This window comes from Mastacembelus armatus, chromosome 6, assembly GCF_900324485.2.
Source record: "Mastacembelus armatus chromosome 6, fMasArm1.2, whole genome shotgun sequence".
NCBI lineage: Eukaryota > Metazoa > Chordata > Actinopteri > Synbranchiformes > Mastacembelidae > Mastacembelus > Mastacembelus armatus.
This window is the reverse complement of record NC_046638.1, coordinates 4,406,199-4,694,556: the sequence shown is the minus strand read 5'-3', so window position 1 is coordinate 4,694,556 and position 288,358 is coordinate 4,406,199. Positions and strand designations below refer to the sequence as shown.

Sequence of the window (288,358 nt, the reverse complement as noted above, 5' to 3'; positions counted from 1 at the left end):
CATCGTTAAGAGATGCCATGTTTTTTCGGACATGTTCTTTCTTGTCATACTCTATTTTTGTTTATGCAAATGTTAGGCTTATCCTTGAGTGAACTGGTACGTAAGAGCAATCCAACCCATACACCACACCACATGACTACTATTGTATTGTCAGGGACCGGGTTGTAATGATATATACTATCCCTGCAACACATTATGTGTTTAACTGCACCAGTTGTGTGAAAAGGTCCAGTAACATTTAATCACAGCAAAAAACAAATAGAATGGAGAATATATTAATTGCCAGGAGAATTATTATTCAGGCTAATGATTAGCAAGGCCACAGTCTCTAACAAGGCATAAATGTGCTGTCTATGCTGGAAATTCTTTATGGTCTTCTTCTTTTATGTTTTTATGTTTAAAGTATACATATTTTCCAACTATAGCACAGCATTTAGATGGCAGACTTCAGCTCAAAGTGAAACAACATACATACATGTGACTTAAATACGTCTCTTATTTGCCTCTTCAACAAAACTTTAGAGGTGATACTTAACTTTAAAAAGTTCTAAAGTACAGAAGTATAAGCATCATATGATTCGCTGATGACAGTTTTTGGCTGAATCTTAAAGGGAAATATAGTGACGCTCAAAGTAAAGGATTTGTAGTAAAGTAACTTTATAAAGTAAAATAGTAAAGGGCTACTCTTAAACTACTTCAAACTTACACAAGGACAATACTTTGAATAAATGTACTGCATATTCCACATGAGCCACAGACTGTTTCCCAATTTTCTACAGGCCATTATGAGAGTAAAACAAACCACATAACACTCCTGACAGATTACATCTACTTTCCTATTAAAAGCTGACACTATACAGCAAAGGCAAGAATGGAAAAAATCCAACTAATCAGCAGACCTCAGCACAGGCTACAGACAGTCACAAATGACACATGAGCAGACACTGAAATGAAACTGGGGAATTCTTAAAGCCGACCTCTGTGTCTGAACAAGCTTTCTAATGTTATTCCCAACTATAATAAAACACAGGAAGCCACATTCATGCAATTAAGCAACAGTTGTTCTCACAACATGAACAACCACAACTAGCAGGCACAGGTAATCACCTACCTCATATCTCTGTTCACATTCCCCACTGGACTTGAGATAACTCCATTAAAGTTAGTAGCTGGTTGTCTTTCATTGGTGTGAAGGTGCAGTGTTTCCATTCACAGGTGTTTTTTGTCCACAGTCTGGATCATCTTGTTTCACAGGAACATGGGTTTTTTTATGTAATCAAGGCCCAAGCCTCCATCAGAACCACACACTGCACTCCAGCCAAATTCGAAAAAAAATCTGGAGAAGAAGAAGTAAAGAACAATGAAGAAGCAGAAGAAGAAACAGAAGAAGAAGAAGAAGAAGAAGAAAAAAAAAAACAAGAAGAGGAGGAGGAAGAGGAGGAAGAGGAGTGGCTGTGGACTGTCAGACTAACAAACTTTGCTCATAGTCAGATATCTTCACCAATAGCATGATTGCTAATCAATAGTATTTAGAATTTTCTAGCAGCTGGTCTTAAGAATATTATTGTTGATCTGGTGGTTGGTTGGTCAATAGGTGGCTTATCTACTCTGGTCACAGGTCTATTGGCTGCATTTGAGAATAATTATTGATAAGCCATGTCAGAACCTGATTTGTGACATCAAATATGTTGGAAACATTTATGATCAACACATTTTTAGTGAGCCCCTGATATTTCCTCTAGTCCACCCTCAGGCCAAATTAGAACTAGAAATGTCAGAAAAACTAATTAGAAGATTGTCATAAAATGAAGCCTGTACATGCAGCAACCAAGAAGAAAAATCATTCACATTTTGGTCACTGCAGGAGTTACCCTCTTGCAAACCATGAGGACAAGCTCTCCATTTTCTACACAACACAACAAAAACTAATTGCTGGATTACTTTGAAGTGTACTGTGGTTGTGCATGATCCCTAAAAATGGTAACAATCTAAAGGTTTTCTCAAGTATTATACTTTTTACAACTTACAACATACAAACAGGAAAAAGATCAGTATTTCTGCTGCACATAAAAAAATGCCCACAGGCAGCTCATAATGATTTAAAACTTAATGAACAGATCTCCTCACTGTACCTGTAGCAGCAAAAAGGTGCACGATGCGTGGGATTGTAATCTGTGTCAGAAAATACAGATGTTCAGCAAAGTGACTCATATGACTGGCTTTTACAAGCATTTCCCCTGTCTAAAGACACTTAAAGGGCATCTGGGATATACGATGGCCTGGTTTCCAACAGTGCTGTTAGCCGCAACTATGACTGACTGTATATTCTGTAACACCCAAAGGCAAAATTTCATGTTAAAACCCTCCATATAAAATGGGATTATCCATGATCACATCCAAATTATTAGTAATAAGGTCGCATGCTCCTTAGCCATGTGTCTGAGAATTTTCTGCTGGCTTTAACTCATCACCTAGCCTACTGAATCTAGTGTGGGGCCTTGATGTCAGACTCAAAATACTGGCAAAATACTGTATATTCAACACTAAAAGTAAAATGAAAATCCAAATAGTCTGTTGGAAACATCCATCATAAAGATTGACCTGTTCATTGTTGACCTACCAAACCTAGAGTTTTGACCACAATACTGCTCAGGTCTTACCTGTAAATAAACCTGGAGTAAATCTGGCCATTGTATTTACACCATGAACAAAACAACAAAACAGATCGTCTGATTCTTGTGTTTCATTGCTTGATTTCCCATATTTAAACTTTAGTAAGAACATGATTGTGACAAATAGAAATTATGAACAAAAATGATTAAAGTTGAAATAATCTGGATGTTTAATTTTGACTTTTACAATCCTCAATTAGTGAGAAATTCTTTTTGGTGGCAACTGACACTAATTTTAAAATGACAATTTTCTCACAGAAATTAAATAAACCATTGCATTAATTCTGATGAGCTATAATAGACAGTCAAAGCCCAGTAGAAATATTTTAAATATTTTCTTATTCTGGCATTAAACGCTATTTCACTTTCTATCTTTCATATCTATACATCTATTTAATGCTGATGTTTGACGTTTAAGGATCCTTTTTAAATAAACCCACATTTACATCCAGTCATGGAGAAATGATGTGATGGGAATGCATCTCAAATTGCTTACCTCTGTTTTGTGTGGTGGTGAAAATGGAGATGCCACGTCATTGTTGTTCACACAGCCGTTCTGACTAGGAGGAGGCTTTGACTCAGAAGAAAAATCTCCTTCAAACTTGAAGATGGCAGCTCCAGTTTTTCACTCAGTCTCTCAGTTTCTTTGTGCTCTGAAAAAAGTGCAATCTGTTTCAATGATTACCAGCTGACTCACAACAAACCACCAACACTGAAGTGCTGGTAGTGTCTTGCCTCCTTTTTACTGGAACCTTTTCTCCGAAATGTATTTTGTCATTTTTAAACGATAAAAAAGAAATACTTCTGAATTAGCCCAGGCTTGTTTTGTGACAGGATGTTTTTGTCTATTACAGTACATGAAAACAGCAGTGTAATACTCAACTAATCTCCCGCCATGAAACAGCTCAGTCATGTTTACATGAGCTGCAGGAGTGAGATGCCTCACACACTGTTAAATGCTCGTGAAACCACGTGTCATGTCAGTGAAGTTGTTAACTTGTGGCTTTATTCCCATGCACATATGAAACAAATATGAATTTACATTTAAAATGGATTTTGACAGCCTCCTGTTCAAACACTTCATGCTGACATCTTACAACAGTGTGAAACAAGGTATTCCTCAGAAAACAATACTAACTACAACTAATGAATCATGTACACTTCCTAAACAAAACCCAGAATCATGACCAGGCTTGATGGATTCACCTTCAGGTAACATAATACATAATATCACTCAAAAACAGCTGTTAGCATTTCTTCAGATAAAGCCCCAGGTCCATGTAGGAAAAGTGACTGACCATGCTTTGGGACCAGATATTTAATTCAGCTGAATGAATATGAGTATTTTGTATTTTTCTTTTTAATTTGCATGTCACAGTAGCTCTGTTTCACTGTGAATATATTAGGCTGCTGTCTCTACATACATAATATTAATAAAACATTTTATAAGTGCCTTTCAGTTACTTAAAGTCAGCATACAAGAAGGAGAAATATGAGTAACAACAACGAACAATAATAAGTAATACAGAATAAAATGGAACAGTCATCACCAGCAGTTATCATCAGTGAAATGTTATATAAAAAATTCGATTCAAAAGATTTGATTTGAGTGCAGCCTGAAATCAGAAGAAAATTATCACTCAGCCCTGCCACTCTGAATCCTTTTAGCTTCTTTTAGCTCATTGGTTTGATTTAACACCACATTTTGCTGACTGCTTCAGTGAAACCTCTTTACAGTTGGTGGAAAGCACAGTAGCACTGGCAGGCTTTTACTAACTCCATCCATCCATCCATCCATTATCTATAGCCGCTTATTCCTAATTAGGGTCACAGGGGTCTGCTGGAGCCTATCCCAGCTCTCTTTGGGTGGAAGGCAGGGGTCCACCCTGGACAGGTCACCAGTCCATCACAGGGCCACATAGAGACAAACAACCTCACACACTCACACTCACTCCTATGGGCAATTTAGAGTCACCAATCAACCTGACATACATGTTTTTGGACTGTGGGAGGAAACCAGAGTACCTGGAGAAAACCCACACAAGCACAGGGAGAACATGCAAACTCCACACAGAAAGGCCCCTGATGGGTTTCAAACCAGGAACCTTCTTGCTGTGAGGCTACAGCACTAACCACCAAGTCACCATGCTGCCCCTTTTGCTAACTCATTAGCTTTAAACTGTATAATGTATGTCAGGTCTGTATGTGTATCTACTGTATTTTCACTCATTCTTCCCCACAGTATTAAGACAATTTCTTGTATTAAATGTTCACTGGGTGCATGTGCTGACATATATTAGTGAGCGTCTCTGTGTAAGAGATGCATGTGTGAATGGCACAATAAAGACTAATGGAACAAGACTTAAAGTTTGGAAAATGTCACAGTTATCAAAATGTAATGTAAAACGTAAAAATGTTGAGGCTTTGTATGTAAATTTGAAATGCCATGAGATTTTATAGAGGGCATAAATCTTGTGCTGTATACAGACTTCATTATAATGATGCTACAGAACCTTTTCAAAACATTAAACAATCATTTCAGAAAAATTGGAATGATTTGGCTGAATGCCTGTCTCTTTTATTATTGTGGAAATGATGATAACTAGTGGAAACAGTGTGCTCTACAGTTTAAAATTACTAATATTGTGTGAGACAGCTACAAATGAAATGAGCAAGAATGCAGCTTTAAAGAGGTGACAGAAAAGAGGTTAGGAAAGTGGGGGAAGAAGGAAGCCAAAGTCGAGCTGTTGAGCCATCTCCATCAGGTTAAGTGCGAGTCTGATTGCATATGAAGTCTGTGAGCTCCCATGAGCTGTGTTCTGAAAAGCTGTTTCTCAGCAGACTAAAACTGGCCTGCAGTGCTGCCTTGGTGATCTGCTGATCATGAGGTCCGCTGATGTTGAGCTTTAAGCAACAGCTCCCCCTTTAGACTGTGGTCAGCGCTTAAATTTGTGTTACAGAGAATGTACGAGGAAATGCAGCCGTTCAGTGTTATGTCTGCTGAACTCCACAGTCCAGATGTGCCCTGAGGAGGAATTTATCCTGTCTACACTTTCTTCTCTTCTTGCTGAAACAGAGCAGACAGCTGTGAAGATCTAAACGCATTCATCTTTTTGCTGACCACATGGAGTTGGACAGATATTAGAGACTGCATGTGAGAGCTGACTTTGAGTCTCTTGTCTGTCGTGAGGTTTTTTTTTTTTCATTTAATGGAGTTGGGTTAAGATTCGAGTGATCTTTTAAAAGTCTTATACACACCTATACGTTTTTTTTAATAAAGTAAATTAATTTTTATGTGCTGTTTAAGAAGCATTTTCTCCTCTGAGAAGAAATTAATTTGAGGGTATTGAATGGATTTGCATTAAATGTTATTGTGCCTGCAACCTACCTGTGTTTTTAGCCACATTTTTACAGGGATATTTGGCAAACTGAGAATAAAAGAGGTTGTTCAGTTTCATGAGAACAACAGATATTCAGGATATCAAGGAAATCAAATATTCCCTGTATAGGGTCAAACATCTAATACATGTTTTGAAATGTCAACTGTATTACATTTAGTATGTAGCATCACTTTACATTAAAATACAATGTAGTCATAAGAATAATGCATTTAGTTTAGTAAAGCTTCACAGTACAATGTATTTTATATATTTAAGATTATAGATATAGACTACTATGTGTTTAACATTTAATATCTACTAACACTTTTGTTTTCACCCTTAATGAGCCAAGGAAGACCCAAATGGATTTTATATCCCACCGGCTGTAAAAATCAAAGCACTGTTTCAGTTCCTAATATCAAAGCAGTACAGAGACCTGAACCAGTTCTCCTGAGATACTTATCAAACTGTCCTGTAAAAACCAAGTCCATAGCTCATTTATGCCAGCAGGTTATTACGACTAAGGCAGACTCTAGCAACCATAGGAATAATGACACAATTTAGGTGACATCGTATATACAGAAGAGTAACACATGTGGACAAGACTGGGGTCGGAAAACATAAAACTTTCCCACAGGGGCCTGGTGTTTGATTCCAGCGTGAAACATTCTATTATTCATCCATGACCTATCCACAACTCCAACTGCATGTTTATTATTGTAACCATGATGCTGAAAGTGATTTTAACCCAAATCATAACCTTTTTTCTAAACCTAACCAAGTAGTTTTCCTGCCAGAATCTGATGAAAATGTAAAGATGTCATAATCATAACCATGTGTTTACAAATGTCTCCATGATGATGAAGATCCAGTATGCTTGCCAGAGTAATGCTTATATTGAGCATATGATTGTTACTATGACAACAAAGGTCTCATGAGTGAAGGGTCCACTTGGAGAGTCCTATGTATTGTATTATGAGGCAGGGACAAACAGCGTGTGTTGCTGTTTAGGTTACAGGACTTGTTGCTCGTTATGCACAGTGTCACAGCACTGCCTGTCCTTATTTCATCTTATTACTTCTGTCTGTTTTTGTATCACTCATTCTCCAGCATAAAGTGGAGAATGTCTTTTGTGCCTCTAAACAGCTCTCTAACATAATAAATAAATTCCAGGCTTATCAGTGAGTTTGTTCTATCACTGCATATGAGCCTGAAATGTAGACACCTTGACCCTGAATATGAGAATCTCATTCACATACTTACCCCATAAGTATGTGTCAAAACATACTTATGGGGTATGGATTGGTATTTATCCACTCTGGGCTCACTGTAACACAAATCGATTTATCTGGCAGATGCCTATTCTACCATTGAAAGATGTAGCTTCACTTTTACCTCTTGCATTAATAATAAGCTGCTGAAGTTATACCTGCAGGTCAGCTTGGTGCTGTCAGTTTTTGATGTGATGTACCACAGAGGGGTTGTACAGTACCACAAGGCTGTAGGGCATAATAACTCTGATATGAGGGCACAGGTGCAGTGAAGGTACAGCTGAAGGTGATGTGTTCTTGTGTTGGTGTGCATCTATTTGTATGAGTGTGTGTCAGAACATCAGGCAGTGGTGGAGAAAATATTCAGGTTCTTTTTATAGGGAAAAGTAGAACTAAAGCACCTCAAGTAGGAGTCAAAGTTTTCATTGTGGAGCTCTATTCAACTATTTTAGTACTGTTCAGTAGATTATATTCACCTGGGTAAATGGTGACAAAATGGGAAACAGACTTTGTCGACATACATAAAATTACTTCAAATGTCTTTAAAATTCAGTGGACAGTGCTGTGGTGTCCTCTAATACATTTTTACACACTGAGGTCTGATGATGCAGCCAGCTAACATGTCCTGCAAATGCTGACTAGTCCACTTCATACCTGTAATCCTTTCTGAGAAATGCGTATGCTGTTTGCTTGCTCATGTTGCAGGTGAAAGCTCACGGGTAGAGTCAATGCTGAACCTGTCACCGAGTACACAACCCTTGTTGCGAAGAGTCTTAAGCAGGCTGAAACGTGGCCTTCACTTTACCCTCCTGTGAGGTTTCACACCAGCGTTTCCCTCATAGATATTTGATGAACTGACTTCAAAGGAGCTCCTCAGAATATTCTTTTGTTTGTCTTTTTTTTCTGTGTGTGTTTGATTTGAAGGAGGTGATGGGTGTTTGGTTTATGGAAGGCTGCTGCACACTTCAGATAGAGGTTCTCCGTTTTTTAAAGCACACAATACAGTGTACCTGATATAAGATCATGTCAGTTGTCCCATGTCACGATATAATCAGTTACTCAGCTTCATCAGGTGTTTCAGCAGTTGTATTTTTAGCTGATTTGAAATACATAAATATTCAACAAGCCTAGACCAAACAAACTATCCAGAGGAATCTACTCTAGCTGACAAAATGTCTAACACTGTATATTTAGGGTTGGTTTTAAACTAAGAATAAATAAAGAAATTGTTTTTTTAGAATTAATACCAGACAATAAATACTATTATCTTAAACATACAGGTTATTGTATATCACCAAGCAAACAACTCAAATTAAATTCTAATAAATATTGAGTACAAAGTTAACAAACCTGAGTGACAGCTACTGGACGTTTCTTTTCTTAGAATATCAGCTGTAGCTCTAGTCTTTGTATGTGAAATAAGTTCAACTGTAATACAATAAAATCCAACACTAAATAGAGCAAATAACCTCCTTGGTATGCACGTATCACCTTCTCCACTATGACAACATTTATTGCCTTAGTAACAGATTGTGGGTGCAAACAGAGGGATGGAGCTGCATTCACTTTCAAAGCTGAACACACTCCTGTGAGCAAATGTGACTGAATTTTATGTGCCATGACAAACTGTACAACAGTTTGTACAGTGAGAATGTAGCAGATATAGAAGAAATTAGGGGAAAAACCTTATCAACATTTTATTTGTATTATTCTTCAAATGCACCTGCTGACATTCAGACATTAGAGTCTGAAAACCTCTATTTAAGAGTATATTTGTGTGTGTTAGAGCCACATGCAACTGCAAGGATGTAGCTAATGTTCATACCTGCAGCTATTTTTTGTGTGTCTACAAACAGGATCTGCTTCTGAAAGCAATCAATACTATGTTGCAGTCATTAGAAAATAAAACACATTCTCCACAGTCTCTCATAGCCTCTGGATAGGCTCTGATATAGTAGCCCCGTGTGAGGCTTGTTGATGTTTGTGTGTCTGCGGTAGAAAACAGAATTTCTAATAAATCACATCTCAAATAAAAGAATAATGAAAGAAACTATGGAGTGTGAATTCTTTTAGTCTGTTCTTGGTAGAAAATCAGGAATCCACCTCTTTTCCTCTTCGCATCACCTTAAATGTCTTTCAAGTCCTTCTTTAGAGATTGGAAAGCAAAGAGAAAAGATTAACAGAGGAATTATTGACTAGTTTTACTTTGAGGCAAAACCATAGAGGCCATCCATTTGTCTATGGCTTGGTTTTATCAAGTGCCAAAGTCCAGCAATTACTTTTCTGTTGACCTTAGGGAGATCGGGGAAGTAGGCTTCTGTAATCCTTGCTATTGTGCAGTGGAAGTAGCGTCTCCTGATATTCGCGCCAGCTTAGAATTCACTGCTTATGTTGATGGAGGCTAGCAAGATCAGTCCATTCTGAAAGCCTCATCATGATGAATCTCATCACTGTATTGGCCATGGGGGGCTGCAGTATGCCAATTCCTGAGAGTCTGAAGGTTTTAGCATCTGGTCATGTAAGTAGTGCCACTGAATTAGTGTTTAAGTCCAACTTTGTCATTGCTGTCAATTTACTTTATTCCTCCTCTGTATTAAATGACGCCTCTTTGTATTAACTGGTTATTTCAGGCTTGAAATGTTGGTTCCAGAAGGCTTCATTTGACTGTTCACAACTGTGCCCAAAATGCAGATCATTTTTTTCTACTTTATAATAGGGCTAGAAGGACAGTATGATAATGAGGGGGCAATGGCTGTTTGAGGCACTCTACAATAATGTAATCAATGGCGTTAATGGAATCTGACTTCCATAAAGAGCTAATGTTGGTCAGCCTCTGCCACTAATTTACATAGAGAAGGCTGTGGCATCGAAAACACCGCAGAGAGCCATCTGGAACTGCAGCCCAATGGCAGCCGCCTGGATATGCCATTAGTGATGAGCACTGCTACTGTACCTGAGCCAGTCAGCTTCACATAAGGAGCCCGCCATGTGGAGGCGGCTGTCAGAGACTTCGTCCCCTTCTTAGTTTTAGTTGCTCCATCTCTTCCCCAGTGTCATATCTGTGTCTCACTTTTTGCTGGACTACAATTAAATTGTTTAAGCTTCTGCATACAAATCTGCTCTGTAAATTGCGTGTCCCACGCTTTTTTTTTTTTGAGAGAAAAATTGGTAAGATCCAATTATAGTTTTCACTACAGCATGCCGTGCCTGTGTAAATTCAACTGGCCAGAAAGTTATTTTTCTGCATGTTCTTTGCATACAAGCATTCAAATAATTTCGGTTTAAATGAATGTTTTTGTATAACAGTAACACTATCTACCTTTTGCTGACAGTGGTACTTGAAAAATAAACAACACACAAGCAACAGCAGTGACCCTAAAAGACTCACAGACTTTACACCCCCTCATTATCCAGTTCCAGCTAGTGTCTCCTTTCCTTAAGCAAGTAGGGAGACACAGTTTGTGTTGCACCTTGGCCTCCATTTTCACAGCATGTTATCTTTTTACAAACATCTGCTGTCTTAAATTCCAAATAAACTGTAATTAAAATGTAAATTCTTTTTGACAGTTTTGTTGTCTGATACTCATAATGAGCATGCTTCTGCTGAAGTCTCCTAAAACTTACAATAGTAGGGAATTGGGAGAAAAATCTGCTCGTTCAACAAACATTCATGGTTGCAAACACTGAGGTTTTCATTCTTTGGACCTACATACTTCATCTCTGATAGAAAGAATCATTAGGCCTATCACTGTAATTCTTCCATCCTCACAGCCTCTTTGCCTCCATCTCACTATTGACTTCAGGATTTGTTTCATTTTTATTGCATTTGGCTCTATCCTGCTTTCTGATTCAACCTTTTGGCACTGAGCTGAGAGTGCTGAGTGAGTAATAAAGTGCTTGAGAAGAGGAACATGAAAAGCAAATGCATATTTTCAGGAACACTTTAGCTGCAAATCTGTTGTTAGTGTCTAAATACAGTATGTAATGTTTATGGACATAATTGTTTTAGTAAAGATGTACATTGGTGTCAGTATGTCAGCAGGACGATCAACAACCCTTATACTCTAGTCTGCTCTTATTCCACCTTTTATTAGAAATAGTGTTTGAGTACTTCTATTACACATGCATATTCACAATGGTTCAAACTGTATAATTAAAAGAAAGACTCTACATTCATGAAGTAAGGAGACCAGGCTTCATATAGTTCCTGGTGAAAGTCTATTGAACTTTCAGTACAATTAGACAATGACAAACATTTAAAAAGCTTTAAAAGGTTTAAATATATATATAATTTTAAATGGCAGAATGTGGCGATGCACAGCATTGATGCAATGCAGAGCTCTACTGCAGTATTTTCTTTTGGCAGTGTGTGAGGCCTTATTATTGCAACAGAAGCCAGGAATCCTTAATCCACAGGGGTCTCAGTGGGAAGGAAAAGCTTCTTGAACAAACCTCGTTCTGGGAGCCTGTGGTGAAATCCAGCGATCAGTCAACGCTGAGCCCCTGAGCCTCCTGAGGGATTGGGACTCAGACCAGTGTTTTACAGTGGCCCTGGTGCACTGGGGAGAAAGAGAGGAAGAGACGAGGAAAAGGAGTGAAGTGAATGAAGTGAAGAGGCAGAGGGCGAGAAAACAAAGAGACAAAGATACAGCTATTGAGAAAGACAAAGACAACCAAGGTCTGCTGGGAAAAAACCGTAACTCACAAACGCATAAAAAAATGGCTCAACATTGTTGTATTCACAGAGCTGAGTTACAGGCCTGGTGGGACAAAGAAATGGGTGTTGATTTCACGCCCACACATACTGTATACACATCTCCACACAGTCTGTCTCTATCACACCAATGCATTTGTATCTGAATATAGAAGCTTTTGCGCAGGGACAATTTTTATGACCAAAACTGCCTTTCAAACTTCACTGTCGATATCACCATCCAACAAGTCCACAGGACGCTATCTTGTTCATTTGCAGTGAAAACTAGTCATGCCGCACTATGCCTAATCCTGCTGTGGTACTTGACAGAATCTCCTGGTATGGTGTATAGTTGGAAAAGTGGATGGACTAGCACATGGTTTTACAGAACTCATAAAACTGGTGAGGCAGCTTTGAGAAAACTTTTGCAGATTGACTGCTGGCATGAAAATACAATTCCCTATAAATGTCACTGAAATTATGAGCTATGGTGAGATTTTTATTAATAAAAGAACATCATTGTCAACATCAGCATGGGAACATACAGATTTATACACAGCTGCCACACTGCTCACATCTGATTTCTTCACCATTAGTAATCACAACCTCTGACCACAAAAAAAAACTAATGAAATTACAGTCACATGAATTCATTCTGAAAACATCCTGGACTTCCTTGTTCCCAAGGACCCAGACAATGACCTTGCATTTCTGACTATCTTAGCTCAGAATATTGGAAAATTTCCCCCCTGTGTTTATTTGGTTGATTCATTCCATGAGTGATTTGATGTCACTGAGCAACACTAAAAGTACCTACACTGCCAACCGGAAGCCTGTAATATGAGAATTTTAGCTTGGAACAGATTCTGGTGAGTCACCATGATGCTCTTTTACAAGACAAATCTATGTCACTTAAGCAATTTGTTCATTACGATATAATTACACATTCAAATGTGTGCAAGCCTCATGGGTGGTCATCAAAGCTCATTTGGTCCTCCACCAGAGGGCAGTGCTAAGTGCTCTCTTGACCTTAGCGCTCTGCTTGACTCTCTGGTGGTGTGGTGGCTGCATCTCATCCCACCTATTGTACCTCAGAGCTGTGTTTAATTGTAGCCTACTCAGCACTCAGAACATTGTGCATGAATAAACTGAGCAAAAAACAGCCACTAGTTTCTGTGGATGTTCATCACCAGACTGAGGGGTATTTTCTGTATTCCTGCAACATACAGTGCTTTTAGTAGGCATTGTGCAACTTTAACTTTCAGATTAGTGTGGGATGAAACTTTTCTTTCTTTGGGAAGAGATTAATGGGAGATGTTTTGGATCTGCGCCAGCACCCCTTAAAAAACAAATACAAGAACCAAAGAATCTGCACAGAATCATTGAAAGAGCTGAAATGGAGCTTTTTTTTTTTAAATAACGAGCTCATTGCACTGTGCTAAGCTTTGAATATGAGGGTGTCTTTTGTGTCTGAACAAGCCTGGCAAAAATACAAAATGGAATCTAACATTTATTAGTCTCCCAGCAAGTTTCTTTAAAAGTAAAAAAACAAAAAAGAATGCTACTCAGTCTCCACATGGCAACCTCAGCCTCAATCAAGGTTACAGAATAGAAGGTAATTAAGTAATTCAGGTCTCTTATGTGCACTCTGAAGCCAATTTCTGCTCTTGACATGAGCCTGAACCACTGACAAGCTTGAGACATTACAAGACTGATTTTATAACTGAAAAAAAATCTATATTATAAAAGTTAAATATTAAAACATACCTCCCTAGCCTTTTCCATAAATGCATTGTTTGTTCTGTAACACTTTGCATTGCTGCAAAACAATACATTTGTCATTGGTTTCTATTTAAATATCAAAACTGGAAGATCAGGCCGTTTTCACTGGTACAGTATGAATGTGCACTGACCTCTACAAACGTTTTGGGTATTCAAAAAAGGCCATGGTGTCCTTACATTTTGTTTTTAAACCAGGATTTTAAAAAGTGCAACTTCTGTGAAGTCAGAACCACATCTTGTTTAACTGCAGTATGTGTGCAAGATGATAGACATAGATGACAAGATAACAGTGAGGATACATGACCTGAAGAATATTTTCCTAGCCAACATAATTTCTGTGAACCCAGGCCCTTCTTGCTGTGAGGAAACAGTGCTAACTACTAATCCACCGTGCTGCCCTTTTAAGAAAACACATATTTGTATGATCATTATTTTAAGATCTCATACCTAATGCGGCAAGAAAACATAGGAAAATACAGTGTCTCACTAGTAGAAGAGAAATTGTAAGCTTTATTTTTCTTGTTCATGACATTTACTTGTAAATGCTTGTGGATATTTTTAATACTAACCTTGATGTTGCAGTTTTTTAATTCTTCCACTTGAGGAATGTCCACACCCGTTGATTATTAATGGATGAAGTTGTCCATGACTTATTTATCACATCAGTTTGCTTTTAAAAACATTAATTCCTCCACCTAATATCAGAAGAGATTTCCTCACAGCTCTTAATCTTGTAAAACAAGCCTTGTGAGGTAAATTGGCAAAATAGTTTAAATATCCTTTTTGTGTGAATTCAGTTTTGCAAAAACACAAGCTTTAGGCCTGGGTTTACAGCTTTCTCCTGTTTGGGTTGTTTCAGAAATATGCTGCAATACGTGACTTATTGATTTCAGGTGAGAAAATCAAAGCACTATTGCTTTTAGTTTGGACAGAACAGCTTCACTGTCTCATGTGCCTTGGCTGTTCTTTTATGATGATGGTTTCAACCTCACTCTAAAGAAAGCTCACAACTTCACATGCTCTGTCTTCTTCATGCTGCATATTTTCTGCTTTAAAGCACAGTGATGTTCAGAACACAGCAGGGGGACTCAGTGTTACAGCAACAATATTTGCCACACTCTTCCTTCCATTCAGCAGGTTCATACACAAGCAGTTGAATGACTACCATTCCTTTCTGTACCAAGTGAAACGGGGCACAATAGTCTGAGTTTAGTTTTGTGTGCATGTTGACTGGCACACAGAAAGCTTTCTGTCCCACACTGTCACGCTGATGATCTGTTGGGTCTGATGGGGGGAAAATAGAAGATTTTAGAAGATCAGCAGTGATGTTATGCCTCATGAAACAGATTGGATTTTGTCTGTCACAAACCAAGCATATTTGTTAGAATTTAACCCCACAAGTTTAGTATATGCTATCTTTAACAGGTCTAAATCTGCTACAATTAACACTTCATTAATGCTTAGTTATTTGTCCTCTATTTTTCATGCATCTTTCTCTTTAATTTATTTATGTTTTTTCTTCAGAATCATCGTTTAATACATGAGGATCCCTTTCTATCTGCAGATGGTGTGCCCCACAGCACTGCATTAGGCACGGAGATTCAAAGCACCAAATCTGTCAAAGAAAGGATAAACAAACTGGATGTGGTGAGGATTTAGTCAGTGAACCCTGTGCCTTTGAAAACTATCTGCTAATAGAGACTAACACCCTGAAATGAAGTAAATGCTCATCTGCTTATCAAATTATGGCATTTTAAAGGCAGTTGGATGATTTTATTGCCAAGCTGAATCCTCCCCTCTCCTTGAGCAAACATATCTAAACAATGTATTATTCAAAGTTGAAAAAATATTAGCACATAGGAATTAAAATCATTAATAAATATGAGAAAGGCTGCATTACAGGTTCATACATTGCAAATGAGTTAACCATTTTCCAGCAGTGTCATTTTTTCACTGAGGTGAAAAAAACTAATGAAGTTGACACTGCCAATGGATTGGAGTAATAGGCTTAAAACAGGAAGAAAGTAACTCTGACAACTAGCATCTGCTAATGTTGCAGCACAAAATAGAAGCTTGGAAAATTCTATTTGCCATGCTCTTTGTTATCTGAAAATGTTGGCCGATGGTCATTGGGAGCCCTTTGAAAATTGAAAATGTGTTCTGCGAGTCACTGATAGTCAGGGCAAGAAAATAACTGTGGGTGTAGTATATGCAGCCAGCACCATTTATTGATTAAAATCTCTTCAGTAATTATTAGAACTTCATTTTGTCTGCCTGACATTACCATGTATATAAGAGGCATCAGGTAGTGCTGCTATCTACCTTACTTATTTACCTTGACAAACCTTAAAATAAATTTATGTGAATTAATTACACCAAAGTGTATCCATATAAGTCTGTTAACAAGCAATCTATAATGTGGCACATATTTAACTACTTGGCAGTGAGACCATGTAAAGAATTATACACAGACTGTAATGTTTATCCTACCTTGACACCGTGTGTGACAAATGAATCTCTTGGTTCCACAGCCTGTTCATGGGCAGAAACATCTAAAATTCAGAAATCAGCTCACAAACTGTGAGTAGGTAAAAAGTTGGGAATTTGACTCCAATAGAGTGGCTCTTAAAAATATATAAAACATTTCTCCATCACTCTTGTCCAGAGTCCAAGATTACGCCTTCAAAAGTTGTGTTTTAACTCAATAACAGTCCTATATCTAAAGGTATTCTTTGTGACTAATCTTATTTTAGCGATAAAAACCTTCCATTCAAAATGACATATTACAATCTGTTTCACCGATTCTAGTGGTTTAAAGGTTTTGCTTCAATAATCACTGATCTATAACTGATCTACAACAGAGTACATTTTGCTTTTTTAGTCTGTTTAGAATCCAGATCCCATGAACTTTACCACTTTATGAGCTGCTTTCTGTCACAGCCACATATCAACATGCTTGCCTGGGCTGTTGACTGACAGGGGCTGCAACCTGCAACCTTCTAAAAATATCATGTCCTCTCATGAAATCCTATCCTGTAACTTTGTTTCTGTGTTTAAGGCATAGTGCATGGGGTGCATTGAGTTATGCAGTGTCAGTTTCTTCTTAACTTTGGTTGTCATGGGGGGAAAAATGGATGAATAGATTATTTTCTGATGCAGTTCCTCTAAGTGGCCCTCAAAGAACAATAGAACAAAAGACAAATGAGAGGAAAAGTGAACATTAGTCAACAATTGAGCTAATGAAAAGTGAGTCATTATACTGCTCTAAAGAGACAAAAAAAAGTGAGTGGGCTCATACTAGCTGAAAAGGCTTATTGTAGGAAAGTGATATCCCCTGAACAAAATTAAGAATATGAAACTGTTATTATTATGGAACTGTTACCTTTTACCCAGCAGGGTCCTTGCCACAACCACACACACACACTAGAGCCTCTTATACAGAAGCCACTTTATTATTACAGTATATTTTAAAAGCGCTAAATCACATTGATCAAAACAGACCAGTGTGATTATCCAGCATTTGGCTCACGTTCCTATCCTGACAGTGGAAAAACAGTTTAGAATAACAAGACATACTTGCTGTGGTTTACTTAAGTTTGGAGCTGGGCTGCAGTAACACATGAAGGTGATATTTGAGACCATGTGGTGAAAGCTGAGCTTCTTCCCTCTGCCCAAGAAGACTTGAGAGGTGATATTTCAGCAAAATGTCCCAGCAACTCCTCTATGTGAAAATGACATCAACTGGGAAAGAAATAAGATCTGATAAGAATTGCTGAACTGACTCCAATTTCAGGAGAGTTACTAAGATATAAAAGTGGAAGGTAATACGAGGAGATGGCAGAATCAAATACAGTATAGCTGGTTGTTGCAGGAGTGCACAAACAATTTTAGGTCTAGGTTTAGATCTTTAAGTCATTCAAATTAATATATTAACATGCCAATATAAAGTGAGAAGGTTATTGTTTGTCATCATCATTCCTCCTGTCCACAATGGCTGTCTAATGTGCCCTTCCCAAAGTGACAATGTAAGTGATAATAGACATAATAGATAACAGTCCTTGTTCTGTATAAAAAATACAATAAATGATGTGCAGCTAATGCTTTTCACCAGTCTTAGTCATATCAATCCAAGGTCTTCCTGAATTCCAACCTTTTAAGTCCTTTAGTTTTTCACCCACATGACATTTCCTTGCAGAGCTGCAAAAAGCAGATAGTAAGACAAAGAGGGAATTACTAAAATTACTAAAAGTAATTTTAGAAGCTACCACCTTGATTTGTCTAATTCATGCTGCATAAATCTTACAATCCATTTGACACAAGAACCGTTGTCTTGTATGGTTTGCGCTCAATTTCTGTATCCAGCTACATGTTCGATTTCTGCACCAAAAAGCATTTCTTCACTGCCCGTGCAGCAGAGTATTAGGCTACATTAATGAGTAATTCATTCAATGTACACACTGTAGGTGTATGGGTATTGTAAATGTGAAAGAATCTTTTTAAGCTGTAAGAATAACAATAAATATATTGATGATGTGATTCTCACAGTTTGGATTTATCACCAACTATGCACCTCTATAGAACCATTTCTAGGCTTACTACTTCATTTTTCTGGCTTGGAGACTAAACTGACCAAACTCATGTACATTACCAGCCAACAGCAGCTTGAAAAAGTCAGCAATAACAGAAAGCTAGGGAATGCTAATGTTGCTATGTGTCTAGCAAACACTTTGTCAAATTATACATTTTAAACTTGTTCTGCTGCCCCCAAGTGGGTAAATGGTTTCATTACATTTTCATAATTATGTCTTTATATTTTATCTTTTCTTCTAAGATTACAAGGATTCACACACACAACAGATGTTAGCATGATATACATTTTGCTGTAAAATATAGCAATGTAGCTATAAAACTACATAAAAGGGAAACTTTCCACTGGTCAAGCAAACTTTTAAGAATAAAACATGGTTTGTGGATGTTTATTAGGTAGGAAATTCATTAGCCGTTGTAATTTGGTGAGAATAGCTGAATGTAAACAACCAAAGTTTGCTTATATTCAGCTAATAAAGGACAACTTTAATCAAATCACATTCATGCATTATTAAGCCAATCTTGAAATGCATCAACTTACTTTGATAAGGGCGGATTCACATACATCTACTCGACTCATCTGAAGTGCTTGTGCAGAAGGGTCCACTGATGTTGTGGCTTATATAAGACTGCCTGTGCTTTCACATAGTGCAGGAGCCCACTCATATAAGTGGGTGACATCCCTCCAGGGCAAATTATGCATCCCCAGGGAGGTGACAGCATATCATTGCTGCAAACGATTGGCTGAGGCTCAGAGGAAGCATTTTAATTGTAGCTTGTGTCATGCTGAAATAATCAGGGGAGCTATGGTGTCAAAAAAGTTGCCTGCAATAAAAAGTGTTTTGTTACAGGTGCCATGTGTTATTTTACAGGTTTCCTAGAGCCACAATCATTCACATTCTTTTGCAGAGTTGTTTTTCCAACAAATTAATGCCACCTCAATATGGAGCTTTTAGAGCATGTGCCAGTAAAGGTACCCCCCCCCCAAAAAATAAATAAATGAAAACAAATGCAGTTTTTTTTAAGAGAACTAGTTCAGATCAGAGAAAACCAAATGAAAGTCTCTTTATACTGTATATAAGTTTTAGTCATAAGTTAACCTATCAAAGCTTTGTACTTTAAAGATGTTAAAGTTAGTGTTCACATACAGTAGATTTTCAGAAAAAAAAAATACAATCTGTCCACAATTTATGCAAAACATTCCTCACGTTGCCATGTTCTTGAATGGTTTATCGTATTTTATTTCCAAACTAATTTGTAGACCATTTCTGAGGAACTGTGTGCATAGTCTTCAGGAAATAGTGAATTACTATTTGTAAATTTATCCCACACCCGAGAGGAAGTGTTTAGAAAATTCTAATTGTATTCCCATTTCAGCTGTCAGAGAATGAGGAATAATTTGCGAACCACCTAACTGTGAGACAGGTGAAATTGAACACTGAGTCTTTGAGAGTGAACTTGAGTTTTAGTCTTTGCATCCAACCAGAAAATACTAATCCTTATGAAGAGCTTGTGCATGTTCATCACAAAAAAATAAAAGTGAAATCCAAGTGGAGAACAATCAGAGACATCCCCTGTCACAGTTAAAGCCTGTCTCATAGTGTTTTAGATAACTTGAGGAGGAAAACTTTTCCATTGTCCCTGTCCTATCAATAAAGGAGAGATAGTGAATGCAAATTCAACACAACCCACCTATACTCCACACTAAAGTGTGAGCTTAATTAGCTTCTGGAACAGGTTTGTTGAACAAAAACATAAAGAACCAGAGACATTGATCAAGGGAAATGCTGGGAAGATAAAGCACCAAGAGAGCTGGGCAACCTGATTTGTCTTTAATTAAAAGTAAAAGGTTTATCCTTGCAGAAGGCAGCTGCTGGTCTCCAAAGACTACTCCAATTACTAAATGAGACAAAAGGAGGGTGTCTATGAATCCATGAGTGGCTAGACTGAGAGAGCAGCAGAGAGGTGGTGTTGCTATGGGGTGTTTGATTTGATTTGTATGTGTGTCCATGGGTTTGTATGCATGATTTGCACATACACTATGTGTGCATTAATAGATCTAGCACATGTGAATGTGTAAGTGCAGGAGCAGCAGAAAGAGACAGAATATGATTTTCCAATCATTGTATGTGTATGTGTGTGTGTGTGAGTGAGTGCACAGGAACAGGGGTGGGGTGGGGGGGCTAAAAAAGGGCGTCCCAGTTGTGGTCCCTCCCAGCCCTGCCCCTTTACATAGAGGAGTATCCTGTAGCAGGTCCCAAAACTGGAAACTCATTCAGTTGCTTCTGAATGGAGTGTCTTTAACGTGAGAGTGGAGGACTTAACTTTTAGCACGAAAACATGAACGCCCTGCATTTGGTCCTGGTCAGTGGCTTTCTGACCCTGCTGCTCTGCGTCCCCACCCCTTGTCATGGAGGTAAGTGCCACTGCAAATCATTCTTTTAGTGTCCTGTTCTGATTCCCCTTCACTATATGTAAATCAAATCATGATAAATTATGATAGTTAATGCCTCTAATTTAAATTGAAAAAGTTAATGAAATTTAACTGGTAGCAATACTGAGTACAAAATTTAGAAGTTTCATATATACAATGATTTGTTTCTTTAGTTTTTTGTTGTCCACTCCTTGTACCATTAAAAGCCTCCTTTTCTTGGACGAAAGTCAATACTAACGGGGAAAGATGTGCCAAGGGTCTCACCCTGGTCTAAGACAACATCTTTCAGTTTCTCATCTAATACATTTTTTCTTTGCTTTTGAGTCTGTGCCTGTGTGTGAGTGCATTTACCTTGAGAATGCTAGCATTGAAAGTGTGCTGCCAAAAGGCAGGAGGTAGTGAAGCTGAAGCCCTCTGTGGTTAGGAGGTGAGCCGAGGTCCCTCTGCCGGCAGCAATGAATGGCTCTTTCAGAAGAAAGTGCACAGTGGCAGGCATGGCGGCTCCTTATCCACCCAGAGAGGAGAGGTGTGAAAGTGAAAAAGAGAGAGAGGGAGATGTGAGAGAGGCAGGGTGTGTGCTTGGGAAAGCCAAGGCCCATACATTGCCCTTATAGAACATGAATAAAGTCAGCTACAGATGTCCCTTTCTTAAAATGATATGATGAAATAGTTTTTACTTTCTCTTGTGTGCAAGTACAGTTTGTGCAGGATGTACAGTGTTTGTCAGACAAATCTGCTAGGCTCCTGGGAAGTGAAACAGTGTCTTCAAACTGCTTAAGAAACTCACCTCAGCACAAAATTGTACATATGGCAAGTTGGCAGGATAAACGTTGGACTTAGAGCAGCTGTTGGGCCCATTGTCTTCTGCCGGCTGTCAGATCTTTAAACTCTCACTGCAGATTCCACTCCAATTAAGTCTGGGCAAACCTCTCCATGAGTGTCTCATTGGCAGCTTACGTGAAAAAGTGGCTCTTGATCTGAACAGGGGAGTATCGCATTGTTTCACTGGCACAGAATCAAAGCTCAGCTGGAATACTGGATTCAGCTCCTCTACACTGTGATCTGTTCACCACAAGCATGGAAAGAGTCATCTGCCTCTCTGTTTGCTCATTTATAGATAAACCCCACTGACTGGCATGACTGCAGCACCTCCACTAAAGAATTAGCTGCAGCAAACTGTTGCTGTCTGAGTGTGATCACATAGAATTTAATGGCAATTTACACAAATCTTCTGCATATTTGTGTCCAGAATGATGAGAGTACAAAACAGGAAAAACTAAATTAGGGGAAAATCTCTTCCCATATACTGTAGCTATGTACTGGCCTCAGTGTGAACAGTACTAACCCACAACTAAATGCTAATGTTGAGCAGATGTACCAAGTAGCTGATTAGATTTTTGCTCCCTTTGCTCCACAAACATGCCTGCCACAAGCTGTCAGGGGGACTCTTCTGCCATCTACCTAGAAGGCTCACAAAGGGTTTCATTTTTCCACCATGTTTACATCTTCATATGTCACAGCCCACATGACCAGATGTCTCGGTGTTCTTGAATTGGCACCAAATATTGACACTTTTTGTTAAAGAAGCACTGCTACAGTAGCTTTCCTCAGATGTTGAAGTTGCACTTACCTTCAAGATCTACTTGCATGGCAGCCAGTGATTTGAATCCAGTCCTGAATGCAGCACAGTCAGTCATCCCCTGTAATAACATTTTCCATGAGTTTTCTTCAGTGGAGCAAACTACCACTTTATCACAGTCTTATGCCATTGTGCTACATCCACCCACATAGCAGCCACAGGAATAGTCATGATACAGCATGAGCATAAGCAGTAGCGCAGCTAATCAATTCTATAATTCGCTCTGCATGTTGGTTTCATGAAGAACATATAAGAATGTTAAGATCTGATATTAAGTGTTTCACAGTAAATATATTTTAACTCTTCTACTTGATGTCATGCCCCTCAATTTATCATCCATTTGTGTCTTATAACACCAAGGTTCCCCTACTCAATCTAACTAAATATCTGCTAAGCCATTTCCATCCAATATATAATTGAATGTCATTTCAATATAGATGTAACTAGGGACATATTGAAAGGAGATTACCAGCATGGTGCTCTCTTTAGCAGCCACGTGGCAGCACTTTTTTCTTAAATTAAAGGATGCTTACTTTATCATGGCTCTATCTGAAATTGGACATGACATGTTCCTGTTCAGAGTCTTTCAAAGATCTGTGGAGAGCTGCAAGATTTGGAAACAGAGGCAGTTGTATCAATAACTGTTCTCCAGTGCTTACATGTTGTTTGGTTGTCCTGGTAATAGAGTCTATTTCCTATTTTTCTGTCTGTTGATAGGCACACAAGATTTCTAAATCAGTTTTGAAGTTTTAAGGAAACCATGTCTTCTACCATTCCATTTTGTTGGCCAAACAGTCTGAAAGGTTAATGACTTCTTTCTTGCCCCATTACCAACCTTTCTACAAAGCCTTTTTTGTTGTCTTTTAATTTGTCAAAATCCATTTATAACAATTTGTCATTTTTGAAAATACAAATATGACCTGAGAGATAAACGAATAGATGAAATGAAGTGAAAAAACTCCACTCCAGCTCTATTGGCAGAGCTAATGATGCTCTTTGTAAAATAGTTCCAATATGTATGGTGTGAAAAAGCTACTGGATAACATTAACATAATGTAATATTAACATAAGCAGATAACAAAATCCTGAATTTACCTTTGGGATTAATGAAGTTTACCTCATCTCATCTCACTCTAAGAACATTAATTATGTTACCACATACCTATTGTGGATTCATGTCTTAAATGGCTCAAATAACATATAATAAGACAACAACATCTACTACAACCATTGTCTAATGGCTTATGCATGCTTGTGAGTGCTTTAGAGACGTCTTGCTCCTGAATGTCTTTGCATTTTCAATTGCAAAGCTTAACGAGGGGATTTGCATCCTGAGACTGCACATGAGCCCGCTATCTCCCCTAGAGTATAATGTCACTATGGTAACAGGAAAAAATAAATATGGAATCTGCCTGAGTTTTGTGAAGTGTTGTGTACAAGGGTCTGTGTGTTCCTTGAGAATTTGCAGAGAGAATGGTGTGACTACAAGTGTCTGCACAGAAGATTAATAAGTCCAATATTTGCAGTGAGAAGTTGACAAGATTAGTGTTTTGCTGGTTGTGCTGGTGCTACAGACGCACATCCCCTCACCAACTAGTTTAAACACAAGGCAATGTTGGGAGAGAAAAGAAATGGGGCATTAGAAAATCAGTGTTTATAAATACACAGCAGAAGGCACAGGCCCTTGTCTGCTCATTGCCTACACTTTCTCTATGGAAATACATCCACATGTGACTGAGGGACTGGATGTCCAAAAAATAAGTGGTTACCATAAGTTTGTGGATTATGTCTTATGAGTGTTGTGCTATTATTATTTTCATCAATTCAATCTGTAATACCCTCACATTAATTTATATTCAAATTTATTAGAATTAGGCAAGTACCAAAATGCAGTAAAGTGTTTTTAAAAAAAGACTAAACTTAGGAAGTTGCTGCAAAACAAGTGCATTTCTTCCAAAAAATTAAGTGGAGTACATGAGTCATTCTTCTACTTTGGTATGCATTCTGCACATTGACAAGCTTGTTCCTTTTGGCTGCATGAAAATGAGACCCTTATAACATGTCTGAGTATGGGAGATGATCAATATTGATAAAGCTCCTAATATGATATAACCTCCCTCGCTTCTGCCTGCCTGATGTTTCATCCTGGCACTTTCAGAGAGAAAGTTTCAGTGAGTCATGGTTTATTAACTTTTTTTTGGGGGGGGGGGGTTTACCTGAGGCAAACATCATTACATGAATCTAAAGTTAGCTGTATGAGCAACCTGCCTCTCTGCTTCTTGCTCTATCATCTTGTTACTACAGTTAGAATTTTATATCTGACCTGCAGCCTCAAGGTGGGCAGCATGTCTGCCCAGTAATTTCAGTGCTGCTTCCATAATGGGAATTGTAGAAGTTAGATTTCTTTACAACAGAAATAAACCTGAGCTACTTTAGTTAGATAAGTATGACAGATTATAGCCAAAGATGTAAAATCCTGGGTTAGACAAGCCTGGGTTGCTAAACACTTTATTCTTTAAAAAGTTCATTCCTGGTTATTAATGTATTACAACTTATTCTGGGTCTTACCTTGTACACCTTTTCTATCAGTAACAAAAACACTGTACTTCTACCAAAGTAGTATTGCAATCTTGAAACACAGACAAGGTGTAAATAAATCAATATTTTAACCACATTATCTAAACCACTTTATTTGGAGGTGAAACTGAAGGTGAATGAACCCAAAATGTATGATTACATGGAGTCTGTTAGGTCAAAATCAAACTAGTAAGCTGGAAAATGAATTTATGCCTGCATATACTGAAAGTTTCTACTCATGTTCTTTAGCTTCTTTTTAAGCCTGTCACATCACAGGAATAAACCTGGTAAATACATATTAATGTTAAAATTACTGACAGAAATAATATCTAAAACCATAAAAATAAGACCTAAGTTGTAATAAATCTGAAGGATCCTTCAAAGCAGAAGAAGGATGATGAAGGTATCAGGCACAGTTGTCCTTCACAGGGTGGAGATGTCCCAGATACCTCCATAATAACAGAAGATTTCTGCTTTTCTCCTGATGTGTTGTCATACTTAAAGCAGTTACCCTGTGACTTTGAAAGCACATATCATAGCTAAGTTTATTCTCCTTGTGATGAACACTGAAAAAAAGACATGTACCTCGCCTTGAGGACTCTACACTTTCCTGGCAGATGATCTTTCCCACATTGCTCTCTTTGAGGTTGCTGTCAATGGCAGACTGCTGAGATTTTATTTTAGGGCCATGATCTGTTTAGAGTGGGCAGACAACCCACATGCAGACCTCATTTATCCCTGGGTGTGTACACAAAAGATTTTCTGTACACGGTCTCAGATTTTGTCACTAGGTGGAAGGTTAAAGGCCATCTCATGGTGTATTCCCATGTTGTTTTGACCCCTTCCACATCAATCAGATAAGTCAATGGAAGGGGATTTTGCAATGGATAATCTACAGATTTCAAGTCTGTAAGTGGCAATTTGAGATTTCAAATTGTTGTTCAACTCTGATTACCTTGTCACTATACAATTATGCAATGCAATTCTAAGGACACAGTGTTACCTGCAGCAGCACTGTGGAGTTAGAGCTGCATGGGTGAAACAGGAAAATAGGCAACATTTACCCCCAACCACACCAAGCTATTAAAGGAGTTTTGGGCAATTATCATTCCCTTCACAATTGTTCCTACATGAAAGCTAAAAGACCAGCCAGGGTGTTTCATAGCTTTTTTTGTTCGTTTATTTCATGTGTTGGTGCATGTTTAACTGCTGTATTTTCCCTTGCCTAGAATTTACAAAGTGTAGACATGGGTTGTATATTTCTCACTGAGATACTTGAATACCCTTCTAATCAATAAATGCTAACTAAATGTTAACATGCTAATATAATATGCTAACATATGACATATAACCTAGAAATGTTTAGGAGGTATGATGTTCTTGTCATCTTAGGTTGTAGCATGCTAGCATGCTAATATTTGTTAATTAACATTAAACACGAAGTACAAAGTCCTTATCCACCCAAGGCTGAAGGAAACGTCATTAGTTCTGCAGTTTACGCCATTTACTTCAAGCTTATTTACAGTCAAAAACATGCCCTACTGTATTTGACCTTTAGTGACAGCAGTAGAGGCAAAGTGAGGTGATCACCAAAGGCAGTAGGAACTGGAAATTTTTAAATCAATGTGTGGGAAAGATGGGCTTATAGTCTTCCCTCACTGCAGCATTTGAGCACTTTGTGTTTATTTTTGATAAGAGTTTAGTGCCCAAAATGAAAACTCCAGAGAAATTCTCATCATCACTGAACAGTTTTCAATAAGTAGGAATTATGCATGACCAGATGTCTCGATATGAGTGGCCTCTATGGGATTTTTCTTTTTCAATTTTTAAAAGAGAATAGTCTGTTTTATCAAATAAAGAGGAAATTGTCCTGTTCTGGCTGCCATTGTTTCTCTTATCCAATGAAAATAAATGAAAAGCAAAAGGGAATAACAAAATGTATTCGAATTGTGAAGGGCTTTTAGGGAATTATCCTGTCTACCCTCCCAGGTCAGCTCTTGGGATATTTCCTTTTTGAAATCACTAATACTGATCTTTTAATAGTCACCCTTTGTCTTCATATGATATATATTAATGTGTAAAATACATTTAGAAACACAGTTTCCTTTGTTGAACACACTGTATCACATGTAACTCACATGTCCTTACCAGTGGAATTAGACTAATGTGGCCAATGGGGTAACAAAAGGTTGCTAAAGCGTTGGGAAAGCGGTGTGAATCATGGGAAATATTTCCAGTGTTTGGCTGCTTCATGAAACGTGTTAGGAAAAGCCTGAGGTTTCTACTCCAACATCTGGAGTCGGCGCGGTCAGTTAGTAGTGAGCCAGCGCCTGAGACTTTAATCAAATTGTCCCTCTGCTTCTCTTACCTAATATAGACAAAACAACTGCAGTGAAAGAATGCCCGTGTGCCGCATGTAGTCGATGTCTGACGAAGGCTCAGTGGTCGATCTGAAGTAGTTGTTGATACAGGGATGGAGAGAGCTGTTTGTTATCAGATGTGTTTCATGTTCTCTCAGCAGCCCTCCAACTCCTGGGAACCTGGAGGTTCTATATAGAGGAAGCCACCTACTTTTTTAACTTATATACATCACAGTTAAAAAAAAGAGTCACAGTTAAAAAAAAGAGTCAAATTGAAACCCATCTTTACTATTCATGCACTCTCTGTTTTATTTCACGTGTTAAGTTTTGTTCTACAAACTATTCCCCAGAGACCCGGGTCTGCTATTTTTACAAGTCCAGCAGGGACAGTAGCTTACACAAGACACATGACTCACTATTTTAAATATAAAGAAATCCACTGCGAGTGCAGGGGACTCCCTCCAGCTTCGAGGGTGTATGACTCATAAGCACAAGGCCGCAGTACTTAATCATGAGACTCTTTTTTTTTTTTTTTTTTTTTTTTTTGGTGCTTCTAATTAGTTCTCATCTCTGAGACATTGTTTGCCTTTCCTCCACAATGACAGGATTGAGCCGCAAGGTGCAATGATATGTGAATCTCCTGGGAGAAATACTGTACAGTATTTCTAGGTTTTTTACTGTTTACCACAAAGTTTTGACATGGTAACAAACTTGAGATTTCTGGCAAATACCTGAAACCTAATGGATAACATCACCAAGAATGGGACTTAATTTTCTTTAGATTGGGTAAGGATGTTTTCTTTAAAAATAAATATGAAGAGTCCTTTTTTCCTCCAAATGCCTAGTCTCCTGTGCTATCATTCACACAACATTGCAGCGTGAGGCTGCAGTTAGGAGGGCCACTTTTCACAGCATGCTGACATAAAGGCAGATCAGTGCCAGCTCCCATTCTGTTGAAAATCTTCATCAGCACCGCCGAGGGACCATGAAGTGTTCTGAGTAATTTGACGCCAGACAGCCTCATTACAGGCTGGGTTCAGACAGAATCAAGGGGGCTGGGGATAGCACCAGGCCTGGGATCTGGCAGATGACAGTCTGGAATAGCTTACACCCATTAAATATAGCTAGACGGGGGAACCAACAAACGAGTATGTTGCAGGGTGGGGGGAAGAGGTTTCAGGGTGGGAATATTGTGAGTGTGTTTGTGAGGGTGTGTATTCTCTATGTACTGTGGTTCAAACAGATCCCAGTGTTAAGGGGCCAGAGCAAATGTCGTCATCCCATTGGTTATGAAGGCTTAAAATAACCAAAGGAAATGATGTGTCCCATGCAGTTTGGTTTGACTGACTGTATGGCTGCCTGCAGCAGCATGAAACAGAGAACAGCTGCGCAGTGGAGCTGAAGCACACATCAGTGGTTTGCCAAGCCAGACAACCAAGCTCCTTGTGCAATCATGTGTCGAATCTTTCACCCAGCTATGGCAAAACAGATGCTGAAAAGTTCAACATAGTTTTATAAAATACTGTGAAGTGAGCAGAAAGTTTTGGGAGTAAGTTATGTAAAAATCAAGTTCTAAATGGAGGCAAATGCAAATTTAATTAGCATTAAGGTTAATGGCTGCACTTTACACATAATGGACAACTTCTTGAGGTGTTGCAAACTGAAGTCAGAATGAGCTGAAGACATACTGTATCTTCAGAAAAGCAACACTCTGTCTGATGTCGTATGTCAGTATTAAACTACAGCTGGCAGCTGGTTAGCTTAGCTTAGCTCAGAGGCTTGGGAAAACAAATAACTTGGTATTATCTAAAAGTAAAATAATCTTGAGATACCTGCACCATCATTATAGTACATATGTTTAGTTCAAAGTGTAGAACTGACATGTTGTACCATGCAAGCTGTTCCATTTCCATTCTTTGTGCTACAAAAGTACTACAATATAATTGCTCAAATTCTTCAAATTTATTGTACAGATATAAGAAATGTTCTAGTGAATGAACATATTTCCTAAAATAACATCACTGTCCTTTAAAAGAGAGAAAAACAGTTTCACTCATACTGTTTTCTTTCAGATAAAAGAAGGAAAGGATGTGCAGGGATATGCTGAAACACTGCTCTACAGAGATTAAATAAAAAGGATTTCATCAAAGTGATCAGTGTATGGCTTCCCAGTTTTAAACATATATGAAATATTAGTTTTTCCACCCTTAAAATTTATTAGCAAACCTTTACCTGTTATGAGTTCAGTCTACTCACACATTCTTGCTTTTGTTTGTTCATTTGTTTTGATGAGAACAAAGACTGAGAGAAGCTAAAAATTCTGAATCTTTGTGATTGTGTGTATGAAAACAGCGGCTGAAGTCACCAAATGATCAGCCAAACCATAAGAAATACAGTTGACAGGAGAGATGAATGCACACCAACAACAACTAGTATTTTTGTGGCCAACTGTGCAATCTGATGTACCATACTGTGCTGGACCCGGTCATGGGAATTGGTCCTTGGGGAATGTGATGTGGAACAGGGAAACTGACCATGTGTGACCCTGGAGCATCCTGTCATTCTACAGCCAAAACTGCATTCCCAAGCTTCTCTTCAGGATGAATTTCGATTGTATTAGTGACCACAGAGGAGGGATTCTAGTTGTTTAAGCATTCTTGAGTTCAGTTTAGATTTGGTGAGTTTAATTATGCTTTCACAATCATTTTGCCCCCTAAAGGGGAAAGGACAGTAGCTTTAAACACCATAGATACTGGCACAACAAAAAAAGCTTTAATTTCTCCTTTAACCAATGATACACATGACCTGTTTGGGTATTCCAATCTAACAGCAACATGGTCCAGCCTTTTCTCAAGAAACCCTAGAGGCTATATAGGTAATTTGCAATTGCTAAGCATAAGGGTACCAATAACTATTGGGTGGCAATTAGCTTAAGGCCAGCCTAAGGGGGGAAACTGAAACTTGCTTTTTGTGGCTGACTTGCTCTAATTTTCATTAATTTATTAAAAATGAGCAGTCTCTTGGTGTGTCTTTGCCCCCTTACAGTTAAATACATCAAATATTTTTAAAGTTGAATGAAAAGCTTAAAAAAAACCTTAGCCCAAGTTCATTCCCAGATAGGTGATGTATGGTAGTTGAAAGAGCAGTCTAAGTTATGAGTCAATTGAAATATCATGGATGGGTGTGTCTGGAGTTTTACACACACAGGCTTCTACTCTACTTTAGCAGACAGTGAGTGAGAGTTCAGCAGTTTGAAAAAGAAATATCTGCTCCCTTGAAAGTATGGTCCATTCTCATCTAACGGCTGGTTTTACAGCCTCGACAAATTCTCTCTAAACAAAGTTAATGTTTTCCCCATTGCAAGCAGACATTATCAAACCAGATAGCACATCAGTTTGTGTGAGGGGCGATGGGTTCTGAGAGAACTGATAGGAGAGAAATAGAGTTTGATACAATCAGTCAGGGTTAGAGAAATATGACAAGTTCCAAAAAATAGCACAGAGATGGTTCCTATCTCTGAAGAAGTACAGATTTGTCTGGTAATTTGTCATATTCTGTATTTTGGTCGAGTCAACACTAACTTGCTCAGCAGCTGCTGTTGCAGAGGAATCATAGTGTCATCCAACATGCAACTACTTGTGAGCACAAATATTTTCCTGGCGACTGAAAGTGGAACAAACTGGGTTCAGCGCTTTGCCAAATTATGGATTTAATTTTCAGACATGATTGTCAAGAGCAGACACTGTGTTGTATAAGACTGTGTGTATTGCTGCTTCCCCGGTGCATTTCCATGACAAGTACAGCATATATTGCAATTACAATATGTTAGTAATTGAAACAAACATCTCTCTAAAATTAATCAGTCTTACAACAATGGTTGAAATTACACATAATAAAGAATCAACCCAAATAATGGATAATTGATTAGGCCTAATTATAAACATTGCTATTAGTGGCAGCACAAACAGGCCCACTTCAGGTTATCACTTCTGCTTGTAGCCTATAACAGTATGTGCTCGTTAAACACACACTGGCATCCCTCTACTATAATGGGAAAGCTTCACTCTCTCTCATAATTGACTGGATTTTTTTCAGCAGCCAACTGTAGCTCGCCAAAGTGGTCGTTGTAATGTTTTACTGGGAACACTTGAGCTGCAGAAGACTGTTGTCAACATGACACCTATAGTACTGTGCTCAAAGGTGAAGTTTAGTCCACACTGTAATAAAAACACTATTTGGTAGTGTCTGGAAATTTAAAACAGAGCATTGCTGCCAGGGAATGTTTAACCATTGCCCAACATCTGTCTTTATGTATGTATCGGTCAACATTCCTAAGCCTGTCGCTGAGCTAAGTCAGAACAGGGGATAAATCTCATGATTTTAATGTCAGATCGCCTTAGCTTGTAGGAACACTTCCAGGATCAATTTTACATCTTTAAATCCACTGGATTCTAGTAATAAAAATTCACCCAGATATTATATTATATTATTATGTACACATACAATGGAATTTGTAAGCAGGACTTTAGTGTTTTAGTTATTCATGTCACTTAATGTTGTTGTCACATATTGAATTTGAGTCCTTAATCTAATAAAGTGTGACCACCCGATTATTACTTGGCTTTATCCAAAACATGTAGCTTCAGTCCCTCATGATGGGTTATGTTTGTCTTCTTATCAGACAATAAGGGTTATTTCTTTCTTGAAGAGAACAGACCTCCTCAGGCCTCTTTTCAATGCAAGTCATAAACTATCAATAGTGGTCTCCATCCGAACTCACTGACGACTCCTGAATCACATCGCTCCAGAGTGAGGTCATTTGGAAACAAACTTAGTGGGGCTGAAACAGTCTGAGTAGAGAAATGGGGAGTTGGATAACATGTACTGCAAAAGGCTGATTTATGATTGAGGCTTTAACTGTGAACAGGTGCCCTATGTTACAGATATAATATGCTTCCTTCCTGTGAGTCCCAAGCTACATAAATATTTTGTTCAGAAAAAAGAAGTCCTTGTTGCATTATTGAGTGAAATATGGATAAATAATGTTAAAGCAAATTCTTGTACAGGCACATGGAATGAATTTAGTGAATCACTATGAGGACATGAAACACACACCGTGTGAGGAGGATACTGGTTGTACTGTAGTGATGCAGAGCTGGACAGTTTATTGCCAAGTCCAACAGGACCAGCCCTGCACTGCCCTTCTCCACCCTGCCGCGCCCTCCTGTGTTTATGCCATCTCTTCCTCTGGTCAACATATATGTAAAAAAATATCAATGAAATCTCACATTTCCACATAGTAATAACTATCTGTCATTCATAATGAAATTAGGATCAGATAACAAAGGCAGCTGTGAGAACATTATATGGCTGGTTGGCAGTTTTTGAATTAAAAGTGGAGAGAGGCAGACTGCTTTATAATAGCTAGTTCAGTTTTTGGCACTTAGCCATTTCAATACACTCTATTCTGTCTTACCATACAGTCTATGTTTAAATGATGTTTCACTATATTAGCTGAAATTATGTCTGCCTATGTCTTAGAACTGTTTCTTTAACTAATATCCAAAATGGATTTCACACATACTTGAGATGTATGTATTTAAACATTTGAAATAAGATTGCAAATACTATTTATTTGATCATTCATTCTGTAATTTGTACTATAATAACTACAGTGGACAACAATATAATAATATACAGATGACATATAACATGTCACCTCATTTGGCTTTATGGGTGCATAGTCTGAAACAGCATCCTCCAGAAGACGCTCAAAAACAAATGGACAGTTTTATCTCCACATTATTACTTGTATCCAGTCTATTGGCTTGGAAGTTAACACAGTGACGTATGTTTGTGAAAATGCATCATTTACGCATTCCATACTGGATGTGTTTATATCCATAGGCCCTCTTCTTGAGGAATCAAGCGTATCTGTGTAACATCTGAATGCCAGCTGGATAGTATTGGATGCTTTTGGCAGGATTATTGAAAATCAGTGCTTTTCGGAACAGCCTTCATTAGTAGTCAGAAATACATGCACTGCTTCATTTGGCCTGTGGAATTCAATTCCTCAACTTCATTTAAATTCTAATAAACAGCTGTAAATATATTCATAACTAAAGACCAGACCTCATTTACACCAGATTCACAAGACCAGTGTTTTAAATTTTGAAAAGGTTTGACAGATGCTGTGTTACATACAGTACATGTTTTAAATCCATTATAGTACCTAGGATTCTAACAGCAAAGACACATACAACACAGATGGTCAAGGGCTTAATTTAACTTCATTTTGATTTCACAAACATATAAAGATGAAATGTGAGACCTGTGAGTGAGCTGCATTACAAAATGACTGATATTTGTTTACAAATGGATCTCAGTATTGTCTGATTCAGCAGGCCTGCATGTTCACCAGAGCCTCCCTTCACAGCAGGCTACTTTACTCAGTATTCTCAGTTGAAAAGATGTCTTATTGTGTGTGTCTGACAGCTCTGAGAGTATAGCATGCTGTTAAGTGTTCAGAGCACCAAAGGCTTGAAGTTGCATCTATATAATTTTGTTGCAAATGGCTAAAATGCTTCAAGAGTTGTTTTTTTTTTTTTGTTGTTTTTTTGTAGTTGCATGGCAACAGCCAGAAGCATCAATGTCCATTAACTGCTGTTCAGCACTGCAGCTAAGACAAAAGTGCTCAATATATTTTATCTTCATAGACAAACATTACAGCACATTTCTTCATTGTCTGGTGCCTGTTAAAGTAAATCCACACTTGTAGTTTGCATGTGACTTAGTTTAACTAACGCTACTTATTGAATATGTTGCTGTTATCACTGCCACATCAGATGACTGAAGCAGTTAAAAATAAAACACATTATTAAGGTCTTATGAAGCTGCTATTGCACAGAAAGTGACGCTATTGGAAACAAGACCAACGCCCTGACGCTACGCCAAGGCCTTCTGGTGAAACAGCAGATCAGAAGCCCCAAAATACATCTTTTGCAGCTCACCAGAAAATCCCCTCCTCCCACTGGGTACATTGCGTACTTTCTCTTTGAGTCTTTCTTTCCATTTGTCTTTTCCTCTACTGCACTTACTCAAGTGTCGGTTGGAGCAGATTTTTTAGCACACAAAGGCTCCTTTTACAGTAGCCATGTGAAAAATAACTTTTTGTGCCATTTGTTTGGTTTTCTTTTTTCTGGGAGGCGGTTTCCACCACAGCCTGACCTGGATGGCCCCTCCCTTTTGCTATAGAGTGCCCTGCAGCTTATAAATGTTTAAAAAAGGAACCTTCTTCTCGGTGATCCAAAACCACGTCAAATCTTGGCAGAGTTAAAGGACGAAAGCAGTATAAACATAGCAAACACATTCCATGTCATCAGCCGCACAAAGCAGTCCAGTTTGTGCACACAGCTTTGTGTATTTGTGTGCATGTGTGCAATTCAGTTTTCCAAAGTTCTGTCATATCAGAACAAGCCTTACATTTGTGTGTTTGCTCACCATACCCCAATTGAAACCATGCAGTCGTTTGCTGTCACTTTACGTTCATCAGCTAAGTAGTTTGTATGACGGTCTAAGAAACTGGTGCAGATTTATTGGCTATACATTTATAACAGTTTGTGTGGGAAGCCAATGTTACATCTTGCACAAAGACACTTTACTGGACTTTTTAGGGAAAAGAAATGGCATTGTTCAGCCCTCGCCTTGTGTGGTAATTCACACTGACCTCCCTGCAGTCATAAATCCTCCTCTATAACCTTCACGCCACCAACACATGCATATGCTTTTGGTTTAATCAGGAGGACCTTTATCTGCACAGAAGGCTGTGTGTTTCTGTTTTTGCTTGACTGGATTGAATTAAGCTTGTCTGTGGTTAATTTAGAGTATTCTGTGAGAGTGGGAAATGGAGATCCTTATGTGTATTTTCTTGTGTGTAGCAGTCTTAAGTATTAAGGCAGATAGATGAGTCATAGAATTTCAGCTTCGCACTTTCTTTCTGTCAATCCGAAGTTTTATTTGCATCTGTATGCACTTTTTGTTGTCTGTGAAAAGTAGTTACTGTGAGTAATAATTAAATTTAAAGTTGATTTCTCTCAAGTAATGACAACAATCATGTATATAGTGAAAGCAACGCTATTTTCCCAACAAAATCATGCCATAAGAGTTTATCTGAGCACAGTCTACTGAAACCCACAAAAGCCACTACAGCAATATCAGGAAATATTTAGACAAAACTAATGTGCAGTTGACATTAGATGTTCTAAAGCAGTGCACCAACTTCATGCAGTATTAACAAATATAGCAAAATAAAGAACTAACTGAGATGTATCTGTGTCGGATCTAGCACCGCACCCTTCATATATCTCCCAGAAAGGAAATAACATGTCATCCAGCTTCTGCAAAACTGCTAAGCTAACTGCATTACACATGCCCAAAATGCCAATTCTCATTTGCCTGACACACACAGACAGTCAACCTTTTGCAACTATGGCTTGTTAACTGCTAATTATACTGTCATCACTGAATACTTGCACATTATTCAGTTAACTTCAATATAAACTCTTGGCAGGTGGGCTGCCGATGTTCAGAAAAGTGTGGCACTTTGGTTTTATCAGCATTATTGATGGGATCACAAATCAGTGGTGAATTACCCTGAGTAACCTCTGAAAAGGAGAAAAGATGTTGTTGCTACAAATAACTATAATTTTTAAGTGGTGATGGTTTTTGTGAATCTGAAAGTGAGTTGACTTTTCTAATCTTTCCCTTTCTACTGTCCTCAAAATGCGTTGCTTGGGATGTTCTTTGCCTGAAACAGCGGTGTCTGCAAAAGTAACAATTTCATGATCCATCAACGTCTGTTAAAATGGAACCATCTGAGGATTTGCAAGAGAAGCTCTTGCCCTTTTTGTCTTCTTGGTTTCACTTGTTATTAAGTCTGGGTTAAGTTTGGGTGCAAGCTCTCAGTGGCTTACAAATTGCTTCAAAGGGACTGAATCGCTGGCATCAAAGCAAGGAAACGGCTAACACCACAGAGATGATATGATGTCACCCACACGCATGATGGGAAAAATTGCTAACGAGCCTTTATGAATGTCTGACCCTAATAAGAACATAATCGCATTGGGAGCTGTGAAATAAAATGTTCACCCATTAGCAAAAGGAACATACTTATCAGTTTCTCCGATTAGCCCAAGTATCTCCCAAAAGGGCCATTAGTATGCGCACTCAAGAATGTATTTAAATCCAAAGGAATTTTAATTACACTCAGATAACTTTAAACTGGGTTAGCTTATGTTGTATTTTCATTCCTTCTGCAAACTCATACAAGAGTAAACTAGTAGATAACAAAATCCCAGGTAAAATCATCTTATTTCAATAATAAACACCATAAATCTAAACTCATATTGACTGAAATACCTTAATTCAGCCACTCTTTCACAAAGATTGATGTCTGTATGAGGTTTCAGCCAATGCACATTCAGGATTAAGTCTGGTGAATATCTGTCACTGTCGACCATCAACTGATTGGTTGATTCAGTGTTTGACTGACCATGTCACTGCATGTTTTCGTGTTTCAACAGAGTCATTGGTGAAGCAAGTGAAATATTTTAATGGTACTTGAATTAATAAAAAGAAACAGCTGATTTCTCCATCCAGCAGAGGTTACAAATGTTGAAAAATTTGAAATATGACAGATGTGTTTTAAAAACACAAAGAGAGGGAGAGCGTTCTTAAAGGAAGCCTGTTGCCATCTTGACAGATCATTCAGATCTGTGAAATACTCAAAAGACTAAAAAGACTAATCCTTAGATTTATGATCATCATATCCACTGACATGGTATTTGATCACCCTGTGATGTATAAAATGTATGTTCAGACCATGTGGTGCATCAGTTCTTACACAGATTGACATTCTGCAAGATTTGCTTGCTTAGCCAGAAAGCGCCTGTGAACACATCTACAGATGGTTTAGGTTTGGGTTTATACTGTTCGTATTGTAGCAGGCCTCGTGTCCCATCCATTTCCCCAAGCTTTATAGGCTGAAGTTAATCATTTTTTACTTAAATAAGGAAAAAAGAGAACCAAAACTTTTTTTAACCTTCACAGACACAATGAGCCGGATGGAACTTAAAGCATGCTAATTCCCCTTTTGGAAAAAGTTCAAATAGTTTCATACAGCTAGTTTCATATTGTAACAACTTGAGAATCTCAATGAATGTTCTGAAAACAGGTGTACTTCTAGACTAGTCTGGATTTGTAAATGAGATAGAGTTGTTTTTTTTAACAGATTCAACTACTCCACTATGTCTACTTGGAAAATTTAGAAGCGGCTACATTTATTTTAGCAAATATTTATTCTATCATTAATGCACACATTGTGATTATGAATGAGCTTAGCAAGGTAAAAATTCAGACATCATCCATCCATTTTCTATACCCGCTTATTCCTTAACCAGGGTCACAGGGATCTGCTAGAACCTAAAAGCCTACAGCACCTGGTATTCCCAGGCGGTCTCCCTAACAAGGCCTGGTCCTGCTTAGCTTCTGAGATCAGACAGGATCGGGCACTGGCAGGACGGTATGGCCGTAGGCTATTTAGACATCAATAGAAATGAATTTAAGTAAATCATTGCAAAATCTGCAACTAAACTGGCTCTAAGATAAAACATTAAAATATAAATTTTAATTGAGCTAAAGAGATTAAAATGGAGCTGTTTCAGGGAATAGGGTCCCATTTCCACTATCTATTCTGTAAATCTGTAGAGGTGTGTCTTATTTTCATTTATTTAAGTACTTATTTATTTTACACAAACAGAAATGAAGATTTTTGAGCAGTCAGTACTTTTTATATGTACCTTAGAGCTGTAAAATCTAAATCTTGGCATCAGTGAAGAAACAGGTAGGAGCTCAAGGGCCCTGTTGTGCTACCAACAATGTGCTTAACCTCTGAAATTGCCTAGGGTTAGGGTTACAGTGTTACAGTTAGGTCAGAGTCAATCAGCAAAACTTCCGACTAACATTTTTTTTCTTAATGAAACTACTTCTGTCTCTTGGTGTATATAAAAGTACCCAACAATATGAATGAAAACAGTGTCTGAATATGTTTACCCTTAGCTTCATTTCATTACATTGCAAACCAAAGACAAAAAATTCATGGAGGGAGATGAGGGAGACAATAGAAGGCAGGTGGAGACACCTAAATATATGACAGCAGGCTCTTTGAACAACCGTACTTGCATAGAGGTTTGTGCTTTAGGATCAGGTATAAAGACATTTGCCTTTAGGTGTGTTCACATGACAAATCATAAGACCTGGGTTGTTTCAATCACACCAAAACCTAATGTGTTTAGCCAAGTAAGTCAAAATTACCACCACTGTTTAATCCTGGGAGACTTGTGAGTCAAGTCACCACCCTCCCTTAAGCCCCCCCCAAAATATTCATCTTTATATCCTTTGATCATGTTAATGAAACAACAATTTTCAGCAACTGTCAAAACTGTCATCTACACACTAGAAGGCATGAAATAGCAATTAATGCCACTGTATACTTGGTAAAGCATGATTCCCCTATATATTGCTGGAGAGAATTCCTCATTCATTTTCTGCATTTTAAGACACTTGAATCACATGTATGTCAAAACTGAGCTCTAGTGGTTGTGGCTTGATTGAAACTTAAGCATAAAACACAAACAGTCTTTGTAAATAGCAGAATGCAGTCTGTCCAGAAATTCACCCAGCTTAATTCAGCATCAAAAGGTCTCTTAGTTCTAATTAATGGCATGCTTTCATATGCAGTAAATCGGTCACAGATTGGTTGGTAAAGTGTGCAGCTTACTGATTTCTGCATATTTTAAAGTTTTAAATGTAAAGTCGTCAGTTATGTTAAAACTGTCAGTCTATACGTCAAAATAAAAAAGTTAAAATGTTAAAAATAACTACTAATTTAGTGTACTGTATAATTGACCTACAAGACCATACATAACAAAGCACATGGTTGGGGTGTCAATGTCAGCCAAATGACAGCATGTTGAGCACATGTTCATTAAACATTAGACAGGAAATGGAGAAGAAAGAATTTGAAGGACAGAACATTTGCTCCAGAAGGAACCATTATCTGTAATAGCACCATCATGACATACTTTCACTCACCCACAGGGAGTAGGAGCAGAGAAGTAGACTCAGAAATTCATTTACATATTTTAAACAAGGTACATAACTTGTTCTTATTTTGTTGGATGCTAATATACTATGACTTCATGTGGATGTTAGAAACTAACAAACACAGTACATAGTTTATGACATTTCATTGTGTGATGAAATTTTACTAAATTTTTTATTTGCTTCTCTGCAATGTGGAGAAGCTCCAGTGTCCAATTACAAACTAGAACTGCCCACGCAAGTTTACATGCTTTTAAAGGTTGAGGTTTAGGTTAATTTATTGTGAAGTAGCTAAATTGATAGTTCCTCTAAGATTTGTTCCATATTTTCATCTTATTTTAATTCTGACTATTGTTCAGTTAAAAGATTAAATAACCTTTGTCCTGATGATTCTGCCAAACAAAATTATTTACAAATATGTATAGAAGGAAATTGGACAGTTCATTGTGGCTTTTGTGTGGAGCCTGTATTAAGAACTAAATACAAAAACAAAACACTTTGGACAGATTTGAATCACACTTTCACTTAAAAAGTAAAATCTTTAATATGATCAATACTTAGAATTATTATCTGTCTGGACTTTTAAACCCCCAGGTGTTTGTGTTTATTATTTTCTCCACAATGTCAAAGTTTGCAATGGCTACCTCTATCAAGTTATGTTCTGTTTTCACCTACAGGGTTTTGTGAAGCCAAGCATTGATTTTAGTCATGGGCTTTGTTTTAGTCTTCAGTCAAGACAGTGACTCTGTCTCAATGGTGTTTTTGCCTCCAGCAGTGAATAAAAAACAGATTCTTCACTTTCCTTTTTTGCAGCTGCTCAGTTACTTGGCCCTGCTGATGATCTTTCTCACACTCCATCTCATTGACACTATGTTTCAACATTGCACTCCTCCAACCCCTGGATTCATCAAAGTCTGACAGCCTTGTCAATATTTACCACCCAAAGTGGGCAAAAAGCCATCTAGTGCCTAGATAAGATGAACAAATGTGCTCATAAATCTAAATATAACCGAGGAGCTGTCAGCATCGTATGTAAAACTATGTCTAGTGATGTGGGTATTATGCACAAAATCTGTGCAAGCCATCTGCTCCAATGGTATGTCTTATACCATCAAATTATTCACCCGTGTAGGGAACATTCATCAGTAGACATAATTGTGCCATGGCAGGACTAAAGATTTGTCTACTTGAAGATGAATGAAAGGCTCACAAGATCCACTGGATTTGGATTAACAGATATGTAGGCTTGTAACAGTTGAGATACAATTTGAGTGGAATGCAATTTTTCTAATAGTTTCTAGTACATTTCCAATGAAAGCAGACACCTTATTACCTACAGCGTTATGTATAGGAAAAGAAACTACATGATTGGGGTTTGGCTCAAAAATATATGGTAATGTTCAAGGACACAAAGCACATACATACACATATTATTAGTTTTAGTATCCAGTGTTCCACCTATTTAGAGAGAATACTGTACTACAATAGTTTGACTTCCATAGATCAGACCTCCATAGATCAGTTCCACAGTTGGAAACAGTCAACAATTCAACAATATCTGCCCTGATCTGCTGTCGTCATTAAAGTGGGTGGTACAGTTTGTAAGGGAATTTGATTCTCCACAGTCATATGCAATAGATATGGTTGTTTCAAACACAGTGATGAGCATTTAGTTGAATCAGGCATGTACATTTGACACACACAATATGAGCAACTGCTCTCAGATGAAATGAAGAAATAACACTGTAATCAGTCAGAGGCAATGAGGTGCATTACTTGTAATTACATCTGTTGGATACAAGAAGAAGTTGCTGGAACAACAGCCCGTTCAAACTCTCTGCTCATGTTATCCTCCATCCATCCATTTTCTATACCTGCTTATTCCTTAACCAGGGTCACAGGGATCTGCTGGAGCCTATCCCAGCTCTCTTTGGGTTGGAAGGCAGGGGCACACCCTGGACAGGTCACCAGTCCATCACAGGGCCATATAGAGACACACAGAGACAAACAACCTCACACACTCTCCGGAGTACCTGGAGAAAACCCACGCAAGCACGGGGAGAACATGCAAACTACACGCAGAAAGGCTGGGTTGCGAACCCACGACCTTCTTGCTGTGAGGCAACAGTGCTAACCACTCAGTCATGTCATCATCTAAATGCAAATTAGATGTAATGAGGACCTTGTCTGTCTATCTGCTGAAGTTCTGTGCCAACAGCAAAAAGAAATATAGCTGTGTGATGTAGCTCCCTCTGTGTACTCACTGTTTTTCCAGGCTTCCCAGAAGCATGCTTCCCAGTTTATCTCGGTGTTTTTCATCATATTTCCTTTTCTCTGAACATTTTATCTTTTTATTTTTCTAAGGTTTTTTGTGCCATCTGCCTTTGAGGCATCCCTGAGGTTCAGCAAGCTATAATGCTCATGAACTTGTGCCGCTGTGGCTTAAAATTTAACTTATGACCCTTGTCACAATTTAATCTCTCTCTTAAGACTTTCACACAACCAAAGAGACTGTCCTCACCAAATCCAGCACTGGATTGTTTGTTTGTTCAAATGCTTAGGATGCCCTATCCTACCTCTCAGTACCAATGATATATATACAGTCACTTTGTTTACACCTACAAAACCCCTCAGGTTTCAATAAAGCAATGCAACTCTAACATCAAAGGACACGGTTCAAATCCTTTCTCAGTAAGAAACTGGAAAATTTACCCAAAGAGAGCTTTTCCTTAACTAGCTAGTATTAATAAAACTTACAGTACCTGCTTTTCTCCTTCTTATTCTTTTCCCCATGTTATCTGATAGCACATTACTTTGTCTAAGTAACACCCTATCAGATTGTTGTTAATCACTCCCTTCACCTTCCAGCCTCATATAACACCTTTGGACCTGGGGAGAATGAAGCTGCAGAGAAAGTAGAATTTTTTCCCTTTGTTATGGCCAACAGTTCTATTTCAGATTTTGCAAACTATAAGTGAATAAAGTTCTTTCAGGTAAAGTAGTGGCTGTCAGCCATATTGGAGGTATTAAAACATTAAGTAAAAGTAGCTGTGACCAGCTGGTCCTCTCAGCAGAATTCAGTAGGTTGACATACGATCAGCGACCACAAAGACTTTGATTTGAAAACAGTGTGGCAAATCAGTGGAGGAAGAAAAAGATGCACCTTTTACCAACAAGGTGATGGTTGGTGCAGCTGTGTCTGTTATAGATTAAGCTGGCCAGCTTTTACTGTTGCTACATCTGTACACAGCCCAGCTGCTGAAAGATGTGAGTTATGTACAGTAAACAGTGGCCTGTATTACAGGACACATGTTGCCACGACGTCCCCTCAGGCCCCCTGTGGTGTGCAGGCCGGCCGCTGTCAGTGAGTGATTTGGCAAGGTCGCAGAGTATGTTTCCCTCCAGGGCAATTTTGTCACCACATGTTTAAATCATTACCACAGATGTGGCATGAGCATTTAGGCCCAACAAAACCAGTGTTTACTATTACGTGTATATGTACTGTATTTACATGTGCTGATTCTTATATGTGTGGGAAGGAATGACTTCACGAGGCAGATGAAACAATTGTTTTTTAGGAATGAGAAAAAGCAGCTGAGCCAGAAGTTTCTGGTTTGAACCCCAGGCCAGCTAAACAAATCTAGGAGAGAGAAGTGAAGGAATGGTGCCTTTATATTTACAGAGAAGGAGCTCTTGAGCAAGGAACATACTAGCTTGTTAGCTTTTAGGTGTATGTGCTTGTAAGTGTGTGGCACAAAGCTTTCCTGAAAAAACAGCATTCATGCTCTATGTTCAAAAACAACGTCAAATAAACAAAATACACATTTTCACATCTAACCAAATTCCCACTTTAACAAAATAATATAAAATTGAAAATTGAATTCAGGGTTAATCAAGAACAGTTTTAGAAATCAATAGTTTTTGGTAAGAATTACAAGTTAGATTAGAGTCTCTTTCAAGTTCAAACCCCCAGATTTCTGTCCATGTCTACAACCAGCTCCCAACATTTTCCACTGAAACTTGTGTTTATCCATCTTCAAGTCAGTACTCCAACAATGAAACGTAAGTGTGGAAACTGTGGAAAAATGAAATGGATATATAAGTCTGATCTGGAACATCGGAGTGCTGTTTAACTCATTAGTCAGTCTTTCCATGTTAAACACTGTTTATTTTGGGCTGAAAATGGTGGGTGGAGAAATAATTAGAGAAGGATAAAGGACAGGAAAGAGAGGTGGGGGAAGTAGTGAGTGTGCCTAACTGAAAGAGAGCTGAACAAAACATGGCTGGGTGGAGCAGGGTGTACCTACTCAATGGTAGCCTGGTGGAAAAAAGCTGTGTGAATGGCAGGAGATGATGGGCTGACTCAGCCAGCAGGTTGTGAGACATCTAATTCATGGTGGAGTGAGTGAGTGAGTTGGCCACTAATAAGTGCACGGGTGAGTGTGGGTGTTTATGTTTGCACTGTCTTTGGGTGTGTGCACTGGAATGGTTTAGAGTAAAGAAGGGTTTTAGAGCAAGCATCTGCATAAGGCATTTCTGAGACTAAATTCACTAGTTTAGTGGGGGAGAAGTCTCTTCAGGGTTTGGGGGAAGGGGTTAGGTGGTAAAATCCAGAGTAGAGGGGAATCAATGTGAGCTAGAGGAGGTCAGTCTGGCGATGTGTGCTTTCAGCTGGTTCTCATTATGGGCCTAATGTGACACTCTGATCTCAAACACACACTGACTCTGTAGACCCAGGTTAGATCCGGATATGGGTTTTGGGAGGCCCCTTCACTGCAGCTTCTGTATCACAGTTTCCCTCCTTGGAGCATGGCAAGACTAGGGGCCTCATTTATGGAAAGGTTTCACTAACAGATTTAGTTGTGGAAAAGTGTGTAGTGTGTTTGAAAAGGGAGGAGACTTTAATGTTTTAATCCTAACCCTAACATATGTTATTATTTCTTAAACGATCAAACAATGATGGAACTTGATGGAATTTGTTGTACCAAATATTATAAACAAGAGCAAGATCTAGCTAAAATCTATAAATATTTTAGTATTTTTGATACATGAGTCCTTAATGAGGTATAAATGCAAGCCACAAGGAAGAGAGTATTGGTGTAGTACTATAATCCAAGCTGACCTAGGTTTCTCAGGGTCCAGGTCCTAAATCTCTTTGCCTGCGCTGACGTTTAAGTGGAATAATTTATGACAGTGAACTGCTACTCAGCAGAGTGTTTTCCAGCCCACTGAAAAGTCAATGTCAAGCTGATAATTAGCGGTGGAGTGACTGATGCCAGCACTCATAAGTGCAGTCATAAGGGCTGAATGGAGCTATTGATATGTCCAAAATGACTGTGTAAGTGTGAAAAGGATCAGGCAGGATCAGAGTAAACATGCAGACATACCAACAAATTGCATGATGGTGGCAAGTATGACACCAAATCACAGTGCTGTCAAGTGCTCTCTGCTCATTCATACTTAAAATTGGAAAAGTTACAATAATGTTTCAGATGATCTCAACGGTGTGCTGTGGTGTACATTATCAACCATATGAATGATGGAAACATAACCCACAGAATAACTGATGACAAAACCTCAGGAGCACAGCATGCTGACATTAAGTGAAGTACCAGGAATTGTACAGGGCTGTTTGAATCACAGGAACATAGGGGACATCAAAAATGTCTGACTGATTATGTCAAAGCTAGGAAACCACAGATTCAGAACTAAAGGATACATAAGTGAATGCCTCTCAATGTTTATGCTCTCCATCTGTTCAAATTCTTGCTACAAGTTACGAAAGAATGTCAAAACCAGTAAGGTTTTACCTTACTCCACTGTTCATCAAGCTACAATTAAACTTTCCTTTAAAATGTTTGTTGAATTGACATTTCTGTTCATGAAATGATGAGCTTCAGAAGTGCTGGTAGGTATGGATGTGTTGGCCTGAAGTTGAACAGTCCAAAACTGGCTGTTGCTCCCTGCTTTCTTCATTACATAATGAAACCTTGGAGCTATGACAAAAAAAGTGCAGAGTAAAAGTTATGTATTTAGCTACTGGTGTGTAATGGAAAAACCATGAGCAGTGCTATGAGTGAAGGAGTAAATTACACGTTGAGCATTTTCAAAAGATGAACAGGGCATTTCTTTGATCATTTTAAAATCATGTATAGCACCGTTGTTATAGATTTGGACGGTTCATCTGCAAGTACAATATGACAAAATTTAAGAAGGTAAAGTGTGTAAGTGTCAGACGGGACAGAGGTCATACACACCAGGGAAAATGACTGAAAATGAGGGGATGATGATGGTGTGCCCTAATTAAAACTATAGTTTAACAAAGGCATGATGTGGTGACACGTACATTGGTGGACTACAGTAACCAAAATTAAAACTGTTATCCATGCTAATCAGTGGATGTAGCAATAGGTCTCAAAACCTTTGCTCTCCTATTTTTTGTTGACATTATAAATATTAGAAACTTTATTTACTTTTATATTTAACTGCTAATTTCCTACTGCTATTACAATAGTCCATCAATGTTGTGAAACAAGGCCAGAGCAGTCCAGCCTGCCATGCATTACATGCTGGGCATTTAGTTTGTTCTTTCACCTTTAATAACGTACTGTCAAATAATATAAATAATCTATTCACTTTTCAATAGATGTATAAGGATATGTGAAGTGGAAAGGAGAAGAATTACAAGATACTTTTTAATTTTGCAAGATGAGAAATGTATCATTGTAAAGGTCTTAAGCTTTATAGTCCGCGTGTGATTTTCATTACTATTTGGCTTCACTTTCTTCCTTCCTTTCCTGTCCCTTGGCAAACTGTTCTTGCTTTTCACAGCCTGAGACTACACACTGGAATTCATTACCACTGTGTTAAAATGTGCTTCAGTCCTTCAGCTTGATCTTTAAACATCCCTGGTCTAGTGGGGGGGAAACAACGAACGTCACAGCTCAATGTATAAACAATCATTTGTTAGAACATTTCTTGGAGCACATAAGTATTTAAGCAAAAGAAAGGGTGTGTTTAGAGGGGGTCAGCTGGGATGAGGAAGGCTATAGGCTGAAATAGTGTGAGGGGGGATAGTTCTCTGATGTCACAGGGGGATTATTTTAACAGGACCCACTCACTGGGAGCTTGGAGGTTGATGGCTTCTGTAGCTCGGCTGGTCTAACACAGGCACGCTTTGTATTAGCCAGTCATAAACTACAGCAGAGCCCTAAGTCATTACAATGCTTCTGTTCATGGCTATGTTTGTCTTACAACGTTGTTAGGTGAGTGAGATCATCAGTGCGAAGTCATTATGACCAACGAGTCTTTTAGTTGAATGTGATGAGCCAATAAACTGTGAATTTGTTATGCCTTATTCAGCCTGAATATTGAGTTTGAGGCAAGATGTTTACCATGTAGCTGAAGCCTGACTCGAAAACTTTAGAATGTCCCATTGTGTACTTTTAGAGTAGAGAATCATTTTTCTCTTTGATGTTTCCTTGAAATACAGTATAACAACTTTAATACACTGAAATGCAGCCAACATTTAACTGAATTATTTTCAGTGGCAGCTGTGGAAAATACTGTGTAGACTGTAAATAAAAGTTCATGGAGTGTTTCCCTCAAAATATAAAAAATCATTGTTCTTTTATTTTTCAGTGACTTAATTGTATGGTTTATGGTCTTAAACTACACCCCCATAACTTTTCATCTCCCTGATCCCTCCTGATTTCCTGCTCCCTGTCTCATCTCAATCCAGCTACAAAGGAAGAAAATGTCAGCAGATGCAAACATGTCTGTCACTTTGTTTTTACAAATGTCATTGGTCCTGTATAAAACTTTCCTTTTTTATATGTCCCTCCAAGTGAGCCTTTCCTATTCATTTTGTACAGAAACCCAGCCTTTCAGACCCTCTCACATTAACAGCACCAACCCAGACAACACTGAGTCTTTCACATTCTGCTTTCCATGCCTACCCTCCCTTTTCTCACAGGTCCATTTTCGCAAGCTGAAATTACATTATACTGCCATTCTCCTTTGACAAGGAAAGGTCATAATTTTTCGTTGCTGCTGCCACCCCTTGTCTGTTGTGTAAGTGAGTTTTACAGAGAGAGACTGAAAAGTTTTAATTATTGCCAGGGAGGCGGCCACCCGCTGTGGCTCCACAAGCCTGTTTTTTAACGTATTGTACCTCTTCATTCTGGCTAACATTGGAGTGTCTCAGAGGGATGGAAAGGTAGATGGGGATTTGAAAAGGGCTTGAAATGATGCTGTGTTTGCTTTCACACTGACATAGTCTGGTCTGAGTAATGGCTCCATAAAACCTGTAAAAGTGGGTCCCTATTGACTTCTGAAAAATCAGTGGGGAAGAAGGGGGTCCTTATAAAGCAGTGTTGTCAAGGTATGTAGAGTTGTGGTTTTGCTCTTTGCTGTTTAACCATGCTGCACGCAGCAGTATTTTTTTATACTGACTAATGTATTCAGAACCAGGTCTGTAAACAAGTTGCTCAAACATCATCACTTAATTTTAAGAGCAGCTTGTGATTCACTCCATTTATCTTGTGTTGTCCAGTCAAAAGACGTAGAGTGGCTAAAAGAGTGATCGTTAGACTGTCCAATCAGAGGAATCGAATTCAAATCCCTTGCAGACAGATAGATTTCAGGTCCTACTCAAACTAATTTGAAACTTGCAGTGCTCAATGTCAGATCTTTATGTAACAAATCATTTTTAATGAATAATTTTATTTCCTGTTACAGTCTTGATTTTATGTTTTTAATAGAAACATGGTTAGATAGCAGGACAGGAAATGCAGTTCTTATTGAATCCACCCCACCTAATTTTACATTCCTATCAGAATCACGAAGGGGTGGTGGCGTCTGTGCTCCCCAAATGACAGCCTGTTTAATCATTTGAGTATGTATCTTTTAAAATGGAGCTAAAATTATCTCCCTCTGTACTCTGTATATAATCATTTACAAATCTCCCCAATGCTGCCAGAATTTTATTGATGATTTTACTGAGATGCTTTCAGTCGTCTTCACAGAGTTTGACTGTTTGGTTATTACAGGTGATTTTAATGTACATGTGGATAAGGCCTGTGACAGAAATGCCAAAGAACTTTCTGCTGTCCTATGGCCTTAATCAGCATGTTAGTGAGCTGACCCATACCAGAGGTCACACTCTGGACCTTGTCATTACTAAGGGTGTTAAGGTTTCTAATGTCACTGTTATTGATGTTGCTTTATCTGATCATTGTTGTGTCTTTTTTGATTTGTCCATAATTCCCAAAGATGCAACTGGACCTACACTCAGCCAGGGCACAGAAAAGGGAGTGCCAGAAGGCTGAATGAAAATGGCTTTGGATCTAAGTGCTGCGTTTGACACAGTGGACCATGTGATCCTGTTATAAAGGTTCGAGGACTGGATAGATATCTCTGGTACTGCCCTTAAATGGTTTAAGTCCTATCTTGAAGACAGGAAGTATTTCATTTAACTTGGTAACTGTGTCTCAGACCAAATGGCGTTGACATGAGGGGTTCCCCAGGGGTCCATCTTGGGACCCCTTTTGTTCAATCTTTACATGTTTTCTTTAGGCCAGTTAATACACAGCAATAATGTGTCCTACCATAACTATGCAGATGACACTCAGATTTACATTTCATTCACAGCTGGTGAATACAGACCAGTCGATTCACTGTGTCACTGCATTGAACAGATCACTCTGTGGATGCAAAACAACTCTCTCCAAATAAACAGTGACAATACTGAAATAATCATCTTTGGGCCACAGAAACAAAGAGAAAGTGTCAGCAGTCACCTCGAGTCTGTTTCTGTAAAATTTAAAAATCAAGTTAGAAATCTAGGGGAAAACATGGACTCAGACATGAATTTTAACAGCCACATTAAATCGATAACATCATCAGCATTTTATCATCTCAAAACATAGCCAGAATCAAAGGGATCATGTCTAAACCAGACATGGAGAGACTCATCCATGCATTTATCTCTAGCGGGTTAGATTACTGTAACGGCCTGTTCAAGGGGCTCTCAACAAGAACTGTAAGGCAGCTGCAGTATATTTAGAACGCTGATATTTTCAGATTTTTTCAAAACACACTAGTCTAGATGGCACTGCATAGGTTTAAATTGATTGATAAAAGTACCATTGTTACATTTGTGGAAAGAATTTGGTTTTTGGTTAAATACAAACACCGCAGATATGTAATTGCAGTCAAATTATTCAAGACTATCTAAATTTTATTCAACATTGCCTGAGTACCTAAACATAACCATAAAAAACATTAACAGACACCTCAATACTCAATCAGTTTTGGCTAAGCACCATATACATATGCACACATTTGAAGTAGGTCTGCCCCTACTGCTTCACCTCTCTGTGTCCCACTGAAAAATAATCTGTAAAAATTCCCAAAACAACAAAACTATCCATTATGCTTCAGTTCTTCTAAAAGTGTTTATATTAAGAAATTGAATATTATAGGGGAAACTGAATAAAGAAATGGGGTGTTTCCCAATTCCACATCCTCAGTTATAGCTCCTCTATGCAGCCTCATCGCTCTTCAGAGCAGCGAGAAGACTTTCAGGACATGCTTCATCATCCTTCATCATAACAAACTTGAATTACTTCAGGATCAACCATATGTGTAGTTTTTGTATTGTTTTATGTAGCACCATGGTTAGATGGCCACAACGAGACACAGAAAGACATGCAAATGCTACATACTGTAAAAAAGCCTCGAGCTAAATGAGATTCATTCCCAGAACCTTCTATCTTTGAGACAACGGTGCTAAACACCGCTCCACCATGCTGCCCTCCAATATACAAGTAATCATTTATATTATAATGTATGTTCAAATTTCAGAGAGATGATATCTGCAGATAAAACTGGAAAACTAATATTTGTCACAAGTGCTATTGACCCTTGTGATAGATCTAATTGCTCATCATTGTAATGCCTGTGCTGCCATATGGTAAATACTATTACACTCTTAAAAGCTCTCCCATTCTATCTATGTTTAACAATACCCTGTCCTTCATATAACTGTATCTAGAACACATTACGCCCTTTTGTAGTAGGCACAGCCCAGCAAAGGAAACAAATGACCAACATAACCACTATTTATAGTCAAGCCAGCCATGGTTTGACCATGGGTTACATAAGTAGGTGGTTTGTTTGGATTGCAGGCAGAGTTACCATGGCAAAAGTATAGTAGACAAACACACAAGGAAGGTATCCCTGCTTCTGCAGAACATTTTAAACAAGCAAATAATATTATTTGAAAGAAATGTGGACTCTCATGTTTATAAAACAATAGCAATGTGTGTTACTCTATTAGTTAAGCCAGACTAGCCTAGACATCAATGCAGGAATTTAAGCTTCAGGATACTATGCATGTGATTTAAGTATTATCCTTTGTAAAAGAAAATTAGGGCAGCAAAAATCAGCATCCCAAAAACACAAATCATGTCTTTTGGCACATCTTCACTGAAGTGAGTCTGACTCATCGGCACAGGACAGTCACAGGACACAAATTCAACTGAATTTCTTCAATATTGTTGCACTTGTGGTCAGTGTCTCTCTCCTCCCCATAGCTATTCCAGACATGTGTCACTAGATTGAGACCAAAAGAGGATGGAGAAGAGGAGGAGGAAAGGGAAAGAAAGACAACAGGGTAATTCATTCAGTCGTCCGTGAAAGAGAGGAAGACTGTTTCCACTGAGCATTATAAATACAAGCACAGTCAGTCATCAAATTATAGCCATCTGCATTGGCTTGAGACCAGGATTCTGCTTGACACACAATAAAGTAGTGTGATGAGGGGCGTGGTAGCTGAAAGGGATCAGAGGCCGTTCTCTTAGGTGGTTAAACCTCCACACACAGATTGACACCAAGTGTGGAAGCAGCTTCACAGCTCAAACTTATACTCTTAATGAGCAGGGATGATCCTTGACAAGTGATGATACCTTGTCAGGAAAATCACCCATCATCTCACCAATCTACACCCAGCCACAAAGCTCTGGAAAATGGCAAATATATGAGGCTTGTGATGCACAGAGTTCAAAGGCCCTTCATGATCATGTTTTATTCATCCTCTACATTTGATTCCCTTTTTGCATACCTGTAGTGTGAATACCAAATCAGCTTAACCAAGGTTCCAGAAACAAAAGTGCCACAGATCAGGGTATTTGTACAGATAGCATATTGAAAATGTGCTTTTCCTACATGAGGCCTATTCTATACAGAGCTTTACAAAGCTTAGCTTAGGGACTAATGAATTCCAGGTCCATGTACATTGCAGAGAGTAAAACTATTGTGTGCATCATTAGAAAATGTGTTCCTTTTCCTAAAGGCAATAGCAGAGAGCTGAATCTGAACCAGAAAATCCCCAGGCAGAATTGTCTTGGCATCACTCTCTCCTTCAGCTTTTTATCCCTATGCTCGGCGAACAATCCAACAAAAGCTTGGGTTTAAGAACCATGCAGCTCATTGCGATTTTCTTTGTTAATGCAATTGCGTATTAAAAAAAAGATTCTGCTCCACCATTTTTCAGTTTCAGCCTGAAGGCTCCTGAGCAATTAGTACTTGTCTTTCATTTGGAAAACCTTAGCCTTACCAGAAACTCTCTTAACTGAACCATAATAGCCTCTGGCACAATCAGAACTGACAATAGCCTCTGCAAAGTGACATTGTGAAAATAAATGATGTGTAACTGTGATCATTTCATTTGATTCACTAATACAAATGACATTTGTATGCTCAGCCTCACTCATTGTGAATTACCAGGATAGATTTAGTTTTGCTGGTCTTCACTTTTTTTTCAGTTCATTGTTAGCATTCACACAATGTGGTTTACAAAATTCAATATGTGATAATGTCAAAAAAGAGTTTCCTGTGATATTTATTTCTGAGAGCCAACAACATGGCTTTTCTCTGGCTGCAGGACAGCAGCAGTGTTTAATCGAGAGTCTCTTTGTGTATTTAGTCGTGTGCTGAGACCGTTCATCATTGACTTTGTTCATGACATAGCAGCCTTGGAACTCACAGCAAATGCCTCTTAGTAAAATCAGAAAACCATGGGCATGATGATTAAAGCTTTGCTTTTTGTCCTTGCTGACATAAAAATTATTGTCTTTGTTTAGATTTCTAGTGTTTGTTGCAGGTCTCGGGTAGACAGGTTCATTTATAAGATGGGAAACCAAAGGACAAATCTACCCTTCAGTGTTTTAAAGGAAGCGTGGCATTAATGTATACCCAACATTGAGGGATAGGGACCTTCAAAGTCTTAAGAAAACACTTTGTTTCATTTATAGCTATAAATCTATTTTGTATCTTATCTTCTATTTTCTGATCTATCTGTGTCTGAGAGGTTATTCTATGAGATTTTTGCGATCATGAGATCCAGCCCACCATCCTTCTCAGCTACTGGACTCTACTGTTGAATTTCAGGGAATATTTGGCCCTCATGATCTCTTAGGAATGTTCTAATTTTCTCTCTGATTCTCACTGCATTGTATGAGCAGAAGAGTGCCTTCTTCACTGTGCTCCAGTGACTTTATGTCTTGAACCTTCACACCAAGGGGACGAGTGGGTGGCTAATGGAAAGCCCCCTTTCTGTATCTCTTGGCAAAGGGCATGGAAAACCCATACTGAGGAAATAGGGTCTTGGAGGTAGTCCAGTTTAATTTCAGAGCATGTGCACTAGGAAATAATTGACTTCCTCTATGGTTTACCTTTTGTCAAGAGCCCATAGAGCACAGTCCAAGGCAGGTGGCTGAATTTGCATATCATTGGAAATGAGAGAGCTCAAGCCTGGGAAATCCTGCACCCAAAGACTCTATATGCCCAGAAAACCTTTGCAAGGGTAATAACTGATGTCTTAGTGAGCTAATCCCTTTGAGGGCAGAGGAGGTCCTCTTCAGCCAGGAGCAGCTGGAGGACACCTGATAATAAAGAAACCCATCCTGACTAAGGGGCACTGTAATGTGAGGCTCTCTAGACTTCAGAATTGTCAGTCAACAGTTGTTGCGTGAGCCCATAGCAACACAGCTATCTTTTTGTTTTATCCTAATGTAGTGAGCCATGTTTTGTTCCCTCTATATAGAGTGAAAATTATCAGGTTACACTATTTTTCACTACTGCAATTTTGCTGCCATTCCTTGTCAAAGAAAAAAAGACAAAAGTGGGGGTTCAAAAGACCACAGAACATGTTTCAAGTATATTTCCTATCTTTATGTGATAAAACCTATTTTCACTCTTCACAGAATCCTACTTTGGGGACAGCTTCTGCAGTTTACAAGCCTTCCAAGATGTTTCCACATTCCAGCTGTCACTACAGATCAAGACGAGTCGGCGAAGTGGTCTACTGCTCCTGGCTGCAGGAATGGAGGACTACCTGTTCCTTGTGCTCCAAAATGGGAAAATAGAGGTGAATGGTATTTTTAGACACTGTAAGATAATGAAGGTTGGTCAGTCCCAGAAACTGGAAAAAATGGTACGAGCTTGATTGCTTAACTCTTAAATCACTTGATTTGCTATGCCAGAATTAACAATCGTTGCACTTAACATTGTTTTAGCTACACTGACATAAAGATTTGAAAATTACTTCAACAAAATAAAACCGTAACTAAAATATTACTATCCATCCATCCATCCATCCATCTTCTGTACTCGCTTTTTCCTGAAAGCCAGGGTCACGGGGATCTGCTGGAGCCTATCCCAGCTCTCTCTCGGGTGAAAGGCAGGGGTACACCCTGGACAGGTCACCAGTCCATCACAGGGCCACATAGAGACACACACAAAGACAGACAACCTCACACACTCACACTCACTCCTACGGGCAATTTAGATTCACCAGTCAACCTAACATGCATGTTTTTGGACTGTGGGAGGAAACCGGAGTACCTGGAGTAAACCCACGCAAGCACGGGGAGAACATGCAAACTCCACACAGAAAGGCCAGGTTAAAATATTACTAAATATCACTAAATTTTCTCAAAACAAAAATTTTTGAATGGCCTAATACACAAATGGAAAGACGGTGTTACTTTCAGAAAAAAGTAGGATGTTAATATTATTTTCCTACACTTGAAAAGCAAGTACAGGAAGAAATATCATAATCCAGTGTACATACAATGCTCCACAAATTACAAGAATAATAAATATGTAAAGTCATTGTCAAAGTAAACCACCATTATTATCATCTCTCTATTCTCTATTATTATCTACTCACTTATCAGCATATTATACACATGTTGAACACATTATGAAGCTGTATACTAGACTGTGGAGAATGTGACTTTAAATACAGTTTTGGGAGTCACAAGCGTCAATACAGGTACAGTATATGACACAATCCATCAGCTGCCACTGTGAAAACATCCTACATTAATTTTTATTTTTCTGTTGTCTTCTCTAGTTGTATCACTGGAATGGGAAGCATGACATTTTGTATTTATTATTAATTGCCTGACAGCTCTGAAAAGCAGCAGCATTAGCATCACGTGTGCTATCACGGAGATTGATATTGATCTCCTCTGGAGGATAGCACATATTTTCGATGAAAACTCAAAGCATGTGTATTATGAGAAATAATACCTTTCTTAGAAAACTGAGGTATCCTGGGGGTTGTAGAAGACTGCCTGGGTCATAAATGCCAATGATTTGATAAAATTAAGCTTAGACAAGTGTTTTTGAGTCTAGAAATGTTCATGAACGTATATGTAGATCAGAGTATTTGAGCTGGTTTGATTTGCCCATTCAACAGAAAATTACATGGTTATAAATACTGAACAACGTTCTTGTAACAATTTTCATGCCTTACATACATACATTAGTTCTGAATCCATTCCATGTTTTGGTCCTCTGTAATGACTCTCCCAAACAAATGTGCATTAAATATCCTACATGGCATAATATAAAAGTTGAAATGTATGTATGTGTTAAAAAAAATCAAATGTTTTTGTTTTCCCTCAGGCAAGAATGAACTTGGGATTTGGTGAGGTGTTACTGTCCTCATCTCAAGGAGTACAACTGAATAACCTACTGGACCACAAAATTTCCCTCACATTGCAAGATGGAAAACTTACCATGATAATTGATGATCTCTTTCCAACATATATTCCTATGAACCATGATGTGGAACAGCTTAACATTGACCTGGGTATTTGGATTGGAGGAACAGGAGACCTAGACAAACCATACCTCAGCAATGCCATTCCCCCTTTCCGTGGGTGCATAACTCAGGTCAAATTTGAGTCCCACCAGTTTGATATTCTCAGCACAGCATTTAAGCATTGCCATGACACAAAGGAATCCTGCAGCACTGAGTTTGAGGCAGGTGATGGTGAGGCAATTAGTTTCAGCACTCCTGATTCATTTGTGTCTTTCCCCACCTGGAGTGGGGCTATTGGTGCCCAGCAGGTCCTGGAGTTCCTAATGAAGACCACAATTGATGATGCGTTATTGGTTTTCCACCCAGGCCGAGAGTCAGACTTCATTGCTATTGGTGTTGCAAAGGGCTATCTCAAAGGTATGCTGGATCTTGGTAATGGCATGGAGATACTAGAGAATACTCAGGTGAAACTGGATGATGATCAGTGGCATAGAGTTAAAGTTCAGGTGAATAAGGATTCTTTTGTCATTAATGTTGATAGCCAGTTTTCCTCCACCCCTCTTGATTCATCACAAAAATTAGACTTGGTGGGAAACCTGTATTTAGGAGGCATCCAGGGGAAAATGAAGGAAGTTTTTCGAGAGAGTGGATCCTTAAATCGTGCAGAGGAGGAAATAACAGCTGAATCCTTTATTGGGTGCTTGGGGGAAATCAAAGTCAATCAGAAGCATAGAAGTCTGCAAGATGCTTTGGTGACCAAAGATGTTCATGTTAAATGTGAAGGAGAGGATTATGACTACTCAAGTTATTATGATGCAGAAGCAACTACAACTTCTCCACCTGTTCGCATCCGATATGGCGATATAGACATGGATGAACAGCATTGCTACCCAACAGATGACACACCAGCGATATTCAAAAATATAACACGACTTCTTGATGTCACCCCATTGTTTGTGCCTGAAGGTGGAGATGTTTATCTTGATGTCGTCAACTTAAACCCTACATTTGACCTCAGTGCTACAGGAATGCATGAGTCTCAGATTATCTTCACTCTTCTAAATGAGCCCTGGTATGGCCTGGTTGATATGAACATTAACACAAAACACACAAAAACGTTCACACTTCTTGATGTGGTCAATAGGAAAATTAAATATATGCATGATGGAAATGAAAAGCATGCGGATCAAATTCGCCTAGAGGTGGTTGTGCACAATAATGGCCATCTTCCAGAATGCCTAAGAAGTCCACGTGAATATGTCCTCCCAGTCAAAATTCTTCCTGTTAATGACACACCACAACTTACTGGAGGAGAAATCACCATCACAGAACATGGCAGGACTCGTTTTAGTCCCAGCCTTATCAAAATCATGGATTCTGACACCCGCTGTGATGAATTAGTAGTAACTGTAACCTCAGAGACTTCCATGGAAGTTGGTTACTTAGAAAATGGTCAGAAGCCAGGGAAAAGCATCTCTGAGTTCACTTGCAGGGACTTGAAAGATGGGAATATATATTTTGTACACAGAGGGGGTACTGCTGCTGAAATTACCTTGGAATTGTCTGATGGAGAGTCAGTAAGCAAAACAACTACTTTCAAGTTGTCCATGACACAGCCACATATGACTCTTGTCACTAACACTGGCCTTCTTCTGTCTCAAGGAAGCAACTTGTCCATAGGTATTCAAAATCTGGCGGTCCTTGCTCATCCTCGTGATGGAGATGTCATGTATAATATCACACAACCTCTGAAATTGGGAGAACTACAGATTATGACAAGTGATGGAATGTACAAGCAGGTTACAACTTTCCAACAATCTGATCTGGAACAAAACCGCCTTAGGTACATCAGCACAGACTCAAGTGACCAGGAAGATGTTGTGGTGGAGCGTATTCAGTTTGACACCCACCTAGGGAAGTTTGCTCTTTGGAACAACACTTTCTTAGTAAAAATTGTCCCTCCACAAGTGAAAGTTTCTAATCTGGTTCCACTGGAGATGGAGGCTGGTGAAGAACAAACAATCGGTCTAACAAAGCTTCAAGCCCAAGTAAAAGGAAAAAGCCCAGATCCTCAAACTGTTAAATATATCCTTATCAAGCCTCCAACTTTGGGTAGCCTTCAGATGCTAGATAAAAAGTTAGCTGAGGGTGACATGTTTACCCAGAAGGACATTTTGGACAATACTGTTAGGTACAGAGCCTGGGTGCAAAGAGCTGTGGACAGTATAGATCAGTTTAAGTTCAGAGTCTTTGCTGAAGATCATTATTCGCCTTTGTACACCTTCCCAATCAACATCATTGCCAATGCTGATAGTCCTGTTTTGACTAATGAGAGACTGGATGTTTTGCAGGGTGGTGAGCATGCTCTGAACAAAAACTATCTTTGGATTCAGTCAGCGAGTTCAACAGATTTTGTTTACCGGGTCACACAAGAGCCAAAGTATGGACGACTGATAAGGGACTCCCCCGCTGGACAGCCTAGATTTGAGGGAGCAATTAGGGTTTTCAGTAATGAAGACCTCCATCTTGACAGGCTTATTTACAAGCATGATGGCTCCAAGACAAGCAGTGATGAGTTTCATTTCTCAGCCTTTGATCAAAGCAAGGCTAATCAGGAAATATTGAGTGCTGTTTTCAGAATATCAGTTCAGTCCAAGAACGAGCATGCTCCTCTGAGGGTTGTGGATAAAGTTTTAAATGTGGTCCGCCATGGTCAGCGTCTATTAACAACTGATGTCATACAGTTTAAAGATGATGACTCGGATTTTAATGACACACAAATTGTCTATGCTCGTGAGGGTATCCTGTCAGGCAATATCGTCTCAGCATCGAAACCATCGCAGCCTCTTTTCCGTTTCACACAAGCTGATCTGCAAGATAAAAAAGTTCTCTTCGTTCACCACGGAGCAGATCGAGAACGCTTCCCATTGCAGGTGTCAGATGGCTTTCACAAGACCACCGCGCTGCTTCAGATCCAGGCGAGTGAGCCTTACCTGCGAGTGGTGAACAACACAATGATTGTCATCGACCATGGAAGCACCAAGACCCTTAACACCACCATTCTGAGTGCTGACTCTAATATGGACATCAGAGATGATAGCGAAATCAAATTCCAGATTACATCGCCACCCAGTGATGGCAGAATTATTGTGAGTGGAGTTGAAGCTTCAGGTTTCACCCAGGAGGACCTGAAAAAAGGTGTTGTGTCATATGAGCATAATTATGAGAGTTTGAGGTCCAAGGACTCCTTCAGATTCACTGTCCAGGCACAGGGGCATTCAGAAGATGGCATGTTCAGGATTAAAATATTCAAGCAAGGTTATCTCTCTGAGCCTGTGGTGATAACCAATGATGTCATCATTTCTTATGAGGGCGAGCACACCATTATCAACCAGGATCATATCAAGGTAATGTTTACTGACTGGGAAATTAAAGTATGTTGAGCTAAACTGATTTTTTTCTGGTAGCTTTCCAATAGTAAGTGGTGACACGTTTAACAAAGCTATAATTTCATTTCATTTGCATATCTTATTTAAACTTTTCAACACAGATCACTATTCACTCAGGAAAGCACTAAATATTTATACAATTTGGCAGTGATTATATGACAGAGCATTATCTATTTCAAGTTTAAGATCTTTCACATGACTCATCCAAACATACTGCCCTGTTTTAAACCCTGTCTCTAATCACCACCACATGAAAGTAGAGCTAAGTATGACTGTACAGTTTCTGCTTTTAATCTAGTTAGGTACTAAATTACAGTATATTAAGTGTGGAAAACAGAGTTGAAGTATCCCCTGAGGAGCTTCTTGAAACCCATTGTAATTTTTAAGATCAGTCTGCCTTCACTTCATCTTATAAGCAATTAATGAGGTTTAACTTGTGGGTCCGTTAATAATATATTCCCTGTATATATTGGCTTAAAATAACAAGCCACATTTCTGAAAGTGAAACTTTCTTAGCTTCACAATATTTCATACATTTTATCCTATCCCATCTAAGGTATTGACTGGAGAAACACCTAGACACCTGGTACACTACTAAAATATGTAATGAAGAAAGCCTTGGCAGAACAGCCTTTACAAGAGGTCAAATATGGACCTGGATTCTGGAAGCATTTACAGTGTGTGTCCTTACTATGAAATGGAAAGTAGTATGGTCTTCTGAAATACTATCAAATGCAGGCATGACTACTAAACACTAAGGCTTCAGGCTCCAGAGTTTATTACAACCTCTCAAAGAGGGATGACCATAAATCTGCCTGTGTGTAAATCTGGTGCGTGGCTTTAAAGGCTGCCAAATGTCTGTTTTTAGGATTCTCTTCAACATATTGTCCCACTGTGTCCCTACCCCATGTAATGGAGTACAGTTCAGTACAATTATTAAATTTAAACTATGTAATGTTAACAGAGCATTATTTCTGTATGCAACAAATGAATGTAGTGTACTGAAATTTGTGTAGCATACTGAGCACTGCTGCCAATTTGAAATGCAAACTGTTTTGCAGAGTTTTATAAGTTGATATGCTTTGCCAACTGTTGCTGGAGAAGTTGCACAACCTTCTGCTTTTTTTTTTTGTCAGCACCAGGTAGTTCCTCTATTTTCAATTGGCAGATAACAGCATCTACCCTAACCATGCTTCTAAAGTCAAGCAATTGAAGTATTCAGTAAAGCATGCATCTGAAAGCATGCATTTGAATTTTAAATAAGACTGAATGATTTACTGTTCCTTTATGGGAGGAGAAAATGATCCTGCCTCCCAAGTTAAATCATACATTAAAAAAAAACATTGGTTTATATGGAAAATGTATTCAAGTGCTAAACAGGGCTGTTTATCTTAGCTCAGTTAGCATTTTAGAGATACTTGGCTTTCACCGAACTCTATGTAGGCTGGTATTTTGACCTACAGCTAATTAGTGTGTGTTGAATGCTACTCTAGATGGATATTGTTGTTCATCATGCTACCTGTACTCTATATATTTGTATATATATTATACAACAAGATTGATGTATGAAAATCTGTTAAAATGCTGAATTGACAGTTCCTTTTATCCTTCCATTTGAACTCTACCTTTTAGGTTGAGCAAGCTGATATTCTGCCTACAGAAATGGTATTCACCATTAAGAATCTTCCTCGGTTTGGTCATGTGGTCAAGCTGACAAACAGTTCAGACACCACAGTTTCGCCTGTCCTCGAATACATTCACACCTTCACTCAGGAGGACATTAATCAGGGACACATTCTCTATGTGTCTGGAACCATCCAGGTTTATTATCATTTAATTTATTCTGTTGTAATAAATCAGATGTTGTCACTTGTTCACTGTCATAGTCACACTGAGAGTAAAATTAAACAGACCTCTCATGATGATGGGTCTAAGGCAGAAGATTTATTTTTAGTGTCAATAACTTATTTGAAAATCCATCTTCTTCAGGACAATGACGCCTTCACAGTGGATGTCAGTAATGGTTTTACCACAGTGGAAGATCTGGACATCTCTGTGAACATTGTCCCCCGGCTCATCCCCATCCAGATTTTCAACTTTACAGTGAAGGAGGGACTCAGCAGGGCAATTAATGTAGAGATTGTAAACATCTCAGATCCCTTCTACAGTTCAGCAAAAATCGACTTTGTTGTGGAAAAGCCGCCAGAGCACGGAGGCATCCGCTACCTGGATGGAGATGAACTTACTTATTTCACTTGGGAAGAGGTACGTAGTGGCATGATAGAATACATATAAATATTATGCATTCACTTACAGTACATGTTCCAACACAAAATATTATCAAAGATCTCTAAATCACATCACATCTATCACATCTTGCTGCCGCCTCATTCAGATAATCTAATACAGCCTTTCTCGTCGGTGTATCACAATTGGTTTTGATCCCTTTTAAATCCCTTCCCCCAATAACTCTCAAGGACTTTTTAATCAACAATCAAGTAAAGTTTTATTGCTCAATAATATGGTACTACAATGCTTGGCATGATTAGCTGCTAGCTAATGAGCAAGGTCATTGATTGTTCATTGGTGGCTAATGAGCCAGTTCTCGACAGTATGCATTATTTTGACGTGTTATTTCCATGGCATGCTTGCACCATATCCTATGCTTCAATTAAATTAGCATATTCATTAATGTGACATGCCAACATTATCACATATGGGAGTAGTGTTTTTTTAGTCTCCACTAAGTCATGATGAACTATCTGGTTCTTTAACAGCTGAATGCTCAACTATGTGCACCAACTAGCTGCTCTGTCTGCTGTTTGTTGCTGGGGAGGCAGTGCACAGTGAATTTTTGGGGATGTCAGTGAAAACAGTTGCCTGCTACTAGAAACAAAATTGATAAGAGCTGGGTGATAAACCAAAACACCAGAAAGACAGAAAACACTCCACAGAACCAAGGGTTACTGCAGAGTAGGGTGATATGCATCTGTGAATTTGTCATTTTGAGCAACACGTTTTCATAGAAAAGTTTTTGTTATCTAATATTAATGTAAAAAATGGATGATAGCCAAATGTTTTCCCTTCCCTTATTTTCCCTTACTGACTTACAGCCCTGGTGGAAAAATGTTCAACTCAAAATTCAGCCATTTGTTTTTGCCCTTCCTGATTATTGGCAGATAGAGGCTTTACAAAACAAAACTTTTATTTACTAAATGGTTGGCTCCACCAAATGTTTAGCATATGTGTACCAGATGTATTGCTAAATCCACCAAGCTAACACTTTAATTAAGGATTAAATATATTTGATAAATAATTTCTTTAAAACAGTGTCCATACCCACCACATGAAATTCATTTGAGCAAATATTTTTTTTAAATTTTGTCACGTTGTGATAAAAGGTTTTCAAACGACTCCAAAGAACTCGATGCAAATTTTATCTCATCATAATAAATCCAGGGTGCCTGTAATCTTACTGTAAATAGAGGTAGTTGTTTAAGAGGGTTACAGCACAAGGTATCACTATGGAACTTTCCCCACTTACTACTGAGTGCTGTTTTGGATTTGTTGTGTTGTAGCAGATAGAGAGTGGTTGGAGGGTCTGGGAGCTACTGCAGCACAGTCATCTGGTCTCCGTCCATGTGGTTCAGAGGCCTCAGCTTTAGGAAAATATTAAAAATGCGTAAGTCATGGAAAAACTGCATTCTGAATGGACCACAGAGTTTAGTGGAGCTAGCTAGACACATATCTTATAGCTCCTACATCTAGCCATGGTTTGCCTGTGTTCCTCTCCACTCTGCTGAACCATTGTGGAAAAACTGACAAAGCCTTTGGACTGACTGAAGCCAAAATAAACTGGCCCAGTATATTCCTAATGTGTAAGAGTACACAAACTGCCTGCTTTTTGCTACTTCAAGACTTACTTATACTCGTGCGGCTCGAACAAGTCTAGTGCATGGCATTGATTACACTGGCAGCAGGGAGTCACAAATATCATCATATGCCACTATGGAAATGTCACAGAGAAGAAAGCATTTCTTTATATTTCTTAGAGACTTTTTATGTGTGGCCTGTGTCAATTTTCTCAAATGGTTACCACACTGAAGGATAAATATTCAGGTGTTTGTCAGTGCAACATATAAACCAGAGTGTAATTGTTGTAAAATTAAAGTCAAATGTGTGTGTGTACGTTTCTCTATGGCAGGTCTCCCCCACCCCTTAACTTTAATGTTATTTCAGGCTCTATTAGGCAAGTGGGAATGGACACTGGACTTACTGATGTGTGTAGTAATTTTGTGATAAACTCATCATTTGAAGTGGCTCAATGAGTTTATGTAAGCACCATGAGGGGTGAGCAGTGGGGAAACTGAGAGTGGCTCAGGCAGAAGATCTATATGAACACTAACCACAAGAATTTGAAGCAGCATTGTGTGAAAGACAAAGTCATGTACACATTCTATAACATATGCTGTTTTGAGTATGTCTCATAAATCTGAGGTATTTTGCTTTTATAAACCTATGCTTTAATCATGTTCAGCTCTCCATCAGGTCTTCATTAGTTCTTCCATCTGTAGAGGACTGTTAAAATCTGCACAGCCATATTTCTTTTCAAGAACATGAAAACTAAGGGACAAACTAAGCAAACCTCTGTGCTTTATATTTCTAATTTTCCAAATACAGTAGGCAAAGAGAAGCTGAGATTTTACAGCAAAAATGAAAATACAATAAATAGTTTAGTGCTATACATCCATCAGTAAATCTCAAGGCCATGTCTCCAACAACCACCCTCTGTTTATTGTCCCAGTGAGCAGGCTGGTTGTCTTGCTGACTTTCCTGATCAGTAATGATGATGGGGGTTGTTATTCTAGAAGGATACCAGTCATATGGGATCCATTTAGCTGTTCCTGCTCTCTGAAGCAGAGCAGGAACCAGCAGCTTAATGGCTTTGGTCTACACAAAGTTCCAAATGTCCTGTTTGCTTACAAGCAGGAAATCTGTAAACGTGTCAAAAGTATCAGAATAAAAGACAGAATAAGGAAATTATGTGATCCAGATAGGATTAAAAGACTTAGAAACAAGAATACAAGATGCTGGGTTGAGATTTCTCTTCTATATTCAGACAGTCAACAGAATTGTCTTGGCTCAGCCACAGGTGCTGTTTTCCATCTAGCTCACTTGACACTGGATGACTGATTCCTTTGTTCATCTGGTTTCCCTCAAGCATTTGTCCCACAAGGGATATTCTCCTTGTTCCTGTGCTGCTGCCAGACTTTAGGACCTGATTATAGCTCTTATCTCAAAACTTTGCAAAGATATATGATCTAGAAAAACAAAGCAACACTATATACAATGTAAATTGACTATTATAGTGAAACTACTGGAATTTCCTTTACCAGAGAAAAAATCCAAATACTGAATCAAATTTTAAAAAATGTAGCTTTTCACAAGTTTGAAATAAAAGCAGAAGTTTCTCCCAGTTGTTACTGGAGAACCAGAATGTTCTTTGGATAGCAGTGTTAAGAGATATAGTCACAAAAACTTTTATTCCACCTTTTAGGCTCACTCAGCCAATCTCTATTTTATAATGTTTCTGACCAGTCAAACCTGATCCAGCACTGAGTGACAACTGGATCCTTTTTGTCTTCTCCAGGTGAAACTTGGACACATCTACTACATGCATGACAGCACAGAGAGCACAGAGGACAGATTTATGCTCTCTGCCTCAGCTTATGAGATTGAGCGCCGGAGCGTCCCTGTCACCATTTCAGTGACTGTCATACCAGTCAATGACGAGCCGCCAGAACTGACACGTAACACAGGAGTGGAGGTAATGTTTTGCTTTTTCAAAGTGCATTAGCTGTTACTTATGCTTTCCTCTAACATACTGTTTGGAAATGTTGCTGTAGACAAATCTTTTATACCTATAAAATTTTAACTTTCGTTTGAAGACTTTTCCCTTTTAGTATGTTTCAACTGATGAGAATTCAAGCTGACTGTGAAGGAGGAAATAATAAACATTTTATTGCAATCTTTCAAAACACCTGAATGAATATTTTATGCTGAAAAGATGATGCTGTGGGGAAAATAACTGGCTTTCCTAAAGGTCCATTCCACTCTCTGCATATAGCTTTTCTATGTTATTTTTGTGCACATATTTGCTTTGCTGCAATACACAGGAAAAGAGTATAGCTTCACTAGTACATGTGTGATTGACAAGGTCCATCTGTTCCAGACTTTGCAGGATTGGTCTGAAGCCAGACAGAACAGCAGACTAATGGCTTTATAATGGTTAATGAGATTCTGACATGTGGACAATTTGGTCAGTTTATTAAAAAAATACCGCCTATTGTTTTATGCCTAAGTGCTTGAACTGTTTCTGACAAAAACTATAGGTTTTCATAGTGTTTAGCTAATTTAAGTTCCATGATGCAAAATGTCCTCTCTGGCCCTGTGGAATATTTTATAGCAGAGGTTCAAGAATAAAAATGTACTGTTGTGAACTCATATACTATCATAATTTTAAGCATTAATGAACTGTGAACTCTGAATGAACTCTGAGCCTTCTTCCATACATCCATACCGGAGAGTTTTCAGCTGCAGGTACAGTCCACTGTCATGAATCCTGTATGAACTACAGGTTAAATTCACTTCATGCAGCAAGTACACTGAATGCAGAGAATTTTCACTTAAGCAGTGAAGGATACTTCAGTGATGAAGCACGCTCCATCAGTACAACAGGGGCATCCACAACATATTTGTTTTTATAGAGCCATAAAATACAAATGAATTAGCATATCCTCATCTTGCCTGCTGGAAATGTGGCAAGTGAATCATGCAAGTCACATACCTATACGAAGGCAGTTATTCAATACTGTATGCAAACTTCAGATGTACAGTTTATTTATGCATTCTAATCGAGTCCCACATTTGCTGATATGTCAGTTTGCATCAGAACAAGGAATTAGGAAAGATATTACTATCACAGTAAGTATCTCTCTCCCTGCATTTTTAAGTTATATGCAATATAAGCAAAATCCCATATTAAATAGTCAAGGTTGATATGAAGGATGGCATTTTGAAATGTTTCTAATTGATTTTAAATCATCTAACATAACAAATTTATTCCATTAAATAATTCATGTGTATTCTAAATAATACTGGGTTTTTGAAACACTGATTTACATTAGTCATAAAAGAAAAGTTTTACAGGATCAGTGAAGGAGATTCTACTGTAAGAGTAGGCAGGCAGTTGGAAAAAGCCAGTGGTAATCAGCTCACAGAACTGGAAACCCACTGTGTCATTCAGCCCTCCCTGCTCTGCCTGCGGCTCTGCGGCTCTGCGTCTCCGTGGCAACCCATATTTTTGGAAAACCAAGATGGTTGACAAGACCGTGGCTTTCTGGCAGAGTGAGGGCAGCATCCAATGCCTGTGCCTTCTCTGCTGTGGCTGCAGAATGTAACATAATAATATGTGGATGTTTAACCCACATAGAGTCTGTGCTGGTCCAGCAGTACTTGGATTGATTCAAAGCAGGAAGTGTGTGTGTGTGTGTGTGTGTGTGTAATGACCTCTGTGTCAGATGATTAGATATGATAGCTAACATGGCCATGATCAAGCTCTGATCTGGAACACCATGGATCTCATTTTGCCCAGTATACTAATATTAGTATACAGCTGATCTTGATTAGGTTTATACTGTGGCTGCCTCTTGCTGCTTCTGCTCAACTTTGTAGGAGCAGAGAGAGAAAGCCTGAATCTATCTATCTGTCTGTCTATCCATGTATCTATCTATCCATGTACCTATCTACTGTATCTATCTATCTACCTATGTATCGATCTATCTAACTATCAGTCTTCTCTTTGATGTTTAACATTTTTTCACGATTATATTGAATAACCATCCAAACACTTTTTCTCTGGATGCCAGCCTAACACCCCTTGCTTTTTCTACATGCATACAGTAAGAATGGAGCCCAACCACCATCTTCTTTCAGCTTCTATCATCTTTTTTGTTGTTTCCCTGTTGTGCTGCTGTCTGTCTTACTTCACCCTCTACCCATTACAGAGTTAGGGACACACTAAAATTCAAGGTACTTCAACCAGCCAAGAGCTTGGATGCCTGGACAGTTTGGAATACAGCTCCAGATGTCTGACATCCCTCAGAGTCTTAAACATTTAAGGGATGCTGGTATCCTGTGGATTCATCAGCAAACTAAGTAATTTGCCTATAGCAACTCCTTCATTACTGCCTCCAAATAAAATATCAGCTGTAGTGTCCAATCAAATTGAAGTAGCACCCCATCCTCTACTAAATGCATTGATTGTTATATAAACCATCAATTTGCGAGGCCATTTTCAGATTAGAGACCCTAGATTGTCTGGTGCCTCACTGGGGTGTAGAGTGGGCCGATGTAGCCATCTAGTGTTAAGGATTGGGGATTGCACTGTAAAATAAAGGTCCATCTGAACTAGTGCTAACCATCTACTGAACATATTTATGTGACCACATTTTAAATATTGACACTTACATTATTTATAAAGACATTTTAATGTAATTTTCAGTAGAACTGTGGTGTATTACTGCACATTTCAGCAAAATAGACAATCCAGAAAGACTTAATTTTCAGATCTTTTCTACAAAATTAAAGACTACCTTCGTGGTTTAAGCAACATGTGCATTTTATATCAGCTGGCAGAGTAGTTATTCTCTCATTTTAATTCTGAAAACTACTTTTTCCTTAATGTATGCAGAGCTAACATGTATGTACATGCTCCCTTAGAATAGCTTTGACTGAGGTAGTACTACTTTCTGATTTCCTTCTACATATATGTAGATGCTACAGTTTGCATTTGTAGCAGCAGTAATAGAAAGGAAAAAAAACACGGTTGAAATGACTAGAAAATTTTGTGTTGCGACTGTGGTATAGTTATATAATGCAAACAGCTCTCAAAATAAGCACCATGTTTCCTGTTGCTTCTTGCCAGGAGACTGTACCCACCCAACAGCATCAGCTCTGTTAGTAGCGGTGGAAGAATGATGGTTGCGTATTGTAACACTAGTTTATGCCTGCAGCAATACTCCTTAATACTTAGAAATTGGCCAGGTGGGTGGTGCTGTTATCAGCTGAGTCATCTCTGCATACCATGTCCAAAGCTACCACAAGGACTATCAGCCTCTCATGTCCGATTGTATATGAGAGGAGGGATAAAACAGAATTGTGGAAAAGCACTGAGAAGTTGTCTCATCCAACAATGGATAGTGGGTGTTCTGCCTTAAAGCAAACTGATTCACTTTCACCCTCCCTAACAGAGTCCAGATTTGGCTCAAATTGTTTGGGTTCAGTCTCGACTCCCCCACCAGGGTTGTTCCTCCGAACAAAACATCAGGCTTTCTCCTGACCTGAGATGTAAACTGCCTGAAGGAGGTAGCCTTTCCCTAAGGTCTGATACCATGGGTCCTCTGCATCACACCACTGTTGATAAAAATACTATGCAGTTTGTTGATTTAAGCAGATATGGTGCTGTTGTCACCTCTACCTAAAATATTTTCGCAACCTATTAATGGCTTCAAGTGACGCAGAACCATCACTTCCAGTTGGATCATGTGACACTTCCCATGAAGGTGACATACCAACTGCCAAGCTCGTCCAGACAGGTTAGAGGTATCTGACACATGAGTGTATCGTCCTAAAAGATGTTCTTTTGCACTGATACCAATGGTAACCAATAGGGATCCCTGCGGTCTGATCATCCAAGCAATAGGACTCACTCTCCTCCAAGCTATGGTTTATGGATCCAAAACTCAGCTCCTCTGCTCTCCACACCCTGTGACGCTACTGTGACTGTACTATAGTGATACAATCAACTGTAGAGCAGCAGAAATTGCTCTGTGAATATGAACAGTACATTTGATTTAAATCCAACACAAGCCCTATTTGTGTTTGAAATTGTCAGCATGCAATCTACCATGAAAAAACCACAAAAAAAGAAGTGTATGACAAAGATTTACATATTTGAACTGTTGATGCTGTGTGGAAAGCTGATATATACTAACTTTGAGGGAGAGTAAAACGAAGTGGGACATTATGAGCAGTGGACTGTAAGGCAAATAAATGATTTGAACTTCACAGCCCATCTGTTATATTGGACCAGTCAAGACGTATCTGAAATACTAGTAGAGACTGCGCTTTGTTGTTTTTACAACAGCTCCAAAATTAAAGAATAAGCTCTAAGACAGCTGAACTCACATAGGGAAATGGAACATAGGGATGTCGGTTGCTCTTTTGGTGGACCACTTCAGGCAACTGTACTCATTATCAGGTCAAAATTTGAATTTGTCCAATACTTTCTTTTAAGACCAGATGTGTACAAAACTAATACCAGTCTTAGATTGTTTATGGCTGTTAGCCTACTGACACAACAGACAAGGAAATATTACGCCTGTTAAAATATGCCAAAAAGCATGTTAACATTCTTATTGTGAGGATTTTAGCATGGTGACATCAGCATTTAGCATTGCTGTTGCTTTGAGCTAAATCAAAGATGTGTAGATCTCTGTTTTTTAAATATAACTTTAAACCCTAACAGGTTGGTAATGTTATTTAGGGTATTACAGTAAATTAAAAAAGAAGAGCTAAATGACATTTGAAAATATCTCTGGTTGATGATGTGTCCTCAACATATAGTATCCTCAGTAAATCAGAACGCATCACTTTAAAAGAGGTTAGGTTTTAGGATTTACTTCATACTTTACTTTTTGAGTGGAACAAAATGTTTTGTGTATGTTATTTCTCTCTGTCTTACAAATAAACACCACAAGTCCATGCCCACTCTGTCAAAGTTATAATTAGCTTAGGGAAGTTGTAACCAACATATGGCACATTCAGAGAACCAGGACTCACTAAATAAAAAGTTTGTTACAGTATTTATGAAATAGAATTAGAAAATTAATTTTGACATACATATGATATATATGATATGATATGTCCTTGTATGTGGGATACAGCATATTTTAATTTCTAAATAACTGACTCTCCATTGGTGATATCTGAAGAATAAATATCTGAGACTGAGGCTTCTCTCCTCCTCCAGGCTTCCTGATTTCATTCACACTCGGGAGATAGAGAGTGAGGCATAGGCAGCCAAAGGATTTCGAGATCGATAGGCACCTCTTACTGCAGAGCACCCTCGGCTCACTCTCCCAGCTGATTTCAGCTATTTAAGAATGTCTTTCTGGGGATCTGGCCCATTTCTTTCAATTAATGCTTCTTTCAGCCAGCCAACCATTAGGAGTCCATTAAAGCCCCTCCACCCAGGCAGAGTCATTCAACCTGTGCTGCTGTGTTCCATCTTCTGATAACAGGAGCGTCTAGACTGCCACGGAGAAATAATTAACCTTTTAAATTGTTACTTTGGAGGTGGCTGTTTGTAGGATTTGTTTGGCCTTGTTTTAGTGATTAATTTTCTTTTCTTCATTTGTTTGTTTGCTTCTTTTTTTAGTTGTCTATCTGTCAATAAGTTTCTAATAATGTTCGGATAAACTCCTGACCCCTGGCTTTAATTACACTCCTCCAAGCATAACTTAGACTGAGTAGTCTAATGTGGATCTCTGTTTCTCCTTTCCCACTGTCTATGATATTTCACAGGTTCTTCCTGGAGAAGAAGCTGATATTACCCCCAGCATGCTTTACACTGATGACAGTGATACCCGCGCAGAAGAACTGGTTTACCATCTTGAAATGCCAATCAATGGGATGGTGGCGTTGAAAGAGGCGCCCGAGGAAAGCATCATGAATTTCACACAGGCTCACATAAACAAAGGAGAAGTCATTTTCATTCATGAGGGTGAGGCCACAAGGATGGAAGTAGAAATAAATCATGGCACATCCACAGCTTCAGCATATATAATTCATATATAATTAATATTGTGTAAAAAGTCTCCTGATTGCAACATTTATTTCCCCTTTCACTGTTAGAAATAAAAGTGTATTTTTCATCAGGGCCACACGGGTATAGTATGTTTTAAATTATATCCTGCGGCATAATTATGGTAAGTATAAATTAAAGTATCAGATAAAAGAAAGGCACAAAATAAAAACTGAAACAAAGAATGAAAGAAAGAAAAAGAAAGAAAGTCAGTCCTGTGGTAATCAGCTAAACAAACAACAACAAACGTCTAAACTTCTGTTCCTCCAGGTGAGGAGACTGGTGGTTTCAGTTTCACTGTGACAGATGGAGAGCACACTACTCCTCTCTACCAATTTGTCGTCACAGCCAGGCCTCTCACCATCACTATGGTAGCACAAGAGGAGCTTGTGGTATTTCCGGGTAAGATGCCAAAAGCCTGTAGATTTTAAGTTATGAAGACAGCACTCATGAATGCGTGGCATTCACAGCATTGTGTCAACAGATCTTTTTTTAGCCATTGTATTTATTGTGTGTTGTATTTGTGCCAAACATGCAATATACTGTATGGTCAGTTACATGAACTTTGTCAAACATCAGTTCTTGTATTGAAGAACACAGTTCCTGGGTTTTCTAGTGATTACACACTAATGAAAACATATTTATGTATAATATATTCAATTTCTTCTTTTTCACTCTAAATATTACACGATGAGCCTTTAAAAGACTTCAGTGTCCCAAAGAAAGATATTTTTACATCTGTACACGTGGTTGTTTTCTATTATCTTTTGAATATTTAGGAAGTTTTGGGGTTAAAAATCACCAGACGAGACCTTTGAAATTACATGCAGAAATCAGACTAGTACTACTATTTCATGAGCCAGGTGTCAGCACACTCAGGAATAATCTTCTTCTTGTAATAAACTCTACTTTTATCGTGACAGAAGAGATGAGTTGTCACATTTTTAAAGCTTGGATAAATTTTGGAGTGAAACTCTTCTGCATGGTAATGTGCATGAGTTACTCTAACCACTGAAGTTTGAGGCAGTACTAAACTCTGTTTAATTTCACAAGCTCAGCTATGCTGCCAAGAGGCCATTTTCCACAGAGTCATCTCAGCACTCAGAGGACCACATGTGTCTGTTCACAGGAACGAGGCAGCCCATCACAAGTGACAATCTGGGGGCTGTAACCAATGAGGATGGAAATGAGATAAGCTACTCACTTATCCGCCCTCCTCGTTTGGGCAGGCTCATCCTCGCTAATGACAGGAATCAATATGAAGAAATTACCCAGTTCTCACAATCACAGGTAATTACTTTTTCTGTTGTGGTGCAAAATGTGTGCTTCTGAGATATAATATAAAATTATTTCCAATCCTCCTTTTAAAATTAATCTTATACATTGACCTTTAGTGATTAAGTAAGCTATTAGTAACTAATAGGTAAATACTAAAACAGTGAAATACATTGATGAGGAGTATAGCTAATGAATGGACTGATGGATAATTACAAAGGGATGTTTTTATCAAATGGGTTAAAATACTGCTGTTACGATAGACAAAAGTCTATTGCATCCAATATTAATTGACAAACTATAGCTACTGAATAATGACTTCTGTCCCTACAAACAGTTTACAGTAACTCTAGACCAAAATTTACTCTAACAGAAGCCTATTGATACCATCGACCCTGTCTCCAGTATTTTCACTGTATGTGGGGCAACAACATGTTCCTCTTCTTCACCAGCAGGGAGCCTCGTTGAATATAACATTGTGCCATTGTAATGTGTAGGATCACCATCAGCATGAGCAATAGATCTATGTTAATAAGCTTTTAGTTCATGCAGTTTTCACCCATGACAATAATAATTGTAGGTCAGAATTGGGTGACCTCAGGCATGCATTTACCTTCATTACTTTCAAATAAATGTAACCATCAAAGCTACTATATATTTGGGTTGTAATGCCCCTGCTGTATGCTTGTGAGGTACACAATTTTAAAAAATGCATACACTTGTGCATACACCTCATGCCCAATATTTATCTGCCATAGCAAGCCAAGCATGAGCACAAATTCTTTCCCTCCAAACTGCTCCATTTAGAGTGCGACAGAAAATCTAACACTCATGAGCTGAAAACATTGGAAGTGAGATATTCAGCTGCATGTTTTTTTGTGTGTGTGTTCATGAATACTCGTGCATATTTGCGTGTCTGTGTGTAAAGACAGATGAAGAGAGAAAAGAGGTGAATTTAGGACACGGTGATCTCAGAGTGCAAACACAGGCCATTGCATTGCACCAGTTCAACTGAGCCAAACCACTGCCACAGCCATTTCAGTCCCCATTTTACTAAACTTTATAGTCGCTGGCATAGTAGATGTTTTAACAAAATATAATTTGAAGATTTCTACCTATTTATTTTAACATCAGTGCTTCGTTTCCATTTTTGGCTAAAAAACACCCAACGGAGGATACAATAAACTTAACCAGGCTGCCAGTGGGTATAACATCCAAAGGAGTAATGTTTATGATCTTAGTGAGTTTTGAAATTTATCGGGAAAAGTTCTGATTTTGTTTCTGCTGATACACAGCTGAAGTCAGGTGCAGTCTACTATGAGCACCAGTTACCTGAGGAGCCTTTTTGGGTGGTGAAAGACTCGGTAGAGCTCACTTTGTCATCGCAGCCAGCCCCAGATGTCCGTCACATCCTCCCCATCACCATCTCTTACTATGCCACTCACAGCAACATCTCCTCACAGCTGTGGAAGAACAGAGGTATTTGATTAAACAAGGAAGGAATATATTATTTTAATATGAGTAAATAACACATTTATTTTAATGACTATAATATATGTGTATCTAACTAAATGACCCTTCCATCAGAAAATCATGGCTACTGTGTACACATTTCTGCAGATGCTTAAATGAGTATCTAAGCTTGTAAAGCCACATTACACAGCTCTGACAAAATAATGAAAATATTTTATTTTATTGTATTTATGTTTATGTGAATAAATCCTAGTCACAACTTAATGACTTCAGTCATTCTGCTTAAAAAACAGTCCCTTCTGGCCAAAGTCGCATTGATGTTTATGATGCTTGGAGATTGTAGCTTGTTCTTTATTATAGTTGTATGTATTAAGTTTTATTAGAAAGAACTAAACTTAATTTAAAGTTTTTTATTTTTCTTTATTGGAACAGCCAAAACAGGATAAATTTAATGTCATATAAAACTTGTGTTTGCATTTACTGTTTCCATTCAGGTTTGGAAATTGTGCAGGGCCAAAGGAAAGCCATTGATGATTCAATTCTTGATGCCTCAAACCTTCTGGCTAGCCTACCTGAGGCTAAGCAAGTTAATGCGGATGTGGTTTTTGAAATTAATCGCTTTCCTGCCCATGGTCGTATCACCCTGCGTGGTCAGGATCTACCCCGTAATGCACCATCCTTCATGCAGGAAGATTTAAATCAAGGAAAGCTGGAATATCTCCATGATGACTCAGCGTCCTCCTTTGACAGCTTCTCTTTTAGAGTCCACCTAAAGTCTGAGGGCCATGATATGGCCTCACCTGAATCTGTGGTCCTAGAGGAGGTCTTTAATGTTTCAATTAAGCAGCAAGGCTCTGATCCTCCTGAACTAGTCACTACAGACATGCTCCTGGAAGTTCTTCAAGGCTCTATGACCATCTTGACCCAGAAGCATCTTAACACTCAAGATGAGGACAGTTCACCAGATGAGGTCTACTTTAAAGTCACTAAAACCCCTACCAACGGTCAACTAGTTGACTCAGTCACAATGGACCCAATCTCTGAGTTCACGCAAGAGATGGTCAATCGTGGGAAAGTGGGTTTCTACAGCGATGACAGCCTAGCAGATGGTTTTCTGGAATTCATTGTGTCAGATGGGGAACATCAAACAGAACCACATACACTCCACATTGGTGTCCTAGCTCGCACCCTGTTTCTTGACAAAGCTCCTGAGATTAAGGTGAGGCAAGGAGATGATGAGACCCTGGTGACTGAAGAGATGTTGAGAGCCACTACTGGGGGCTCTGTTGAAGAGGACATAATTTACAAGATCACAAGTGTTCCTAAGTATGCAGCTGTCATGGTAGATCGGCAGCCTACATCAGCCTTCACCCAGAAGCAAATCAAAGAAGGCAGAGTCAGTGTTCGCTTTGTGAAGTCCACTTCACCTCGAGATAGTGTTGCATTTGTAGTCCGCAGCCAGGCAGCTAATGTCTCCTCTGTTCTCAATATCACAGTCCAACCTCTAGCCAACATTGCTCAAGATCCTCTCTTACCTCAAGGTGCTCTTGTCCAACTAGACAGGAAGCTTCTGGATGCATCTCCCCTAGCAAACAAGACCAGAACCTCCCCCACTTTTACTGTCATCCAACAACCACGAGGGGCTCGTTTTGTGAAGTCTGGAGGTCCTGGTGCTGGTCAACCAGTGGATACATTCAGCCACAGGGACTTGGATGAGGGCCGTGTAGCTATGGAGATCCTAAATAGGTCTTCTGGATCACAAGGTGATGTCACTAAGGATGAAGCCCGTTTCCTGCTCAAGGCCCATGGTGTGCCTCCTGCAGAATGTGTGCTTTCATTCCAGACAGGTCCATACAATGCCTCTGAGACCTATCCTGCCACTCTTTTGAGGATTCCCTCAGAAACCCCACCAATGGACAGTGAAGACCTCAATGTGGCTGGGTTCCCTGATGCTACTCCAAGATGGAGGATGAATTGGCCCCATGGTGATGCCACTACCACAGCATCTTCTGGCTCCAACTCCCATGGGAAGCCACATGTTTCCCGTCACAGCAATTTCTGGTCTATTCTCATTCCCATCTTGGTAATACTCCTCCTCTTGCTGCTTGCAGCTATTTTGGCCTACTATCTGATCCGTAAAAACAAGACAGGCAAGCACGATGTCCAGACAGCTGCTTCCAAGCCCAAAAATGGAGAGGTTGCCAGCACAGAAACTTTTCGTAAAACTGACCCAGCCAATAACATCCCTATGTCTAACATGGACTCCAAAGATGCAGACCCGGAGTTGTTGCAGCACTGTCGGACAACGAATCCAGCTTTGAAAAAGAACCAGTACTGGGTCTGAGATACTTTGAGCTATGGTAGGACACAGAGAGAGGGGAATCCTCAAGTGTTTTGAAGCCTCCTCAAATCATTCCTGTCAGTATTAAAGATATGTTGCCACAGTATTTTAAAAGAAAAGAATTTGTTGACACCATTGTTTTTAACTGATTTCAACATACTGTAACTGTGGAAAAATTCTCAGGCAATGAAACACTGAAAACTTATTGGCAAAGAAGGAGGCAGTTCCTTATCGTAGGAGGCTCAGGCCATGTCTATTTATTTTTATCATTCCTCTTTGTCTAAGAGCATAAATGAAGACATAAACATGCCATACAGTATGTTTGCAAAAAGTATTTGGTGTGTGCTCTGCCATTGGATTCCATATAATATCAGGCCAATATTAGTCCTTTTGTGTGGATAGGTAAGGATTGATAATAGTTTGGTCTTAGTTTTTGGTTCACCAACAAATGCATAAGTATGTAAATAGATGATGAGGTAAAAATATGCTGCATTATCAAGAAAATGACAAACTGCCTCTTAGTGTTTTCTCATGTTTTTGTTTTAAAGGTACAGTTGTATGTTGTTTCTCAGGGCTAAATTCAGTTTAAAGGAATATTATGACACTTTGGTAAACATGCTTAGTCACTTTCTTTCTTGCCATTATTTAGATGTTTCTGTTAAAGATGAAGCTTCAGCCAGAAGTAGTAGTAAGCTTCTCATCTAAAACTCAGCAAGAAAGTAAATAAGCAAAATGTTCCAAAATGTTGAACTATTACTTTAATGTTACCACACAATGATATCTCAGTAATATGAGTTTTGTGTGGGAGGATCTTATACTAAAAAGTGTTTAAAATTAAAAACGTGCAAATTTGATTGAATTTAGCTCCAAGTCATGTTGTCATCTATCTTATACTCTAACTTCTGCATGGTTCCAAAGTGCTTGTAAATATTCACTGGACTGGTACAGCACTGACCACAAAACTACACAGTACACAGATGGTAGACCACAGACAGGATGTTATTTCAGTAGTACTGGTCTTTAACACATTCATATTGTCTGACAGGCAGGGGTGAGGTCATCTCAAATGGGGATGTTTCCGGTTTCCAAGTCTGCAATTAAGAAATCATAAAAGCTAGTTGGTGCTGGGGTGTGGTTTGGTTACACTGATTTAAAATTAAGACATTTGTCAGAGTTTAAGTCTTCAAAGCTAGTTTTGATTTTAAGCATTCCATATATAAGCTGACTGAATATAGACATTTATATAATGAAATCATTGGATTTTTCCAAACTTTTTAGGCTTGTTTTATTGAAAATGCAAAGAAAGGTACTGTAAATGAGACTCTTTTTAGACAGCTGACCTGTTATGGTTATCTGATGTTGAACATTCAATGAACGACTTAACCTGGAACAGAAAATATACAATGACAGATAGCTTTTTTGATCCACTATAGAAAAGAAAATAACAAATTTTGCTGAAAAATGTTTATTTGCTGTACATTTCTTTTCTCATGCTGTATACCGCTGACACCTTATTCTTTGATAGTTATATACTGAATCTACAATCATTTCTTTGCATATTCATCGTCTCTGAATCTTCTATCTTTGTAGTGTTTTGTGAGCAGGAGATGTAGATAAAGGGTTTAGGGTTTACAGAGAGCATAGTGTGTTTCAGGAGACTGTGTATATCCAGTGATATTATTTCTTACAGAATCCCCCTCATTCAGGACATCACATCCACATTTAATCAGTGCGATATGTAAATATATTTTCTGAGTAAGATGTCTGGGTTTAATTAACATGTGTACATGTTACCTTTAAGGAGACTGATCAACTACAATGTAAGTGTGTGTGTGTGTGTGTGTGTGTGTGAGGGTGTGTGTGTGTGTGTGTGTGTGTGTGCGTGCACTTCTTTCTTGGAGAGGACGATTTTAAGAATATTTTTATCTAAGTGAAAACATTTTGAAAAAGCGAGTATTTGAGGGTTAAAATTTGTTTTTAGGGTTAGGGTAAGGGTGTGGGGAATGCATCCTGTAACTGTCCTCACAAAGATAGAAGTTAAAGTGCATGAGTGTGTGTTTCTGTCTGTCTGTCTGTATTTACTGTAGGTTGATGCAGTGTTTCATCACCACACCTCATTTTTCATTATTTATTACTTCTGTCACTCCCCATATATCAATTGAAGTTACGTGCTCTCTCAGAGATTAGACTGTTATCTGTAAACTACAGGCACCTCTGAAAATAACTGTAATACAAACCAATTCTGGAACAACAGAAATTTCTATTTAAGCTGCAGTATGCCTCTCAGCTTATTCACGGCAGTAATGGAAATAAAAAGTTCATGCAACACAACCTGTGTTTGTCATTTTGTCTCTGACCTTTGTTCAATTTCTGCTTCTCCAGTTTGCACACAGGCAAACATACAGTACATGAGGACTGCTCAGAAACGTCTGTATGCTTGCTTGTCACTTTCTCTCATATTTGTATGTAGCATGTTTTATCTGTTTCAAGCCGACGTCCTAACAGGAATTTAATTGACTAGCCACATTTCTTCACATGCAGGCATGTGTGAAACATTAGGATTTTTGGGGTGCAAACACTGGCCTGTGTAACCTGCAGTTACCAGAAAGATACTTCAGTGTGTATAGTAGGTACAAGAGAAGCATTATTCCATGGTCTGGCTATACTGGTGTTATGACAAAAGTAATACACTTGGAATTTACTCAGATGTAAAATTTGAGTTATCTGTCAGGTGCTACGATGTGAAACCTTCTGTGCATATGTTCTTTGCCCATATGGTTATTTTGGCAGATCTTCTATCAGCTGAAGGTTCCCACAGTTTAGCTTCAAATGAAGTGAGACCAAGCATTTGACCTCTGCTCCTACACTTTGGAAGAGTTTACCTCTCACTTTAAAGTCACTCAGTTAAACGACATTTGTGACTAACTTCAATGAACTAACTTCTTTTGCTTAATTCTTAACTGCTGTCTTTACTCCTTGGTTTTTATGTTGTGTTCTGCCCTCATTTTGTTGCTCCTGTGCTTGGTACCATTCTATTTGGCATTTTACTTTACATGCTTTTAATGAATTCAAGACTTGTAAGGTGGGTTGAGATGTAGTGTAATGTTTTTTTAATTGAACAGGCAGAAACATCAAAACTGCATTTAAAGTGATGAAAATATCTGATCTTGAACATCCACATTTAACAGTGTAAAAACATTTCATTAAATTAAGAAATTTACTCTCAAAAGACACAATATTAAGTTTTTGTTATTTAGTTTAGATAGTATTGTGTTTTCCTAGGAAATCTTTTAGTCAGCCCTGTTATCTGTTTTCAGGCTGCTATATGCAGTTTTGACCAGCAGGTGACGTTAGGGTGCCAAGAGGCTTTTGAAGAAAGTTTTTGCAGCCACTTATCAACATTTAACAACATCGTACTCGTCTCCTGTCATTCTTTCCAGTGAATGCCCTTTGCCTTTAGTATTTCTTTCAACCTCTTATGTTTTTTTCCTGCACTTATTTCTTCAGGATGCATCACTGAGCTGCTTTTGGCTCGCCTGTGTTCTTCTCAAAGCACTTAGGGTTTCGTAATAGGTTTGGCGCAGCTGTTCTTCCACATGCGTCTGCTTATGTCATGATCTCTGAGCAGTCACTGTATTGTGGAGGTTAAGTCTCACTTTAAAATCATTTCAATATGACTACAATAAGCATATTGTGGCCAGTTTAAAATCTACTGCTAACACTAAATCTAATGAAATCTTTTATTCAGTTTGTCTCATAATAATTTTGTCAGAACTGTGCATATTTAATTCAAAACTAAAACTGAAAATAAGTCTAAACATTTCAAGTCAAACTAAACCAAAACTAGTCATTGTGAGTAAAAATGAAACAGAAATTAAAATGAAAAATGTATTGAATAAAGCAAAAAATCTGCAATGAAAATGATAAAGTAGGACAGCCCTGCAGGAGAGTTAGGGAAACTAATCAAAGTCCTGGAAAGAGTCATTAATAACATGAAAGACAATTACCTCATATGTTTTGACACTGAAGGAGTGTTTGTGGTGTTGTAAATCTCAACTCTGCTACCAAGAAAGCAAAGTGTGCAGAGACATGAAATATATTTGTGAGGAAGAAAATAATTTCCTCCTCCTAATATTAACCGGACACCTCCCACATATGTGCCTGTGTATCAGAGTTGGATGTTATTTTGTAACCACTGGTTTCTTGGCAGATTCCTGACTCCTGCTTCAGATTCCTGATTTGGATCGAGATGTGTTTCTCACTGCAGGACACCTCTTTTATGTGTGGCTGGTCAGAGAGGCTGAGCCGCTGATTGGCAGATGTTATCCAGCGTTAGTTTGGAATAGACCAACTCCTCCTTTTTCCCAAAAGACCAACAGGAATGAAAACACAGAAAGCAGGGAGGAGGAACCATTCTTGAGATGCCTTAAAGACAAACACTTAAACTTTTAAACTGAAAAGTAAGGACTAGACTTGGTGTCACATGAGATCTTTTTTTATTCTATTTAACTACTTTCAATGTTTGCAGTTCTCAGAATTTCAGGGCACCAACCAATAGTTGCTTGATCTCTTTAAAAGTTGAGAGGTGTGGGTTCTGAATTGACAAGGAGTGCCAGAATTGCATAAGATGGTGGCAATCTACTTTTTTTGATGAAATTGTTTGTAAACCTCAGTAAAGGTCTGGGCTGGGCTGTGTTGACATTGGCATTAGCTGTTACAATTAGCCTGTGAGTCAGCCTCAGTACAACATGCCTGTTTACATTGGACTTCACTCTGCTACATTATCTACAGACTGCTACAGTGGGTAGCAAGAAGCAGGGCAAACCTTCAGGCTTGGGTGTGTTTCCATGCATGGTGTTCCCACCTTCCCCTGACATTGCTCACATTGGTGCAGAAAGTCACAGTCTGAAAATAAAAGCACTCTACCTGACCAGTGCATCACTGCTGACGTTACTCCTCTACTGACTCATCTTTCTAATCAGTGTAGTTACCCAAGAGTTCCTGTCTGTTTCCATTTTGGCAATGTAGTTGTTGGTGATATAGAGACTTCTCAGGGGTCATGTACCTATCACACACACTGTGTGAGGTACTGTGATGTCTTATTATTTATATGTCCAGTTTAGTAATAGCTGTAAGTGATCATGTGTTTATTGCAATAACACATCTGTTTCTTTTTTCAGTGTGTACGAAAAGAGTTTTCCCACAGGACAGTAAAAGCTTTTTGGTATTTTGGCACTGAGTGGTGACTTTAACTTACACTGAGTGAACTCTTCATGCACCTCTTTTATCTATCTATCCATCTATCTATTTATCTATCTAGCTAAGATAGTAAACTGGTGGGGTTATCCTTGGCAATTAAATGCAGCAGGGGTTGAAATAGGGGTCTCAGCTATTTCCAACATCAAGGATAACCAGAGTGATAGACCACAGTGCAATTTGCTCTTTCTTGGTTGACATGGTTTAGAATTAAATTAGGTAACCATCTATATCACAGTTTCTCAACGTTTTCCCACCAAGACTTAATTGATTTTTAGTGATTTGTACTGAATGAAAGCTAATTAATTTCATACAATTCACTTCTAAGCTTGCTACAGACCCGCACTGGCAAAGCACATTCCCCTGAGGGCAGCCTAGATGCCAGCTTGACTCTGAAGTCATCAAACTGCTTATTTGGTTTTGTAACCTGACCAGTGAAGCAGATGATTCCTCGGGTGATTTGTCCAGTGGTGAGTGAGAATTTCACCCTCTGTCCTCCTCTGTGATGAATGCACCCTCCTTTGTTACTTCCACTGGCTGGGCACTATTGTCATGAAAATCTCTGTTGTGTTCTGTATGTGTGGGTGTGAGTGTGTGTAATACCCTGCAGTAGGGTGGATCACAGTACAGACAGCCAAGAACAACGCAGCACTGGTCTAATATTGCCTCCCACCCTCCTTTCATCCCTCCTGCCATTGCCCCTCATGTTTCTTTTCTATCCCTGCCATCTCTTTATCTGTCCTAACGCCCTCAAGAATCAAGAAGCTTAACCAAGCATCTAGATTGGGCAGGAAATCACTAGGGTGGACCCTGTCATCCTTCTCTGAAATCTTTTGGTGGGGCAACTGGGGAGTGTGATATTAAACTAAAACAAATTGTTTCAGTTCGAAATTACACATGCATAAGAAATGTGGTTTCTTTACCACACTGGAAAATATGAAAACTGTGCTATGCAGTGATGATGTTCTTCATGTTGGCAGGCAGCTGTTATTATAATTTGCCAAAGTCTCAGTCTTTATTTTTTAAAGGTGGGTTTGTTATTAGAAGAAAAAATTGTGCAAGTTCTCCTTGTTGATTTTGGAGAAAGAAGGCACCCAATGTAACATGACCAGAGGAAGTGCAGCCCTGAGGTGGTCCTGAACATGTATGAGCAGGGTGACGATGTGGTCAGATCGGAGCGGGCTGGGGAATGCTGGATCTGACTAGGAAGTTATTTTAAGGGAGAACGCTTCTGGAAACTCACTCAGAGCTGTCTGCCTCCACTGCTTTTAATCAGTGATGTTACTATACAAGCCACCAGCACACAGTGTAAAGTCACACGGTCGATGGAAAAACCTACGTACGGTAAATACTTTACCATGTGTACACGTCAATATAACATGTGCAACAAGTGCTGAACATACATTACCAGTCGAAAGTTTTGGAGACAAAAACATTGAATATCTGATCACCAATAATGGGGATAGGCTGGCTACACAGTCTGTGAAAGAGTTATATATTGTCTTCTTGAAAAAACTCAGCTTATCACTTGAATAATCTTGACTTGGCCTTTGAAACTCTTTAAAATTGCTTCTTACCCAGTTTTGGCCATGTGGGGTCAGCAAACCAAGGTGGTAGAGGAGAAATGTGGCTCCAAGTAATTTTACAATTGTCTTATTTGAATTTTTTGACTGCCTGGTGTAGCCTACACTTACATTCAGAAATTACCTTTATTTTTAAAAAAAAAACAGAAGAAAAGCTGGAAGATATGGAACCCTGCCTTCTGAGGTCACCTTTGAGGATCTGGGGAGGTGTGTGCAGTGTCTGTGACTAAGCTAGCTGTGGGATATTTAGTAAATCCCTCAAATCTGTCTTAACATGTGTTAAATGCAAAGTGTATGGGTGTGGAGGGTTTGGAGTTGTTTAAAGGCAACTTTGAGCGAGCTGACAGCTGTGTAGCATAAAGTCACAAGTAACTGAACACCGTACTTTTGCTGCGGACTAGAAAAATCATGTAAATTGAGTAGTGCAAAGAAAATGTTATGAGCCAAAGTAAAAACGGAAATACATAAAAAGGTGGGTATGATATTAATATTAACAAATCAATGGGAATTATCTTGCATAAGCCGATACACTGGAACTGCTAACATGCTAATATATGGCAGCCATCTGTCTTGTGAGACAATGGAGCTTCAGTGAGCTGACGGGTCTTTTGAGGGACAGTGCCTGCTGTAGCTGTGCAGCCCAATCTTAGGTTTGACCACAGTTCGTGCAGATGAGGGGCCCAGCTGGACTTTGAGCTGTGGCTGCCCGCTGTTTTCTTCGCACTCTCTTCTCCTCCCACTCTGCGACTCTTCTCTTCACTATTCTGAATCCTCTTCTTTACACTGGATCTCCAGCCTCCTCTGTTGAGTACAACAGTGGCAGTATCGATACCAAAAGTCTTCATGTCCTGTTTGCACAAATCTTTGTAGCGCAAGACAGTTCCCCCATGGAAAATGCTTGGAATACCATTCTTGGACAATCTTGTTTGGAACATGGTCTTGCCATGAAATCCACAAGATTTGTCTGAGATTGTGCAGATCTTGGTGTTGCCCATCTTGGTGTTAATAGTTTACACCAAGTTTTCCCAAACTCTGGGTGAAAGGCAAGCCATGGCTGATGTAGCTTTGTGAATGTACTTGTCAGAATCAAAAGAGATGTTGTGCCAAGGTATATGATATCCTTCACATACACAGAATAGTCACCAACTGAGATGTTTAGAGTGCAGCTTGACTCTTGGGCGATTAGCTTGGTCTTTTTTAAGCCGATGGACAGATCAAATTCACTGCATGAGCTTGATAGTCATTGCAGTGCTTCCTCAGAGTGTGCTGTAAAAGCAGCATCGTCTACAAAGAGTATTTCTCTTACAAGTACTTGTCACACTTTGGTCTTGGAGCATAAGTGTGCCAAGTTGAAGAGGCTTCCATTAGTTCTAGTGTAGAGTTATACTCCATCCTCTGAGTGATCAAAAGCATAGGACAGAAGAAGGGAGAAGATACCAAAAAGCATCAAGGTAAGAACACATCCCTGCTCTTGATTGGAAAGGGGTCGGAGAAAGTGCCTTGCATCCCTTTGTGGAAGGACGTGATTATCCTCAGGAACTTAGGAGGACATCCTATCTTTTCCAGCAGTGTAAAGAGACCCTTTCTCCTGAGCAAATCGAAATAATGCTGGTGTCACGCATCTCATGAGGCACAAAGCCTTACACCCAGCACTACAAGAAAAGCTGATGAAGGTAGAGCACCAGTGCAGTATTTTTTGCTGCTTTGAGAATTTCTGATGGAATACCATGTTTCCCTGGAGCTTTTCCACAGGGGAGATGGCCGATGGCCGTACTGAATTCCTGAAGGGTAGGTGGGGTATAAAGCTCTTCCATAACAGGTATTTCAGGAATTTCCACCACAGCTGCATCGGTCAGTATGGTTTCCTTTGAATATAGTGCTCCACCCACATCTCCAACTGTTTGCCTCTGTCTAATACGTGTCGCCGGTGGCTGTTTTCAAAAGGACTGACTTTTTTTTGGATGGGACCAAAACCTTTCCTGATGCCATCATACATACCACAGATGATGTTGCATTCAGCAGCAACCTGCATGCTCTGACACCCACTAAAAGTCAAATGTTTGGACACATTTACTTAGAAAGTGTGTCCAAACATTTGATTGGTAGTGTAAATTAAACCAGCAGTCTTTCACGCAGCAACATGCAATGTGCTGGGCATTATTTCTAGCCTCTTTAAGTGTCCTGAGTTACCACTCTGTTGGATCACTCCTATATAGGATAAGGGATGCACACTTAACTTCAATTGCTGGCTGAAGTTTATTAATTCCCTCTTCAAACCAATCCGGGTTTTTCTTCTCACATTTGCCGAAGGTGTTCATGCCGGAAGTATAGACTTCGTCACAAATATGGCCCCATTTGGCTTTGATAGTGTTATCATATGCTCTACAGAACATACAGTAGCCTTTGTAGAGGATTTTGTGGTGACTATAAAACAAACATGTTCATTCATGACATTAACTGGTTTGCTGCTTTAATTCTTCCAAGGAAACATGTGTCCTATGATTTTCATGAGACTGTGCTGTATATTAACACTCCTAATAGCTTTCCAGACTTGACAAACACCAAGAATGTGACTTGTTTACAGAGTGGGTGGATGTTTTCTCTGCTGTGTGGAAGAATCACTAGGATGTGTCTAATTGCTGGTAATATCTGTTCACAGTTTAGACTCCAACCATTCCAGAATGCTTAAAACCACAGAAGAGGGAGTGTGGGGAAGAAAAATAAATAAATAAAAAAAAAAAAATCACAGAGTTGCCGACACGAGAGGAAAAATGTTGGCATGTGTCTGACATCCAACAACCAAGCCAAAACTTTTTTCCTTATCTTTGTTCCCCTTGTTCTGTGTTTTAGCTGTGTCATTTGGACAGGACTTGTGAACTGATAAACTGCATAGGCCTGTACATTCTTATTTGTGCACAGTTTGATAAGCCTGTTTGATTTGCAGTCTTGAGACTTGCATTTTCCTACTTCAAATGTCGTTTTTCATTGTGTTATTGGTCATATTATTAAACTGTCTGATAAATACATGCAATAGCTCAGGGCTGGGTTGCTAAACAAGTTGGTTATAAATTGTATATTTCGTTGCATTTTTTTGTTTGTTTGTATCTTTCCTCTCAGAAACAATGTTTACAAAACCTACATTTAAGTGTTAATTCTGTCTGGTGAAGTAAAATGTACTACAAGAATAAGTAACTTAGTGTAACTTTTCCATCTTTTATAAGGTCAATATGCATGATTGATTAAAAAAATTAGTAATTTCTCAAAAATGCTAATCATTGTTCTGCATGTTTCACTTGCACTATTATTAACATTATTAATAACAATGATTACTTGCATTATTAATAATAATGCAAATAGCAGAAGTGTTTCTTCTCGTGCATGCTGACCAATAGCCACACGAAGAAGACTGGCTGGCACGCAAACTTTGTGTTTAGCACCAGATGTGTTGATGAGGAAATTCCCAAATTTCATTCCAGTATTAAACACCCACTATTTGAGTCACAACCTTACCAAAACACAGTGGGCAATGAAAGTAAACTGCACTAAACATGAGTGTTTTTGCACTGTAGGGACTCATCTGTTCTCTGAAAACATGAAGCAACACACTGTACATGTACATAAAGGAGCCATGAATCACTATGAATGGACATCTGTGTTAGTGGAATAAAACTTTTTAATCATGCTTAGCTGTGTCATTCAGTCTGATGTGAGTTTTTCAATGTTGATGTTTGCTCTGTCCATGAAATGGACAGATTAGTCTCTCCCAAGGGAGATGTGAGAGGGGTGGGAGGGGTTTGGTATTATAACATGTGTATGGATGACTGAAGCTGTCATAATAATCCCAGTCATTTTCTTGTCTGTTTGACAGGACAGTTGAGCATTTTTCCTCCCATTTTCAAACTGAAATGTAAGAATTTTTATTGGCCTGTGCAAACATAATATATCTGCAGGGTTTTGTTGCTCAGTATCAGTGGCCTGGTCATTTGTTTCGCCTGTTGCTTATATTACTAAATTTCAAAACTGCTTTTTTGGCCTGCACCTTGTTTAAAAACAAAATATGCTTCCCACTTATAGTATTTGAAGTTACAGAACACAGTGTTACAGGCAAGTAATCCAAAGCTTATCATTTCCAGTTATGAAAGACATACACCATCACAAAAACTTTTTTACATTAACATGATTTTAGATTGTGAGTGAGTTAATTACTGCTTCATTGTAACACTGCTGCATTTTCTTGTCCTTTCTTATTCTGTCATTCCTTGTCCAACTGTGTGCATATTTATCCTGAACCCTCACAGTTTAACCATCACCACCAGTTATATCACTGTGTCTGAGGAATGGAAAAGTACTTGTGAGTTTATTTTAACTAGACAGATACATTTCTGTGCAAAGTCAAGTATGTGTGAATACAGTAGTTTTATAAATTACTTTGTTTTCGTTAGGCTTTCTGTGGCTAAGTGAGTCCAGTTGGACTAAATCAACATGTTTAAAGTCACTAGCCCTGCCATCACAAATCAAACCGGTTAGTAACAGGTGGTTATAATTAAAAAGAAAAGATTAGGCATTTTGGAGGAATGCATATTTTCCTTTATTCTTTTTTTACAATGCACACATGTAATTAATAACTTTAATGATGGCTACATCGCACTGTGGCATGCAGCATTCAGGGTTGTGGTAATGTGTATACTGACTTTACTCAGAGGGACAGACTCATTGTTAAAGTCATCAGTTACACCTGTACCATTCCTGCTATGACAATGTCTGCTGTGCTTATGCATTTGCCTTCTCCAGTCACCTGACCCTCACCTGTGGGCACACCTGCTTCTCATTCCCCTTTATAAGCTGTTTTGCATATACAAACACTAGTTCTCTGCCAGACCGTCCATTGTGCCACCACTGACACTGTTAAATAGTTCAGCTCTGTTCTTACTGTCTGCTGCTTAATGTCTCAATCCTGTTTTTGGTTTTTGCATGGCTGCTGCCTTTTTGGGTGTATTTGCTTTCAATATTTACTGGTTTTCAATTCTTGTCTTGAACCAAGACTAAGAGGTACATCCTTACTAGAATTTCTATGAAATCTCTGGAAAGGAAAATGCAGGGATATGTCAAACAGGCAGCTGATGTGGTGAACTAAACTGCATAGGTGGTCAACTTCCTTGTTGACTTTACATTTACCTGACATATTTATGTTGCTTTGCTGAACTTTACTTTAAGGTGTGTTCAGATGGAGCAGCAAGTCTTTTTTCACAGACGTGGCAGTTGTACTATTTGTATAGTCACAGTCAAAAACACACATATTTACATATATGTGATTCTGTGACAGTTCAGACTCTTACTGTAACCTTCTGTTGTCTTACTTTTCTCTGGAAGCCTGTCTTTTTTTTCTTCTCCTTAAACTTAGTCATTAAACATCAGTGTAAGCACAAATGTTTCGCTGAAGTTGAAGAAAAAAAAATCTTAGCTCGCCTCAATTTTATGCTGCTTTGAGCAAATTCCTATCTGTTCACATCCACACATATTCTTCAATTTTAACTATGCATCTGAAATCACTTCACATCCAGTCATATCTTGTGTGATTAATTTCTATTTAACTTATGTGCATGCTTTAGAACTAGTACCAAAAAAAGTCTTGACAAGTTTGCAGTTTGATTTAGGTTTAAGGTTAATATTAACCCTAAACTCTAACCCACTTTCCAGAAAAGGTTTGTAACTTCTGGAAGAGGTTGACAGTGTGCAAAATTTGGCTGCAATCCACCATCCAAATCTGCAGCCAAGTCCCACTCACTAACACAGGAATTTACTGCCTCTGTTGTGATCCTGTCATTTTGTTGTTTTTAGAACACCAGGTGGACACTGAAGGGTTTTGCTTTGTGAATATGTGTTAAAGGTTGTCTATTCAGCCTTAGTCACCGTCATGAAATCACCTGCAAGTTTCCAATAAAATGCTGGAAAGACCAGGAGAAAACATATCATTCACTAAGCTAAGACAGACCACAGACATGTACTGAATGGGGAAAGAGGGATGGGCAATGGAGCTTCTTGGATCGGACAGTGAGATAATGGGTTTTTTTGTGGCTTTTGTTTCCCAAAGCAGGAATGTTGTTTACAGAGATTGGACAGTGTCTCAGGAATGCGGACTGTGCTCTGAGGAAATGGCTGTTGTCTCCACAGGGAGCTTCTAGCTTGGCTGCAGGCACACAGGGGAAAGGCCGAGAGGGATGGACTTTATGTGTAACAATGACAATACCCACAGATTTATTTTAAAGTGGGGCTTTGTATATATAAAATAGGAAAGTAATCCATAAAGTTACAAGTCTGGAAATCTATAGCTTAAGGTTTGTGTCAGATTTATCAAAACACTGACTTAGGTTGAATTTTCCTGAATCTCCCTTTGGAGATGAATAAAGTTCATCTCATCTCATCACGTCTCATTGTTTAGGAGAACTCTCTGTAACTCAGTGAGTCCTGACACTGCTCTAAACTTGAAACGCTTTATGGCTTGATGCCTTCCATTGGTGTCTGTTTTAATATCTTCCAGATTTGATGTGTGGGTGGTTTTATTGTGCTTTCTCTATCTCGGTTGCCACTGAAACATACTTGTAGCCGTCTTGACATATTTAAAAGACACATATTACTCAAACATTCAGAACCGAAACACAGTGTCTGAACAAGATAGTCACTCCCTACTGTATCTTCCCTTGATAACAGATGTCATATTTTCGTCTTGTAGTCACATAACACCGACTTCTTTTATATACGACGACCAGGGTGAAATGAGCATCATCAGGGCACTATAGCCTTTGATGACAGTCCCCTTTCAAGTCCCCAGGGGGTGACTGTTATGTTCAAAACATACATTTTGGATGAAATATCAGTTTACACACCAGTTTGCAGTCCTGTGGGATCCTGCAACACTTCATCCCTTCAGCCGTTCATCAGATGAGCAGTTTCTGGCAGCTGTTCAGAAGCCTTCAGGTTCCAGAATGTGATCTGAAATTTCCACAAATTCAGTATTTTCTCTTGCCAGGAGTCACTAAAAGGTTTCAACCATGTTTCATTTGTCTTCTTTTTATGTTGAAGCCCTTTAATACAGAAACCATCGGAATTTAACATGCATGTAGATCCATAATTGCTCATCAGCTCTCCTGATGGATTTGTGTCAACAGGAAAGTTCATTTTAGGAACGTGTAGAATTTAGGGGTGTGCTGGAGCAGCTCCGTCTTCCCGCGGGCAGTGACGCACACCGTGCCACACGCACATACACAAACACACACTAACTAAACATGTCCACATTCCCCTCTGTGTCAGCTCCACGTCACACATCCCACAACACTCTTTCCCCAACTGGTTCTGTAGTCAATCATGCCCACTTGGTTGCTCTGCATGTATACACACACACACACACACACACACACACACACACACACACACACACGGACACACGGACACCGACTTACCACGCTCCGACCATCCTGCACTTCCAGGTTCACCTGGCTGAGGGGCGAAACAAGAGCGGTTCTACCTGCGCTGTTAAAAAGTTCGCTTTTACGCGGGGTTCTGGGGTCAAATGTCACCTGTGGGAGGGGCTAATTATTTCTTAGCAGCCACCTGGAGCCCCATGGGTTCGAAGCTTAAGACGGTAATAGGTGAGACCAGCTGCCGAGAGCAAGACAAGTCTGAGCCCAAACTCTCCCAAGGCAGAAGGAAATCCAAGATAAATACTGAAAAAAATACTGTAGCTGCTAAAGAACATTATAAACCACTGATATTCTCAAGTTCTAAACTCATTTTATATACACGGAGTTTGATTCATTTTGTATAGCCCAGTCACATGAATATTGATTATCACGTATTTTTTTAATACAGTTAAATAATGCTTGAAACACTGATGAATGCTTAGTAAAGATACAGAAGTGCTCAGATTAGAACCACTAGCACTGCAGTTTCCATGTGATGACACAGCAGCCCTGTGTCTATATTTTAGTTTCAGTTAGATTGTGGTCCGGATGTAACAGCGGCACTTAGTGTCCTGCCAGAATTGTTTACAGACCTTGTATTTGTCTGATCTAACCCAAAGCTGTTCTCTGTATTTCCCCCAGCAGCTCATGCAGTTTCCACATCTACCTCATGCCTGTCTCACTTGCTATCTAAAGATCTTTGGATTTCACAATCACTTAACTTCTGGAGAAACAAGTTTTTGCTGTGTGAAATCTAGAAAACATTATGCAGAGAAACTACTCACACGCAATCCATGCAGTGCCTGTCCTGGCCTGTGGCAAGGAAAAGATTTCATCATTTAAAGCAGAACACACCAGCACACACACATGTACATTCACAGTACAGTTAGACATCTGTGAAGTACCTGCCTTCATGTATGAGGTTCTTCTTCCAGCTACAAATACTGTAAGAGCTGACCTAAAATACAGGGATTACACAGCATGTATAAATTATGTTCTCAGCACTAGAAATATGAAAACAGAGAGGCACATGTGGTAAAGACAATTCATAGTCTTTCATAGCCAAAAACCAGTCAGAGGAGTTTGTCACACCCTGTACTCTGATGTCAGCTTAACATACTCTCATGGGCTTTAGTTTAGGGCCGTTAGTGCGAATAAAACATGATGCTGGCTCATCTATTGGGTAGAAAAGTCCATAAAAGTAGTGTCCTACTCTTATCCGTTACTATCCACATCAGTCTGACCTTCCGGCTCTCTGGCTTTTAATTTTGCCAAAGAATATTTCATGTCAATTATTGCTGAGTGGACTAAAGCGCAAACTCATTAGTGAGTATTAAAATAGCTGTTTTTAATGTGCAGCAGGGAGAACAGCTATTAGATTTCCATGATACATCCTGTCCTCTGTGTCTGATGTCGTCCAGCAGAGACAGCCATGCTGAAGCTGTTGTGGCCTGATTAACTTGTCAGAAGACCTAATCGTAAAAAAATCCACCAGCGATTATTTAATTGGGACTTTCTGGAAGAATGTGGAGGCATTTTTGGTCCAACCCACTGGAATGTCCTCTCTCATGGCCAATGTCAGAGAACAGCTAGACTTTCAATTGGTATAAATAAACTGTAGGGCCTTTTTGGTATCTGTACTAAAAGTAATGTTGATATGAGCATAATTATGAATAAATAATATGAATATAATTTTCTACAAAGTGCTCTGTATGACTATCACAGCAAACATTCATTAAAACAGTGGAGCCTCTAGAGCTGATGAAGTGTGTTATTATTATTGTTACTAAAGTTTTAATTATATAAACCCAAGCAGCCATGTTTTTAAGATGTCTGTGTAAGTAAATGGAGCTGACATTACCAAGATGTAGGTTCCCATTACTAGTGGCTTTACCGTGACCAAGTATGTTTATACTCTAGGGGACGTATGTTATAGGTAATGCATATTACTTCAATCCGTATAGGGTAGAATAAAGTCATCCAACCACCTGAAATGTATTTTTCTAACAGGTCTGGCCAGTAAAATACATCTGGAGCCAGTCATTCTAAAGTCTGGATTACCCTTCCACCTTATCAGTGTGGGTTGAGGCAAAATTAAACACAGAGGTGGAGACAAAGAAGGAAAACAAAGGCAAAGATAGATTTGACAACAATAAGAATAATAATAAGATAAACGTATGTAATAACATGCCTCAACTATGTATTTCATTAGACCCTCCCTGCTATGTAAATCTTCACATCTTTTAAACATCTTTTTGTCACAAAATGTGGAGCCTTCAGAGACACAGCTGGCGAAGTACAGATGTTTTGAAGGGCTAAGTGATACAATTGATGATGTGTAAACGCAGAGGAGTGCCCCTTTAAATGTAAGGTGTTGCAGATGACTGTAATAATACTCTGAATGCAGTAAGGAAACAGAGTATGAAGTTTAAAAAAATGAATCATTCTTTGCTGAGACTTGTTTTTTCTACAGTTTATATTTTACATTTTTATTATCAATTTCTGGAACAGTTTAAACTCTGCTTGACAAAGAGGCAGGATATCGTTTTATACTAACTTTTATTGTTAACACAATGAAATCCACAGTAGCTGTGAGCTAATGGTTTCCAACTTGGGATTCAGGGCAACATCAAGGGATATTTTGTTTTGTGCCTTTTCATTTGAAATATTTCAAACCCTACAGGCTTTCAACAATCCTTCAGTCTGAGAAGAATAAACAAACTCTTTGATTAGACTGTTTACAACTCAACAATAACCCAACAGTAAAGGCAAAACTCAGATAATGATCTATTTTAAAGGGAACATACTGCAGTATCTGGATATCGGGTGTGTTTCTAAATGAAACTAAATGAGAAACCTATAATGATTTCCCTGGAAAAAGGAATATACAAATTTTGATTACAGATTGTGTAATTGACTATTTCACTGATTATCCCAGAGATTTACAGGGCAGGAATTCCTCGTCAAAACTAACTCATTGGAGCCACAAATCAGGCTGTGATTTTGGCTCCAGCAGCAAACAGGAGAAGCAGAAGGAGGAGGGATTACCAGACCCACCGTGTGAGCTGATATAACCATCTGTTGCAGCAGGAAGAGGAGGATCCCATAATCCTCTGCACGGTAAAGTTCAAGTCCATGTCACTGCAGTTATTTCAGGAGCTAGACAATCATTTTGTCTGCTTTTGAATGAAACTGATAGCAGCCACTGTCCATTTTACTGCTGTGCATATGAACGGTTTAGCTCAGGAAGGCTTGCAAACAACTGAGTGGGAAATTTGAGATTAAAAACTTGGAATCTTGTCATGCTGGAAAAAGACGACAGATGAGACAGATGTGATTCATGCCTGCAAGTCTGGACAGTTGCTGGGACCTAAACACAGTAGTGCTCTGAAGCTCAGACTGATTTTTCATTAAGGGAAACAAATGAAGACTGTGGGTACGTCGTGTCCTCTGAGGTATCCTGTCGAGGGCCTGGACAGGCATTTTCCTCCCCAGGTTATGCAGACATGAGACTATTCCTTTCCTTCACTCAGCATCTTGTTTTTTTTTTTCTTTTATAGACATCTGCTGGCACTTTGGGTTCTAACACTTTTACCATGTGCCCCTGTAGAAATACTGCAGACATGAAAGAAATTTATGTTTTTCCCTAAAGTGCTTCCCTAAAGCTTTGGAAGTTTACAGCATGAAAACAAGTTAAGGATGTGTTGCAACATGACACCAAAGCATGACGAGACCAACAGTAACAGGTACATTAAACTGTGATAATGGAAGGAGTGCTCTGCTTACAGACACTTTTCATTATACAACTTTTTTATATCACACTGGAGCTGGTTCAACTGTTCCCTTCTTCTGGAATAGAGGTAGTTAGCTCCTCCAGACTTTAGCTGTGTCCATCGGAAAAAGCCTAAAAGACAACGAAACTGGCTGGTTCTCATCTCCTTCCACTTCCTCCCTCACACAGACTGGTTTGTGCACTGTTAGCATTACTTTGGCAATACCTTAAGGCTTTGGACCTTTTTCCAAGATATTGTTTTACAGAGGCCTTAGTGCTTCACTAGTACTCTGTGGTGAACCATCACAGATATATGTAGCAGACAAAGTTAATTGGTCTGAAAATACTTTCTAACATTACTTTTGCCACCATAATTACTGCAGTGATTTATGTTTCAAATTGAGATTTTCATTCGCTCGCCAGTCTTGAGTTTCTAAGTAAATCTGATGACGTCTCCTCCTGTCACACATCTCGACGGTGCGTCATCCAGCTGTATAGCAAAACCTGAGATACCTGAAAAAATTACTACATCAGGCCCAGGTTCTGAGCTCAAATAGAAACATCTGGATTTTTTTTTAAGCTGAAAAGCTTGTATGTCATTGAAATGTTTCTGTAACATACAGTACACAGTGCAAAGTGCAAAGGTGCAAAATGACAAGGTTAGGACACCTGTTATTAGGCTACAGTTTATCAGTCTCTTCCAGGAATCACCCCAGCAGAAGAGCCTTACTCATATAAGGAAATTATCAATAAAATGTTCTGGACCAAAATTTCAGAATGTGTGAATTTAAAAAGAGCTCTCTAAGTACCTATTGCTACATATATTAATTGCAGATAGGGTTTGCTTGAGTTTCGTGCAGCTGTAATACTGTGGCCTTTAAACTGTAATGAGTAACATACGCTGTCTCATAAATTTTAAATAACTACACTTAAATGTCACATATTTCCTGTTTCATGCTTTTGTTTTGCTGTTGTTCTTCCTGTTCTTTAGCTTGTGCTGATGTTTTCTTCACTCTCAGATCCTGCCTGGCCTCCGTTTGTTACTTTTTAATTCCACTGCTGCCTGCTGCTCGCCATCATACCTGCTCTTTGTCATCATCGTCACTCCAGGCCAGTATTTGTATTCCCCTCTCATCGTCGCCATTTACCAGATTGTTGTTCTCCACTGTTTCTCAAATAATTTCTGGCATACATTCAGACATGACAAAGAGTGATCACCATCATTACTTTTATTAGGATTTTAGGTCCCTTTCCCTCAAATCAAGTTACAAACTACTTACTGAAAATCACCATCTGTTATTTCAAAGACTGAAACTAAAACACAGAGCTCCTGCAACTCACCAGGTCACACATCCTTGTTATAAAATCATCACCTGTGTGAAATGCCAGGGATTTCACTTAACTAATACGCAGCTTTGGAACATGATAGAAGAGAGTGCCAACATGACACCTGATTGGGGCTGCAAGCTCTTTTTCAAATGGATTTGGACTCTTTCATTTTCACCTTGCATGACTTTCTTTCGCATAAAATCTGGCTTTGGCGTCCATGATAGTTTCTTTGTGGAATGTTTTCTTAGTCTTTCCAAAGGCTCTCATCACATTTTCCCCAGAGTAGAACAGATTCAATTATAAAACCAGAAAGCAAATTTGATTTCACATAAAACCAAGCAGAGTTTTTAAAAAAGGAAGCCCGGTAGAAAATATCAGACTTCTTTGGTCTTGGAGAAACTGCAATGAGTGCAAATGCTGACAAAAAATGCTGAAGTATGAAAAACAAAGGTTTGTTTAAAATTAAACAAACATAAATAACACCATATTTAGACAGTGTAGAGTTAAAGGCTACAGATGTAGAGTGAGCAGTACCAGTAATGAGACAGCAAGTCTCATATCTTCTGAGTCACGCACACATACACAGACCATTTGTTTAGCGAGAAACCTGCACTCTGAATCAGCATTTCTTTGTAATAGAAGAACCACAAAAAAGCTCAAAAACAACAGGCAAACATTTCACAAAAGTAATTTTTCATTTCAGTTTTCATCCACACCCACCACACCACTGAAAGATCAAGCCCTCTTCCATCAAAACTGACTAATAAACACTGGCAACCAGTGGAGAAGAAGTGTCTAATGCTCGCAAAACATTCCCTAAACTTCTTGAGGTAACGCTTATAATTACAATGCAGGCTCCACATAAACCTCTAAGGTCGACAGGAGGCTAAAAATAGCCATGTCCAAACTGTAAGTCATTAAAAACAGGATGAGTAATGTTACTGGAACAACTCTTATTTAGTAATAAACGCTTACTCAAATAGAGCAGAATGGGATGTGAATCCTCATAGTCACTTAAATCCCATTCAGTGTGGTCAAATGTTTAAATACATTACTAAAAGTGTTGAAAGTTTGACTTCACTGTGAAAACAGCTGGAATAGAGGCAATATGGTATATGGATGATTATTAAACCAATAATCAAGCATTTAGTAAAATATATGTATTCGCTTTCTTACAGAAATTTAAATAAGATCCAACACCACTCTCATATCTGCAGGCACAGTCCCTCAGAACAGTCCAGTCAGTAGCTGGTTAGGCTAGCCTAGCACAAAGACGATAAAAAGGGGCAACTGGTCTGTTTGGCTCTGTCCAAAAGTATCAAACTTTTTACAACATCTCTAAAGCTCAGTAATTGCAAAGTTATTGCTCATTTGGTTTACACAAACACTGAAGTGTTTAAATGTTTAGGATTTACAAGGAGTGATATGACAAACTATTCATTGAAGCGTCATAACATCCCATAAAAGCACAAATAGACATCTGCACAAATAATACATGTGAGATACAGCATTTATAAGGAGCAGGATTTTGATAGAACATTTTAACAGTGGTAGTTTAGCTTTTTGCCCTTGTTTCTGGTCTTCATGCTAACCTAAGACAAACATGAGAGTGGTGTCGATCTCTTTGTCTAACTCATGCCAAAGAAGTATAAAGGTCTATTTTCCATAATGACAGACTATTACTTTAAGTTCTGCCTTATACCACCAGTTCATTTACTATCTTATCAGGCTAATGTTCATATTACTTTGCTAGATAAACCTCCCGCTACATATAAAGCTATATTTCTATATTGTTTTACAACATGGAAAAGGGAATTGATCACCACAGTTGTTGACTCCATTCACTCATTCACACTCATTATGACCCACTAGTATATAAAAACATGTGCAAACTTGTGTCTGAACACGACGCATTTCAACAATTTGCCCCATTAAACACAATCCATGCTACAGACAAATGGTCAATGGTCATATTGGTGGTCATATTCCATCAGAATGCCCCAGATCCTCAAAGGCACCTCAAGAAAAAAGTAAAACTAAATAAAACTGAATTACATGGTATCAGTAACATGTTGCAAGGTTTAAACCGGCTTCTGTGGAATGTATCAAGAGAGAAACAGAGGGAGCTGTCATGTGACACTGAAAGACTGCAGTAAAAACCTGAGCAAGTTGAAACCTTGACATGAACTATAGTGAAATTCCCCTGTACTATATCAAACAGCTGTTTGGACAAAAATACCCTATTTTTGCATTTTGATTCAAGAAATTAAGTGACTAAGTGACTCCTAAAATGCTGAATGAATAAGACATCTGGAATGTTTATTGGATGTTGTTATTATAATTACTTTACATATAGCGTTATTTGAATCTGTCTTGAAGCCAAAGTGCAGGAAGAAGGGGACATATCCAAAATAAAACCCGTTTCATGTCTTTACCGTGTTAGCCTGTAGATCAATGAATTATATGAATTTGAAACCTATATTCTTATTTTAAAGTTTAAAATGCCTTAAATTACATAAAATAAACAATATGCTGTGACACTGCCTATGTGATGTCTATTTCAGGAATAAAAAGTACAGTAGGTCTTTAAAAACACAAAAAATGTGACTGAATCCATCAGAAAGACTAACTGGCTTTGTATGTCTTTCCAGTAACTACGGCTTCATTTACCTGCAAGTTTTTTTTCTTAAACTGAAACTAAAATTATCAACACAAAACATCTTGATAAAAAAAGTCAAGACTTGTATCTTTCTTTTCCTCATTCCTCCACTGCCTGTTTTTGGCATCTTGAACCTCTCAGTGACTTGGGGTCTTTACAAACAGTCATACATGCGCAGGGTGCGCTCCAGTTGCTGGACAACACGTTGGTAAAAGGCTATCTGCTCCCTGAGGTAGGCCTGCATCATGTCTTTGAAGTCCACCTCTCGCTGCTGATGGAAATGGCTCATCTCTGCCTGGAGAGCAAACCCGACCGTCCTGCAGCGTTTCCTAATTCCATCGGCTTCATCCTGGTCCATCTTCCCTTCATCACTCATCCGCTGGCTCTCCTTTACCTTGGCAAAGGCACCTGTGTAAAAACAGAACAGAATAATTTAAAACCTGATGTTGCACAAACCAAAGCAGAGTACATTCCTATAGATGTTTGTGGTGATAAGATGATGTATAGATGAGAAACGCTGTTAAATATGCTTATGAAACCCCGACAACAGAAGTTGTGATAAATGTTAAATATAGTCCAAAAACTTTGGGTAGGTCTGTAATGCTGTATCATGTCCTTCATGCAAAAAACCTTTTTCTTCTTCTGCACTGAGCTTAATAGTAGAAACCATATCTTTCCCACAAGAAACAAACTACTGTAAAACTGTACCCTTTATAGGTAGAGCAGGGAACACACCGCACAATTACTATTTGTTTCATTGCATACCAACTGTCTAGTTTCTGTGTTCTAACCACAGTCGCCCAGACTGCCATGACATCACTTTCCAAGTGCAGAACATGGCAGCCCATTGGCATATTGCCACACTGCAATTCCCATCAGATTAGCGAGTCTGTCTGGGTCTCATATGACCTGCGCTCAAAACCAGGAAGAAGAGAGATTTCCATCAGACAGAGAATTCAGTCAGACAGAAAATCCAGTTTACAGGTCTAGTTTGGACGAACTAGTTGTCTGTCTTTAATATATATGCTGCAGTGTAAAGGTGTTATCCATTAAACGCATCTGTGACTTCATGCTATTCTGGATTTTGTATGGAATTCCTGGCAAAAGTCTGGGAAAGCATGAATAGCACTTTGCCTCTGTTCCAGTGAGGAGGCGTGTAGAATAGATTCTGTGGTGCTGACCTACATTCATGTATTCTGTTTTCCACATGAGAGGAGAATGTGCATCACCAGATAGCATGTCTGTGGGACAAACTGTAAAGGAGAGGCTGTCTTGGTTGTATGTGTGTGGAGAAGGTAACAATGGGGAATAGACTAAGTATTTTTAGAGCAGCTAATGCTGAACCTCAACACAAAGAAAGCTTGAAGTGCTTTTCCTTTGAGCTAAATCAGCTCTGAAACTTGACATAGACTTTTAGTATTTTTTAATCTGTAAGACATGAGATGACCACTACTAGCACAACTGCAGCAGAATGAAAAAGCATGGCTGTTTAGGTTTCCCTCTATTCTGAAACCATGTCTTCTCTCCATGCAACATCTTATCAAAAGGTAGCTTGTGATGCAGCCTTCTTTGCAGCTAAATCTACTGTACCTTCTAACCTGACACAAAACTGCACTACAAAAGTTGCAGCAAGTAAGCAAAGGACAGTAGAATAAAAAGCAAAGCCAAGTAAAACTTCTGCTATTCTACAAAGCAACCACTCCCTCCCAAAATCTCATTTGTGCCTCGTTATTCTCAAGTTAACAAATGCACGGCCAGTGGTCTGGAAAATCACCAGAATTGTTTATCTTGCCCAAACAGACTGGCTACCACATGTTTTATGGCTGTGGTCAAAGATGTGACAGCTTCATGGGTCTGTGCTGCATAGATATTAGTACGCTACAGGACATTTGAAAGGTTTGGGAGGTGAGGACAGGAGATGCAGTAGAGGAGGGGATAGGAATAGGAAAACAGTGTGCCAAGGGCCTGAAAACCAAGACTTTCCAGCAGAATTTCTAAAGGGTTCACCAAATTAAATTTAAGACCTTTACCTTACCACACAGAATACAATTTGTGATACCCTGTCTAGTCTAATACATCATGTAGAATCTGATTATGAAACAGAAAGAAAAATGAGGACAGTCAAGATTAAGTATGACCACAACCCTCTGGATGACTGAACTCAGGCATCTGCTAAATTCCTCATTCCCATAACCCTTCCTGGGCCTGAGGTCACCTCAAAATACATTCAGGAAGTGTAGTACTTCCTACATATTTTAACTCAAAGTCTTCTGTCTGATAGCTGCATGAAATTTGAAAACAGAAGTCCCTTTGCAAATACTTCTATTTATTCTATTTGTTTACAGCATGTGTAGCTTGGGTGTCTGTATTTATGTCTTAGGGTTGTTGACATTTCTCAGTAAATTTCTAGGCTTTTTTTCTCCTTCCTGTTTAATTCTAAAGTGGGGGTAGTTTTAGCTACAATGTGTATGCAATCAATCAACATAACATAACATGGGCTAATCAGTGGACTGCTAGCCTCAACTGGACTCAAGAGGACTTACTGTAATGGGAGTCTTTAGGAAGTCGTATGTAATGTGATTTGACAGTAAAAATGTCAGCATGACTTTTAAAATAGTGTAGTCCATGTTTCTGCTGTGCAGTGAAGTTTATTTTTCTTATAAAGTAATTAATACTTTTTAACCTCTGTGATTGTATTTCCAAAACAAAGACATCAGTTAATTGTTACTTGGGATCAACTGAAACAACCCTGTCACTGCAAATCAAGAAATGTTCCTTAAAAAAAATCCATTTAGACGTTAAGATGAATACAATCTTCAATTAGGAAAAATATTGCTTATTGCCTCCCAGCCCTCAGGGGGTGGTTGAGGTTATGTGGGTGTGAGGAGTGAAACAGTACTGGGATAATATGTGAAAGCACAGCCACTAGTATGTAATGACTTCACTGCTGCAGTGCAAACCACAAACACAATTTTTCCTTCAAGACTTGGACCTGGGTTAAATTTCTCTCTTGCAAAGCAAAAGGGAAAAATATTTGGCAGGTTATGACATGACATTTTTAAATCCAAGGTAATGTGCTCTGTTGAGTTGGGGAACCAACTAAAACAGCCAATACTTATGTGCACTACAGTATTAGAATAATAGAACACAGTAGAAAGATAAAATATTTTAGTGTGCTTTAATAATCTTAATCTGCATTAATATCAAATACTGACAAGACAATTTGGCCTAAGTTATTTTTTGAATTAATCCCAGTGACTCATCAGTGTACTGTAAAATAAACTTTGGTTATTTGGTTTAAATACTTCAAATACAGGAAGTAATAACATGACTGAGTGAGATTAGTGGATTGGACAGACACGTAAACAGAAACACTGAGGACAAATGAAGCTTGTCACCACAAATCACTGATTACAAAGGGCTCTGCTTGTGGGTGGAGGGACTGACGTCTGTGTCAAGCACCAAAACGAACTGTTGAGATAGCTGTCCTCTACTGCCTTCTCAAAAATGTCAATGAAAATAGAAAAACTACTTGGTGAATTACCTAAGGGACCAGCAGATAACAAACCAGTCAGGAACATTTGAGCACCAGTTTGTTTCTGTGTTGTTCTGTTCAAACTGTTCTCAGAACTGTACAGCCCTTTCAATAGAGAGGGGAAATAAAAGTCTCTGTTCGATTGTTAATTCTCACTTAACTAGCATTGCATGTCAGTTGGTATTGTTAGTTTAGTTGCCAATGGCAAAGTACATTCACACAGTTTATTGTCTAATAACTCTCATCTGCAAAATAAAGCAGTGACAAAAGTCATGTAAACATGGATGGAGGAACACAGCTAACAAGCTACAACAGCTTCCTCCATCTGGGACTTTGCAGTTCCTTATTCCATCAAAGGTCAACACTGTCAAGAATTGTGCATGACAAAGTTCCCCAAACTTAAACTTGTTGCTAAAATGCCTACTTCCTGCTCCCAAATTAAACCACCAATCACTTGAACCAGTGACTTGATTAAACTGATTTCACTGATGAACTTTGCTGTTTTAGATGCAAACATGACCAGGCATTTACTATATAAAGATAATGATCAAGGTAAATACTGACATTTAAGCTTAATGAAGGCTAGGAGCGAACAGGAGAAGAAGAAAGAAGGGAAAGGCATGCAGAAGATCTGAAAATAGAGAGGAAACAGCGGCTAAAAGAAGACTCAAGGAGTAAAGAAAAAAGATTAAAAGCAAGACAAGAAAGCATGGCAGGGTCAAAAGAACTCTGATATATCTGTCAGTGTTTAAAATAGGCCTTAAAAGTCTTAAGGATACACAAACATGAAAAAACCAAACTACTGAGTAAGCCAACAGTAATAGTGTTTACAGCAGCTACACAGATAAAAACAGCTGGAGTTTATGTCCTGAGCTGGAATGTCCTCTCGACCAATGTTAACCATCTTAAATATCTTTGGTCCATTTATCTTCAAGGCTAATTCCTTGATTCAAGTTCCTTGATTTTTCAAGCAATGTGGAAAGCTGAGAGCAGAACCACCCTCTCTAGCCTGCATTGCATGGGAATATCTTCTTCTTCTTCTTTTCCTTTCAGCTGCTCCCTGTGACTGAGCAACTTCCTCTGCAGGCTCCTTCCTCCTTTGTGCAGGACTTTTTTGACCTGTACTGCAACTGCAACCTAATGGGGAGTTTGTTAACCTCAGAAATCAGACATGAATCTTTCAATAGCACCGAAGCTCAAAGTGAAGCTCTTAATTAAAGCCACGCAAAGAGATGTTTAACACATGTTAGTTTTTAAGTATGCATCGAAAACTATATACTTCAAGTTTACACAGACGGTGTTATAAATTTGTGCTCATGTCAGACATGTTGCTATCATGAGGTGTTTGTTTATTAAGAAAGATATGCTTGGCACTGATCTTGAAGTGATGTTTAATTCATTACCATTCCTAAGAGCCCTGTGTTTATGTCACTGCATTTCTCTGCAAAGGGTTTTATTCTATTGCTTTTCGGCTCACGATTGCTATATTTGCATGACAAAGTCTATTGTTGCTGGTAAAAATCAAAGGTTAGACTGGATAGGGATTAAAATATTTGGGATTTCCAGCTGCAATTTGGAACAAATCTCCCTGTTTCATTAATAGTTTTAAGGAGGTTTTTCAAAGTCAGTTTCACAAAGATCAGATATTAAAAGGTCTGTTTTGTCACCATATATAAAATATACAATTTATATATAATTTATAAAATAAATGACCAGAGTCAACATTAACTGTTCTGTCATAATTCCTTTGTATAGCTTATTATTGTTACTTTATTTCTTAGGGCTTTCTGTTTTATTTCTGACTGTGACATTAAATTAATTTATAACAACACCAAGTCTTTTGTTATGGAACAGATGTATTATTTCCTCAATGTGTTTTCTCTTAGCGTTTGTCTAATGAGAACTGTTGCAATTCCTTAAGAGAGGCAGCACACATAAAAAGCTGACCAAAATTTTAGTTGTCCTTCCCAACAATGTAAATTCATCCCTGCCATGTGGATACCCAACCTCAACTGACACATCCTACCAAACGAAACATGGTTAAATTACAAGGATTTTCCATTGCCCTAACTATTATGATTGCTTACTAATGCTTACACAACAACACAAAAAATGAAGAAGGCACCAGTAACAATGCTCTCTGAGGGAGGGCGTTACCATACCAACCACCAGCATCATGTCATTGTTGCCATGACAGCATCTACAGTTGGCAGATACCCAGAGCCTTTCTGGCAGTGAAAGCTTAAGAAACAAAGAAGATGGAGTTTCAGTGGTGGCCTATTCTTCACCTGTACTTCAGCTGCAGAGCCAAAACAACAACTCAACTGGTGAATTTGATGCCAAAGAATGAACTGATCAACCGATGACAATTATTTTTATTTTCCATTACTTCATGACAATGCAATCACTTGGAGAGTCAAGCTAACACACCATCCAACCGTGGTGCGTTAGAGGCCGCATTAGAGGTGTCAGCAGGCATTGAATGAGAGACAGGACATAGCCTAGATAGGTTGCCAGTCCATTACAGGGCTACCACATACAGTCAGACAAACAACTTCACACACATAAACATATATTGTTGAGATTTCCAATTAACCTAATGTCTTCACACTGTGGGAGCAAGTCACCATACTCAGAGAAAACCCATGTGGAGAACATGCAAACTCCACACAGAAAGGCCTGAAACAAACTGAAAACACATCTAACATAATATTACTCAGTCAGCAGTAATGGAGGCATTATCCTGTACCACTGTGGTGAAGAGGTCACTGAGCCAGAACGCAACTCTCTAAAGTTACTAGTCAATCTATGTCCCAAACCTCATCCATAGGTAGCATTGTATCTGGATTAATGATTATAGTGTAGTTTGAAAAACAATAAGGGGCTGCATTTGAGTTGCTACAGGTACTGGTGTGGTGATGCTTAACAGAAATGAGTTAAAGATCTATGTACATTACTATTAAAGGTGTATGCAGTGTAAGCATTGCTGGATTGTAAATGAATGGTAGCACTATAAGAAAGAATTGTACAAATGTCATCTTGGTGGCATTCATTTTATTCTTTGTCTCAATGAGCACGATGTAAACACAATAGTTACACTCACTTGTACATGTTATAAAGTAATGAACTGGGAATGTGCTTTTACCCACGTTTCACTGGCTTTCTTGAAAGATGTGACGTTGTGTTGCCAAACAATTATTGATTTCCAGAATTACAGAATTTTTGTTGACCTGAGTCAATGATAGGTGACCAATTCTATTATAACTAAGGTCATAGTATGAGATGTTACATGGGATGGCAATATGTGCTGAAAGGCATTACTATGTACAATATTAATTACTATATTATATTATTATTCCATGTCTTTTTGAGACTAATGCCAAAATCTGTGCCTCTTTGAGAGGAAGCGAGAAATGATGTTGGTAAAAAAAAAGAAAAATGAGTTCTTGGAAACATCTGTAATCTCCTTCAGTGTGAAACAGCAGTGCATTGGGCCAACACTGACTGGAATGCAGGAGCGTGTTTGAAGACAAGAGCCTAGCCTTTGTTAAGATTTATGAGTAAGCAAGCAGGAGAGGAAAACATTTGCTCTCCATAGTCACCACAGTCATCAAGGGGGACGGCAGCCAACAAACATACACTATTCAACATATCTGAGCCACTGAAGACCCCTGAACCCCAGGCCTGGCTTCACAGCCTAGTCTTTGTATACAAACACACCATGTGCTCCCAGTCATCTTTTTCTAATTAAAAAAAACAAATTACCTACCATTAGTTAAATTTTGAGAACCAATAGCCATGTTAATGTAGGCACAATGTCAAACCTCTAAGTTAGACAACCCTCTGTTATCTGTGCAGATAAAGGGGCCATTTGGCAGACACATTTCCTCAGTACTGGCAACAAAATATATTTCCTTCAAACTGATGGAAGCTGCATGTTTGTGATGCGTTGCCATATGGAAGACAACTAACCTCTTGTCTGGATTAAAAGTCTGGCTGGTGTGCTGGAGGTATTCCAGGGTAGCTAGCTCATTCTAAAACTGAATAATGCTCTGCTCTGATGTGGATCATAGAAGGTTTAATCCGCCATCAGCAACAGCTGAGGGGGGAATAAGACTTAAAATAGCACTTAAAATAAACCAACACAAGACAATGATTTTAAAGCAACTTAAATATCAGGAAAACCAGACAAGACAAGCATTTTATTTTGGAAAATGTGACTTATACTTTGGTTTTATGTCGTTTTTTTACCTAGTATTTCAGGTTTTTTTAACTGCAAAGACCCCAGTTGGTGGCCTTTTCACGTTAACCCACAAACCAATGGTTGTTTCATTACTTTTCTCAATATTGTCATTCTTCATACACAGGTGTTGCAGCTCCAGCAACTCAGATTTCATCTTGCACAATACATGATCAGATTAGACCGAAACCACAGAGCGGTTGGTTCCACTCTATTGTGTTCTTTTTAGGAATATTCAAAATTTCAAGAGGTGATTTTGTGTCAGATTAGTGCCTCTGTGATTTGCCGGTACAAAATCTCCACAACATATGTCTTACTATCATGAAAACCAGTTACAGCTGCCATCAATGTGTCTTCACTTATCCAATCATTACATATTTAACATTAGTAATACTAGCAGTGTTCATTTTAGTTACATGAGACCAAGATTATCAACAAGTAATTCTAACAGGAAGTATGAGTTCACATGTACCTCTCACACAAAGCACCCACAGGGCCTTTAATCTAAACAATGCAATGTAGTCACCCCTTCAGATCAAGACTTTCAATTATTTTCAAGTGAGAACCAGGGCTAACTATGGGATTAGTTTTGGCAGATGTTCAAAGTGCAGTGTCCTTCAGTCCAGGCATCTTACTTCTCTCTTATTGAAAGCATGGCGCTGCCCAGACAGATGATGCTGATATGGATGTCTTAGGGGGAAACAGAAGAAAAAGATGAAAAGATGCAGACAGATGTGAGGAGGACATTGAAACCCAGGTCAAGCTTCTGTGATAAACTGACTTGCAAACTGAGTAACAGCATAAACCAGAAGAGAAAGTATGTTAAGATGTATGGAGCACACCCTGAAATTTTTCTGACATTACCCAAAACCCTTTCTTCCATACACCCATTTTATCAAGGCCACATGCAGTCACTGCCCAGCACCAGATCTTAGGCAGTTAACATTCCTGCAGTTCACATGCTCTCCATGATCACAGTTAGAAAACAGTTCCTACAGACCACAGTGGAGAAGAAAGTCAGGCAGTAAAGAAGAAATAAGGAGACGAAGAAGAGGAGAAGGAGCGCACCAGCAAAAAATTTGACCTCAGGTCTGTGTGTTCTGTGTGTTGCCACAGCTGTATGTGGCTCAGACAAGTCACACAAGTCACACCAAGGCAAGTTATCTGGACCGGCAGGGAAGATGCAACAGAGGAAAAAGTCCTCTGCACAAAAGCACTGTGAAATAACTTCCTCATGTTCAATATAAAATCGAAAGGGTTTGGCACATAACCTCCTTCTAGCATCAAATTCTCATTCTTGTGCTTCATTTTTTGTATGGTTTAAAGAAATGCAATATACTGTGTTAACTAGTAAGCAGAACTAGGCTAGCCATTTCCCCCTACTTCCAATGTCAGCACTGAGCTAAGCTAACAGTTTCTTAGCTCCAGGTTGATATTTACCACACAGACCTGAAAGAGCTACAGTATATTTTAGCCAAAAGGCTGAACTTTATTCCTTTAACAAAAAAAGATCAAATGTTGTCTCGACACAAAGAGTCCTACAAAACAACCCACATAGTCTAAAATTTGGATGAATACAATGCATTAGGTAAATAAATACACTAACCTGACCAAGTATGCAATGCCAACTTTCTGACTAAAGTAGAGTACAGCTAAGCTGCAAAAGCAAACCATGGCATGTATATAAGCACGCTGACAGCATTTGCCATAAGATAACTCAGAACTCCTCAGAAATATTAGATAATGCAATCACCACATCTATATGATACAATGTCCTTGATCATCTTATTTAAGATTATTGAGAAATTACTACTAAAAAGTTAGTTCACTAAAAAATAACTTTCTACTTAAGCCCATATGGTATGGAGCCAAGCAACGTGTCCAGGTTTTGGGGTCACCCCAAAAGTCACCCCAGTATAATGATGTTACAGTGATGTGGTGCCTCAAACATTTAAAAATGAGAGGTTGTATATTAGAAAACATTGCCAAATTACACTGAAACAATTTTGCATGGCCTAACATAACTCAGGCTGAATAATAAACGTTTTTGTTATTTGGGAGAACTTACCCTTTAATATCATTCAGATGGCCCCATTTTTCTTATTCATTCCTGGGTGGAGTGACTAAACATAACTAGCTGAATTGTATCAGAAATGACCTCTGCGATAATGAGCACCAGCTGTTTGAAGGAGATAATAAAATTTGCCAACAGCCTTATTCCTGATTGGTAGCAGTCCTTGTTATCCTCCTGAACTAACTCCAAGCAACTAACATGGCTATTTGTTTGAAAGATGACTCAGATATGCCAGTGCTCGAACATGTTAACAGCAGATCAAACCTGAGTTTCAGACCAGAATTCAACTTTCACCATAGAGTTTAAGACAAACAAACAAACATTAGCTATAGAGCTGAGCTTCAGCAGTGTTCAACAATGGCATATTTTATGATATGAGTTAAGATCAATGGTTAAATACTATTAAGCTAATCCAAGAGAGTAAAATAAACTAGTGCAGTCATGGTACATGTACAGCAGTTTTCAGGAAATATAAACAGTGAATCTCAAAGTTGCTCAGAGCACCACTTTTAACTGTGTACATGTGCTGTCATTCACAAATGCTAATACTGATGATTGCAAACAGGATGAACCACTTCTGGGAAAGGAACATCACCTGGCTCTAGTTTGCAACATGTGACTGGTGCAATTTTTGAAGCAGGCTTTCAGAAATAAATCTGGTGGTGACTGGAGGGCCCAGAGTAATCTATATTATCATATGCAAACAGTAATGTGTGAACTTTTTGGCAGTTCCTAGAAACTTTTGCATCTGTTGCTCTGAATACTTGGTGTTTGCTCATGAAAACACAGAAAACAAAACGCAAAAGCCATGATACATTTTACATTGTCAGCACCAGCAATGAAAATATATGTAGAGATAGCAAAATATAAAATTGAAAGTATAATTTTATATTATTTATATATAGTACCATTAACCACAAAAATTATCATTTGACCATAAGAATTACTGCAGAGCAACAGGGTCACCAAAATAAAAATGAATAAAACAAGGTTTCAAAAATCACTGTTTGGCACCAATGTGATAAAACACTAAAGCTGAATTGTGAATATGCAATTTAGTGGTTTGAAATGTTTTTAATTCCAAAATACTGAGAAAGAAAAATACTGCAGAAGGACAAGGTCACAATGACAACCTGATAACATAACTCTTATTCTGACTGTGCCACTCCCTGCCAATGTTACTCAGGTTTCCTTGTCACATCATGGTGATTGGTAGTAACATTACACCAACACAAAGCTCTCACCTCTTTGTTTCACCTGTTTAATTGATGTGGAAAACACAAACCCCCAAGGAATCAAAGGTGAACTACCACAAAAATATACAGTTTTTAAACATACTGGTACTTCTCTATGTATACAAATTTTGTATACTGTCAGTAATATTGAAACCTATTTCTTAAAAGTAAGGTCCTTTATACACACTGTTTGAACTGTATATACTTAAGAGATATTAAATTCTACACTATGATTTTCTATTAAAGCATGTGTCTGTGGTTTCTATTACTCATTCAGTTCTTTGACAGTATGTCCAATATGTAGGGAAAACACCTGGCAAACTACTTCTTTAATGCTCCAACACCTTCTCTTCACATACATGTGATCACATGTTGTTAAACTCCAGCACTGTCATGAAAGTAATTGGTAAGAGAAAGAAAATGTGGTTGTTTGTGTGTGTCTGGGACCAAACAACTTAAGATACTGTAGAAAAACACTCTGACCTAATATTCCTCTCTGACACATAAACATAGTCACCCTTTGTTTAATTCTTGGATTAAAACAGTGAGTTTCTGAATGTGTGTATCTGTGTGATGAAGGGATGAGAGACGCTGGAGGCAAAATCTGACCTAACCTGTCATCCCTAACAAAATAAACAGCACAATTTAAAAAACAAAATCAAGTCATCTCAGTCTTTGTGTATTTCTTCTGCAACACTTGTCTCAGTGTAGCTGCTTCTCATCTCAGTTGTAGGAGGCTTCTACTGACGGTTTGAGTATTTACATTCAGCTCCCTCTATTATGTGGCCTGGTAGCTAGAAAACTAAGTAATTTTAAATTATTTGGACATGATGGGAGGCTGAGGATGTATCCAAGCATCTGTGCTGATTGTGGATGTAATCATCATCAACATGTTTTACTGTTATTATGATAGTTATTTCCCTTTACAGGAGTTTGCATCCTAGGACATCAAAGAAACCCATCATACATTAAACTACTCATGGATAAGCTCATTACCTTTCTGTAGATGAATGATGTCTGGGAAGTTGGCGAGCAGGCCTTGGTAGAGCGACAGCTTGTCCAGCATATGGAAGAGGTCATACTTAGGTTGCTCTGCAAACATTTCTCCAATATTCTCATAGGTGCGGCCTGTATGAGAGATGGCGTTGTTGAGGGCTTCTGAGCTGTGGGGAGGGTCCAGCATGAATGCCTGGCTGATAGACTGGAAGGCATTCCCCAGCCTCTGAAACTCCTTTCTGAAACCACCGAGGTGTTTCCTCACCAGCTCTGAGGCAACATGTGTGAGCTGCATCACGCTGTCATCCATTTTTTTAGCAAAGGCCTTGAAGGTGTCGACCCGCTCCTCTATATCCTGAAGGTCCTGATGATCATTAGGGATCTGAAGGGTCAGCATGAAATGAGCACCAACCATTTCATCCTTCTCTGCCCTTCTCTTACCCAGTTTCCACTGCTTGTCTTCAGTACACATCAGAAAGTGCTCAAAGCCTTCATACTGGGAGAGGACTGGGTGGCTGGTCATGTGGTTCATCCACAGTATCAGTCGTCTCTTACGCTTTTCAATAAAGTCTTCCTCAAATCGCCCCGTGGCCTGCTTCTCAGGCAGGTGAGGCACGGAGATCACAGTGAACTTGTGCAATAAGCGGTTGTACAGCCAGTCAAAGTGTTTGTAGCGCCTGTAGACAGGATGCCCTGTGTGACTTGGCGTGACCCGGTATGAAATGTAGGTCTTGATGCCCTTGAACTTTGTCTGTTTTGTGGGGTCTTCAATGGAGCAGGAGAAAGGCTGTGGGTTGTCTTTCCACTGGGGGCCCAAGGGACCCATCTCAATGTTGTAGGACTCGGCAATCTTTGCCATCATGGGTACATCACCCAGAACAAATGCTTCAACTCCAGAGCGGACAAAGCTAGAAAATCGGTTCAAGTTCCTGCCTACCATACTACCTTTCCTGGAGCTGGAGATACTGTCCTGCCTTTCCATGTGGGGTTTGGCCCGATAGTGCACATTGGGGTTATTGGACATTGGGCTCTGGTGAGCATGTCCATTGGCCCCTGGACTCCTAGAGTGGTCAGCATCTTCCACCACTGTGGACCTGTCATCCCAGTCGTCCCAGTCATCATCATCTTCGTCATCATAGTAAGACTGTTGCAAATGAGGAGATGTGTTTGGGATTGGGGGGAAATAGGAGACCTTTCCTAAAGAGCCTGGCGGGCTGATGGAAGAGTCGGTCACATTAGAGTTTGATCGAGTGCGAATAATTTCCACATAAGATGCTGGGAAGAGACCCCTCTCCCCTTTGCTGTTCTCCCCCTGAAACCAGCCGTTCACTGAGTTCTCATCAAAGATAATTAGTTCCTCATTCTCCTGGATACTTATCTCCTCTTTGTTTTCACTGAGAAAGGTGTAGATAGCTTTGGCTTTCACTGACATCTTGATACTCCAGTGGGTCCTAAACCAAAAAAAAAAAAAAAAAAAAAAAACAAATCTACATGCAGATAATGCCTGCGTTAACCTAGATTTCTGCTACTGTCTTGATGCATGCTGTACTGGAATCACCTGATACTAACTCACTGTAATATTTAAACTCATCTCACATTACATGGCAGCTATTGGATCAGGTGTGCGACAGTATTGTATGATCAATGTAAATTTGATTTGATTATTAATAAACGAAGCCGACGTCAACAGTTACGTAAAACTAGGATTTCTAAAAGCTAAAAAAAAAAAAAGTAAAATATGCCTAATGTGACCACTGGCATCCTCAGCCCATTGAGCCTATCGCTCTATTGTCTTTTTTGCTTACGAATCTAACAAAAACTCTTGGCTATAGAGGCTCTATAACACATTTAGTTCCTCAAAACAAGAGGACTCGCTACTTTCCTTCCGAACACAAACACAGCAGGTACAAAAACAAAACTGGTTTAATCAAAAAAGCTCCTCCAAAAGCACCGACGGCGGTTTTAATTCTCAGAAACTGGACTGGAACTTCGCGTTGTTCACTTATCAGACACTTGTTTCTCATTACAGGGCCTAGAAATGATACTTGATGAAAATACTTCCAAGACAAAGTGGCCTGCAGTGAAGAAAAACAGAGGGAAGAGTAATGGTATCCCTGTGTATCTTGAGCCTGGTCCGCCGTCCCTCAGACTCAAACTTGCTGCGTTTTCCTTGTAAACAGGTTCCTGCGCATCTCCAGTCGATCCTTTAAATTCAAAAAAGCAGAAGCAGCAATCAAACAATCGGCTTCTACAGAGTATCAGCAGACACCGAGGTGCAGAATTATTGCTTTGGGTTTATTCCTGTGCGCGCTGTAACAAAGTAACTCTTTCCATGACGTTAGACTTGGACAATTGAACGCAACTTCGCCTTTTTTTCATCAGCTCCTTTATGTTCTTTAAAGAGGACAAACTGGCTCAACACCGCCCCCAACAGGGTAAACTCACCGTTACCCACACCGCTTCAGACAATGATAATTATTGAAAAGCATAAAAATAATAGTAGGCCCAATTAATATCATCATAATAATAGTAATTGTTATAACATTAACTATATTTACCATGATTATCAGTAATAGTAGTATTAGTAGTAGCAGCAGTAGTAGTAGTAGTAGTAGTAGATATTTCAGCCTTGATCATTTGTTTTCAATTGAATTAAATTGATTTCTAGTGACAGCCATCGCTATAAAACATTTTTCAGATATGATGATCATACTTGACTTAAATGTGTTTGTATATATTTCTATTTAAGAAGACATGGACTATTTTAAATGTTGGGACATATCAGCCCTTTTTTTCTTCAGCGTAATTACTCTTATATCCTGTCACAGTGTCTGAGGTCTCAGTCAGAGCCCAGGCATAAGACAGATGTTGAAAGCAACCTCGGACCATTTTCCTAAAATCACAGTTCTCTTGCAAAGATTAAGAATTATGTTTCCAAGTACTGGTGACCTGTCCAGGGTGTACCCCTGCCTTCCACCCTAAAGAGAGCTGGGATAGGCTCCAGCAGATCCCTGTGACCCTGGTTGAGGAATAAGCAGGTATAGAAAATGGATGGATGGATGGATGGATGGATGTTGTCTGTTGCATCGTTTAAGCTTAATAATGAAACTTCGCATACCTGCACACTATGCAACAGATCTAATTAACTGGTCTTCCTGTAGTAAAAAATAAGTAACACATTAGTAAAGACTGACCATGTTTTAACAGTTATTATTTGAGAGGCTCTAATTTTGTTTCTGATGCCAAAAAACAGATATTCAACCAACATTAATATGGCAGGTTACATACACCTTAATATAATCAGCCCATACATTCATTTTATATACTTTATTTTATATGTATTATATTTATTTTATATACACTATAGTATATGTGTCTTGCATTATTTGATTGAGTGTAGGCCTATTCTGGTTCATAATTATTATGTTGAATGTGGTTAATGCGGCCTCTGTAAATCACTTTAAGTTTTTGAAATGTGCTACGCAAATAAAGCTGAGGTGTAAACTCCGGGCTAGTTCACTGCCGATGGTTGGCCAACAAAAAAGGGAACGATGACGTCGTGACGTTTCAGCAGCGGCAGCAGCCTCCCCTGGATGTCAAAGGTATCCGTTTATTTATTTGTTAAATTACACAACCTCCTCTCCGGTGGGTAATTTGGGCCTGAAAACTACCTGCAGATAGTAGAAATGAAAGCGGCAACACAACGTTGTAGAGTTCGCGTTGCTGACATGCCACGGAATGCTAGCAGGTTTAGCACGATGCTAGCTGCTAATTTAGCTAGGCTAGTAGCTAACTAGCTAGCCAGTTCGATGTGAAACATGTAATAGAATAATCCCTTAAGGTTAAATTAATCACTCATTAGAGAAAAAACCGTGTTCTGTCAGTCAGTGTTAACTACAGGTTGACCTAATATCACTTCGGTGCACAGCTAACTTAAAACTCAGTTTGTTCATTAGCCAGTTTATTAGGAACACCTGGCTAAATCTACCACAGTCGTGCGATAATTTTAAACTTGATGAAGTTCAGCTTATGTTAAAAGTGTATGATCACTTTAGGGGGGTGTAGTTTGTGCTGATGTTTCTATTATTTTTATTTTTTATTCATCCCATGTCATAGGCGCATGCACGCAACATGAACACGTGTGTCAAGACGCAAGTTGTTATTAACATGGTAAAAAGCAGTAGTGACACACCTGAGCCTCACCTGCTTTTACATATCTCTGCCGAGCTGTTGACAAGTAATCTAGCAAACAGTAAATTAAATCCTGCAAACTTCTTCTAAGGATTATGAATGATCTTTGGCAACAGTAGCCCCACACTATTTATTAGCCTTACCTATGCAAATGTAAAAACGAAACATTACTTTCAGTTGTCTTCATGACAGGGATGGTTTGTGTTAGAAGTAGGGAAATAAAAAACTTATGAGTTTATATAACAGTTGTTTTGTTTTGATTTGCAGTGCCCCCATGGATGACCTGACCCAAGCCCTCTCGGCCAGCTTCGCTGTGTCCAAGGAGCCCAACAGTACAGCTGCCCCTCACCCTCGGCTGGCTCAGTACAAGAGCAAGTACAGTGTGCTGGAGCAGAGTGAGCGACGGCGGCGCTTTCTTGAGTTGCAGAAAAAGTAAATGTCTTAGACATTTAGTGTTTGTCCAATTGAAAGTGTATGTTAATCTCTCTAGAACTGTCATAATGTGTCTATTTGACGTCTAAAATAAGACAAGGATAGGTTTCTGTCCCTTTTACTTCCATATTGCAACCTTAGATTTTCATCAGTGAAGGCTCACTCTTTTTTTTATGGTCAATCACATATGCATACTTATAGTCACCTACTGTCAGTTACATTGCAGCTACACCACTGTTAAGTTTGATGATGTTTTTCTAAGAAGGTTAGTGTAGGTAATTCCACAGATGTTTTCATTTTTAAAGCAGTGCCACAGTGAAATGGTATGAATGTGCCTTTTTTTCCAACAGTAAAAGGTTAAATTATGTCAACCATGCACGGCGTCTGGCTAACGGGGACTGGACAGGGGCAGACAGCGATGGGGAGGAAGACATGGAGAAACAGGAAGACGGGGAGAAGGAACAGGATGGGGCAGAAAAAGAAGAAGGAATGGAGATTGAGAGGCGAAAGCTACCAAAACATTATGCAAACCAGGTCAGAGTTTGATGTGTTATGAACCAGACATAAAATTGTTGTTCATGGGTGAAGCACATCACATTTACTTGGTTAACCTTTTGCTGTATTCTCTATTTTGTCCAGCAGAGGGCAGAAAAGTGTGAAGAATTATAGCCTTACTGTCTGTCCTTAGACCCTAAAATAAGACTCTTTAGCTTGTACACGCTTGTTGAATAGCAACAAATATTTCCATAAATGGTTTGGACTATCTAACAAATTTCCTCCTCCTTAGCTCATGCTGTCAGAGTGGCTGGTGGACGTGCCTTCAGAACTGGACACTGACTGGCTGATGGTGGTCTGTCCTGTGGGGAAAAGATCTCTCATTGTTGCCTCCAAGGTAGGATTCATAAATTTTTCCATGTGATGGGTTGCTGCAATTTTTTAATTTAAGGAGGAAAGATGATTATTTTAATCCACCATGTTGATATTAGGTCACATGTGGAAGTGTCAGACAAATAACTGAGATTTTTTGAGTTAATTTTGGCTCTTGAATTAAGATAAGATAAGATGAGCCTTTATTTGTCCCACAGTGAGGAAATTCCAAATGTTACAGCAGCATATAGAAGTAGAAGAAAGAAATAGCAATGTAGCATGTTCACCGTATGAATTGGTTTAATCAGATTCCTGATACAGACACTGAGATATAACTGTTTTAAACACGTCCGTATGTTGTCACTCTAAGAATATAATGCATACAAGAAAATGGTTTGTGGTATTGCAGTTTGTAACGTTTGTGGCCACCGAAGAGTTAAGAAATTTAAAAGACAAGATCTGTTGAAAGCACGCTGTGACCAAATGACAGATAATGAAAAAACAAAGTGGACAAAATCCGTTATTTGTGTAATATTATACCATGTTTTTCCGCTGGAGTAAATTTTGCCAAAAAAACAAAGTTTTGTGTGTCAGTTTTTAAGCTGTGGTATATGTAGCAGTGGTTTCAAAACTGGGCTGCGAGGAAACAATATACAAGCTGAATAACAACTCATAAGCTTCATAGAGTAGCATATTTGTGCTAAAAATGGGGTCACAGATCAGAAACATTTCCTTGAATTCAGCACACTTCTGCGACTTTTCTCATCTCTCCTTGTCCATCTCGCGACATGATGTTACTAATTTGAAGTGAAGTAGGTCATCTGTCCATCATCTGCTGAGCTACGCGATCTGCCTGCATTTGGAATATTGTTCTAACCTGTTAACATGTGTAAAAAAACAATAACATTCAGAACTTCAGAACAATTTCATTTCAGAGTTGCTTCAGCAATATAATATTCACACATTTGACGTTTGTATTTTTGATGTTGTCTTATTAAGCACCTAACTATCAGATTTGTGAATATAGAAATGGTCTGCTATAGTATGCTAAAAGTATTGGGAGCCTCAGTTCTACAGAGGCCTGCCATTTGGCCTTACATTTTTGTGATATGTTGGAAACAGAAAATCAGTCAGTTACCGGTCCTCTGTATTTAATCACAAGAAACCTCTGGGAAATACACCCTCAGACAATCCTCTCTTTCAGCCTTATTACCCCCTACAGTACTTTCAAAATCAAGATATAAATTTGAAAAAGTGAAATTACTACCAGTAACTGTAAATGTTAAATGCACATTCCTACAACATCACAGTTTACTGGCGGAGTGTTAAATATGAAGCAAGTGCCTGTTTTAGTTTGCTTTCTATCAGTCTTGTGGTCTGTGAGTAACAAAAGCTCCTGCTAACTCTGGCTCAGTAATGCCTGCCCAGTCATACAGGCCCTAGACCACGGTTTCCTCTCGCTACACACAAACCTTTGTTATACTACTGTCACTGAAACTGCACTCCTTGTGATGCAATAACATATCATGATGATTGTGTTCCTTGTTAATAATTTCAGGTGTTGACAACAAACCTGTGAAACACTATGGCTCAGTCTTTTTTTTACTGACTACTGAAGGTTCTTTGGAAAACAGAAGCAACTTATGTTTCCCAGGGTTTGAGAAAAACTCAACAAGACATATTTAATCTGCTTGTGTGCTTTTACATTGGTTTGTCAGTTATTAGATAGGACACCTGTCGCTTTAAATTTCTCCAGCGTTCCTGTGTAGTTTTGTGTCACTAACCCTGCCAGCTCTTTGATGACTTGTGAGACCTGCACTAAAATCTTGACAGTTTCATGATCATGACCTCATTTTTAGGTCCCATTATTCTTATGACCTAGGCAGCTGTACTCATCTGGTTGTCCTGTAATCTTAAGTGTATGACTCTTTACTGTTTGCCTCCTCCAAACAGAATATGTACTTAAATTATGATGTGTATCAGTTAGGGCTGGCCCACGTCCAGTGGGATTATATTAAAACAAGTGATTTATCTAGTAATCAAGTTATCTTAGCATGAGTATTATAGTGTTTTTGTTTTAGCATTGTATTTTTTTTTTTATTAATGATTTCAAGTAACACTAAAAATTAACAAACTGAGTTTTTGTTTTACAAATATGAACATTTTTAAATGTATTTCATAATAGTGGAATATGGTTCTTTGCATTTAAGCTCTTATGTATTATTTTATATGATTCATACCAATATTTGCCATATTATAAAGGATTACTATTAGAAACTGGATTTTTACCTTAACCTAAATGATTACACAAAGCAAATCACTTTTATTCTGAAGGGTTCCACTGCAGCGTACACTAAAAGCGGCTACTGTGTGAACCGGTTTCCCTCCCTGCTGCCCGGTGGGAACCGACACAACTCTGCCATGGGAAAAGGTAGGTGGGCCCGTTGTATCTTGAGCTCAGTGATCGACAAATATGGACCGCTTGGACATTTTAACAGCACAAAAAAGTGTTTTGCCAACAGTCAGCGCTCCCACGGGTTATCAGTTGTGACTTTTTTTCAGTTTCAGGTTATGGTCTAGCCAAGACAGTATAAAACATCAGTAGAACATTCACCATTGCTTTGTAATATAACATTCACACTACACCTTTTAGACCTATTAAAAATTCCACCTACCTGTTGGTGAGGCAGTGAATACAAACTCATACCAAGCACTTTGCAAACTCACAACTTAACTTTGAAATGATAAAGCAGATCTCACATTTTCCATAAGTTCCAAATATAAATTCAAGGTAAATATGTCCAAAAAAAGGAACCAACTTAAACACCTAGTGAAGAGTTACTGTTGTCACCAATAAACAGGTTTTTCTTTTGCTGTTTGTTGACTTGGGAAAAAGATTAATTTACCGTACAGGGCCTCAAAGGGATTTGTACAACAGAAAAATATCAGAACTTGCAATTGTTGTTACCTGTGTTTCGTCAATCACTGTGGATATCTTAGGGTGATTTGTACTATGTGGTAGTAAAAATGTTTATTGCGTTTTGTTTAATTAATAAGAATCAAGATTGTGATGATGACCCAAAGGTTCTGTATATCCGTAATTTGCCACAAGCAGATTACACAATCCTGGACTGCATTTACAGTGAAGTGGACAGGACGTACTACATCCTGGATGTCATGTGCTGGAGAGGCCACCCAGTGTATGACTGCCCGGTAAGACTTCCTTCTAATCCTCCAGCAATCCAGGAATGCTTGTCTAATTGTCTAAGTAGCACAGTCTGGTCCACAGATGTGCTTGTTTGTCATGTTGCCCATCTCATTGGCTCAGGATTTGCAATGTGAGTTTTTTGTTTACCGTGCTTGATTTCTCATCAACAGACTGAATTTCGTTTCTACTGGCTTCAGTCCAAAGTCCAGGAAACAGAAGGCCTATCAGAGATTGCCAAACGCAACCCGGTGAGTACCAGCACAAGGAATAGAGCCTTTTCATTTCATGCCCCATTTTCTCCTCCTTCTTTCTTTAATGCTGTTTGGTACACTGTAACATGTTTGATTCAATCATATGTTCATTGTGTTTTATGTGTTGCTACACCTATTTCCTATCATATGGGATAAATAAAGTCCTGAACTTGAACCTCACTGTTCTCAGAGAAAAATAAATTAAAGACATACTCCCATTACCATCTTGGGGACTAATTGTGCAATAAAGTAATTATTGCACACACATCTCTGGCTTTCAGGATGCCTGAGTGAACTTTGAGTTCAGGTTCAGCCTCTTAATCTTAGGTATTTGTGTGGCTTAGCCCAGTAGAAGGTATGCCCTAGTAAACTCACCATTGGAAAGCAATTTCTCACATTTGAAGAAGACAGATTATGTTTGGAACTAACAATGTGATGCTCTGGTTTTGTTTGGCCTAATAGTTCCGGTTTGTGAGCCTCCAAAGCACAGACTGCACAGCAGAATCAATTCAGAAAGCCCTGGCAGCTGAGTACAGCTTCAGCGTAAGTGCAGTTATTTATTTCTTTATGAACAACAAATATGTTTTGTGTTATGTTTTGGTTTTTTTCTATTCGAATTGGATTAATTTCATTCTGAATTTCTTCCTGCAGGTGGACGGTCTCCTCTTCTACCACCGTCAGACCCACTACACCCCTGGAAGTACACCTCTGGTTGGCTGGCTTCGCCCCTACATGGTCACTGACATCTTGGGTATAGTGGTTCCCGTAGGACCTCTCACTGCCAAGCCTGGGTATGCCAGCCATCAGCTGCAGCAGATCCTGGAACACAAAAAAACTTCAAGCGAAGTGCGTCCAGCCAACAGTAGTGGCGGATATGAGTTAGAGTACCTGTCTACCCCAAGCCAGGATAGTGGGGAGACTCTGAACTTTCTGAATCAAAAGCCAGTAAAAGGTGCACACATGGAAATCTGAGCCATGAGGCTTAATGAGATGCAAATTGCTAACTATGTTTCTGAGTGGTGATGGCCCATGTATGGCTCTTCAGATTGTCTGGCCAATGGTTGTGAAGATCTGACCAGTTGTGAAACATGGCTAATTCTAATCCAGCAGCCCTTAGGTATCCTTCAGTGTGCAGATTAGTAGAGCTATGCTGTATATGTGGTTTTACTTTGGCTAAAAACTCCAATCAGCCAAGATCTTTAATGTTACCTGCTTCAGAAATTGGAAATGAGCAGTCACATGTGATGATAAAATAGAATGAAAGATGTGTTTAAAAGTTTGCTGCTCTGGATTTTTTGCACAGATCTCACATAAGAATCATTCTTACTGTTGTAAATTGTCTGAAAGTTTCCTCTAACTGCCACTGATGCCTGACATGCTGCTGAATGGTTAAACCCTGTAAGTTGTGATCATGCTAAACAGCAGTGGTGTCATGGATTTATACACTTTAAAATACCTTCTTGGTGATTTTAGCTTTTACCTTAACATTAAATTGTAAGTTTCTAAATAAATGTTTTTTTTATTGAACCACACTCCTGTTCACTGTGGGTAAAGTTTTGGGTTGTTGAAGCTTTGGAGCTTGGAAGGTCTGCAGTGTTTCAGTTTTCTAGAAAAGCAAGTCATAATAACACATTTTAGAATTTAGAAAATGCAGTTATTTGGAGGCTGGTTGTTGTTTTTTTTGCCAGTTTGTTTTACAGGTGGAATTAACAGAAATACAAAGTGTAGGGGATGATCATGTTACAGTTTAATCTTGCTGGCCCTGTTTATTAAAAGTCAAAAACTGAAATCCATGAGGTTCAGCTCTTTCTAGAGCTCAGTAGCACTGCATCAGTCGGCTTTCATCACTGAGTGACTAGACTGAAGATGACTGGATGAGGATGTTAGACTGAAGTAAAAGGCATATGACTGCCTGTCTGGAGTTTACTAAATGGCATTTAAAGGACTCTTAGCATGAGGATAGAGACTCTCTGGACTGATGAGAAGGATGAATGCAGACGAATAACAGAAAGGTCCTTAAACCTACTCCCTGAGACTGGAGTGGCAGTTCACCTCTCACCACGGCAATGACCCAAAGCATGCAGCCAAGTCAACACCGGGATGGCTGAATCTGAAAACATTCGAAAGCCAATGTATAATAAAGATAAGTTAAAATTAAGAAAATGTTGATTTAAAAATTCTTCATACACACCGTTTAGACCTGACAGTACAGGCTGTCAACAAACTGCCACTGCTTCAGTATGTATGGTACCGATAGTTAGATGTGACTCATACTGCTGATACAAGTGCTCATCAGCAGAATTCATGAGCATCTCTTCCCCCTCTGCACTGAACTTACCATTTGCGTAACTGAAGAGCTAGGTGGAAACTGTCAACAGGAAAAGTGTCTGCTAGGGTTGTGAACTTGGTTTCAGTGACCTCTGCCAACACATCCTCTGAGAAAGAACACTAGAGATCATTGTCGCAGGTTACCAGATCCTGGCTGTAAGAATTAGTTTATAATATTTTAGGACGGAAGATAACCTGATTTTTTTTTTTTTTTTTTTTTTTTTTTTTCCCCATTCGTCTTCCTGTTTTCAGTGAAATTTGAAGTTTCAACATTGAAAGTCTTTTTTTTATTTATTTATTTATTTTTTAATGTAATTTTCTAGTTTTTAAACTCCTTGGATCTGAGATACACACTGAGATATATTTTCTACAGTTAATTAGGTTTACAGATATACAGTTTTGTTTTTTTTGTTTTTTATATCTATACAGCATACAGCACCCTCGGATAAAAAAAAAAAACACCAGCACTAGGAGATAAAGATTTCACTTCTGCTGCGAAATGTGCCTCATTTGCTTGCTGGATGTACAGAATGATATGGTCCCCACATAATGTACATTCCCTCTAGCACTGCAACGAAGTTCATATTTGTCTTTCTGAGTGAAGTATTGGCTGGACCTCTATGAAATTTGGTGCAGATAGTCATGCCCCTCCCTCAGGATGTATTCTAATCACCGATCAGGACTCATCAAATTATAATCTATCCAGATTTTAATTTAGCATTGTCACTAGGATAGCACAGGGATTTGTGTTTGTGTTAGAATCAATGAGCATGCATTAGGAAACATTTACATAGAATAAAAAGTAACTTGAATATGTCATACCATAAAAAGTCATGTTGTGCTTTATGCTTGTGCTACTGCTCACTTTTTCTGTGGAAAAAATCATTTTATTTTTGCGCTAGTATCAGTACTGCTCTCACCACCTACACGGAACATCAACAGGTGAAAATAATACGTTGACTACCCTTGTATGGGGATTGTTTCAACTCATTCTGGGAAACACGGGAGATTACTGAGGCAGAGGAAGCTGCACGATGCAGCTGAAGGAAACTTGGTATACCACAATTACAATATCTCATCAAGCAATAATTCCTGGAAAGCACCAATCTACAACAATAATAGATAAAGGTATTTAGTAGTTGCAGGTTCTGATCATTTTTAGTTATCTGCTTTTGTGGGATTTAACTTCTACCGAAATGTAGAAAAGAAGAATATTATGTAGGTTATAACAGTATTGATGTGGTTTGTGATAAACCAGATTTAACCCAGAAAACTCAACATAAACAACACTTTAACATAGTTTTAGGATTTATCTCTCATTGTGTCGAGTGTCCAAAAGCTGCAGAGTATTCAAAAAATCTCTGTAAATGTATTTACAAGATCTCTTAGAAATGCGGTTTCTTGACTACCGTTGTATGATTTTATTTCTCATCCAGTCATCTGTAAACCAAGAAGCAATAGAGCAGAGTCAGGCATGTGGTTGCTGCAAGAATTCAGCTATTAGTCAGCAACACCGATCACTTTCCAGGAACTGAGCACCTGTCAGTAACACATTTCAACATACCCTCATTCTCACACACGTTACACACAGCCTTGCTTACTTTAAGCTTTCTTTGATCTCTATAAAAACCTTGCCACAAGACTTCCACGGAGTGAAGCAGATTTTTCCTGAAACTCTTCAGCACCTCTCAAACACATGATGCTTAACTCCCTTGGTTGGTTGAAGTTCCTGGTAATAAGGTTGGACTAAAACAAAGATGCATGTTGATATGTGGATCCACAGAGGACTGTATCCAAGATTTTACTAAAGCTCCTCAGAGAAATCAACAGAAAACCTGATTTTTTTGTTAGATGTTAAAGCATTCAGATATTGTTGCCTTCAGGTTGGCTGTTTCCAGTTTTTGCAGTTGTTAAAGTAACCAGCTGCTGAGTGTTATGGATCTACTCATCTAACTCTTGGAAACAAAGTAAATAATACCTTTATTTACTTTGCCTATTTTAAACTGAATACTTGCATGAATACATACATATTAAATAATATGTATTCTAAAAAACATCAGAATCAGGCTTCATTCTGTCCCATATGCAATGTCTTCCACAATCACTTGATCTTTTTGATGATTTTTATTAATTATTTTAAACTGTATAAATTGGGTCTGGATTTTGCTGAACCAGAGGCCTCCACATACTGTACATTAGACAATATCTTGTGGTAATCTGACCTGTTTGGAAATCAAATCCCTGATTCTCCTTTTCCAGCTTTTCCTGTCCAGCACAGTGAGTTATATCATACCCTCATCTAGGAAATGTTTGATGCACTCAACGTTTTTGTCAGGGTTGACATTGTATGGGCAGGATTTACCAATCTCATTTTCCCAAATGACATGATGTCAGCTGATTTCACAGGAAGTCTATTGTTGTCCACTCCCTTTTCCCTTTGGTTTTTAAGCCAGACTTTCTCACGCCTCATTATTTACAAGTCACCTATTGTGGGCTGTTGTTTTGTTTGGAAAAAGACACATAAACAGTGAATGAATGCACCTATAATTTCCACCCTTTCCTTAAAAGCACTTGAAGCCTGGGAAATGCAAAGCTTACCTGTCTCAGAAGGCTTTAGCTTCTTACCTCCAATATATCTAAGATGAGAAGGTTAACGCAGCATGGAGAAACTGCTCCATCCTCTCACACACTCTTGCCCTATTTTGCGTCACATTACTTTTACAGCCTCATTAAAAACACATCAAGGTAACACATCAATAATCTTGCAGGAAATGCAATCACCTGACTGCACTTGAACTAACCCTGCTGAAATATATCTGCAGCCTGTAATGTTGGTAGGGAGACCTGCAGTGTGTCTGTGGGTCATATTACAGTGACTTTATCGTACTGATGGGTATTTTCTGTTTCCTATGATGTCATGCAATTCCTGTAAAGTGAACTGGATTTTAATGTAGCCTGGGGGATGCACAAGTTGAGAGTTTCACTAATTAAATTGCTTTTCTTGCAAGCAACTATTACGGAAGGGCCTTCTCCTATTATTAGTTATTTCCTCCCACTCTATTTCATGCATTAATGATGTGCAGTGGTAGTTTGGAGAGTACTGTTGTACAGTATAGCTAATACAAAGCTGGTACAAACCTGTATATCTCTAATTTAGAGTACAATGTAACCTGCGGCTGCTTCATATTTAAGCTACTAAGACTGAGCAGTGGAAGGAAGCTTTAAATAGAGCCGCCTGTGTTTCAGTCTGTGTTTCAGTCCTCATTCCTTCAGATGCCAAGTGACACTCAAAATCCCCATTTCCCAAAAAGACATATTGATTTGAATAATGGCTTTTTTCACTTTGGACCACAGGAGAGGCTTGGTTCTTTTTTCTACATGATTTTCCTGTTTGGTTTCCTATTTTTATGAATGAAGGCGGATGTCACTGAGCTTTTGTCATGTTCTGATCTTTGCCACCAGGGGGTAGAGCAACGTGAAGAGAGAATAGGCTCCAGTCTCTCTCTCTCTCACACACACACACACGCAGACACACACAAACACACACACGCAACATAAAGGCGACGTTCGGAGCTAAAAACTGGCACATTCATGGCATGGAGCAGTCAGCGGGCAGCTGCAGCCCTCTGATCTGTGTAAGGTTGGGTGGATGAGCAGCAGATCATGGTCCTGTTGAATCCTGTTATCATTTAGCCGAAGCAAAGCCTCGTCTTGCTGCTCGAGTGTTGTTCTCTTTTTTTTTTCCTTCCTTCTCGGTGAAATCTGACACAACATCAGCGGTTTACTGTAGTTTGGATGGCAGCTTCAGGCTAACTGGCCTGTGTGTTCTGCAGCCAAACAGTATAGAGAGCCAAGCAACATTCAGCTCATGCTGCAGCTTCTCAAATGCCTTTAACTTTGAGCGAGAGGGACGACCCCTAAACCCCGTTTTCTACACGAGGGACAGACACGGACATCTCCGTCATCTTCCACTTTATGAAAAGGACGCGTCTCGGTAAAAGGTGATCGGAGAACTGACGAAGACCATGGCAGCTACACTGTCGGCGGAGGAAGAACAGGTAGGCCTTAAGAGTTATGTTTACTCTTATCCCTTTCTGTGTAGAATCGCCCAAATGCTCCGGACTCGGCCCTACCTGGATGTATTTTGGCCCTGCGCATTGCATGTGCGCACCGCAGCAACTGGCCATGGCAGTGCGCAATGTTGGATATGTTGCGAAATGGTCCTGAATGCAGAGCGGAAATATTGTATCGATTTCTGGCGCATTATTGGTCTCGTTGCGTCGCTGTCAGTTCCTCTCCAGCGGCTGAGCTGAACTGTTGCGAAACAGGCCGAGCTCGCCTCTACCAGCCTGCACAGATGGAAAATCATTCATTTCGTGTCACTGAGTTGTTCTTTCGTGGACACAGACCGTGATATTGCACCGGGGTACGCTTGGCTGATGCAGTGTACAGTAGGACCCTGGATCAGAGGCATGCTGATAGTCTAATGTGGGAATGAAATACAGGGTGAACGTTACAGTGCAGCCACATCCACAAGCTTAAACTAATATAAAGGTTAAGGAATACATTACATTTACCCTCGTGTCTTTTCAAAGACTGAAGTGAGTTTGACCCCAATAGCTTTTCTGTAAGCGTTAGAAGCTGTAAACTTTCTTTAAACGTTGTGTGTACGTGTTGTATGTGTTCCTACATACACATATAAACATAATAAAAATATACACTGAAACTGAACTGGGTGTAAACTGACTATATTTATCTTGATATTGTAGTTTAAATATAACCAGTCAAACTTATAGTTGCATAAATGTACCAAAATAAGATATCCAACACGAGCAGAGAAGATACACACTTCTATAGTGTTCACTCGAAAACAGAAAACAGCTGTGTTGAGGAATAATAATGAGTTTGTACTAGCTACGTTCTGAATCCATGTATGATCAGTTGTCTTCTTCTTTGGTGCTGATTTTCCTCGTGCCATCTCTTCCTGTTGATTTCTCATCATCTGACCAGCAGAAAGCCTTATCTGCCTACTCCATTTCCTGCGTGAGCCAGGGCCCCCACTAGGGTACCGGACGCCCTCATTACATCCACTGTGTGTGTGTGTGTGTGTGTGTGTGTGTGTGTGTGTGTGTGTGTGTGTGTGTGTGTGTGTGCGCGCGGTAGGTGGCTCTCTCGGGAGTGTACACTGGTGTAGTGGAACTTTATTCTAAAGGCAGCTGTTAAAAGCATTTCCACTAGACTTGCAGGAAGGGGGAATTTATGAGTTGCAGAGAGAGTGTGTGTGTGTCTGTCTATCATGTGCCTGTGTGTGTGCATGTATGTGTGTGGTAAGGCTATTCCTACGAGTGAAAGAAAGTGTGAATAGAGAGATGTTAGTGATGATATTGACTTCCTATACTGACTCCTGCTAAATGGAACTCAGTAAGGTGAACTGAAGCCACTTGGCAGCACCAGTCCTGTGTTTGTAATGAGATTAGCATGACAACTATATTCAAATAGATTTAGGGAAGCTGATGTCAGGGGCAGCCGTGGATCCTCATAAAACATAATAAAGTAAACCTCTGTGTATAGGACCGAGGTGTTATCACGATGCTGCTGTCGCCCTCCGCTCTTTTCCACACACTTCAATAGAATTTCTTTCAGCTGACACATTAATAATAATGGTCTCTGTCCCCAGTATGACTCCTTCTGGCTGGAATGTCAATACAATACACAGCGTTTCTATACTGATACAATAAACAGTGGACCATGATGGAAGTAAATAAAACAATGAAAAATCCAACTCGGATATGCCAGTAAGGCAGCATGTACAGTACCATCACTGTTTTACTGGCATATTAATTAATAAATATGATATGTTGGACAAGTGAAACTGTATACCATGAGGACGGCCTGAAGAATCGTGGCAGTGGTGGGCAATATTTATAAAAACCTCTGTCGTAGTTTATTTTCAGTTTGATTATCACTTAGTTTGTCAACAAAGTTTCAAATGAGAAAATTATCAAAGTGTTTTTTTTTTTTTGTGCAATTTGTAATTCCAGTTCTGCTTATTGCAACATTTCCCACTATGGTTTAACAACTTGAGAAGTGTTTGCTGTCTCAAGAAAATCAGTATAACAAAACTTCTAGCACTTGACAAGTTAATGTTTTTCTATAAATGGGAAACTAGGACAATTATCAATATATTAGAAATGGAAAATGTTTTTTGCAGTGTGCCACATAACATAATGTGCAATATAGTACAAATATAAATAAAGAAATATGGTCTGTTGCAAGGAGCCAATGTACCAACACTGTGGGCCGTTGTGGCAGGAAAAGCCAAATCGAACACGGTGGGAAGCAGCAGAGAACAGCGACTGTAGGAGGCGAGTTAGAGGATAGAAGTGTAATGAATAACTACTGTAGAGCATGGGATATAGGACTGGAGAGTATTAGACATTCAGATGACCCATATATTAATCAGGGCAACAGTAACACCCTGCTTTTTAGTGCATGTACACATTGTCTCAAAACTTAAACCTGAATTTTTCCTTGTGAAAGTGACAATCTGCCAAACAGTTTGGCTTCCAACTTCTCAAATGTGAGGCTTTATTGCATTCTGGGATTCATTTGTGTCTCCATTCTCATTGAACTGCTCACTGCAGAGTAAAGTGTGTTATTTCGAATAGAGTAGTATAAATGAGTGAACGCAGGAGGCTTTTGGATACAGTCCTCGTCTCTCTGTGGCAGACAGATATTTTTTTGTATTCTATCAGGGAGTTTTTTTTATCCTGTGGACTTGGTCTTAGGGGCATATGGCCAATAACCAACCACAGCTTCATTCACCAACTCCCAGTACAGCATCTTCCTTCCACAGTAAAACCTAATCAATTAGTTTTTATCAACTCTAACAATTAACAGTCTTGACAACAGTCTGGAGTACATAAGGCCTACTGTACAGATATCAGAGGCCCAGAAATCACTTAAAATGACTCATTCAGCATTACACAACAACAAAGTGAAGACAGAGAATCAGTGAGGATGGATGTAATAAGGGTTTGTGTATCAGATGCAGACTAATTCTGTACTTTCACAGACCTCTCAGTCAATTTAGATTCATGTCAGGTAGCATAAGCAAGAATCAAGTGCTGTATAATGAATAATCAAGAACCTGGAGGAAAAAGCTCTTCTGCCGTATCAGAACTGGAGCAAGTCAAGCAAATATTTATGCATCCTTCAGGAATTGAATAAGTCACTCCTCCACAGTGAGTCTTCCACTGCAGTCCGGTGTGCTATCATGAAAGCAAACTGGTTCATCCTCAAATTCCACTCTGACGGATATGGCCCCTAGTCCAGAAAAACCAAACACAACTCGCTTCTCCAGGAACAGAGGGTCACTGCCCAGAGTTGGCAGGCTCTCCTTAAAAGGCTAAGAGAGAAAGAGCAGCTGTCAGACCATCGAAATCTTGGAAACCCGAGTGTACCTGACAGCAATCTGACAGGAAGTTGTCTTTGGCCAACACTGAAGGATTAACGCTTCACAGTTGAACAACAAAGAGCAGATGGCTCACATTAGTGGGAACATGTGGACTTTCTGTTAAAAGATAGTGCCACATACTTGAAATCAGAATTGTTTTCTTGTAGAAAGTGTAATCTAATACTTTTTTTAATAACCATAAACACCCTAGAAATACTTACAGAGACGATGAATATGATACATACTTTCTAAATTGTTGGGGTAAAGTTTTACAGTGCTTAAAAATATCTGTACTCCCCAGGGGGAAAAAATCATCAAATACGTTCTAAATTGCGTTCACATTGTATAAATCCTGTTTATTATATTAGTTTTACCATAAGTTGAATTTGCAGAAAATCTAACTTCACCTGCCAGTGTCAACAAACGTCTGAATGACTGGCTCATCATATTCAATGTGATTTCCTAGACATAAAGGACCCAGACGATTTGCAAAATAGTGACTCCATGAAAATTTATTGAAATGGAAAGAAATCCCACAAAACATGTTTAAAATGCAAAACAGCTCAATTTGCTAAGTGAAAAGCTACCAAGTGAGCCTTTTGAATTCATATTATATATATTTTTACCCATACTACTGAACAATTGAATTACTGTCTTAATATTGCAGCCATTTTTAACAGTAAAATAGTTTCATTGTACGTGATTTGTTGTTCATAGTTCACCTGTGAGTTCATGGTTAATCACTGTTTTACTCCAGCATCCAAAATCTTTATCCATGAGAATCGGACATGAACCAACCTCAGCCCTGTCAGGTGCAATCATCCCTCATCCCTTGCATGTTAAGGCATCTGAACAGAGCAGAAGCTGCAGGCCCTCCTGCCTGTGAAAGCACTGGCTTTCCTGAGGAGAGACAGTGGCGTCCTGTCTTTGGGCTCAGTCCTCGTCAGTGATCGTTTTGTATTCCTGTAGAGCAGCGGACTCCCAGAACCTGACTTCCTGTCTCCCATGCATGCCCCACCGCTGCTGTGCCTGACCAGAGAAGCGGAACCCTGTGTTTTAACTATGAGCTTTCAGTGCCTCCACTGTTGCCTTTTGACGATTCACTGGGTGCTGACTTGTTAACTCTGTGGGTGCTCGGGGCAGTGGAGGTGGGGGCTGAGGGCGAGTATAATAAGAGCAGAGGGGAGGACAGGAAGCTCCTGAAAGCCTGCTGACTGAATGAATAAGTTATGTGCAAGATGACCTGAAGGCTTTTATAGTAAACTCATTTTCCAAATTCCAAAAGCAGTTTAATATTTGAATGTTATTACTTGTTTCAGTTCAGTTTACGTTTGTGTTTGATTTAGAAAATTTAAAAAAAAACAGATTTTAAAAGCAGCCCAACATCTCTGTGCTGAAGTTGTATTGCTTTAAAGTGGTTAGATTAACTATTTTTAAACTAACAATGGATTTCCTTACTACTAGCCTGTATTTACATGAAATGCCGTAGTGATGCAACCACAGAGAATTATCACCCGACTCAGCAGTTCCCCTGTACTCTACAGATGTTTGTGGTATCTTTTGGTTCATTGTTGTGGTTTTTGGGCCCCCAGCATTACTGTTCTGGTCTAGGCTCCACTCTAATAGCACCTTTTTCTGCCATAGCAGCAAAAAAGCTCTAAAAACAGACTGGATGCAACTGTCCAGCACCAAACAGCAGACAGAGTTAGCAACTAGCTGGTGGACATAGTGAGGCATTTAGCTACTTTAAAGGCCAGGAATTTCCCTGAAGCATGAAGGAGACCAGTAATGAAGCTAAAAGAGAATAAATATTAAACTTACTTTCCTCAGTTGGTCAGAGACAAACACTAAATAAATGATAGTGGGATTTTATGAATACCTGATGCAAATTTAAAAAACTCAATATGAACCTGAATACTAAAGAAGAAACACTTGCATTGCTGCTTTTTGCTTTGCTTTAGAAGTCCATTTTGAATTTTAAATAATTAATGCCCTGTTATCAGCAGTAATTCATCACATCAGTCCCGGTTTTAACTCTTTTCCACTCTGCTTCGCTCTCCTGGGGTTCTCTCCTGTGGTTGCAGCCAGATTTCACAAGAAACTAATTAGCGACCTGAAATATGTCAGATGCACACATGTAAGGTTTTCTATCACAGTTCACATCGTTCTTTTCCTTCTGAAAAGGAACAAAAACTAGAACTGAGTTCAGGTTCTAAATCAAATTCAAAATGCTTTTTAATTTAATTGCCCTCAGTGACATCCTTTCACCAAACTCTATCTTGCTACCAATGAAGAAACCCTGTATCGGCCGATATCTCAGCACTCGACAACTCTGTGTATAAAAGCATTTAGTGCCAAGTGCTATTAAAAGTCTGAGAGTGTTGCTCTGTCATTATTGCAGTTTCAAGTCATAAACACCAGTTCAACAGGATTCCATCTTTCTCCCCTCTGATGCTCTTGGCCACAGTTTATAAAAGCTCTGTGAACATAGTTTGCTTTTCCTTAACAAGACTCTTTACATGCTGAAATGATGTTTACTTGAACCAGTCCTCAGTTTTTCTTATTTTTCTTTTTTCTTTTTTTTTTAGCTGAGCCATAAACACTTGTTTGTTTTTTTTGTTTTTTGTTTTTTTTGTCCCTTTGAGACGTCCACAGTGTCAAGTCTTTCCCCAGGATATCTGTGGTTAACACATGAGATGAAGCAGCAAAACTGAGGAAATCTGTGCAGTCGGCTGCACAAATTTCAGTTCACACGTTTTATTTTGTACCTCCCTGTTTATGTATGTTCATGCTTTTCTATCTGCACACACACTCCCAGTGAGCATGGTTAGCATCTTTCTCCACACTGCACAATATTCACTACATGAATAACACTGATGGCCAGGGAATTGTACCAAATTTGCTGCCAGGCCTTAGATGGCACTTTCACTGAAGGTGTATGAAGTTGAAAGTCCAGGTTCATTTCTTTCTTGTTTGACTCCTTCATTACTGGAGGTGTGATTATATCTGTGTCCATCTCAGGCCACCAGGCAATTTCTGGAGGAAATCAACAAGTGGACCAGTCAGCATGGAGTGTCGCCACTGTCCAAGGATCTGGCCGTCAAGTTTCTCATGGCTCGCAAGTTTGATGTCCTCCGAGCCATTGAGCTGTTCCACAGTTACAGGGTAAGGAGAGAAAGACAAAGTCATTCAGATCAAGTCTAATTTGCAGCTGTTTATGTACGGTATGCAGAACACTAGAGAACACAAATAACAAAGCAACACAGACTTAGAAAACACGGCTCGCTGTGAACAGCTTAGCAACTTGCCCAAACACAGACATTATCAGTAGATAAAGGGAGACTGGTCGCTGCTTTAGATTTTACTACTGAAATACATACCAACAAATGAGGTGACAAAAAATTTACAATGTTGGTTGAGTTTTACTAATTTTTTTTGCCTAATTTTGGGAATATAAATGTATTTCACCATATTTTTTAATGCCTCTTTGTTTGTTTTGCCTAAAAGAAGTTCATTCTAAAATTAGAAGTGTTTGTTCATTAAGATAAGGAGATATTTGATCAAATATTAAGTAAACAAGCTTTAAGCATTCTGTGCCAACTGCTGACTCTGTGTCTGTTCTCTATAAATATGCAGGTTTGATACTGTCAAATTAAACTTAAAAATGTTACACAAGCAGAAAGACATTACCTTGTCTCGTCACCCTTCACTGTGCACACAAGTGTTTTTCTGAAAGACTTGTATCCTCTTTTCTCACCACAGGGTCCTGAGTAGTTGAAAAGGAACCTTTGACACACCAGTGACCAATACCCAAAGCTCCTTGATTTAATTGATTCAGATTGGCTGACTCATCTCAAGACTGTTTCAGTTCCAGTTTTCAGTAATGTAAATTTAGAAACGTAACAACCTCATCACATCAATTTCTTTATCAACATCAGCAAAATATTCCACACCCACACTGGAACAATCGTTCATGTGTTCATAACCTTTTATTGCTTATTAAACTATCAAATATTATTTCCACAGAACCCATGACAATGTTTTAGTCGGTTGTTTGGACTATTATGACACATTTGTGTAGTTTGTAACGAGTTGGTTCTGACACATAACTGCAGTTTCTTACCTTTCCACTACTTTCAGCCAGACAAAAATAACTGAAGACACATTACAGAGGCCAAAGAATAAAATCAGGATGGCATGTTACACTTTTTTTTTTGTATGGTTTCCTGCATTTGAGATCTATATGATGTACAAGCATTGAAATGCATTTTGAAAACAAAGCATAGCAATCAAGCAACACAGAGCTGCAGGCTGATCCTGAGGTGAAACTAATGTGGACTGCATTAACCACACCCACAGCAGTTCCACAAGGCCCCTCTCATTGAACTAATTTCTTCCGAAGCCAAGCAAGAGATTGCCCTAACAAATGCATCAAAAACCCGAGGCCAAACACACACACACGCACACACACACACACACACACACACACACACACACACACACACACAATTGAACACTGTGAGGATATTTCAAGAAGTAGCATACAGGCTTATTCAGCTTTCCAGAGAACTTGAAGCTTATCATGAATAAGCATAGTGTTGTCATCAGAAAAGTTATTTTGGCTAAAGTTACGAGGTTAAGTAAGGAACATATAGTTTCACAGGGAAGGGCATGTCAGGCCTGTATGTAAAAGCGATAAAAGCAATGGGATGTTTTTAGTGTATTTGAGATAAGTCAGATAAAAGAGATTAAGTGTGGTTTCTGTGTACATGAGTTTATTTATTTAATGGGATCTTTTCAATGTGAGAAACATAACAGCTGTGTACTGTATCCCCAGTGAACGCTGTTGATCTCCTTCTTCTTTTTTGTTTCCTGTTTATTTGCTTGGTTTTAAACACCTCCCCTGGGAAGAACCATGAAGTGAAACAGGCCCAAGTTTAAACATGCACTGCAGTGTAGCTAGCTGTATGTGCTATAGAGGAGCTAAGAGGCCATGTGAGTACGTGCCGCAGCCGAGAACAAGATGACTGGAGTGTCCAGACTCACTGAGGACAGAACGTAATCAAATGTCACGGACAAAGATGTGTGTTCGCCAAATAACATTGAAATATCAGTTGGTGACTTTTGTGACATTAGTGCCATAAAACTGGAAAGTGATTATGAAGATGAAACCGTCAGGACAGCACCAGTGGATCAGATTGCAGGTCTCATTTACTTTATGATCTGAAAATAACATCTACATAATAACATAATGAGGACATTCTCTTCCGAGCCACGTAATAAGTACTGGCAAGTTCAGGATAATGTTTCATTTTTGTCCCTAAATGGTCTATCATGTTGTAAATTTCATTTTGGCTAATTCTGAACATGCAAAATGGGATTTTATCTGCTCAGATCTCCTCCAGTTTATTCACTGCAGCAAACGGAAAGTTCCCAGGCGTCTCACACAGACTTTAATGACCTGAATAGTCTGAAGTCGTGGCAGGATTTTACCACCTACCTTTTAGTTAAGTCACTTCAATCACCAAGGTGGATTTTATTTCATGAGTGAGTAGTTGGTCTGCATAGACGCAACTCATTTACAAAAGCCTTGAATGTGACTTTGAGAAGGATCAGCCTCCCCTGCCATGCCACAGTTCATTTAACTCCGTTTAACGCTGCGTCAGCACCAGGACAGAGACGGGACAAGTAATTTGTCAGAGCAAACCGAGGGGGGAAAGTTTCCAATGCTTGTTCGGTTGGGGGGAGCAACAGTCTACAAACGGGCAGAGCAGGCATTTAAGCTGAGCTGCTTGGTACAAGACTTGACATAAAAACTTTATTTTATATCATCCACTGTAACTGCCACGTCAGTACTTTCAGTCAATATTCAGTTCTTCCTACTTCAGCACACTTATAAGAACTGAACAGAATTGGCTGTAGGCCAAAAACCTGTTTCTTATGAAGTTGAATTGGTGTGTAGTGCCAGCAACAAGGTCTAACGTAAAAAGTAGAAAAAGACTCTTCCAGGTAGGTGAGACAGATCCCAACTACTTCAGTGGGCACTTACATCCAAATGGTTCCATATTATTTAAATCAGTAAATACAACTTCAAAAATTGGCCCCAGTTAGTTCAGGAATCTTTTCTTCTCTACATTTCATAAAAGGAAAGGAGAGAGGTTCTCTGCAAGGCCAGGCGCGTAATTCTCTATTGTTCACAGGGAGGAATTCACCTCAAAATGAGCCTGTTATAGTAACTCCAGTCTGAGTTCACCTGCTGTGATGTGTTTTCTTCAGGAAACGCGTCTTAAAGAAGGAATCGTCAGACTTCAGCCTCAGGAGGAACCTCTGCGCTCAGAGCTGCTCAGTGGAAAGTTTACTGTGTTGGTAAGAGTTCCTTTTACGTCTTCTACATTTTGTGATCCCAAATAGAAAAGACCAGGCTGTTGTCATTGCACAGAACAATAAAGGCGTAAGATAATGTGACATTGTGTAATGTTCTTATTTAAGATAAATGAAATGGGGAAAAAAGCAAAAACTCTGAAGTTATTTCACTGCCATGTATTGTCTTATTTCTCCTGCCCCATAGAGCTCCAGTGTTGTCCAGTGTCAGTGAAACACATCGGTGCACTACACATTTACATATGTCTTTATTCACCGCTGAACAGAGTCCACAGAAATACAGGATTTACTTCTAGTTGGTAAAAACTACAGTGCTTGGCGACTTGATTTGGCCTTTCTTCTAATATCTTCAGGAAGAACCAGTATGTGCTTGGATTCACAGACGGCCTGAAAAAGTCTAACAGAGTTCAGGCTGTTTTCTTTGATCTTGTCATGGTTTTGTTGACAAGAGAAGTATAAACTAAAACCTCCCTTATCTGGGAATTCAGCTCACAAACCTGTATTCAGCTGCCACTTATCATGTTTTGTGTAATTGTTGATGATGATATTGTTAGCATGCTTTTGGTTTTATTACAGCTGTATTTAGATACAGCTGGACATGCATTAGTTTTGTACTAAATAAAATTACCCAGGCTGTGACAAAGCCAACAGAAATGTTCCTTGTTACTTGGGGGGAAAAAAGCTTCCATTGTCTTGCTCTGGATGTTTTTCTTTTCTCCCAGGAGTTTCCCTTCAGAAATCTAGGTTCTTTCAGACCATTCTGAATGTATCTTGGCTTGAGGATCATCAGTCAATAATCTAGACGTTACTCACTTTTTATTTAGAAAGGGAAGCTCTGCCAGTAAGGAATAAGGAAATTTGTTGGTGGTGGTGGGGGGGGGGGGTTATGGACTGAATGATCATCATGCCAGGCGATGTTCCTGTGCCATATAAATTTAGCCTTTTGTCAGCCAAATCACAACAATAAAAGAGTGCCCGCCTTCCAGCGCACACACATGCACACACATTCCCACTCTTCCTTCCTCATTGACGTGCCACAGTGGCACTGATGTTGCACATCCTCTTGTGTGACGTCTGAGGTCTCCAGCCTCAGCAGTGGGCTTCATATCCTGTCTGAGGTATTTTTAGCCTCCCTACCCGAGAACACAGCCTTATTTACTTACAAAGGACAGTTCTAGTGTCATTGGTCAGCGGCTTTATTCTAGTAAGAACCTCTAGTTCGTATGAGAACAGCAGTGTTCATACTGTTCAGCTTTGACATGAAAGATATGCTCCATGTCCCTCTCAGGAAGACAGCAAGAGCTGGAAGACTTGCTGCATCATTATAGACAAGAATTGTTCCTGCTGCTAAAACCTTGACAGCCCCTTTTGGCAGCATGCCAGTAAGCAGCATATGAACTGAAGTGCCCCCCTGTGGTCACTGCTCATTCTTCATTTCTGCATAGCTTCCATTTGGCTGCTCTGTTGTCACACCTATAATCCACCCCAACAAATCTCCTCCTCCATTTCTATGAAAAAGACATGATCATTTTTCCAAGTGCATATATTTAAAAAATGTGAACGAAACAAAACATTTTTAGAATAAAAGGACAAAACGCTGTTTCATGTTTTATTGTGTGTAATATATAGCTCAGGTTGGATAATGGATTAAAATTAACCCACGACTAATATACATTTCAGTTCAGTACAGGCAGCGAGAGTTAGTAGTGATATGGTGATTAACCTGTCACACGAAGTTGAAACTAATGTAACCTTTAAGTATTGTGTATTTTCAGAGTGCACGGGACCCTTCAGGGGCCTCCATCGCCTTATACACGGCCAAACTTCATCACCCCAACAAGACAGGCAACCACGTGGTGCTTCAGGCCCTTTTCTACCTCCTGGATCGGGCTGTGGAAAGGTGAGGACTGTGTTTTTAGGCTGATGGAATGAATATAAAAGAAGCTGCAGTCAAATAGCATTGTTAGTGAAAATTAGAAACATTATCACCCACACATCATCCAGTGGATTTTCAAGTATGTTAGTTTTCCTTGAGAGAATCCTGTAAATGTAACACCAACAACAAAAGGACATTTGCATATATTGTATTTGTATTTTTAAATGTTGTTTATCCACTGTGTTAAACAGTAATAGTTACCTGATCTATATAACATATATCATCAGCATAAACACAAGTTTCTGTTTTTTCCACAGCTTTGAGACCCAGAGGAATGGCCTGGTGTTCATTTACGACATGGCAGGTTCCAACTATACAAACTTTGAGCTGGACCTGAGCAAAAAGATTCTCAATTTGCTCAAGGTTGGAATTGCAGTAAATGCTTATTATGTGCAATAAACTCTAAACTAAAATGCATAATGCCAAGAAATACACAATGTAACTTTCACAGGACTCAATATAAACTTATGTACTATATTGTAAACAGTTATTTCTGTCATTACTGAAAATGATTCACTCCTTTCCAAGACACTGTTAATGCATAACTGTTGAGTTATATCTTTTACCTGTGAACAAGCAGATTGATTAAAACTAGACTGGTGTCTTCAAGGAATTTAGTGCCTGTCCAAAGGGCACCGTGAAATGAATGGCTCACTGAATTGGCTGACAAACATCAGCAGTATTTATTCCATGGCGGTATCATACTCAGAGTGGTGCGTTTTTTTGGATATTGCCTGTCAGCTAAGTGATCTGAGATTTAGGGATCTAGTAATGTGAAGTCTGGCCGCATGTATTTTGCGCACGCTGATCTAAAAACTGACTGGTGTAGTAGTTAAATTGTCCTTAATACATTTTATTTAATATACAGAAACAGAGGTTCACAATATAAAGTAGAGAAAGTATAATTATGTACGTTTGAACTGTCTCCAAGACATAGTTGTCCTTAAGAAATAATTAAAGAGGGTGAACTTCTGTGAGTACACTGTCCATATATTGTTTTGAGGTTGAACGTAAAGAATAGTTCTTCAAAGTCTAATTTATAACTTTTACAGGAACCAAATAAATCCCATTTAATCTATGAAGTAACTTGTAGTTTGACATAAGATGTGCTGTGTCCACCAGGGGGCGTTCCCTGCCAGGCTGAAGAAGGTGTTGATTGTCGGGGCCCCAGTTTGGTTTCGGGTACCCTACAATCTGCTCAGCCTGCTTCTCAAGGAGAAACTTCGGGAGAGGGTAAATAAAGGAACTCTTTGCTCATTTTTCACTGATCGTTCTCACATCATTATTAAGAAAACATCTGTTTCATTTCCCTGGAATGGCAAAGAATTTGTGAGCAGACAATTCAGTGTCATTGATTGTTGGAAGTTGGATCATTTCATTAGGGTTTTTGTTGTAACCACTAATCCGCCATGGTGCCTCGTACATTCCTGGGATGTTAATGTTTGAATCACTGGAGACAGTCACCCTATCACATTACTATCCCTGCAGAATTTCATTAGTATAGATATCTGTGTTACGTGGTGGGCCACTGTTAGTTCTGCTCCAGGGTTATTCCTGCTGTTAAGAATAAACCTTTAATACTTATTTTTGACATGAAAAGAGAATTAATAATCAACTTCAGTCCTCCTCAGAAGTATACCAAGGCTGATAAATTTGTCTTACCATGCAAACTTAATCACGTCTAATTTATTAAATTAATCCCTCTTTACTGGGGCCTGCCTCTCCCTGTCTTTAAAAACTCCAGATTCAGATGGTAAAAATGGCTGAGCTGCGCCAGCACCTCCCCAGGGACTGCCTCCCTCAGCACCTCGGTGGCTTGCTGCCCCTGGATGCATACAGCTGGAATCAGCAGCTGCTGGCAGGCCAGAATGGCAGAGTTGACCCTGTAGACGAGCTGGTGGGCATCCCCTTAGAAGATACATCCATTCACGTCCCAGGACCCGAGTCTATGCGGCCACAAGAGCTGCTGGTACACCTCGGCAGGCTTCAGCGCTCAGGCATCCATCAGGAGTATGAGGAGCTCCGCAAAGAACCTCCACCTGGAACCTTCCACTGTGCACAGTGAGAGCTAACATTATTAAAAAAAGAATAATTACACATTCTTCACACTTCTTACTTTTTGTAATAAGCATTCGTTTTTTCTTAATTGCCCAGGAAATAAAATTATTAGTCATTTACACAGTTATCAAGAGATATCAGCTGTGATTAACAAGTACTGTACAACAAGTATTGTAATTAATATTGTTGACCCTAACCTTGACTACTCAGGGCAGCAGATGCAGACAAAATGAGGATTATCAGTTTGTTTTAATGAACTCCATCACACACTGTATTACTTCAGATCATTAATTCCAGCACTGGTGGCTTCAAAGTAACCTATTTTGAATGCTGGTTCAAATTCATATGCACTTGGGAAATCTGAATTCTAATGTTCAGATAGTCTTTGTGGAAAACTGAAAACTGGTTATGTCAAAAGTAAAACTATTGATTTTTTTTTTTTTTTTTTTTTTTTTTTTATTAATTGTTTATAGAGCCGTGTACAATCAGGAGAGGAATCGCTATGGAGACGTGTTGTGCCTTGATCAAACAAGAGTCCGTTTGAAACCAAGAAGGAACGAGGTAAATACATATTTCAGGTGTCGTTTATACTGAAAAAACTTCTAACTTTTCTGCCACACTGGACAAGTACTAACAAGCTTATAAAGCAAAGTACTGGGGTGAGAAAGAGTGTACTTACTCACTCTTACTCACTTTACTCTTAAATCATTTAATACTTTAAAAGCCCCAGTCAGGGTTTGTACTACTCAGAAAGATTCATCTTTTAGTGTTTACTTAAACTATCAAGTTTTAGTTCAGATTTTGCAAGAATTCCTTCCATCTTTGAGAAGCTGTATTGTTTCCACAGAGATCGGATTACATCAATGCAAGTTTCATGGACGGCTACAAGCAGAAGAATGCCTATATTGGTACTCAAGGTACTGTATAACACCTTTTACACAATCTTGGTTAATTTAACGTGATCATATTATACTATCTGGAAGACATCAAGTTCAGCTGTTTTGAGTTTGTTTTTGATGTTGTAAATAATTACAGTGCATGTAGATGGAATGTTTTTACGTGAATTGTTTGCTGTATATGGCGTCATCACTAAAGAGATGTGATTGTTCATTTGTCTTTGCTCAGGAAATTTGAATTTTTGGCAGCAGTAGCGTAAATTTCATTTATTTGATAAATAATTTTGCCAGTAATGTTTGAAAGTATTCTCGGTTACACACCACAGTCAAATGTCTTAATGAACAATGAATTATCAGTTCGTATTGAGACTTCATCTCAATGTTAATTCATCTTTGCACTCACTAGTATAGATATCTGTGTTACGTGGTGGGCCACTGTTAGTTGTGCTCCAGGGTTATTCCTGCTGTTAAGAATAAACCTTTAATACTTATTTTTGACATGAAAAGAGAATTAATAATCAACTTCAGTCCTCCTCAGAAGTATACCAAGGCTGATAAATTTGTCTTACCATGCAAACTTAATCACGTCTAATTTATTAAATTAATCCCTCTTTTCTGGGGCCTGCCTCTCCCTGTCTTTATTGGGACTGGGACTAGTATAGATATCATCTTTGCACTCACTTTTAGGACTGTATGTGTTAGTAATATTGTTGTGGACTAAATTATTGAAAATATTGCACACTGAATTATATTTAATCTAAATTATAAACAAATAATGCCAATGCCCTGTGTGTAGCTATTAGATTGAATTTTTACTGAGTGCATTACTGTTGATAAACACTGTCCTCTCAGGCATTTAGTTGCACTCATATACATCTGACTGACAGAGCACTTGCCCTCCACACCTACTGATTTAGCTACTTCAGATATTTTCTGAACATTCAACTAAATGGGGGTGCAAATTTGAATGTAGCAATAAAAACCACCAAAACACAGAAGCACAAGATATAACCAAAACACAGCATAGAAATGGGCCAAGCACTGAACCTGGTGCTGCACCATTGTGCTCAATGATAATGTGTGAAACGTGGCGTGGTTTGTTCCACAGAACATGCCCATGAGAGTGTGGGGCTGTAAATGTCCATGTGCTCTTGTAATAACCACACTAAGATAGAGGAATATTTAAACAGTCTAACAGTGAACAGTTTAAACATATAGGCCACTGATGCCATTACATAGTACTTTATGCATGTAGTTAGCACTGTTATATTCAGGACTTACAAGCTGATGGGTTGAAATTATCTTGTAAATTTACTTAGAGCATCACCATGCATCCGGATTTTAGGCTGATCTTTAAATAGTACTTCATTTAAATCAGATGTGAAAATTAAATAAAAGACAGGTATAGAAATAATGAGCAGAGCACAGCCTTTAATGAGTTTGGTGGGTAAAACTGGCTGAATGTTAATTTAGACAAGTATTAATTTGTTGGAGATATCGAAGACGACTGTCTTAAGCAGGCAGTATAGGCTGGTGTTCTGCACAATGGAAGTGCATACTAAAGACATATCACAGATAAACATCCTCTAGAAAGGTCAATTTTGTAATTAAAGCGTCTGTTAGCAATAAACAACAAGCTGCATAGGGATAATTTTCACTACCAGGTGAAGATGTAATTGTTTTGTATTTGCGTAACTCTTTGGTTGCTGGATTTACTGAAGTAATTTTAATATGCTTTGAATCTGCTCTTGTACTGTGTAGGACCACTGGAAAAGACTTACGGTGATTTCTGGAGAATGGTCTGGGAACAAAATGTGCTTGTTATCGTAATGACAACTAGGTAATTTAAGTTCATTTTTAAAGAAGGAAAACCACCAAAAATAACACTTTTTTGAACTATGAAGTGTTTATTTTTTCCTTAACATTTGTCAAACGTGACTTCAATTTATTTCATCATGTGTGCCCTGTCTCTGTGCTGCAGGACTGATGAGGGCAGTCGGAGGAAGTGTGGGCAGTACTGGCCTCTGGATGAAGGAGGGCAGGAGGTCTACAGCCATATGGCGGTGGTGAACCAAAGGGTGGACCACCACACCCATTACAACCATACCACCCTTGAACTGCACAACACTGAGGTATAGCTATGAACTACTTTAAGAACACAGAAGGCAAAGTGTACATTGGGGAAGGCTTCTCATTTAGCAGCAATGGGAAATAGCTAATATACTGCATACATACATGCTAATAAGAGAGTCAAAGATATTTTTCAGTGGGATTTTGGTCAGCAAATTGCTAGAGATAGATAAATTTCCCTTTCTACGTTTGGATTAGTTGGAAGTAGGGTAAGCGGTCCCACATGTCCTTCTACGTGAACTCAGCTGTAACTGTTTCTTGGCCAGGTGTAGACACTGCTCTGGTTGAGAAATTAAAGCCACAGTTTGTGCTGACAGATGAATTTTTAAGCTTTGCACAGAGCCAGGCTGACTGGTTACTGACTGGTAAGCTAATAGCCTTCTCAATCCAGCTTCATATTTACCATACAGACAGAAAAACAACATCAATCAAGCAAGTAAGCACATTTCCCATAATGTCAAACAGTTTCTTTATTGGTGCATTTGAGACATATTTCATCTGAACACTGCCTTTTTCAAGAGAAAAGAGTATGTCAAAATATTTTTTTATGCATTCAGACATGTGAACAAAGACAAGTGAGTCATTTCCAGTACCTCAGCTGGCCTGACTACGGCGTTCCCACATCAGCTGTGACTCTCATTGACTTCCTGGGAGCTGTGAAGCGACAACAGAGGAAAATGGTGAAGACCATGGGACTTCAGTGGACAGGCCACCCACTGGGACCACCAATGGTGGTCCACTGCAGCGCAGGGATTGGAAGAACAGGTGAGATCTTGTGATTGTATCTGTTCAAAAGCTTAATGTTACCATTAGTTTTTCACCAGCAGCTTGCTTTCACACAATCGTAGATAATCGTTCTGTTAAATGAAATGATGATGAGCTTTGAGGACCAGGGATTTTATTCAGTTTACTCAGTGGTTGAGATAGTTAAATTTTAGACCAAATCTGAACACATAACATTAATAATAATAGTGATTATGTTTAATTAACAACAGTCCTTTCTTAAACTCTCGACTCTAACCAGCCCTGTTGTTGGCAGGTACCTTCTGTGCCCTGGACATCTGTCTGTCCCAGCTACAGGACGTAGGCTCACTAAATGTGTGTCAGACGGTGCGACGCATGAGAACACAGAGAGCCTTCAGTATTCAAACCCCGGACCAGTACTACTTCTGCTACAATGCCATTTTGGAGCATGCCCAGAGGCAGGGCCTGCTCCCAGCCAATCAGTGAGCTTCAGCCCTTACTTCCTAAATCAATCCATGAGTCTTGAGATTGCTACAGTCAGTCTGTTAACTCCAAGCCCTGTTGTGTGACCAATTAGTGAATACAGGAAACTAACTTCCTCACAGAAGCTGTCTTTTGAAACTAAGCCATTCTTTATTGACAGACAGTGACACAAGATGACAGTAAAACACTTGAGCATTGACATTATGATGTTTTGGTGTAATAACATTCCAGCTGCCAACAATGTGACTTTTTTTTTTTCTTCTGCTGAATATCTCAGAAAATATGTGGTGGTGTGAACAAACTGCTCCAGTGTTTTGCAGTTTTTTTGTGTGTAACCAGATACATTGGGTGAAGTAATTACCTTTTGTTATTTGTGGCAAAACTTGGGGACCATAAAGGAATAATTCACCCCAAAATATAAACGCAATCATTATCCACTCATCCTTCACTGACATTTCTACAGAAGCAAACAAAAATGAATTAAATGTTTAATTACATTGTGCTTACATGCTATAGTTAATGTAGCTATTTTGCATAACAATTGCTGTGGAAATCCAAGTTTTTGTAATCAAATAAATTCTCCACAGGCACAATTATTTCATACACATGGTCAATATCTTGATCAGATGTATGAAGTAAGCACTAAATCAAATTTTGAAAAGAGATGAGAGAATTACAGTGGCTAAATCTAGATATTTTTTTTAATTTACAAAGTGTATTTATTGGGGTTTCAAGAAATGGGCAAAATGTAATTACTGACACAATTTTCTTCTGTAGTTGAAATAATCCTTTCAGCAAGTAATTTCTATTACACACAGGGAGCTTAATTTTACACTGTCTTGCAACAATAATGGGGTAGTTTTTTTTTTTTACCTATTTTGGCATGTGTCTCGCAGATGGTACGAGATGGCTTTGTAGCCTCAGGAATGTCTTAATAAACACAAAACGGTGAAGCTGCCTTATTTGTCACACACTTTAGTCAAAATGTCTTTTGCCGAGATGTATTTCTTTGAGGTTGCATGATGCATTCTCCTCTGCCTCAGTGAATATCACTGAAAGGTAGTATGGAAAAGTAAAGCACATTTAGAATGATCAGGTTGTGAATTCCCAAATGGCCACTTTGTCTCTTATTAAATTACTGTACATGTGAATTCCTTTGTAGTTTGTTTTTTTGTTTTGTTTTTCACCAAATGAAACTGTCAACCCAGGCCTTCCATCTTACCTAAATAGTGAAATTTTCTGACTATAGCAGTACAATGACCAGGGTCTATGGCTGCCTTTGCTAACTAGCAGTGCCACTTTGCTTGTAGAATTGTATTGCTAAGCCCCTCATACACAAACACACACACACACACACAGTCCATAACAGAACAGTCCATAACTGAAGTTGCACTCAGATGTACTGATGTACACTGAAGTATACATCTGAGTAAGTCATCAGTAAAGACCTCATGAGTAGTGCAATACTTTTGCTTTTGTTCAATTTTTTTTTTTTTTTTTTTACACAAATCATGTTACAGCACTTTTAAATAACTAGTCCCAGTGTGCTCAGAGATTAGTCATTGTGATAACATGGGATGACAAACCTGATAGTAAATCTGTAGGTTGATGTGATGCTGGGATAACTTGATTGTAATTGTTAAATTTAGTAATGTTTAAATGAAACATTTAGTGACATTTTGGGTTTACTGTTAACACCTGCATAGAGCTTTATTGGGATAAATCATTTTTTTACAAGGAAACCAGAAGTACATGATAGAAAAGCTGAATAAGCATGTAAAATTAGGTGCCTACACCCTATAAAGTCCTTCTTGGGCACTTGATAATCAGAAACTTGGTCTGAAGTGTATTTTCATTATTATTGTGTTACTTTAAGTTCTACAGACTGTGGTTGTAATCAGTGCTTTCATCTGGTCCGAGTATCTTGCCATTATTATAGAGTACATGTACAAATAGAGTGTGTCTGTGTGTCATATGTTATGTTGTTGCCAGGTGAAAAAAAAAATCCTATTTACTACAGAATTCATATTGAATTTGCTTGTAGTGAAACATTTTTTAAGTCTGCCATCCTCATGCACTCTGATTTTAGAATTATTTTTCTTTTCAATGATGGACACAAAATGTGCCCTATTTTATTTTTCTATTGTATTCAACAACTGTTTTCATACAATTACCTAGAATTTACAGTTATCTACATTAATTTTATATTTGTTCTATTATAACCTATTACTTTACCATTCGTATGACTATTGACTCAAGCTATACTGTATTAAATGCTATGTCAATGTGTACAGGTTGTGTGTTATTTGGCATCCTAAGCTGATCTAACAGAACTAGCATGCTGTTTTACTGGAAGTGCGAGGTTTCTAATTTTCCAGACAATAGGATGTTGATTGTCATATTATACCTTTAATACTACAAATATATCAGACATTTATTAAAACATTTCTGCTAGTCAGTTTACTAATTTTCTCACAGCGAGGCATAAAAATGGTGTGAACAAATAATCTAAAGAAAAGATAAGAAGCAAAGTTTTGTTTAGTCTAGTGTCACTGCAGCATAATCAAATAGGCAAAACGCAAAATATGTGAACTGGGTTTTAAGTGTTTTAACATCAGTATTTTTATATTAACATTGGGTCATGATTATAATGTGAAATGCATCACTTGTACAGCATGCTGAACCCACAGACGATTATGACCCAACTCTGGGATTCTCTCATAAAGCCTTTGAGCTTCTTTTGGCTGGTTGTTTAGTTTTATGACCCACAAATTTACTATTTTGGTTTACTCTTACTGCTCAGCCTCATTTCCAGTTGTATTAAAAGCTGTTTTCAAATCTAATAAACCCACTGTACCTGCCCAGTATCAAACAGCAGACACAAAGTTACTGACCTTCAGTGAACATAGTGGAGTATGTAGCCACTAAAGAGTCGCATATTTTGTTTAGTAGTTGGAGACCAAACCAGAACAGACTAATATTTTTTGTGTGTCTAGAAACTTTTCTATCAATTCTGATGTTTTGCTGGTTAAAGTCAATAATCTGTTAATGCAGGTTGAATTTATTTAACATGTCAAGACCTTCCACATAAAACACAAAACAAATTTCAGTTAAGCATGAATTTCTTAGTGGGATTTTTCAAAGTTTGTAAATTCCCACAACATTGAACCTACATATACCAACAATACCTAAATATGCAGCTTAACACAGCAAAAAGTGAGTTGTCATAAATGTGTAGGAAAATGTTGTGAATCACATACTATAGCCTTAGCCATCGACAAATCCTAAGCTAACTGGCCATCTACTAAAACTGACAGGAATATTTTTTTGGAGGAATGGTATTCCCCTCCTCTGTAGTTTCTGTAAGTTCAGTAGTTCTCTCTTTCTATTTTGGTCACAATGCATTTAACATTCAAATTAAAGTTGTTTAACACAATGTTCTTAAATATTTATTTGTCTTGGCCTCAAGGATCTAGAAATAGTACAGACCTATTTCAAGCAACCTACTCATTCTAGACAGACTATAAACTAAACCAAATTCACTTCTCATTACAAAGCTAGGTAATGATCACATATCATTCAGCTGACAACTCAAGGCCCAAAATGTCACTTTCTTCTTAAAATACAGAGCCGATAGTTAGAGTCCCACATCTAAACTGCTCTGTACGTTCATCAAATACAGTGAATTCGCTGTAACTAGACTGTGGTGTTCACAACAGTAAAGTGTGCAGTGTAAGCAACAGTGAAAAATGAACCCCCACAAAATGATGTGCGTACTGATGAAACATGTCAACCATGAAGCATGCTGGGAGCTGAATTCGGCAACGTGTGGATATTTTTCTCTCAACAATACTTATTTTTGGGTGTGGTATGATGTCCTCGAGGCAAAATCTCTGTATATTGCAGCAGTTAAACCTAGTGAGAGCAAGATTCAGTATAAGCACATTCCTTTCATTTAATAATGTTCTCATTTTACCCTGCAGCTGTGTGGAAGTGTCTTAGCTCAGATACTCGTTTCTCTCTCTGACATTAGTGAGCTTAATTAAACAGTGTACCGTTGGAATGCTCAAATGCCAGCTAACACCACTGCGTCACAGCCTTGAAATCCTACCACTGATGACACAATCACATCCTAAGCTACAGTGAAGATGCAAATGATGTTGCTATTACAATGGCATCCAGGAAAGTCTAAATCTGAAATTACACAATTTAACCACATAAATTAGAAGCTGAATGTAATAGGTGCTCTCAGAAGTGCATGAACAATTCCAAATATACACACAACGTTGGAGTAAGATACTTTGTTTTCATACACAAATAAAAAAATAAAAAAATCAGTGCAAACTGGTTTGACAATAAGCTGGATCCTCTACTGAGTAGTATATGGTAATAAATTCAAATGAAGGTAATATCAGGGATTCTACAGACTTTTACAGAAAAAAGGTTAATCGTTGCTAAAAAGATCAACAGAATAACCATCAGCAACTATTTTGATTTAAAAAATGGTTCCAGCTTCTCAAATGTGACCTGATCTGTCATGAAACTAAACTGAAAACATTTCGAGGCTGAACTTTTTCAGGTACAGGTATTCATCATGGTGTCCTGGAACTTTGTGACTGACATTTTCAAACAATTGTCTGACATTTTATCAACTGAATGATTAATTGAGGATCTAAACACTCTTCAGCTGTGGCTCTACTTGAAGTATCCCAAAGTAAAATACCCATAATAAGGCTAAGGTGCCAGTTTGCAGCATGTTCTATTTGATTATTTTTTTTATCAAAGCACCTTTAGGTAAGCAGCTTTTGAATGTTGGGGCTGGTGGAGGTGGAGCTTAATAAAATGCATAATATTTTATTTATAGGTAACATGTAAAATCTAGGCTCCAGCAGATCCCCGTGACCCTGAACCAGGAAAAGCGGGTATAGAAGATGGATGGATGGATGTAAAATCTGACAGGTGTCAAATCAATACGGTGAATATTATTTTCTTTTAAACTGTGGAGAACATGAGTCGGCTATAATTTAAAACACAAGCACTTGGGTGAATATAAAAGATCCCGTTGCTCAGCCCTGTAGAGTTGCTGAGTTTGGATGATAGTGTGGATGATGCCTACACAGCTTTTATCTGATGGACGCTGTGCGGTTTCAGTGAAGCTGCCTCGGTTTTAGCGGGCGATATTCAAAATAAAATGACGTGTGTTGTACTATGCGCCAATGCCAACGGAGGGGGGCGTCTCCAACTATTTTGTTACAAACACGAATCCGGAGTAAGGAGTCTTTTTCCTGGGTATGTAACAGCTGCTTAAGCTAAATAATATTTACAGTATTGATGCTATAACAAGTGAACGGTGGTTATTTCGAATCAGAAAGCGTTTTGTGCTTAGTTGTGCCTTTGTGTTGCTGAAATGGGTTGAAGGGGGCTTTTTGTGCTCGGAAATGGCAACAGAATCGCCAAAGACATAACGTGGTAGACGGTGAAATTTACAGGTCGTCATTTTGTCGATTAGTAAACAATCTCCCCCGAGCTGCGTGGCGATCATCTGAGGCATCCCGCTGTCTGGAAGTCGAAACATTTTGTCTGCAGCGTTGTGTGAGCATGTAACGCTTGTTTGCAAATGGATCGGTAGGGGGAGGGAGTTGTTGTGCTGAGATATGTTAGACATTTTACTCCCGACTATTGAAGTAAACAAAGAATATGATTTGTTAAAAGCGCGGCCGTCCTCTCTGCAGGAAAATGGAGCTGTTTTGGCTGCGTTTTTTGGGAACGCGGGGAATGGCGTGGCTCCGCCGTGCCGATGTTTCCATACAGCGACGCCGTAGTTCCCGTTTCGTTTGACTTTGGCATTGTTTAGTAAGGGCAATTGGATCGGCTCCTGCCACCTAGAAAAGATGCAGTGTTCGCCGCACAGGCCCTACTAAACCGTGTCCACCGGTGCACATGCAAAGCGCCAGTCACCATATGATGCGTGTTTTTTTGTGCCATGAACCCTTTTGTTTGGAGTGTGCAGCCTGCAAATACCCACGTCGACCGACGCTGAGTGCAGGGGCTAGTTGATCCTCCTAAGCGTGTAATTCGGTGTTTGGGGATCTCCACAGCCCACGGTGCGTGGTCTGTGCTTGTCTTTGCACAAAACTTGAAAAAACCGATTGTGAAGCCGCCGAGAAATACTTTTATATACATTGTGCGTTTAGAGAATTTAAATTAGTCCTGCCCTTTTGGTCAAATGCTAGCTTCGGTCTGTGGCTTATATTTTGCAAAGATGAAGGAAATTATGTGAGAATGTCTGGAGAAACCAGTGGGGATAGTGAGCAACGTGAGCGTTCATATGTGAGCTGCAGCCTACGGTCGCTGCTGAATCCTCTGCCTGGGCTGGAGGGAGGAATCCCGGGCTGGTGTTGCAGCTCCGCCTGTCGTGGGCGATGGTTTATTTTGGAAGTTCCACCTTTTGGGGATTTGTAATGACGGTTCGGTGCAATGATTGGCTCCAGTTTTCACGAAGAGGCGGGACAATAAAAAAAAAGAAATGCAAAGACTGACTCGCTCATACAGAGTCACGTGTTACCAAACTCCAGGAAGTGACCGTAGATAGATCCGAATACACTGATCTCGTAGACTGAGGGATGAAAAAATATTAGAAAACTGTGAAATGCATAAACCAAAAGTGTTCCGTTAACTTTGATATAAAACAGACAGTGAAAAATAGAACATGCTGTACTTATATTTCAGCAGCTGCAACAAAAATGACTAAACCAATTAATCTGAATAGTTTATGATTCATTTTCTATGGATCAGTTAATCGACTTATTGTATCATCATTGTGCAGTATGTTGCACTGATATGGCAAGGTACTTTATTGTCTGGGTTAGTGCTATACAGTAATGTCTATATAAACAGAGATGTGCAATATAAACCAGGCTGGATTACAAACTGTGCACAGTCAACTAGAGCCTGTTTCCTTGTTTTTGGTAAACAGATTCTGTAACATTGTACCACTAATGTGAAGTGCACAATCACACAAAGTTGTGACCCTGTTTTAAGAGGACCTGTGTTAGTTGGTTTATTTTGTATCATCTATCTGAAGCAAGCTATAGTAAATATTTTCTTCTGAAACATAGTGGAGTATCATAAAATGGAAATACTCAAAGTACAAGTACCTCAAAACTGAACTTTTTCAAGTACCATAGTTGAGTACTTAGTGAGTGAAAACAGTCTTCATTATTCCCAGATTGCTTAACTTAATCAAATATGTTCTTTTGTGTATATCCAAAAATGCTTAGTATACTGTCATAGCAAAACAGCAAGTACTCACATTTGAGACACTGTTTCCAGTGTGTTTGTAATTTTTGCTTGAAAATTACACAATTAGTCCGTAACCAAAATTATGCCAATAATCAACTAATAGGCAAAATCATTTCAGGTTTAAGGTACTGGTTGGCTTCTGGGGCCGGAGAGAAAAATGAAAGTGCTTATGTGATAAAAAACAAATTTTTGCCCTGGGCCCCCCTCTGAGGTGGATCTGACACTGCACCCCTGATCCTAAATATAATAGAAACGGGACTCCGCTCAGTGCTGGCGCTTAACTCAGAATGGGCGTGTTTGGTGACTGCACGACAAATCCTTGATTGACAGTTCAATTTCACAACCGGGTCCTTTGCCCCGCCCCTCTGCGGTTCCTATGAACGAATTGACCAATAGGTTTGCAGTGGGGGTGGGTCTTTATGAGAAAGCCACGCCTCCCTTCAACCGAACGGAGATTGTTTTCCTCTCGGGGAGATTTTCACTTTGCAGCACATAGCTTGGAGTTGTTTATTTTAAATCCACTAATAAGTTGCTTTCCACTTATACGCCGCTTTGGTATCTTCTCCAGCCTGAAGTGTAGCGATTAGTACGCAAATAACGGATTATCAAAGCATCATCTGTGAACTTCAGCTCGCTATTTAGGAGAGGGGTGAGTTCAGTTGAATTCATTCAGTAAGCTAACACGGCTAGCTACCTATCTACCGTTAGCAGACGTTTTAAGTTAACCATACGCGAGATCGACGTTTCTTTGCGTGCCAGTCACTCGTAGCAAGACCTGTTGTGAACGGTCTAATAAATCGATAGTTAATTATTGCTTCAGAGAGCCCGCTTCAGCAATACAGAGCCATGTCGCTAATGGCTAAGCTGCATGTGCTTCCCTGCTAGCCCCGGACGGTACTCGGTGTTGTTTACATTAGCTAGCGGCTAGCTGGCAGCTCACTGCCCCTTGTCGACAAAACAAGTTGCAGGCGAAGTTGTTAAAATAAATACTTTAAATTTTTTTCAGGCTAGGCATTCAGCCAGACGACTAGCAGGTCACCCACTTTAAATGCTTACCTGCATGAAATGGAGCGTAATTTGCTGCACTCCTGCGCCACGCTCTAAATGGCGGGCGTGGAGAAAGCGTCGTGCTGTAACTCGAGGTCGGGGCTTCTGTTGCTAGGCCAAAAAAAGCAGCTGTAAGGAGCCAGCGTCTGTTAGCGTGTAGCAAACACAGTTGTGTTTGCCCGTACGCGGCTATAACGTTGCTACGCCAAATAGATCTGATATATCTATAAATACTGCAGCCTCGCTTTCCGTAGCTGCAGCTATTAGGTGTTGGTGAACAACTCCGAGCGCTACTAGTACAAGGCTGCTCAACCTTGGCAGCCATTGTGTTAATTTTAACTCGATATTCGTATTTTATTCTGACCCGTCCGGTTTCTAGCGTTGTGTTTCCATAAAGCCATCGATGCAGGTGACGATGAGCTGTTACTGTCTTGAGGAAGTTGTGAATGGCACAGCAGCCTCCCACAGCACCTGTTTGTTGCATCGGTGACGTAGGCTCTCTGCGTTTCATTGGCTACGGAGCCTGCAAGTTTTACATTCAGTGCATGTTGGTATTTAGATGCATCTAAGACCGGCTTCTCAGTTTGATTTATTCATTTAGAAAGTTCCTCAGAGAAATGGTCACTATTTCACCAGGGGCATAGTAGTGAATGGATCTAAACATGGCCCATACAGACATTAGAAACAACTTTAAAGTGTCTGAGATAACTTTTAAAGTGTTTTTTAGTCAATTATACTAATGTGTTTACCAATACTATATTATAAGGTAGGATAGGTGTAATGTTGTGTTGGGATGTGTAGATGATTATAGGACCACATTACCCAGCAGTGTTTTTTAGCACTTTATTGCTAACAGCAATTATAATTTCTCTTGCTCTTCCTTTCTTGGGGAATATTTATATGAAAAGAGATTTATAACACACACTATCATAATAAAAGCATAAAAGAACAAACACATAAACCAATAACACGCTTACACAAATAGAAGTAACAAGCCAAATTGCTTTCTTTATGAAATTAACAACAGTAGCTAGCATATACTGGTAGTTGTGAAGAAACAGAACATTCCCAGGGGTATTCTTGCAGAAATGCTCCCTGTGTCTGTGTATCTCAATAGTACACTCTAGTGTTGTAGTACACAGTAGCACTACTACACTCATGGCTCAACAAACATCTTCCCTAATTAGTAAATTTATGTGTGAAAATAAATTAAATGCAGTTCTAAAAGCTCACAGCAGTGGCTTTACAGTTTCTAAAATAAGATGATGACAGGAATGTGGAGAATCTGGAAAAGAAACACAAGCTGTGCATCATTCTTGGGGTGGTGTGTCCTGTATGTTTTCCCTCTCTTTCCTTAAATAGCCACTTGTAAAAGTACACACATCCTTCACACTATAGCTGTAATCCAAGGAATATTTTCACTATCTGCAGATTATTTTCGTGAATAAAAGATTTGATTTCTTGGATTATAACATATTAGATAATGGTAAATAATACTCATCATGATATGTCGAAACCTAACTGGTTATTCACATTGCTCGTTTTGTTTAATCAGCAATCCAGAACTTCAGTTTACATAAGCTGCATATCCTCACAATTTAGACGCTGTAACTAAGGAATGTGTGGTATTTGTGCTTAAAACATTTTTTAATTAATGAAGACATTTACTGTCAGTCAACAACTGGATTATACAGTTATTTGCATCAATGCAGTGTTTCCATGCCCCTGGCCCACCATCTCTGCAACAGTGTTGTGGTGCTGTAAGTGCTCAGTTGTTATGTATGGAGCCTTATGTTTGAAGCTGTGTATACAGTTTTGGGCTGGACATTAACGGAGAGGCCTAGGACATTCACACAATGACACACAAATGCTACAAATACTAAATGTAATGTAATTATAACCCATGCTGGCAATGTATGTATCCATAAATTTATAGTTGAAGTAAAAAATGTATTGCCACGTCTTCAGTGAAATCAAGAGGTTGACGTAATAGATTCTGACAACTTGACAGAGTTCTACCAGTGTGAAATATGGTCCATATGCTGCACTTTATTCCCAGGTCTCTCAGCTCTCGTGAGTATGAGTTCATAATGAAGCGACGATTGGAGGATCAGGAAGTGGGTTTTGCGTCCCAGCAGCGGCGCCTTGCTGGCAACACGGAGGCTTTCCAGCATCGTGTCCTGGCCCCAGCTCCAGCCCCAGCAGTATATGAGGCTGTGTCGGACAACATGCAGCCTACAGCAGGGGTCCAGTACTCTGTCCCCCAGGGATACCAGGTATGCTCCATTTGTCCAGTGTAGATTAGCATCTTGACGGGCTGTGGTGTATGTCGGCTACAAAAATACCTTTTATAATAGATATAAAGCTATCAGCACATCTCACTTTTTATTAAAATAAATTGCTCTAAATTTATTTCATATGGTCATTAGTCTTCATAATTAAAAGTTCCAACCATCTGAGGTCTTTCTCTTGGAGTTCATTATTTGCCATCATTATATGTTTTTGTGCTTTCCTAGGTCCCCACTGTGGCACAAAACAGCGGAGGGCATGGGCATGCTCCAAGCCCAGCTGTCCATGGAGGTTCCCACCACCACAGCCAAGCAGTCCAATCCCATGGGCCCTCAGTGATGTCAGGACATGGCCATACAGCTGCCCCTCAAGCATCAGTGCAGGGCCAGCAGCAGTTCCAGAGACTCAAGGTTAGAGTGCCATTTTTTGTCTAATTCCAGAAAGATTAGCTGTTTATTTTTATTATTTCTTTCTATAAGAATGTTTCATGTTTTTCAACAGAACTGGGACACTGCTGCCAGAAATAGGTGTAGATGAAAATAAATTTCTGAAATAGATTTTCTCTTTTTTTCTCACTAAGGTGGAAGATGCCTTGTCTTATTTGGACCAGGTAAAACTGCAATTTGGCAACCAGCCTCAGGTCTACAATGACTTTCTGGATATAATGAAAGAGTTCAAGTCTCAAAGGTGAGGACACTGTTGCTGGTACTGTGGGTCACTGAGTTGCATATCTAAATGTTCATGTTCAAATTGTTCAGTGTAGAGTACCATTTGCATAATGCATTACTGATCAGCTTGTCTATGATTTACAAAAGATAAAGGACAAAAGCTATTTGTTTTGCATTAGGTCATAAGTCCTATTGTTTTGGGGGTTTTTTTAAGGTCCAATTTATCTAGCTAGAAAGAGTTCAATCCACATAAACAAATTTTCTTTCACTTCTTGAAGCATTCTGTGCATTTTTTGCCTCATTAAAAATAAGTAACTCATGGATAACAAGCTACTCTTGGTTCGATCTCTTTATGCCACACATGATTGAACCGAATTCACCCTGATTCACATCCCAGGTATGGCAGGAGGAGGATTCAAATTCAGTCTCTGTTGTCTGCTTTGGTTTTCCAGTATTGACACTCCTGGGGTCATCAGCAGAGTGTCACAGCTTTTCAAAGGTCACCCTGACCTCATCATGGGCTTCAACACCTTCCTGCCACCGGGCTACAAGATCGAGGTCCAGACTAATGACCTGGTCAACGTGACCACACCCGGTCAGATCCACCACATCACCCCACATGGTATTTCAGTCCAGAACATCCCCATTACAGGAGCAGGCACCCAACACCAAGCACCACTCCCGTCTGCTGTAACCACCACTGCATCACCTCTTCTGACACAGCCCACCCCTCCCAAGATGAGCAAGGTGCGTATCAAATTATCAAATGCAGAGTGGGCTGTGATTGATCACTAGTTAAGAAACGTAACAAATTTCATTACTGATGAATCTGTAAAATCTTTCGTGTTCTAGCCTCTACAGCCCCAGGCCTTGACACCAAGCAGCCAGAGTAATCCGTCCATCCCAGCATACACCTCTCCTCGCTCCCCTCCCATGCAGCTCCACCCACCACTAAGCGGGACCCCTACTGGTCCTTCCTTGCAGAACAACCAGCCTGTGGAGTTTAACCATGCCATCAACTACGTCAACAAGATCAAGAATCGCTTCCAGGGCCAGCCTGATATCTATAAAGCCTTCCTGGAGATCCTCCACACATACCAGGTCAGTAGCAGAGACCTTAAAAGTTGAGTGAAAAAATTATTTGTGGGTATAAACATTTAAACTTGCAACTTTATAATATTTTCCTGTTTGTTCTTCACAGAAGGAGCAGCGTAACGCTAAAGAGGCTGGAGGGAACTACACACCAGCTCTGACTGAGCAGGAGGTGTATGCTCAGGTGGCCAGGCTCTTCAAGAACCAAGAGGACCTACTCTCAGAGTTTGGGCAGTTTCTCCCTGATGCAAACAGTTCAGTGGTGAGTAGAGTCAGTAGAGCCTTGCTTCAGTGCACATTAACTAGAACTTATTTTAAATATAGTATTAACGTTTACCCACTTTATTATTTTAATAATTCAGATATGCCACAGTTTTCTTTTGCTTTTGTGTGTTTTTGTCCCAGTACTTTTCCACTAGCAGCAAACCTTCAATTTAATAGTTGACAATGCACACTGGCTGTCATCTCCTTGAAAAGACCATACTCATGTATCCTTGTCTGTGTTTTCCATTAGCTGCTAAATAAGACCACAGCAGAGAAGGCAGAGTCTGTACGGAATGACCACGGTGGTACTGCCAAAAAACTGCAACTCAACAACAAACAGAGGCCCAATCAGAATGGTTGCCAGATCCGCCGACATTCAACCCAAGGGACCACACCACCTGTTAAGGTACATACAAGTGATCTCACATAACACTGACGCTATAAACAGCCTTTGACATTATTTTGTTGTTTCAGTTCTGACTTTGTAATTATTGTACCTATGTGTCATCACTGCTGTTTTGGTAATGCTACAGAAGAAGCCCAAGTTACTGAACTTGAAAGATTCCTCAGTGGCAGAAGCCAGCAAGCATGGAGTTGGCACTGAATCTCTGTTCTTTGAGAAGGTGAGCTGATAGTTTGCATGAGTGTCTTTAGCATGATAAATATTTTGCAGATATCATGTCAAATCATTAAAATCTAATTATAGGGTATATATATGTGTGTGTATATATATATATATGTGTGTGTGTGTGTGTGTGTGTGTGTGTGTGTGTGTGTGTAATCCCACTCAATCTCAGACACTGGTATTGCTGATTTTGATACTACTTGTTTAACTACATATTCTTTTTGAGATATAATTCACTATAATTTAGATATAGTTTTAAACTTGCTATGTGACTAAAGACAACAGTCCATAGTAAAGGAGATTTTATTGAATGCATGTGATACATCCTAATTAATTTAAGAGGATTCAGGCTAAATATGCTGTCATAAATTTTAAAAAAAATTGTTCATTGGTTTATTTATCATTTTACTTTGCTTATCAAAGGTTATGGCTTAGGATTTTGAACATCCACTAGGCTCTGTCATAAACCATTTTTAAATTTGTTTCTCATCACAGGTTCGCAAAGCTTTGCGAAGTGCGGAGGCCTATGACAACTTCTTGCGGTGTCTGGTTATCTTTAATCAGGAGGTCATCTCCAGGGCTGAACTGGTTCAGCTGGTGCTCCCCTTTTTAGGGTGAGTCGTTCAGCCAATTAAATAAGTCTTATTTTTTTTTTCTGTAAACTGCATGCATATGTCACAAATGTTTCTATACTTCATTCTTCATACAGAAAATTTCCTGAACTGTTTAACTGGTTTAAAAACTTCCTGGGCTATCGGGAAATGTCCCAAATTGAATCCTACCCTAAGGAACGGGCCACTGAGGGTATCGCCATGGAGATTGATTATGCTTCCTGTAAAAGACTAGGATCTAGTTACAGAGCCCTGCCCAAAAGCTATCAGCAGCCCAAGTGCACTGGCAGAACTCCCCTTTGTAAAGAGGTGAGAATGCCATTCAGAAAAAAATCTCCTCTTCACTGACGTCTTTTCACTTTATCTTTACATTGATATCTCAGAATGTGAAATTTAAATTGGAAATCCTGCTGTTTTCAGGTCTTAAATGATACCTGGGTCTCCTTCCCTTCCTGGTCTGAGGACTCTACGTTTGTCAGCTCCAAGAAGACTCAGTATGAGGAGCATATCTACAGATGTGAGGATGAACGCTTTGAGGTGAGCAGCAACATTACATGACTTACTACATCATACAAGGGTGATGTCCCAGGGCCCAAAATAATTTTATTCCAATAGATGTTAGGTATTCATTTTCTAGCAATGATTTCCTCTTCATCTTTGTCCTAAAAATTTCCTACACAAAGACTTTTGAATTACTGGAGAGAAATTGCGCAGTACAAGTAGAAGACCTAAATATTTGTAAATCCAATCATGTGCTTTTAAATTAGATATAAATGGCATCTGTGTACAACAAAGAATGATAACACCCCCATGTTCTCCCATCCGCAGTTGGATGTAGTGCTGGAAACCAACCTGGCCACTATCAGAGTCCTTGAAACAGTACAGCGGAAGCTATCCCGCATGTCTGCTGAGGAGCAGGCGAAGTTCCGCTTGGACAACACTCTGGGAGGCTCTTCAGAGGTTGTGCACCGCAAGGCCATCCAGAGGATATATGGAGACAAAGCACCTGACATCATTGACGGCCTGAAGAAAAACCCCGCGGTTTCTGTCCCTATTGTGTTAAAGAGGTGAGTGTTGATGTAATGTCTTACCTCTCTTTGTTGAATGTTTCCAAATCCCAGCGTAGTAATAATTAGTTCATTTATGTCAGTTCAAACATTGAAAGTCAATACAAATCTGAAACCACAGTTTATAAACCTGCTCATCCACTCAGCGGAGTAAATGGAAAAGTATGACGCAGGAGTGGTACATTTGAAAAAGTATGACGCAGGAGTGGTACATTTAAACATGGTTCCTCTTTCTGAGCACAGTCTTTGTTCCTGCAAAAAGATTTCAAAGGAAGTTGCTCCTTTTATGTGCTTTGTTCTAGCACTGCTGCCTGAAATACATTATGTTGAAACAGATGTTTGCATCTTGTGAGGATGCAAATTAAGTGTCATTCAAAGATGGCGTGTCTGCATTATTTGGCTCTGCCTTCTCTTCTGACAAGGTTGAAGACGAAGGAGGAAGAGTGGCGGGAAGCCCAACGAGGCTTCAACAAGATCTGGAGGGAGCAGAATGAGAAGTATTATCTCAAGTCTCTTGACCATCAAGGCATCAACTTCAAACAGAACGACACCAAAGTGCTTCGATCCAAGTCCTTGCTGAATGAAATTGAAAGCATCTATGATGAGGTTAATTTCTTTCTGCTGTACCTCTCAGTAACTGCAACACAGTGCCCGTATCACCCCAGAATATGGTTTTAATCAGCCTTATGAAACTCTTAATTGACCAGACAATCACACCAAGGTCAACATAACATAATCATAAATGCTGACATTGAATTGTTTTTGCCCTGCAGCGCCAGGAGCAGGCCTCTGAGGAGAATGCCACCCCACCTACAGGCCCCCACCTGACGTTGGCATATGAGGACAGTCAGATTCTGGAAGATGCAGCTGCGCTTATCATCCACCACGTTAAGAGGCAGACCAGTATTCAGAAAGAGGACAAATACAAGATCAAACAAATCATCTACCACTTCATCCCCGATATGCTGTTCTCTCACCGGGGTGAGCTCTCCGACGTAGAAGAAGAGGAGGAAGAGGAGGAGATGGATCTGGAGGAAGGAGCTTCCAAAAAGCACAATGGTGTACCTGGCAGCAGGAGTCCTTCGAAGTCCAAGCTGCTGTTCAGCAACACAGCGGCACAGAAGCTGCGTGGCTGTGACGATGGCTATAACCTCTTCTACGTCAACAATAACTGGTACATCTTCCTGCGACTGCACCAGACGTTGTGCTCACGTCTACTGCGGCTGTACGAGCAGGCGGAACGACAGATCGAAGAAGAGGTGAGGGAACGCGACTGGGAGAAGGAAGTTCTGGGGCTCAAGAAGGAGAAGAACGACAATCCGGCTATCCAGCTGAGACTGAAGGAGCCCAGTGAGTAACAATAAACAGCCCTCAGGCATTTGTATTATTCATTGGTTTTATTGAAACAGGTGATTAAACAGCTAAATTAATAGATAACAGCTAAGCGAGTCAAAAGTACAGAACCTGGCTGTATATTGAATGACAGCAGTGGTTGCCAAAATAATGCATTCTTTCTGTCATATGTTGATTTTCCTGATTTTTCTGTAGTGGACATTGAGGTGGAAGATTACTACTCAGCCTTCTTGGAGATGGTTAAGAATTTGTTGGATGGAAACATGGAGGCTTCTCAGTACGAAGACTCGTTGAGGGAAATGTTCACCATCCATGCTTACATTGCCTTCACAATGGACAAAGTCATCCAAAGCATTGTGCGGCAGGTAAGGATCAGTTTTTCTCTCAACTGCACTTTCCTGAGAGGAGCTTGTAGCAGTTATTTTCAGTCAAACACCAATACTTTCCCTCCCTGCAGCTTCAGCACATTGTCAGTGACGAGATCTGCGTCCAGGTAACAGAGCTTTACCTGGCAGAGAGTGCTAATGGGGCTAGTGGAGGAACCATGTCCACCCAGTCTTCAAGGAGCTCTGCAGAGGCCATCTACCAGCGAAAAGCCGAGCAGCTCATGTCTGATGAGAACTGCTTCAAGGTAAACGCTCAGTCATTTGAAAACTGGGGAGTTGGTGCTATTTGACACTTACTGATTGAGAACATGTTGATTGCTCTTATTGTTCTTTTATTGAAATAATTTTCTTGTGCGTTCAGCAAAAATTCTCCAGCATTTCTCCTCACTGTAGCAAATCAAAACCTAGAGAAAGCTTTAGTCAACAGTGTGAGATTTTGGTCACAAAGCAGCCAAATCGGTCTCTGTCTACAAGAAAAATACCCTCATTTATCACCAGCAACATGTAAATCTGCTTTAGTCCACCTGCAAGAAAATTTCTCTTCTGACCTATTTTGAAATCTTAATTTTACCATTGATAATCTAGGTTTCTCAATGTTTACCATTTATATTGCAGCTACCTGGTTTGCACTCTAGTCCTCAGAACCCCCAGGGCGTATTGACTTCTTTATTTTTGCACACACTGAATTAATTTCACTCTCACACTTGCTGAGTTTTTGTCATTTTCTCAGGTGATGTTTTTGCGAAACAGAGGGCAAGTGCAGCTCACAGTGGAGCTGCTCGACACGGAGGAGGAGAACTCAGACGAGCCCATGGAGGCTGAGGTAAGAAACCGTTAACCATCGGAAGGCTGTCAAGCTTTAGGTTTGTACCATGGGGAGTTTGCATAAACTTACAAACAACAACTCAGAATATAATTTCAAAATAGACTCTGCTCTTTTTACTATATTATAAGACAGAAAAGAGATTTCCATCCAGTAACCTGCCAATTCCAAACCACAGCATTTGTTCAAATACTCCATTCAATTCAGAACCAAGTTAAATGGCTCATTCGGCTACTGAAATCATAATCAGTAATCATTTTGAATATTATCTTCATAGGCAAACAGCAAATAAAAGTTGTCATTGTGTTTTACATTTTGTCTAGTAAGAGGCTCCACTTTTCCAGCTGGACTGGAAAAACTAGGAAGGATCTGTTGCCAATCTTTTGGTAATACTGGTGTTAGTTACAATGTTTATAGGCCATATCTAGGTCTTAAACCTTTTTGTTCTGTTTTGTATGTGCAGCGTTGGTCTGATTATGTTGGACGATACCTAAACCCAGATTCCACCACACCTGAGCTGAGGGAGCACCTTGCTCAGAAGCCAGTTTTTCTTCCCAGGTCAGTTGTCACATATGGTCATTTGAAATACATTTTTAATAGTGAATATTGGCCAGGATTTTCTTTTTTCAAATACATTCAAAATCTCATGAGTTATTGTCTCTCCACACTCGTCACCAGGAATCTGAGACGGATCAGGAAGTACCAAAAGGGCCGTGAGCAGCTGGACAAGGAAGCCTGTGAGGGTGGCAAGAAGTCCCTGGAAAAAGAGAAAATGGAGTGCATGTTCAAACTCAACTCTTATAAGATGGTCTATGTTTTTAAGTCCGAGGATTACATGTACCGACGCACTGCCCTGCTGCGAGCCCACCAGGTATTTACTGCTTTTTCCTTCCAATATTACCTGTGCCTTTGTATGATTTATGAATGACTTACAGGTTTATCATCCAAATAAGAACTATGCATAAAAGACACTCACATCTGCCACAGAGTTTTAAATCCAGCAGCTGGTAGTTAGCAGTATTTGGTATAAGATGTCTTCCTTCATGTATTGAGAAAAGAGTCGAGTCATCGTTACTATAGACCTCTACCCACTAAGCTTTATGACAACACTAACAATAACCTCCTCCTTGGTTTTCCTCAGTCACATGAGAGGGTGAGCACACGACTGCACAAGCGTTTCCAGGCCTGGGTGGAGGCGTGGGTTAAGGAGCACGTCACTCGTGACATGAGTGCAGAGACCAATAAGTGGCTGATGGGTGAAGGGCGTGATGGCTTATTACCTTGCACCACCACTCGCCAGCCAGAGGTTCTTCACTTCATGAACATCAACAAGTACCGCGTCAAATACGGCACACCCAACAAGACGCCATAGCTGAGAAGAAATGAGAGGGAGAGACTGATTTCCGGGGGTGTTTGGTCTGAAGTTAAACAGGTCAGGAGTAGAGGTAGGGATGAGGGCTTATTAATGTTTTTAAGGCCAACATGGGAGCACAATTAAGCTAGCTACCGTGTGTTGCACCCAGGGTGGCAGGATTACTGATTTTACCAGCGTTTTTAGCTGGGCCCATTTTTTCACAGGGCCTTTGGTGCCAAAACTTAGGAATCGTCATGTTCCAGTGGCAGACCTGAGCTCTTACCAGCACTCGATGCCACGTCTCAATCAAACTTTCCTGAGCCTTTGCGACAGGGCTTAGCAACAATGAACAGTGATGCTTTTTGTACTTTGTCACAACTGAGCTTCAGTTTAGCTTTTGACTGACCTCTTGGCCTGAAGATCTCAGTTAAAATCATTCATACAGGGGCATATTTATGATGGTGTTATTTGACAGTATCCAATATAGGGGACAAGTGCACTTATTTAGAAAAATGTTCTTTAAAATCATTTAGATTTCCTGGATTGAAGGTTTAGGAGCTCAGTCTGAGAGATCTGGTTCAGACATTCCTGCGTTAAGGCCAGATCACAATTATGTACCTATCACTATACGGAAAGGGGTTACATTTCCTTTTCCAAAACACATGGCAGCATTATTAGAAACTGCCTGAGTCCTAAACAGTATTGTCGGGTTAATATTAAAAAGCACTGTTGCATCAAATGGCAAAAAAGGAAAAAAAAAAATTAGCCTCACAACACTGTTTGGGCTCAGACTGTAAAATTGTATAGCTTGTGAATGTCAGATACTGACATGTATTCCACTGTATACTGTGTTGTGTATATATATTATATATAGTTCTATTAACACAAATGATCCTCGCCGCCCTGGAAGTCAACCTTTTTAAAATGCCCTCCACCAATACACCAGCTTGTACACACACACGCACACACGTCTCATTCTGGGAGGCCTGTCCACGTGCCGCTCACCTTGTAAATACACTGTACATAGTCTCAGACTTTTTATGACAGATCTGTGTTGTTGTGCTAGTAATACTTTCCAAGCTTACTGTGGACTTTAGTGATAAATGGCTAAAGTTAGTATGTATATGAAAAAGACAAATGCAAGACCATTTATTACAGTTTTTACCAAAGGGAGTTGATTATAAAATAGCTGTTTTCCCCCCTTTGTGTGTTCCTTTATGTCTTTTCTTTTTCATTTCGTAGTAAAATGTGGAAAAGTAGAAATGTATCCAGGTCTTTTGGTTATTATATATGACAAATAACATTTTTTTTTCTTCTGAATGTGACATTTGGTTGGTAAAAATCACTGCCCCTTTTTTGACAACGGACACCATCCCTAGTGATGGTAAGACTCATCTCACAGTTCAGTCTTCAGATGAATGGACTCTACCATGGTCTCACCTTATGATGCACGTGTCCCTCCCTGGATAGATTTCTGCTGCAGACATCACCCCACATCATATTTTTGATAATGGAAGAAGTCACACAAGCATGTCTTTAGTCCCTTTATTTAGACATTATTTAAAGTAATAATAAAAACAACATTTGTAGCCTACAGGACCCTTTGGGGTTGTTGAGTGTTTATTTTTTCATATTTGATTTCTTTCCTATACTGTATCTCTTAGCTACAATGATTTATGTTCCTGTAAACTGACAGCAAAGTTGAACAACGAGGAGTAGTCTAAATATATTCAGCATTTTTAATTAAATATGCTTGTTACTACTGAAAAATGGGGTATAATAATATGTAGCTCTTGACTCATGGAACCAAAATCCTCTAATTGACAGAGGTGTTTTGAACTCGCATGTGGCCGTCAGCCCACATCAAATGATGTTTTCTTTTCAAATCCTGCAGAGGGAGCCCACACACTGTCCAGCAACACGAAGAGCTCCTTGCATCTTGCACATTCATTGTTGTTTTTCCACTGACAATTAATGTGCTCCTTTTTACATTAATGGAAACACTAAAGGGTCGGGTTCGTCTCATCGTTAAGGTCTTATGTTCCTTATTATCCTAACGCACCACTGTACTTAATTCCTCGTAGAAAATAAGTCATTAATGTACGTTAAAAAAAGTTTCATCTGACCTGAGGCATTAAATTGTTTGTCTGCAAGACATTAGAACTCACATAATGCCTTTTAGTATTTTAATCATCCATGAGTTTCAAACCTCCTTCCACTACTACTTTACAATGCAGTGTCTCACTGGTTTTTAGTGAGGTTAGAGGCAGCTCAACTAGAGAGAGACAGGGAAGGTGTCTCATGGCAGCTTTGTGTTACATTCAGATTTGATGAGGGACAGACACTTGGTTATGCACAACATGATTTCCACTGGGGAAACTGGCCAGATGCCACCAGGGTGGTCTCACATACTGCACAGTTAGGCTAATACATGTCCTAAACTTCACCCCACTTACCTGCAGCCTCCAGGCTCTGAGGCCCTGTCGAGGATTGAGGCTGACACATGCCAGCAGAGCTCCATGCCTCCCACAGGCAGCACTAACAATGAGTTCCTCAAAGACAACACTGGCTCAGGGAGAGTAGAAGACTTCTGTGTTTCCCAGAGCTCTTCTGCGTGATTACTTCCTTGGAGTGCACACTCCTGAACTTTCAACAGCTTTCAGCTCCCTAATGTTGCTGCTTCCGCAACTTCTGACTCATAGGGCTGAGCTATTGTCACAACTACAGAGCTGGTATTGTCCTGCAGGCTTGAAGGCCTTGGCGCTCACAATCCAGGGCAATTAACTCACTGAGAGTGGCCACATAGATTTCTGTTTTCCTTTCATGTACATGGAGATGTACAGTGTTTTATTTCATAATTCAGCAGGCACTTTCTCTCTGACAGGCTCCAGTAGTTTTCAGAACAACAGAACCTTTGAATACTTGTCCCGTACCTATAAGTGAAGTAGAAAGTCTCGGACACAATGACAAGACGTGCACAGCATTTGGATTTCACTCTGTTTGCAGACATCAGTAGCAATGCTGAATAAGGAAAGGTTGTTCAAAACCTTTTGTGAATTGGAAAGAAAATTTGGAATGGGTCATGGCATTTAAGGACCAGCAGATTAAAAGAAAACAAGAGTCAAATCAGCTAATTAATAACTCAAATCACTCATCATTTATGTCAAACAAACCATGTATCTCTCGTCAACGTGGGTGATTTCAACCCGCTGCATCCAGGAGCCATTTTTGCCTGTATGACAGGGTTTTTCTATACGGCGGCAGATGCACAGCACAGCTGAAACATCTGCTTCATACGCTAATTTGACTTGATGATCAGACAGTGCTCCACTGCAGGCTGCCCTCTCTATAAAAGGATTAGTGAAGTCTTACATAACTGCTGCTGTGCTGAGCGGTCAGTTTTACATGCTCAGCTTAAGCAACTTCCACAGGCAAAAAAACAAAAATCTCAACTCTTGTAATCTTTGAAAGGCCACTTTACAGCAAAGACGTTGGAATCCAAGTTCACTTATGCCAACCTGCTATAACATACTCTGGATGGACGGGTCCGTTCTTTATCTTAGGTTCTCGCTTCTTTACTAAGCTACACCTACTGGTACTACATCCTGCAATGTTGTAAAAAGTAAAGAGCTTCAAATTTCAAATTGGTACTTTAGTGCTAGATTTGTGCCAGTACAGGATAGTCCCTTGTGCCATTGGTGGTCCTGACTTGTCCTTTAGAGTAGAAGTTCACATTTGTGGTTTTGAGTGAAATGTTGCACATGTTACATTTCAAGACACTATCAGGTTTAGTGGAAATAAAACGTTTCCCTGTTTTATCAAAAGAGTAGATAATGAATGTTGGCCCAGTGGACAATTTGCATCATCTTTTTTTCTGCCAGTAAACTGTGGGGTTTATGGTAAGTGATAATATTAACACCTTTAACACGAGCATCACTATCACACAGTAAAATTAGCTCATTTTTTCACTGCTTGTACTAAACTGTCACAACCAAGAAAATACATTTAAGTCAGTACTTACAAAACATAATGCTTTTACAAAGAAATTCATTGCATATATCCATTACCATTCTACAGATTCACAAGTCAAAAATGTATTCCTCATCGCCAGTTGTATATAATAGTTCTGCTTTTATTTGTCCAGGATTTCAGGTCTGATAGTTCTGCCTCCAACTGATACAGGGAAGGTAAATGTAAGTTTTTGTGGTAAAAGGCACTCTTGCTATACTTGTAATTTTAAAGACAGTTTCTCTGATGTCATTTTCTTTGCATTTTGCAGCAAAAAGAATTTGTTTACCTCCATTGTGTTCATGTTATGACAAGCTGAGCACATGCTTGGTTAGATATCAACAGAAATGCTAACTTGTGACATGAAGACTGGGACGTTGAATCCCAGCACAGGCTATTTCTGGTGGGAAAATGTACGTGCAGAAAGCTGTGATGTAAAGTTTGCTCCTTGAAGCATTGCTCTGAATATATGCGAGTCCCCTCCTGAGAGAGCCATTTATTGAGACTTAAGCATGACTAAATATATCATGCCATGTCATAGGCACAAAGCATGCTGGGTAATTTAATGTGACAGCACTCCACCCCCCTCTTTTTTAGTGAAATGTCTTGACAACTAATCTATTAGATAGATTCCCTTGAAATAAGGTCCATACATTTGTTAGGCACTTTGTTTTATGGCTAGATACCTGCAAAACCAATGAAACCAGCCTTAGCTGTACTGTTAGCAACTATCAATTTTTAAGTGGTGAACACAGTATGAACATATACCACCTGAATGCTGATATTAGCATTTAGTTTAATCTCACAGAGCCGTTAGTATGATTATTAGCTGTTAATCTCGTTTCACCTTGGCAATCCATAATTTGGGATAGTTTTGGCTTTATGGCTGAATCTATAAAGCTTTAATAACTTGTTTATTAGTCAATAAATTATCTATAACTTAAAAACTCTTTGTAAGAGTTCTTTTGTTTGAAAGTGGTACAAATGGAGGTTTAGGGCACTATATAGAGCATGGTGGGCGACCCATGAGCCTCGATAGCTAGAAAACAAGCAGGGCAGTGGCCCTCGAGGAAAAGTACAGTTTGTCAACTTCTTGTGACCCTGATTTTGGCTCTGGTTTCTGTCAGTTGATAATAACACTAAACTTACTTTAGTAACTACTGAGATCAGAGAATATGGCCACCTGCCAGCAGTAGTCCACTTATCTCAGCTGCTTCATTGGAAATAAAAACTCAAAGTAAGCACAACAGCAATGTTGCTAATAGTTTCTTTTTGCACAGGAAAACTGTGTGAGCTTACAAGGTAAGTGCGATTGGTCCAAGTTGAATCAGGGAGCGTTTCTGTAAACTGTAGTGGATGTTGATGAAAGTTTAAAACAAAAGGTTTTCCCAGCCTGAATGTTTTCTGATCATCTGAATGCTTATAGTTCTTTTTTCTAGATATTGTTGATGATCTCATAAATCATCTTGGTGAGTACAATCTTGTTGAACTAAAACAAAAAGACCTGGTTTGTTTGAAACTGGAATTTTCTTTCAAGTGTACAAACTCCAAACTCACTCAGACCCTAGGAGGGGTTAACTGGGCACCAAGTGGAGAGAGGCGGGATTGTTTTTTTGTTTAGGAAGCAGAAGTGTACTCAACTGTACTCACAGAGGGTCCAGTGTTTGGTACCCTGAAGAGACCAGTGAGATAGGTGGAGGGGCCCCTTGCCTACAAAATGGAGCAAAAACACAACAATCACTGCATTCAGCTGTTTGGACCTGCCATCTGAACAGCAGCTCGTCATTAAATTAACATCACAGCAGGCGCGCGCCCTGGCCCTTGCTTCACAGAGCATTGTGGTGCACTCAGGAAGAAAATCATTCTTTCAGGGGATACCAGGTCAAAAAGCAGGGGTGGTATAGACTCATCCCAGCAGCCTTGGCATTGAGGAATGGGAACGGTCGCCGGGCCACTGTGTTAGTCCTCACGAGGCCGAGTGTTGAAAGGACAACCTTTTAATCCCTGGCAGCCGTGAAGGACAGAGACAGATTTGCTTTTTGTTTTTGATGTTGTGCCACTTTCTCCCCATATCCTCCCTGAGGACAGGACTGAGGTCCACGCCAAGGCCCCTGACCACTGGTGAGGCTGCAATACATTTCACTGCAGTCAGGCTGGGGCTGTGTTGGCCTGGACCATAGACACATGTATTGTGCACCTGCTTTGGGAAAGTCCCTTGAATAATTTCCCCAATGTCTTTCCAGTAGAAAGATTTGCATGGTAGTCCTGGCTCATGTAACTTACCAGTAAATTAGCATTTGAGCTGCACTGAAACACACTAAACAAAAGCAAAGGATAAATAATTTGTCATGATGCAAAATTTTAATACCAAGATCTTTAAGAAAACAAATTATGATTACTTACAGTTTTCATATTTCAAAATGAATGGATTCAGTCATCCAAGCTGTTTGAATGGACTCCTTTATTTTAGTCAGCCCCAGGCTTCTGCCATGAAATTAAAGAGAGAATAGTCTCCCACTAGCTAAGCTAAAGCAAGTTTAACTCCTACTTGTTCATAACAATGTTCACATTTTGTTTAGTAAAAAATATAGATATGTTAGCCCCAGGCCTTTGTCAGTCACTTATATGATAAATCAATATTGCTAATGTTCTCCATTTGCATTACAGTATATGGGTTTAGACCAAATATCCTGCGAGACAGCAGATTAAAGCATGTGATGTGTGAAGATTTTAATCCTAACCTCTGAATCTTGGATGTTTTCTAAAACCAGTGAGGTCCCTCATGTTGCACGATGGAGTAAATAAACACCGATACCTGCATTTGTTTTCCCAGCCTAGTTTGAGCTTCTACAGTCTCCTTTGCCCCCAGCCCTACATCCAGAATCTCAGCCACACTTTGTGTTTATTCTTCCTTTGTTGCCCTTTTCCATGCAGCTGCTCTGTATATAGACTCAGAGGATTTGAATTGGCTGCCACCAGAACTCCACTTGTTACTAACCAGGTAAGTCCACTTTTCTAATATATGCGAAAGTATTAATTAGGGCTCATCATCTGTTACCTTTTAACCCTAATATATTTTGAATGTGCTGCATATGGCTCTATTAAAATGAAATAATGATTTTCATCTTCTAAAATGTTTTCACGTAGACCTCAGGGACACTCTACAGTATATCACTGCACATTCCTAGTAATGATCCAATGCCAGACGTGTCCAATGTTTTAATACCGTCTCAGCTATTACTCTTTTCAAATGTTTATTTTAAAAATAACATCTGTATTCCTGTTCACTGGGCTGTTAGAGTCAGACTAATGTCATCATTCTCATGTTTCCATCAGACCACCTTGTTGGTAAAACAAACATATGAAGGAGACAGCACAGAGTTCACCCAAGTCAGGCGTTCTTGGAGTTTACTCTAAACCATGACCACGCTAACTGGTTTGTCACCGGGATTTCAGGAGTGAGGTTCATAAGGATTATCTGGTGTGAGGGCTGCAAGTTTGTTTTTTAACAGCAAAATAAAAATATAAAAGTTTTTGTATTATGAACTTGTGGGTTTTCAAAATGATTATTTCTAACTAGTAAAAAGTACCGTTTGTGCACTTGTTTGTTTAAAAGAAAACCCTGTGCAAATTACCAGGAAAGAAGCTCTGAGACCATTTGTTCCATTTTTTATTGGTTGATGTCACAGGATGTATTTAATCAATACTTAAACACTGCAGTTGACTAAATCCTACGTAAACAGCTGACACTGAGGTTGCAGAGCCAGACACTGAGATATTCAGTTACTGTACTGCATACACAATATTCACTACGAATGACCAGATTATAGAGACATTGCTAGTGTATGTGAAGACTACGTAGGTTGATGCTGAGAGATTACACAGGATACGTCACAAATGTGTTAGGATGTTAGCATGACAGAGTGTTGTTGGGCCCATCCAGGTCACTGCCTTGTACTGATGAAGGCTGTCGAGCTTCATTCCCGGACGTAAATCCTTGTGCACACTACGTCATCTGCCCCAAAGATCTGGTGGAAACAAAAGGACATTTCTGTATTTTAGAGCTGGAAGGCACAGCTATTTCATTTTGTTTGTTTTATTATTACAAGAAAGCTTCCTAGGCCTTGAAGTGTTTATCATATGGTCTAACGGAGCATACACATACAGATTTAGAATTTAAAATCTAGTTCTGTGGGTTCCTGTTCATGTTTTCATATTCACAGATCTCTCACTCATCCTGGACTACTGCTGGCATTGTTTTAGCACAGGGCTGATTTCTGTCTTAATGTCCTCTACAGCATCTCAAACTCCTCCCAATGCTGCTTTCTTGCATCTAAATTGAAGTAAAGAATGTCTGACTGTAGGCTTTTATCCTTTACTAATTATCATGCAACGGCACAAAAAAGAGTTTTTAGAGAGAGACTGGCGGGAGAATGTGTGGCCATTCATATCATGTAAAGACACTTCACTGCAATTAGATGTGGCCAATTAGACATCATATGAACATGTTCTTTTGAAGCACACTGAACACCAGTCGTGAGTCTTTGCTCTTCCAGCTTCCACTTAAACGTTTTTCAACTTTCGACTAAATTATGGCCATCAATCTGGGTCAACACAAACTGTTGATGAAACCAAAAAAGAAAATGGTAATAATAACTGATTTACGCATCCCTTAAGTGCACAAGTTTGAAGAGACTGAGAACCTTCTGATGTGCCATCACTTTCTGATTTTATTTCAAGCTGATGTAGCAGCGGAAAATCTATGCGACGTCACCCGTGAAGTGTTTTCAATCTAAACCAGTTAAGCGGCTCATGCAAATCATATGGAAATGTGCCCCACTTACAGCGTGACCTCCCACTAACTATCAGACCACTGCTTTATGATCACTAGTCCTGATCTGAGTCTCTCAAACTGCTGGATTGTCGCTGTGTTTGGGGGTTTTTTTGGAAACAGATGAGTCAGATTCAGACAGTATTTGTTTTGGTTTTTCCAGTTGTTTGTTCCAAAAGTTTGTTGTTTGTTCCTAATGAGGCTTCACATATTACAGGGTTTTAATGACACAATATTTATTTAATTTCTAATATGATTAGTTCGAACATCTGGCGGAGAAAGATTTCACATTTACACATGTTGATGTATAAAAGCACACAGTCAGAGCCAAATATTGAAATGTTTCAAAATGTTTAAGGAATTAAAGCGGCATGATGAAGTCCAGTGAGGTCAACACTAAAATTCCTTGTCTTTGTTTGGGTCGTTAACAGTCACACTCTCAATGCAGTTTTCATTTTCATTTTTAAGTTGCCGCTTCTTTATGTGGTTCTGATTATGGATGGTCACATCTGTCCTGTGTTTCCTTGCTGAGCTGCAGTGAAGGGAAAGTAACACAGAGAGTCACGTCTATGTCTAGCTGCACCTTCATCCTCCTCGATGATGATAACATATTTTACTAATAGTGCCTTCACCAATAAAACTGGTCATTTTAATTTCTTTCCACAGTCGTTTCTTCTTGTCCCTCACTATTGGAGCTGATGTGGCACCAAACTGGGTCAGTTGTCTCAGGTGAATGATGATTTTCTTGTTGCTGCTGTCATGGCAACAAACACAAGTCGCAGACACTGAATGCTGATTTCATACAATATGATTCTTTGTAAATTCTACAATCAGATGACCGAATGTCTCCATGTGGGGTTTTGCTGTTAATGCTGATTAGAAATATTCATAATTAGGTGTGTGTGAGCTGCAGTGTGTAAACAGTGTCTGTTTGAGAGCAGGATGATGGTGTGTGAGCTGGGACAGCTGAGGTGAGAAGAGCAGAGGAACACACAGAAATTCAGCTGCTGTCACATTTCAGACAAATCAATCTCCACTAATGCAGTGAGACTGGACCAAAGTGTCACCACAGTGTCAGGCGCTGCAACCGTGGGACAGACTTTCTGCCTTCCTCTCAGTCTGAACAATGACGAGCCTCTAGTGAAATACTGTGATACGGTTTAAGCACGGAAGATAAGATTAAAGCTGTTTCTGCTGTTCATCACTGTGATGAATTTTTCAGCAACCAAATCTTCAATATTGTTGTTGCGAGTTTTTGTCTCTTGGACAATCATCTTAGATGCACAAGAGGAACAACAAAGGAGATTGTGGGAGTGTTGAATATCGAGAGAAAAATCCCTGATAACTGTTCATCCAGTCCGTTTGTCTTGGACTGCTCCCCTGCACATTGTTCAAGGGACTTTGGACCCACTGACTCCTGCCCATATTAATCTGGCTAAATACAGGCAGTATTACTGCAATGTCAGTGTAGCTCCTCTTGTTCTCCTTTCACAAATCTCTGCAGGGCGGATGAAAGCTCAGCTCCTTGGGAAACAGCCTCTCTCATTTCCTTTATGGATGAATCTCCAGGGTGACTTCATACACTCCCCGCCTTGTTTTATTAAGCACTTCTCAGACACTAGGGTACACTAGCTGCTTGAAATCCCATCTTAAAGGATTCAGTATCTTCTGAGCCTCCATGAGAACCATGTACAGTGATAGTTAAACCATACAGATTAGCTCTCCATCAGATCATACTCTTGTCTGCACTTCAATAACTTTTTGGAGTGAACATTTAAATGTTTTTTCTCTCGTCATTGATCTAAGCTAAAATTAAGTTTGTTAATCTACCAATTGTCAGAGGTGTTGTCTTTTTAAAGTGTTTTATGTCTTTTCTAAGTAGTAATCTGTTAAGAGGATTTCAGTGAGATGATGAGTCATTGCTGTGCGCTCACCAGTATGAGCTCATCGCCGTTCAGCTCTCGGGTCCAGTAGGTTTTGGGGCCATCGCCATCCACCAGAGTCTGCTGACAGTGGATCTTGTTCTCTGACTCCCAGGTGGCAAGGCTCTGCAGTCACAGGGACAACAACGTGAGAAGAACAGCGTGTTCATGTGACTGATGGTGCAAGGTTCACTCACATCAACACTGCATTTATTACCAGTATCAGTGTGTTTGGGTGTAATCAGAGTACAGCGGTGCAGAGGTAAACTGTCGGTCGCAAGTAGAGATTTTGACTCTGAGCAGGGGTATGGTGTGGTTTGATAATGAGTGGGTCAAAAGTGTATTGTGCATGGACGAAAGTGTGTGAACACAATTGCTGGACAGTTGTTATTGTGGAGACACAGCCCTTGGTTGCAGTCAGAGTTGTGGGTAAAGTTAACACTCCCCCAGCCTCTGTCAGTGCAAGTTTCAATTTTACAAGAACCAGTACAAGTCCAAAAAACTACTTTCACCAGTGGCTTGGTTTATTAGGCCCATCAGTTCCAAGTACCTATGTTAAACAAAGAAATTTAGAGTTATAGTTTAGTGGAATAGTGGCAGCAGTTTTAGGAAGGAATTTTTTTTTAGTTTCAACATGAGGCTGCACTTGTGCACAAAGTGAGGTTCACAAGGAAATTCTTTTCCCAGTGTTTAACCTCAATACTGCTCTTGTTACTGAACTTGAGAAAGTCCCTGCAGACAGAGTCTTGGATTTAGAGATGTTCAGTAATAGTGTGTGTCAAGTGTCAATCTTTAAGGTGTTTACACATATATTACACAACCCACTACAGTATTGGGCTAATTCCTAAATGACCAGGCAAGTCCTCAGAGACCACAGCAGTGTTATATTCTATTATAAATCAGTGGACTAAAATGGCTTAAAATCCTCTTAGTACTTAGGGTCTCCACCTGCTAATGTGCATCAATAATATTTCAGATGACTTCAATAGGATTAGTCAGACTCTGACTTCAGGACTCATTTTTCCTGAAGCAGCTGGCTCAAAGTGTCTGTCAGGGAGTTAAGAATGTGTCTAAAAATCAGGACCGTGGTCACCTCTGTCACTATTTTGTTCTAATGGAGAAGTTTTATTATTTTGGTCAACTCTTGGTCCATTAACTGCCCTCATGCTTCATGACCTCAACTGTCTACTGTCACACTAGCTGCTCTGTTAAAGGAAGAGTTAGACTAAAGTGTTGGCCTCATGTTGCTGTCTGACTCTGATTATATTTTCCCACACAGCTGAAATTTGTTTTTCCTTTCAATGAAGCCAGCAGCATTTTCCTTTTCAACAGAGAATCTTAATCTGATGACCCCGCTGCAAAGCTCAGAGCTTATTAAAGCTGCCGTCGCTTCAACTCAACCACAACATTTACATCCGCCCAAATAAAAATCTGTGCTATTAAAACAACATTTTTCCAGTGCTAGCTGCATCTTTGTAGTGTTGCTTCTAGACAGTCTGTTTCAGTATTTGTACTATTTTGCATTTTACAAAGCACCAGTGCTCAGTGTTGCAGCAGCAGAAGCCTCTCTCTTCTCAGAGGCAAATGTTAATCACCATATCAAAGGTAGAGAAAGTCATCATGGCTCCCTGCAGGTTGCCATCCACAGACCTAACAACAGCAACCTTTCCACAGCTCTCCTTCTGATTTTTTTTTTTTTTTCTAATAAAGCCAGAACTCAAAGAGTCAATTAGCCACGGCTCCATTTTAATGCTAGCATCAGTCAGACTCTGACTTGGATGGATTTTTTTCTCATTCTTTCTGCTGCACATTAGCTCACAGACAAATTCTCACACATAGTGTTTGTCTTCTGAACAGCACACCAAAGCTTCTGCAGACACATTTGAGATCAAAACCAAATCATCCTGCTTGTTCAAGGCATTTGTTTTACTATGTCCTGTCTTTTTCTGTAGCTTCTCACTTATCACCGCATCTGCTGCATGTGGCTTAGATTCAGACTCTCAGAGACTTACCCATTTTCATTTTATCATCAGACACAGACAGTGTGTGGAAAAGAAGGAGAACATCTAATTTGCTGCCTGTCTTGATGTTGGATTTTACAACATTTCTTCCAGAGGCCAAAATAACATATTAGCTCTCTACTGGATTTATCTCTTCCCACTGTTTGATCACATTATCTTTCTCTCTCGCTTCAGTGTTTTCTCATCACTTTTCCCACTCTCAGTAGCTGATGTTTCACCCTGCGGACCCAAAATGTGAAGCACTGTTATTCTCTACCAAATCAACTCTTTTTTTTTTTTTAAAGCTGAACTTTCTTCAGTAACCATTTAACATTACAACAAAAAAGTCTCCTTTCAAAAAACCTCGACTTCTGACGTGATATCCAAAGAAGCTAAAATCCTAACTGGTCATTTCATTGAATTTTTCATTTCCTGACATGTTTGTTCCATGTCAGCTCTTCTTTGCCTAGATTTTGATTTTCTAGGACAGTGCAGACAAAGTCTTGCACAAAAATGTTTCAAAGTTATAATCTTTAACTTTTTAATGATAACAAATGCACACCTTTGATACATGTTATGGCCAGCAATTATGGCCTTTATTTAAATTCAGGATTAATCCCTCCTCACACCAAATTACACAGATGGGGATTGGTCTGGTAAATAGTCTAAAAAGTCCCAAGCTTCCTGAGCATCAGTATGACAACAGACCAGCTCCTGCCTCCCCATGCTAAATGACACACAGAGGTCTTAGGCTGTATCTGTTCTGGTAACAGTTCCACAGTTTTACATTCATGCCAAACCTCTGCACGTCTGCTGAGTTTCACATAAATTAGTTGCCCTATATTACATCAAATTACATGATCACCTGTTACTGTAGTCCTTAGTGTTCGTGTAGACCATGTCATCTTGTCCTTGTACCATGTGTCAGTTATTCACGCAGCAGGTCTGCTCCGGTGCCATGTCGCCTCATGGCAGGTGACTGATACTAAACGTCGGTCTCTATAGCAACCAGCTGGGTTAAATGACTCCATTTATCTCAAGTGTTTTTGGCCAGAAGTAACTTTCTTTGTTCTATCCTGGAAACTGAAGATAGAAATACCACAGCATCACCACAGACAGGGCTTTATATCCCAGAAGTTATTTTGCAGCAAAATTCAATCTCAGCTGTTGGTCTTGCAGCTTCTCCACCTTGTAACTAACACCTCTGTCCATTAGAGCAGGTGCATGAGAAGTTTCCCAGTTCCACTAATGATAGTTTCTCTCACTTTCATCCTGAAGGTGTTTTGGTCAGCCATGAAGCTATAACCTAGAGAGACTACACAACTGCATCCTACACGGACAACACACACCCTTTCACTGTCAGCCGGTTTGTGATTGGATGCTTTATATTAAGAATCAGAGGAAAGGACATCTCACCTCTCTTATAATCTTTCCTCAGCTCCTCTGCCCTTGCTACTTTTCCTTGCATCTTACATGACTGGGACTAAGATGTTAGTGAGGGAAATTTGGATGTAATTAGTGGAAGTGGGAATCATCCTTCTTCTTCTGCAAAGAATGCATTCTTAAATCCTACATTATAGATCTTCCAAGCAGTCTCCTTGCTCCTCAGAGCACAAATAAGAGCATTGGATCGTCCGTCATCAGGATAGCCTGGGTCAACTATCTGGGTTTACTGAGGAACGATCTCATAAGGGAATTGGCAATATATCACCTCATTATGGCCTTCTCTAAAGTCTGTCTGGTGTCTGTCGTCTCTGTGACTGACAGGAAACACCTCACCACTTTCTCCTACTGGAAGTGAGATGAGGCTGTCTGATCCCGCTGCACTAACACAGATTAACTGGAGCTTTTTAACCTCATGGCAGTGTTAATCAACCCTCTGCTCTTTGTCAGACTTTCATCAGCTTGTAATCCCTTTAGCCACAGGGGCAGCCAGTCTCAGCCAAAGCCCACTTAGGTTTCTCCTGCCAACCGTTCCACCTGAGAGTCAGCCAACACCCCACCCTGCCCCCTTCACCACCACCAGCACATGTGCCAGTGTCAGTGGGCGCTGCCTCCTGCAGGTTTAGCTCCAGTCTTGCGTATGATTGTCAGAAAAGAGCAAAATCTTGTTGCTTAGAGCCACCGCCTCAGTGTCCTCTTAGCAAACACTACACAAAACATACCTTACTGAGCAGTCAGAAACTGTTAGGACGATATATTTTTAGTTGAGTTACAGTGTAGCTTGTTTCACAAACTCTCCCAGTTTTAGGTGACAGATCATAATTGGACAAGTTAACATAAAACCTGTACTATTAGCATTTTGCACATAAACAAATCCTGAAATGTGGCAAAACCCACAGAATCATCACCAAACTCTGCAGTTCCCTTCAGCTCTATGGAGCATTTTAGCATTTGTCATTTTCTACAGCTTGACTTTTTATATTTAAAGGAGAGTAAATACTGGATTCCATCATGTGGACAGAAAGAGCCCTGAATTAATCCTTAGTTTGCTCTGTCTGCTAGATGCAAAAAAGAAGCTGATTCTACCCAACTTAGATCTGACTATAGCTAAAACTACTTAAGCCTCAGTAATGTTTTTCATTTTACACTGATGCTTAAACCCAAATAACTGGATGTGGTAAATGTATGATGACACCTCGACTTGGAGGTCTTGTGGCAGAGAGGCTTCATGTGGTGAAAAGGCCACATTAAGAGCCGTCTAGCCCTGTCCAGTACCCAGCATGCCGCAGGGCACAGACAGAAGGAGTCACACTGTGTCCTGGGATCTGAAGTAGGTCATGTCGGCTTTCCTTCTCTGCAACATGTTGTTTATACATACATGTTGTTCGTACAACAAAAGCTACAAATGAACATCAGTTTTAGCTCTTGAATGCTCTTTAAGCATCTATAAACTCCCTCAGTGTTACATATGTGGAATTGTGCATGTTAAAAGATATCTCAGATATAGACACATATCCTTAATTATTTCCATACTGAATACTCATTGCACATACTCATTCGTGCTTTCCAGAAAATACAGATCTCTAATTTCAGTTTTGTCATCTTAGTGTGCTGCATGTATGTAATTTCACATTTTTCCCTTTCCATGTGCAATATTTCTTCTCCTCAAGCATCAATAAAACTCCCCAGCACTTTAGGAAGGCAAGTCTAGAAAGAACATATTAATTGTTACATCCATGAGCGTTTGTGTGGTCAGAGCTGCTGTCCTGCAGTTGAGAAGCAATGATTTGCTTAACAGCATTTAAGCAGGTTGATTTTTTCATTTATTTAACTGTTTCCTGTATCATTTTTTTTAGTCCACAGGTCTGTCCATTTGTGTGAGAGGACAATGCTGGATTACATGTTAATGTTGTTTACCCACTTGTCCTTACTGACACCAAACAAGACTCTCTTTGTCCCCAGCTCAGGCTCTGGTTGCTAAGCAGTGGGTGATAAACAGATCTCAGCATCTGCACCATGATGCAAGATTCTTGTTACTCAAACTGACTCAGTGTGTTTAACCCAGGAAAAATCTTCTCTCTAAATTCCTTATCTTTGGAGAAATGACTCATCTTATTGTCTTGGTGCAATAATCTTACTGAGTGCTTATCAACAGCATGTACATCATTTGGAAAAGCTTTACTGGCATCAGTGTTTCTGTGTTCTCTAATAAACTCACTTCTATTACACAGAACACAACCGTTTTCTTTTCAGGGTTGGAACATTTATTTCCTACGTCTTTCACAATAAAAGTGCAATTGTATACATTTATAAACCTTTTTAGTTATGAGTTATAGAACAATGTATTGATTTAGAAGTGCCAGAATTTAGATGTGTTATAAGGAATTTATTTATAAACATTTCCTCAAAGATAAAAAAGTTAAAAGACTGTCATGTATGTCTCTGCCTACTTTCTATAGGAGCTCTGACTGTGCACCAGCATGTGAGAAATCCCCCCAGGCCCTGAAGAGGTTCAGAGAGATACTCTCATCCTCCCCGCTCAAGATGTCTTTAATCCAGCTGCACAGACGTGAGGATGATACCAATAGATGAGACTGTGAGGAGGTATTAATTTTTCATTGAACCCTCAACAACGATAGCATAGACGGGGCTTTGAAGACCTTATATTCACACAAACACACAAAGAACACCATTAAGATAAAGCTATAAAACTGTCATTTTAAAGCTTCATACCAGTGGTTTTACATGGCTGCAAAATGTTAGTACACATGACTGATGATCCTTTAAGTGGTGAATTTTACCTCCATGCTGCACTAAAATTGATATAACAAATGATAATCTTATTGCGCGATCCCCTACAGCACTACCTTGCACTTTCGTCCATCCACTGTCTCCTCGTCGAACTCTTCACCGATGTGGAAGTTGATCTCAGTGGTGCGAACACTGGTGGACGTTTTGATGTAGAACTGCTCACCATCCTGACGAATCTCCACATGGGGGTGGGAGGCCGCTGCCACGGCCACCTTCCTCAGCATGGCATTCACTCCTGAACAGGTACATCGCAGGCCAGAACAAGAAAAGGGACAAAGAGTCACCAAAGATGTCATTTTAGAGATGAATTCAAAGATAAATTCAGTTATTCAAGAAGAAATTAGTGGGATTCTTCACAGGCTCGTGGAACAAAATCACTATAAAATATCCTTGGGGATGTTTGTAGGATTGTCGTTGGTCATTAGATATGAGTTAATAATTACAACATCCTAATTTTCCTGCAATTTGATATTTTTTAAACTTAATTTGTATCTGGAAATAAATCTGACATTATTGTTATTCTAGTAATTATAGTAAAGTCATTTTATGATCTTTTATCTTTTTTATCATTAGCTGATAGAAAACGTATGATTTTGTGTTCACAGAACAGAAACCTTTGCTTCTTATTGGTCATAGACAAACATCTTCCAGAGTCAGTTTAATTAATACAAATGAAATCAACCTCAATCCTGAGAGACAGATTTTGAGGAAATGGAGGAAGAAGCTGATCTTTGCTTGGCACAGAAACACTGAGACATGAAAGAGATCATGTCCAAAGGTGGTGGAATCTTCCTACTGAGACTATGTTCTTTTATTTACGTTTTTACAACAAAATTACATTTCCATGTATATCTAAAAAGACTGATGCAAATCAATGCAAAAATGAGAGAGGGATGAAGTCATTTGATCACTGCCTCTTTTTGTGTTGTCACTTACTCGACCCCACCCAGATTTAGCTCTCTCCAGGCTGCCATACCACATTCAATCACACACACAACCTCAAATACTGAGGCACAAACTGACTGCATGATTCCTTATGTTGCTGTGTATGTTAAACAAGCTTCATTTTTACCCAACAATGACAGAAATATAGATGTTTTAGAAAAAAAACATAAATCCTCCGCGGTGCTGTCTGAGACCTCAACTATTTCTCAAAACTGAGAGAAATCTGGAATTTTGGCATTAAAGTCTGTGGTGGATTATTCAGCCGTGTCCAGGAGGAAACAAAATTAGCGGAGGTTAGGGCAGGTCAGCGCTGGCTCTCTCCTTTTGTCTGATGGTTGTAAGAGTAGGGATCCTGCATGTGGCACAGCCCAGGCTTGTGACAAAGCTTTGGCATGTTTGACTGTGCAAAGCCATCTGCCTTTATGTCTGGCCAACCTGTTTATTCCAATGCCTTCTCCTACCACCAAGTAAAATAACAAGTATTTAATGTTGCCAAATTTTTTCTGGATTAAGAAAAAAAATTTCAAAAATGTTGATACTTCCTTCTAACCCTAAACCTTGGTGGTCCTGCTTACACTCTACTACTACGTGTGACATCATGTGTTTATAGAATTAAATATGTATGAGCAGGTTTATTTTATTTTATTTGTATTCACATTTGAATTATTAAGCATTTTTAGCTTCATGTACATCCAGAGTGACTGTAAAGGAGAATGGGATGAGGTGATAAGATATTATAAGAGTACATGGTCTTATGGAAACCTCAGACCAGGTGGAGAAAGGCTACTGAGTCAGTAAGTGGTTAACATTTCTGGTGATCCTAGTGATCCTAATGATTGAATATAAACTCCAGAAACTAGTGTCTCCTTTACCTCAGACGGGTCTTACAAAATCATCACTAGTGATTTCAGTAATGAAATTGTGCATGAGGGGTTCACTATTTCAAACCCAGACACACATGCCTGGTATCAGTTGGCAAACCGTCAGTCTGATCAGCCACACAGCTCTGTTCCTACACCATCTACATCTTGGATATAACAATCCTCTCCCACTGTAGGGAAACCTCAGTCAACAGATAATTATGAAGATGTTGATGAAAAGTGGCAGCCCTGCAGCGCTGGAATCCACATTAGTTGTCCATCACAGCTCTCCGACCCAGCCCTTATGTAAGAGCAAATGAGTGATCTGGTCCAGCAGATGTGGACATCTTGATTATGAATGGATAAGCTGCTAAACATAGAGAGTGACCGCTTTCTCCTTGGACGGACAATACCAGAAGTGTATTGGAAGAGCTGGAACAGAGGTGTTGGTGTTTTGGTGAATGCTCTCAGTACTTTGTTGACACAACTGGGCACTGTAGTTTTTATCAAATATTAATTAATCAGGAGTAAAAAAGTGCATTTACGTAGGACTAGTTTTAGCTGTGGATTAATATACATTTGAAACATACAGCAGCAATTTGGCATATTTCAAATATAAAATATATTTCAGGTGCACAAAAATCGAGCTCTATAGCACTCAGGAATTAATTACTAATACTTATTAAAAGTGTAAGTTCATGGTTTGTTCTGTTTGTGGGATTTATTACCAATACTTTAAATGGCATTTAACCCATTAAAGTATAAAATGGACTTGGTTACAGGCATTAGAAGAATTTGTAGCCTCAATTCACTCATATACACAAAACAGGAATGTATAAGTGATTAAATTGCCTAGTTCAATTTAATTTGCCCAATTTGTACTAAAACAGGGACCATTCATGTCTAAAAAGTTCTAATTGTAATTCATTCTGGTGTCAGCAGTTTCCACAGAGTTTAAGCAGCTTTGTGTTCTCACAATGAGACTTGTCTGTAAATATTTCAGCATTATTTTAAAGGCACTCGGTCTTTTTCTGTGCCCTGTCTTTATCAGCAGTCCCAGCGTGACTAAATGCTGCAACACAATTGAATGACCCAGTTAAACTGGTTCAAATCTAAACCATCACAATCATCAGTTAAGACCACGAACGGTGGAGAAGGATGAAAAAAGATAGGACACAAGAGAACAACACTGGGCTCCAGCGACCCCCCTGGCATTGCTAATGCATGCCCTACTTAAACGCTTAACATGAATAATATTGTGCCCCCTCTTCTCTTCACGCAACAATACCACGTCTGTTTAGGCTGGAAATCAGCAGCCAGTGTTTTATATCTCCTGCAAGGCCGAGGGATTTCCCTTCAGCAGCATCTCCTCATAGATCTCTGCCTCCTTTTCCCAGGGAGCTGCTTCACACAATACAGTGTTTTTGGAAGTCAGGCATGCCATTCCCAAGGAACAAGAAAAGCCTTTTCTATATGGACATGATGGATAGTCAGCCTCATGCAGGGATGGAGCATTGGTTATGGAAGAGAAAGGGCTGAGGGAGAAAAGAGACAGGGCTTACCCAGGACTTTCAGAAGTTCATCAAAATTCTCGCTCTTCTTCATCTTCCAGGTGCCGGCAAAGTTAGGCATGTTTGCTGAGGCTGAGTACGAGGGCTGCAGAAAGAACCTGTTCCACGCTCTGATGTCTCGCTCTCTGTCTTTCCCTCCTCTGCTTCTCTTTGACTCTTTCTCACCCTTTGACTCCTCACTGTGCTCCTGTCTCCTCTGCTCAGGGCTCAGCCTCCTGTCCACACTGTCACACCCAAGTGTTCCTCTGGGTTTCTTTTATTTATTTATTTTTTCTTCACACAGGCGGACACTCACACACACTCTGCTGCTTCTTCGTCTGCGAGTCTCAGTGTTCTGGCTGCAAAACTGCCTTTAGCTCGTCTCCAGCTACTGTCTGTCAGAGGAGGTCCCTCCCCCTGAAAGCTCTGTCCCATTAATACAATAAAGCAAGACAGTCGTGTCTGCTTTCTCTGGGGACCGAAACGACTAAACCTGTTCTTTTAAAGTGTATTTATAGAACTTCAGTTGGTCTGTTACATTTAGTGAAAATATGGACGTTGGATTACATAATCACTGACACCTTTTGGAAACATAGTTCAACTTATTACTATATAAATACTAGTATACACTGTACATATTATATAGTTCAGAAAAAAAGACTTGATAAACTTTAACTTTTATTATGGGATGTTTACTCATCCATTTTCTGTAAAAATGATTGAACTTACTTAGTTATCATAAGATACGGTACAATAAGATAACATAAACTTTATTAATCCCAATGGAAAATTTAGAATCGGCAACATGGTGGGTTAGTGGTTAGCACTGTTGCCTCACATCAAGAAGGTTCCTGGTTTGAAACCCATCAGGGGCCTTTCTGTGTGGAGTTTGCATGTTCTCCCTGTGCTTGTGTGGGTTTTCTCCAGGTACTCTGGTTTCCTCCCACAGTCCAAAAACATGTATGTCAGGTTGATTGGTGACTCTAAATTGCCCATAGGAGTGAGTGTGAGTGTGTGAGGTTGTGTGTCTCTATGTGGCCCTGTGATGGACTGGTGACCTGTCCAGGGTGGACCCCTGCCTTCCAACCCAAAGTGAGCTGGGATATGCTCCAGCAGCTCCCTGTGACCCTAAATAGGAATAAGTGGGTATAGAAAATGGATGGACAGAAATTAAATGTCAAACATGTTTTTGTTGGCTGTGGCTAATTATTTACTTACATCTTAAACAAAATAGTTCAAGTTCACGAGCTTTGATTGACCAGAAATGAAGAGATTTGGATCAAAACTAAACAAAGAGTCATCAGTATTACCATAATGTCATATTGTCTTAGACACTAGTTACTTAAAGCTATTGATTACATGTTGAAGTTTGATTAAAGTGCATTTTCTACCATGAGGGCCTGGACTATTGTACCTCCAACCGAGGGATTTAAATGGATCAAAACCTCCTAGAAAGAGACACTTCATCTGAAAAGTTTCTACTTTTAACTGGATTAGTCATTTTAATTTCCTTTGACACAGTGTGCCAGGAGCAAATCCTGCAAATCCCATAACCCAACTAGACTGATCATTTAAAGAGCCAAAAGGAATGACATTTATGTAAGGACCTGACACTTTAAAGGACTTTTTCCAATTGTTTTCTGTGTTTTCTTCTTTCAAATTGTGCCTTAATGACAGAAACATGTAATATACTGCTGTACTTAAACGTCATTAGATATGCAAAGTATGCACAAGTTGTTAGTCCAGGTGAAAACATTTATTCTAAATTCATTTTTCTAAGTATATGTTTTCTTTTTTTTTTGTTTGTTTCCACACATGTAGAAGGGCAACCAGCCTTATTTTTTATTAGAAGAATTTAATGTGTTGTTTGTGTATCTTGAGGCAAAAACCTCACCATGCTGCAGCTAATGCCATAAGATAAGGTTCATTACCCACCATTAGTATTTGCCTAAAAATGTGAGTGAGGTGTTGACTAAAAATAGTACAATGATCGCTACTTGCTGCAGAATTAACCTAAGGAGCTGTGCAAGTGCCTGAAAATAAAAATACTATGATACATATTCCAGTTGAGTCTGGAAAAACAGGTACACTGTCACAGCCACTCTACCATAAAAATGTTCCAACCCCAAATATAGCTTAAATTTATTTGTGGTTTAATGAAGGATCCGGTGATCACTTTTCCATCTCAAGGAAACCTCTGAGATACTAAAACTTTCTGGAATAAAAACCCACTGAATTTCAGCACTAAAAATCCACTGCAGGAAAACTGTGGAGTCATTATTGGGTTTTAAAAAACCTTTCACATACATGTACACACACACATGTTGTTTTAAATAGGACGTCTCTCATCTTCCTCAGGTCCTAAGCTGTCAGGAGATTCACCTTTCTCTGATGCAAGAGCCCATTTCAGCTTTACTTCAGGAGTTATTTAAAACACACCGGCTGACATTTTTTTACCTCTGCGTGGAAAACTTCTCTGTCTTTGAGCTGTCTTTGAAAGTGTAGAGCTTGGGCTGCAGCTGCAGAAACTGTCAAAAGTATTTGGATATTTTTCCGCTTACTCTGCAGACTTTTTTTTCTCACTGTAGTTGATATAGTTTACTTTACTGTAAGCCACTATAAGTCAGTACACAAGGAACTGTGCTATTCTTGGGTTTAAAGTCAAACAGAGGTAAATTCATAGGGTTGTTTTCTCCTCGGGCACTTTTAATGTTTGAAAATCATTTTATTCCAACCTTTCTGAGTGTGTAACACATATTCAAATGATGTGTATCAGTTTATTCAAATACACACACACACACACTGAAGTTTTCAAGACACCACCTGCAGCACGGCTCCATTAAATGGAAATACTTTCACAGTACATATTCTGTGCATTGTTTTATTATAAACATTTTAATGATCACTGATCTAGCATCTTTTTGAACGTCAGTAATGTTTAAGATAATAATATTAATATTATTAATAATAATAATAATGCTTTACCTCCCCATTCCGCTCGTGGCGACACTGAGCTTTATAGGTTATTCACGAAACTTTTTGAAAACAACGAAGAAGACGAGTAACGGAAGTTAAGCCGGATGTTGTCATGGCACGTCACATGTAAATCATCAAGCTGAAACATTTTATTAGGAGATTAGAACGTAAGTGTGCGCATTTTAAACTTTACTTAAGTATTTAGAGTATGTTGTAAGTACTAGTCAGTAAACTGGGCCATTACTTGATAATCCGGTAACTATAGCAAACTCTTTGTTGCTAATTGTCTGCAGCGCTAACCTGCTGTGGGAACCGCTGCTAGTCGTCTTTAGCTTCATGGTGTTTTTCGTGGTGGTGATTGTTTTTTCATTCGTCTAATCGCTTAAATAAAGTGCTTTAACTTTAATCTTAACTTTGCCTGAAGCCGGTCTGCTTTTTTTAAGCTCTTGTCTTTAAGGTGCGTGTTTTTGTCAGTCAGTCTCGCTGGTGACTGTGGGAGTTTTAATGGTTGGACAAACACTTGTTATATTTTTTTCAGAAAACGTCTTTATTTTGATTCACTGATCTACTGAAATGGAAACAGAAAAGTCAGCTTGAATTTAAACTCAGCTTTTCCAGTTTTTGGAAATACTTGTAAAAATTTGTTTACACTATAGGGTTGTAGATTGATGGAGTTTGATGTGCAAAAAAATTACACTTTTATTATCATAAAATTTGAAAAGTGAAGGGGTCTGAGCTCTTATTAAAGCCACTCAATTAGATTGTGAAAACTTTAAACGCTCCCAGTGTGTCAATCCTTTGTTTTTAAATATGGTTTTACTGCTCATCATATTGCACTGTGCTTGAAAATGAATTTTACGTGTATGGATTACAGGTAGAACTTTAATTCTTTAATTCAGTGATGGTAACACAAAGCACAAAGTATTTTGTTTGAGGATACTCTTCAGCTCTGAGGAATAAACCTGTTTGGATTTAATTTAAAATCCAAATCTTTGTGTTTGGACTACGCTGGTACCAAGAAAGCCCAAATGCTGATTTCTGGGATAAGGAATGCTCTCTGTGAAAAACAGAGATCTTTAGAAGCTACTTAATGCAGTGACAGTTTGTAGTTTAATCATAGGTGCTATACTCTCATACTCTCGTCATGTATTTAAAGCCAATTTGTTTATGTAATTGTGGTAGTTAATCAATATACATTTACCACAAGTTCTGCTTTTTTGCCTCTTTCTTCTTTATCAGTGTTCTTAATTAGTCTTATTGCTTTTCTGCCTTTGCTTTATTTCTATGTATTTTATATTTTTTTTCTTTCTGTGTTTTTGTTTTATTTATCTCTGTTATGTCAAACAAATTTGATTAAAAAATATTATTTTAAAAAAAACAACAAAAAAAAACAAATATATTTTCATATTGTTTTCAGGTTCAAGTATTCTGACTTTGACTACCAGGACCAAAAAAATGAGCACTCAAGTAAGAACCAGCTGACATACATTAGCCTCATTCACATTCAAATAATTCAGAAATTAACTGTAAACTTGTTGTTCCTTTCAGTACAGCATCCTTTTCAAGCAAGAACATGGTGAGTTATGTCATGGGTCACAGGTCTCATGTTGTAACTATGCAAACTTAACAAGTTAACAGAACCTGTACTTGCGCTGTTGACTAAATTTTGTGTTTGTTCTCCCTTCAGCACACGATGATGCCATTTGGACGGCAGCATGGGGTAAAAGTGAGGCAGATGGATCAGAAACTATCGTCACTGGCTCACTGGATGATATGGTGAAAGTCTGGAAATGGTGGGGTTTTTTTCCAGCATTGCTCTTTAAGAGAATAACATTAAAGATGCTATACTGGCAGACTCTTGTAAAGCTGATATTCTTCTGTTTTTTCTCCTGCCTGAATATTGTATTTGATTATCTTTTTATAACTGGACTGTGTTCATCAGGAAGTCCCAGTTAACAGAACTTGACTTGTCTCTGTGTTTATTGAACTGTGGACCAATATTTGAGTTTTCATGAGAAAAAGTATTTCTTGTGCCCGCTGGTACAGCCTGCCTTCTTTAATTTGGAGCCTCCCAGGCACTGTCCCATTGTCCCACACAGAATAGATGAAATTTTAAATACAGTCGTGTGACTATTAACTTGCGATTTTAGGAGGGTTGGGGTGCAGATAGTAAAACTTTACTTTTACCACCTTATTTATCAATTTTAAGCAGAATAGAAATATTTAATAAATGCTTTATTACAGACTAATGGAGCTGTAAATCAGCTTTGGTACATTTAAGTGTTTATTAATGTGTAATATTTGTCAAAAATTGTAATTTCTCCTACAAAGACACATTTACAAGTGTGTTTTACTATGTTGTTATTTATTATCTCTTTATACAGCTGTTTCCCACAGGTATAGCAAACATGGTGAACACATTAATATGCACATGGATACTTAAAACTACATTGTGCTACATGTGTTATAAACCTTTTATTAAATGTAATATACTGATCATAAATATTAATGTGTGTCATTATACAATACGAATCCTCAAATGTCATTATGTCATTATAACACTATAAAAGCATGGCTTACATAATGTTTTATGTTCACAAATCCAGTGAGTATCGTAGTGTTTGTGTTAATTAGTGATTAGCATTAACCTCAGCTTGACTTGACGTGACTAAATAATCTTCATGTTTCACTGATGCAGGTCAGATGAAAAGCTGGAGCTGCAGTGGACTCTGGAGGGCCACCAGCTGGGTGTGGTGTCAGTGGACATCAGTCACAACGGAGCAATTGCTGCCTCCAGCTCCCTTGATGCTCACATCCGTCTCTGGGACCTGGAGTCAGGAAAACAGATCAAGTCCATGGATGCCGGACCAGGTGAAACTGGGCTTTAGCTCATTAAGCATAGTATGGCCCCTAAATTCATGTTTTGACTTTGGAATAAGAGCACAACAAGGGATATTGTCAACCAGTTTGGCATTAAAACAAACCTGCAGGGACGATAGTCTGCCTGGTCTGCTATGTAGCATAGCAAATTGTTTGTTTTTTTGTTTGTTTTTTTTTTAACGCTCACCTTACAAGAACCCCATACACAGAAATGTGTGTGTCACTGTGTATCTTGAACCAAGCTGTACTTCATATAAATGTCACGTCACCTTTCATTAGTGATAGTCCATTTCAGTCAGTGCTTTCTCTGGGTCAGTGGATTAAAGTGGACCCCCTGGTATTTTGGTATGTTTGCATTCTTCTGAAGTGAGGTTGGAGGCAGTCAGATGAGACATGACTTGTGTAACATAATGTACAGGCTTGTAGCTGACATATAGGTACATAAACAAGAAATTATAACTAAGTGGCATGTAGCCTTATTCAGTTTGTTTGCTATATATTATATATTAGTATATGGGAAAAGTTCCATCCTCCTCCTGTCTTTATTCTCTCCTCTAGTTGATGCATGGACAGTTGCCTTCTCCCCAGACTCTAAATACATCGCCACAGGAAGCCATCTTGGCAAGGTCAACATTTTTGGTGTGGAAAGTGGAAAGAAGGAATATTCACTGGACACTCGAGGGAAATTTATCCTCAGCATAGCTTATGTAAGTAACCATGAAGTGTTATTTTGGCCTGATGGATGGTGCTGAGACCTCACTGACTAGGTTTCACAATAACTCATTTTGTGTTTTTTTTTTCTCCTGATTCAACTCATCCTTTTTGTATTTTAACGTTAACAGGTCCTTTAAAGTCCTTTACAGTCCGACCCAGACGTTGTTTTCAAAAGCTAATCTCATGTCTCTACTTTGGTAATTGGCACTGTACTCAGTTACTTTATAGGTTTCAATCTGATTTGTCCTCCAGAGCCCTGATGGAAAATATTTGGCCAGTGGAGCTATCGATGGAATTATCAACATATTTGACATCGCCACTGGAAAACTACTCCACACGCTGGAAGGTGCAATTTTTTGTTCTAGTACTAAAAATAGCAATGATTTTCATCTGCAGTTATTCCACTTTCTTATTGAATAGCTAAAGCAGTGAATGTATTAAACATTAGATGATAGTGAGCATGGACATTAGCCTTTTTTAGAGGCCAAGATGTTTTCAGATTCCATATTTTGTTCAAGTAATAGCTGAAAACTCAAGGACAATGGATAACAATGTAAAACTGAAAAAAAGCAAATTGACTGATCTTTTTAGCACTAGATGGGTCTGTCAGACATGAGTGAATAGTGTAACAGGAAATTTGCCTTTAACACACACAAACTGGTAGTTTTATTGTTTTGGATGAAAAACTGCCCACAGAGTATTTTTTATGTTGCTAAACAACCATGTTACATCTGTTTAAACTGCAGAGAGGCAGCCACCAGTCACGTGTGTGTCACAAGACTGTAACTGCATCTCATTTCTGTCTGCAGGTCATGCCATGCCCATCAGATCCCTCACCTTCTCCCCAGACTCCCAGCTCTTGGTCACAGCATCAGACGATGGCTACATTAAAATATATGACGTGTGAGTCAAGCCAGCAGCTTGTTTGTTTTCGCCAGTTCTGATTCTTTAGTTAAGATATAACTTTATTTATACAGAAGACATTTTTAGGCCAAGGATAACAGAAAATACACAAGTGTTATGGTTAAAAATTAAAAGCGGAGAAATGCACAGTATGAAAGAAAAAAGGGTAGAAACATTTTCTTTGCTGTAACAAATGTCCTGGTGTTGTTTTGCAGGCAACATGCCAACCTGGCCGGTACCCTGAGTGGACATGGATCCTGGGTTCTTAATGTTGCCTTCTCCCCAGATGACACCCACTTTGTCTCTAGGTACAACATTTTTTGCTTCATATTGTTTGAAAATTGCTGCAAACATTAGGTTGAATTTCTGATGCTGTTGTATTTCTGCAACATTACAATTAGGTTTTAAAGCTGGGTAATTTAGTGACTGTCATCTAAATACATAGGTATTACTTATAATGGCACTGTAATGTACATAGAACACAAAATAAGTATATTAGTAGTAGCGCTTTTTGGCCATTGTGCAACTATTGTTTTTCAGACAGTTTCCAGCTCATAGTGCCAAGATAAACTGAGCAGGTCAGCCCAACAACACAGAGTTTGATTCTAAGAACTGCAAAATGTGTACAATGTCCTCTCTGCTCTTCTGCCTTCAGCTCGTCTGACAAGAGTGTGAAGGTGTGGGACGCCGGCTCCAGAGCATGTATCAACACTTTCTTCGACCATCAAGACCAGGTGACGAATCCAACACCACATCTCTTCACTGAGTGCTTTTTATAATCAGATTTATTATTAGAAAATCCAGCTGCAGTAGATGCAAATGTATCAAATCAGTATGGCCAATGTCATGGAATGGCCCCTCACATAACCCTTCTGATGTTTAGCTTAGGCAAAACCAATCATCCCAGCTGTCATTAGATCTTTGGCTGCGCAGTTTGATCTGGTCTCTAACTAAGCCTGTCTGAAATGGCACAGCTCCTCAGAGAGGTCAGATGCAGTTGAGTCTGCCATGTTAGATTTGTTTTTCATCACTCTATGACTTACAAAACCAGAAAATCTACAGGGACAATTTTCAGCCAATTAATTTTTCAAGCTTTGCTTTGTTCTTCTATTTCAAACTTTTTTTTTCAGGCTTGTCTGTTTCATTTCTGATAAAAAGGAGAACAGCTTTGTTGCACATTTGGGTTTTTGTAAAAATCATTCTTGACAACTCCACTTTTAACTTGGGTGCCTGTTCTATTTGTCCATGTCTGCTGCCTTACGCAGCCTTTGAAAGGAGTTTTGTTGTCAGTCATTTTAGTCTGATTTTTTTTATTTTCTTTTTTTTGGCTTTGGTGATGTGAAATGAACATCATAACCTAATTTAATAATAAGCTCATGTCGTGCTGCTGTTGTCCTCAGGTGTGGAGTGTTCAGTACAACAGCACTGGGTCCAAGATCATTTCAGCTGGAGACGACCGTGCCATCCACATCTACGACTGTCCCATGTGATGAAGGACATCCAGCACAAGCTACAGGATGAGACTCTGGCAGGTTTACTCTAATCATGGAGCTGAAGTTGGTGAATTGGGGAGAGGATGGGGTGGGATTTAAGCTGTAAATGTCATGGATTTTGCACTGACCAACTATGGTCAAATAAAAGGGTTTGTTTTTTTTAATTTCTTGTTGCATCTTTGGAGTTTATGGCTAAAAATGTTTGAAAAACCTGTTCATGTCATTCATCGAGACAGCTTTAAGTCACTCATTTTAACAACTCTACTGCCTTGTCGGTTTTGTGGCTCCATAGTTTGGCAACATTGTTTTGGTCTCTGGTGATTTTGAACAGTATTTTTCAGTTTTCTGATTTTGCCCACAATTCTAACATTGGATGATCAGGTACATCATTAGTTTAACTTATTTTCCTGCTCACACGTGTCTTTGTGGTTTGTTTTACTAGTTAAGTACAGAGGGAGGTTTCAGTAGCACTGCTCCCTCCAGTGGTGCAGTAGGTGCACTACATCCTCATAATGTAGTAACGACATCAGTACATTTCTTTTTAAAAAGACATCCTTTATAATGTACAGGTCATAATAGTAGTTACCAACCACTCCAGTGATTCACAATTATTTATTACTTTTTGTCAAATGTGTACAACACCTCAAACTGTTTGGGATTGAAGTCAAGTATGCAAAGAGCCAGCAGACTAATCAAAGCAGAGATCTCACTTGGAGATCCCGTGTTTGCGCAGTCGACTTCAGTCCCACGTCTGGCTTACAGTAATAACAGGGGTGTAAAGGACAGATGAACAATCTAATTCCAAGTTGGAAACTGACAGACATTAACGGTGAGTATAGGCAATTTGTGGGGACTGTTAAACATTGTTAATAGAGAATATGACTGACCTTGTACTTTAATTCTCCTTTCTCAAACTGTGGAAGTTATATTGAGTCGATCATTCTTCACTAAAACACTGTTGTACAAACTGAACAGTGCAAACACTAAAACAGGTTCATAAGACGAAGGGCAAAGAGTATTTTCTGACAGTCAGTTAAATCTAAACATGGCTGGATGTATGTGCTGCTCCAGCTGGAAGCCTATAAATTGCATGACAGTAGGCTTGTTTTAATACCTTACAGTCATCCATAGAAAAACTTTAGAGGTTAGTTTGTGCATGCTGCTGTGTGTTACTGTGGCCGTAACCAAACGGCGGTTAAGGTTTCTGTCATGTGACCAACTGATCCCCAGTTATCAGAACAGTATAAAATGCACAGAATACAAGAGATTTATAAAGAGTAGGAGCTGGCAGTGAAGAAAGTCCTGGACTCCAAGCTCTTATATATGGTCCTAGGGCTGTTTTGTTTACACATCTTATGCTACATCATCTTCTCTGTCACCAAACTCCACTGTGGTTTGTACAGGCAGGTTACACAGACAAAAAGTAGCAGAAATACCTCCCTGATTGGCCCTTACAACACATCCATACATACAGTGGATTTCAGCCTAAAATATGCACCACTGATTTTCCAAATGGCTCGAAAATAAATCATAACACAGGTCTACACACATTACAGAAACTAAAGATCACAAAGACCTTTATCCTAAACAAAAGTGAGATTCTTGGCAGATGTTTCAAGCCCCTGCACTAAATCTTTGTTTTAATAGAATGTGCTCATATCAAACAGTATATCTGCAGTTTGTGCTCATTAAGGCAGACACAAAACATTTCTGTCTTCAGATTTTGGCAAATTGAAAACACAGACTAACCTCACAGTTTAGTTCTTATGTTAAAATGTATACTGTAACTCCATTTTAAAACTGAACCCAAATAAAAAAAAATTATGTTCACAGGTTTAGGACACTGCATGCACAGTAAAAAATATAAAAACTGACTTCCCATCCACCTTCATCATAAAAATACTGAATCATTCTGAATACTGGACAGTGATTAAAAAAAGTTAATGAGTTGTCTTTTTAAAAAGTAACTTACTTAAACTGACCCGTTGAAAATTAAAAGTTTTTTTTGTTTGTTTGTTTTAAGATTACGTTTAGTTTTATCATAATGTTGTAAATAGCTTTCTCATTTATCCAAACAGTCTTAACTTCCAAGTACAACTAAAGACACTCGTTCTTACTCTGCTGAATCATCATACCTGCATTAAATCAACAGTCTGAAAGGCTTGTGGCAGCAGCTACACAGCAGAGCAGTTATCTCGAAACTAGAGACAGATCTGGGTCATTTGTTGAGGTGAAGCCTGGTACAAGGCTGTCCTGTGCTGTCACCAGTGCCTGGACTCTATCAGGTCAGCTCGCAGACTCAGTCTCTTCAAAGTTTCATATCCCACCACAATGAGCACTGACGTCGGCAAGGAGGAAATGACGCGGGCCGACAGCCCCTTGGTCATCCCCCAGATGCCCTCCTCTGCCAGCAGCTGCTTGAATGTCTCAATAACAGACGATCGTCCCTCTACCTTCAACGGACAGGGAAGTGTCAAGTCATCTTCACTGTTTACCAATCATTTCTGGTGACATTCAAAGATCATTTGAAAATTTTAAAAGGCAAAATCTCACTGCAAAATCCATTTTAATTTAACTGAGCTAGTAGCTTTAGTTTTGGTAAATTCATTAATCATTTAATGGCAAACATGAACTTTAAGATTCACACCAGAAAACCTGCCTATTAAAAAAAAAAAAAAAAAAGATGTGTCTTGTCTCCTAGAACTAGAACTAATCATTTCAGCCTGGAGGTGGATTTCCAAAGCTCACCTGTACTCTTGCTCGTACAACATCCATGGGGTTGGTGATAGTGGAGGCGGTTGCTGCTGCCATTGGACCTGCCAAAGCCTGCAGAATCAGGTGGGGGCACTGACTTGGTGCTAACAAGGAGAGCTGCTCTGGAAATACAAAAGATAAAACAATTAGAGACCAATGTAACTACTTTAACACTAGGTTTCTATTCTTATATTAGACTTTGCTGAAGCAGATTTTTTTTCCATAAATAATATTTTATCTTTATATAATCAAGGTGTTGGGTTACCTGCATAAAAATGATAAAAAGGCCACCACAGTGCACTGTTTGGTATGTATGTGAGTAGCGATGCCACGTAGCCCCTGTAAAATCCCCTGAATCCATCAGTTGCAAATATCTGCACTGTAATTTCCCGTGTTTGCCCATAAGTCAGTCTGCTTTTACTTGCTGTGAGTACCATTTTGGTTTTGGCCTTGAAGCGAGTTACATGTTCTCCCTGTCCTTGCATCATCAAGTGCTGGGACACCACATCTATAGGCACAGTGATGGTCTGGGCAACCAAGGATGCAGCCCCTCCTGCCACCACTGACTTCACTGTGTTACTGGGTGAGTACTGGGACACGTACTTGCGCACCAGTTCATAAGTGGTGATATACGCCTGTCCAGAGACCAGGGTGAACGTATTGATCATGAAGCCACGGTAAAGGCCCCACACACCCTCTGCTCGCACAATCTTGAAGAAAGCGTCGAAGGTGCCAGAGTACAGGGCCTTTCCTTTCTGTACCTGGAGTCGAGTGCGGATGAGGCTGGCTGGGTAAACAGTGGCCCTGGTGGTCAAAGTCATGAACACACCCAGAGAGTAAAACTTCCTCTTGTCCAGGTCCTCCCATTCGATAATCTGGATCGCACCTTTCTGCTGCATGGTGCTGGGCAGGACAATGCCCCTAAAGCCACATATCTGCAGACATCAACCTTTGGACTGTCATCACACCTGTAACACACAGCATTCAGCTGATTCAGTGATTAAATGTCTCTGTTATTTCAGTTTATTTTGGAGCAGAATTGGCAAACTCTCCAATTTCAGTATCTTAAATATTAGACTACTGTGTTTGCAACCTATGATCTGCCAAAGTTGGTTACCAAGTAGTGACTGTTTTAGTTCATAAAAGAGAAAATATTTGAAAAAGGCTTTTTGATGTGTTTGCTACAGACGCTGTTTACTTCTTTTCACTTAAAAATGCAAACAGAGCGTCTCCTTCAACATGTAGAGTGCAGGTTAGAGCATGAACTTTACTGGGCTTTCTGTTTTATCTGCAAAACACATCAGAGGTCCATGAAGGAGAGTGCAGGTATTTAGCCACAGAACTAGCACAGACATCTACTCACGTTCATGACACAGGAAGAACCGACAACTTCTGTGCAGCTGGTTTTTACAGCAGTAAAGGCCTGAGTTCTCGACAGCAGCACAAAAAACTGGTTTGTCATTATTAACCACACATCTCCTATCACGCCCAGTTGCACAACACTGCCATGCCAAAGTCTAGTCAGCCCGTGTGTTTTACTGAGAAAGAAAAAGGTTAAACACGTGCAAATGGCACAGGGTTGGCTGCTCGCGCTGTTAGCCTTAGCTAACAACATGTGTGCTGCATTTGAGTGCACGCAAATAAACGGGAGATTTAACGTCAACACGCCAGTTACACCAACCTGTTAAAGGACCAAGTAGCTCAGCTTCACCGCTGCTTGGTTAACTCCGTACGACCTGCTCTGCCACAAGGTGGGTCGTGTCTTCCGTCCATTACGGCTGAGAGCAAATATCGTCAAAGGTGAAAGGTCACAGGCCGAGAAGGTGTCAGCGCATCGTAGCAGACAGTCATCGTCACAACAGACTCTCCCAAGATTTCCAAAAATGTGCTCAGACTCTGAAATACTTTGGTTTTCCTGTTGATATCAGCTTTGTTTACTTTGCCACCGTTTATTTAAGCTGATAGCGATGATGCATTCATGGACTGGTGCAAACGTAGTAATTGTAAACAACAATGCTCATTGCGTGATATTAAAACATTTAAATTAAAGAATAGATTTTTATTGGGACTGCTAGCAGTTTTGGCAACTTGTCAAAATACTCGTAATACAGTAATGTAGTCTATTAGTAAGTATAAAATGTTAATTTATAAAGTAATAATGGAGGACTAAAGTTATAGTTAAATCCTTGCACTGCTGTTGCACTAGTTCACAAACTGTATATGTATTGTACATATTTTTTTTCTACTGTTTTTTAATTTCAATTTTGTTATTGCTTTTGGTTTTTATTTTTTAAACCTCATATGTTCCTTTAAAAATATATATATATTATAATTCTTGTATACTGCGATGTACTGCGTCACCTGTCCAGGGTGTACCCCTGCCTTCCACCCAAAGAGAGCTGGGATAGGCAGGTCCCCGTGACCCTAATTAGGAATAAGCGGGTATAGATATAAAATGAATGAATGAATAATTCTTGTAGAGAGCTTAGTGAACCGGAGTCAAATTCCTTGTTTGTGTGCACAGTTAAACTGATTCTGACTCTGATTCTACAAGTGTAGCAAAAGGTATAGTATTTCCCTCTCAATTGTTGCAAAGTAGAGTATAGTAGAAAAAATACTCAATAATAATAGTTTATTACTTCTATTTACAATAAGGAAAACCGTCATATTTTATAACATCTTAATATTTTGTATGCGTCAGCATTAATTTGTGACACAAATACAATATTTTTATAATATAAAGTAAGGTATTAAGTAGCATAAGATTAAAGTACCTGAAAAATGTGAGCTGATAAGCTACCATAGTGCAATACTGCAGTAAATGTACTACTTTATACCGCTGCCACGGTATATTGATAAGGTGTTTTATATGTTTTTTTGTGTTTTATTTTTATTTTGTAATGGTGAGTGGGCGTGGCTGTAGAGCTCTGTGATCTGATTGGTTGGCGCAGTGTGGCCCGTGTATTCGTGAGGACGGGTCGTGTTGATTTCATAAGTCATCATGGCGTTCTCGTCCACAGTCAAAGGTAAAGACACGTCCTTTGCTAGCTTCATATAACAAGTCGTCACAGATCAGCAGGTTACCGATACTGAATGGAATCGATTAAAGCGACTTTTAATATGAGAACGACTCTCGTTTGCTTCAGTTAGCGTTAGTCTACCGGCGTTAGCCACGTTAGCTAGCCCTTCGTTAGCTAGATTTTAATGCTGCAACTGACGTTAAGCTAAGCTAATACGACAGGCTAGAGGAGTATTTGCTCCACTCATGATGTTACAGCTGTATCGTACTTTGTGCTGAGAGGTTACCTGACCTTTGCTGTTTGTTGTCTCATCGAGCCAAGCGGGTGTGTGCTTCATGATAAGGACCACTGTTAGCAGCTCGGACCTTGGCTAGCTTTGTAGCCTCCTCGGATGCAGCGGTGAAATTCACGCTATATAGGAATGTTTGTAAACTGCATTCACATCAACACTGTTTGATTCAATCAGATTTCACTAGTTGTCTGTGTTTTCGGGCATCTTACCCGCTGTTTTATCGCTAAAACGGGTTTATTTCTATGGGATCTCACTAGTGTTCAACGCAGTACCGTATGTTTTCCATTCTGCCTGTTTTAAATTAGCCCATGGCCTGGTTTTGCATACAGTTATTTAAAAGAAGTGAGCACACTGTCTGACTAAAGCTCGTCAGTAAGATCAGGCACATTGGAAGTTATGTAAAAAAGAAACGTGCTGATGATCTACAAGCAGCTCCTGAATTCCTGAGCAGCTCCTTTTTATCTAATCCTTCAGACTTCCACCATGCAGTCAAGTCCTTATATCAGTATTTGGCTGTTAAAAGCTTCTGTTTCAAGCTGTTAATGCTTTTGCTGTACAGCCCAACTAATAGTGAATGTGTTTAGAGTAAATACTGCAGATGAAGAAAGAGAAAGGAAACCTTGAGCAAACCACTTACGTCTTTGTTATCAGATGTGTTGGAATTGGGCTAGACCAGTTTCATGATGTTTGTGCTTGTTTTTTTTTTTTTTTTTTAACGTGTGTGAGGGCCTTGACTTTTTTCTCTGCATTGCCTTGTGGTTGATTGCAAGGTTTCAATTGCGTGGTTGTTCATGAGTGCATTCTTCCTTCTCTAATTTATTCAGTAAATACACGTTTAGGATTTGAGGAATGAAAAACAACAGAGCATGTTTTATAATGAGTACAGTATTTTTGGGTTCGGCCAGTGCAACTGTAGGCTTCTTGTGGACTAAAGTATAACTTTCTAAGCAAGTAACCTGAGAGTTACCACGTGATTTCATGTTGAGAGACCACTAATGCCAAGGCTCAAAAGATTACTCTATCCATTGCTTCCTTTGCTTAGTTTTAGATAAAGGCCTAAAGGACAATTTCATCAGCATTTTTGAAAAGCTACTTCCAGCTTTCCATCCAAAGCTGCCACTCTATGATAAACCTTTACAAGGGGATGCTGTTTGTGAGACCAACTCAGCTACTAATAACCACTAATACTGTATGGTATGTAATAATCCAATTGTAAGGATGAAATGTATAAAGATTACAGAAAAATGCAGGCCTCCTGCCAGTTTCTTAGGGGTGGCTTAAGCCTTGTCCTGGGCTGAACTGTCTTCTTTTCAGGAGATCCCCACTGGCTCAGTCTCAGTAACATAAGTGACTATTTCTATACACCACTAGCTCTCAGACCAAAAAGCAGATTTGAGTTGATAGTGACTTGACTTATTGGAGTGGGGGTTTTTATGATTTTTTTGTTTTGCCTCTGCAGAGCACCCATATAACCATCTGACTGACACTCTGGACAATGGCAGAATCAAGTTCTTCAATCCACAGAAATTAAATGATCCAAGATACGGTGAGTTCAGGCCATCTGACTACAAAAAGGGACATGGATATTAACAAGATTTCTTGAATTCAGTCTTCTCAGACCCTTTGAGCATTTATTTTTTTCTGATCTGCAACATGTCTTTTTAACCATCTGGACACTGTATAGCAGAATTTTTTTATGTTGTGCTATACACTGTGATATTTGTTTACCAGTGGTGTGTGCCTGGATAAGAGCGTAAATATGTACAGGAGAAAAATCTCAAAAAGGTACTTCTTGACTTAACCTTTAAACCCGTAATTGTACATATGGAAGTGAATGTGACAATAATACTAAAGGCATTTCACACTCGATGGATCTTAAACCTACATGTTATCAGAATAGAGAGGACCTTGGGAGGCTCTAGACTCAACCAGTTCCAACCAGCTCCCCCATACACATATAAAACTCAGGGTATTGGATAAGACAATACCTCATGTCACAAATGCCCTGTGGTTTTCTTTTTTGATGAACCACAATGTTCCTTAAACTGTGACACATATGAAACACAAAAAATCGGTATCTTAACTCACTGGCAGCAAAGAGTTACATTAAAGCATCTCTGACACATCCATGATTTGTGAATTTCTACCACAACTTGTTTAAAACATTACAGTCTTAAATTTACTTATAGTTTACTGAGTGGAAATGAAATGTCACCACCTCATTTTGTTTGCTCTGTATAGACAAGCTGCCCCTGTCCATCCGTGTCTTACTTGAGGCAGCCATACGCAAGTGTGATGGCCTTTACACAAAAAAAGAAGACATACAGAGCATCTTGGACTGGCAGGAGCAGCAGAATAAAGCTGAGGTCCCATTCTCTCCAGCACGAGTCCTTCTCCAGGACTTCACGTGAGTTTCACAGGGTTTATTTACATCAGTACCCCTGTCCTGTATGATAAAAAACATTACTGAGAAGCAAAAATATCACTGATCCATTCTGTCTTAAATGTTTTGTGGCAGCACATGGAAGATCCCTGAAAAACATGTCCCCTTTGACAAGTTTATGGGTTAATGACAAAGCAGCTAATTCCCTTGATAATGCAGAGAAGCAAATTATAGAAATGGACTTACTAGATCTGCCATTATAGTTTTTCTTTGTAATGATTGTTGACTTTAATTATTATTCATCTTTCTACTTTAATTATTATTCATCTTTCTACAGTGGTATTCCAGCCATGGTGGACCTTGCAGCCATGAGAGATGCTGTGGCCAAACATGGTGTGGACCCCAGCCTGGTTAACCCTAGATGCCCCACAGACCTCATTGTAGACCACTCATTACAGATTGATTATAGTAAATGGTGAGTTTACATTCATATTTTCCTTTCCTTTATCTACATATTTTACCAGTAAATGAAAGTGAGAACATACAGTTAATAGATAGACCCAGGTTCACATTTCACCTTGTAAATGCCATTTGTTTTTCTTGCTGTTTGTTCAGTGCCATACAGAATGCTCCAAACCCCGGTGGAGGGGACATCCCAAACCAGAGTCAGGGTTCCTCTCGTTCCACACCGTCCAGGCCTCTGTCCAGAGGAGGCTCACAATGTGGGAGCCAGCGGGGCTCCTGTAGTAAACCTGCCTGCAGTGAACCTTCAGCCTCAACGGGGCAACCATCAGTCTCTGTCCAGCAGATAGAGAACACACCTCTCCTCTGCCCTTTCCACCTGAAGCCTGTGTTTGAGTGAGTTTTGGAAATAGAGCCGCTGATGTATGAGAGTTAATTTCTCCACAAAACATAAATTAGGGGGGCGGGTGGGTGTATGTCTACTGTTCTGAATTTGCTTTGGTTGCTCATTAGTTTGTTCTTCTAAATCTGTAAAATCTAAAATGCAGATTGACAAATGGCACATAATTCCCATTCTGCATATTTACTCTTAATTTTGTTTCTGCAGAACTGAAACAGCTCTTAAGAATCAGGAAATGGAACTGATCAGAAACAAAGAGCGGCTTCAGTTCTTTAAGGTACAGCACAGAGCAAACCATACAGCTAACAACAAAATAAAACATTACATTATGGGTTATTTAAATATTTCAGATGTTTATGAAAGGACCTTTACATCTGTGTGCTTTATAACAGTAAAATAGATTTATAAATCAAAGCTGTAGAAAACTCTTATCCAGTGTAACTGCAAATGCAGGTTTATGCCAGGTCAGTGTTTTTTCTAACTGTTTCCATTTTCTTATCTGTCTTCCAAATAGTGGTGTTCAAAAGCATTTAAAAATGTGAATGTGGTTCCTCCGGACTTTGGTGCAGTCCATCAGGTGAATCTGGAGTATCTGTCCAGAGTGGTCCAGCTTAATGAAGGTTTCATCTACCCTGACAGTGTAGTGGGAACTGACTCTCACACAACCATGGTCAATGGACTGGGCATCCTGGGCTGGGGTAAATCATTCTGCTTACCATTTTTGTTGAAACCCTTGTCAAGAAGGCAAGTTGCCATGTTTGGAGGGTTCTTCTGAGTGGTGATGAGAGGAAATAGAAAAAAAAAAAAGAAAAGATAAAAGCTAAACAGACCTCATCCTAAAAACAAACAAACTGTGAGAGGGTTCTGCATCCTAATTCTAACAACCTTCTCATTGTGTGCATGCACTTAACTGATCAGGGAGTACCATAAGATGTAAAACGCTTTCTTTAGAGATTCTGGTTCATGTTGACATTTTGACTGCATCACATAATTTCTGCATATTTGTTATTTGCCCCCTGTTCTACCGCATCTCAAAGGTATTGTGTTGGCCACTTAGGTGAACTGATCACATTGTCAGTTTCATTAAACCACTATGAAACAATTGCTATGTGACATATTATGCTGCAAGTGGCAGTAGTCACTTTGCTTCCACACGATTAGCTGGTTGGATAAATGCAGGTTTAACTCAAACTATTTATGAAGTGTTGTGTGCATTTAAAAAAAATACTTTTAAGAGGCTCTAGGCCTCTAACTTATTGCTCTTTCATTCACCAGGTGTTGGGGGAATCGAGTCAGAAGCTGTGATGCTGGGCCAGCCAGTGTCGCTGACACTTCCTCAAGTAGTGGGCTGCAAACTGGTGGGCTCCATCAACCCCCTAAGCACATCCATAGACATCGTCCTTGGCATCACAAAGGTAACACTGCTCTGTTTAGCTATTAAGAATGTGTTAATGGTATACAATGGTATGGAAGGCTTTGTAGTGCAGAAGGCAAAAAATCAAGAGTGAGTTGTAGCATCTATAAATGTCTTCTTAAAATCTAAAAGTGTATAATTATTTAATTTAATTTTCTAGCACTTGCGGCAGGCTGGGATTGCAGGAAAGTTTGTAGAGTTTTTTGGACCTGGTGTGTCCCAGCTGTCAGCTGCCGACAGAACCACCATCGCCAACATGTGCCCAGAATACAACGCTACTGTCAGTTTCTTCCCTGTCGACCAAGTTACACTCAAGCACTTTAAAACAATTAGTGAGTCCGTTTTTCTTTGTACTACAAAACAGTGTGTGTTGGGTTATTTATTTATTTATTTCACCATTTACTGGTTTCTGCCATCTTAAATAGTAGTTTTGTAACTCAATAAGACACCATCAATATGTAATTATCAGATTCAAGAATGTAACTGGCCCCAATTTTCATTCTAGATTTTAGCCAGGAAAAACTTGAATTATTGGAGTCCTACATGAAGGCTATAAAACTTTTCCAAAGCTATGAAGACCCCTCAGAAGACCCCCACTATTCTGAGGTAATCTTTTTTACTTCTTGAGTCTGAGGTAATAATATTTCTGAGCCTCTGGAATATTTATTTGCAATTATGAATTGCCAAAAGGAAAAGTTGTTTTCTTAATAGGATGTTTTTGCTCTTTGGTCTGATGAAGAGTAGAAAAAAAAGATAGTGTCTCAACAGTCCTTGTATGTTTTTCTCTAGAAAAAAAACAATTTCTCTTAATTGTTGTGTATTTTCAGAGATAATAGCAATAGCTGTTGCAGTAATGTTTTTCATTGCTGTGATTTTTGCAAAACTTAGCCAAGAAGTGCGTAAATAAAACTCTTGATCATTGTGCAGGTGATAGAGATCAACCTGAGTTCCATGGTGTCCTATGTGAGCGGGCCAAAGAGGCCTCAGGACAGAGTGGCAGTCAGCAGTATGAAAGAAGACTTTCAGAGTTGTCTTGATGAGAAGGTAATATACAAAACACAATAGTGGTCTTTATTCTGCTAATCCCCAGACTAATATGTTTGTGTCAGATATAAAGGTTCAGGGTTACGATGATTTTAGGGATGCATTGGGGACCTCTTTTTGTAACCGAGTAGAAGATTATTAATTTTGTTTGGGGTCCCTGCAGGTGGGTTTTAAAGGCTTCCACATCTCCAAAGAGAAGCAGGAGACCCGGGTTCCTTTCCTGCACTGTGGTCAGGAGTACAAGCTGGCCCACGGCTCGGTGGTCATTGCTGCTGTTATCAGCTGCACTAACAACTGCAACCCGTCTGTCATGCTGACTGCAGGTAAAGGACTGAGTCACAAAAGGACAGTGATCAGATTTCCTGTATAAACATTACCTCATTGTGGATACAACATTTATGATGTGATTGTTTTGTTGAGATTGCTGATGTGTGTTTGACAGTCTAGTCATGAAATCCCATCCCACATTTTAAATGCATCACATCCAGTATCTTCTGTTATTAACAAAAACCAAATATGCTGCTTTGTGAACTCTTGTTCCCCTCTATGGCTGCTTGTCTTCTTCTTCAGGTCTATTGGCCAAAAAGGCTGTGGAGGCAGGGCTTGTTGTCAAGCCTTACATCCGGACCAGCCTGGCTCCTGGAAGTGGCATGGTCACTCACTACCTCAATACCAGTGGAGTCCTGCCTTACTTCAGCCAGCTGGGGTGAGCATGTGCTGATAACACACACAAATACAGAGAGCAAGGCAACAACATAAACCTGCATTTGGAGTTACACTGCATGAAAGCTTTCTATAGTACATATAATATGTGACAGCAGTCTGTTTTCAGAAAGCTAAATATGTTAATTGTCCCATGTGTTAAAAAGTATTTGTCTGTAAATGTGGTGTCCTAAGAAAAGGAAGTCTGAGTACTTAATTCTTTTGCACAACTGTTTTCCTTTACCTCAGGTTTGAAGTTATTGGTTATGGCTGTGCCACCTGTGTAGGAAACACAGCACCGTTACCAGAAGCTGTCGTGGATGCAATCAAACAGGTAATGTCTTCATAATCTTAGATGCTGCTGTTTTTTGATGTCATGATGAAGTTTATAGTTCACAACAATCAAATCCTGACAATAACTTTTGTTTTAGGGGGAACTGGTAGCCTGTGGTGTGTTATCTGGCAACCGGCACTTTGAAGGTCGTCTCTGTGAATGTGTGCGTGCCAACTACCTGGCCTCCCCTCCCCTGGTGGTGGCTTATGCTATTGCTGGCACTGTGGGAATCGACTTTGAGAAAGAGCCTTTAGGTAAAGACGGCTCTGGGCAGGAGCTCTCTTGAGTTTCTCCAGTTAAACCAGGGGTTCATTATGGGATTTTAGGAATTTGGCTGATTACAGAAAGAGACTGGGCCTGTAATGAATCAGTGTCCTGTTCAGACATGTCAGTCATAAAATAGGTCAGAAAGGGAGCTAGGTGGGTTAGTGGCAGTTTTAGGTCTAAACTACCATGTTATATGGCAGCAGTACGCTTGTTAACTAATTATGAATAAAACTGGAGTGAACAGAAGTTAAACTAAAAGTAGCATTAGTGAGCATTTCTACTTAAAGAGCAAGACATGAAAATATTCAATATTCTTGAGTAGATGTTTAGGGAAAGGAGCTGTGTTTCATTATCTGATGTGTTGGTATGGTGTTAACTTTCGGCTTGTTGTTTTGAGCAGGTGTGACAGCGGTGGGGAAGGAAGTGTACCTACATGATATCTGGCCGTCCAGGGAGGAGATCCAACAGATTGAGGAGGACACAGTCATCTCCTCTGTCTTTAAGGATCTTGGAGAAAGGATGGAGGTGAGGGGGTGATCTTCACTGGCTGTCTCTCTCTATTTGTTGTTTCTTTTATGGCTATCTGTCCTGTGCTTTACTGAAGTCGAGTGTTGTGTTCTTTTCCAGAAAGGGAACACATTTTGGAATAACATTGAATGTCCAGATTCTGTACTTTTCCCCTGGGATCAGAAGTCCACATATATCCGTTCACCGTCTTTCTTCAGCAAATTGGTAAGTTTACGCTGACCAGGAAAGGACTCTTGGTTTCCTGTATTTACTGCTGCTGTTGTTACGAGTACCCCGGTAAAAAAAAAAAGAAAAAACAACAAAAAAAATTCCTCTGCTTGTTTTCTTCCAGAGTAAAGAAGTTCCTCCTCCTCAGTCGATAGAAAATGCTCATGCCTTACTGTTCCTCGGGGACAAAGTGACCACAGACCACATTTCACCAGCAGGCAGCATTGCCAGAGTCAGCGCAGCTGCCAAGTATCTGCTGAGCAAACGGTTGGTTTCCCACCCAGACACCATTGAGACTGGTTTTATTTCTCTCACCGATGCCACTCAGAGCAAGATGTGAAAGTTCATACTGATTAACCAGAGGACATGCATTATTTACGTGTGTATTATGTACATCACATTTTGTTAGAACAACTCAATAGAATTACTATGTAAAGCAAAATTAAACAAAAAGTTGTGTTATTGACAAAAGTGAGATAGTGTTAACTGCAAGTCCCTTTCCCATTTCCAGTGTCAGTTTCATTTATCACAGTACAAATCGAGCTGTATTTACATGACACTGAATTTTCCCCCTCAGCCTGACACCGCGGGAGTTTAACTCATATGGTGCCCGCAGAGGGAACGATGCAGTGATGACCAGAGGCACGTTTGCCAGTATAAAGCTCCAAAATCGATTCATCGGCAAACCAGGCCCCAAGACTTTGCACATTCCTTCAGGCCAGACAGTGAGTGGAACGCTTTTTCACTCATTGGAGTGTACAAGCCGGCTGTTACCGTGGTCAGGCTCAGACCAGACTAGCTGGTTTGTTTGTTGAACCTTGTACGACCTGCTGCTGATTACATGTCCTCTTCCTGTTTCTCTGGTAGCTGGATGTCTTCGAGGCAGCTGAACGCTATCAGAGAGAAGGCATTAACCTCATTATCCTGGCAGGCAAAGACTATGGCTCTGGAAACTCCAGGGACTGGGTCGCCAAGGGACCATACCTGCTGGTAAACTACAGCACACACATATAACACTTACCACTGCCCACTTTACATTGACTAGACTATGAAGTCTAACCTCATAGATATGTCATTTGATTAACAACATGCATTATACTAGTTACCATTATAGAGGATGGAAATGATCACTGGGATGCCTTTTTTTTCTAACAGCCATGAATGACATATTAACATGTATCAAGAACTTTCATTTACTCCATATCCTTATTTGGTTTGGTGATTCACCGGCTTCCTGACAGGGGGTACGTGCGGTTATCGCTGAGAGCTTTGAGAAGCTGCATAAGAACCAGCTTGTGGGGATGGGCATCATGCCACTTGAGTTCTTGCCTGGCCAGAATGCAGACTCGCTGGAGCTCAGCGGGAAGGAAAGGTTCACCATCACCCTGCCGGACAGCCTGAGTCCGAGGGAGCAGCTCACTGTCAAGGTAGGTGATGTCTGACTGTCAGAAGCCTGGCTGTAAGTATTTAGCAAAACTGCATTGTTTGACTTTTGGCCACTAACACAGAAAAACACAGCCTTGATAGATTCTTGCAGTTCTAAAGCTCTAAAGGGTAAAATTATAGCTAACAACTTTCATTCATCTCATATTCACTCTCTGTGTATCTCTATTTTGGGCTCCAACAACTGAGAAAATGCCACCTAGTCTGCTAAATGATTGACTTTCTTCACTAGCTGAAAGTGTCTCTAGCTTTTTGTGCTGGTAGGGTGGCATACAGTTGGTTTATTAGAGATTTAAAGAAGACTGGATAAAGAAAGACTTTGCTGTGGGTTGGTCAGTATAAATCACGCTTTGTTACTAAATATAGTCATTTGATGCACTGTTAAATAATTAAGTCATGCAGCTTTAAAAATGTGTATTCTTTAATTAATGTGAGCATTTAAAATAAAAAAAGATGAAATATATAAAGTGAAACTTTGTAAATCCAATATATTTTCAGGATTATATACAATACATTATACTTTATTGTCCCCACAGGGAAATTTGTCTTCAACCCAAGTGCTGCTAATAAAAATGCCCCCACAATTACAAGAACATAATCTAAAACATTTGCCATTTTTGGTTTTGTTTTGTGTTTAATTTGCAGACCAGCCAAGGAAAATCCTTCGTTGTCACTGCACTGTTTGACACTGAGTTGGATGTTAACTTTTTCCGCCATGGGGGGCTTCTTAGATATGTTGCTCGGACTTTGCTGTGAAACAGCCTGCAGCCTGGTCTCACTCCTGCTGAATGTGCGTTAGATTCACGTACTGCAGCGACTTTCATCATTTCGCCAGTTTATTTTCATGGTTGAAAAATGAATCTTTGGAGTTACATAAAGACTGATTTATGTTTTTGGGCTGAACGACCCTGTCCAGATTTTTTAAGATAGGTAACATCACTTTTCAGACCTTTTCCTGACCTGCTTTTCCATCACTACATGTCTTTTTCTGCCTATGCGAGCAGCATTTTTTTTTTTCCCCACACGGCGGCCAAAATGACTGCAAGAAGATGTGGTGACATTGACTGAGATTGTACCCTAGATGACCTCTGAACATCATTTTTTGTTTATCAGTGGATAATGAAACTGCAGTGTGCTGGGCATTTGTTTCATCGTGGAGCTAGGCCAAGATGACACCAGTCTTTTCTGCTCCTGCTACTGTTAGACTCATTCAAACAATCCTGCCTAGAAAGGCTAAGATGGTGCTAGTTACTACAGCATGAATACATTGTTTCCAAGACTGCAGTATAGCCTGTTTTATCCAAACTCCAAGTAAAGGCAAATATTGTGAATTTCAAAATTTTTCAGAATTTCAGATGCCTGCATTTCAATTTGTGGCCAAACAATCTTATGTAAATTAAAGTTATGTTAAGATTTCTTTAATGAAGCCTTTGGCAAAAGTATAGTTGCCTAATTATTTTTATTATGTGGAAAAAATGTAAAATTCTTGTTTTTGTTGTTACTTGTGTCACTAGACTCCCTGCATTACCAACGGACAGTCCTCTGTATCACGTTAAGGTAAATTATGAAACATGTTTCTGCATAAAGAATCCAGTAAGAGAAACGCATACAGCAGCAGAAGCTTCTAAAGGGTTGACTTACTTTGTGCAAAACAGCGCTTTAAAACACAATTGGTGCCCATTGTATAAGAAAGCCTCATCAAAGTAGAGCATTATAAGTTAAATGTCAGCTTAACTGAGGGGGGAACGTAGTTATTGTGATGTTGCTGACTTACACTTGTCATTTTGATGCAGTTTTTTTTTTTTTTAGGTACAATGAAAACAATAGATCACACTGCTGAATCACCTAAATGGCTTTTAGTTACAGTATGATTCTCCATTAATCATGTCCAGACTACCTCCAGCCTTATGTTAATGCTATGTGCTCAGCATTAGCATGAATCCTTATTGAAAGCTGAGCTCTCCTGATTTTGAAGTACTTCTACACACGTGAAATAAGCTGCACAAAGTGTTTTTGGTTTCCTGAGGAATCTGCAAAATGTCATGTCTCCTTGTAATATTGGCAATTTCTGATAGTTCCCACTTTATAAAACAAACATAACATTGTTTGCAATAGTTACATCAAAATAAAATATAATACATTAATACATTGGATTGAGTTAATTTTATAGGAGCTGAGCACGATCAGGTTTCAACATTCAATTCAACATTTTATTTCTAAGCTGATGAATGGGTCATTTCTATTTTTAAAGACATAAGCTAAACAAGCTAATTTGTTTTCCAGCAGTTAGATGAGGAGACTGATACTAACCTCATCTGTACAGCCAGGAGATGTTAGCTTGGTTAAGTCAGTTTTATTTGTATGGCCTAATATCACAAATCAATTTGCCTTAAGAGGCTTTACAATCTGAACGGCATACTACACCCTCTGTCCCCCCAAAAACACTGTAGTAGATAAAGCTTAGTTTAGCATTAGGACCAGAAGTGGAAGAAAATGACTTTGGGCTCAATCTCAGGCTCACTATTAAACTCATCACAGCTCATTAGTTTAATTAGCGAGCTCAGAGAGGGTGATATGTGGATTGTTGGCTTTACACAGAGCCAGGCCGGCTGTATCCCCACTGCTAAGCTAACTGTAGCTTCATATTTGCTGTACAGAGGAGTGGTATTAGTCTTCTCCTCTAACTCAACTTCACTAAACGTTTGTCTCTAATAGTTGAATCAGAAAGAAAGTGAATTAACCTGTTTACAGAAGCAGCAGGCCCATTTTTTACACCTAGTCCTGTCAGTCATTATGATTTGGGTTGATGTGAAGTTAAAAGCCACATCAAAGTGACAAGTGTAATTTTAGCACTTCTTTTCTTTTACTTGCCATTGTACTTTGATGTGTGTGAGAATAGACATCACTGTCACCTTTTATTTATTGCAACAGCTCCCTGCATGACTTGACTCTGTCCATCCCTGGGACTGACATTTACCAGCTATATTGCAGTTTGACAAACATCTGCTCTGTCTGAAATACAATATTGCTTCATTTGTAATCCATCACATATCTACTGGTACTGGATTTGTCATTAATATTCAGTCTCCACTTTTTGTTTTTGTGTCAACTGTTTAACATTTGTGCATGAAACCATTTGGAATCAGTAAAGAGGATTTAGTGCAACATGTCGCATTATCTAGACTGTGGTTTGGAGCCTATATGCATTTATCATTTTTTCTGAAGAGCATGATTTTGTGCTGGCTGTGTTTGTGAGAATTTGACATTTACACTGTTTCTGCAACAAATTGAACCACTGACTGCCTGAAACTGTAGTTCCTGTCACTTCACCATGAACAGATAGTGCTGTGTCAAACTGCCAAAATAAGACGAAGCAAGTAGCTAAGTGTCATGTGATGATGTCTGTTGTTGAGTGCCTCATTGTGAAGATCATAGTTTCTAAACTGCTTCATATTGATTGTACAGGTCATGTAAGTGGTTTTAGTTTCTCAGCTGGGCTAGTCCATCTTCACAGTTTGCCTTCTTAGTTTGAGCAGGTTTTGCGTGGTACCACGATAGAAACGTGTTGAGGAATGAAGTGTGCAGGTGCACAGTGTGGAAGCTCACCTGTAGTGTCATTCACTGCTGCTTTCCATTATTTCAATTGAGGGAAGCAAAGTGTGCAAGTCAAGTCTCACACTGCACAGAAGAAAAGCTGTCTGGACGTCTGTAACTCGGAATCATATTGTAAATAGTTTTTAATAAATGGTAAAGAAAATGGTGCTGCAGTTGTCTGTGAGCAGTCAGTGTTCTGTTAAAGGGAAACATCAAGGTTTGCCAGCAGTATATTCTCATGGAACCCTGTAGATGTTAAGGTTTGGTGGCTATTTTGTCTTTAAAGATGTGGGTGTCTAGTAAGGTGCTATTGAGCTGTATTATGGGAAATGTAGGATTCAACAACCCCAAAACCACTCACCTACCTAACCAAAGAGTTTTCCCCAAGACGAGTGGGCTAAATAAAATGTCTCAGATAAAAAAACTAGAATAATCTAGTTTCATGCAAACATCTGGGCATCTGAAATACTTTAAATGAAAATAAGTAAAACAGACATTAGGCACAATGCATTAACATTTTAAGAAGGAAAGTTGTTACCTACATTTACTTTGCTCTTTAACAAACGTCTTTTAACAGCTGTAGTTACTCTGAGAGGTATAACTGGCCAACATACGCAGTATGCACCTACCATCTATTTAAAACTACTGTAATTTCCCTCACTTTTGCCCCCAAAATTGACAATAGGAGCAGGAAAAGTTACTAAAGTGACTAAAAACACCTGTTCTCACGTACACATAAATACAGCTTGAAAAATCCTGAACCTGTTCTTTTTAAATTGTTTTTTTTAAACACTCGAAGGAAAGAAAATCTGTACCATTATAGCTAATCACAACAAATGTTTCTTTAATTAGAATTTAACAGCAATATCTACAACATTTGGCAATCAAAAGGCTTTTACTTGTAATTCCATCTGGACTCTAGGTGGCGCTGTTGCATATAGTGAATGTGAAGCTATGGAAGTTAACTAGTGAAATAAAGACAGAAGTCTGAAGTTCCTCATTAAATCTCCAAGTGTAAACAGTGCAACTTTTATTGATTTGTTTTAAAAGAAATGACTGACATAATGCATGTTTGCTGACACTGCTCTGCACATTGAGTGATCACATACAACCGGAGGCAGCACTAACTGGTTTTAGTTAGTGCTGCCTAACACCAGTGGTCTGTCAAAAACTAAATGTCTGCAAGCTATGATGGCTTAATGTTAACAAGTGGTACATTACAGCATCAGCACTGCAGGGCTTCGATTTAAGTGTGTGCAAATGTGTAATTAAAGCTATAATGTCTGACACAGTTTGTTACTGTGTGTCAGTTGTCAAAACGCAGTCTGAGTGGTCAGGGAAGCATTAGGTTCAGCATGACATCAATATGTTTAGTGTAAAACAATCTCGTGTCAACATCAGCAGCTTTTCAAGGACCATCTCAGCATTTTACCTGCTGTGGCCCATTTACTCCAAATCACATTCAGTATTGTTTAGTACTAAAACAATTAGCCAACTGACAGAAAATCTATCCACAACAATTTTGATCAATCTGGATTGAGATGATATCAACTTGAGCTCTGGGAACTTTTGTATTTTTCACTTTTTGTGACATTTTACAGGATAAGCTATGGATCCAAAATATCGCCCCATTAGTTGCAGTTTAACATCACTCCAAACCATATTTCAAAAATAGCACTGTGCCTTCCAAACAGCCTGTTGGGTTTCCATTCATTTCACTAAACACACTTTTTGCTGAGACTTGAAACTGCTTGAGGCTAATCCAAACGGTGAGAGAATGTCTGCATTTACAGTTACTTTTCTCAAAGTTAGTCATTGTTTTTTTTGGTAATGATTATGATGCAACTTTGACAAAAACACACTGAGACATGGTGCTCACCGTGCTGATGACCTGTTTCAAGTCTCTGCTGGTCCAAGTTCACACGGCTGTCAACCAAAAGGCCGAAAGTAGAGAAACCAGGAAAAATACGCACAGGAAAAAAAAAAAAACTTTACAGAGAAACAAAATACTAATATTAAATGGACTTAAATGTGAAAACACCAGTATAGTTCTTTAACCTCAGCAATGACAGCGATGGCTGTGGAACATGCCTCTGTACTTCTAACAACAATGTACAACTTTCTCCCAAACTGGATTTAATTTAGCATCTGGAGACAAAATACCATTCTGAGTTTAAAAAGGCACAGACGTAGTTAGAAGAGTGAAGTTAGAACAAATTCAAAATCAAATCTAGAAAATTAAACCCACAAGCGCCACCCACAGGACAACGCAGCCCCTGACTACAGCTGTAGACCCTGCTAATGCCTGTCTTTACCCTGCACCACCATCTCCCTAGTATCAATAGTATTTTAAATCTTAAAGGGAAAAAAACAAAACAAAAAAAAACCACGTGGGCGGTAGTTAAGTACTTTGCCCACGTGGTAGAAGTGCTCATGATTTCTTTCTTTAGCTGTTATTTTATCCCTTTTGAGTGACCTAAAAGAAGAAACAGAGTAAGACTCGTGGCCACTTTCTTCATCTGGGTCCCCAGAAACATCTGATGAGAGAGCAGCCATGTTGTAAACTATTAACCACTGCTGGTTAATGTGAAAGAGCTTCTGTTCACATGAAGGAGAAAATCCTGAGAAGAATGGACTGTTTTCCCTTCTCCTGTGAAAATTAATGGAATCATTCACCTACGCTTTCTCTCTTTGTCTCTATATCTTTGTATATGCAAACTCTTTATCTAGTAAGAAAATATCTGTGGAAGGATAAATGAAAATATACAATTATCAATACAATAGAATACAGAACTACATGTTAAGGTGATTAAAAAAACAGGTTGATTGTATCTTTTACAATGCACACACACATTTTCCTTGGTTTAAAGGCAAAAGAGGTAAAGTGTATAAGAGAAAGGCAGCCTGTTTCTGTCGTTCAGAAGACTGGTGCTCGAGGATTAGGCGATTGCTTTTGCTTCTGGTAAGAAAGCCTCCCAGTATTTTATCAGCTGGAAAGAAAGAGACAACAGTGTCAGGTTCATTCATAACTGACAGGAAGGAAGTGGTTGACATTTAAGATTTAAAAGAAATGTTTTGTCTGAAGGTTTGTTCAGATGTGAACTGTTATGTTTTCCAACATACGCAGAGATGCGCTTAATTTTCTACCACCCTGGGAGAGTTTGTTCCCACTTACCTTTCCACTGACTTTGTACATAAATTGGCTAAAACGTGTTGAATGTTCTATCTGAACATCTGAGCACACCCTAAAAATTTACCATCCACTTTCCTTGATCTGAACTAAACCAGTAATTTTTAAAAGAAAAATTTAAAACTTTCACTCAAACTTCTGTTTGATATTATTTTAAAACCACATGTACATCCAGTTTAGATATGCTGCATAGGAAATAGCTATTATAAATATAAAATATAAAATATTATTTTGTGACATGGCAGGGACAAAACAAGGATTGGAATAGTTAGAAAAACCATTCTCAGTTAAGAAACGTTTTATAAATGCACCCCATTGGTTTGAAAGGAAGAAAATTTATATATAAATTAGAAATATTCATAGAGAGACATTCACCTGTTGCTGAGACTGAAGCATAGACTCCAGATACTTGATTATCTGTCTTTTGAAAGCTTTGGCCTTTTCTTTCTGTAAGAGAATATTTAAAAAGATACACATGTTTATGTAACATTTAAATCACCCTGCAACATCCTGGGAATAGACCAGGACTAAACACTGGTACCTCAAAGCGGATGACCTCCTTGCGCACAGTGGCTGAAACTCTTTCAAAGTCTCTCTCATACTGTGTCACTTTGGCTTCCCACTGTTAACACGAAGAAATGACAGGTTTAAAACCACACAGATATTTCATGTTAGTGTATTGAAAAGGTTAAATGTTAATTGTAAAATTAAAATTGACTCTCTACTTCACATTATAAGCAAAATCTCACATCTATCACAGTAGTTTTGATTTAGGTCAATTTTAAGTTAAGAGTCATAATTATGTTATTTCACATATTTTTGACTAACTTGTAATTACTTTTTCATTTATCAAACATTGTCCCCAATATTGAAAAGACCACAAACTCCTGAGCATTCAGGATTGCCAGTCATTTTCTCGGTGTTGATCTTGGCCTGTGCCGTACCTCGGTGATCTCCTCTTTAGCCAGCTGCAGTTTGTCTGGTTTGTTGGCCCACAGCAGTTTGGCCTCAGTCTCCCTCTTCTTCTGCAGCATGGACTGAGCGTCCTGCCAGCGCTGCCACGCCTTCATCCGGTGATCAAATGACCCCTGCATGTCAAACGACCATTTCTTACACTTGGCTTATTTAATTTATCCATGTCAGCACAAAAACGAATTCCAAAGTAAATGTCTTATCCACTATTAGAAATACTCCTTGTTATGGCGAGTATAACTGACACAGGTAACATGGTCAACATTAAAGTAGTATGATAGTCTGATCCAACTTCCTTTGCACAGTAGTTAAAACCACACAGTTGCTTCATACTCATCCATGTTTGTTTTTGACTTAGATTCATAATTTTCTGGCATTTCATCTTGTCCCTGGAAATACTTTCTCAAAGTAAAATGTCCTGGTGAGGATTTTCTTCACAAGGACTCAACCCAACTAGCTGGACTTAATAAAAATGTCAGACTTGACTTCACTGCTTAACATAAGTGACACAGTGACAGATGGAAAGGCACAGAGTTTTTTTAGACTGTAGTCAATGCTGCAACCAGCACAGCAATCAAATACAATTACTCCAGATTTCTACATATCCCATCTGTTGTTTTCAATTCATTTAGTTAGGCACTTCTGTTACTTTCACATTGTGGGTGTTTCCTGTTTTAATTAAGCCATTTGAGAAATTTTGATGTCTAGGAATTAGTTGAATATTAATTTTCTCAGTACCCTCACAGCTCCAAGCAGGCGGATGAAATCTGCGATGAGTTCGGCGAAGCTGAAGGTGTCGTTTTCGGCCTGGTCCTGGTGTAACTGCTCCACCCTGTCCTCCACCTCCGACAGCTGAGACAGAGCTCGGGACAGGGCAGTGTTGTCCTCTGCACTGCCCAGCATGGCTGCACTCTTGGCAAAGCTCGCTGTGTTCAACGACAGCTCTGGAGGAGAAGATCCATTTATACGTTAATACCAACTGAAGAACTGAAGATGAAGGGTTTTTTCCACGCAACACCAAAAAACTGTGAACTATGAGAATCTGGAAGCTATTCTGTGAGCATGAGCTTGAGGAAAAGCACCAACCATGACCAGAGGGCACAGGGGTCAAAACATTTGAAATCCTATACCTTTTAAATTGTATGTATGATGCTTGGGAGGGAGAATAAAGAAGTGGTAGTAGTAGCCAGTAGCAGTGTACAGCAGCTAACTGATGACATCATAAACTCTGTCTAATCTTCTTAACAGGATGTTTAAGTGATGAGGTTTCTTTACAGTTGGAGAGAGGATGACTAACCTTTCCTGTGGATGACCAGCGACTCGACCAATGTGTGGAGCTTCCTGAAGTGCTGATCTGCAGACTCCACCTCCTGCAGCTTCTCCTCGAACCACTGCAGCGAAACACACAGTTAGTACAAGTATAAGCATCAACACCTCTGTACATTTAAAATCCCACTGTTTATCCACTAAGCTCTATGACATTACCAAATTACTGAGGGTCAGTAAGTTGATGAAATGTTGTGAATTATATTTGTACAAGAAATAACTTTTGCATACTTTTAACATTACTTTTCCAGATATTTAGTGAAATTAATATTTCACTGATGCAAATGAGTCATAGAAATCTGATTGAGTTCAAAATCTTTTTGTAGACTGGATTTATGCAAGAGCCTTGTGTTTTTAAACAAGATGTTTAACTACAAACATGACACTGGAAATCCAGTGCACTTTAATGCACTTGTGTTTTTTTCCATTTAATTAGCTGGAATAAATATTTTCTTTTATTGATGTTCAGTGTATGCATGTACGTTTGTATGCATGTACGTTGAGCCCAGATCAAGAGGAAATCAGTGCCACTGCTTAGTTACTATTTTATGCACCAAATTTTGAGAAAGGCTCTTTGATTGTTCGTGGTTGCCTCACCCACAATATTTCGACACATACAGTTTGCCATATGTTCACCTTTACCCTAGTGCTTTAGTTTGAATCTTCAATCTTCCTTTAGCTGTGAGCTTGAAATGTTCTGCTTTAGACAGAAACATGCAGATTGCGTCATCTGCTACACACGAGCTTCTTGGGAAGAGAAACCTCTGTCAACAGCTGGAGTGTTTCAACATGAACTCACCACGTCCGACTCATTCATTTTGATGGTCATTTTACTGACAGCATCTGTTGCTCTGCTGATCATTTTCAGGAAGCCGGCACCACTCAAAGCCTGGGTGTTCACAGCTCTGGGCAACTGAAGGCACAAATACAATACAATTTTTTTTGTGCTTCAAATTTCACTTTACTAAACATTTTTAAAAAACATAAATGTTCATCGTTGAAAAACACCCAGCCAACCTTGAGGCTCTTCAAACTGAATTTGGGCTCTTACCTCTTCTCTCTCCAGGAACTCTCTGACATCTGGATCTTGAATGAGTGACGGGTGATTGACCACCCTCTGGAGATACCTGTCAAATGGCAAAAAAAAACCCCAACTTACTTCCTCTTTGTATTATCATGGCAACAACATCACACCTTTACTTTTGTTTAGATTATGAGATTGTGAGAATTCATCTTCTCTTACCTCTCCAACGCTCCTCTTCTTCTCTCAACAAAGTCTGTAGATGAGGAATCTTCCTTCCCCACCTTCACCTTTGTCATTCCTGTGCAAGACATCACTCATTTTGACAACTGACTAAGAATTGGATTTCTAGCTACAATATAAGAGAAAATGGGATGAAAGGAAAAGCAGCCAGTTTACCCAGAAGGCTCTTCTCTGGTGGTGGAGGAACAATGAAGCCATTTGGTCCATGTTTTTCAGACAGCTTCTCGTACAGGCCAAGGAAGTCGCTGAAGCGTCGCTTCACAGTAAATGTCTTGTTGCGAAACATGGGCAATGTAGTCTGAAACAGAATTTCCTCACTTTTTACACAAGTTGATTGTATGTACCTAACACCTTTAGTTTTGGTGGACTACTGCTATAAACCTGTGATACAGTTGTTTCTTTTGAAGAACAGTGCACGGGCATTTCAGCTGCCCTACACTGACCAGTGCTTCCTTTCTTTGCACACTATTACACACAATTTATATGTAAAATGGCGACACACTGACAGACTTTTTACCTCTGTGGATACTTTGTAGGCCATATAAGCATTCATCCCATCCCCTGAAAACAAAAGAAAAGAGCAACTTGGAAAAGGCTTTGCCTGCTTGAATTTATGGTGTTCAAATTCATTTGTTCTTTAATTACAATAAACTCAAGAAGTGTACATGTTTTCAAAAACAGAATAGAAATAATACACTGCACCTATTTTTTCAGGATCTTTTACAGAGACCAAGATGTCAAATTTGTCTTCTTCCTCCGCTTCTTCCAGCTGAAACAAATATTGACCAAAAAGTGAAACTTTTCCAGTTGGAGTTACAGTTTTATTTATATTTTTGTAAAAATAGAAGTTTCTTTAACTCAACAATTTAAGGAAACCTTACAATAGATAAAATTATGTGCAGAAAGAGCAAATTCTTGAACTTTAACAGGAAATTCACGCTGGGATTAGATATGTATGTACCTCCTCCTCCGTGGCAGCAGACTGTGGCGTGGCCAAGCTGGCAGCAGCTGACAGGGAGGGGGCAGATGCAGATGGTTTGTCCATCACCTCCTTCTTTCTCTCGTTCCGTGGACTGTCGAGAGAAAGCTCCACTGTAGCTTCTGTTAGAGAGTAAAGAAGCAAAAAAAAAAAAAAAAGACTGACGTTATCATGCTGAATGGAAATGTGTTTTTTTTTTGGTTTACGTCATGTCCCAAGTCTGCCTTTATGTACTTACGTCACCTGTCTGCGGCAGAAAGTGTACTAGGCATTTGTCAAACTCGCAAATTTACAGACAGTTTCAAAGACTCAACAACCAGCACAGATCGCAAATTTGTACCTTGCAATACATCTCAGAAAAGAAGCAAATGACTAAAAAAGACAAACAGAAGGGCACAAAATGACAGAAGAAACAACACTGATCTGTAACACTGGAGACCTTCGACTCTTAAACCATCTATCCATGCATCAGTGTAGTTGTACCACCTCCTAGTTGGATGTGCAATAGGACTGCTCTCCCTAGGAGACTAAATGCTAAAACCCTGACAATGTATCCAAAGAACAGAAAAAGTGGACCCACCAGCAAATATATCTGTCCCCTCCTCAGAGTGAATTCCGTTGGTTTTGGGGTTGACACCTCTGGTGTTCTTGATACTGGGCGCTGTGGTGACTGCTTCTTCACTGAAGATATCAGCAGGTTCTGCAGCATTACTTTCTTGCAGAGGCCCACCTATGTTGATATCAACACCTGCAGTAGCTTTAGATGAGACCGATTTGTCTTTCAGCTCTTTACTGACGGTCTTCTTGGTGGGACCCAGCGGCTCACTAAACAGATCCTCATCAGGTTCACCGAATAGGCTTTTCTGTGGCTGCTTGACCGACTTGGTCTGCCGTGGTTCTGCAAACAGGTCGCTTCCCTCATCCTCAAACAGATCGACTGTTGCCCTATTGGGTTTTTTGGCAATAACAGCAGGTGGAGCAGCAGGTGGAGCATCACCAAGAAGGTCAACCAAAGGGTCAACAACACGAGAAGGCTGCTGCGTGTTGCTGGCTAAAGAATCACCACTGAGGTCAATGATTGGAGCAGTGGCAGTTACATTTACTTCTTGTTTCCCAATACCAGATAGATGTGTAGCACTGCTGGATGCTTCACTTTTATGTGCCGTTGATTCAACAGTAACATCCGCTACCACTACTTCCTCTCGCAGTGCCTTGGTTTCACTTCCCAATATGTCAACGAAATCATCTGAGGGTTCATCTAAAAGGATTTCAGTTGTGTTTTTTGCTGCAGTTGCAACAGCACTTTCAGCTGCAGCTACGGCAGCTTCAGATACGTTGTCTGACAGATCAACAAACTCATCACAGGGTTCAGTGACTTCTTCACTGTTCGTGATGTCAGAGGAAGGCTTTGTTAAAACATCACTGGGTGGCAGTATGGTGTCCATGTGGGGCTCTGGAGGGCTGTCCTGGAGATAGGAGAGGGGAGAGAAAAAAAAAAAAAAGCTGTAAGTAACAAACACCTGTTGGTTATTTTTAGATTACCCATCAAGACAATTTAATTCACCCTCACAGAAAAAAAACAAACACTTCTCAGCAAAGTGTGTAAAGTTTAAATGTCTTAGCACATTGAGTAATATATTGAGTAGTTTAATCAAATCATCAACTCTATCCTAAAAGCCAGTGACTTATAATGAACTGATGAACATGTGGAAAGTCACTCTGAATCCACTAATGGCCACTACCTGGTCCATTTCCAAGCATGACTTCAGCTACTGGCTCTGTTAAACATAACATTCACAACTGCTGAGTAGTGTTTTCCGTGCAGCAGTGAGGCCAGCTCTCACAAAAAAGAAAAAAAACAAATGAAGGCAGCAACTTTCCAATCTCTGCTCTGAACTTTGACAGCGGGAACACATCCGGGTTCTGACCATGTGACCACAGCTGACTCACATGACAGCAGGCTGCCTGGGCCAGCTTTCCTCATTCAAAAAGCCTGAGTTTTCACCCACTGATAAACACGAGCACTTCCCTGATAATGTCAACTTTCACAGTCAAACCACACAGACCTTATTTCCTGCAGAGTGCTATGATTAGACTGAAGCGTGCACTACTTACTATTTGATTATCAAAGTGATTGCCAATTAATTTCCTGTCAATCAACTGATCACCTAATTGTTGTAATTCTTCTCAACCGATAACAGAATCATTGCACCTAAAAACTATTTTTATGATCGGCTAACCTGCAGCTTGTGTTTTCTATTGACTGTTTAGAGACTATGAAGCATCAAAAACTTGTCAGAAATGCCTGTCACAACTTCTGATAGGACAATGTGACATTTTTGAATGTCTTAAAGTGTTGACCACAAGTCTACAACCCCAGATGTTACTCATTTACAGTGATTTATGACAGAAAGGCAGCAAGAAGGTTTTTACACATTTAATCTACTACTTACTTTTGCAAAAATAATTGTGTCAATAAAAAAGGCCAAACAAACAAACCAACAAAAAAGACACAAACTCCTCTCATTTGAGAAGCTTCAAACAGCAAATATTAGTTATATTTTAGGTTAAAAGCTTCACATCAGATTATTGTTCTGCTATTAACGAACCGATTAATCGACTAAATCACTTTTAAAGTAACAGAAACGATGGGCTAAACGTTTTTAAAACTGATTACTTTAAAGTAGATCAACCAACCGACTAATCGTTTAAGGTCTAACTAGTTATAGGGGGCCCGGATCAGCTGGATCCAATCACAACTAGGCAGAAACGTTAAGTTAATACACATTTTCAACAGTAATGTTGATTATTGGATCAGATGTGATTGCTGAAGTTACAGTGACTAGTTCTGGTGTAGTATTATCTGGTTTCACAGTTGCTGATGTCAGTGTTGATTTTTTTTTTGCGGTCAAACCAGCTAAATGTTGGCAAACACCTTCCAAAACTAAAGCCGGACTGGTCTCATTAGCTGACGTTAGCTAACCAGTACTTTCCCTGGCAGTTAACGCCAAACCAGATGCTAACCAGCTAACTAACTAGCCGTGAAAACCCTCTGAGACATACCGGGCTCATGAAGAGGTCTTCCCCGTCGTCTTCATCACTGTCTTGGCCTTCGACTTCTTCTGGGTCCAGCACATCTTGGTCCTCGGAGTCCGGGAACGGAGGAGGGCTGCGCTCCGAGCTGGTCGCCATCTTCGGTCTGTCGTGGAGGAAACGTCTCGACGTGTGTCCTTTATTTAGTAGCTACCGCTGCTCATGTGAGGCCGAAGCACCGCTGCTATGCACCGGGGTCGTAGTTAATCCACCTCAAGGCTGCTGGACTCAACCAAACCAGCTGCTAACTGGAGGCCAGGGAGGTGCAGACTCTGTACTTCCTGATCCTCCTCCTTCTTGTCAGCTTAGCACCAGGGTTAGCCAGCCGGGCGGTCATAGGACAGACCAGAGCCTGAAGCTGCAACACATGGACCGGGACCGGGGTGCGGGTCAAACTGGATAGTCTGCACAGCTCGGAGCCCCCCTGGCAGAGACACCGGGGCTGTGAGGGATGTCGCGACTTATTAAAAACGGGGACGTAGAGTCGCGACAGCCGCTTCTGACCCCCAGAGATCACCTGGACCAAACCGAGCCGGACTCAGATGAAGGTAAAGAGAAGTATTCATCAGTGCAGCACAACAGAAAACACATTTAACTACATTTTATAGTCCTACTGCAGTAAAAGTACAAATAGAGAAAAGAGAAAATCTACAGAAACTGTCCAAAGTACAGATTCAGCAGAAAATGGTCCCTGGCTGATAAATTGTCATGTATATATGTGTAATATAATGAAATACTGTGCAGAGGTTTTAATCCTGACTCTTGTCTCTCACCACCATCACTCTGACCCGTTTGCTTGTGTTTTGCTGCTTTTTAGGTGAAATTATATTTGAGAGGGACACAAGAAACATCGCACATGGAGCTGGAGGGAGTGCACACAGAAGATTAACATATGAGGAAGCAGTAGAAGAAGCAGGTACTATACAGGTTGATGTGTAAAACTCAAGGATTAGCTGATCATCTGCAAACTAAAGACACAGTATTTTGTCTCATATATTCCAACTACAGAAGTGATGTAGGTACAAAGGGCAAGTAGAAGAAATCTGCCATGTTATATCTGACACATCCTGACATACTGTGCTGCAGAAAGTGAAGTTTAATGGTGCTGCTTTTATACTGTGGTGTCTGTTAATGATGGGTTGGACCACATTACTGTTGGTTTTGTCCAAATCAGACCTACAAAGACCTAAAAACGTCCTCAAACTTCTCTTTGTTCATTCACTCGTTGTTCTGCTTTTGTGCTCAGGTTTTGGATTGTTCCACTGGCTGCTGTTGGTGGTGTGTGGTTGGGCCAATGCCAGCGATGCGGTGGAGATCCTCTGCGTGTCTTTTCTCCTGCCAACAGCACGCTGCGATCTGCTGCTGAGCTCTTCAGACATGGGCCTGCTGACTGCCAGCATTTTCCTCGGTGAATCACGGTCACTTTTTAAGACAGTTATCTCATCTGAACAGGAACCGTTCACCTGCGAAGACGATAACACAAACACAGAGCGACACCATAACAGCCATAACATGTTGATTTAGTCACAATGAACATAAACAGACTGGTTTCAGTGTCATTACAAATGTATGACAAACCTGCTAATACAGAACGTTAAGGGGCAGGGCAGAGGAGAGCTAGAACACAAAGATAAAAACAGAAACAGATCATTGCTGGTGATTTTTGTTAAGCTGTTCTAATTAACTTTAATGTTAAGGGCGCACACAGAATGCTTCCTATCTCTGTTGCCCTTAGAATTTGTTTAAACATGTAAAATATAATAGAATTAGGACTGAAACTAAATTAGCAACCAAAATACAACGTAGAATTTTTAAAATATTAAACGTGTCATGAAAACCAAGCAAACTAAGTTCGACCACTCTTCATTTTTATATGTAGGCAGAGTTAAATAAAAACACAAATCCCTAAATGTAACACTGGTCTTTGTGAATCTAATCTTCTAGCTGCTTGTTTTCCAGGCATGATGGTGGGTGGCTACATGTGGGGATACTTGGCTGACCAGAAAGGCCGTCGCAGGGTCTTGGTCATGTCACTGACAGTAAACGGGGTGTTTGGATGTTTGGCGAGCACAGCTCCGTGGTTCTGGCTCTTCCTTCTGCTCAGGGTCATCAGTGGCATCGGGTGAGGACATAATTTGCATTATTTTACATTTCTGTATTTACAGTTAACTGACAAAACAGGCTTCCTTCAGTGTGTCAACAGTTAAAGAGACCATCCTTCAACAAAAGGTGTCTTTCATCCCACATTGATTATCAAAATTGCTGCTGAATAAACATCCAAAAATAAGCAAATTAGCAGCTTGGACCTGGTAAAATCCTTGGGGTGCACAGATCTAATCAACACGTGTAGTTGTTTTTAAATACCTAAATACACCTTCAGAGTAAAAGACTTTTGAGAAAACTGACTAGATTTTATTTCCCTGTTCTAGAGTTGGCGGATCGATCCCTGTTATCTTCTCATACTTCTCAGAGTTTATGCCCCGATTGAGGAGAGGTGCAATGATCAGCGCTCTGGCTACTTTCTGGATGGCAGGAAACATTGTGGCTGCAGGTGGAAACAAACATAAATTCCCAAAAATATTTCAAGTCACTTGCTAAATTTTAGTCTGCATTATGTGGAACATTAGCTTGTTGAAAGCAAACATGAAGTCTATCCAAGGTATCCTGTCCTTGAATGTTGGATGAGGGGAAATTTGCATCTGTAGACAGTCATACGATCTCAGCAGCTCACCAAAGCATGGTTCTGTGTTGGGACGGCAATCCATTGTCAGGTTTGGTAAAAAAGGAACCAAGGACCCAATTGCAGGTAACCACCCGGTAAGGTCTTTATTGAGCCGTTGGTTATCGAGCTTCCGAAGGGAAGACAGGGGACCGGTTCAGGCGTTGGTTTCTGCGGCGGAGAGAGACTCTGGGTCGGGGAACTGAGATGGCGAGCCGGCAGGATCGCAGGGCGAGGAAGTGGCCGGGTAGGTGACGGGACAAAAGCTGGCAGCCTGAGGACAAGAAAAGGTAAGTTAGGATCAGGTTAGTCAGCGGTTTAAGAAGCCGGACTGTACGTGACTACCAGGGGAGGTAGACGGACGAACTGGCGATGAGACCGAAGAGGATCAGGGCTTTTATGGCAGAGTGGACTGATTGATAATCGTGCTGCTCGGCCTCCCGCACCTGGGACCAATTACCTGGGAGTAGAGGGATAGCAGTAGAGCAGGGAGGAGAGAGAGAGATGAGGGAGGGACAAAGGAGAAGGCGGCAGGTCCCTGCCGCCTCATGACAGGACCCCCCCCCCACGGGGCGCCACCTGGCGTCCCCGAGGCTTGCCTGGATGGCGACGGTGGAATGCCCGCACCAGGTCTGGATCCAGGATGGCGGAACGAGCCACCCAGGAACGTTCCTCCGGACCGTATCCCTCCCAGTCCACCAGGTACTGGAGTCCCCGACCCCGGCGACGAACGTCCAACAGCCGACGAACAGTGTAGGCAGGGGCATCGTCGATGAGGCGGGGGGGCGGAGGAGCGGTGGCCGGAGTCTGGAGGGCGCTGGAGGAGACAGGTTTTAGCTGGGAAACATGGAAGACAGGGTGTATCTTCATTGTGGAAGGTAGGGCCAGCCGGACCGCGACGGGGTTGACCAGACGGGCAATCCGGAACGGGCCGATGAACCGTGGGGACAGCTTCTTGGCATCCGAGCGTAGCGGGATATTCTTGGTGGCCAACCACACTGACTGCCCGACTTGATATGCCGGGGCGGAGGCTCTACGTCGGTCCGCCTGCCGTTTGTTTTGTGCCGAGGAACGCCGTAGCGCTGCCTGGGTCCGGGTCCAGGCGCGCTTACAGCGCCGAAGATGGTGTGTGACTGACGGCACCGACAGTTCTGCCTCCTGGGAAGGAAAAAGGGGCGGCAGATAACCCAGGGAGGCCTCGAAGGGGGTCATCCCGAGGGCCGACGACCACAGTGAGTTGTGTGCGTACTCGACCCAGGGTAGTGATGATGACCAGGAGGCGGGGTCTTCTGCTGTCAGGCAGCGCAGGGCTGCCTCCAGCTCTTGGTTCACTCGTTCGCACTGGCCGTTGGTTTGAGGATGGAATCCTGAGGACAGGCTAACGGATGCTCCCAGGGCCTTACAAAAGGCAGTCCAGACCCGGGAGGTGAATTGGGGACCTCGGTCGGAAACGATGTCCTGGGGGATTCCGTGCAGGCGGAAGACGTGCTCAGTCAGGAGCCGGGCAGTCTCTAGAGCTGTGGGCAGTTTGGGGAGAGGGACAAAATGCACAGCCTTGGAGAAGCGGTCAGTGATAGTAAAGATTACTGTGTTACCTTCCGAAGGGGGGAGCCCCGTGACGAAATCCACAGCGATGTGGGACCAGGGCCGGGACGGGATAGGCAGTGGCAACAGCAGTCCGGCAGTTCTTAGATGGGAGGTCTTTCCTCGGGCGCAGATGCAACAGGCCGCCACAAACTCCCGGATGTCGGAGTCCATAGCGGGCCACCAGAAACGCCGCCGCAGGAGATTGCGGGTCCGAGTGACCCCCGGATGGCAGGCGACCCGGGAGGCGTGGGCCCATTGCAGTACCTGGGGACGTACAGCTGAGGGGACAAACAAACAGTTCGGGGGACCCCCTCCCGGGTCCGGTTCCTGGCCTTGTGCCTCCTTAACCTGGGTCTCGATGTCCCAGGTGAGGGCGCCGATAACCCTCTGGGCTGGCAGAATCGTTTCGGCAGGAGCCTCCCTGGGGAGCTGGGAAAACTGCCGTGAGAGGGCGTCCGGCTTCTGATTGCGGGAACCTGGACGAAAGGTGACAGTGAAGTTAAAACGGCTAAAAAGCAGGGTCCACCGAGCCTGACGGGAATTAAGTCTCTTGGCCGACCGTAGATATTCCAGGTTCTTATGATCGGTCCAGACTAAAAACGGCTGCTCTGCTCCCTCTAACCAGTGTCTCCACTCTTCTAAAGCTAGCTTTATTGCCAGCAGCTCTCGGTCCCCCACGTCGTAATTTTGCTCAGCAGGGGACAAGCGTTTAGAAAAGAAGGCGCAGGGGTGCAGTTTTTGGTCTTCCTCGGACCGCTGTGAAAGAACCGCCCCGACGCCCACATCGGAGGCGTCCACCTCAACGATGAACTGACGTTGGGGATTAGGTTGGATTAGAATAGGGGCGGTCGTGAAGCGACACTTCAGGGACTGAAATGCCGTTTCGGCCTGGGGATTCCAACGGAAGGGTGTCTTGGTGGAAGTGAGGAGAGTCAGGGGCTGTGCCAGGGTGCTATAGTTTCTGATGAACCGGCGATAAAAATTGGCAAAGCCAAGGAACCGTTGTAATTCTCGCCGGCTTCCGGGTCGCGGCCAGTCCACCACCGCCTTGATCTTTTTGGGGTCTGGACGGAGCTTACCCGCTTCGATGATATAGCCGAGGAATGCAACCTCCGAACAGTGGAAGCTGCATTTCTCAGCCTTAACGAATAGGCGGTTCTCGAGGAGGCGCAGGAGGACCTCGCGTACGTGGTGCTGGTGCTCTGCTTGGGACCGGGAAAAAATTAAGATATCATCTAAGTACACGAAAACAAAACGGTTCAAGAAGTCCCTGAGCACGTCGTTAATGAAGGCCTGAAAAACGGCTGGGGCATTAGTCAACCCAAAGGGCATGACGAGATACTCGAAATGCCCAAGGGGTGTTTTAAAAGCCGTCTTCCATTCGTCCCCCTCCCGCACCCGGATCAGGTGGTAGGCACTCCGCAGGTCTAATTTGGTAAAGACCACCGCCCCCTGCAGGATCTCAAAGGCAGAGGTAAGCAGTGGTAACGGGTAACGATTTTTTACCGTAATGTCATTTACCTTACGGAAGTCAATGCACGGGCGGAGAGACCCATCCCCCTTCCCTACGAAGAAGAACCCTGATCCGAGTGGGGAGGAGGACGGCCGAATAAGACCGGACGCTAGGGACTCCTTAATGTAGCTCTCCATCGACTCCCTCTCGGGGCGAGACAGGCTATAGAGCCGGCTAGAAGGCAATGATGACCCCGGGAGGAAGTCGATGGCGCAATCATATGGGCGATGGGGAGGAAGAGAAACGGCCCGGTCTTTACTAAAAACCTCTGCGAGGTCGTGATACAGCTCAGGGACACCGGCGAGGTCCGGGGAAGGCTCGGAAGTAGGCTTACTCGACTTAGCTGGGGGCTGAGCGGAACGCAGGCAAGTGGCGTGGCAAAGTGTGCTCCACCCCGTCACTTTATGTTGCTGCCAATCGATGTGGGGGTTGTGTAGAGTTAGCCATGGGCGACCGAGGACTAGTGGGGAAATTGGGGAGGAGATTAACTTAAATTGAATCTCCTCTCGGTGATTACCCGAGAGGAGTAAGGAGAGAGGCGCGGTGGAGTGGGTTATGTGGGCTAGAAGTCGCCCATCCAGCGCCTCGACCCGGAGTGAATCCGCGAGGGGCTGCGGAGTCACCCCGAGCTGCTGGGCTAGGTTCGAGTCTAGGAAATTATCATCGGCCCCGGAGTCAATCAGGGCCGAGAGAGAGTGTGATTGGGTACCAATAGAAATAATAGCTGGTAAAAACCAGCGAGTGTTCTGGCCGGGTTTCCGAAAGGGGCTCGCCAGTACCCCCACCTTTACTGGCGAGCCTACTCTTTTGGGCGGTCCGGGCGGCTGGGACAGGCGGCGATGAGATGTCCCTTAGCTCCGCAGTATAGGCAGCTCCCCTGACGGAGGCGCCGCTGGCGTTCGGCGGGGGTAAGCCTGGCGCGACCCAGTTGCATAGGCTCCTCATGCTCCAGGAGACTGCGGTTCAGGGCGGGCATGGTAACTGTGGTGACTGTGGGCACGTCCGTGCGTCCCCGTCTAGTTGCCAATTCCGCCTCCCTCTCACTTCGCCGTTCCCGTAGCTGGTTGTCGAGGGAGACTGTGAGAGAGACAAGAGCATTGAGCGAGGTTTCCTCGCTTCGTCCCACCAGCAGGTCCTTTATTTCACTACTTAGCCCTCGCATAAATATTCCTCTTAGTTCTTTGTCCCCCCAGTTAATAGCTGTAGCCAGAGTGTTAAACTCGATTGCATACTCTACTACCCGTCGGTCTCCCTGACGGAGAGCAAGCAACCTTTGGGCTGTGATACCGACATGATCGGCATAATTAAAAGTGTGTCGAAAAGAAGATAAAAAATGTTCAAAAGTCTGTGTTTCTATGGGACGGGCAGTGAACTCTGCCTCCGCCCAAGTCAAGGCCTCGTCCCTTAATAATCCAGAAAAAAAAAGTAACTTAGATAAGTCGGTGGAAAAACTAGAGGGGCGAGCCTTAAACACGTTCGTGCATTGGAATATGAAAGACCGGCACTTATCTGGCTCCCCGGAATAGGGGGAGGGGTCCGGGACCGGCGTGTCCCGGAGACACTCAGGAGGAGGCGAGGCGCTGGCTCCGGGGGGGGGGTGCTGGAGAGCGGAGTTCCGGCTGGAGATTTGGAGGGGTCAATTGAGCGGAGCGAATGCGCATCTGGTCCGTCAGCTGCGCGACCTGCTGCAGGAGTTGGTGGTTGGTGTCCATGAGGGCCCGCAGCATCCGGTCGTGTTCCCCCAGCAGACGGCCCTGACTGTGAAGGGCCAGCTGCAAATCCGTGGCCGAGGGAAGGGCACCTGGCGCGGTATCCGCTGGGTCCATACTGGCCAGTTCGTTCTGTCAGGTTTGGTAAAAAAGGAACCAAGGACCCAATTGCAGGTAACCACCCGGTAAGGTCTTTATTGAGCCGTTGGTTATCGAGCTTCCGAAGGGAAGACAGGGGACCGGTTCAGGCGTTGGTTTCTGCGGCGGAGAGAGACTCTGGGTCGGGGAACTGAGATGGCGAGCCGGCAGGATCGCAGGGCGAGGAAGTGGCCGGGTAGGTGACGGGACAAAAGCTGGCAGCCTGAGGACAAGAAAAGGTAAGTTAGGATCAGGTTAGTCAGCGGTTTAAGAAGCCGGACTGTACGTGACTACCAGGGGAGGTAGACGGACGAACTGGCGATGAGACCGAAGAGGATCAGGGCTTTTATGGCAGAGTGGACTGATTGATAATCGTGCTGCTCGGCCTCCCGCACCTGGGACCAATTACCTGGGAGTAGAGGGATAGCAGTAGAGCAGGGAGGAGAGAGAGAGATGAGGGAGGGACAAAGGAGAAGGCGGCAGGTCCCTGCCGCCTCATGACATCCATTCAACAGAGAGCTGAATTTCCTCCATTGATCTCAGCCAGACACTGTATTTTCTCAGAATAGTTTTGTTTCATTTATCCTGCTTAAGCACTTCTATCATTCTAACAGAGATTTAGGCTAGTAAACCTTAGGGTGAAAGTATTAATTTCTTTAGAAACAGTACTGAAGTCTGAAATGGGAAATATGTACCAGCCTGTGACTGTGTCTGTGTGTGTTTTTCTCTGTAGGTCTTGCCTGGCTCGTGATTCCAAGAACCTGGGCACATTTTTCTCTGGGAACACTGGACTTCCAGAGCTGGAGACTGTTTGTGGTGCTCTGCTCCGTTCCCAGCCTGACCTCAGCCCTCCTCTTCAAACTGTTCATGCCTGAAAGTCCCAAGTTCCTCATGGAGGTATTCAGAAGCCAGAGAAATGCTTGTCTTCCCACCATGCTTTGTCTCCTGAGCTGTCTTTGACATGTTTACCCTGTCTTTGCCAGGCTGGTCAGGAGAAAGAGGCGATCTCTGTCTTCAGGTTGATGTTTGAGCTGAACATTAAAGGAAAAAGAAAGGCTTTCCCAGTAAGAAATAAATACTGCTACAGTATGCCTCAATGATTTATAATCATTTATTTGTCCGCAAACTTTGTGTTTCTCTTAACTGGGCTCTCGAAACACATACAGACATAAATGGTGTGTAAATGTAGTCAAATAGTGTAAAAAAAGAGAGATCAGAGGTGAAATACTGTAATGAATGATTAAGTAAGTGTAATGAGTGTCATCTTGGACTCTTCTGCAGGAATTTGGTGTGTGTACGAGGTCCAAGCAGAGACAGAACTGGGAGGAGACCAGGATCTGGGGATCATTCAGAGAAAAGCTTTGTAGTATTTTAAAACAGGTAATCCTACAACCCAAATGAAGTCATGACTGGACATCCAGGAGGATGATTTGTGTTGTCTGGATGACAGCTGCAGAAGAGTGGAAAAGTGCACTTTTCTCCCATATTACTGTAGCTGGAGATGTGTTTTGTTTGTATATGTTAGCTTGGCCAGATTCTTATGCTGTGGGGGCCCAAATTAAAAACGCTAATCCTCTGTTCCTCCTCCTCCTCACTGGAGCCTCTTTGCTGTAAAACTGCCTGGTACAAGGTTGACATACTGTAATTAAAATCATAAAACTAGATTTTGCACAGTCCTCTACCTTAAAATGGAGCCATAATAAATCAGAACTGAATTGTAAAACTGTAATTAAACTCAAATCTATCAATGAAAGTATGTGCTGTATTAAAATGTGTTCTGTCTAGATTTTGACATATAAGTCAAGACCTCAAGATAAATATGCACCATCCACCTTAAGGCGCTTGTCAAATTCAGCTTGTATTTAATGGTACATGCTCCCGAACATTAGAATATTGCATTTCATCTGAGTACCACAAACTAATTGCCACATAGAGAAGTTGGGGCTGCTGCAGCCTCTGGGGTTTTATTATAACACACTAAATGTTGGTTATTCTATTTATAATAAATTGTACATTGTTCAGTGGTGAATAATTACGTCTTTTTCATTTCTCAGTGTCATTTAAAATTGTTTCTCTGGTTTAACTTACAGGGCTTGATGCCCATTACACAGATGTTTAATGGTCCACTCAAATCCAGGAGCATTGCTCTGCTCATCGTCTTCTACTGCATCTCCTTTGGGTGAGAAATCCAATCTGTCCATCTAAATGCAAACTGAGGAGCGTCTGTGGTGAAACTGCAGTTCTGTTGTTGGAATAGTGTCAGACAGACGAGCTCAGGGTTTGTATTTACCCCGTGTTTCAACACTGCTAATCTGATAAATCTGTGTGTATATAGTTACTACGGGCTATGGATGTGGTTCCCAGAGCTGTTTGCAAGAGTTGAGGAAGGCGGTTCACCATGTGCCAACGTGTCCCTCCCATCTCCACTTCTCAACCAAAGCTGCTACCCAGTCAAGACAGCAGGTGTGTTTCTGCAATCACAAAGGAGTTACACTGGTTTTGTTGGTGTTCACTTTTTTTTTTCTTCTAGTCAGTGAATGCAGAGCTTTACTTGGGCTTAAATTGAGGTTTTCTATGTTTTTCCCATAGTTAGTACTGATATATTGTACATAGCTCACAGAACAAAAGGCATTAGTAGGTTACACTTCAGCCCCCCATGACCCAGATGTGTTACTGTATCTGTTTTTCATCAGTGTATATGGAGGGCTTCGTCATCGCTGCATCAAACCTGCCTGGGAACATCTTCACCATCCTGATGATGGACAGTACAGGTGGAAAGGCCCTGCTGTGTGAGTCTGTGGCCCATTAAAGCCTGCACTGATTTATTGATATAAGAGGTTTTTTTGTGATGTAGTCTGAAGTGAAGTGTTACACCCTCTGTCTTCAAGCTCAGATACAGCCTTTCTGTCCACATACACAACCGACCACTTACTTTTGCACTTTGAATCTCTCAACTTGTCTGATCTTTATTTTCTTCATCTATTTGCTGTGGTCTCCAGCCTGCAGTCTGCTGGTGTCCAGTCTGAGTGTCTTCCTCATTTATGCAGTCCAGACCAAAGCTCAGAGTCTGGTCCTCTCCTGTGTCTTCAGCGGCGTGTCTGTGATCGCCTGGAACGCTCTGGATGTGGTGGGAACAGAACTCTACCCGACCCAGCTACGGTACCTCAGCTTACTGTTGGATCTAGTTTTTCTCTTTTTTTTTGCCATGTGGCCTCATGATAAATGTGAGGGGTTGCAAGATGATTAAAGGAATAAAAGGAAGGAAACATTTTTTCATCTCACTATTTTGTTTGGCTTTTTCCTCATAGGAAAATGAATAATATTCAATAATAATCACGTCTTCAGACCTCTGAAAACAGTCTGAACAGGAGAAATAAGTATTTGGTTAAATATCTTGCATTTCATATTTTGAGCCATAACCTATGTTTAAGGGTCACAAGCCTAAAATGTTTGGAACGTCTGTTGCTGACTGAAGTATTGTGACCATAATTTTTAGTACTTGTAATTAGTTCTACCACCACTTTTAAAAACGTAGGCCTTTGACCTAATATGTTGCTTCCTGAACATTGCTTTTTTTCTTTTTTAAGCGTAGACAAATAAATTAAACTTCATTTTTTACAGCACTGAAAATGTTAAAGTTTCAGTACAGTCACACAATATAAGGATTTATTTTATGTTACCTTTCAAAATTTTGCAAAATAAATCAACAGTTGTCTTTACAGTTGTGGTAGGATGTAAAATTCTGCATTAAAACACAGATACTCACATGTTCATATCTGCTTTCTCTTTCCTTCTTGCAGGTCCTCTGCTCTTGGTTTCTTCACAGGAGTAGGTCGAGTGGCAGCGATCATGGGTAATGTAGTCTTTGGGAAACTGGTGGACACAAACTGTTCTATACCGGTGCTGCTGGTCTCTGCTCTGCTGCTCACTGGGGGACTGGTGGCTCTCCTGCTTCCCCAAACCAAGCAGACTGAGCTATCCTGATCGCTCACAGTCTACCTCACTTTTTTTTTTCATTTTGAAGTTTTCTGATCATGTATCTTCTGTTTGAGCCTTCTCACATCTCTCTGTGCATCTTGCTGGTGCCTCTTTTCAAATGGCAACAGAAAGACAAGTTGTCAGAGAACTCAGACTCTTCACCCTCAAAGAAGAATCTTTATTCAAGAAAGTGAATAAGAAGAAAAAGAAATGCAGCGTTCCTACAGTAGCTGTAGCTGCTTTTTAGCTTGCAAGGATTCAAATATTTGCAAATGTACTTCTACATCTATGCATACAATAGATTTGTGATTTTTTTTTTTTTTTTTTTTTTTTTTTGTACTACTTTACCGAATAGTTCGTTATTTTCCTGCACACACTGGACCACAGCAGTTTATAATTCCAGTGGAAAACCAAAGATGGCTAATTTCAGCTAATTGTTGTAAAAGAAGCAGAACAGCTCATGTATAGTCGGTATATGTGATTCTCCAAAGGCGCCTGTTTTAAATAGGTTTCTAATTATTTTGACCAGTTTTAAATAAACACTAATTTTGTTTATTTCAGCTCTGACTCTCTGCTCACTGTCATAGTGTCTGCACCCTCATATGGCTCCGGTTTTACTGTATTTACCATATTCTTTTGCTGAAGAAAAGTGCAACATTGAAACACACACTCGAACAAAGGTGAGCAAGTATCGATCTGCAGTACAATGTGCTCTGTGACACATTTTCACTCACTTTCTTAGTGAAAGAATGTGGGTTTGGTTAACCCACCTTAGGGAGTCTTTTCCTCCGTCCTCAAAAAAGCCAGGCCAATCATAGCCATTCATCTGCAATGGGACGGGCTTTACGCTCCAGTCGTCCAATAAGATTTAAACAAGCCTTGCACATATGCGCTGACTTGTTCGTAATGTTTCTCAATGCCAGTCCCAAGTCCGCAAATCTTTCCACAACTGGCTTTTGCTGTTTACTCCATTCAAAAATATGCACAGACCTGATGATAACACAGTGAGTTCTCATGTGTTTACAAGAACGACCACTAGCTTGCTAGTGTCTCAGATTTTTGCTTAATCAGAAATAATTTGACGTAATTTGACCCAGTAACAACTTTTTAAGAAGAAACGTTAGAAAATTTAGAGAACAGATAACAAGGTTACAGATGTTTTGAATGATTAATTTAATCTGACAAACTAAATTGTACAATATTTACCTCTGAAGTTGAGTAGAGTTTCCTTTCACTATTGTTAAAAATGAGGACATATGAAGACAAGTTGTTCTGCATATTTTAGTCAGATGCATTAATAGTGCTTAAGAATATATTGTTCTTAAGCACCATCAGGCAGTAGGTAAGCTGTTCTCATTATGCTTTAACTCTGTCATGTTGTTTACAGTGTCCTTTTTTTGTCATAACTCAAACTGCTGGACTGTTGAGCTCTATGTTCAGTATTCAGTAATTAGACAGTGTTATAGTCCAGTGCTACGACAGACCATAAGACAGAGGACATACAACAGTGCATCTGTATTTTTCTTTTTATTTCTATAATAAATAAACTCATCATAGTGCAGGACTGAATTTCACAACCACACACAGGATAAACTGCACTTTGGATATTTGAAAGCCAAGACAGATCAAACAAGCTGCCAGACATGAATTGATTCAGACAACAGTTTTATCCAACTGTCTATGAAAGCAGCGTTTTACATTACAGTAGAATTTACTACTCTTTACATTCTTTTCATCCCTGTGCTGCAGTGACTGAAATTTTTAGCTTTCTATAGCTAAATGGGAAATAATGCAACAGGTATGAATATGGCCAAATAAATCCTATGACAAGGAAACACAACGTTAAAGAAACAATAAATAAATACACAGATAACATGTTAAAAATGAGCAAAAGCATCGCCACCATCAAAACATAAAGAAAGGCCTGAAAAAACATTGTCACCTGACAAATGAGGTCAATGTAAACTTCAAAATGTGACATTATCATAAGCACATATTCAAACATAATCTGAAGGTAAGCTGTTCTCATTATACTTCAAGGGTAATCGTGTTTCAGTAGTAAACATTTATTTAAGAATGGGCCTAAAATACAGGAGGAAGCTCCTTAGCAGATTTACAGCAGTGTTTTAACAACGAGCGCTATGGTTGTTTTCAAGATTTAAAACATCCAAACAAATACTAATGGCAATATCAGCTGGTCTTTCTCTCTGGTTTTAAACTACATTTTTTGGTCGTGGGACCTGGGACACTTTTTTACATTTTATATCACCTATATCGTCTGGAAACAGCTGTACTATTGAAGGATGTCATGAAACAACATAATTGTCAGTTGAAGCTGTAAAATCTGGTAACTTCTGAAATATAGAGGATTTTCTGGTTTATAGAAATTTACTGCCACACAGATCGTCTGTAGTTTGTCAGGCGACTTTATAATTGATCTAAGACTGCTCATTTAAAGAAAGAAGAAACCTTTCTGAACTCATAGTATAATGTGCTTCAGGATGATTTCAATACTACACTATTGGCATCACACCCACATACACAGACACACTCAGACTCACACACTACACCTTATAGTAGTACCTGTTACATACAGTAACATTTATACATCTTCAGGTTTTATAACTGCCACACTTACATGATGAACGTGGCAGCTGTGGTTGACAAAGCTAAAATCGCAGCGTTGGAGATGAGAATGATTCAGTCACAGGTGTTTTCTTAACTGAACCTCTGTGGTACATTCAAGTAATGACTTCAAATAACTTGATTAGAATTTAATATGCAGATATTACAGCTGGTGTGTTTTCTTAACCTGTGTTGGGGAATTTTTACCTACAGTATAATTTCTTTTACCTATAACACCCACATCATAACAAGCTAAAAAGTAAAAGTATGAGGCATTTGTGCAGCTACTTGTCAAAGAATAGTAAAAAATGTATTTATAAATGCATTTTGGTCATTTTTTCCAAGAATTTGACTTATGTGTTAGTGTTAATACTCCAGCAGTGTGACTGCTGTTTTGTTTTACACTTACTATGATTCTGAAGCTTTCAACCACATCTCTTGGCTTTTCTCTGCAAACTCATCAAACTCCTGTCACCCTAACCTAAAACCCATGCAGACACAGGAAGAACATGCAAACTCATGGTTGAATGGGATTTAAAGCCCGAACGTTCTTGCTGTGAGTCAACAGTGATAACCACTGCTCCACCATGCCACCACTCAGAAAGTCATAATTACAGTATTTCCAATATGACTTGAATGCAGCATAACCCTGGTCAAGTTGGTCACTGTCTTCATATGTGAATGTCTTCAGTTACTTTGACCAGTCTCAGTTGTTAGAAAGTGAAAGAAGGCAACAGGATGTGGTTGAAAGTTTCAGAGACCTTTTTGTCAAAGGATCCTGTCATGTTTGTCCAGTGAGCACATTTGTAGCATTATTTCATACTCACTTCTTAAATAAAATTTTAAGTTGTTTTTCTACTTAAAAGATGCACATGGCAGCATCTTATTTCCCTTTTACATGTTACAAATGAAGTATTTTTTGGATAATGTTTAAACGTTAAAGGTAGTGAGGGTTTTTGTTTCACATCTAACACTAATCGTTTCTGATTGTCAGAAATATCACCTACAGTTGTGGCATTCCGGGTTTTTTTCTAGGAGTAATTCTAAAAGTGAAGAGCGCGTAAAACAACAAAAACATTCCTCAGTGACGTAGCCTACAGGAGAATGGAGGAAGTGCTACAGTTGTGATGAGTCTCAGATGATCTGTGAGAGGTTGGTGGAAGGCTGGACACAGGTCACTGCGTCAAAGCCAGCAGGATGTCCTTCACCAGCATGGTGCCGATCACCATTTTCTCACAGTTGACCGTCAGCTGGGCAGCTCCTTCCTCTTTGGTCGCTACGGTGACCAAAACCAAGCTGCCGCTGGTCACCGTCCTGCCGGCAAACCTGTGGACAGGATGATCAGGAGGAGGAACAGGAGGACTGAAGTCAAAGCAGCAGTTTGGAAGTAAAGACAAAGCCAAAGAATAAAGGAGGGATACACAGGTCGTCAGCAGGTTTCAGATTCAAATTAAAAAACTACTGAGGTTTTTTAAAACATCTGTCTATATGATGTAAAGACGTGTCACCTGCACTCTTTATCTGAACCACAGGGGACTCTGCTGAGGTTGGCGGCACTGGTCACCCTCTGGACAATGGTGTGTTCGTTGCGGCACTTTGCATCCAGGGTCAGCTTCTCTGTGATCTCGTTCATACCCATCAGCTGACCTGCAGGGGTGTGAGCAGAGCACTGGTCAGACTGGAAAGCTCTCAGGTTAGCTACTGCTCTTTTTCTCTCTCCCATTACCAAAAACAAACCAGACATTAATAATGCAACAATATGATTGTGGGGACTCATTACAGTGCTGCAAAATAAAAATAAAATCAGTTATTTTTCTGTTACAAACATATACAGTATTAACTATTGATACTGTATATCTGTATATACAGTATGTCCTAAAACTACATTTATTAAGCATCTCCTACAGGCCTCTATGATATTGATGTAAGAGTTCATACATCAATTATGACAAAATGCTGCTTAAACATAAACTGGAATGCACTGATGCTTCCCACTGAACACTGCAGGGGAGTGACTCAGTTTTCTCAGTCAATGCTTAACGTAAAAGGCAAATTAAAGCAGTCTGGTTTAAAGGATAAAACATTTTCACTGTGAAATTGACAAATTTTGCACCAGAGCATTTTGTTCCTACACTGTAACATTAATACGAGAGTGGGTGCCTCTTGGTAAGCACTGATTTTGGTGATTTGCAAAAGACATCGAGACATACAGGTGGAAGGTTTTTCCCTGTTGTGATCATATATGATTGCTGAAGCAACAACACTTGAATTACTATAGTTCATTGTGACGCACATCTTATGGCAGCAACAGTTTGACCAGTTGACTAATAGTTTCCATTTTTTATGAATAAAAAAAAAAGCACCAGGCTGAATTCATTATATGTTTCACTGTAAATCTGTAAAGTTTGGACTCTCTTGAGCAAAATGAGCAATATGAAGACATTATCTCAGGCTCTTGGAAATTATCACTTTTCCTATTTCTATTTTTACTTTTTATAACATTTTATCAAAAGCTATTTCTCAAATGTTAAACTTTACCTATAAAACACTAAACTGTGGGAGTAAATAGGAGAGGAGAAAACAATGAACAAGAAAAATAAGACTTTATACTGTGATTGTTTCCTGGTGGTTGCATTACAAAACAGAATTAATTAACAGTCAACTCAGCAAAATGTCGCTGTGGAGCGAGGCAATTACAGTCTCTTTTTCTTCCATTGCATTATTCATCCATTTATTACATCCAACTCAAACATCAGTCATACAAGAGTAAATACAAGGAACAACAGGGTGACAGTTATTTTCCCATGTGTGAAAACTGCATTTCACACACCACAAACACTGATTTAACCCTCCATCGGTTTAATTTGCCTCATTTTCATGGATCTTAATAGGCGGACATAATGCTTAGCAGGAACTTAGTTCAATCCGTAGGCCTGGTTTGGTTCCTGAGTTCGGCAAAGATGATCAACTAATCAACATTCAGCAAATTAATCGCTGATGAAAATAATTATTTCCAGTCTTACTCAGAAGCTCACATGAAAGTATAGTCATTGTTTACCAACTTTACTGGTTCACTCTCACTGCTCCCATAGATTCGTTTTCTGATATGATAGGCTGCCATGTTCAGTTAAAAGTCCTAAAAACCTGCTGTACGCAGCTCAGGCTGCTCAGCACCAAACAGCAAACACAGTTAGCGACTAGCTGGTGAACAGAGCTGACGAGACAGATATTTCCCTCAGGAGTTGGTTGAGATTATGTAAAAAAGCAACTGTTTGCTAACGAGTTGGCAGTATCAGTGTCGGAGGAAATGCTATGTCAATATCATTTTCACAGCTTGTTTACGTTGCCCTCGGTTGGAAAAAAAAATGTTCTTGCTTGTTTAACCTGATTATATATTACAGCGTGGTTGTATTATTGACTTTAATCTGTCTTTTGACCTGTAAATCACTAAACAAATCAGTGCTTACAAGACAGTGCTTACAGCTATGTGACACTTAAAATGCAGCGGTTGACGTCAGCCGTTTGAAAGCTCAGGTAACAGAAAGATGAACAGTGGTGCACATGAATGAGTGCTGCTCTGAGCCTGATGTTATTACTTGTCATTCACATGGTGAATCATGAGTGAATCAGGATCAGTGGATGAGCATTTCCAGTCATTCCCAGTGTAGGGGAGTGTGAGCAGCCTTTATAAGATGCAGGTTAGCACAAGTGAGTTTGTCTGCAGCTACAGACCCGGAGATGCATTTATAAGTGTAGAGCCAGGAACAGGGGAGGAAGGAGGAGCCAGCACCAGGCATTAGGGGGGAGCAGGAGGGGAGTTGTTGTCTGTGTAGGTTGGGTTAAAGGCAGGTGGGAACACAGACATCTGGGAACAATAAATCTATCAAAGCCAACTTACCTAGATTCTGTAATAGCTTCTCTATTTGTACAGTACAGAGAGGGAGGAACCGTGGATATGACACATATTTAAAGAGTCACCAAGGGTTTGTTGGAGCTCAAAACTCGCTCAGTGTTAGTCAAGATGGAAAATTAACTGTAGCTGCTCTATCAAGCTCTTGTAGTATTCTTGAAAAGGCCTGGCTGGATTTTGGTGTATTTAAAGTGGGATGCACAGTGAACATGGATTTTCTGCTGTGGTGTCAGTAAAATAATGAAACATCACACAACACTGTGATTATTTATGTAACTATTATATAATGAAAATGAAAAAAAAAAAAGATAATGTGACCTGCCCACTTAAAAGTGTTGCATTTATTTCAAGGTAAGTAAAACAAAGACAAAATCATAAAATAAATGCTGATGATGAGAAAATGTGATGATGATGTTTTTTTTTTCTACTCTAAATGTAATGCACTATTTCCTCTTCAGTTCCCATTTTCACAGGGGACCTGTATCACAGTCCCTGTTTGCTTGGTCCTGTTCTTTTCTGAACTTTTATATGGAATTCCCCATCCTGCTCCCAGTTGTCCCCAGGTTTTCCCTACAGCTCTGCCCGCACACGTGTCACTCATTCCCTCATCACCAAGTCCTGATCCCACACCACCACACCTGCCTGTACTTCGCTCTTCAGCTCAGCTGAGTTTTGTTGTGAGGACATAAAGGTAAGCCTGTATTTCCTAATGTTTTTATCAAAACTATTTAGTTAACAGCATCCTACTCTCTCTGTAATCAATTCATTATTTGAAATGTGACAGGCCAGGTTGCTTTATGTGCAGATCATACTGTCTTTCTGTCAAATCAAGTGAGCAGCAGTATATTTTCTTTTAGTTCTGGATTGATTATTCAGATATATTACAAATCACCTGTTTTCCAGTCCCCAAACTCCCATTTTCAATTTTTATAGACTTGGTTTAATGTGATGGTAGTGAGGACATACTGTTTTATACTCAATATTCCTTAGTGGTAATATTTCATTTTCTTCCTTCACTGACCTTGCTCCTTTTTAAACTCGTTCTCTGTCAGGAAGATGGGTCTCATCAGCTCTCCAACTGGTGGCTGGATTGACACGAAGAATTTCTTGGTGTGAGTGCTGAAAATAGAGAGCATTTTAAAAATGCAGTTTAAGGAATAATTGTTATTTATTATGTGTTTCTTCATTGCTGAACACTGAGCATTAATCCTTGTAGGATCCCATATCACAATTTTTATGTTAATACAGTATTTCATTTGGCCTCTACAAGCATAAAAAACTAGCTTGTCAAACAATGTGTGTGCAATTTTTTAACTCAGTGTGAGTGATTATTTGATAATTATCACTGTAAATCACAGAATCCATCTCACCACAGCTGGAAGTTTGCTGCTTGTGTTGAGTCACAGAAATCAATGCCCATGACAGCTGTGGAGGTCTCTCCTGCCGGCAGCAGCTCTGCCAAAACAAAATTATTATCTTTATTATCTAGTGTGGATGAAACTGAGACAAACTCTAGTTTATATATAGAAATGTGTGTCAGTTCAAGTCTCTAAGTGATGCTCTCAGATCAGATCATTTGTTTGCTGCTCCATACCATTTAAAACATTCAATTGTCTTTCGACATCTTAAGACCATCGCTCACCAATCTCTGGAAACTCTTTGACCCTCATCCCTGATTGCAGCTTCACATCCTCCATGTGCAGGTTCTTGGTGTCAGAGGTGGCATTGTTGGTGAACTGCATCTGCACTGCCACCATGTTCGCGTCGGGGCTGAACGGCTGCCGGCTGAAGCAGTACTCCACCTGCAGACCCTCCCCTGTGATCCGGTGCAGCAGCTCATAGCTCTTCAATGCGCTGGAGGGAGCGATTGTCTGCAGAGGGCGAGGAGATGAAAAATGATTAACCTAAAAAATAGGCATCTAGTTTTATGATCAATTAATCAAAATTCAGCAATGAAATCTTATAAAATACAGAATGAATTTGAGAAGCTGAAACCAGGAGTTTATTCATAGCAACTTTTTTGGAGGGCCACTCCAAAATCAGGATGTGGATATTATTTGAAGATATGATCAGCTATTTTGGCATATGGAGCATAGTTAGATCAGGATTTATGGAGAAGAGTGGCTGATCATAGTTAGATCAGGATTTATGGAGAAGAGTGGCTGATCATAGTTAGATCAGGATTTATGGAGAAGAGTGGCTGATCATAGTTTGATCAGGATTTATGGAGAAGAGTGGCTGATCATAGTTAGATCAGGATTTATGGAGAAGAGTGGCTGATCATAGTTAGATCAGGATTTATGGAGAAGAGTGGCTGATCATAGTTAGATCAGGACTTTGTTGTACTGAGGTTGACTTCAGAATAACTTCTATGGATAGAATAACTAATCGCTCCATAAAATGTGAGGATGCTAACGAGGAAGATGAGACACAGCACTTACTGCCGGGGAGAGAACAGTGTCAGATAAAGACAGTCCCTCCAGGTCAGTCACCAGGCTGTTGGACAGGAAAGTGTTGACGGGTGTAACTTGAGGAGAAGGAGCAGGTTCAACTGAGAAAAGAGACGCAGAGATTCAGCAACAATGTTCTCCAATTAAAAACCATTTATTATCTGTTATATTTGTTATTTGGGATGGGAAAGAATTGGTTGTTTTTACTGATAAGCAAAAGAATTGGCACAGGAACCAGTCCAGTTCACCCACATTTCAACTATGCATTTCCAATGACTTTGCTTCAATGAAGTGAGCATTATTTTTCTTTCAGTGCATGAGGGCAACACAGAGAGGGGAAAACTCACAATCGTCAAGGTCGAGCAGAGACATTTCTTTCTTCTCTTTCTTGCTCTCTTTCTTTACAGGTTTGGAAGGAGGCTTAGACTCATCTGCCTGGAAGGAGATAAAAACAAAGCAGACATGACTGGATGAAGATGTCTGTATTAGTTTGTGCAAATGAGGCAGTATATATTTCTGAATGCCTAATTTTAGGTTTAGTTTAGTTCCATTTCATTCATTCTAAGATCTACCTAGGTGTTGATTTCTCACAAGAAAATAATCTCCACCTTTTTTTTCTTCTTGTCTTCTGCCTCAGACTCAGAGTCTTCAGACTCTGATTGGCTGCTTTCAGACTCACTCTCCTCCTCATCTGATTCAGACTCCGAGTCGCTTTTATGCTGTTTAATCTTTCTGTCATGCTTCCTTTCCTCTTCTTCACTACTCTGCTCGCTGGAAAATAAAACAAAGGTCACAGGTGCCTTTAGAGTTATTATTATGACACACAAAACAGATTCTGCTGCTATAGATGTTACTGTCAACCAAACCACTTTGGATTTGTTAAAATGGCTGCACAAAGGCACCTAGAAGAGAGTAAAGTGATCACAATTAACTGCTAATTGGGTTTTCAGGGTAAAATGAAGGTATGTTGAAAAGTCTAAATAATTTGCTGAAGACTTAAGGAAGAAATTAATGCAACTAAAATATCATAAATATAGAATTAACAGATATTAGGATCTTAAATGCATGAAAATGTTTGAGTCACGTTTTGATTGGTGGCATTAGCCATAAAAACATCATGGTTTAACACTAAAAACATTTATTACCTTTCACTTTCTTGCACTGGCTTCTTTAATTCTTTCTTTTTCTTCTTTTTCTTGTCCTTCTCCTCCTCATCCTCCTCTTCTTCTTCAGACTCAGAGCCTTCCTCGCTCTCTTCACTCTCTGATCCCGAGCCACTCTCCTCACTGCCGCTGCCGCTCTCTGAGCCACTGGCAGAGTCTGATTCTGAAAGGGAAAAAGTAAGTGGCAAATTTTTTTTTCTTATTAAGCCAATTAGCAAGGTTTTTAATACTGGCCTGTTCATTTTTCCATGCTAAATACCTGGTATGGAATCAGTGTTTCCTCATTAATATTGAAATGTATGTAGAAAGGTACACTGAAAGCTAATAAGGTCAGTTGTTCCATGTGTGTGTATGGTTTAAATACTATATAGTCATAGTCACTGTGTATCACTCTGGAATTATTGTGTTTGGGAGTTTTGGTGCCGAGACACATGAATGTGCACAGTGACTCTGAGCATAAGTCACATGCTTGCGCACAAGCACATATTTGGGGGCAACAGATCATTTGAGTAAAGGATGTAATGGCACCAACAGTTACCACTGTCGGCAGACTCTGTCGGCCCAGACTCGCCCTCTGAGTCTGAGTAGAATGGCTTCTCCACTTTCTTCTCCTTCCTCTTCTCTCGGCTGCTGCATTTGGTCCATTCAGGCACCTGGCAGAGGGAGCAGAGTTTGAACAGTGAGCCATCAGGTCCGCCTCAGTCAGAACCCCTCAAACAAAAGCAGAGACGTGGGCAGATTACAGTACAGTAGCATGGCCATGAATGCCTCTGCCTGGGCGTGATGCAGCCAAACAAAGCCAGCCATACCTGCCGCAGATCTGCTTTTAGATCTGTCAGTCAGACAACAATTCAGTACAGACCAGAGACTAACGCTTATATGGAGTCTTTTTATGTTTTTCAACAGATAGACGTTTGCACCAGGTGATGCTTTCATGACCAGTTGCAGAAATGGTTTTCTTTTAATAAAAGGAGCAGATCCATTAAGAGAAGTGATATCTTTCAAGAGTGGTTACTGTCCTCCTACACTTAGAAAGGAGTCTGTGACCAAACTCATTAACAGCTAATGAGTGTGGACCTCAAACCCCATTTAAAACCCGCAGAGTTACTAATGCAGCTGGATTAGTTAGAGGACTGCACTCCTGCTGAAAGAAACACTTCTTTAATGGCAGTGACCAAGGAAAAGGGTGCTGTGTTTCAGGTAGCTTTGGCTGAGCTAAGCACAGAACAGCAACTACATTAGGCAGGATGTCAAAAAGCACTCGGGTTTTTGCGGCTATGTGGGTTGAGGCTTAAGGACGTGTGGCTCTTTGCCGCTAACTGACTCACACTCGTTAATGTTGTGACTCTTTCAAGCAGCGTAAAAACCTGGCAGACGCAGAAAAGAAAAGATTGGGATGGAGGTGAGATGAGGAAAAGGGAAGGAGAAGTTTTTAGAAAAACGTCAGGAAAGCAAGAAAAACGGGCACAGGAAAGTTTCTGGATCTAAAAAGAAAAACATGTGAGAACAGTTTTGGAAATCACAGAGACAGAAATAAATGCCAATTTCATCACAATATACTCATTTACCATAATATAGTGCAGTTACATAGCTGTTACCTACGCTAAATGTTCTCCAATATAACTTACTTTTACTGTGTATTTGCTTAAATACTGCAGAAATAAAAAACAGTCAACATTAACATTCACTACTTCCAGTACTAGTTCACAAATATATGACAATGCATCAATCACTAACAAGCATGAAGGTGTGCTAACATGGATTAACATGAAGCAAATGAAGAGTGAAGTAGGTGGGACAGTGGATGGCAGCGTGGAGTCACTCAGTATCACACAACATTTGTGACACATTCAAAGTGTCACAAATTTCACTTGAGACCAAGGTGTAAATCAGTGAGTAAGGGGACACTGGGTGAAGGTTGTTTGGCAACTGAGGTTGTCAACGTCAACTTTCATTCAACACGGCAGAGAACTTCTTTTAAACGTATTATGTTAATCTGCTGACTGGGGATTCATTTATGCAAAGTAAAATCCCATTAATTTTATCTTCTGAACATCGGCATCAGCAGTTACCACTTTAAATGACAACCAGAGACTGAAGAAAGAAGCGAGAGAGCACTCATCAAAACAAACACCACCGCACTCCCACACTGAGGCGGGGGGGGGGGCACCTCTCGCCAGTCTCCTAGCAAGCCGATCCTCCCCTCACCGGTGGTTATGACTTCCTCTGTCTGTAGAGATGTATAATGTGCAGAGGGAGAGCCTGTCAGAGAAGCTGATACATCAGAGCATCCACTGACCCTCCCAGCTTTTCCAGTCATAATGAGTAGTCACACTAATAACCACCCAGCATGTTTTTGAGCTACTGCATTTCTACTTTCCAAGCTGGTGGTGTTGCATCTTAATACTTTGAATTACAACAAGTCCTGTGTAATATATTACAATAATGGCTGCTTTACAATAATGTAATATATTTCACTGCTGAACATTTTCAACCATCATTTTTAGGCTTATTTTCTACTTTTCAGGAACTCCATTTGGCTTTTAGTCATTTAAATACACTTTGAAAATCAGCTGGCAGAGATTTGAAACATGCTTGAGATACTGTCTGAGAATTTCCACTGGCTAACATAAACAACATAAGGATTACCTAAACATTAATACGTCACTGCGTGATTTATCAGAGCTATAGAGGCATTTCCATTAACTGCATGGCCTCATATTATTTCTTTTAGGTAAATCAGAACATGTTTATCTTATGTGTGAGCTTCCCCTGAAAGCACATCACTATTGAAATTTGAAGCACACCTGGGGGCTGGTATTGGAAACATAGCTGCTGTAATATAAGAAAATAAATGTTTACTCTGATGGACCAGGTTTAACAAAGCAGTTTCCAATCTCTGCAAACATCTGCCTGGAAGGTAGAGAATCAATTAGAAGTGAATTAAATATTCAGGAAATGATCAGCAGTAATGCAACTATATTTATTAAACATATTAAGCTCCGGGGGTAGTCTATTAAACCACCAGTTAAATCAAAATATAATCTACCTGTGGCCTCATATTGAAATCTGCATCACATATAAATGACAACACTGGGTATGAAATATTGAGTGGTGAGTAAAAAAAATCCTACACTATAATAACAACAATTTAAAAATGTGACATCAAAATTAAGCCTGGAGTTCACTCCTGAAATTCAAAATCAAGTGGTTTTATGAACCGAGTCTTGATTTTGACAAAGAAATGAATCTCAAGTTTGGATTTTATGTCTTCATTTATAAAAACACATTGTTGGTGATGAACCGATGGCACATGGTGTAGATGGGATGGAGAAAAAGAGGAGGGATGAACTACAGGAGAACATGTTTTGTATTTTCTTCAACATTCAATGAAAATCCACGGTTATTTGTCCTAAAGAGTATAAGGCCAAAATTAAATATATATATTTTACAGATGCAATGTATGAATGCATGAGTACTGATATTATTGTAGGCTTGCCTCTATTAGGTGAATCTATATCAGAGGCTACTCGAGAGTTGGTTTACTGGTGTTGATAATGATTCGTAGTGACAATTTGTTCCCTTGTCTATCACATGTGCTATTGGCTCAAACAGTGGTTAGAAAATCAGCTGGATGGTGCGAGTGAGCTGCTGCCAAACAGATGCCAGTGCAGCAGAGAGGGCGAGGAGTTTGATATTGCTGACTGTTCTCGTAGTGAATAAAACAGAGATGCTCTGTCTAACGTTTGTTCTCACTAATAAGAAAACTATCCTTTTTTCTCCTTTGTGAAGTGTCAAGCAGCATCCATTTGGGGAAAGATGGAGGCCAAAGCGGATGCATGTTACTCATGAGCTGTTAATGCTAATGAGCTGTAAGTGAAGGATGGATGGCCAGTGAAAGAGGAATAATGTTATATTGGAGTCAATGTTATATTTGATGTGAAGTTTTGGTGACTCTGTCCAACCCCTCTGAGGCACTGCTCTGGGGCAGGAGCATCTCTCGCTCCTCTCCATTTTTTGGGGCCCCTGGAGATTCCAGAGGGCCCGTGTGTCTCTGTAAGTTACTGTTCCCACTGCACGCACAGACTCCTTCACCTCCACGTTGCGCACGGAGGGATCAGGGGCAGCTTCAGGCCAGTCAGGCAACTCCTGGTAGCCCCCAGCCTTGGCATTCAGCAGATGGGACAGTGACCCCAACTGGAAGTGGTCTCTATCTGTAAAAAGGAATCAGGAATGCAAATCTCCAGTAACACATAACGGTAAGTGCAACACCCCAGAGTGAGCTTCTTGTTTTTGTTTTTTGCCTCAGGTTTCTTCCACTGCAAACCCCCCACCCCCAAAAAGTTGCCTTTTTTCTGGTGTTGGAAAATCTCAAACTAGATAAAAACTAACTAGCAGATCAAAGTATATATTCTCATGTATTCTCATATCATAGATTAAAATAAAATGCTGTTAGTTTATCAAGAAAAAGCTTTTACAGTAAATGGCTTCTTTACCTTTAAATGGAGACTCGAGGACTGGTGCAGGCTTGAGGGCGAGGAACAGTTTTTTAGCGTACTTGCTGAGAGCACCACTCTTCTCAGTGGGCACAATGAGCTGGCGAATGAAACGCGCCCGATCACGGATGTCGTAATTCTGGTCGTACTTGGCCAAGTTGAGAACATACTGTGTCAACAGTTTAGTCTGCAAGGAGGAGGAATACGAAGACTATGGAGGATGAGGAAAATACAAAAGAGAATACCTGCGTATATGTGAACGTGTGTGAGAAGAGATGAACAGTATATGTTGTGCTCAGTGAAAAGAAATGATTCCACTGTTTCATGTGAATTTTGTGGGGGTTTTTTAAGTACTAGTGGCAGCCTAACACTTTTCACTAAATTGTACCTGTTTGGAGTTGGTGAGATAGAGCTTGGCAGACAAATTGATTATTTGTAGCTTGACAATGTCCTCTTCATTAGTGAAGGACTTGGCCATCTTTCTCAGAACATCTGGGGCAATTTTGGGTACGTGCTCACAGTATTCTCCAATCAGCCACAGGATACTGGCCCGCGCCATCGGCACCTGAGAGTACAGGTACATGATTAGGTACATTTTGTTATAGTATGCCTCAATTGGCAGCAATCAGGTACATTTTTTATCCATAAATTCTGATTTAAACAAAAAAAAACTCCTGTTTCCTTTGCTGTTACCAGACAGTGATGGCAGTGGAGTGACAATCACCTGGATGTTGTCTGTTAGTTTCGCCATGTGCTTGATGATGTCGCTGTGCTTCTCCGGTTGCATCTGTAGCAGCTTTTTAATAACCACCACCGACTCAGCTACAACCAGCTCTGTTGAACAGGACAAATTCACTCATTAAATAGATTTCTCATAATCTTCTATTCATTCTAGATTCGGTTTAATAAATATAAAATAAATAAATAATAATATTGAATAATTAATAAAACTAATTCAGTCCTTTACTTATGTAGAGTCTGTCTTATCTAATCTTTTCAGTCATGTTCAATCCTCCTTGATTTTACTGTACAAAACATATTTTTATAATTTCAGCATTGACTCTCTCTGTTTTTCATTTCCTTCGTCATCTCTGTATTTTCTAGATATTTTCAGAAAATGCCCTTCTCCAGCCAGCCTCTAGATGTCCCCGGACTTTCCCTCTGTCCCTCTGTCACCTAACTTTGCTCACCTCACCTGCACAACTGTTTCCTATTCCCCAGTCAGACTCAGGGTGTATATACTGGCCTGATTCTCGCAGCCAGTTTCTGCTCTCCTCGTGTTTGACCTGTTTTGGACTGTTTATCTATTTTGGATACTGTCTGCATTTTGGACTTTGTTCCCCTGGACCTCTGTATTTTGGGATTATTTGTTTGCTGGCTTCTGACCTCTGCATCTACCACAACCTCACCTCCTGTGATGCCTATCTAGACGTGGCTGGCTGGTCTTTGAGTAAGTTGTTTTTGCTTCTTATAATAACTTGTTCTCTCTGTGTCTGCACTTAGGGCCTAATGTTTTGATTACTATTTTTGATAATGTATGAACTCATAATTTTTGACAATGACAATGTTCAGACTATAAGATAAGATCAACTTTTTTAATCCCTGAAGGGAAATTCATTTAGTCTTGTATCCTAAAAAAAACCCGTACCGTCTCGGTTGGACAGCAGCTGCACCAGGCCGTTCAGACACGTGTCCCTCACCTCGCTGATGTTTGTAGCACAGCGGCCGATGGCTTGGATTGTGGCAGCTACGAAGTCTTTATCCATGCTTTTAATGTATGTCTGTCGAACAAAACATTCCCCCAGTATAGAAGTTGCATAAAGGAAGTTGCTGCTGGCAAATTCGTCCTTGCTGCAGAGCTGCACAATTTTTGCTTCTTTTTCTACTCAAAGTTTATTTTTAACAAAACATTAGAAGTTCTGTTTCATTGTACCTGAAACTCTCTGAGAATGGTAGAAATGTTCGTCTCGTTGGCCAAGTTGGTGAGAACCTCCAGCTGCAAAAAGAAGCAGAATGAACCATGTAAATTTCATTTAAAAGGAGGAAAGAAATCTGTCTAATCACTGTATGGCAATTTCCAACAGTATCGATGACTTACTAGGACTTGTGCCAAAGACTGAGCATTTAATTTTCAGATTGTACTTTTTCCTACATTGATTTACAAATCTTAGAACCCACTTCATTCTGATTAATGGGAACTGGTTTGGCATGGCAACAACATCCTTTTGGTTGAGTGAGTTCAAATTCAATACTTCTATCACAATTTGCCATGACAGAAATTAATTACTTCTACACAAAATGCACTCTTTGGCAGTTTGACATCCTTGGTTTAATTTCAATGCTAACATCTAATACATCCACATACTCAGAGAAAATAAATCAGTACAACAGGGTTGAGAATAATAAGATATTGAAAATATATTATCATGCTTCAGAAAATTAACAGCCGTGCCTTAATTCAGCATTAAGATAAAAGAGAATGGCAGCAGAGTTGAGGCTGGAGAAACAGTAGAGCAAGTTAAAACAGAGAGTAACCTTAAGGACTTTGATCTGGGTTGGGTCTGTGGAGCGGATGTAGAAACTCTTCAAATACGGCTCAAACATCCCCTGTGAATCACGAAGACCAGAATTTTAAAAAGTGCTTGATCTTAAGTTCCACACACGCACTAACATATAGTGTAGCACACAAAATACCACCAGATGTAGCTCACCCTTCTCTTAATAGTCATTGTTGCCACGTTCTGGAGAACAACAAACTGGACTTCACTGGAGGAAGAGACAGAAACAGATGAATATTTGTTTAATTACGTCTAATGAGGAAAAGGTATTTTAATACTCTTCGTGTTCCTTAACCAACTTGCAGTAAATTAAACAGGAACTTACTAAACAGGATTTTTTTCCATTTAGGTTTGGAAATTATATTAGATGAGTTACAGATTCGAGCTCCTGCCAGACCAACACAATATATATAAATCAAAGAAACCACATTAACTAGGTGGTGCTCCATTTTTTTTTTTTTGGGCTAATTGAGTCAACTGTTGTCCAAGTCACAAAATTTGTTTAGGAAGGAGAAAGCGAAGCAGTCATAAAGTAAAAGCTGTATATATTCAGACAAATCTTTTCCTGGATTACATTAGCTGAATGTCAACGTTTAAGATCTTCTACTTTTACTCTTGCAAACAAGAGTACAGTGCCATATCTTTTACAACATTAAGCCTTTTGAGATTCAGAGATATAGGGAATTTCACATAGAGTGAAACTGTCAGTCCATTAAAATGTGGCAAAATGGCTGCCAAGCCAATATCAATAGCAGTCATATCTAAATGAAACCATTAGAAGTAACCACATTATGTGTTTGTATCATTTGATTGGTAATGAACTGTTAAAAATATCTAGTACATGTACACATGTTGAAATATTGTTAGGTTTTTTTTTTTGCATATTGATACGACACTGTATATAGCAGCATTAAAAAAAAACAGCTGCAGAGTTTCCTGGTGTGGTTTGCCTGATGGTCATGATCTTTTCTGGGACTCTTGATTATTTTTATAAAAGTAGCTTAACATGCATGAATGTACATCTGCCTTTGGGTATGTTTGCAGATGGTCTGTCTGAAACAAGACCAATAAAAATATTTTTAAATGGTCGTACAACTTTGCAGTTACATTTCTAGGGAATATTATTCAAGGTAGTTGTTATGAGAGCTGAGGTGACTGTGACTCCGTTAAAGTGATGAAGTCTAATGAAACATATTGTACAGTATGGATTTCTGACAAATCTCCCACAGAAAGATGTTGCTGTTTGGTTGTTTCTGAATGATGATCCCATTACAGCAGGCCCAGGGCCACAGGGGCACTTGTTCAATAAGAAGCTGACAGTCTGCAGGACTTGGAGCCAAGAGGCCACCAAAGTGCCGTCATCACTCCTTTTGGTTTATGCTTTCATGCTTACCTCAGTCTCACTGAGCTCCCTGTTTAATTTCACTTTCTGCTTCAGGGCTATAAAGATTTATTTTACTGCCCTCACTTGTCATTTTCTTGTTGTCAACTCTTTTCCATTTTGCTAAGTTGATGGTCATTATTTCTCTTATCACATTCAGCACTGCATTTTTTGGTGCTTGGACTTTTTTTTTCTATTCTGTTGCATTTTGAATAGACAATTTTTTTTCAAATTATAGACAGTAGACTTCACCTGTGGCTCCTCAGGAGACGGACGAGGGCCTTGGCAATCACGCCTACCTCAGCTTTAGGAGCAAGATGAAAATATAGCTGAGCCACAGCCATCACCACCTGGAATGTGCAGGGCATGAGAGAACACACGGAGGGATGAAACACCAGCAGAGATACCTCACAATATACACTACAGTTAAATACACTGGGTCTCAGAGTCTGAGTCTCACTGGGTGATGCAAATGATTTTCTCCATTTAAAATACCACTGATTCCCAAAGTAACAGTCCATTACAACTGCATCACTGACTTACACTGCTTATGTTGCACTGCAGAGTGAAAGAGCAGTGTTAAATTTACATTCCTTCTACACCTCTAAGCTAGAAGTGAGAAGATTAAAAGTTATTTAAGGAAAAGATCTGGCAATGAGTCATTGGATTTTTTTTTTTTAAGGTCACAGGCTTTTTTTTCTTTTGGTCGTTATAAACACAACATTGACATAGTAATGGAGCAAGTACCAATATTCCCATTCCTTTATCTCTGGTTTTTGTTTTCTATTTGGATCAAATGCTTCACCATGTTCATCAGATAGGTACAAAGGTGCCTGCTAACTTTATGTATTTACTGTTTCATCAAGTCAAGGGAAAAGCCTTTATCCATCACTGCATAGGTGCAAAACATTAAGCTGAATAAACAGCAATTAAAGAGGTCGCTGGCTTTTATACCAACTACATGTTCAGGAGACACATTTGTTGCCTGACTGTGCTTCTTATTTTTTATGTAGAAGCAACAGAAACAATCAGAATGACAGCAGCAGCACAAGAGCAGAATAATGCATGATGAGTGGATTTTATAACATCTAACAAGGAACAAAATCAGGCCACCCAAGGTGACCACAGCAGCACTAATGTGGTATAATGCTTCATTAATTTCCTTTAGGAAATTGTCACTTGTTGCCGTTTCAGAGTGTGAGCTTGTCTCTGATTAAGCATCTTGCTCAGAGCACTTCATCTGGATGGATGCTTGTCTAAATCAGCCAAGGTTGTGCCTATGAAAACCTCAAGTAATCACAAAACCAAGATGCTGCTCAATGTAGAATAACATAGGATATAGTTTTGATCTCTACATGGAAACTGACTCGAAAGGAGAGTTAATGAGCTGTAAGGTGTGTGTGTGTGTGTGCGCGCTTGCATGTGCGTGCATGTGTACATAATTTAAAACTGCAGTGCTCTCACAGCTGCGTTGCGGCTCTGCAGCAGCGGCTTTGTGTTTCTCAGCAGCAGCCGATGGTCTGGATCCATCACATACGGCTTCCTCTTAGCTAATGCAGCAACCTCGACTTTCTTCTCTTTTTCCTCCTCATCTTCATCCTCATCCTCATCTGAGCCATAAAACGTCTTCTCCCCACCACCTCCCTCTTCCAACAGAGACTCCTGCAGAGAAAGTAGAGATTAAACTGTGTTAGAGGATTAATGTACCAAAGCAGAAATCTGTCCTGCATGAAAAGTACCAACTACTTAAAAAAAAAAAAAGTCTATAGAATTCACCAGATGGCAATTTGCTCTAAGCAATCTTTCCCAAAAAAATAGCAACATTATTTACAAGAATCATTATTATTACACCTTTGTGGCTTTAGGAAAAAAATGCAATGCAAAATGGTTTTACTGTTTAATCATTGGGAATGTATTGGGAATTACAACAATAGCAATGTTGAAGAGTGAAAAATGGTTTAATTTTCTGCAAACCGCTAATGAGAAATGAAGTCAACAGGTGGGTCTGAAAAACATAAATACAAAAAAAGAGAAAAGAAATGACCAAGCTGGAATCTGTGAAAAAGGAAAAATAGACAATGATTCCAATTTCTACCTCCACAAAGTCACAATGACAGAACAGGAAGAGTATAATCCCACTAAATTAAAAATGGTATTGTGAAAAACAAATGCACCTGTACACTTTTGTTGAACACTTAAAATCCTGTTCCTATGCAAATGAGTAGTTGGTGAGGACGTAATGACTAGATTTATTCCTGAGTTTATTCCTGACTTTACTTACTGCAATGGATCAGTATATAGTTTTGTTTTTTCTTTATGTAATCAGATTACTTATGGTACTCTACAGTGTAAGCAGTGTCTTACAAGACTCAGAATTAACACATGGAGCCACAAATATACTAAAAGTGACCATAGTAAATCACAGCAATGTGAAAAATGTTGTGTGTCAGCACAATAATAATTTGATAATCAACTAGTCTTTTAAAGTCAGTAGTAATCAGGGAAAACTGCCAGGAAACAATCACCTAGGGGGCTGGTAACTACATATTATATTTACATAAGCTAATCTTTTGTGAGGTTAAACATATTCAGTATGTGTTTGACTCACGTTGATGTTAGGGTTGAGGAACTGTGTCCTGGCATAGCGTGTTAGCATGTTGATGATGACAACCTGCCCCCACTCCTCCACATCGATCAGAAGGTTGCACAACTTCCTGTAGTTCTTGTGGATCAGGTCAATGCGTTCTGGACACACCTCCTCAAAAGCCATGACCACACTTCCTGCCACCAACTGCAGCACATTTTCAACCACATGATGGTTGATGAAGGTTAGATCTTGCTGTTAAATATCTTTTGTCAGGAGACTACATTATCTATAATAATTAGTGAAAATATAATCAAAATATAATCCATGCATTCTTGACTTGAACCAGAAATCTAGTAAATATCAACTCAATTATCTACCCTGTTTCTGTTTTTGGTATATTTTGGTTAATTCTCAGTTAATGCAAAAAGTGAAAAGTGAAGTAGGAGAAATCATAAGCCCTGACCTAACTGATGCATGCAGTGCATACATCTGGAGCCATCCATAGGACCTGTTCCTGATGTTTTGAGCCCTACGTAGTTTTCAAACGTGCATTTGTGGAGTAAAATCTGCTGAATTAAATATTGTCTTCACTCTTTAAAAAGAGGAAAAAACCCACCGTGGTTTTGTCAGCAAGGAGTTTCTCTATGACTTCAATCAGCTGGTCCTTCTGTTCTGGATCCAAACTGACAGCAGAGACACATAAATCACTCAGATGAATAAAACAAGAAAAAGCCAGTAGTCACCTAAAACTAACATTAAGCATAAAAAAACAGATTTAACTACCAAAGCAGTAATAGATTTCTGAAACAGCTGTTTTACCACCATAAATGTCTAAAATCTGCTTGAATTTCCTCTTGTGGATTAATAAAATTTATGGCAGCAAAACAGCATTGGATCTTAGTTGCATTATCACACCGGAGACCAGAGCTCTCCAGAAAGCTCTAAAGTGTAATATGAATTCTTAAAAACTGATTTCTAAAACACAGAACTATTGTTTCTTTGAATCACTGTTATATTAACTAGTAGGCATCTTCCAATAACAATTTAAATAACAGTCTTGGTAGGTCACCTGTAGAGTTTAGGAATTGCATGAGCAGCCGTCTTCCTGACATATGGAGACATATCTGAGGCAGCTTCTTTGATTGCCAACATCATAATTGGCACAATGATAGTGACTCGAATGCTGGACAGAACACGCAAAGCACTGGCTCTGATTAACTGGTTTGGATCCTGCAAAAGTACAGAGTAAGAAATTGATAAGTAATATTCAGCCACTGTTTAACAAGATTCATGTGGCTGGTGGATGTAGTTCATTTGAAATACTAAGAGTAATGCACATTTCATCTAGTAGCTGCAGATAAAAAAACAAATAGGGCATTTCTCCTCTGGAAGCTATGCTAGTGCATCAAGTACATGTTGAGATATTACAGTAAATAGGTGGAAACTAGTGATGTGAAAGGAAACATCACCAAAATCACTAAAGTTATTGTGATTCAGCCTCTAGGGACCATAAACATCTGCACAACAATTCGTGACCAACAATGTAATGGTTGTTGAAATGTTTTAGTCTGGATCAAAGTGCTGAAATGACACACCAACTTTGCAATCCATAGCGCTAAGCCTCTGGCAAGGCTAAAAACATACAGTACATATAATACATACAGTAAACCTTTTTGATTAGTTTTTTTTATGGCAAATTCTGATTGTGAACAGTGTTCGACCTTCAAGCCTCGCTGAAACGTGGAAATCGAGAGCAGAGCAAGATCCTGCTGCTCCTCAGCATAACGCACCAAATAAACATAGACCAGCTTCTTCACCTGGAGAGGGGAGCAATAAGAGGGACAGCAAGGGAAGGGATTTAATTCAAATTATGTAGATTAGTTCCATTATTTTCAATGAGCTAAATCCGAAGTGAAAAGATAAAGCAAAGTGATAAAAATCCATAAAAACAGGAAAGGAAAATGGAAATTTTGCTCAGGTAAGATAAAGTCAAATCCCACAGGGCTTTTAAAAATGTGCAACACCACAAGAAGACAAAAAACTTAATGTAGAAAGCAACTTTATACCACATAAAATTAATAGGCATAAGAAAAAGGCAAATAATACATGAAGCAACATGAAACTGGGGCCATTACAAACCTCTATGTTTTTACAGGCCACATTTTTCACCACAGCGGGGAAGAGATCTGATGCATTTTTACCTCGGGCAATCATCTGCAGCGAAAACACACACCAGAAAACAGCATGACCATTTCACAAGGTGACATTTGCCCCACTTTAGTTGTATCATCCAAAAGTGCCTTTGTCTTATAGTGGAAGACTATCAAGTCTTTTACAACTTCACAAGTTTTTCCTGTTAGATTAAATCAGTGCTCTCTTCTGAATTTAACAGTTTTACTCAAAAACTTTCCATGCCTTTGTCCTTCAGTCAGCGTGCAGCTGCACCTACTGATCAGTAAAATCCCAACGCACACATTATTTATACTCACAGCCACGATCCGCTTCATTGCCTCCAGTTTCAGGGAGTCTTTGTTGCTGTCCAGCATCTCCTTCAAGTCGTCGTGCCTGAAGGATGAAAATTAGCACACACCTTACTGATATCTTGTAGGCAACAGAAAAAGAATGAGGCCTTAAATAATGAATACAGACCTGTGTTAGTTTCCTTTCAGTGTTCAAAACTGATCAAAATCCAGATATTTTCAACTTAACACACATGCTAACATGCAATTCTGATGTAATTCAGCCATAGTACTGTATAATATTCACCATGTTTACTATTGTAGTTTAGTAGTGTAACATACTACTTGCTAATAACAGTAAACACAAAGGTGAGTCGCTGGTTATTTTTCCAGTTTATGAAAATATTTGAATTAATTGTTATGAACAGAAAAACAGAAGATAATATATCTTCAATTTTTACATTTTGGAATAAAGAGATACTACCGTTGGTCCTGATTAGAGCATTGTATTTTTGGTATGTTTACACCTATATACTGTGTAGTCTAATCAACAATCAGCTACTTAAATCTCCATGAACACTTTTTTTCTTGCCACTAGAGGGCAGTAGAAATAAATTGAGGCATGTGTCACCTTTTTATAAGGTGAACTTGCTAAGACAGATGCCTATTTACACAATCAGCAATTATAATGGAGTTAGCATTAATTTGGAGTCTTGAGTATAAGCCAGTGTTTACTAACTTCTATGTTAATTTTTGGTCTTCACTAAAGCGGTGAAAACAAAATACAATTTTGCTGCTCAATTAGCCACTATGATCATCATTTTGTCCATTTGCATTTATTTATATATTTAGTTAGTTAGTTAGTTAGTTAGTTTTTAGCCTCTGGACAAAATTAAAGCTATGAGACCAGTAATAGTGAAACAAAACAATAAAGCTACAATTAAGCTAAAATTCACTATGAAGCCCCAAAGAGCTGCACATTCAGGTGATAATTCTCTGTAAGTAGTGTAACACTACCAATTGCAGCTTATTTCATGAAAATACTACTGCAAATAGATGAGGTACATACATTGTTCTTCTGTTTTGAAAACAGCAACAGCAAAGCACTGCTTTAAGTACACGTCATTCAATGTGATTCAGTGGTGCACAAACACTTTAAACTAGCAAACAGGATGAATGCATCAACGAGGGGTTTAGCACAGAGTTGTGGATATGAAGGGTGGGGTTTGGTCGATGGTGGGTGGGGTGATTAAAAAGCTGCAGAACTGCATATTTCCCCCAACTAGTTTCCAAGGCAACAAAGGGTGCAATAAAATGTTAAGTGATTTGCTGCCTTCCTGCAGTGCCTTTGTTAGAGCTGACAGTGTTTCCTTCAGGGATTGAAGGTCTGTGGACCTGAGCTGAGGAAACACAGTAGTATCTACTCCTGGAGCTATCTACCCCTGGAGCTATCTACTCCTGGAGCTATCTACTCCTGGAGCTATCTATTCCTAATCTCCGATGAAAAGACAACTGTGGCTCTGATTCCTGTCACTCACACTGCTACAGAAAGTAATTCAGACACTAGGGGCTCTCCTAAACAAATGAAAAAACTCTAATCTCCTAAAGTAGTTTGGGAACAGGTGTGTGGAGAAGGGCAGATGAGGTCATGTGAGGTGAAATGGAAGGAAGAGCCAGGGACATTCGATGGCAGTTAATGGAAATTTGGACGTGATAATGTGGGGGAAGGCAGAGACAGAGGCAGAACAAACAAGCCTGGGGCAGGGATTGTGACAAGTTTACTCAAACATAAATACTCCAAACTACCCATTTGGATTTAAACCTATGCAAAGTTTGTTTTATAAAATATTCTTTATGGTGCTTTTTACATCTTAGCTCTACGTGCAGTGAATACAACATCTGTATACAGTGCTTAAACAAAGCCAGTACTGAAGTACTTGCTAAGCTGTTGAATCTAACTGTGGTCAGAAGCTGTTAGGGTATACAATATACAATATGTCATCTGTTTTAGTTGTGTGACAGCAGAAAATGGAGGCTATGGGGGGATGAGGAGGTGGCTGCTGCAGAACACACTTGATTTATCACGACTTTACCTTGAGTGTAATGTGTGTGTGTGTGTGTGCATGCGTGTGTGTTTCTGCTTTTGTCATAGTGTTGCTAATTGCATTGAATGAATAACATAGTTCACTCAGTCACACACTTTAAAACCTGAATTGATCACAGAGTGTTAAATTAGACCTGACAGTATCTATAAAACACTGTTAGTGATTATTTTTAGACCCGGGCAGTAAACTGCTGCTGAATTCATGGTTACAAATACATGGATTTACAGCCAAAAATGAATGTCCCATCGGTTCATGTCTTCCTGTGAAATTGTGATGATGGGCTACAGCCTGTGGCCGTCCAGAAAAGTGAACATTTCTATCAACTATTCTCTTTATTATAGCCCCTAACCTCCTCTGTCCACTGCCTTTGATGTCAGCTTTGAAACCTCATCTCTTATTTCATTCAATTTCTGCAATACTCTGACCCAGAAGCTGCTACTGGGTTTATATCATGCATTAATGTGTCAAATTTGTTATTTAGTATATTCAGGAATATTTTTCATATTCCTGTGAGTAATTGAACATATGTAAACAATATTAATAGAACTGTGAAACAATCCCACTAGTTTACCATCTTAGTTTGGTTGTTAGCAGACATTTACTAATAAACACTACACAAATTTCACTTTAAGATGGGGATGTCCTTAGATTGACAGATTGTTTTGTCATAAACCAGAGTACAAGTTACTATATTCAATTGAAGATGCCGCTAAATGGAAAAGACATTCACAGAAAAATAAATCCCAACACTTTTTCAAAGTTTACAGGCCAAACTGACAAAGACAATCTGATCACAATGTAGTGGAGTACAGAAACATACAAAAGCTGAATTGTGCTAATCTACTACCTTCTATCATCCTCACTTATTAAGAAAGTGTCAGGCATTCATGTGTCTTGTTTGATGACAAACATCCCTATCTAAAAAATCGAATTAAAACTGGACATGAAAACTCTGACTGACATTTGTTATAGCCAAATGTTCAACCTGTCAAAACAAAACTATCAGCAATTTGCAGCAACAGACAAGTTATATAGTCTAAAACGAAGTGTGACAGTATTAAAAGTTACAAAAATAAAACCTGTTATGTGCTATTTTATAAACTAGAACCCTTTTTATATCATCTGTCCTGAAAGGTGATATAAGGGCCCCACAGAAGGATTAAAAAATGAGAGTTGAATCCAAGAGTTATGTATGGACCAAAAAGCAAAATACTCAGTGCAGCTCCAGGCAAAATTAATTGTCTTGAGTATTTCACTGTCTGCCTGTTCAACCATAATGCATTTTTACAGATTGTAAATGGCACCTCTGAGAATTATCTTAAAAATAAAGTCTTGTTTTCAGCACATATATAAAAAATGACATTCTGACTCGGTTCATACTTCTCTGCGCACGCCCCAAGAGCCCACAGTAATTCTACACTGACACTGGTTCTCACATTTCTCTGGATTTTGTCCTGTCCTGCTGAACAACAGCTGAATTTACAAACAGCTCTGAATTATTTAATCTGCTGTGGTACAATAGAGTGCCCTGGTGCTCAGGTTACCTGGCACTAAAGCCAAGAGAACAGCTGGAAAGTCTCAGTGGAAGCAGGCCAGTGTTCAACTTCAGATGAAATGTCATTTTGTTCACAGAACGCTGTACAACTGTAATAACATGAGAGAAATTAGCTATGAAAAGAGAGGCAGACTGCATATATAAGTCGCTGCGGAGGATTTTTTACATAAGCTGGTTCTGTCAACACGGGCTGTTTATTTCTAGTTTCTTGTTTCTCCATGACGATAGTAGTTAAATATGCCTCCTAAAATCAACCAGAAATATTCTTCACTAGAGCTCTCATTTCATAAAATTCAAAGAATCTAGTTTTTAAGTATGACCTAATAAAATCCTAAAGTGTAATTATATCTCTCTTGAAGCAAATCTATTTCTGAAGAGCACCACATTTGATTTAAAATATTTACAGTATAAATTAACAACAGTCAGGCAGCTCTGAAGGCGTTTGCATTACTGTGTGTACGTCTTAATATTACGTATGTAAATACATGTATCATTGTACAAGCAACACTAATAATAAGATGTTTAATAAATCTGTTTATAAGTTTTATATATCAAACAAACCTGTTCACTTTTCCTTCTGTCTATGGCTTCTTCAGGGTGTCAAGGTCTTATAAGTTGTTCCCATCTTTCTTCTTGTCTCCATCATCTTCTCTAAAGCCCATTTCACAGTTTGTACATATATGAGCTATAAGTAGTTCGACTGAACAATGATGTTCCCCGATGTTATCCTTAAACAGTACAGTCAACATCAACAGAACTAGAAATGATTTTGCTAAGTAATAATTAGTTGAAGTCATTTATAACCATGGTGAATGTTTCCTGGTTCCAGCTTCTTTAATGTAATTATTTTCCGGATTTCTCAGGTTTATATGACTGTAAACTAAATATCTTTAAATTATGGAAACAAATAGAGACATCTCAAAATGTAACCTTGGACTTGATTAAACTGGTATTATTTTCTGACGTTTTCTAAACTAAACACCTAGTTGAATCGAGTAAATAATTGGTTGATTAATTAATAATCTATTCACTTCCCTGGTCCAACATTTTTGGCTTATATCCCCTTACAGCACAATTTACTCACCGTCCCTTGTCTGTTATTGTACAGGTCTATCAGCTAAAGCCATTCAAGTACAGCACAATATTTTATTTTAATAGTCTTAGTGCAGTTTAATGTCTTCAGGCTTCTATCTCACAAAACAAATGCAAACACTGGAGAAGGGTTATGAAAATTAGCTAGTATTTCTGCAAAATGTTTTTCTTATTTATATCTCATTAGTTGTCTTCTCATCTGTAAGAATTTAAGGTGGAGAACCACTGACTGACTGTTATTATTCTGTTATTTGAACATTTTAAGCTTGTCATCTAGTTGCACTCATTTTAATCTGCCCAGGAAAAGAGGCAGCTAAAGTCCCTTAAGTACAGCTGTAACATGTAAGGGTTGAACAGGTCTGTATTCTCCTGGATAATCGTACCGCAAAGGTTGAGTTTGGAAACCACCTCCCCCACTTCCACCACCTTCCTCCAGTGGTGCTCGTTCCTCCTGGTCTCCGCCACCTCCTCCACATGTGCCTCCAGATCGGAGGTGGCGTAGCTCATCGGGCTGTAGGGCGCTGTACCAGGCCTGCTGCCCGCTGTCTGGGGTCAGCACCGGGCTCTTGTCCTCCTCCTGGCCTTGGACCTGACTCTGCACTGTCTTCACAATGTTCACTGCGTTCACTGGCAGCTGTAGCAGCTTTTGCATGGTGGTCATGTTTGAAACTTAGTCCCAGAGCAACCTTTAGAATAATAGGCCGATAAAGTAAAAATATACTGTAATATAATATAATATAAAATACTGCAGTTTTCTTGGACTGCTCCTTGTTTATCAGTAATGAAATGAGATTCTCCACATCTTCCTCGCAGAGTTTTCACACAGCAGACAGCAGCTTCAGATCCAGTCTCTGTTATAAACACTCCTTCCCTCTGATGTTAAGTGTATCCAATGTGGACATTTCTTGCATGACACAACAAATCTCCTCAGAAATGCCCCAGTGCTTTCTCAAAGATTTCTCCACGGTGGCAAGGTTGATATACTTTGCTGTCTGATAGCAGTAATCCAAATCCACAGGAGCTCTGGAGCTGTAGGTTTTTTCTTCTGTTACTGCTGAGCCTGTATGCATCCAGTGAAGCAGGAGACATCCGCTGCTCAGTAAATGGATGCTTGGCAGAGAGGGGCGTGGAGTTTTCTTCGCCGTGAAGCCTCTGCTCTTGTCACGCCTCCTGCTGCTTGTGTGATTCCTGCTGCTGCCTCTCTGTGTGTAGACAGTATGTCCACATATACAGATCTAAGCTCTCTAACTGAGACAGCCTCTCTTGTCGTTTGCCACGTTATCACTCCTCCATGTCATCTTTACTCCACCTCCTCACATTAATGGCTGGAAATCTCGCTTCTTATATTCAGTGGTAACTCTCTCTATCACAGCTTTCTTTAGCTTCTTTCAATCTGAGCTCACAGTCTTTTGTCGATATCTGACAGACATGTTTAAATATTCCCCACTCCTCTGCTAATTATGTTTAAAAATTGTCCAGTCTGATTAATTTTTAAAATTCAGTGTCGTGCCTTTTTCTCATCTTACATGACTCAGCTTTCTTGGCAGTGTCGTGATGAGGACATCGCTCTCTCTCTTTCTCTCCCACTTGTTTCTTTCTGGCTTGAACCAAAATAACTGCCCTAGAGCACAACTCACATATGCTCTTCCTGTGATCTGTAGCAGATCCGTCGGTATTTGTTGACATTTGATAAACATTAATAAGACTTTAAGCCTGTGATGTCATAAAGAAATACACCCTGGGCTGCAGCATTTACAATGAATTACACAGAGAGTGACAATCCTGGTAGACGGCTTGTTATAAAACTATGTTGGATATACAGTACAACTGAGAAATGTTCTGCTTCAGAAAGTATATTTCATGGTATAATAAACTAGAGTGTTTGATCATTTAGTTCTCATTAGTTACATTCTGAGGAATATGCTTTCCACTCCATGTAACAGCACAAAGATGGTAAAAAAAATTACAGCAATTATTTAAAGCTTCTTACAAAGTTACCAGTTCTGCAAATCTTTTATCTTTCTGGCTATAAAGGCATATTTTAGGATGTCTTTTACATCTTATTCTGGATGCAACGCTGTGGTTTCATATAATTTAAATGAAAGAAGCTTATAGTAACATCTCAAAAGGAATACATGAAGGCTTTTATGAATTGTTAAACTCTAGTATGCTATGTGCTGGAGTCAGATAAATCATATTCATTCCCTACCGGGAACATAATGGAAACGGGAGTTTTACCTTTACTGTGTAAAGCAATCGTGTATTTTTAAAGGAACAGTTTGACATTTTGGGCAATACACCTCTAACCCTCACCCTATTCTAAAGAATTCAAAAAGTATAAAGGTGAAAAACATTACATGTCCTTGCCAGTAGTTTTATATCAACTCTACAGACATAAAAATGGCATTGATTTTCTCGTATAACTCTCAAATGTTGAGTTTCTTTTTAAAAACTTTTTTAACCTAAGCCACATATTGTCTGTATGTTTAGCTCATGCCATGATGTAACTGATGAAAAATTAAGTCAAGGATCTAAACAAACCAAACATTTGACATTTGACTTTATTGGCTTGAGATCAGAATGTGTTGTAAACACAACATTGCAAGATACAATACAAGATTTCATAATTCTGAATTTTCAGTATCTGGCACTGATCAACAACCTCATTAAAATTACAATAGTCTTTCTGAGTAACAACACAGCCATGTTTCACATCTGCTGTGTTTCCAGGGAAACGACAGTGAAGGTCCAGTCAGCTCTTTCACTGTCATGTTTACAGACAAACTGGTTAATCAGCTCTCACTGACAAGGCATCAGCTTCTGCAAACACAAATCTACATCACCATGGCCAACCTAAACTTAAAACAGTTAAAGAAGCTTGAATTTATCCACCTGTGGTTAAAATTCAAGGCACTAATTTTTGCCAAACAGCATCAAAGCAAAACCTCCTTCTCCAGATCCAAAGGTCAGTTTACAGCCACATATTCCACCAACCATGAGCAATGAGCTCCCTCGTCTGGTGAACTGTGGCAAAGCAGTGGTCTTTAATAGTCATGTTAAAACAGCTGGTGATGCTGCTGCGTCAGCCACAGTTTCAGTCCCAGTTTCAGTGGAGCCACACAACAGTATGTAGTGGCAGCTGTCTCAAAATCCACAACTTAAAAAACCATTTGAAGCAATGAACCTTATGAAGACTTTACCTAGAGGACATCATAGATATTATTTTAACTGTCATTACTGATTAATGTGTTAATTGGTTGTTTGTTTGGTCTATATGCAGTTCACTAAGACTGAACCATGAAAGGTTTTGCACTTTTACTCAAAAACTACTCAATTACTAATCATTTATCAAAATAATATCAGAGTGATTGTATATTTTAATCAACTATTCAATACACTCGTTCACTCTATTCCTGTAAAACAACAAATTAACAATTCTACTTTATGACAAACTATGTAATGTAACCATTTCTAAATAGTATGTTGTCCAATACATACAGAGTCCCAGCACTGATTCACTCTCTCTGTATCTTGATCACTCACTGTAAGTTAGTTTGGGTAAATCTACTTGCCAAAATGAAAAAGCAAAGTGTAAAATATACTATGTAATCCTAATGACTTAATACAAAGTGATTCATTAGCTTTCTTATAAAGGAAAGCTAACGTATTAATATTGAGTTCTGTCCTTTGGTTAGATATTTGAGAGTTTTCTTATAGCCCAGTGAATAATTTAACAGTTTCTGACCATGTAACTAAAGTTAGGACAGTGATAATTTAGCCTCTTTTGGGGTCTGTTTGATGGCCACACATTAAAGAGAAGCTCAAATACATGTCCTAAAAAACTAAAATATTTTTGGGTAGGCTAGATATGTGCATGTGAGCATTAGCTCAAGCCAGACTTGAAAAACTACCTTTTGTTGTTAAATCTTTTGCTTCACATTGTTTTGTTAAAGCACTCTGATTTCTTACAGATATGTTGAAAGATTTTTAATGGTTTTAATTTGATAATTCAGATCAAAGAACTGCATCACAGTATATTAGCAATAATTACTAAGCTGTGTTAGGGATCTTTGCATCTGCGAGTCCAATTACAGCTTTATATTGTTCTTTAAATCCGCAAAATGCATATCATATTATCAAAGACCCCCCTCATATTAATTCAGAAATGTGTTTTTAACCATCTGCATATAAAGCCAGTGGCAGAAAGTTTGGTTTAACACCATAAACCTTACAAGAAATGGTCAGCTAACCTTGTGTATGTGCAAATAAATACAGTTGCACTCCACTTTTAAACATAAAATGTACGCTTGTAGTGTTAGACAGCTACAGACTGGGCCCTGTTATAAATGTTTCTATTTATTTGTATTTTGAGATCATTTTATGTGTGGAAATGTCTTTTGTTTACAAACTGACTTGCCTTAAATTGCAAACTGAGGAACACAAAATAATTTTGTACTGCAAAAATAATCTAAATATAAACGCAAGAGTGTAATAATCATTATTATTTTTACACAGTTATTTTTTTCGTCAAGCCATTGTCCTGTATATCTAAACAAGAGGTTTAACAGCTGGGACCCAAGGCAAGACAAAAAAAAAACCCTAATAAGAGTAAAAGCAACCCAGCATTGTTTCTTCATAAAGGTATTACCCAATAACATCTCTCCTGTAGCTAATTTTTACCCGTGACTGGCTCTAGAGACTACTGGAGGACATTGTATTTGGGCTCCATGTGCGTGTTGGACGCTCTGCGCGCTGTCCAGCAGGGGTGGTGCTGAAAAGCTGGAGCTGAGGCCTGGCGGCTCCTCTGACAGGCCTTTCACAGCTCACCACACAAACATGGCATAAATACTGCCAGGATACACAGCACAAGCTCTCTGGTTTGTGCACAGAACAAAGTATGCTTATATATCACCAGCGCTGGGCCTTCTTTTGACACCAGGAGTTCAAATCACGGTGAGAAACGATCAACCATCTTTCAATCACGGGCCTCATAATAAACAAAGTTGAGCTTGTTGAGTTGTGCTTTTAAAATTGCATTTCGTCCATTGACAATGAATACACTTTCTGTGCAATTTAACATGCAGAAACTGCAACCACAATGCACCTCCCACAGCAGTAAGCGGTCCTGGCATAGCCCCCCACAGTATAACAAACAGACGGCGTCAAGCAGCACCGAGGCAGGTGGCTCCGTACCTTTTGTAGTCGGAGGAGAAAATCCCTCCACTCGCCGGGTCGTGACCATATTCAGGCTCCCCGACGCTGGAGGAGCCCCCCTTCTCGTCGTTGAAAGCAGAGCTGGCGGACATATCCGTGGCTTTCTGTTTTTAGTCGCCCGCACGGAGCAGCTATGGAGATTTAGTGCAGAAGGCAGCAGGATATAAGGCTCTTAAAGGCGCACAGACACGCAGCCTTTCCGTGGGATGCTCGGTGCAGGGGGGGATGATGGGTGGGAAAAGTGGGGGAGGGATGATGCTCTGGTCATGTGATTGTTGTAGACTCTATAGTTCTGAAAACCGGGATTATTTGACAGGGTTTCCGCATAAATATACATGACGTTTCCTCATGCGTCCTCGTGGCTGAGTATTATTTGGAACAATGATACTTAATCAGAGGAGTCGTGGAGATTTTGTAGAGGTCTGATAAAGAAAAAATGTAGATTCAAGAATAAAAGCATGTAGAATTGAAGGTAAAATGTACAGTGTCTTTCTACAGTGTCTCTAAATACATGACTCTCCTCCACAGAGTCCAGACTACATTCACTAAACCTCTATGCTGGACTTTTGTTCTGTTACATCTGTGGAGACGCTGAAGATTTTTGTAAACTTAAATAATCAGAAAGTGAATCTGATTTCTTGTTCAGTTGAGGTTTGAGTCTGTAGGTGGCGCGCTTTTCTGTCTGTTATGGCTATGGAGGCTCTGCCTTTCCCCAGATTAAAATGTAGACTGTGCTTCAAGTGTTTGATCAATATTTGTATTGATTCATTTGTACGTTGTTTCTCTTCAACTGCATGGGTGTCAACAGAGAAATCAACAAACTATCTTTATCATTGATATTTTGTTCTTGCTTTGTATCATTAGATTGTTGCCATTTTAAGTGTGACTGTTAGAATTGTCCAATGCATTTTCATGCTCTTTATAATGGAAGTTTAATTTTACATCATGTAAAACATTTATTCTATATAATTTACAATGTGCATATGTTTGTAAATATCTGCCATTGTGTGACGTTTCCCTCGACTGAATGAAGACAACCTGGAGACCTGGTGAAAGCCAGGGATTACTAAATGAATTTGTAGGAAAATCCAGCTTCCTCACAGAATAATTCAGTGGCTCTGGCTGAAAAATCTGGAAATGATGAAGTGTCCAGAAAAATGAAAATATATCTCTTGGTGACATCCAATTTTATGGCGAATATTAATTTTTATTTAACCATTTACTTTTATTGTATTCATGTTTTTAAAATGTTTATTCTCTCGCACCAAAATCGTCATTATCTTTATTGTATCTTATCTAGTATTATTTTATTTTACGAATATTTTACGTTTTATTCCTTTTTATATATAACTATTTTTACTTCAAATGTTGTCGTTTTATCATTTAAGTTTTGTTTATTCTGGTTTTAGTCTGTTTTTTGTTTTCCTGCATATTCAATATAACTATAAACATGGTGCAGTTACCATGGTTACACGTGTTGGGACGAAGTGTCACATGATTACTCAGCTGATTGACAGATATTTAACTAAAGCATGTTACCAATAACATCTAGCTTTGTAAAAACACGCAAAAACATTTGAACACACCTGATAGTTAGCTTAACTTAGCATCAACAGCCACTTCATGCGACCTTAGCGAAAGATTAGCTAACTTACTGTAATAAATCAAAAGCAGAATCGCAACAGTAGCATAGGTGTCGTCTTTCTTACTAACGCTAACTAGTTAACTTGTCAGATCTCAAAAGTTGCTAAGTCAACACATTTATCCTCTAGTTAGTAAGTACACCACGTTACACTTGTATAAGTCGCATATCTGTGCTCTGAAACCAATGATGGTCAGAGAAATCTTCCCTCTTCAGCAGAGAGGGACCTAGACTGGCCACCACGTAAAGTTAGTAGCCTACTCCTATAGATGTAGCTAACGTTAGCTATATAGTTACGCTAAATGCTTTTACACTTTTACTTTGATGAGAAACTTGTGAATGCAGGACTTAAATTTGCCACAATTGAATTAGACCAGTTTCAGATTAGAGGAAGCATTAATTTACGTAGAAAATTAATGTAAAAAATTAAAACCAACTTTTAATAATCTGAGCTAACGTTTGAAGTAACGTTAGCTCCTGACACGGCGCGACGATGGTTGTCATGGCAACCGTGAGTACTGTAACAGTTAGGAGCTGACGTTAGTTAGTTACCGAGCTAAAAGCGACACCGGAATATCTAGAAATAAGGCACAGGTGAGATTTTAGGATAACACAGCGCACAAAGTTGTGGGCCCATGTGAAACAAAATGAAGAAAACTCGTCTTGAACGTCACTTGTAAGTTTACATATTCACAAGTGATTTTTTTTCAGCACACAAGTGACACAATTTTTAGCTTAACTGACTCAAATAACGACGCCAGGCAACGTTAGCTGTTAGCTGGTTAGCTATGCTAACCTAAAATATGTTTTTTTTTTTTCATCACTTAGTTGGTCATCATGTAGATTTTCTCCAGCGTCGCAATCTCATCGAGTCATCGATCTAGACAGAAGCCACAAAGCTCCCCGGAAAAGACATCGGGTAACGCTAATGTTATAATCGAATGAAACACTAGCTAGCTTACGTTAACGTGAGGAAACTAACAATTAGTTATTAGCGTATTATTTAGCTTTTGGCAACAAAGACAGTAATGCCACGTAATGGTGATAACGCTAGTACCTTTCTTATGTTAACTTTCTTATAAAGTTCATATAGCGTTAAATAAAATTAAACAAAAGTAGTTAAACAGTTGTGGATTCGTTAAACAATTTTAAAGTGCGTTGTACTTTTAACGCTTTAGCGTTAGCTACTTCTGTTTATGCTAACTGTTAGCTACCGTTAACTGTTACTTGTACTTTAGTTAGCTAAATAGTATTTCTATTTTGTGCTACTTTATACTCTTGGTATTTCATTAACGTAAAATATTGTTGCTACTTTACGTCGCATTTAGTTATTATTATTTAACTAGTTATTAAGCAGTTAACTCAGTAACTGCAAACATTTTATTGCTGAACAAGTAGCTTCCTTTTTCAATTTTTGAATTAACTAGCTAAATTACAACACTAACTACCAAACAATTTTCCATAATGCAGTTGGGTATGTTTTTTGTTTCAATGAATCTAAGTATTCTATGTAAACTCTATCAAAAGGCCATTTAACATTAGTTATATGTGGAGACAGAATATTTGATCAGTGGAAATCTATCCATTAACAGCATGGCATCAACAAAAACTGTTTTAATGCTACATTTCCAAGTTATAAGGTCTTTCTCCATAATTGTAATAAAAAGCCCAGTTTGATTTAAAATAAATTCCGGTATATTTGTCCACTCATAAAGAAAATGCTAAACTGATTGTCCTATATTTGCAGGTGTTAGATGTTGGTGGCAATGACGTCACTCCTCGGCCCCTGTATCATGCAGAGCCAGGAGAGATGCCAGCCAGATTCTTTCTGGAAGAAATATTTCGTAGCTCAAGATCAGAGCAGTCAACAGGCACTTCAAGCATTAAAGTGCCCTCCAGGTACCAGTTGGCAGCATATACACAAGCTGATTTAATGATCAAACAACTGGCCTGGAGCTGATTTGAGAAGGAATGAGTGGAATATGTGCAACATGCTTTTTTTTTTTTTGTTTGTTTGTTTGTTTCTTTATTTCTGCAAAGCATGATTTCCAGAAAAATGAAAAACAACAATTTACCTTTTCTTCATTTCTATTATACAAACAAGTCACCTACTTAGTACTCTTACTGTATGTACAGATTTAATGATAAAGGGGATAGTAACCATATAAATTATAGTTGGTACTATAGAAGTATATACTGTACATATGATTATGTTTTGCAATAATTCTTGAGGAATATGTGTTATGGTTGTTTTATTGTAGCTGGTAGGTCAAATATAGTCATGTATTCCTAACCATACTCTGACCCAGTAATGACATTGTTTTGCAGGTCATTTATGTGTAGCCGGTGGTCATCCAGCTTGTCTAACATAGAGTCACTGACTGAGACTGAAGATAGATCGTCTAAACTAGACATGTCACTAAACCTGCCATCTCTATGCGGTTATTCATTTTTTTAATAAGATATTTTTATATTATTTTATATATATGCTGCAAAATATAGTTAGATCTACAACATCTTATGATAAATTACTTTTTTGTAGTACATAATTTTTGCGGTGTTTTGTATATGTATGTTTATTTATTGCATATTATACATATTTTGGTCTTTTGTTCTTTACCAGAGAATGAACATCTGCCATTGGATGCGATGTTGAATGAAGTAGTAGATATCTGCCTCTCTGAGACAGATACCATTTCACTGCTGGACATACCCAGAACCTTTGTGTCAGAGGATGCAGAAGCAATAAAGTGAGTAGATGGCTCTTCTGACTGGTTTTTAACTTGGGAGCTACAGTACCTGTCACATACTAATCCAGATATGTGAAGATGCACACTATTTGGGTGCAAACATGCCAGCCAGTGATATGTATTACTTTTATTTGGTTGTTTTTGCAGGGAGAAAAACATTAACTATGCTGAGCTTTGCAAGAACAGAATGGGCAATGATAAATTTATAGAGCGATCAACACAGACACTCACTGGAGCACCTAAAAACAAGCAGGTCCAGACTGACAAGATTGTAATGGTTGATGAAGGTTTGTCCTAGGTTTTCTCTTTGTGTACTGCTTTTGTTCATTTTGACGTCTGTTAACGTTTAGTCCTTTATCACAGTGAGTACTTGGAAAACTATATGCACTCTCATTGTTCATTGTATTATATTTCTATATATTCTGATAGATTTAATGTTTTGCTATTTATTGATGCTACTGTTCCAATAATAGGCATGTTGTATTTTTTTTCTATATCATTTCCTTAGCCACCATTAACTCCCTGGTAGAAATGGAAATCTGTGGGAATATTTCAAATGCTGAGCAGGACCCACTGCAGATCATGTTGTCAAAGTCATTCCAACACAGCTTATTAGTAATGGAGAGGAACGTTGTAGCAAACATTTTTCAATGCAAGTTGGCTGCTTATAGACAACTGCCTATACTAGAAGGTAATATTGAGTTATTATTGGTTTCTTATTTTGATGGTGGAGGTGTACCATCCCACAGATTCAAAGTTTGGACCTTTGTGTTTTTCCATTTTCCTATAATGATGATGATTGTATAAGATCATGACAGGATTCTGACACCAAAGACGAATGAACAGCACAAGGAGTATAAAGAGAGCTCTTTGGCTCCAACTCTGGAATGTCTCTGGGTTTTTGGTTGTGAGATCATCAAAGGATGCATTGTTACCAGCATGGCTTGGAACAAGAAAAATACGGTAACACAGGCCAAACCAAGGATCAATACAATGAAACCTGCTGCTGTTGTTTAAAGCATAAGAAGTCCTGCTTGTCATTGTCATTTTGTGTTGTTTTGTTTCATGTAAAGGCTACAATAGACTCTATATAAATAGAACTGCAGGAGTTGCCCTTGGTACCATTTAGAGACACATTTAGAGAAACATTTACTTTTTTTATAGTTTTACTGTTACTAGATTTTGTTATAAAGTTGAAAGAATGGTCTTTTTTTAAAGCAAATGTCTGACACTTAATGTAACCCTCTCTGATTATGCTCTGACTCTGTAAGGATCTCCTCGCAGTCGGCTATGGTGAATTTACCTCCAGGAAATGCAAACCAGGTGTTATATGCTGTTGGTCCCTTAAAAATCCTATGGTATGTTTATTTTTGCCCTTTATTTCCTTTCATTGATATTCTTCCAGTTCTGCATCTCAGCTGTCTCAAGTTGAATGCTGGTCTCAAAACTGTCCTTGGGCAAGAGGCAAACACTGAAAAAAAACACTATATAAACAGTGTTCACTTAGAAATTTAGTTTGGAGTCACAGTCATTCTAAATGTGTTCCCTGTGCAGTGGCCAGAGCGCATCTTCCACTGTCACAGCTGTGTGACATCCCTGGATTTCTCAGCCAACAATCCATACCAGCTAGCTGTGGGGATGCTTGATGGCACTATAGCCATTTGTAATGTCCAATGTCAAGACAACAACGCATTTTTCGCCAACAGCAGGTAAGCACCGTCTATGTGCGTATGTATGTTTGAGCCATATACAGTATGTATGTGGACTGTGGCGTACAGAAATAAACAAACACTTCGAAAAAAAAGTTAGTAATGGCAAAGCCCTTCTCTGTTAGCTTTACTTTATGTACCATACATTTGTTTTGCAGTGAGTGTTCAAAGAAGCATGTGCATCCTGTGTGGCAGGTCACCTGGGCCAAACAAGAGATGAAAATTTCAGGGGAGGAATGTGGTGAAACCCTTATCTCTGTGTCAGCAGATGGCAGAATTGCTAAGTGGGTTCTCTGCAGCATTGGTCTTGACTGCATAGGTAATGTAGTCTGTAACTCTCTGTGGTTGAAATATTGTAAATTACTGTTTAATGTATATGATCATGAAAAGCGCTTCAAGCATTAATCCAATAGAATTATAAGCCAAAGTTGTGCATTATGAAAAGATTTTAGTCATAATATCAGTTATGTCACTGGACCTGACATTATCTGTTCAGTGGGTTAAAAACATAATGTTGATTAATATGATTTATAATTTTGGAACTGCACAGGCAGATGACAGGAAAAAATATCTCACATGAAATCTTGTGTGTATTAACTAATAATATATATTCATTAAATATATACATGTAGAGATATTTTTTCCTGAGCATTAACACTAATAATAATCAAAATATCTTTTTCTGAAAACATGTTCTTAGACCTGATAAAGCTAAGGAGCCTTCACAGTTATAAAGAGGCTGTAGGATTCCAGAAGACAGATGATGTTTTGCCAACAGTGACCCCTGGTCTTTGCGTTGCCTTCCATCCGTTAGTAAGTTTGTCACAGAAATTAGCAGGGTTGTGAGCCTCTCTTACTTTGACTTTTTCGAATTACAATAAACATCACATATGTCTTCTGCCTTCATACTGCAGGATTATAATATCTATTTGGTTGGCACATGGGGCGGCCACATCCACATGTGCTCCATGTCTAACAGTGTAAATTTTCTGGATACATACAAACAACACATTGTAAGTTTTTCTGGCTAAAACCTTTGATTTTGAATAAATTAAACCTCTGAATAATATTTAAAATGTGTAAATGCCTGCACGGTAAATGACCGCAGATTAAATCTCTTCCTCTAAGATTTTCAGCTTTATGTCAATACATAAACAACACATAAGACATGGGGCCTGCTTTTCAAGGCAACAGTAGTGTGATAGCATGCTAACTTTGAGTTTTGAGCATAGGCCTTTTCAGTCTCAGAAGACATTGATTTGCAGCCCAAATCTGCAATATTTTGAGTTGTTTTGGCTTGTCACAGATTGTGACAGATAAAAAGAATCACCACCTCACCATGTGAGGACAGGAGACTTATTTACATAAAAATAGAAATGTCATGTTCACATAAAAGTCACAAATAGAGCACTGAATAACACGTAATAGCAAAAAAGTGGTGCAGTACTGACATTATTAGTATCATGCTATCGTTTGATTTATTAAAACAAAAATGTAGATGTCTGTCATTGCCATATTTTCACTCTGCATTTCCCCTCCAGTCTCCTGTAAACTACATTGAATGGTCCCCATTCAGGCCTGATGTGTTCCTTAGCTGCTCCTCTGACTGGACCATGCAGCTGTGGAAGCAGGGTCAGTTTACCCCTGTACTAAGCTTCACACAAGCCCAGAGGGCTGTGTACACCATCAGGTGGTCCCCAAACCGGTCCACAGTGTTTGCAGCTATTAATGGACAACAGCTGGAGATCTGGGACCTGAAATCAAGCATGTGAGTCAGACCAACAGGGAACTTGTATGTTTTTTTTATAGCTCTTTCGTGTTTGTTGTCATTGTCTGGTTATCTCTGATTTGAATCATGAGCCAGAAATAATCCTGTGCACACTAAATAATATGCAGACCTCTCCTTTTAGCTTTCGGCCAACCATTGTGCACCCTGCTGCACCTGGTGTGAAGGTGACGGCCTTGCTGTTTGCTACAGGGACAGACTGTGTCTTGGTAGGAGACAGTGAGGGGCAAGTGACTTTCTACCAGCTCAAGAACTTCAGTGTTGTAGAAGGCCAGGAGGTAAAACTGTGGTATTTCTTTAGGATATTTGTTATATTCTGCATAAAAGCAAGCAAGTAGTTTTAGGCAAGGAATGGGACAATTATTGAGTCTTATAATTAAAGAGAAGGTAAGTGATTTTATTTTTAGGGCTAGGTTACCCTAAGCCTTTGCCAACTACTAACTGGTTTTGTGGTAGTTTATATATGCACGGTTTCAGAAAAAACAAGAATGAAATTTAAGATTTTTATTCTTCCAAATTTTAGAAAGTTGATAACTTAAAAGACATTTAACAGAACAAAGCACAACAGTCAGCATAGGAAAAATATTTATTACACACACACACACACCTTCTCTCTGGCTCTTTCTTTTAGGTGGATGGTTTGGAAAACCTCATTCACAGTGAAGCTTGCAGCTAAGCACACACTGCAGATAGCTTTAGAGGTCAAAAACTCCAAATCTTTGAGTCTATTTTACATTTAAAACATTTCAAAGTATATTTGTAATACTACCAAGTCTGGCCCTTCTGCAAGGTTTTTGTGATCACAGTGAATCCTCTGTAGTTAATTATGGCCAGTTGTTGTATGTAATGTAATGCATGTAATAAATATTTTGTTCAATGTTCCATGCAGTGTATTGTCTTTATTTAAAAAAAACTAATGCAGAAGATTAACAACAATGAATATATAGTAAAAGCTGGTAGCAAAGGACAAGAACCTATTACTTATTGCTTCTACAAGTAAAGTGGATCAGCCAGACCAATCCAGAAATTAGGTTTATGAAGTTTATTGTAATTTGATACATGAAACAAAACATAGTTGTGTAGATTTGATGTGAATGCATCATTTTTGCATAATAACCTTATTTTGCCAGTCTGGATGATGAGTGGAGGAACTACTGATTGGAAACATTATCTTACTCATTCATAAGACAGCTCTTAGTTTGTAGCAGTGAACAACATAGATCTGTGTGCGGAGCTCCAGAATGCGTCAGCTAACACAGTTATTCTCGATGACAGTACTTTCTTTCATTCATGTTCTGGCTCGGACAAATTGCATCACGCTTCCCAGACCAGCTGGTATGTGTCTAAATGACAAACTCTAGTGTGTGTTGTTTTGGAGACTTCTCTTCACATTCCACTGAAGAGGAACTTCAGAGGACAACATATATCCATAGTGAATGCTTGTGATCTCATGCGCACCAACTTCCTGAGTTTAGATTTTAAATTAGCTGTTTTACATTAAATGCTGCATCTGCTTCACAAGCTTAAATGACAGTGTCTTTACCACCCAGAAGACATGTTGCAAATAAATGGTTTTGTGTTCATAAGTGTTTTTTTGTTTTTTTTACATTTATAGGTTGATGTGGTTATGAAAGCCTCACAACATAGATGCATTACACTGTGGAAGAAAACCTTTACACCCTCAACAGAGCAAAGTAAATATAAAGTAGATAACACAAAAAAAAAATCACCCAACAGCAGCAGGAGGTTTTAGACAGGGTTTTAAATTTGGTGTGAAAAAACATTACAAATGATCCCAATTTAAATTACATTGAAAAGTTACCTTCAAGGTCGAAATCTGTGACACTGAAGTTGTCAAAAGGCTTTTATGTTACAGCCACAAAAGACTAACTTCCTTTTTGTTATTGTGTTTGGTCAGTGTCTGCTGACGGTGTGATTTTAGACAGAGTTTAACAGGAGGACAAGGATTCACGAGTTGTAGTAAAACACAGTGACGACACAACATGCAAGTGAGCAAATTGCTTATTTTTACCACACTGTGCTGTAGGACTATACTGTCATGTATCCTCGCACACAGTTGCTTAAGTAAGCTGTTCTGCTGCTTTCAACTGAAACACAGTGGGCAGCAGGAGGGGATGGGAAGATATAAATCTCATGACAGGTCACCAACAGAGCATGTGATTCTGGTGGTAGACAACATGGAAAATAATCTGTTCACAGGATGCTGAATGACTGAATTGTTCTTTAATGAAACACTTTTAGAGTTCAACACGATACCTTTGGCTTTTACATTTTCCTCACTACACAAAGTTGTTTTGTGTGTGTGTGTGTGTGTGTACATTTTGGTGTTACATGGTCTGGGTTCACATCCCTTTTTATATCCAGTGGGTTGTTTTTGTTTGACTTGTTGTTTCAATTACAGTGGGAAGTGATCCTGGATTTGAAAGTGGCATGTTCACAGTGACTGTTTTACACCCATTAGCCTTGAATATGTGAGTTTTACTCTGATCGATGGTTATGAGTAGATACAAAGAGTAATGTTTTATGTATTGCATCATTTGAGAAGATAGAACCTGATAGTGATTATTCCAACGATTCCTCTATGAATTATTGATTTTATTTTCAAACTAACCTATTGATAGACTAATCATTGCTCTAATGCAGCAGATGCAAACCAGGGACATGCTGTTTGCCAACATGCTCCCCGCCCACTTATCATCACATTTCTCAGCCCCACAAAACAAACTTCTGCCCTGTGTGTGTGTCTGCGCTGAACCCGTGATTATTCTAAAAACAGCAGCAGCAGCCGCGGACTGGAGCTTTTCCTGTAAATGTTGGACTGCACCTTTAATGTCCCTGAGCATTCACCTGGTCTTTTATTAAGGTGGAGGTGGAGCACGGGAGGAAGAGCGACAGCAAACTGACACGTTTTTTTTTTTCGGTTCCTGGACGAGGAACTTTGTAATCAGACAGAAAGTGACTTACAGGCTGCTGACAGCGTCCGATGGTGGTGAAAGAAGATTTCCCGATGATTGAAGTGTCGATACCATCGATGGAGAGGGAAGTGGACGAGTCGGGAAAGACCAAAAAGGTGAGCAGGCAGTTTAACAATGAACACTTGTATCTACAGCGTCAAACACACTAGCTTTGATTTTTGCACAATAATACATTTCCACTTCTTAAATCATTAACACCTGACGTGAACCTTGACGCCAGGTGACCTGCAGTAAGAGTGAAAGTGAGGTCAACTCCTCTGATTTCTATATTTACAAAAGCAGCACCGAGCACAGCTGACAGCATGTGGTCTATACCAAAGCACAAAACAGCAACACTAAAAGTTTAGAGGCTGTCATTGCAGAATGGCCCCTATCAGTCTTCTATGACTGGATCACATTTAATCATGCATGTGAGAAACATCACGCTAGTTTGAACTCTTTAACCTACATCATGTTTTATAAGCTTATGTTTTGTTTTTAAAAAAACGAATAACTTTAGCTGTGAAACAAAGTGTTTTTCTTTTAAAGGGTGTCAAATTGTACCTAGGGGACAGGACTTAATGCTCCTGAAAAATAATATTTACTTATTAATCAGACATGCATTTGAGCAGGAGCAAACTGAATAGTAAAACCTAACCATAACCTTTGATGGAGGAAGTAGTATTTCACTAAAGTAATACTAACAATGCTGCAGCTTAGAAGTGCTCAATTACAAGTAAAATTCTTAACATAATAGTAAATAAGAGTATTACCTGTAAAATATACTTAAAAGGTCAAAAGGAAGAGAATACACACAGAGAAACTGTCCTGTGACTCAGTTGTTTGAATATTTTTACTGATGTATGAGTGTAGACGACAGTAGAAGTAGTTTTTTACTGTGAGGATGTGCTGCAGTTTGCTCTGCACAAATCTTTAAGTAGAGTCTCCCTGCAGCAAAATGCTCTTTTTGACATTCTGTTAAAGACTATAATAAAAATTAAATTAAATGCCCTCACGAGTGAAAATATGTTTTTTTGCCTTAAAAATTCACATTCATTCACATTTAAAAGAAAACAGCATAAAATATATTTGATGTTACTGCTACTGCAGTCAAGTAAAGTGTCAGAGGTAAGGATGCGCTAAATCTTTCCCCACAAGTGAAAAATACATTCATAAAATATTTCAGTGTGAGTGCAGATTTAGTGTGGTCGGTAATCTTGATCAGTATAAATGTTGATTCATGTTTGCAGAACTGATGTTCTTCCCATGTGCCCAGGGAAATACTGTACATTATAAAAGTTTAAACAGTAATCATGTTGAATGGTTTGACCATCATATTGTGAGGAAGATGTTCTAATGTTACAGTATCACTAAGGTCTTAGCTCAAACTCCCACAGGCATTTATAAAGCTGAATAAAGCAGGACCTACAGCACATACTCTGTTCTTGCGTGTTTATTGTTACAACAGTAAAGTGAGACATTACAGGAAATATATCATTAATTGTATTTTAAAATGCAGAATAATGTTAATAGTTCATAACCACATGAGATACAGAAATATCCATAGTAAACACATAAAATGATTGTGTCACATGTAAGGAATAGCCATACAAGAAGCTGAAGCTCTGCACCTCCTCCTGGTGGAGTAATGACTGTCCCCTGACACAAACCTGATATGTTCTCTGATCAATATGTCTGATAAAACTGGTAAACACACATTCCAGTGCTTGGACATTGTGTAAAGGGAAACATTTTAAGTTTTGTTGATCTATTCCAAATATATTACGCTTGTTTACTGTACTTCAAATAGGTTTTTGACAGATATTATGTCAGGAAATGACAGTGTGACTAAATATTCTTTGTGTGTCTCTGTGCCTTTTGTTTGCAGCTTTTCAAAGTTGAAGTCTTGTTTAATGAAAGGAAACATTATGTGCTCAGAAGAAACAGTGAATTCCACACTCTCCATAGAAAGGTATGTAGATAGAACTTGCTTTATAGTTAGTAGTAGTAGTAGTACTGTATGTAGCATTTTGTATCATGCTGTTCGATGTATAATCTCTCTGTAACAGACAAACTTTAATTTCAGCCACCCTGTGCACTGTTCTGTCATTGCCTGTTACTTACATTTGATTTGAAAGTTAATGTAGAATCTTTTGTTACCTGCAGCTCAGGAAGCTCATTCAGCCTCCTGATTTCCCAAGCAAAAGGAGCCCCCACCTGAGGGCCAAACCTCTGGAGCAGAGGAGGCAAGAGCTGGAAGATTACATCCAGGTAAACCATCTTCCAGCCCTCATAAGGAGCCTCTGTTCTTCTGCAGTTTGCCCTTGTGCAGGACAGATATTTCGCAGCCTTAAACTCATTTTATTTTTAAACTGTAATCACATTTTTTCTCCTTTTGGATAGGAGATCATCTGTCAAAATGAAGATGTGCCACAGGTGCTGCTGGACTTCCTGCATGTTAAACACTTTCATACAGGCAACAAGATCAGCAGCGTGGAGTAAGTCCTCTAGTCCACACTCCTCTCACTGCACCCAGAGATGTTGGTGCTCCATTTACTGTAGGTCCTCTATTTTTGGAATGGAGGCAATGCAGCTACATGGTAAATCTTCAGATACATATCTCATAGTGGTGTTGGCAGCAGCACTATACAGTTTTAAAATCTGTGTGGAAGAAATGAATTAGTATTTAATTTGTAACCTGTGTGTCAGTGAAATACATCCAAAGTAGCTGCAAACTGTTTTCAGTTGTGTTTAAATCCAGTTTACAGTCCTTGCCTCGTCTGTTTTTGGTTCACAGTGCTTTATGTATATATTTCCTTACATATAAGACATAAAAAGCTGTTGTGCAGCGTATGTGTTTTTTAAACACATTAACTTTTGTTTTGAAAGTGTCCCTGAATGTAATCTATAAAAGTTCTGTGCATAAATTTCAGATCGCTTGAGCTGGACAGTCAGGATGACAGGTAAGAGCACACACTACCTTCCTCTGTAACTGTGTGGAAGTGTATTGCATCTTTCTCAAACTCACACACTAAGAGCAGCAGGCTGCCATTTAAGGTACTGGCCTGCCCATCAAGAACAATTTCAGGTCCATTGTCTTGACCACAGTGTGTGTACCGGATTGAACCACCAACTCTGATGATACTTTATAATTTGATATGATTTGATTTGATATGATTTGATACTCTACCTCTTGAGCCACAGCTGGCCAGCTCCTGACACTGTTTTGGCAGGATAAGAACAGGAACGAGTCTGTGCTTGTCTGTGCCAGGACTAAACCTCTTTATGTTGATTTTGGCACAATCTTTGGAACAAAAATCTCTGTAAAGGACCACATGGTTCAGTAACATGAATGGATAAATGTGTGTTTACACACAAAGGTTAAACGTTTGTATGCAAAATAATATTACTATTACTATATGAACAGTATACCTACTAGTGAAGGACACTAATGGCTAACATTCTGATTTTGTTTCCCCAGTTATCAGTTACCCCATCAGAAGGTGTTGGGATTTTTCCAGGATCCGTATCTCTCTGAGAGCACATCAGGTGGGTAGAACAGCCTGCTTCCATAAAGCATTTTGTGCTAGAGCCAAATACTGACATATTTTAACTTGTAAAAAATACTGTATTTTGTTTTATTTGTTTGTATTTTGTTGTTGGATTCTATAATTTTGAATTGTAAAGTATCTAAAAACTTGACAATCTTAAGCAGACGGCGTAAACCTTGATGTCTGTCTTGAAGGTCTCCCTGATGTTGTTGTGGATGGAGTTCTTCAGGGGTTTTATCCCCGGAATGTCCGAGTCAGCTTCACTGCTCCCGCTCTCACTGAGCCTGACCCCACCTCTATAGAGGCCTGAGATTACTGTCTGTAAGATTTAAGGTTTTAAAGTTAAATATAATCATAGTCACATACACAACAAGAAGTGAGAAATCCATCAGCATGCACAAAAGGTGAGCTGTTTTTGTATGTTTGGCCCCAGGAGGATTGAAACCCATCTCCGAGCCTTTGTTGTTGCAATGCTCCAACCATTGTGTTTCCAGCTCATATTTAGGCCAACTACAAAAATACATCTTGAAAACTTGATTAGTTTTTAGCAATGAAGTTAGCATACAATCTGATTTTAACCTAGATGTGACATTATTTATCATACACAAACATGAACTGAGTGAACTGCTTCTGCTACTAGTGGTCTGTACATTTCAAAGAAATACATTTTAGAATAAAGTGATGGAGGTTAGAAAACAGTCAGATTTAAAGGCAATGACTGTTTACTTTTTAACATATTCTTGAGTACATATTTTGTTTGTTAAAGTAACAGATTGACAAAGACCAGCCTGAGAGCAAGACAGTAATGTAATGTGAAGATGCATTCTTACATTTTCACTTTAATATAATGTAGAGGAACTGGTCTGTTACAAAATGCATTTTAAGTCAAAAACAACAGTATGTAGCATCAGCCAAATCTTGATGCTGAGGCTATAATATTTTATAGTATTTTAAAAATATTTGTTCTTAAAGTGTTGGCATTTCCTGTATTTAGCTTTTTATCATCTGTTTATACTGAAGATGAAATAAAGAATCAAAATGACTCATCCTGCTTAAATTTTCTGTATAAACCTGAGCTACAACAGATCAGATTCTTGGTTGAGAAACAGTCGGAGGAGACACTGTTGGACACATTTATTTTATAGGTCATCAACCATCCCATGAAAAGAGTTTAATTATAATCACAATTCATCTCCCCAGTAGTTAAGAAAATGAATGTCCTAATAATTTGAAAATGTTTCATATTGGCAATGTATTATAGATAATTGATTCACTATGCAACGATGTGACATACAATGGCTTCAAAATGTATTGTATTGAGACTCTTTCGCTTTTTGCATGTCGTGTTGTGTCGTAGACTTATTTTTAAACTTTTACACTTAATTCTACACTCAGTAACTCATAATGACAAAGTGTTAAGTGCAGAAATGTTTTGAAAATTGATTACAAATCAAAAATCGAAATGTCTCATATATAAAGGCCTTCAAACCTTTACTTCAGTACTTTGTAGAAGCCCCTTAGGCAACAGTTACAGCTTTGAGTCTTCTTCCCTAAGCTCCTTCAGGCTTTGCACACTTAAATCAGCGGAGTTTATCCTCACATCACCCTCAAACAAAATAGTTTACAGGCAGCAACAAGCCAGTCAGACAGACCATAAATGCTTATTTAGATTAAGAAGACAATCCAAGAAGAAACGGTTTGTGTCTTTTAATTATCAGGTTGTGGATTCCTGGTGTCTAAGTGCACTTCTGTTTGTTTCACTTATCAAGACCTGGTTTGACCTGTTCATGCTGAATAAATTGAGAGAGGAAACTGAAAGTAGCTTGAAGCTGTTTCCTGTTTCATACTGAGAGGTCAAAAAGTTTATCCACTGAATCTGCTTTTATCCAAGAGTTAGATGAGAGAATCAATACCAGACTCAGGGATTATCAGGTTGTCAGGGGGCCCCTGGGCACACACTTGTAAAAGGACTCCCACCCCTACCACATAAATTGGTTTTCTGTTTGTGGTTATTATGTGTTTCTTTGTAGTCACTTTGTGTCTCAGTGTGTCTGTTTAGTAATCTGTCTATACAATCTCAACCTGGGCAGAAAATTAGGCTTCAGTCTGCCGCCTGTTGGCAGAATAAGGACTGACAATAGTAAAACAGCTGGCCTGACTTTAATAAACACAGTATTTTTTCATTTAACCTAAAATTGAACTGTAAAAATTGTTATTAAGGGGGTTATTGTTTGAATCATCACTGGGTAATTAACTGAAAAGATGTTTAGCTTTGTGACCTCAGTGTAATTGTGTCCATACAATGAGCAGAAAGTGTCACTATGGGGTTACCAAACCTTTGCATTCAACTTTATATATATATTAGAAATGCTTTGCTTTGCAGAAATGCATGGTCCTGATTTCAGGATTTAATTAAACCCTTGTTATCCTCAAAGCCCTCCTCTCCAGGCTGTACCATGTGGCGCGGCGCATGCGCAGAGCGCCGCTGCAAAGCCTGTTCTCCTTCCGTCATCCATGCTGGGTGCTGGCGCTTTCTCCGCCTCTTGCTGCTCCTTCAATGACTTGATCGTACTCTCACCTCCTCAGCTACCTCTCCCTCCACCGGCCCCATTCAGCAAACTAAACGCTTTGCATGTGAAACACCAGGAAACACGATTCTCTTCCTGACTGACAACACTTGAAGCCTGCACATTATCGGTACGTGCCTCTAACAACTAACTATGAAGCTACTTCCTATTCAGCAGGAGCTGATCTGCTTTACTGGACACAGAGTCTTCGGCCGCCTGTTTCTAAATTAGTCTGAGCTGGCTAAAGCTACTTGCTGCTGTCAGATTAGCTTTGATTACCTGCAGCCAGAGAAACACCCAGGGAGCTGCTGTTAGCATGTTAGCTCAGCGTGTCCACGTTAGCAGGGGCTTCGGTTTGCAGATGTGAGCAGATGTTGGCAACAGGGTTATTGTGGTTGTATGAAATTCTGCCCCTGCTCTGCCATCCAGGTGTAAATGTTGAGCCCAGCGCTCTAAAGTTAAAGACAAAGTGCAGGATAATGCTCTTCTACACTGTAATGTAACAGAGCTTTCCTTACACTAGACTGCAGCTCATTCATTGGGCTCATATATACAGCACAAAGGAGTTAGGCATTGCTTTAAAAATGAACTTGTTTATTCATCAGTGTGCAGTAAACAGTGAAACCTGAATTTACACTGTGAATTTTGTGCAGATTAAATATTTTAATGTCAACAAAACATTGATGATTTTACTTTCTAAGTCATATATTGAGTGATTTTGTTCTTCAGTGTAATAGGTGTAATAGCTTGGTATAGATATATAGAAGTCAGTTATCTAAGGTAGTTAAAGCAGCTAAAACAGTTGGTGTGAAGCAGATCTCTCTGACAGACTGTGTGACACATTATTAGTCCTGTTCAGCTACCATCATCTTCTGTTGGACTAATCTGCTACTGCTACTACTGCTACTGCTACTAATACTGCAATATTAGCTCTTTGTAGTTTCTCTGGTGTGAGAATGTGAGACTTTTCTTTGTCACACATGATAGTAAACATTATATTTTTAGGTAGTGGACAAAATAAGACATGGATGATATCATTTTTGGACAGTATGCACAGCATGTGACACCCTTAGGTGTCCTTCCACCATTGGTTTGGAAAAGCTCCTCATAACCATTTAACAGTGGAAAGAGTTTTAAAAAATGTTCTATTGGCCACCGTCAGTAACATCATAAAGATACTTAGGTAATAAAATGGTAACCTTTTAGGGAATGAGGAGTAGCTGTGCAATTTCACATGACAGGTGCCATAAATTTAACCACAGGGACTATTGTTTCAGCTGGCATCTATTTTTGCCATGAGTGAAGATGCACCAGAACCTGGGCAGCTTGATTGATGTTTGATCTGTAAAGATATAACTGAACCTGCAGGCCTGTGTTAGGTTGTATTAGTGTTAAATACTCGAGGTGTACTTAATATATTGGCAACTGTAAGTACATGAGTACATGACACAGTTCACATCTTTGACCACTATTTTGTAACTGATTTTATTATGCCCTTGACAAATATCCATATCACAAAAACATTCTGATACAAGATTCTGCCTTATTCTTAGCAGTCAACACAAACACCGATAGTACAGTTATTCATAGCCACAATAAATCAGATGATCAACTTTGAATGCTAATGGCTTATATGAACGTGTGGACTGACTGTTGTCTGTGGTTTCAGGCGTTTGTGGGAGCATCATGTGGAGGAAGGCTTTGGCAGTGGCACTGCTCGCATTAGCTTTTGGCTATTTCTACAATGGCGGCTCAGACCTGCCAGATCAGATTCTGCAGTATATCAGCCTGCCAAACTTCCAGTCTTCATCCCAGAGCCTGACCAATCAGGACAGTCTGGAGCAGATGATCTCTTCTGCCTGGGAGACTCTGATAACTCTACCAACACGACAGTGGAGCAGAGTGGCAGTGGGGTGAGTTACTGAGGTAAACTGTGGTACTGATTACTGCAATATGTGTCTTTCTTCAGCTGCCTGAAATCCTTATTTATCACTGTATATGTGCTTGTGGAGCTCTGCTATACACTCTGTACTCTGTGGCATGTTGAGAGGCAGCAGTCAGCTCTGCTACTGAGCAGGTATGTGTTATTGTGAGCTCAGATGGTGTGGTCCAAGACTGTGGTGCCTGAATTCTATTCCTGCTTGTACCTACACTAGAGATGCAGATTTTATTGGTGTTGTTATTAGATGTGTCTGTAAGTAGAAAATGACAAAATCAAATTTAAGGAGATGCACATGAAAAGTTGTTTCTGTGCCTAAAACTGCACAAAGTGAAAAGCAATGAGTGGCAAATGATTGTTTTCTTAAGAAGGAATCCTGCCTGTCTGCTCAGAGTGCAGAATTAGCAGTTAGCCTCAGAAATCTGGTCACAGCTGTGGATTTAGTGAAGGCTGTTTTACATTTATTCACAGTGTGAATAAACTCACACTGGTACCGTGTGTAAGGCTGTTTAATGAATACTGCTGTTCAGTGACAGCTGATGCAGGAGCAGACTGATGGCTTTGGATGTAAAATGTATAATGTTACGTTTATTAAACATGAGTGTGGTTGAACAGTATTACTGATGAAATCCTCTCTGATTACATTTTGCATTCATGTAGCACATCTGGCATATATCCAGTTATCCTGTTATGTTGTGTGATGGGTGCCTGTGCTTTGAAGTTTAACCGGTGTTGTCAATGATGTTTTGGATAGAAATAGGTCATTAATTGATTGTTTCCTTAACTTGCTTGATTCTAGGCCTTTCAACAGTTGGCCACATATATACATTTAGTCTGATTGTCAGGCTCTGAAGAGAGAAAATTGCTGGCCATTAAGACCTCCCCTTAGCATTTGTCATTATTTCTTTCAGTGTGAACGCCTGTGTGGATGTGGTCCTCTCTGGTGTGGGACTGCTGCAGGCTCTGGCCGTGGATCCTGGCACTGGCTTGGATCACGAAGTGTTGCACTCCAAAGAGGACTTGAAGGAAGCCTTCATCCATTTCATGGGGCGTGGAGCAGCTGCTGAGCGTTTCTTCAGCGACAAGGAGGCCTTTCAGAGGATTGCACGTGCAGCAGCAGAGTACCCCGGTGCAAAGGCAGGGCTACCCCACTCCCCAGAAAACAAGTTACTGTCAGTATATTAAATCCTTTTCTTCTGATAAACTTGATTTTTTTTTTTTTCTTCTCACAGCTGTATGTGGGAGGGAACGCTGCACTCATTGGTCAGAAACTTGCCACCTACCCTGAGCTGATGGTACAGTAGCATGTTTTTATTTAAGCCATACACTCCTTAATAAGCTCCTTAATATTTGTCTGGTCTATTTTGATTTAAAAAATCTCTTCTTCAGGTTTTTGTCAGTTGTAATCATTGAATGTCTGACTTAGAATAAATACAAAATTGGGCTAAAGAACTAGTAAATGAAAAAGAAGTATTCCCTCCATACAAATGTCATAAAAATAGTGTTTATGAGTTAAAATGGTGTCTTCCTTCTAAGCACAGTATTACAGTGTTATTTTAAATCCATGGCTTCCAAATATAATTCCATTAGTTAAAAAGTTTAGAACAAATACAGTTTCAGCAAAAAGTTTCTGAAGTGCTTATGGTTCATACCCAGGTTTTGTTATGTGGGCCGGTTGGTCCGAAGCTTCATGAGATGCTGGATGAGCAGATAGTTGTTCCCCCAGATTCTCTCCAGGAGACGGATGAATTTCACCTCATCCTGGAATATAAAGCAGGTAAAGAGAAGAACAAACTGAAGCCTTGACATCATCTCTTACACTTAGTGAGATCACTTTAGTCTTTTAAGATGTGTCAGACCTTGACCTTCTTCTCTGTGTCTAGGTGAAAAGTGGGGTTCGACTCAGGCACCTCAGGCCAACCGCTTCATCTTCTCTCACGACGTGTCCAATGGGGAGATGAGCTCCCTGGAGACATTCGTAGCGAGTCTGGAGGAGTTCCAGCCCGACCTGGTTGTCCTGTCGGGGCTCCACATGATGGAGGGTCAGGGCAGAGAGCTGTGGGAGGAGCGTCTGAAAGAGGTCAGTGGCTGAAAGTTGTCCTAATGTAAGGAGAAAGTATCTCCACCTTTGTTATAATTGCCAAAGCTGGTGTTTTTGCATGTTTTGAGTTGTATATTGTAGAGACATATATTGCTGTTTTCTAATGGGGTGTTTCTTTCTGCTTTCCAGTCTAGTATTAAACTTTTAATTTATATATCAGAGCAAACATTGAAGAGAACAATTTAAAAAAAACATGGTAGTTGTTATTGATTGTCCAATGTTATGTTGCATGACATTGAAGAGTCAAGGTTTAAAGGTGAAACTATTAATTGTTCCTAACACATCTTATCCTTAACATTTTAAATTGGGGGTAATTTAAGTGACATCTTGCTCCTTGTTCACAGGCTGTGTCAGCCATAGCCGACATTCGTAAAGACATTCCCATCCACCTCGAGCTGGCGAGTATGACTGACAAAGACTTTATGAACAGCATCATGCAGGAGGTACATGTGGAGCGTAGTTGTCTTAGTCTTTCATGTAGTGAAATTCGTATATTCCCTCACAGAGAAAAGATGGATGTGCTCAAATTTCACTAAATCCCTACAGAGTTCTGTATATTTAATTAAAGTTTTTTCTGTTTCC

The 288,358-nt window shown here is 39.5% G+C and overlaps 15 protein-coding genes across 28 annotated transcripts in view; 10 read left to right on the top strand and 5 right to left on the bottom strand.

Moving 5' to 3' along the window:
• Positions 1–20,635: 20,635 nt before the first annotated feature.
• Positions 20,636–78,072, top strand: cspg4 (chondroitin sulfate proteoglycan 4). Its single transcript, XM_026311982.1, has 11 exons — positions 20,636–20,801; positions 53,822–53,985; positions 55,533–59,078; positions 60,753–60,941; positions 61,110–61,385; positions 64,771–64,947; positions 70,767–70,965; positions 71,317–71,448; positions 72,176–72,336; positions 73,617–73,800; positions 74,289–78,072. The coding sequence occupies exons 1-11, from the start codon at positions 20,726–20,728 to the stop codon at positions 76,136–76,138; spliced, it is 6,954 nt and encodes a 2,317-aa protein (XP_026167767.1). The 5' UTR covers positions 20,636–20,725; the 3' UTR covers positions 76,139–78,072.
• A 17,342-nt stretch (positions 78,073–95,414) lies between these two features.
• Positions 95,415–112,654, bottom strand: snx33 (sorting nexin 33). Of its 2 annotated transcripts, none has more exons than XM_026311257.1 (2): positions 110,272–112,654; positions 95,415–98,599 (listed from the first exon to the last, which is right to left on the bottom strand). In XM_026311257.1, the coding sequence occupies exons 1-2, from the start codon at positions 111,701–111,703 to the stop codon at positions 98,346–98,348; spliced, it is 1,686 nt and encodes a 561-aa protein (XP_026167042.1). In that variant the 5' UTR covers positions 111,704–112,654; the 3' UTR covers positions 95,415–98,345. The 2 variants fall into 2 exon arrangements, with proteins under 2 accessions (XP_026167042.1, XP_026167043.1); XM_026311258.2 differs by lacking the exon at positions 95,415–98,599 and adding an exon at positions 105,910–106,656.
• Positions 112,655–113,785: 1,131 nt separating this feature from the next.
• On the top strand, positions 113,786–121,378 carry snupn (snurportin 1). Of its 4 annotated transcripts, XM_026312249.1 has the most exons (10): positions 113,786–113,873; positions 114,730–114,894; positions 115,245–115,428; positions 115,682–115,786; positions 118,096–118,192; positions 118,874–118,974; positions 119,140–119,217; positions 119,683–119,763; positions 119,872–120,011; positions 120,996–121,378. In XM_026312249.1, the coding sequence occupies exons 2-10, from the start codon at positions 114,737–114,739 to the stop codon at positions 121,069–121,071; spliced, it is 1,020 nt and encodes a 339-aa protein (XP_026168034.1). In that variant the 5' UTR covers positions 113,786–113,873; positions 114,730–114,736; the 3' UTR covers positions 121,072–121,378. The 4 variants fall into 4 exon arrangements, with proteins under 4 accessions (XP_026168034.1, XP_026168033.1, XP_026168031.1 ...); XM_026312248.1 differs by lacking the exon at positions 120,996–121,378 and having other exon boundaries at positions 118,877–118,974; positions 119,872–120,752; XM_026312246.1 differs by lacking the exon at positions 120,996–121,378 and having other exon boundaries at positions 119,872–120,752.
• Positions 121,379–125,066: 3,688 nt separating this feature from the next.
• On the top strand, positions 125,067–145,923 carry ptpn9a (protein tyrosine phosphatase non-receptor type 9a). The gene is made up of 13 exons (XM_026310766.1): positions 125,067–125,606; positions 132,026–132,169; positions 135,281–135,370; positions 137,161–137,285; positions 137,579–137,684; positions 138,444–138,554; positions 139,066–139,382; positions 139,853–139,940; positions 140,227–140,296; positions 142,037–142,115; positions 142,257–142,407; positions 142,963–143,170; positions 143,445–145,923. The coding sequence occupies exons 1-13, from the start codon at positions 125,574–125,576 to the stop codon at positions 143,633–143,635; spliced, it is 1,713 nt and encodes a 570-aa protein (XP_026166551.1). The 5' UTR covers positions 125,067–125,573; the 3' UTR covers positions 143,636–145,923.
• Positions 145,924–148,868: 2,945 nt separating this feature from the next.
• sin3aa (SIN3 transcription regulator family member Aa) lies at positions 148,869–164,107 on the top strand. 3 transcript variants are annotated; one of them, XM_026311307.1, is made up of 21 exons: positions 148,869–148,921; positions 154,041–154,257; positions 154,498–154,680; positions 154,851–154,957; positions 155,391–155,685; positions 155,791–156,039; positions 156,140–156,292; positions 156,545–156,700; positions 156,828–156,917; positions 157,415–157,533; positions 157,629–157,839; positions 157,951–158,067; positions 158,359–158,597; positions 159,020–159,203; positions 159,371–159,947; positions 160,146–160,315; positions 160,408–160,581; positions 161,067–161,159; positions 161,623–161,717; positions 161,838–162,030; positions 162,301–162,531. In XM_026311307.1, the coding sequence occupies exons 2-21, from the start codon at positions 154,072–154,074 to the stop codon at positions 162,529–162,531; spliced, it is 3,822 nt and encodes a 1,273-aa protein (XP_026167092.1). In that variant the 5' UTR covers positions 148,869–148,921; positions 154,041–154,071. The 3 variants fall into 3 exon arrangements, with proteins under 3 accessions (XP_026167092.1, XP_026167091.1, XP_026167093.1); XM_026311306.2 differs by lacking the exon at positions 148,869–148,921 and adding an exon at positions 151,370–151,583 and having other exon boundaries at positions 156,831–156,917; XM_026311308.1 differs by lacking the exon at positions 148,869–148,921 and having other exon boundaries at positions 154,050–154,257; positions 162,301–164,107.
• A 6,071-nt stretch (positions 164,108–170,178) lies between these two features.
• Positions 170,179–183,229, bottom strand: crabp1a (cellular retinoic acid binding protein 1a). The gene is made up of 4 exons (XM_026311698.1): positions 182,896–183,229; positions 179,585–179,763; positions 173,287–173,400; positions 170,179–170,549 (listed from the first exon to the last, which is right to left on the bottom strand). The coding sequence occupies exons 1-4, from the start codon at positions 182,963–182,965 to the stop codon at positions 170,499–170,501; spliced, it is 414 nt and encodes a 137-aa protein (XP_026167483.1). The 5' UTR covers positions 182,966–183,229; the 3' UTR covers positions 170,179–170,498.
• Positions 183,230–185,934: 2,705 nt separating this feature from the next.
• Positions 185,935–192,013, top strand: skic8 (SKI8 subunit of superkiller complex). Of its 3 annotated transcripts, none has more exons than XM_026311947.1 (11): positions 185,935–186,026; positions 187,277–187,326; positions 187,408–187,435; positions 187,547–187,652; positions 188,558–188,730; positions 189,298–189,446; positions 189,706–189,799; positions 190,263–190,356; positions 190,572–190,664; positions 191,012–191,090; positions 191,757–192,013. In XM_026311947.1, the coding sequence occupies exons 2-11, from the start codon at positions 187,315–187,317 to the stop codon at positions 191,844–191,846; spliced, it is 918 nt and encodes a 305-aa protein (XP_026167732.1). In that variant the 5' UTR covers positions 185,935–186,026; positions 187,277–187,314; the 3' UTR covers positions 191,847–192,013. The 3 variants fall into 3 exon arrangements, with proteins under 3 accessions (XP_026167732.1, XP_026167734.1, XP_026167733.1); XM_026311948.1 differs by having other exon boundaries at positions 185,959–186,026; positions 187,413–187,435; XM_026311949.1 differs by lacking the exon at positions 191,757–192,013 and having other exon boundaries at positions 190,897–191,014.
• Positions 192,014–192,446: 433 nt separating this feature from the next.
• slc25a44a (solute carrier family 25 member 44a) lies at positions 192,447–196,567 on the bottom strand. Of its 3 annotated transcripts, none has more exons than XM_026311944.1 (4): positions 196,285–196,567; positions 194,869–195,571; positions 194,598–194,725; positions 192,447–194,302 (listed from the first exon to the last, which is right to left on the bottom strand). In XM_026311944.1, the coding sequence occupies exons 2-4, from the start codon at positions 195,500–195,502 to the stop codon at positions 194,111–194,113; spliced, it is 954 nt and encodes a 317-aa protein (XP_026167729.1). In that variant the 5' UTR covers positions 195,503–195,571; positions 196,285–196,567; the 3' UTR covers positions 192,447–194,110. The 3 variants fall into 3 exon arrangements, with proteins under 3 accessions (XP_026167729.1, XP_026167731.1, XP_026167730.1); XM_026311946.1 differs by having other exon boundaries at positions 192,447–194,298; XM_026311945.1 differs by lacking the exon at positions 196,285–196,567 and adding an exon at positions 195,967–196,249.
• A 943-nt stretch (positions 196,568–197,510) lies between these two features.
• On the top strand, positions 197,511–210,860 carry ireb2 (iron-responsive element binding protein 2). Of its 2 annotated transcripts, XR_003295974.2 has the most exons (23): positions 197,511–197,629; positions 199,375–199,461; positions 200,157–200,322; positions 200,636–200,773; positions 200,914–201,156; positions 201,368–201,437; positions 201,675–201,858; positions 202,436–202,575; positions 202,735–202,906; positions 203,080–203,180; positions 203,502–203,618; positions 203,782–203,941; positions 204,189–204,324; positions 204,570–204,654; positions 204,752–204,908; positions 205,322–205,446; positions 205,549–205,653; positions 205,781–205,923; positions 206,234–206,381; positions 206,524–206,646; positions 206,898–207,083; positions 207,745–208,656; positions 208,909–210,860. XR_003295974.2 is itself a non-coding variant. In XM_026311966.1 (22 exons), exons 1-22 carry the CDS (start codon positions 197,605–197,607, stop codon positions 207,853–207,855), a joined length of 2,922 nt encoding a protein of 973 aa, XP_026167751.1. In that variant the 5' UTR covers positions 197,511–197,604; the 3' UTR covers positions 207,856–208,900. The 2 variants fall into 2 exon arrangements, 1 of the variants encoding a protein (XP_026167751.1); XM_026311966.1 differs by lacking the exon at positions 208,909–210,860 and having other exon boundaries at positions 207,745–208,900.
• An 826-nt stretch (positions 210,861–211,686) lies between these two features.
• On the bottom strand, positions 211,687–221,654 carry snx1a (sorting nexin 1a). Its single transcript, XM_026311967.2, has 15 exons — positions 221,488–221,654; positions 219,005–219,890; positions 218,407–218,546; positions 218,148–218,214; positions 217,963–218,006; positions 217,602–217,743; positions 217,425–217,503; positions 217,233–217,308; positions 216,981–217,094; positions 216,153–216,246; positions 215,594–215,799; positions 214,828–214,971; positions 214,425–214,505; positions 214,259–214,330; positions 211,687–213,683 (listed from the first exon to the last, which is right to left on the bottom strand). Exons 1-15 carry the CDS (start codon positions 221,614–221,616, stop codon positions 213,633–213,635), a joined length of 2,325 nt encoding a protein of 774 aa, XP_026167752.1. The 5' UTR covers positions 221,617–221,654; the 3' UTR covers positions 211,687–213,632.
• Positions 221,655–221,927: 273 nt separating this feature from the next.
• On the top strand, positions 221,928–233,685 carry sv2 (synaptic vesicle glycoprotein 2). Of its 2 annotated transcripts, XM_026311968.2 has the most exons (13): positions 221,928–222,065; positions 222,335–222,433; positions 222,764–222,925; positions 223,477–223,639; positions 223,947–224,068; positions 229,917–230,080; positions 230,167–230,247; positions 230,465–230,563; positions 231,274–231,362; positions 231,519–231,646; positions 231,877–231,972; positions 232,183–232,342; positions 232,984–233,685. In XM_026311968.2, exons 1-13 carry the CDS (start codon positions 221,969–221,971, stop codon positions 233,165–233,167), a joined length of 1,644 nt encoding a protein of 547 aa, XP_026167753.1. In that variant the 5' UTR covers positions 221,928–221,968; the 3' UTR covers positions 233,168–233,685. The 2 variants fall into 2 exon arrangements, with proteins under 2 accessions (XP_026167753.1, XP_026167754.1); XM_026311969.2 differs by lacking the exon at positions 230,465–230,563.
• A 1,040-nt stretch (positions 233,686–234,725) lies between these two features.
• On the bottom strand, positions 234,726–262,618 carry ap3b2 (adaptor related protein complex 3 subunit beta 2). The gene is made up of 28 exons (XM_026312367.1): positions 261,926–262,618; positions 256,821–256,896; positions 256,471–256,545; positions 256,053–256,148; positions 255,401–255,561; positions 254,948–255,014; positions 254,353–254,535; positions 253,209–253,406; positions 251,997–252,094; positions 250,517–250,571; positions 250,341–250,412; positions 249,739–249,801; positions 249,454–249,586; positions 248,530–248,639; positions 248,194–248,370; positions 247,806–247,992; positions 247,393–247,523; positions 244,638–244,676; positions 243,848–243,962; positions 243,292–243,472; positions 242,755–242,917; positions 242,494–242,581; positions 242,138–242,247; positions 241,339–241,567; positions 241,067–241,151; positions 240,718–240,815; positions 237,295–237,433; positions 234,726–237,112 (listed from the first exon to the last, which is right to left on the bottom strand). The coding sequence occupies exons 1-28, from the start codon at positions 262,201–262,203 to the stop codon at positions 236,962–236,964; spliced, it is 3,558 nt and encodes a 1,185-aa protein (XP_026168152.1). The 5' UTR covers positions 262,204–262,618; the 3' UTR covers positions 234,726–236,961.
• A 6,273-nt stretch (positions 262,619–268,891) lies between these two features.
• Positions 268,892–276,579, top strand: LOC113132786 (WD repeat-containing protein 78-like). The gene is made up of 14 exons (XM_026311123.1): positions 268,892–268,909; positions 270,146–270,269; positions 271,022–271,148; positions 271,296–271,435; positions 271,657–271,839; positions 271,957–272,111; positions 272,420–272,506; positions 272,703–272,857; positions 273,016–273,176; positions 273,558–273,670; positions 273,772–273,870; positions 274,399–274,625; positions 274,768–274,921; positions 276,562–276,579. The coding sequence occupies exons 1-14, from the start codon at positions 268,892–268,894 to the stop codon at positions 276,577–276,579; spliced, it is 1,761 nt and encodes a 586-aa protein (XP_026166908.1).
• An 833-nt stretch (positions 276,580–277,412) lies between these two features.
• snx22 (sorting nexin 22) lies at positions 277,413–282,211 on the top strand. Its single transcript, XM_026311643.1, has 7 exons — positions 277,413–277,734; positions 279,507–279,590; positions 279,785–279,889; positions 280,022–280,116; positions 280,552–280,581; positions 281,100–281,167; positions 281,364–282,211. The coding sequence occupies exons 1-7, from the start codon at positions 277,648–277,650 to the stop codon at positions 281,477–281,479; spliced, it is 585 nt and encodes a 194-aa protein (XP_026167428.1). The 5' UTR covers positions 277,413–277,647; the 3' UTR covers positions 281,480–282,211.
• A 1,456-nt stretch (positions 282,212–283,667) lies between these two features.
• The window catches only part of adpgk (ADP-dependent glucokinase), a 6,774-nt gene continuing 2,083 nt past the window's right edge, over positions 283,668–288,358 (top strand). For both annotated transcript variants that reach the window (XM_026310856.1, XM_026310855.1), the window contains exons 1-7: positions 283,668–283,866; positions 285,406–285,649; positions 286,587–286,812; positions 286,908–286,970; positions 287,332–287,452; positions 287,559–287,755; positions 288,121–288,219. In XM_026310856.1, coding sequence (XP_026166641.1) covers positions 285,423–285,649; positions 286,587–286,812; positions 286,908–286,970; positions 287,332–287,452; positions 287,559–287,755; positions 288,121–288,219 — 933 coding nt within the window. In that variant the 5' untranslated portion in view covers positions 283,668–283,866; positions 285,406–285,422. The remainder of the gene's footprint in view (positions 283,867–285,405; positions 285,650–286,586; positions 286,813–286,907; positions 286,971–287,331; positions 287,453–287,558; positions 287,756–288,120; positions 288,220–288,358) is intronic.

Coding starts and splice junctions, on each gene's coding strand:
- sin3aa (XM_026311308.1), top strand. CDS start 154,072: ATGAAGCGACGATTGGAGGATCAGGAAGTGGGTTTTGCGTCCCAGCAG. Junction 156,040..156,139: donor AGATCCTCCACACATACCAG/GTCAGTAGCAGA, acceptor TGTTCTTCACAG/AAGGAGCAGCGTAACGCTAA. Junction 157,534..157,628: donor CTGGTGCTCCCCTTTTTAGG/GTGAGTCGTTCA, acceptor TTCTTCATACAG/AAAATTTCCTGAACTGTTTA.
- snx33 (XM_026311257.1), bottom strand. CDS start 111,703: ATGTCAGTGAAAGCCAAAGCTATCTACACCTTTCTCAGTGAAAACAAA. Junction 98,600..110,271: donor CATCATTCATCTACAGAAAG/GTAATGAGCTTA, acceptor GTTTTTACACAG/GTGCCTTTGCCAAGGTAAAG.
- crabp1a (XM_026311698.1), bottom strand. CDS start 182,965: ATGCCTAACTTTGCCGGCACCTGGAAGATGAAGAAGAGCGAGAATTTT. Junction 179,764..182,895: donor TGAACTTCTGAAAGTCCTGG/GTAAGCCCTGTC, acceptor GTACCTGTTCAG/GAGTGAATGCCATGCTGAGG. Junction 173,401..179,584: donor TGGATGGACGAAAGTGCAAG/GTAGTGCTGTAG, acceptor CTGTGACTGCAG/AGCCTTGCCACCTGGGAGTC.
- ap3b2 (XM_026312367.1), bottom strand. CDS start 262,203: ATGACCACCATGCAAAAGCTGCTACAGCTGCCAGTGAACGCAGTGAAC. Junction 241,152..241,338: donor CAAAGAGTTTCCAGAGATTG/GTGAGCGATGGT, acceptor TTGTTTTGGCAG/AGCTGCTGCCGGCAGGAGAG. Junction 237,434..240,717: donor CGAGTTTAAAAAGGAGCAAG/GTCAGTGAAGGA, acceptor ACACCCCTGCAG/GTCAGCTGATGGGTATGAAC.
- cspg4 (XM_026311982.1), top strand. CDS start 20,726: ATGAACGCCCTGCATTTGGTCCTGGTCAGTGGCTTTCTGACCCTGCTG. Junction 53,986..55,532: donor TCCAAAATGGGAAAATAGAG/GTGAATGGTATT, acceptor GTTTTCCCTCAG/GCAAGAATGAACTTGGGATT. Junction 73,801..74,288: donor ACAGCTGTGGAAGAACAGAG/GTATTTGATTAA, acceptor GTTTCCATTCAG/GTTTGGAAATTGTGCAGGGC.
- snupn (XM_026312246.1), top strand. CDS start 114,737: ATGGATGACCTGACCCAAGCCCTCTCGGCCAGCTTCGCTGTGTCCAAG. Junction 114,895..115,244: donor TTTCTTGAGTTGCAGAAAAA/GTAAATGTCTTA, acceptor TTTTTCCAACAG/TAAAAGGTTAAATTATGTCA. Junction 115,787..118,095: donor CTCTCATTGTTGCCTCCAAG/GTAGGATTCATA, acceptor TTTATTCTGAAG/GGTTCCACTGCAGCGTACAC.
- snx1a (XM_026311967.2), bottom strand. CDS start 221,616: ATGGCGACCAGCTCGGAGCGCAGCCCTCCTCCGTTCCCGGACTCCGAG. Junction 217,309..217,424: donor AGAAGAGGAGCGTTGGAGAG/GTAAGAGAAGAT, acceptor GCCATTTGACAG/GTATCTCCAGAGGGTGGTCA. Junction 215,800..216,152: donor GCTGGTCATCCACAGGAAAG/GTTAGTCATCCT, acceptor CTTCTCCTCCAG/AGCTGTCGTTGAACACAGCG.
- LOC113132786 (XM_026311123.1), top strand. Junction 271,436..271,656: donor GATTGTAATGGTTGATGAAG/GTTTGTCCTAGG, acceptor TCATTTCCTTAG/CCACCATTAACTCCCTGGTA. Junction 271,840..271,956: donor ACAACTGCCTATACTAGAAG/GTAATATTGAGT, acceptor TGATTGTATAAG/ATCATGACAGGATTCTGACA.
- slc25a44a (XM_026311944.1), bottom strand. CDS start 195,502: ATGCAGCAGAAAGGTGCGATCCAGATTATCGAATGGGAGGACCTGGAC. Junction 194,726..194,868: donor TTTTTATCATTTTTATGCAG/GTAACCCAACAC, acceptor TTGTATTTCCAG/AGCAGCTCTCCTTGTTAGCA. Junction 194,303..194,597: donor TTGTACGAGCAAGAGTACAG/GTGAGCTTTGGA, acceptor TGTCCGTTGAAG/GTAGAGGGACGATCGTCTGT.
- snx22 (XM_026311643.1), top strand. CDS start 277,648: ATGGTGGTGAAAGAAGATTTCCCGATGATTGAAGTGTCGATACCATCG. Junction 279,591..279,784: donor TCCACACTCTCCATAGAAAG/GTATGTAGATAG, acceptor TGTTACCTGCAG/CTCAGGAAGCTCATTCAGCC. Junction 281,168..281,363: donor TCTCTCTGAGAGCACATCAG/GTGGGTAGAACA, acceptor TCTGTCTTGAAG/GTCTCCCTGATGTTGTTGTG.
- sv2 (XM_026311968.2), top strand. CDS start 221,969: ATGTCGCGACTTATTAAAAACGGGGACGTAGAGTCGCGACAGCCGCTT. Junction 222,066..222,334: donor CGAGCCGGACTCAGATGAAG/GTAAAGAGAAGT, acceptor GCTGCTTTTTAG/GTGAAATTATATTTGAGAGG. Junction 222,434..222,763: donor GGAAGCAGTAGAAGAAGCAG/GTACTATACAGG, acceptor TTTTGTGCTCAG/GTTTTGGATTGTTCCACTGG.
- ireb2 (XM_026311966.1), top strand. CDS start 197,605: ATGGCGTTCTCGTCCACAGTCAAAG. Junction 200,323..200,635: donor GTCCTTCTCCAGGACTTCAC/GTGAGTTTCACA, acceptor ATCTTTCTACAG/TGGTATTCCAGCCATGGTGG. Junction 203,942..204,188: donor GTCTGTCATGCTGACTGCAG/GTAAAGGACTGA, acceptor CTTCTTCTTCAG/GTCTATTGGCCAAAAAGGCT.
- ptpn9a (XM_026310766.1), top strand. CDS start 125,574: ATGGCAGCTACACTGTCGGCGGAGGAAGAACAG. Junction 135,371..137,160: donor GTGGAAAGTTTACTGTGTTG/GTAAGAGTTCCT, acceptor GTGTATTTTCAG/AGTGCACGGGACCCTTCAGG. Junction 137,286..137,578: donor CTGGATCGGGCTGTGGAAAG/GTGAGGACTGTG, acceptor TTTTTTCCACAG/CTTTGAGACCCAGAGGAATG.
- skic8 (XM_026311947.1), top strand. Junction 189,800..190,262: donor ACTACTCCACACGCTGGAAG/GTGCAATTTTTT, acceptor TTCTGTCTGCAG/GTCATGCCATGCCCATCAGA. Junction 191,091..191,756: donor TCTTCGACCATCAAGACCAG/GTGACGAATCCA, acceptor TGTTGTCCTCAG/GTGTGGAGTGTTCAGTACAA.